We start from the raw sequence: 288,358 nt of genomic DNA on the forward strand, positions 1-288,358 counted from the left end.
ACGCTGCTCTGATGCAGGTTGGTGGGATACACATGTGGCAGAATTTCGTTGAAATTAGACACATGCAGGTTTCCTCACGATGTTTTTCTTCACCGCCGAGCACAAGATGAATTATTAACACAAATTAAACACATGAAAATTCAGTTCTGCTTGCCTGGGTTTGAACCCAAAATCGTCGGTTAAGATGCACGCGTTCTAACCACTGGGCCATCTCGGCTCAGGAATATATTATTAATAAAACATATTCACAAATTTTTTTACAGTTTTGATTTGATTAAAGTATTTCATGTTGGCCAGTCCTGAATCACGCTATCAATGTTTTCTAAGACAATTGTATATATAGAAACAATCACTTACATAAGAGTTGCCCTTCTGCTAGGCTATTAGTGTATACACAAAAATAAACTTGTGTATAGTAAAAACGAAGTCATTAAAAACACATTTAATCGTAGAATATAAATAAAACTCGTGCATTGTATAAACTTTGTTCCGACCAAAATGTTTGGAGTAGGCTAGTATTTAATTCAGTGAAAAGTGCATTTAAACTATCCACAGCATATATGTATAAGAGTTTTTTAATAGTTTTGACAGTTTCATAGTTTTAAAATAAAGCGGATGGTACCTTTGATAATTTCATTAAGAGACCTTAACACCATCTAACCGATTACCATGAAAAGAAGAGTATGGTGAATAAAATAAGTACTACTGTTAACATTTTTTTTTTTAAATCCAACAAAACATACACAGCACCGAGTATATTTAATTTTTACAAATCACATTTTAACATAATTATACAATTAATATGAATAATCAGTAATATAGTCTTACCTTTAAGTGATTTCGTCGTCAAACCACCAAACGAACTGAGAACTAATATATTATAATTTACTAGTAGGTCGCATGCGAAACTTCTCATTTATTCAACAGATTTTTACAAACTTCGAAGCCTATGGATAATACAGGTTTTTTTTTTAATTTAATGTCATTGTAAACTGACGACGTCTGTTCACACGATTTTTATTTGTTATTTTTTACACAGCCATAACGCCGCTCTCTACGTGACCAGTAACTTTTTTCCGCGCTCTCAAATTAATTCATAAAAAAATAATAAATTGCAATCAAGAAGTATCTTTATTTTTCTGCACATCACATTTATGTGTAGCTGTACCCGCCTTCTTGATATTCTTACATTTTAATATATATAGTCAAATCAAAATCATATTTACGTACAATATATCTGAATGGTAAATATTAGCACCACTAAAAAATATAAATACTAAATTTATAACCTTTAAGTCGGCTACAAATAAACAGTTACATTAAATAACTTCGTACATAAGAACAGTATATTATTATTGTCGATAAAACCAATATACCTATAACCTAGAACAAGACATTCAAATAATTGGCACATTAGTTACTGAGGGCTTAGAACTGTCGGGAGGTCTTATTGATGCAAGACTTATTATAGAGTAACTGTGCCCGGGACTTCGTACGCGTTTGATTTAAAAAAAAATGTTATCGTTCAGTTCGCAGATTTTAATATAACTTATTAATTCTGTATAAGGCAGCTTTTGTGATGTCGTTGGCGCGAGGGACAGTTTTTGGACAATGCAGGACTTTATTATTATTTTAAATACAACTCTTAAATAAAAGTAGCCTAAGTTACTCCTTATTACATCAGTAATCTGCCTGGTGAAAGTCCTGTCAAAATCCGACAAAACATGTAAAAAATGTTATTTTGGTATTTGTACCGTGTATAAATATGCATTTAGTAAAAAGCGGTTATTTTATTATTACAAACAGACACTCCAATTTATTATGTGTAAATAACTAATTATACCGTCCTGGGCATCGTAATAAATATTCAAATGTATTGTGATATAGGTTGGCGGACGGGCAAAAAGGCCATCTGATGGCAAGTGGTCACAACCACCCATGGAAATTCGCACGATAGCAAATATTGGCTATCCCTTACATCAACGCGTTTCCAACCTTGGGAACTCACTCAATGATGATGTTATGAGTGGATGGGTGTCATCCAGATCAGCTGGTAGGAAGTAGCGTCATCCATACTGACTGCCAGATGTGCTAGAAATATATGTGTAAATTATTTTTTTCGAAAAAAAAAGTACAAAGAACGAGGCAGTGTAATTACAAACATAAGGACACGTTCGGCAACAGAATTAATGTGGTTTATACTTCTTATGCCTTTTGGTAGAGGCCACTTTAAATCTGGTGCCCCATTAACTTGGCCGCTTTACTGAATAATTAAAACAAAATAACTAGATGATATCAAGCGGTATCGACTGCCGCAAAAATTATGTTTGAACGTATAGTTGTTGTGAGTTTTTACTAGTTAAAAATAATATTTACAAAGTTAAAGAAACTTTTTAACTATGTTTTAAATTCGGGGAATAATTTAAAACCATATTTGTCAGTTTATTTTGCTTTTAATTTTTTGCACGACTCTTGCGAGGCATCAGTATGCTTTACGACTTAAACATATTTTTTCGCTCCATTTCGGCAACATTTTTTAATATAATACTCTTGTTAGTTCACGGAGTTAAGATCGTTATATTCCGTTGTAAAGATAATTCAACGAAGATTAAACCTGTACTTTATTTAAATAGATTTAATGTATGTACGTGTGTATAGCGTTGAATATATTTTAATAAAGTACACTAATTGAGTTAATAAATTCTAAACATTAATTGTTCGTCCCGTAACGCGAATCTTACACAGTATCGTTTAATTAAATATGATTAATAAAAAAGCAAAAGACTTGCATTGTATATATTATAATATATAATTATATATGTGTCTTTTGTTTTAGTTTTCAATAAATAGGACTGTTTTATTTTCGATTCAATGAGCGTTATCAGTCGTGAACTTTTAGAATTGAATAAACGTATATGTATATTCAATTCGTATGAATATATTAAAATCGTTTGACGTTTACATACTTCAAAGCAGTAAGACCTCAATGCGCTCATACATCTGGCTCGGCTTTCCCTTATCTGTTCGTGCTCACAACTTAGGATTTGCGGTGACGTCATCGCCTCAAGAATCTCCTTAACTTAAACTGAATAGAATTTAAACATGTAATTTTATTGAAACTATCACCGTAACTATTTATACCCGTTTTAACACTACCAAGATACAAAGTATTATAGGAAATTACATTTTCAAATATAGGATTAATTTTGATTCAAATTGCTATCAAAGTGCTAATCACAGTGCTAGCTAACGTCACCGAGTATTTAAATGGTGGTAGATTTAATGACGAATACAATTAATATATATAACAGAAAAATATAATTAATTGAACTCGTATATTGTTTGTTTAGAGAATGAGATGGCCCAGTGGTTAGAACGCGTGCATCTTAACCGATGATTTCGGGTTCAAACCCAGGCAGGCACCACTGAATTTTCATGTGCTTAATTTGTGTTTATAATTCATCTCGTGCTCGGCGGTGAAGGAAAACATCGCGAGGAAACCTGCATGTGTCTAATTTCAACGAAATTCTGCCACATGTGTATTCCGTCAACCCGCATTGGAGCAGCGTGGTGGAATATGCTCCAAACCTTCTCCTCAAAGGGAGAGGAGGCCTTTATCCCAGCAGTGGGACATTTACGGGCTGCTAATGCTAAAAAAAAAAAAAATTGTTTGTTTAAAAATATAGAACATATTTATAAGAAATATATTTTTCCAAAGTAGTGATGTGACTTAACGTAACACATTGAACTGTAACGTAAAAATACGTTATTTTTCTCAGGAAGTTGTAGAAATTGAATGTCAAGGTCAACTCCAAAATCTTTAAATTAATTCCTTGGCTTGAGAAATACTCACAGTAACAGCCCTGCAGTAGATGTTCCATGGTTATAAAAAATGCAGGCACATAAAATAAGTAAAAAAAAAAAAAACAATTTAAAGATACAAATTTAATTTATCAGTTTACACTCCAGTGACTCGGATAGCACGTGAAGCTGTTGGTTAGTCGCACATGCCACTGTGACCGAAACAAATCGATCATGCGGACAATAAAATTTAAACTTGCTTTAAATATAATTGTCAATTATTTTTTAATTAGTAATTAAAACTGTTGTCGTGTAAATTTAATTAAAATTGTTCAATGTGTGCATCTCTATTATAAATTGTTCTTTGAGTTGAGAAAAAAAATCACGCTACGCGATGCGCCGGGAGCGTGAAAATGTCCGTGGAACTCAGCATGAATGTCGAATAGCAGCTGTTAATCTAATACCGTCTGTTTTAAACTTAACTCAACTCTTGAACAAATTAAAGTTTAGTATTTCTTCTGAATGCATAACTAGTTTAACTTAGAATTTTTAAGTAAATCTGTGTTTTTAACATGCACGATGTAAGTAAATAAAATTTTAAACAGTGTTAGCGTTCCATTTATTGTATCCTTTGAAATAACGATATAAAAGTACACGTCAGAGATTATTTGAATAAAATAAGTTTATTATTAATGATTGATATCACTAAGGCAGGTTGGTTATCGCGAGCTACTAGTTACTTAAATATATTAAATATATACACCATGTATATTCGCATTCGTATCCAAGACTCTTTGCCAATTTGGCCATGAGGTCCACTACACTACAGTTATTATTGTTTTGTATTTGTTATTTGCTTTTTTTGAGGCGATAGTAACTCTTTTGTAGAAGAATTATAGATGAAAAATTATTTTGTAATTAGTTTAAAGACTTATTCGTATTCCTCAATGGCTATTTTTCGGCTATTAAGTGTAACTTAGTAGCTTAAAAATTTAATTGATGATTGATCGATTATGTACATAATAACATGGTACTACTTAGGGAGGGGAAGCAGTAAGATTTATTGCAAGGACCGCCAGGCATCAATACTTAGTATTGTTATAATCCGTTTTTAAGGTCGAGTGAGCTAGTATACAGTTATAACAGATATAACATTATAGTTCCCAAGGTTGGTAACGCATTGGCGATGTAAGGAATTGTTAATATTTCATACAACGCCAAGATCTATCGGCTCTCATTACATACATATTCCACCACACACTAGTTAGCGTTGCTGTGTTCTAGTTTGAAGTGTGAGTGAGCCAGTGTAACTACGGGCATAAGGGACATCAATTTTTAATTACCAAGGTTGATGGTTTTGTGAGAGTTTCCTTTACCATCCAGTGGCCCACGTTCGAGTTTCAACGCTTATGACAAAAAGTATAAGTAAGGTTTGATAAGTCATTTCTGCATCAGCATTAGTCCTTTATTGAAGAAGATTATAAGATATGTAACTTCACCCTAAAACCTTAAGATTATAAGCAGTTATCATAAACGATAACCAATATGACAAACATTATGAAAAAGAAAGACTAAACCAAACTGGACGCAGGTGAATATTTATAGGAAGAGTCATTTTTTTTGGTTTATTTTATATGACCATCGGGTTTAGCTGTCAGAAAACTAGTGAGATAGCAATTCTGATTGCATTATTGAAACTGATGGAATAATAAATTTTATCCATATAAAACGGCTATCGACTACAACCGTCAGAATAATATTTTTCTTATAAGCTTTTCGAATCCTTAATTTTACTATATGATTCGAAGTTTATTTTTAATAACAATTGGAGTAAATAGAAACCTAAACGTTATATCCTTTATGCCTGAAATTAACATAGTGATGCCATGAAGTATTTTAAGGAGAAGTATAATTTTAGTATATTTAGTGTATTTTAGTGTATGTAGTTTATTGGTTAGTGGTGATTTTCTTAAACTTAAAATATGAGATGATAGCATACAGTATTGAAGTATTTTCGTAATATGCAGATATTTATAATCAATCATTTGGACAAATGAAACAATAATATAATTCTATCAATATTTAATTGTATTCTAACAATAATCAACGTCACGACAATTAGTATACAAATCAGCATCAGCCCGTAGCTCTTGCATTGCTGGGCGCCCTCCTGACCTGAAGAAGGTTTGAAGTTGAATTCACCATTGCCAAAATGTATGAACCCAGGGGATACAATAAAACACACACTTGGTCGCAGGGTTTTATGCAAATTCGTATGGGTAAGTACCTACTCGTCATATATTCAACAACAAAACAGCAATACTATTGTTGTTGGTTGAAAGGTTGAGTAAGCTTATATACATATATGTATAACAACAAGGAATATTTTGATTAATATATCCTTTATTATCAAGGTAACCTTAAGGGCAGTGGTGATCCATTCAGCTATGTATATCCATCTTATCTTTCGAGCGTATATTTATTTACATATATATATATTTATATAGCTATAATTATATACAAGAAATCACTCTCGATTCCATCAAATATCCCATACACTTTAGTACGCTACTAATAATCCAATGACCATAAAAAGGGTGTAAACCCTCGTCCATCCCATTGCCTCACTAAAATGATATCTAATTTAATGGCCACATAAAAAAGTTTCGGATAACGCCTTTAATAGTTTATCCTTTAAATCTCTTTTATAATTGGATCCGGACCATTAAAGTGTGAGTACATTTAGCAATCTCGCGGATATTAATGTTTAAAAACAAAATTTCAAAATACAAAAGTTTTCTTATATTCGAACCATCCATAAAATCCTTGAATCGCAGTTCATTTTGTAGTCACCACTCCACTACGGTCAGAATTTACCACTGACTTTGGCACCATAAGAAATTTTAATAATTTTTTACCTTACCATTGTATCGCCAACGTTGAGAACTTAGAGGTTATGTCCCCTTTGCCTGTAGTTACACTGGTTTAATCATTCTTCCAACCCGAACACAAGGATAATAAGATTGCTTGGCCGTAAAATATGGCGGATAAGTGGGCGCTACCTACCCAGACTTGCTTGCACAAAGCCCTACCACCACGTAAACGTACTTTGAAATTGTGTAAATATACTATTTAAAATGATGAACTGCATAAAAAGGTCTGTTTTTTTTTAACACTGGAGCTGTCATTGATTCGATTTTCGAGGTAAATTTGTATTTAATTTTGGTATATAAGCGTGCGCGACCTGATGTCACGCTTTCTATATAGTTCAAACAAATCTAACCTGCGCCCTGTTTTCAATTCAACAATACTCATAAAGGGTTCAAAATACAATTTATATCGCAGTAAATTAGCAACGAAATGTCAATATAGGTTAATTCAGAGCTGATTTGGGTAATAGATAATTTTAAACTGGAATTAGCTAATCGAATTCCTATCCCTGTACTGTATTCTGTCCTCAGTCGACATCGCTTATAATAATTGACGTTCACTTGTACGCGCGTGTCAGATTAAGTAAGAACTAAATAAATAATTAGACGATTACAAACAAGGCTTACACTATGTATTGTATGTTTAAATCAATTCTGTAATAATAATAATTAAATTTAAGCTATTTTTGAACTGTGTTGATAACATCGATATTAAATAAGAGGGTACTTTGACTTTTCTATTCAATATTGTGAGTCACGTGATTTGTAGTGAGGCTTATGTAAGTGATGGAAGCTCCGTACAGAATACTTTACTTCACTCTTTACTCTTCCTGGAGCAGCAAGGTGCTAACATTTAAGGTACGATATAATTTTGTGATATAGTATAATTGTTATTGCTTGTTAAATTATTGATGAATATATGAATGATGATGGTGAATTGTGTTTATTGCAATTATCAAGATACAAAATTAGTATTAAGGTAATTTTTGTTAATGTAAATATTAATACAATATTACGATTACTACAGCTATTATAATGGTTAAATAAATTATAATAAAGAAATAAGGGAATAGAAATTATCATAAAATATCCTGACATAATGTATTAAGTCTCTATAAGAAATCTAACAGCGCGGTTTAGTATTAGTGTTACACTGGATTGCGAGCTTAATTCGTTTAGGGTTGCATATTTGTCATAACATCGCATTTTTTGTTTTCTATATAAACACGTGATTTTATTACAAATTTTTAATTAATTTACTAGTCTAGTTGGCTTATAGTCGTAACACGTGAATCTTTACTGGTGATTGTGTTCAAGCCCAGGCAAATCGAACTCCATTTCCGAGTATTTATTATCGTCGTCAGGATTCTTGCATGGTTTGAATAAATTTGTCATATTTATCTCATTCTTTATATGCTTATAATACTTTTCGTCAAAGTAAGTTCTTAGCCCAGACTATTCTTAGTTTGACGTTTACGGGCAGTTTACTTTAATAGCAGTTCGTTTGGATGTCAAGAGAATAACCATCTGATTAGTTCTTCTACTACCTAACAGAGGTTGAATGAGAATCGTCAAGGCGTCACAGTAGCATGCGAAAGCGAATTACCCCCCCCCCCCCCCTATTTTATAATTCCCCCTATTCCACGTAGCGGAAACGCGTAAAGCATCTAAATGTAAAAATTTTACAGGAATATTGAATATAATAACAAATAATAATCAACTTTTAAAGTCATGCTTTGGCAAAAATGTAAGCTAAATATATATATAATGCTTATTTATAAAGTACCGTCACACTAATCACTTTTAAAATTTTTAATCACAGAAAAGATTAGGTTCAAATATGTATAAGATTATCACTCCGGCTGCGGAAGCTAAGATTACACGAAAAACATTTGTATGTAAAACGTCGTGGAAATGTAAATAAAACTCGTGGAGGCCGAATCTAATTCTTTAATTATAATATGCAAATTTGAGCGAATCAGCGCAATCAATGGCCCCCGAGAGACGGTTATGGGGTGGGAAGTTGATAGGAATCGTCTGAGCAAACTGCTTCAAAGCTGAACGTGATCTTGGCTTTTGATTCAGATATATTAGACTTTATTGCTTGCTGAGATTATTTGCATTAGATAAAAAAAATCAGAGATCATTTTATTTATATTACATTTATATAATAATAATAATTATTATGATTATTATTACACTATGTGAATAGTGAAAATTTACGTATTATAAAGGGAAGGATGTGATATATTTTATTTGAAAAGTACGGTGCAATAGATTTGTAAAAAAATACGACCAATAAAGTCGTGGCCCCGTAGTTAGCATGTGAATTTTAATCAAAAATTACGGTATTATATCCAGAAAATCAAGCCTAAATTTCTTCAAACATCATCCTAAAGATATCTATGAAAATTTGCTCCATTTGAATGTATCAACCCACATTGGAGATGTACTCCGTATCTTCGAAAAAGGAGAGAGTGGTCCTCAGTTCAATACTTACTGGCTGATACTTTTCACACAACTCAATGATGCAGAATGTTATTTGACTGAATCAAGGTATTTTAAGTAACGTTTTTCTTTTGGGGTTAGAGAGCCGAGATGGCCCAGCGGTTAGAACGCGTGCATCTTAACCGATGATTTCGGGTTCGAACCCAGGCAGGCACCACTGAAATTTCATGTGCTTAATTTGTGTTTATAATTCATCTCGTGCTCGGCGGTGAAGGAAAACATTGTGAGGAAACCTGCATGTGTCTAATTTCAACGAAATTCGGCCACATGTGTATTCCGCCAACCCGCATTGGAGCAGCGTGGTGGAATATGCTCCAAACCTTCTCCTCAAAGGGAGAGGAGGCCTTTAGCCAAGCAGTGGGAAAATTTACTGGTTGCTAAAATAAAGTAGGCATCAACAGTTTTTTTTAATTGCCATTTTAACCGATTATATTCAATATCAAGCTACCACCGCTTCGGAATGTAAATTCTACCGATAAGAACTGCAAGAAACTCAAGAGTTTGTATGTGAAATGTGCACAATAATTAAATACAATAAGATTTATTACGTAGTCGTACCAATGTCCGTCCTCAAGAACATATATCTCACACTGACCATTTCGTCGAACGTTTTACACGGAATTCAAGTGAGATAGATCTGACAGAACTAGTTAATTATTTTAATTGTAACAGAATATCGCTGTTCTCATGATGAGGTCTTTGTTAGTTTGTGTTTCGTTCATTACAAACTATACAAATAGGCCATTCGTGTGTTGTAGTCTGTATTTGTATTTTGCTTATACGAGTGTGTGCGTATTTCTGTATCCATGTGGTATATTCACAATGAACGGAGTGCTAACCAGTATTTATATTAAACGTTAGCAAATAAGAATCTATTAAGCTAGTATGACTTGAGCATTAAGGGCTCCGTTCCATTATAAATATTTAATTTCTTATTTATACTATGAAAGTTTTCTTATGATCATAAGTAATATGTGGAACACAACACTATTAATATAACTATTTTTACATCAATCTGAATTGTAATTGGTTAATAGCATTCGATGACGCAATAGGCGACCAATGAGCGCTCAGTGTTTCGCCGGATTAGTAAATCTGACGTGGATAAGCGTTTCAGAAATAGAAAGTTAGTTGAAAAGTATATTTAAAACAACGGAAACATTAAATTTCGAAATCACAATTAAGTTGTAAACAGGACACACGGTACAGTTTAATATTTTATAATATTAAGACGTTATTTCTAGAACAATTATATTTAATTAATCTTTCTATTGTATCTTCAGATCAATGAACCGATGTCTGAGAGATAGGCAGAGAAAATAAACGCTACGTCAGCACTACTCGAAGTCACTTAGTGTTCCCGTTGACTTCATGAATATGAAGATGCTTCTACGATACGCTTGCTTTACAAATAACTACCATGAACGATGTATATCTACAAGGAAAAAAGTACCTTACTTTGAAACGACATAAAGGATAAAATAGCGTGTACATACTAAGCAATGTATTTGTTATTTCTTAAGTGTTTTCCGTTGTGTTACTATTTTCAAGCGAAAAATTTCTAATAAAAACATTTGAGCAACTTCAAGCTATGTTGACGGTCTACTAAAGTAATTCGGATGAAAATGTTACGCAGGGCTGTAATCTATTAAAATTGCAATAACATCTATTTATATTTATTTATTATACATGAACCTAATGACAAATAATTATTATACTTTAAGTATTTTTGTTGCAATACGTATAAACATAAGGCTAATCACTGGAGGAAAATATATTTTGTAAATAAAATTATATATAAATATAATTTATATCTACTAATATAATAAATGGAAAAATAACTCTCTCTGACTTTCTGACTCCCTGTTGCTCTTTAACGGCCAAACCCTTTAGCTGAATTTGATGTTTTTTTTTTTATGAAGGGAGATTGAACTACAAGGACACATGCTACTTACATACACTTTTTATACCTTACAAATGACGACCTATCCCTAGTTATTCATAAAGATACACAATAATGCCGGTAACGTATGTTCAATAAAGACAGTTGACCTAAAATACTGATTGAGTGGTTAAGGATATATGTATGTATGTCAGCTATTGGTCCTTTGTACACCGGATACTTATATAATATGTCTATATATAAATAATCATCATCTTTATCATATCATTAGTATCTTTATCAGTGGGGGAATATTATCTTTGGTAGGCAGCACATCGAATTGTAAATATAATTCAGACTTATTTTTTATGGTATGGCTGGCAAACGAGCAGGAGACACATGATTCTTGCAGTTGGAGTAGCTTGGATGAAGTTGTAAAGATGCCTTCTTAAAATTAATTAAAAACAAAAATGCATTTAACTTACGAATCATAACCGAAGATTGTGGGTTCAGGCAGAACAGAATTATCAAGTGATATTTTTTGCATTAATGTCGTTAAAACATCGTCTTGAAACTCAGATGCATTGAATGTAAATATACGAGATGTTTATTGTCCAAATCAAGTTAGAGCAGCGTGGTGAACTAAACTCTAAAAGAGGAGAGGTGGCTGTTGCCAGGAAATGTGGTATTAACATGCTTTATTTTTAATTTGAACAATCAAAATGGCCGTCCGATGTCTACCACATACATTAGCATTTGTGCTAAATTCCTAATGTGCTTTCAACCATGGCCTAAGTAGTTATCTCCCTTGTGTTATGATAATTAACACATTAAATATTGGTTGTGATATAACTGTCTGTCTGTACGTAGTCTGTTTGTAGTGTACCTAAATGCTCGTATTGAATAACGGTAGTGACTGTCCGTTGACTGTAAATTGAAAATGTTAGTCACTCAAAGATTATTCTCACCAATAAGGGAAATTTGATCAAGAGCACTTGGTTCATAATTATGATAATGACGTCATCATTGCTGATGTAGACTAAGCCTTAGCAAGAACTTTCCAATCGTCATTTAAAAGATTAATTATTGTTTAGCTACCACAGGTTCGGAATGTAGAATTTATCTCTGGTAGAAACAGTACTTACGGCTTTCTTTCCACTAGTTACTTTATCATATCGTCACTTTTGCGAAGGTTTAGAAAATATGAAAGATGAAGTATATAACAAATATCCTTTTGAAAAACACAGAATCGATATCTAGGGTTCTTGAAACGTGATTGATCCTCTTACTTATCCATCTAAATTAATTTTTCCTTCTTAGATGAGCTGGAAGGAATATCATTAAGAGATAAGCATACCTTTTATACTTTTCTCAATTGACTTATTCGTATCAGACTTCTTTCTGGTCTCTACATATACATTAAAATTTTCTTTTGAAAACGGAATCATTTTAAATAAAAATTATTAAAATATTCAACGTAAAAAAATATATTTATTATACATTCAATTAAAAAGTCCATCTGACGTTTCATGATTTATTTAAAAAAAGAGTGCATTCGCGCACACGAATCCCTTAGGTCGTTCGTGAACAGTAGATATGGCCTACCTTATTAATATTTTATATACAGCTTCATACGCCCGGCAAATCCTCTTAGCATGAATTATGTAATACATGGAATGCGGAAATGGTTTAGTCGTGTTTGTCATTTTAAACTCGGTCAAATTATTTAATATTAAGTGTAGTTTAATATTAAACGTTTATAACGATTCAAATATAATAAGTACGTGTTCTAAGTGAAACTTTTTTGAGCTGTAATTTAAAAGTAAATCGATCATGTTTAAATTTTAAAAGCAATTATACATCAGTTTAATGTATATTAAGAAATTAATATTTTTTTGTTAAATAATATATTAAAAAAATAATAATTGTAAGTTGACAAACTACACGTGTGATGTCAGTTGGATATGCGGACCTGAAAATCAGCTACATCTTCTATCACGCTTTTTATTACTTTTTTATCAACACGCTTCAATGTAAAGGTCAAATGCAATTTATACGATTTATAACTAAATTTCTGATGAAGTAGATGTTTTTAGTGTATAAAATTGATTTTAATTATATCTCAGAATTGTACGACAATGCAAGTAAAAAGAAACTCAGTCGTAGTTTTTATTTTAATCATTTAGAATAATTTAAAGTCTCATCCTAAAATGGTATTATATTTATTTTATATTTTTTATAAATTACTATTTTCATAAGTAATTACTTAATATTACTATTACTTTTTCCTAATTACGAAATTTGACAATATAGCTGTAAATATTTTTTGTGATTTTAAGTATTAAATAAATAAATAATAACTCAAAGCATAATTAAAATACATTTTTATTGTATTGTATGTCTAGATCTTGTCAAATAAAATGTAATGTGTCCTACGATAAGTTACATTGATTTACTAGAAACCACGAACAGTTTCACTAAATCATTTGACACTGTCGTGCCACCTTATATACTAAAAAAAAAAATATTTCATCTTTGGAATAACATGTACTAGCGCAGTTTTAAATAAACTACAATGTTACAATGACTTTCTACGTTTGTTTACACATTGACTTAATATTAAATGAAGACGTTATATAAATAAGTAATGTATTAAAGTAGTATTTAGTTCCTAATTAAAAAAATATCGCAAATTCGAATTAAATAAGAATTTTCCATACTAAGGTCATTTCGCTATAATAGCTATATTCGCTATAGTAGGGCTTTGTGCAAGCCCGTCTGGGTAGGTTCCGTCTCCCACTCATTAGGTATTCTGCCAGCAAGCAGCAATACATGGTATTGTTGTGTTCCGATGATTGCGGGTTCAAGCCCAGGCAAGCACCACGGAATTTTCATGTGCTTAATTTGTTTTGTAATTAATCTCGTGCTCGGCGGTAAAGGAAAACATCGTGAGGAAACCTGCATGTTTCTAATTTCAACAAAATTTTGTCATATGTGTATCCACCAACCCACATTGGAGCAGCGTGGTGGAATATGCTCCAAACCTTCTTTTCAAAAGGAGAGCCCAGCAGTGGGAAATTGTGTTCCGATTCGAAGGGTGAGTTAGCCAGTGTCACTACAGACACAAGGGATATAACATATTAGTTTTCAAGGTTGATGGCGTATTGGTGATGTAAGGAATGGTTAACATTTCTAACAGCACCAATTTCAACGGCCGGTGGTGACAACTCAACATCAGATTCACGCTACATCTTCAGGCGTATCTTATGTATGTTAGTTTATTTAATTAGGCATTGCGAAAAACCCTCTCAGACAAAATGAACGAAATTAAATTCATGTTCCCAATATGCAAGTTTTGTACAAGCAAGGGTTTAAAACCTCTACCTACTCTTTTCAAACATCTCAGTTCTATGGCAAATCCATTAAGTGCGAATTCCCATCGAGGCGTTTAAATCGAAAGAAATAAAGTTTCAGAAAATAAAATTCTTGAATTAGCATTCGCATTAAGTTATGGGTAGTTAAATGAATTGAAAGGCAAAAAATCTCGAAGTCTACTGTCGGCATGAACGTTTAGCAGTTAATACAATTAAAAAATGCAAATCGGCAGCGAGCTGAGTTTATGAGGAGGGACACGGTACCTATTAATGGTTTTACGCTGGGGGACGGAGATACGATTCTTTTATCGATTATCTAAGTCCATGTTTAAAACAAATAGCTTTAGCTTTGTCATTTATTTTCCTTTTGGTTAGTTTATAATAATAATAAAAGTATAAATAAAAACGGGTTTCTTAAATTTACTCAATATTTTCACTATATGTAGAGATAGATTGACAAAATCTTCAAAAATATTAATTTTCTATAATAAATTAGCAATAAAGAGCTTGTTAGGATTATTCATATTATAGATTTACAAATAATGTTTTACAATGTTTCATCAAAGGTTATAAGCACAGGTTAGTAGATACAGCATAATTTTTCCCAGAATTTTATATGATATGATATCAATATATCATAAACGTATATTTTTGTAATAAATGTATAAAATAGAACTATACAAAAATATTACCTTGAACAAAAGGTGGCTTGGTAAACTGTGTTTTAATATTGGATAATGAAATGGGGGACAGAAATAGGGGCGATAGATGAATATCATTGCTATTTATTGCGTGCAAATAACTTAAATTTTTTCATGAGGGTGTGAGATGCACGTTTATAATGATTTATAGAATAAAAGGGATGGGTGAGAATTTAATAAAATGCAGAAGATTAAATTGATTGGATTTATTGTCAAGTATTTTTAGGGGTTACATGTTACGTACTTTGAGTTGTAATATTATCTGTACAGTAGAATTTAAATTTCCCGTTATATTTAATGAATGCATCATTTATTTATGGTGCACTCTTATTAGCTGGAAACGTTTCTAAAAGATAAATCCGTTTTGCAGCTTATAAATGATGGTGAAATGTATTATAATACTATGGTCTGAGATAGAGCATGTACAGTTTTCTAAGGTTTCTTTCAATTGGAATACTATTCAATGTGAGAGGTTAGTCGTAAATTAATATTTTTTTATTTATTAACTGGTCCATAACTTACAAATACCGCATTGACATGGTGATGAATCGTGTAAAACTATGAAAACATTAAAAAATCTTCACGATTTTTAGTAAACGATAATTCTATTTACAAATGTGATTATCAATATTTATCTTATCTTCGTTGATGTATAATCACTTGTTAGGCTTTTGTGCAAGCCTGTCCAATCGTATCACTGATCAGATATTCTCCGACCAAAGACAAATATTTATCGTTTGTTGTATACGCGTTTGAAGGGTAAGTCAGGCAGTGTAACTGCAGGCAGGGACAGCTTATCGGCCAAGATAGGTGGCGCATTGTTGTGGAGTATGGAATGGTTAATATTTCTTAAAGCTTCAATATCTATGGGCGGTGTTGATCCCGTCCCTTACCTCATCATCATCATCCTCCTGCCCTTATCCCAATTTTACTTGGGGTCGGCGCAGCATGTCTTCTTCTTCCATACTTCTCTAATAATTTTCTCTAATCCCGTCCCTTACCTTTTACATAAAATAATAATAATAATGCTTTGAAAACAATGTTGAAATATCACGTCAATTTTAATAAAAAGGCGTGAGTACATTCCGTACTATTAGTTATACAATAACGGATGTACATATATGCGTATGAACCTTTACATTTTACATTATTACATGTTATAGTATAACGATTATAACGTGTTAGTGGTTAATTAAAAAACAGTTTTGAAGTTATTTAAGTAATTTATTCAATGTAAGAAAGCATGCAATTCAAGTGTTTAATCATTTTTGTATATATATTTTAATCAAGTAAAAGCTTTTATGTAGATGCAGTAATTATTTTTGGTTTTAATTAGTGTTTCATAATTATTTAAATAATTGTTTTTATAGAGCAAAATTTTTCGTTTACACATTTAATTAATATAGGTTAGTAGGAAATTAAAATAAATATCAAAAGCTAAAAAAACCCCGTTTTGAATTTTTTATAGCGATTAATTCAAATAACAAGGGTCAACCAGTCAAAGAAAATACCGACATGTGCTCTTAGCTTTCTTTATGCCACTTCTAAAATATAAACTCTTTCACACGCAAGGTTATTAACATAGTTTATATAACGCATATTTTATAAACGATACGGGCTTAAATTGCTTAATTGGTCGAAAATTTAAAGTGGTTTGTTTAAGATGTTACAAGAGGAAGGCCGGTTGCATGGCGCCTGCGCTGTCGCCACTGCAGCTTGGCAGTTCAAAAACGTGTTGTGGACCTTCGCTCCTGTCAGTCGATAGACGACCATCGGAGGGGGTGGTCGTGCTCGCGGTTACAACCCCTTGTCGAAAATACGACCGATCGCAGCTCGTACTATGTTACGAATTTGTGAACTGTTTATGATTTGTAGAGAAAAATAGAACTCTAAATTATATTAAATATTAAGCTATATTTTCTGTGTTTAATATGCATTAAAAATATGTTTTAAGGAAGCGCTTCGATATCAAGAAAAAAAAGGTGAGTGGTTTTTATTTGAATGGAACAAAATTTGCAGTAGGTAAAATTTGTATATAAAATCTTGTGGGATTTAGTGTTTTAATGAGAAATTCGTTTTCAATTTGATTTTGTTCACTTCACCTCTTGTTGTTCTGAGTTGTTATCATTTATTGACCTGAATATATTGTTCTACAGTCGACTTTTCGTTTTCTAACATGAGATTCTAACATTTATTACAATCAATAAATAGTTTATGTTATTTTAAATCGTTGTGAGTTTTGTTAAAAAATAAACTTGATTCATTTTAATCCTATGTTAGATTTACAAAATCAAATTACTTATTTGAAAATTAATTAATATTTTCTCATGTATATGAATATCTATCTAAGTGTTGACTATTTTTATTTTGCAAGAAATGCCTTTCACTGTTATTTTAAAATACGTTTGGTATGAAGCATCCTTGCATCCTTGAAAGTATTGTGCAATAAAATATAGCAAAATGTAAATAATTTGATAGGTTTGATATTTACGTCAACTATCCGCCTAAATTTTTTCTTTCATTGTTATAAAACATGTGTCGACCCCAAATATTTTAGATCAAGTTCAACAGATACAATGTAAAACATAAGTCGCTTTAAACGTTTAAATGAAATTCAGCTGTATCAACATAATTAATTTGTAATTGCGTTAATATGATTGGTATTTAATTTATACCCATCCTTCTCGTGTAAAACTATATTTCGAAACGATAGCTTTACATAGAGCCCTGTAACAGGATTATTAAAGTGATGATGTTTTAAGCGTAATAATTTGATAAAAGTGCGATTGATTATTGAACAACAATAATGACAATAGCACATAGCATTAATATAAGAAGGAGTCCGTTATATTTCTTTTAAATTCATCATCAGAACTTAAAAAAGGGATAATTTCGGAATTAATATTATGAATGCTAAAGTAGCTGTCTGTTACCTCTTCACGCTTGAACTGCTGAATCGATTAAGATGAAATACTATGACGAAAATCATCTCTTAAGGGCTTGAAAAAAAGGTAGGAGTTTGTATCGGGAATCATTTAATGTAAATATATGTAATATATAGTAAAATAGGAGGTGTTTGTGTGCTATAATTTTATAACTTTCACGTGGGTAAAAATTTAAATAAACATTCGAATTAAGGAGCTCCAGATTTTTTGAAGTTGTTTAAAAACGTAAACATGTCTCGTATTCATTTGTGTATTTGTCAATGACAATATATGTTTATCTAATAAGTTGAAATTGAATTAAACGAATATGTAAACCTTAAGTATATCTTTGTAATTTCCAAGAAGTTAATTTAAATTTATACTTCATTCATGTTTAAGAAAAACATCGCGAGAGAACTCGCATGTTTATTTAATTGTGAGATCACCGACCCGCTGTAATGAAACGTAGTTAAATTATTGTTTAAATGCCTTATATTGGCTATTATTATATAATGTTTATTTAATAAATAAATAAATAAAATTCAACTGTAATCATGTTTAAAATTTTGAATTTAGAGAAACACATTTAAAATTTGCACGTTTCGATTTCTTTTTTCATTACAATATTTCCTACAAAACAAAAAAAGGATTGTGTAAACCGCTGTAGATTTGTGTTTTAAGTCTTAAAAGTATTTTAAATCGCTTCACTTTTATTCACTGAACAAAACTAAGTAAATAATAACAGTTTTCCATTATAAAAAACTCTGCATAGAAGTCGGTTTTTTTTCTTTCACTAAATTAACTAAATTCAAAGAACCACTCTTTCTACGAACTCAAAGTCGAAGTGTGCTTTTACAAGCTCTTTTGAATCTTTAAAAGGCAACATTCGTTCGTGAACTGAGAGGAATTCGAAGGAATTAGGTATGTAGGTCTCAAAAACATTAGTCTCTTCTGCAGTGGACTTACTCGCTATACAATATATATATATTTTAAAACGATTTTAAACAAAAATATTTGAAATTATTACATTTCTAATACTGTTGTTTTTTAAATATTATTTCTTTGAATTTTAATGTTTATTTTGTACGCGATTACAGAAAAATTCTAAAAATAATATATGAATCAATAGAATGCATTTATTAAAACGTAGCATATAACTGGTAACATATTATTAAATATTAAAGTGAACTATTATTTGTAATAATACTGTTGTTTAAGATATTTAAAATTACAACGAAGTTTTTGTATTCAAATATAATTTTACGTATATTTTTAATTATGTATTGAATCTTCGATAGAAGGCGCAAAATATTCTGCCACAGTTACGATTCACGTATAAAAGAGAAAGCATACATGAAATTACGCGAATACGATATGAGTCGAAATATGCATTATTTAACAAAAATATAATAATTATAAATTCAGTATAATATTAACATCATTTTTGCAACAAAATACATATAAAAACAGTGATTATAAAATCAATGTGGAAAATAGCAACTACTGAGTTTCATGCTGTTTTCTCGACAGAATTTACATTCAAAGCCGGTGGTAATTTTAAATTCAATGGAATTCTGTAAAATGCCAAATGAAAAATGCTCGAAGAGGCCTACTCGAATAAAATATATTTTCATCAATTTGATGACAAATATAAATTATTTTTTTTTAAATTTCAATTAAATTAATGTAGATTAATTTAATATCACGAGGATATTTGTGTTTGTTGGACGTGATATGTTGGAGGGAAGATATTCGCTTTAACAATCTCGACGTTAGGTGTTTCTTTAATAGAACTCCACAGTCGACGGAAATAAAACTAACGACACACGCTGTCAAGCTTTTTTCAATGTCAAATTAAACTAAGGGAAACGACAATAGTTACTTGTCGTTGTATATACCGTGTACTTTTAACACATATGTGAGTTACATATTTGTTTTTATTAACCAAAGCGGTGTTTTTTCCTATCTATACATATAATAAAATTTAAGTGTCTGCTTGTAATATTAAAATAACCCATTTTTACTAAATGCACGGTACATATACCAAAATATCATTTTTTACAATTTTTGCCTGTCTGTGTGTCTGTCTATTTGTTCCGGCTAATCTCTGGAACGGCTGAATCGATTTCGACAGGACTTTTACTGGTAGATAGCGGATGTATATATAATAAGGAGTAACTTAGGCTTACTTTTTTTTTAGAATTATGTGTAGAATAAAAATACACGCTACAATATCCAAATAACTTAAATTCAAACAATGCGCACATATTCGCGGGCACAGCTAGTTTTAAATAAAAGGCCGTAAACGTTAACTTCTAGAAGGCCTCTACGCTTTCCTTTGTGGGTCTGAGGAAACTAAATATAATTGGCAGATATTCAACAGATACTAGTATATAAAATTGGTAGAAGGAGCAAATAAGCCACCTGATGAAAAGTGGTAACCATCGCCACACATTGGTGAAAGATTAATCATTATTTTAACCCATCAAGGTCATTTTACATTTTTACATTAACAGTCTGTAAATTTTCCACTGCTGGGCTAAGGCCACCTCTCCATTCGAGGAGAAGGTATGGTACATTTTCCACCACGCTGCTCCAATGCGGATTGGTAACCCATCAATGTCACTTATTGTAAATTGTTTCCACCGCCCATAGAATGGCATTGTAAGGAATATTAATCAACCCTTACTTAGTCAATGCGTCACCAACTTTGGCAACTATGTCCCTTGTGCCTGTAGTTACACTGGCTCACTCACCCATCAAACCGTAACACAACGATACTTAGTATTGCTGTTTGCCGGTAGAATATGTATTAAGTAGGCGGTATCTACCCAGATGGGCTAACACAAAGCCCCTACCGCCAAGATTTTTCTCAAAAGATCATAAGATGAATCATAAATACATTTTTGCTTAAAGTCTTGTCATATTTGAATCTCGCGATTTCGTTTGCGATTTTATTCACTATACTTTATTGGCTATTCATGTTTTAAATGTTCATTTAATTAAAGAAGTCATTAGCTTTATTTAAAGGAGGATTATTATCTACTTTATCTAATTAATTCCTTTTGTTCGTCTTCGTCTATTTAAAACTGGAATATTAAGCTTCGACCGAACTCAAACGTGTGTTAATCTTACTCGGTCAAAACTACATTGACAAACGTCCTTTTCTCTGAGCCTGTCACACTATATACAAGAAATAGTATATAATTAAAAAAAAACTTTACGGTTATTTAAAAATCATTTCGAAGATGACACAGTTTTAGAAGTAAACTACCATGTATATGTTATTAGCCAAAAGTAATTTTGAAGGGAAAGACAATTTGACCTATACTAACATATACATTGAATTTTAGTTCTGAGTTATAATTACTACTATGTATAGATTCCAAAGTCTCCGGTCAGTTTAAGTTAAGCAATCAATTGTTTTCAGTAATGTAAACATTATTTGAAATTGTAAATATCCAAAATAGAATTCGCGCCATTTTTAATAACTGTGCATTGGATAATGTTTAATTTATATACTCGTAGAATATATTTTGAGCTTAATATATATACCTATATTATATATTTTATTAAAAATTAAATATATATACTTATTTATTATCTGGTCTTAGGCTTGTTTTAGAATATTTTTTATGATATAGGTAGGCGGACGAGCAAATGGCAAATTAACTGTTCATTATTCAACTGCTGGGCTAAGGCTTCCTTTACTTTTGAGGAGACATTGAAGAGCTTATTCTACCACACTGCTCCAATGACGCATATCTAAAATAGCAAATACACATATAGCAAAATTTCATTAAATTAGAAACATTCCTGTTTCCTCATCATATTTTTCTTCAAGTTCATGATCGTGAATAGGGAACACAAATTAAGTACGTGGAAATTCAGAGGTGCCGATCGGCTTCAAGCCCAGGCAGGCTTAAACCCACAATGCATTCAAACTACTGGACTTTCCGGGATCGATACAAAATATACAATAAAGAAGATGTATATCCAAATTTAGAATTCAATCTTTTTGAATTATTTTTGATAAAACTCATTACAAGTAACTTATGTATATAATTTACATTTGAAGTACTGAGACCCCATGCCTCGCCAGGAGTCCTTGTGCGATGATATACAGTATATAATAGTAAGCTATTCATTCAGTTAACTTAATTAGAGAGTTTTCTCCATCCGTCCTCAATCATCGTCATTGTAAATCAAATCTGCTAAACATTTTGATATAATCTAACAATATTTCTTCACATACTTAGTATTTGCAGTCAGCAAACGGTACAATATTTTTAATAAGCCAAATGTAAAAACGTAAAGTAACAAACATAAATTAAACTCATGAAAATTCAGAGAGTCTTGCTGAGATTTGAACCCATAATAATTGGTTAAAAGGTTTTAACAGGTGGGTTAATAGGCTCTTTTCTAATCATAAAAGTCAATATTATATTGGAAAATCACAAAAAAAAATATTTTACATAATTGACTTTATAATGCGTGAAAAATGTCATTATATTCAATTATCCTTATACATTACTTTAGCACGAATCCCCTTAGCAGGCAATGGGGAGGGAATTTAAAAGCTGTTAGCGTAAGAATCCGGATCAGAGGAAAGAAGCGGATAATCCACGGACCCGATCGAGAGCCACGCGCGATTTGTTTAATTAACTATTTCTTACTACACATTGTTTCAATGGAATGTAAACTATATAGCATTTTATATCGGCACTTTAATTCTAAGATTTTTGTTCGGAATTATTAAGAAATAACGCAAGGAATTCTGATTGGGTGCTAATTTTTAATTGTAACATCCTTGTTGATACAATGGTAAGTATTGCTGTATAATTAATAGTCTGAAAGTATCCCACGGCTGGGCTTAGAACTCATCCAGTTCGGGTCGGTGGACTCAATATAAGTTACAACAAAAAATAATTCAGTGGTGCTTCACCGGGTCTGAACCCACGTTTTTGCTCGAGGTTCTAATTACTGGACGGGCTCGGCTTGGCATTACCGTATTAAAGGTACAGATTATTTATATTTAGTAAATAATTATTCAGAAGAAATATATTTTCATAAAATATTTTAAGATTAATGAATGTATTTATTTAATCAAACATTATTTCCACCTGAGTCGTGTTAGTATGTGTGTATTGCTAAAAAAATTTTAAAACTAATTTTACTTAATCGACTGAGCTCATATTCTCACATAATATTTGCTACTGACGATTCTATTGTAATTATTTTTATTAGTTTTAGGATCAGAAGTTGAGGACGGCATGCATAAAAAGGGTTATTAAGCGTTTTCTTAACTTATTTTTAAAAGCATTATAAATTTAAATATTTTTCGGTCAATATTGCCGACGTGATAGCAGAAATTCTCATTATGCAAAACACGTAAACCTGTTTCAGCGAAACTTTTTCATATTTATATAAATAAATAAGAAACTACTAAACGATTTTTGATGAGATTCTCATGGATAGATACTTTATATCTAAATGCGGGAGAAACGACCTAAGTTTGAACGTAGCAAACTCTAGCCGTGAATAATCTATCTTGATATAAACATTTTTCTTTCCTGATCGAGCGACGAAATTAACGATATCTTGTAGAACTCTAACACTCTCGAATAAATTTGGTATTTGAATTCGATATCTTGTAACTTACTATGATAATATTATTGTAATCTACTAATATATAATACTATTATAAAGAGATGAAATTAGTTTGTTTGTATGTAGGAGGTAATCTCCTGAAATAAAGATCCAATTCCAATTTTTTTACTGGTAGAAAGTTATATTATTCTTGAGTGCTATACGGTACAAATTATATTTATATTAAAACATTCGTGTACATTGATAAATTGTACACGTGTAAAGCCGGATTAGGTCGCTAGTTAAATATAAAATTAACAATTATACGAGCAATATTAATATATTTAAATTATAATCGAGAGATTGTTACTGTCGAAAGATTGTGAATAAAACTGTTTACAATTTAAACCATTATTTTTCAGTTGATTATAATATGTTGAAATTAAATTATTTTAAACCACAATTCATTTAAGTGATGACAATTATGTATAGTGTTATATGAGTGGAAATGAAAATCGTGCCTTAGATATGACTCGTTGATGATGTTTCTGTTTATCTACTTAGTTGAGCTACTCTCATCCCTAACTACTGCTATTACCCTACTGGGTAATTATCATTCAACCTTCGCAACTTTTTAATTGCTAACGGTAACAAATAAATATGCTTCCACTAGATATTAATACAGTAAAAATATACGAGCAATATACTTGCTAGAGGTATGCTATTAAAATACATGGCCGTCACAATAGCGAGATAACGTAGGCTCTGTGCGTCCCGAATTGTTATTGAGTTTCAAATTAGTTCTCATTTAGCTGAGAATCGAATGTCTATTCAAATTGGACAGTTATACATACAGCCATTACATTTATATAAAGGTTTATTGTTATTTCTTCAGGCGTTTAACGTTTTATGTTTTAATCGAATCCACGTACAATTTAAATTATTTTAAATTTCGAAACGATCGAAATATGTTAGTTATTAAATAATATTAACTATATATATATATTGGTTTATAATGATAAAAATAATAATAATGAGGCTCATGTTCTATTATAATTTGACAGCCAATTATAGTAACTCATGTGATATAAATCTAGATTTGGGCATAAATCCGTTCAAACTATTGGATATATTATTTAACGTAATTATGTGATATTATTTATTTCATTAAAATAATATTTTATATATTGCTAATAACTTATATTAATTAAACTATTCGTTATTGAAATAACATATTCTATAATAATTGTTATAATAATATAAAATAACTATAATTATTATACGCAATATTTTTTATAGTCGTCGTAGAGGAGGCCTACGTCGTAGGCTTTTTTTAGCTTTATCTCTCAGCTCATCATCATTTAACTCTAGCATTTCTTATTCAATTATTTTCCCTCTTTTCTGTGAATACACATATATTATTGTTCACTGACATAATATATTTTTTAAGTTCTGCCTTGTATAAATAGGAGTCTATTTAAATGAATTAATATGATACTACACAGCAGTGTAGTTGTTGTTTAATGGTTTTATTTGTATTATACATTTTTGTTAGCAGTAAAATAGGTTGTATATCATAAAAAACAAAAAAAAAAAAACATTTTTTAATAATGATGTTAGTTTGTATAAATATAAAAAATAAGTTCTGGAAACTGTGACAAACAAGTATTATGATAAGCTTAGTAATTTATCTAGGTTATTAATGTTTTTGTTGGAAAATTCTTAGTACAAAATCGCAAGTAAACGTTTGTTTTTAGGAACATTATAAAATTAATAGCATCTTAGATGATAACACGCACTGGGAATGAAATGATTGGCTACAGGCCAATGTGAATACGAATATATATCATTATTTATGTTTTAAATATCAATTGTTGAAATTCAAGAAAAATCACTCTAAATTTCTTTCGTAACAGTAATATATTTTTTAATGTTACTATATGTAATAAAGACTTTGTCATTTACCTTGACTCTCTATGACTTACAAAAAAAATAAAATACTAATTACTTTTTTAATGTAATAGACGGTAGGTAATAGAATAAGGTTAGGGTATGTTCGTAGCCTTGCTACATAGCCCGTAGCGGTTAAAGTGGTCAAGCTATGGCTACGGTGCTACATCTATTGTAGGTGTTTGACTATTTGTATAACTTAATTGGGTAACGTAGTCTTATTTTGTATATAATTCATGTTTTCTTTTAAAGTTAAAACAGACCTATCTTAAATATAATCATTTAAAATTTAAACAAATAAAAAAGGTCGTTAAGATTTTGTAAAAAAATACTACTTTATTTTACATTGTTAAAATAACAATAAAAAAAATAGTTTAATACACCAACATTATATTTTTTCTTTTTCATGATCATATTATTGACAGACTAAGAGCTAAACTTATCTTATAAACTTTAGTCATTAAAATATAAGTTGTCATCCAGAGCGTGTTTTCATACTAATTCATTGTTAGCATAAGAATTATTTTTTTTTTTAAATCGGTGGCAATTTTAAAAGACCAATCTTTCTCTGCTTTTCATATAGTACGGACTCGCAGTCGTTAGTCGGGTCTTAGTTATTATTCTCTATACATTAACAATAAGTAAATGTATGAATATTCATATCTTTTGTTATCAATATATAAAGTCTTCTTAGTTCTTTATATTTATTACAAAAGAAACCTTATTTTAATTTAAAATTTTCTACAAACTTTTGTGTTTAAACAATGTAATGCCTCACCCATGTGTTATTCTTTCTTATTTTAAAACGAATTAATGGCTCTTTGAAGTGCAAAACGGGTATGCATTAGTCGTACAATGGACTTTTTATACATCTACAAAGAGTATTCTTGTGAGGATGAAAAATTTCAATAAAGAGATTGTTTGCCTATCATAATAGAATCTTCAAGTCGATTCTGTGGTTATGCATTAAAGAAATGCCAACACTTCTTGTGGATTTTTGATAAAATACTGTATTATGGTGTAACCAAGGGGGTTGATTATAATACGTTTATATCGTACTATAATCAATTCCCTTGGTTATTAGGCATTGACCGACTATAATATATAAACCTTGATACTTAGAACCTTGATTCTTTGATTCAATCAATTTTTAACTATAATCTTTCACGATTCTAGTGAATTAACATCTATGTTATCTTTATGGGCATATTATGATATTTTGGTTTACTTTTAAAATAATTAATATACTTTAAAATAGCTGACGTTTGATGAGCTTGATTGATAAGATAAAAATTAGTTTGATATTTGATCCAAGTTTCGACAAGTCATATGTTTTTGTGATCAATAATATTTAAGCTTGTCTTGCTTTATTATAATATCCTTATTAATTTGAGCTTATAGTGAAAATAAAAATGGATTGTCAACGTGATATAGCGTGATATAGCATAGCATAGCCTCGTTGCTATTGTATTTGTATAGTGGTTACCTTATGTGTCCATTCCAAGACTTTGAGCTTAATCCCAGGTGGGTAGGGAACATGGATAATTCAACTATTTGAGCACAGTTTGTACCATATTTCCTATTCGGATCGGAGGTTCTTGATTAACCGTCGTAACACTAAATATATCACTAGCACCTTATTTTTTTTTCATATTTGTTGCAGTACATTTTTAATGCATTTATAAAGTTAACAAATTGGCGCAGTTTTTCCTAAGGAAATGTTAATTAGTGCTTCACAAACGTTTCGTGTTACACCAAACGCGTGGTTAACACGTAACGTTCATTGCTGGGTCAAAATAAAAACGTACAGTATGAAATATATATGTAGTGTATAAAATTTTCACATATAATATTGTGATATTTATAATGTAACTAACATTAATACAAATCCTTTCATCGTTGGTTCTAGACGTTCACCCGTTTAATAGTAAATAGATACTTTTTTAAATTAGGAATTCAATTAAAACATATCTCTATCTTACAGCAAAATATAAAGACTTGTATTGGTGGTAGAGCTTGTCTGGGTTGGTCAATCAGTAATACACAGTGTTGTTGTGGTGATCGGTAACGCATTGGCGATGTAAGAAATGGTTGAAATATCTTACAGCCAGAATGTCAGCGGTGACTACACATTAAACTTTAGAAACATATCACTGATAAAGTAAAAAAATTGAAGAGTACAAACAAAATAAAAACTAAAATAAACTGAAGTTGCTCAATAGTATTGAAGGCAAATGATCATAGAGGGTATTGACCATTAAATCTTACTCAGCATAAAGTAATAAACAAGCTTATTCACACATAGAAACACTTTATACTAAAACTATTTACAATACCTTTTTTGAGACTACAAAGCTTTATTTAGAACGGGTCTTATAGTATTTTATCTTTGTTTACATTACATTTTACATTAGCAGCCTGTGAATTTCCCCCTACTGGACTAAGGCCTTCTTCTTCTCCCTTTGAGGAGAAGGTTTGGAGCATATTCCACCACGCTGCTCCAATGCAGGTTGGTGGATAAACAAGTGGCAGAATTTCGTTTAAAGTAGACACATGCAGGTTTCCTCACGATCTTTCCGTAAGCGCCGAGCATGAGATGAATTGTGAAGATAAATTAAGCACATTAAAATTCCTTCGTGCTTGCCTGGATTTGAAACCGCAAGCATCAGTTAAGATGCATGCGTTCTAACCATTGGGCTATCTCGGCTCTTACGGCCCTACGTAGCGGTATTTATCAATAATCAGTGATTAAAGAGGAAGGTTAATACGTATAATACACGCATATTACAGTAAAGAAAAGCCAATGATTTCACTTCCCTTTGTTCTTAAGTTTAAAAGTTGTATTTTGATGCTAAGTGAAGCTATATGAAGTACATGAAAAGTCAGTCGTTATTTCCCGGATTCGAGTACGAACACGTGGCCTTCATTTAAAATCAATGTTTTATTACCACTGATCCTAAGGTTAAAAAATAATGTTTTATTTTGTACAAAGGGTGACAGAGCCAGTGTCATCTCTATAGGCACTGTACTAGCGCTATTAATACAGCTAGTACCACTTAGAATTATATGATAACACATAAATAGTTTATTACAATTTCAATGTGAATACTTAAAAACACTTTCATGCTCATTATCGTTTCATAAGAACGTATTTATGCACTTGAGTTTATTTCGTTTCGTTCTAATCCGGACTATATCGAATAAATGCCGGCTTTTCCTAAATAAATTACGCTGTGGCATTGAATCTTTCTTTAGATCGAATTCTATTTACATTATCTGTTTCGATTTTGTTTTTTTTTTAATGCAATGGACTAACGTTAATCTTTTGAAAGCATTCATAGGGTGATCGCTTTGGTGATTTATTTTATATATTACTAGCCCCTTCCGACTTCGTCCGGGTGAAATAAAATGTGTATTTACTTCCCGTAACGTAACCGGGTCTAATTTCAGAATCTCTCTGGTAGGACACAGAAAAATATCATCGAAATCAATCCAACCATTCAGAAATATTTTAGTTACACACATACAGAAGATATATAAAGATAAAGTGTTTGGTTGCAGATTTTAAGATAAATTTAACACCTTTTTTCAAAAATATATATTTTTTATAAGACGTCTTCGTTTCGTGCTTTGATGTTTTTAAAAGCACTTGTGTTTTTGGTCAGCATACCTAATAAAAAATTTATTCGTATATAGTATCGAAAACCCGAGTTAGAGCATTTGTTCTTTGTCGTAGCAGCATTGCTACGAATTGATGTGAGTATCGCATAGACAAAGCCTTAGTTCCGTACTTGGTTACACTGCATCGCAACAAAAAAGACGACAAAAAAACAAAAATTGTTTGGGAATATATTTTTTTAATTTTTAGGGAATCAAGTTATTTTCAAAGTTTTTAATTTTGTATATTTGCTAATGCTAAATATATAAAAAAGAATAAATAATAAAAAAATATAATGTATATAATATTATAATGGGGATTTCGCACACATAAAGTTATAAGAAAATAATTGAACTACAAATTTTAAAATCAAAAATTGAAATAAATAAGTCACTATCAATATTTACAAGAAAAAATACACAGTGTAAAATATAGAATATACTACAACGTAATGATAAAAGATAGTGTTCATTAACGGCTCTACCTAAAAATGTTGTTGGTTATGTGGTGATTAGGTGAACAATGCCGTCCTTTTCTTTAGAATGTTAAAATAATGTTGTGTGAAAGAGATGATCACTGTTTATCTTAACATACGCTAAATAACGTGTAACTAAAATTTAAGTAAAAGAAGGTCGCATTATTTTTTATTTCAGCACTAATCAAAGACGAAGAGCCGACGAGAGCCAGTCTGACTAAACAAGATAAACCTCGATGTGTTGGCGTGTAAACGTGTAATTCTCAGCTTTGACAACCCTGCCGTAAGATGTACGGTCCAAGTGACGGGACATTATACTGATTACTTTGAATGTTTTCCTCAATTCTTTTAGAAATAAATTAATTTTCGGAACGAGCTGGGATGGTCCAGTCTTTAGAATTTTTGATACGATGATTGCGGGTTCAATCCTAGGTAAGAACTTTTTTTTTTTTTTTTTAATATAAATTTATAACTTATTTAGTTTTTTTATCGGTGGATCGACGGTCAAATATTCCATCTACCCATAAACATTATCGCCGTATGAAATTTTGACTATATCATATCGTTACACTACCGCCCTGCGGTCACCTTCATCCATAGATACTGGTACTGTAAGATGAATATTCGACTATTAACACTGGCCACGCACCAACCACGTTATCGCATCAATTAATTATACCTTGTAACAGAAAATACAGCATTCTATTTCCAAAATATCAGTTTTTATTTTCATATTTAGCGAATATATACATAGCTTAACTAGCTTATTTTAAAGATTCAACGTTTAAAATTCAGTAAGTTTTGCCTAAATGCCGTATTATTTTATAAATCCGTTTTCACTGTCATCCATATCTGAGTAACAAATTTTTGTAATAATATAAACTGGATATATCGTTGACGTGATTTCATGAACAGGTTACGAGATCTATTGATGCATATCGTAAAAAAGTCGCACGTCGCTAGTGCCTTGTTCCAAATACATCGTATTATCACGTGAACGCCTTTCCCAGATTCCGTCTTCCCTCTTAATAATATTACTGTACTTTATTACGTCACTAATGATTGTCGTCCTCACGCTTTCAGACACCATTGTATTAAATTACTAAAGACGTCATGTTATGAATAACGTTATTAAATAGATTCCAGCGGAGATTTGTAAACGTGGGTTTTATGTGTAAAGAATATTAGAAATGTTATTTTATTTTTTACGTCAAATTACAGAATTTTTGATGCTTAATGTTCGTTTCAGAATCACTTCTATGTGATATATATTTTAATTTTATTTTGTAGGTTATATGTAAAATGTGAAATTACAATCGAGATCTATAGCGATTTCGTGTGCGAGATTTGGTTTTTGTACTTCTGTCTTGGCTGTTGTATAATAACAGACATGTCAATATGATAATCTAATATATAAACATATATATGAGATTAATTTTCTCAATTACAGCAAGATTTGTATTGTGCGAAGGGTGAGTTTTTATAATAACAATAAAAATCTTAAAGACGATCATTGATGGCAAAGTGCGTAAATTATAATGCAATAAAATATTTCATCCTAATAATTCCGAATAAAAGTTATCCCTAAGAGATAGACTTATACTATTTTTTGTAGACCTTTTTAAGATGTACAAAACTGTAGTACTTATTTTGATCGTAGGGTTCAGCCAGCGTTTGCAATGTAAGGGCAAAAAAATGTGTTCATTTAGGACATCACTTTAGAATTACTCTACTATATTGTCCCTGTATTATACATATAAACCATCCTCTTGAATCAATCTATCTATTAAAAAATAACGCATCAAAATCAGTCGTGTAATTTTAAATACCAAAGCATACACAGGAACAAACAGCGGTAAGCGACTTTGTTTTATACTATGTAATGATATCTATATCTTCATTATTTTTTATACATTCCTATGTTTACCCTTAGGTCCTTCTGTTACAGTGCAAACACGACACGATCGCTGCAAGCGTCTATTGTACATCGCGCGGTATTTCATTTAAACCCAGCGTTATTTGTGGTTAATTAGCGAGCAAGTAACGTTCGATGGATCACTTTAATATTGTATACCTGGAGGTGATTAGATGAGAATTTAGATAGAAAGGATTATATGCTATCCTTTATTAATTCATAGAATTATTCTTACATGATATTATCTTTGTAATACTACAATATATATATACATATAGATCTGGTATATGGATGTGTGTTCGTAGTTTTTTCTAAATGGCTAGATGGATTTTAATATTTTTAAGTACTTAAAGAGTACTTTGTTTTTTAACCTTAGCTAGGCTACTCGGTTGGGGGCGCTGTTGCCGATAAGCAGATTATGTTTTTCAACTCTGATCAATATTGTTTTGTTTTTATATTAATAATAATGAAACGATCGTCACTTATTGTTGTAATGAAATCGATAATTGTTAAATTTGGGGTAAAAAAAACGATTATTAAAAAGATCGATTATTCTTAGATCCAAGGTTTTTTTTCGACTCGATGGTAGATTTTCGACAATCAATAAATGAATGCATTGCTTCTATATCGAACAAATATTTTCACTTCGACTTGGACTTGATTTTACTGAGTCCACTAGAAAATTAATACAATATTTCGTGACAGAACATGAACTATTTTTAGAATATAATTTGAAAATAGAACTTTTAGTTGTTATTATGTTTGGTTTCCCGCAAGAACAACAGTCGAAATTGAAACTCTCATATTTCCTTGTAAATTAATCAGTGCCGCGTTTAAGACTCCGCTTTACCGCACTGGATAACAATATCGTTTAATTTTGTTATGTAAAACGTTGTATGTGTTTGATTAGTTCTGTAGAAGCAATATTCATAGATTTTCTCTCTTATAAGGTATTGAGACACAACTGATTATATTGAACAATGCTGGACAATAAATCATGTTTTTAATGGATACTAATCTCCTATTATATATGAGTAAGTAGCTCTTTCTATCTGGTTTTCTGTCAGTTTGTCTGTTGCTACTTCACGGCCGAATATATATATATATATACGCCGTTGCTTTCTCCGCCTTAAAAATGAAATTTTTGAAAAACCATAGTGGATGTTATACTTTATAAAATAAATTGATGTTCTAAATTTCATCATTTATAACTCAGTAGTGTTGGTTGTTCGTTGATTATTGTCAGTCAGGACATACCATAGTATAAGTATAGGTACCTATATGTCGTGTTAGAGTAGAGTAATTAGTTTTAACTCTCATAGTTCAATAGATATATATAATACATGTATGTATGTACAATAATACATGACTCGAGAGACATTAGATGTAGGACAAACAGCGTTACGTGCTTTCCGAGACAATACTGGGAATGTAATACAGCCAAGTACCAAAATTTGGGTTGTTATTGGGAATATCTTGACAGGAAATCACCTTAGCATGTATCACGTTTAATTCAACGCTACAATATAAAAGTGCCTTTATGAACCTATTGAATAAAGAATGTTTTAGTTTTGAATACGATACATGATCTGCAACTGTGTAAAATCGTCGCTAGACTGATTTTTATTTATAAATAAACTAATATTGAACTTTTTTTCCAAAAATATATACGAGTAAGCCTCTCTCATGAGTACCATACCTTAAAAAATTATATTCATTTATTATTTAAATTTCATTACAATGTTTTGTTCTATTAAATTTCAATTATTCACGAAAACAATATTTCGCAATCGCCTGTCTACAATACCATTGTCTTGGGATTCACGCCGTTGAAAGTTAATAAAGTTACTACATTGTAATCATTTATTTATTTTAAATAGATAAGCAAACTGGTAAATTTAAAACGGTATAGCTGATTATTTTTATTTATTTTAGGGAAACATACAGCTTAGTATAATACATAAAATTAATACCAAAATAATCCTAACATATGCCAAAAGAAGTTTCCACTGTTGCATTAAAACATGAAGTGAATTAGAAGACAAGTAATAAAAGTAAAATATTATCAAAGTATATGAAATAAGGTTATCAAACATGAATTATTCCAAGATTAACAAAAAAAAAAAAGACCCAAAACAATAAGCTTCAAATAATATTAATGATAAATAGCGTTTTTTAAGACTCGTAAGAACTTTAACAGATTAACGTTAAATATATCAACATTACTATAATATTTATTATAATTAGCACATGCTCTTACCAAAAAATGACACATTACATTATGAGTACCATAATCATTGATGCTGTAAGAAACAATATCATAAATCATCAATGCACCCAATCCCTGTTGTTGCACTGTCTCACTCAAACTCAAACTGGTATATAACCAAAATAAGTTTAGCTATTTGACGATATATAATTTGATAAATGGTATATAACGGTACTTGTATTAACAAAAGTTGCATGAGGTACAATATGCGGCCTTATTGCTAAAGCAGCGATCTCTTTCATGCAACCTTTGGGCATAGGACTGATTGTAAAACAAATGTCGGTAGAGGAACAGTTATTATGAATTGCGAATAAATTTTATACTGCATATATAAATAAAAATATTTCAATCATAACACTTATATGAAATTTTAAATATATTTCCGTATTAAATCATTCAAAGTGTAATGATTTGAACAACTGTATAAAGGTTCTCTCATTACAGAGTCCGTTTAATATCATACCGTAGTGAAGTGATTTACGATGTCACCGGTGAGTGCTCACGGCAAACCACGGATTAGGTCTGAAAACTATGGCTTTGAAGGTTGAGTGAATCTATTTAATAAATCGACCTATTGAAATTCGTCTTTTTCATACAATTTAAAAGCTTTGTTAATATTCTACTGTTGGGTAAAGAATACGAGGTCAAAGATAAGTATATCATGTTATTTTTTTAAATCGTTTTACATTTTAACTTAAGATTTTATATTTTAAAATATGAATATAATTAATGTCATTTAGATTCTTATCACAGCCGTGAAATGTTAAAAACTGACTTATGGTTGGTATGCTATTTGATGCATACATACATCATCACCATCAGAATATCACTTCGTGATAAAGCTTTGTGCTCATCTGAGGTACTAGTCACTGATTAGATATTCTAACATCTAACGTCAAACAGTTATATTTAGTATTATTGCATTCCAATTTGTGAAGTAGGTGTGTCAGTGTAACAACAGGCACAAGGTACTTAACATCGTAGTTCCGAAGGTTGGTTCCGCATTGGTGATGTAAGGAATGGTTAATATTTTATGCTGTTCCCAAGTCTATAAGGAAGAGATAACCGCTTACCACCAGGTATCCCTATTTGCCCATATATTAAAGGTGTCCACATTTTCCCATCTGTCTATATTTAAAAAAGAAAAGATTATTATAATCCTAATGTCATATCGTTTTCTAATGTTTCACGAAATATAATATCTTTAAAAGTATAAATTATTAAATAATTTGATTAAAAAATTTAAAGATAATAAATCTCTTCATACAGAACATTTTATAGTAAACCATTAATTTATGCATATTTCATGAGAAATATAAATTTGTAATTTTTTTAATACATTTTTTTTATATTTTTTCCTGATTTCATATGTATATTGCTACAGCAAAAAATGTCTTTTAGGCGTCTGTCATTTAAAAATCTTTAATAACTTAGTTTAAGTTTTAGAGCAAGTGAAAAATTATAAGCACATAAATAAAACTAATAAAAAATTAAATTGTTTGACTAAAAACTACAAGTCATGCTTTGGTTATGACCTATAGTAACCTACCGAAAATTCTGTAATTAATAAATATATGTAATAGATTAATAAAAAAAAATATTTTTAAAGAAAACAAATGAAGTTCTTAAAAAAACGATACGATTTTCCAAGTATATAATATCACACTATTTTAATTTCATAAACAAAGTGTAATTTATACGAAACTTAATTAACAAAAATTAAAATAATAGATTCATATTATGTTATAAGTACTACAATCTCAAACAAACTATATGAATTTATTTTTTTATCGTATTCTTGACATTTTTTCGCATGAAGTCGAAGTTTACAAAATTATTTATTTAAATTAAATTCTAATGTAATAGACGTAAGACGGTTTTTGATAAATTTCCGTTTTACATATACGACATTACGGCTTGGAGCTATCGTAAGAAATGTATTTTATATGGGTCAAAACATATTGAAGTAAAAAAGTAGATAAAATAGGCGAGTTTGCTAATGGCCATTTTGACATAATAAGAAGTTCAAGGTTTCTATTACAATACATTAGGAGTAACCTTCGCTGACTAAAGTCAGTCGCCAACAAAGGAGCCGTATGAATAGAGGGCTTTCCACAGAATTTACAAGTTTTATGTGAAATATTCGAGGTAAGCATTTACCTAAATATTTTCTATTTAAACTTACGTTCTTTGTAATTTGTGATTTCGCTCGGTACAATTTATCTATGTGTCGATTTTTATAATTGAAACATTTATTATAAATTTACTTGGTTCTGACAGCTCTACCAGATTTGTGCAAACTCGTCTGGGTGGGTACGGTACCACCCACTCATCAGATATTCTACCGCCAAACAGAAATTAGTATTGTTGTATTCCTTACAAGCTTGCACAAAATCCTGCCACCAAGTAATTGATTATAAAAGAAGAAACACAAATATTAATAGTAATTGCCCGGATATGAACCCGATTAAATTCTATCCTCGGGGCTATTTAACATTTCAAATTAAATATTAATAAAAAAAATACATTTTTATAGATTAATTTACGACACTATTAACCAACAAATGCTTGTTCTCATTTAAATAATACATATTTCATTCATTTACTAATATTTGTGTTACGATCGTTTAAAGGCAACAGTAATAGGGACATTAGTGGGTATATTTGCCGTCGATCCTATCGCAGCTCCATAAAAAGTGTGTTAGTATGACTAATGTGAATCTTGGATTTGATTGTTGACAACATTTTCTGTATTAAATTAGAACAATTTGTATTAATATGCTAGATTTGGTATCTGAATGTTGGTATATAAATAAATTCAAGGTCAAATTGTGTGCCTATTCCCTGCCTAGCTTAGATAAAATATAATTTTACGTTTAAATTTCTTATATTTAAATATCGGTTTGGCTCGTGATTTCGTCTAGTTAGTTAGGATCCATATAACGTTGATTTTGTGTAATAACCGTGTTCTTTTAGAGCGTCAGAGATTATAAATTCAATCGACTATAGAGGAGTCAAATAAAACCAGGTTTATCTTTTAAATACGTTTTTAATATAAATATTTTGTTTAATTAATTTGAATAATATTAATCGAATTTGAATAATAATAACCATGTATGAGATACCGGTCCCATTTCCTTTAACACCTCTTACGAGTAGCTGAAGGATGTCGCTCCTACCCTTCTTTATATATTTAACTGTTTTGAAAAATATAAAAGAGGGAGGAGGTTGAAATGGCCCCGCGCCCGCCATCAACTGTAGATTCCAACCATAGATCGGTGAACCTTCCTCGAACATGGGAAGTGCAATTTTATAGTGTGCCAACACTTTGTTAAATAATATATGAACTAGAACTAAAGTCCAGCAGGTATCACAGCCGTAGCTGAGGTGTATAAAAGACTAATAGTCTTATAATAAAACTAGACCGTAGTCCAGCGGATAGCACAGTAATAACTATGTTATTCAAATCGACGATTAGACTTATAAATAAATCAACAAACTAGACCGTGGTCCGGTGGTTTTTCACAGTCGTAACTGCGGTGCTTATAAAGTAGCCAATGCTACAACAATAATAATAAAAATAAGGATCAAAGTCCCATAAATAGTTAATCAGTCATAGCTGAGGAAATCTGTAGTCAACGGGTTTAACCCTGGATTATCATTTCATTAAATCACTGTTTCTCATACCAGTTCAAGTGCACGACCATTAGGCGGCCTAATGCAAGCACAACGTTATTCGTTGCTATATCCACTGTCGCAGAGTGTCGTTTTATCGTAAGATAATACGTATTAATTCCAAACATAGTGGAATAATATTCAATTAAACTCATAGATTACCGCGTAGGAATCATTTAAGTGGATTTATCATAATTTGTTATATTTCCTACCGGAGTAGGTTAAAAAGTATGAATATATATATCATATATCATAAACGTATAATCGTATTCTTTCTTATAACTAAGACTTATATCTAAGACTTATAACTAAGACTTATCACTAAATCGAACGTTTTCTTAACTAGCTTATAAACCTTATAAATGCTTCGCGTATCACGTTTTACTTAAATCTATAACTATACAGTGGATATACTTAACTCTACAACAGGCACACACCCGACAATCGATTACTTAAACCAGCTTTGAACTCAGATCATTATTTGCATGTGATAATCAACTTCAAAGAGATATACGCAGTCTTATTACTAAACTAGGTGTCCTACTACAATATTTCTTATAATATCCTTAACACTGGGCTAAGGAGGCGTCCCTAAAAGGACGAACATTTTGCTACAAACGACACTTCTCGTATTAAGCGATTAGTGCGCCATATATGTATAGTGATGCCAGCCTGGATGAAATCCATTATTTGGGTCCTTCACTGCATGAACGTATCACTTCAGCATTATTACAGCCTCCGCAACGCCCTGCAACATTCGGTCGTGATTCTGGTACTACCGATTGATGAGAGACATCAATAAAGACATCGTAACGTCAACCAGCCATAGCTCAGTACCACATAGCACATACACTACTCTAGTAACCCGGTAAGACAGAGTGAGGGACATTACCGTATCGCCAAAGACGTTATACAGTAACCTCAAACCCCGAAACTATCTCACGTAGGCAGCCTCATTGGTAACAGAAGGAGGGACACTACCGTATCGCCGAAGACGTTATACAGTAACCTCACACCTCGCAACTGCATCACCTAAGCAAATTCAAGACGACATCGCCACGAGGGACACTAATGCAGCGACTCTCGGTCGAGCCACACAGCCTCAGACCACGCGTCGAATCATCAAGAATCCACCAGAGTATATTCAGTACAGTACTCGTGCGCGATCATTTTGCATGTGCATAGTACAAATATATTATAAAGGTTTTGTTATTTAACAATAAAAATCTTAAAACATCAACATCATTAGATCGTTGTCGTCGTGATCGTATCAAACAGTTATACCAAACTTGGATCTGTTTACTGATAATAATTGTGGAGTTTTAGAACGACCGGTTTACGAACTTACGTCCGTCGATCGACACAGTTTTACATGAAGAGTATTTATTTCGACCGCTTTACGAACTTACATCCGTCGATCGTCACAGTTTTACATGAAGATTATTGATTTCGACCGCTATACGAACTTACATCCGTCGATCGTCACAGTTTTACATGAAGATTATTGATTTCGACCGCTATACGAACTTACATCCGTCGATCGTCACAGTTTTACAATATAATATCGCTACAACTTGCTCCGCTTACGGTTTACAAGAATCTGCAACATGGAAGACAAAGTTGACAAGCAATATGTTTAGTTATTTTACAAATTAATTATTATTGAAAGAAGTACAATCATTATTTATAGCCTTATTGCTATTTGTTAATATACTTGATTTAAATTTCATAATTAATAGTCACCGAGGTAACCCTCTACTATCAGTATGCATCGCCCAGTACATACTTTTTTTCAATTAGATATTATCGCAAGACGGCTACCATCAAACCGTTTCTATATCATATTAATTTCATTATTATATTTTATTCGAGGTTAACCCCGACCTTCTTTATATCGCTTTTATATAATAAATATAATGTCTCATTGAGAACACTCATTCATATGACGGCCTGCCTTACCGTCATTTGTAATAATCATTTGTATTATTTATAGGAAAAGTGCACGAAGCACATTCTCATTATAATTATATTTTGCCATGCATCCACCATTAATATATGAGTAGGCACTACACCGACACACGGATCTGCGCCACTCCTATATTTCAGAATAATCAACCATAGCTAGCAGCCTCGCAGTATAACCCGCACAGCTGCACCGCCTAGTATCATTTCTTATTATGTAATTTGATATGCATTATTGCACGCGGCCGATGCGGCGAGCGCAACACTCCACGCGTCCAATTTGAACCGAGCTGCCAAGCATCATACCCCTATATATGCTTTCACGAGAGTATGACATTCGGCGCAGGTCAGCCTTAAATCTATAGAATTTTGTATGGAAAAAGGCTGGCGCCGAGATTTTTTTATCAAAAAGTGGCACGTCATTTTCTTCACCAATACACGAACATATCCATGAATACACGAACGATTTCACCAAAAACGTATGAAAAAAGGTAAGCTTGATATAATGTCATTCCTTTATTATTCCATGTATATGTATACATTTACTATGCAATCTCATGAATTTATTTGTATGTATGTTTTTATGTTTCTATATATGACATATAATTCTATATATGTATGTATGTATGCATGTATGTAAACTCTCCAAAACAACTTGACCAATTTTGATTAAATTTTAATATGTGCTTAACTAAGTCTACGGACGGCTTATATTGAACCCGGTAGGTGGCGCTGCGATCGATGTTATGTTTTATATATATAAAAATGTATTAAAATAACAATAATTCATTCTCACGTATTTATGTAAATAGTATAGTATAGTCCGTTACATCTGCTTGCATCTCGTGCGTGTGCGCTCTATTTTATTTTTTACTGTAACTTGTACAATGATTTTTGTTTCATATTTGTTACCAATATTCTACCATCTCTCGGAGAAATGTTTTATGATAATTTTATACATATAAATATATAATACAGTTTTTTATATTTTTGGTAAATATAAATATAATTTCCACAAGAAAAAAGCAGCTAAGTATAAAAAATATGAAGCTATTAAGCGCCGCACTAATATGTGATGGGTGAAAAATTTATCTCTATACAAACAGAACCCCGTTCAAGATATAAAAGACTATTCAATAATATAAATCGCTATATATGGCCGGAGTGATCGACTGTTACACACAAAAAAACAATTTACTATGCAATTAATAATAAAATACTGTGTATTTTTTTAATTCGATTTTAATTAAAAATATCCATTATATTACCAAAATAACACTATGCCTAATTGAAAACAATAAATATATTTATGCCGTAATATGCTTTAACTTAAATAATAATGCCCTTAAAAAAAACAATTTAAATTGATATAGATTTTGTTATTTGTGAGCAGTAATAACTGATTTTACATACAAATTTAAATTCAGCTACATCCATAAGTGGAAAATAAAACCAGTTTCACTGAAAACAATGATCTGAAAGTGCACACACATAATATTTGGTGCTAATACAATCATCATATGGGTTTGCCATAACGTATTATCATTAAAACTAGAAGAGTAGATGAAAAGACAAATGAAACGTTAGGGAGAAACAGCAGCATCTGTCTCACTCTGTCTTAATTCAAATATTGATACTACTTGTTACAGTATTAACATAATTAAAAAACGTTTTTAAATCTGTATCTATTTTTATAAACAGTCATAATATTCTTTATACGATTTTAATTCCTAACACGTATATACATATGTACGTAAATAGCATGCACTTATTTCGTCTAATGACATTAACAATGCGACAAAAGAAAGGCAATAACAATGGCATCGTTATCGCTAATAACTCATCGTTAGCCTTAAATGGACTCCAGTAATGATTGCGGAAGGAAAAGCGGCCTTTTTACGGTGTCAAAAGATTTCTATGATAAATTATCATACGGTTTATTTGCGAAGTTATAAGTTTTATTACCGGACCGCAAAGAAGAAATTCAGTAACATTCCTCTATATATATTTTACCACCTCCTTCAAAATCGTAGACATACGCACACACACATAGACATTTTCTATCGTATAGATGTGATTCGCTAATTCATCTAGATTCGTTCATTATTTATCTTTCTTTCCGGTTGAATCTGCACTCAGAACCGATGGTGACTTTAAATTAAATAGAATTTTGTTAAAGGACAATTTAAAGTATTTGTATGAGTTTATTTGAGTAAAGTATTAAATTTACATTATGATGTTAAAATAATATTTAGTATGTAGTCACGATCTGCCGGCACTATGGCGTGCAAAGCTTACACAATAATTATAATATTAATGTCTATATTATTACATAAAATATTCATAAAAAACATATACAAATTTTAATAATTAATAAATATAACTAACTTGTTTAATTTTAAGAAATAACTTACGATGATACGCCATTTTAATATGTGTACTGTATACATTTTATAATTATTAAAGTCGATGTCGCATATCACGTCATTCTGACATATGACGTTTGTTTTCTGCGGTGAGTTTCGACTTTCTTCCTTATACGACTTATTTTTTGTTTTTAACAGATTTATTGTAGATTGATAATATTTTACTAGATTGGAAGGAGAGATAGGTATAACAGCTTCAATAATGTATGTATGTCTGGTTTGTTTAACAAATGATCAATTCCTCGCATGAACGTGTTTGTGCTATCGATCATTATGACGTTATTAGTGCTTAAAGTTTTTACAGGAGACGATCGTCTAGTGACGTCATCGCTTGAATTTCACCGAGATAAAAATTTCGTTGACCAAGTTAATTCCATATAAAAAATACCTCCGCCATTAGGAGACTGTTCTTCCTATACTATCGAATTACCTTCTGATGGCTTTAGACGTTAGATCCACTTTTTATAAAGACACACGCACACTTGCATATGAGTTGGTGTGTGGGTTCGTCAAGCATTGGGAGTAGGTATTCATAACTAAATAGATTTTATCTGCCCTGACTAAAATTCGAAAATAGTTGATCGGGAGTCGTGAGACGTCTTTCTGGGTTGGTTATGTCGACTAATGATTAAACATTATTAAAAGCAAACATAGTATATGTATAATATATATTATATAAAAGCAACTTTAGTCAATAGCAAGCATTCAATGATACTTAATTCTAATGGTAAAATAAAATCATATTTCATTTTCTTAGAAAATAACAGAAAAATTACATAGCGTCTGCAGCTTGTAGGTTTTGTGTAAATTATTCATATTATGCGTATCAGGGGCTCGAGTCAATGACCTCTCTGTCTGCTGGACGAGATATAATCACGCCCACGGGAAAAGTTAAAAGGGTCTGCTAACATACACTAATTTAAATCATATTTTTCTTGCACCATATGACTAACTTATTACAAAAATAAAGCTATTTGAGAACTTGGTGGTAGAGTTTTGTGGAAGCAACTCATCAGATATTCTACCGCCAAACAGTAATACTCAGTGTTGATATGTTTTGGTTTGAAGGGTGAGTGCAAATACAGGCATAAGGGATATCATGTTTTAGCTGCCAAGGTAGATGGCGCGTTGGTGATGGAAAGAATAGTTAATGATTTTTATAGCGCTAATGGCTATGGACGGTGGTGACCACTTACTATTATTACACTTATTATTTGCATGTCCGCCTAAATATATCATGAAAAAAAATGTTTTTTTTTTTTTATGGATCCGAGACACACTAAGTTTCACAAAAAGTTTTCGGTTCGTTTTTGATGTATTTAAATTATGTTTAATAATGAACTGTGTGGAGCAGAAATGTTCTAACTAAACTACTTGTTACAGTGACAGTAATGATAACCGCTGAATAATATACATATTATCCTTAGGATATTACATAATATTTCGTAATTGGTACTGTCATTATAAAGACAATTAATTGTCTTTGAAATTTTAATAAAATTTTATTATTAGTGTTTCTACGGGTCCAATGCATCTTTACTCCACGGTGAAGGCAAACAATCTATATCTGAAAAAAATTACACTAATTTTATGTAAGTCTGTGAGTATAATTATAGTTAGTTGTTGCTCTATTAACAATATTCTTAGGTAACATTGTACGTTAATTAATCACTTAGAAATGAATACTATTAAATGAAACGTGAACATACTATTACTAGCAAGTTTAATATTATCGTTCCAACCTCTTGAGTCATAGCTTGATGTTATAATCTATAACCTTTCTCAATAAACGGGCTATCAATCGATTATATGCAGTGATTTTTTTCTTTTTATGAAATAAAAATATATAATAGTTATGTCCCACCTGCCTGTACACTGATTCAATCACTATAACACAACTATACCAAGTATTGCTGTTTAGTGGTAGAGTGTATGGTGAGTGGGATCTACACAGACGATATAAAGATGCAAAGTTACTCAGTTATTCATAAGAGACCAGTATCTCATAGCGCCATTTATAAATATTAAAATCAATAAAACAAAATATTTATGTTAAAAGTACTTAAAAGATAAATTTGCTTTTATTTGACTCCTCTGTATTGGATGTCGATGGAACTATAATCTCCGACGCTGTAAAAGAACACGGTTGTTACACAAAATCAACGTTATATAGATTCTAACTAATTAGACGAAATTACGAGCAAAACTACATTTAAATAAAAATATTTATAAATATATTATATAATATGTGACTATTCCCTGCCTATCTTAGTTAAAAAACAAAGATAGGCAGGGAATAGTCACACCGGGCTTGAACAAAATATGGGTTATAGGAATAACCAATATTCGAGCGTTCAACAAAATCTTCGCGTTCAACAAATTCTTCTAATATTACTGATCACTAAATATTCTGGAAGGATAAACATATATAGTCTTTTATTTACGAATATCCGTGAATGTGATTTCGAAAACATGTTGAATGTCGAGTATTCTTCGTTAAAATCTGTTAGTAATACCGGTATAGTTAGTAATAATAACATAATAATCTTACTTTTGTTATAGGAATATTATGTAAATTTATATTCCGTAACTTATCAGCTTATTTTATAATGTTTTTTGTGCTGAAGCGTGGGAAGGTTAATTGATAAAGCATACTTTTAATATTCTACACTGTAATTAGAAAAAAAGAATTTAGTTTATTGATTCTTTTTTAATTGCATTTTTTGTTAACTGCAATCGAAAATTCAAAATAATAAATTGAGTTTTTATTAATTTTTAATTATTCAGTTGAAAGGAACGAAAATGTTTCACCATTACGTCATGGTGAACTGCTGTAATGATGATTGTTGAGACGAGATGATGATTAATACTAATTTGGATGATGTTTTAAATAGGTACTATGAGTATTTTCTCCCATATGAAGCTCTTTCACTTCGCATCCATAAGCCAAAGCGTGATTTTAAATAACAAATATTCTTCCTTAATAATTGAACCATTGAATACAGAAAAGATTTTATCAAATCCGACTGGCAGTTCTAACTATTTAGCTTTTTTATATTACTTAATATTTGTTATTAGGAAGACTTTGATTTGTGTATAAATCTGATATATTAATGATTTTTTACTGTAAAAAATATTAACCAATCTTAAATCACCAATGCGCCACCAACCTTGGGTGATAAGATGTCCCTTGCGCCGGAAGTCACATTGTCTCACTCACCAGCCCAACCGGAACGCAACGATACTAATTAAACTGGTTGGCGATAGTATGCATAATTACAATAATATGCATGATACAGTAATACTAAGTATTATTATTTAAGCGATAGATTATGCAAAGGGAGTGGTACCTCCTAAAAAGGTCCAAAAACTTGCTTAAGTAATAATAATTAAAGTTTTTATATTCCAGAAATATCTTCACAGAAATAAGAACTTTGTGCGATACTGTTTAGTATTTACCACTCAAATACACACATATACAAACAAACACACACCCACACATTGATATTATATAGATTTATTGCTTACATACACTCATGTGCTTGTAGAAAGCCTTTGACACTAATTTCATTGAGCAAAATACCTACCCTCCTGATGAGATTTTGGGGCTCATTTCACCAAACCACCTCAATGCTGTTAGTGGAGACAGATATGCCCAAAAAACATGTGAGATATCCACACGATATTTTCCTTCAATAGTTTATACCACAAATTAAACACACGAAACACTCAGTTTTGACAGTGAATGAACCCGCAATCTTCAGTTTATATTCGAATCTCCTAACCACTGTGCCATTGTGTCTCTTTACAGTATTCTATACATTAAAATCATGTTTATTGTATGTTTATTCGGAAGCACGATGTGTATATACGAGTGGAATTCGTTCAATTGGATATAATATAATTTGTATCATGTCGTCCTGTAATACATAACGGTAACACAATTTCGAATAACATTAATTTTCAATATTCACAGCGTAATACGAGATTCGTACAATTCAAATTATGTACCGGATTGCAGTGACGGCAGAAATATCTCTTCGAAGTGAACTGTATGCGATAAATTTGCTTACCGTGAAGAAAAAGTACGTATTTCGATGTATTATTGATTCGTTTTTAACGCTGTTACAAATCATGTTTCTTGTAATTTCGCTGAAAAAAATGTATATATACATTAAGCTAACTCGACGTTTTTGTATTTTTTTTAACTTAGGCTACAAAATAAAGTATGAGATCTTCAAAAAATATATGTTGTAAATTAAAATGGAGATCTATTACCAAATAAAAAGGACATCAGTCATTGACCTAGACCTATTCTAACTAAGATTATAATTCCGAAAGTGAGCTTCTTATTAACGTCAAAGCATAAGGAATTGCGATTTAGAGAAATATGTATACGAGCGTTACTAACAGTAGTCGCATGTGATATTCAACATTCGACATCTCATTCTGGTGATGAGCAATACTAACATTATATCCTCTCGTAAAACGAATTCGTACCATCTGACGTTCAACTCTAGCTGTCACCGCGCACGCTCATTGGTCAAATCGAATAGCGCGCGCTTCATCGGCTTCCTGTTACACATTTCCGTCCCTATTCACGAAATCATTCTCACAGATTACAGGAAAGTCATATGAAAAATTATATCGAATTCCAATTAATTGTGACTAAATCATAATCGAATAGAAACTTGCCAATTTATCTTAAGAATAATTTATATCGTAAACACAAATAATATTACAAAATATATAATATTAATAACACATACTAAATAAAAATAAAAAAAAAAATCTTGTTTGGTCGTTGTAGCTGTCATGGACTCGACGCTAATTGGTACTTAATATTAAACGGATGTTGTGGCTACATCATGAAAAATGTAATCATATGTATTTTTGATTGTCACTTTGTTTTATAGACGTTTGAACATAAAATAAAAAAATATATATATATCGTAAAAAATAATAATCTCGCTTTATAAAAGGAGAGTTGATACTACATGCAGATTAAATCTCACACACACAATTACAAGTCAATTGTAACAGCATTATCGTCTAGTGTCCCTCCATCGAGGCCCGGTTCAAATATTTGCTCATCGATTACGGGAATCGGCCGCGCCTCTGTCAACATGCACTCGATACCTCAATACCAAGCACTCATTTACCTAATGGCCTTATAAATAATACCACTCGTATCGAATCCATCCAACATCGAGTATGATTAATCGGAATTATATGCTGTGGGCGCGTAATGTCATATGTAATCGATAATGTCACTACATACGGGTCGTTAGAACACATCAGTTTGCAATTGAAACAAAATATACTAGAGGAAGCGCTGTGATATAACTTTGTGTGTGTGAGTGGGTACTACGCACACTTCAACATTTTTGAACTTTTTGAATATATTTAATAAGTGGCAGCAACATTTTTTTGAATGATATATTATATTAGAACAATTCTTAAAACGTCTTATAAAGCTATTACAACTCCGATGATAGCAAGTCAGCATAGAATAATGATAATGTCAGTAAGTAGACTGATTATCCGGCAGCATTTCTAAGCGTCAAAAACCATCTACGTATGTTATGTTTAAAAGTTTTTGAAGAAACATACATAGATGTACGCAATATTTTCACTCGATAGGACCTTAATAGCAGCACAACGGTATAGTTCTGTGGTAGATTAAACGTACTTACTTGCTTTCCGAAGCACGGAAGTGTAATAACTGCAATTTTTTTATTGCATTCATCATCGTAATACATGAAACCTTTGCTTAATTCATAATTATGTATATGGCCATATTTATTATTCTGGGAAAATTAAAATAAATCGAATAGATAAGTAGCATAATATGCGTTCATGCATTCAATATATATATAGTATTTTTCAAATTAACTCATTTTGTTTACAAAATGTATTCCTTTTTTTTTTAAATATTACATTCAACTTACAAATTCACACACATTTATGAACATATAAACACACACACACACGCGCGCGCACACAAGAGAGAGAGAGAGAGAGAGACAAAAACTTACATCCTAAAAAAACAAAATCGATCGCTATTCGTGTGTGACGTCAAAACTTTTGGATTAAAATATTTGTCTCCAAATGGTGATGAGAGTATCGAGATAGAACATATTTGTCCCTTACTCTTTTCAATTGTTCAAGAGTCGGGTAATTAAATGGGTTTGTAGAACAATGTATTCATTATAACTGTTGAAAGTAAATTACTAAACAAAATGTTCTAGAGACGTTTAACTTTTCGACTTAAAGGTATACAGTTAATGAATTATTCATTTAAGTCTAAAATATCGTTGTTTAAATTAATTAAACGAATCGGTCTATGCTATTTGTTTTCAATTACAAAACGGTTTTAGCTTCTATTTATTTGTTTTAAAAACTTATAATATTTCATAAAAAAGTATTTATTTTTTAAATTAATTTAAGTGAAGAACACACGGAATGTTTATAAAGCGAGGGTCGTTCCCTATGTTTTCCCTTTTTCTATATTGCATGAAGTGTAGAGAACAATCCTTCATGTCCAATTAGCAAGAACCCTAAGGGTAAAATCAATTGCAATTATACGTGCATAATAGTTGGTGCAATCATGACATAGAAAATGCCGGGCACGTCGACGTTGTACTCGTAATGTGTATGCGCGCCTTTATCACGATTTGCTTGTAATATTGCCAACTTAAAATTATTACTAGCATATACATGATTGGATAATGGAATACAACGTTATGACGTATGCTAAAGTAATAAAAAGTGTTCATACTTTACTATGCGGAGATGGTCCAGTGGTTAGAACGCGTACAGCTTAACCTGCAAGCTGAACAATTAACAGGCAAGCAACACTGAATTTTCATGTGCTTAATTTGTATTTATAATTCATCTCGTGCTCGGCAGTGAAGGAAAACATCGTGAGGAAACCTGCATGTTTCTAATTTCAACTAAATTCAGCCACATATCCACCAACCCGCATTGAAGCAGGGTGATGGAATATGTTCCAAACCTTCTCCTCAACGGGAGAGGAGGTCTTAGCCCAGCAGTGGGAAATTTACACGCTGTTAATGTAATGTAATTTAATACTTTACTATGAACCTTGTTGTCATGGGTAACTCGAACTCCAATTTGGCTAATGAGCGTTGTAAAATTAACCCAACGCCAAAGTTTTATTGGCTGACGTGTACTCCAAATGAAAATGGCGGCTGGCTTAGGTCAATATTCAAACAAATCTATATATAATCGTACATTGATTTATGGTGTAATATATATCTAAATAATTCAGTGACATAACATTTTTTTTTTTTTAAAATTGAACAAGATAACACAACATCTGGTTTGCCCAGCTTTCAAACCGGAACAAAGCTATACAAATATTGTTTATGAACACTAGGATCATTATCGACTTGATTAGTAATACAGGGCTTGGAAAAGGTACTACCAAATATTACGGCCGGAACCATGATGACGATTATTATAACACTCAGGATTTTTACTATAATGATATTGATGGGTTTTTGAATATAAGAGTCACCTGGCCGACCATGACCGACAACAACACTTTTTATTGCAGGATTCATTTTTCTGATTTCAATTGTGAGTGAGCCCGTGTAATCTGCCAGCGTCACGCCGCTTGCATGGCATATGAGTCGGTCTTACCCCTAAGGCGCGCCTATATGCTTCACATCAATAATACAAAATATAATTATTGTGTAACCCCAACGTAAACTACATGAAGCAGGGTACTATTTAATGTGAGTTCAATCACGAGATCGCAATTACTAGGTACATTCGCGTCCATGTCACAGCCGCACGTGTGCGCGCACTCACCACGAATTGTTTTATTTATTCATGTCACTCATGCGACGTGATACCATCCATTTTAATGACTTTTAAATGTTTTTTTAAATGTCTATCATTTGATCTAATCAATCATATTTTTACGATAATTTTTTTGTTTTTTTTTTCAGTGATTTCTTTTCATCGTGTGTTTATTTTATGTAACATTTCGTTTTCATTACACAATGAGGTGGTATTTGGTGTTACTAAGAATGTATACAGTGAAAAATTGATCTCTTGTGGGATAGACGAGTGTTACGATATTTAAATCTTGATATATAAATATTTATCATAGTGGATATTGGCTCATCGTTATATTGACTCACTCAACCTTCAAATATGAACAAATAAAAATATACTTTATTCAAGTAGACTTTTACAAGAACTTTTCAATCGTAATTTCAAAGAATTGTATTTAGATAAGAAACTCAGTAATAAGCCTAGATCACGATAATACTAAGTATTGTTGTTTGGAGGCAGAAAATAGCTTGATTTTTTCAGTTATGTTGATTAAATAGAAACTTAAATGCCAAAGTTAGGAGAGATACGTACGTACCCTTATACACCATTTAATTTACCAATACAAGCCTTCAAAAAGTTTTATAACAGGTTATACTAAGATTAAAAAAAATTGACATTTAGGTCATGATAAAATTCTAAAATGTTATTTCGTTATCCCTGAGTGCTTCAGGGTATAAATTATATGGATATCATATCATATTCTGTATTAATAAACCCTTGGAAAGTCGAGGTAAGTCGCTAGTATTTTATTTAATTCGAATGAATACTACAACTTCGTAAAGATTCAAGGCAGTAAAATAAAAAAAGAATAGAGCAAAACAAAAATAGGTTAAGTGTATCGAAGTATTATTGCTGATTACAAAATTTTATGAAAGAACTTGAATGTAAGTTTAGTTTTTTTTAATTGATGCTATTTTAAAACTAATAATATTCTTCATTGGACACTGATATGTTTATTTTCACTGAGCAGAAATAAACTTTGAATATTGCTTGGCAAATGAAAGTATCTGTGGTATATTATAGAAGAAACGAAAATCTTGCCCCAGGAAATGTGTATTGACTTTGCAGACTTTGAAAACTTGGTGTTATAAGTTCTCATGTTTATACAGACTAGGGTCGCGGCTCCATCAGCGTCAAATTAAATTTACCGTAGTTCCTGTAATTTATAGGCATATTAAGAGTATGTCTTTATCTAAGCTATATTTATGACGAATTTAGAATAATAGGTTCAGTGGTTTTATTGTGATGCGGTAACAAACTGGACTGGTAAACTAGCTACCTGATGGTAATAACTCAACACTGTCCAAAGCTATTAGCGCTGTTAGAAACATTAACCGTCGCTAACATCGTCAATACTCCATCAACCTTGGAAACTACGTGCTTTATAGCGATGGCATTTATACCTGAATTAAATCTGGCTCACTCATCCGGAACATAATGATACTAAGTAGTGTTGTTAGAAGTAGAATAATGTATGATTACTGAGAGCCTACCTAGACGTATTTGTACAAAGTTCCATCACTAAGTTACTTTGGCATTTGTTATATTCAGTCAAATAACAACTGTTTCTATGAAAATATTAATTTACGTGTAAGGTAAATAAGGTGTAAAAATCAAAGTATCCAGTACACATAATTTTATAAATATTGCTACTGACAACTGAAGATTCCTTTATAATAAAGTAAAAGAGACGTGAATTTAAGTGGAGCGTTCAAAAATAATAAAAGCCACAATCAGAGTTAACGAGGACTTAAAGTCAAATTACTGCGAAGTGCGGCAATAATTACTAAGAACTCAGCGCTCCTAACTTTTATATTCAACTTCGGAGCAACATATGCTAGAGTTTTATAAACGTTTTTTAATATGCTAACCTTAATTTTTTAATAAAGATGTAATGGTTGAAAATCCCAGGTCAATTAAACGTTACTTGTTTTTTTTTTTTAAGGAGTTTTTCAGTGCTGAGTTGTTTAATAATTTGGATATACAAATGTATTAATAAGAAAATTTCAATTAATTATTTTATAAGTAGTAACTTATATTTTAATTTTATTGAAGCATACTTTTTACCAAATCGATTGTATTGTAGTTTGTAAGCAAAATGTGTCCAAAAAATCACGAATTGGTGACGAAATCTTCCTGAATGTTGAATTTTTTTTATCTGAAGAAATTTACTATAATTTTTGCTGATGATTGCTTTCACCGTGAAGATCGAAATCAGATCAGAACAAAATGAAACTATCGACCAACGAATATTCACAGTTCTGTTTTTAAAAATTTACTTTTTTAAGAACTGGTACAATAAAAATGCCAGCGTACTATAAGTTTAACCGTGCGAAGTTTATTATATCTTTCCATGTCAGTCGTAATGTCGAGTCTGTCATGATTTGTTCTGTCAACGCTTGCTAAGTAAGGAGAAACGATAAAATGTTGCCAAAGGAAAATGTATTTTAATTTATCACAATTGAGGTTGTATCAGCTTGTAGGGTTTTGATGCATTTTACGTTCATTGCAGTTACGTATCGGCTTAAAAGTCTGAAATGGAATTAAAAATACGATTTGAAGGCATTGTACGGTTTTGTACCAGATTTGTTGAGGCAAGAATTAACTAGGTCAGCTATAAACATTAATTTTGTTCAGTCCTTTTGTTCATAAACATTTATATCAGTAAGGTAATAGGGTAAGTAGTATAAGGGTTTTCTGAAATGGTATTTAAAAAAAAAAAATAATCACCATGGAAATCACGATTACGAAATTTGTATATAAAAGTATCAACGTAAGTCGGTTTTTAACATATCACGAGAAAGATACGAAATGGGCTTAGCCGAATCGTGCGTGCCCGTCTGAACTGCCCGTTTATTATTTATTATACAGTCCAAGGTCAATAGTTTCAATTGCTGTAATCCGGTTTAAGGGATGATCTGGTCAGTGTCATTACAGACAAATGGTACGTAACATTTTAGGTCCGTGCTCCGTGGTGCACTAAAATTGGTGCTTCAAAGTGATTTGTACTGCTTGCTTGCTTGCTACTCGCCTTTCAGTCTAAGCATAAGTTACAGAAATTAATTTAAAAACAATTTATCCGCCTATCATATAATAATTAAAAAAAACGTTTAAACCAACTTCGAAAAGAAGGTCGAAGATAATTTTTTATTATAAATGAGGCAAGACAAATCTGTTAGTAGTGAAAATCGGTTCCATATTTATGTAACTGCTTAAATATTTTTAATTTAAAAGTATCTATTATTTATAATTTTGTACATGCAGCAAAAAATATGAAGTCAATTTTTATATTATTTTTTTGAAATTGTTTAAAATATTCGAAAAGAAGTTGGTAAGTCTCATACTTCGTGAATATTTTATTTCCTTTTTGCAGTATTAGCTGGATGTCTGTAAATATTAAATGACTTAAAGGTCAGCGAGTTCAACCCTTGTCGTCTGTATGTCATTTCGATATCATTACTAAGGTAATAAGAAAATATTTCCTATCTACTTTTCTACCGTTCGCTTTGAATAATATACTATGGATATGATTGGATGGAATCAGCAGATGAGCTAACTAGAAGCCTGTTAAAGTTTATCACGGATATAATAAGGAAGGATTAGCTATATGTATTATTCAAATTTAATAATAATACCGTGCACGTTTAAGAATCACACAAAACAAAGATGTTAAAATTTAAGTTACATCATTAAAACTTAAATAATGTAGTATTTTGTGACGTGAAAAGTAATAAGAATGAGTTAAATTATTGATTCATACAAATAAAGAAAACAGCTGATTAATAAAGACATCAAATAAATAAAGTAATAAACGTAAAATTGTAGGTTTACTCATATAAATGATGAATGGACGACTTATTGTGCTCGGATTACGGTCATAGTATTATGTTAGGTTAGTTATTAAAAATAAAATCTATTCTCTATTTAAAAGTCGATAACAATTTTAATATCAGATATCTATGCTGAGGCTTGGTATTGGTCGCCGGTCTAATTAAACATTTTTATAAATCACACTTTTTTTTATCACATAGATTGACAAATGGTCCACCGGTTAGTAAGTCACCGCTGCCCTATACATTGGCGATGTAAGGAATTTGAACAAATTCTAACATCGCCAATGCTCCACCAATCTTAGGAGCTGTAGTGATGTCTCTTGTACATGTAGTTACACTTCCTTACTCATTCTTCAAACCGGAACACAATAATCCTAAGTATTTCTATTTAGCAGTTTTATTACTGATATTAATAATACCCACAATTGAAACCTATTTCACTATGCCTGATTTATTATTATAATTATTATTATTATAGTGAATTCTATTGCTAGGTGTGAAATCGACGACAATTAATTTATTACAAGCAAAAATTTATGTAACAATTCTTATATATTAGTAATGTTTTATTGAGTTTAATATCGTTGGACATGTGTAGGCGATAAGAGAAAGCATTATTATATAAATACTAATAATGGTATTGCATCCAAATCTTGTGGACATAGGTATATATTTCGGACTCAGCTTAAGTCGAACTAACTTATAGAAATAATAAAATATTATCAACTACATAATATTGGCATAAAATTATCTATAGCGTGGACTTCATGATATAGAGCTCAAAGATCAGGATATATTTAATACAAAGTTTTTGTGTGTCACTTACGTCAGCGTTCACTTCGCAAACTCTCCGAACGAAAATGTTCTCTAGCATTAATGTCTATCTTGTAATTGTAATCTACAATTCGATGACCAATTCGAAGATGCATGTCATCTTGGAAAATAAATAAACATTCTTTATCAAAATCTTCCTATTCATTTCATAAATTTGTACATTACCAATAAAAAGACCGAGCATTAAAAGCCAAAAGTAATACAATTTACACAGAAAAGAAACTAACTCCAATTCACTTCAGTGAGTAATGTAAGCGAATATTCAATCAGACGCCAGACCGACTAAGCAGACTTCGAAGAGGCTGCAACTAAGTAATCGAATGAAAACTTGCCGAAAGCGGAGTTCTGGCCTAAGACTTACGACGAATTCTCTAGTTACTTATTTCAACCATTGCCTCTACTTTAAGTTATTTATCTGATTTAAATAATAGATGGCTTAGATTAGTATAGCATGGAAGTAACTGTCATACTTCAAGAACATTCGGTGCGAGAAATATCGGTATATTTGTATTGATGATTTATGTTATACTTGGTGGCGGTGCTATGAGTAAGCCCGTCTCGGTTAGTATCACCCATTCATCAGATATTCTACCACTGTTTTGTGGGTGACCCAGTATAACTACAGGCACAAACAACGTAATCTTATCTCCCAAGTTAATATTAATTACAGCGCCAACATAATATATCAAAAAAAAATATTGCAGGTATGTTTATTATCATCATCAAATCATCTTATTGACATAACATCTTATGTACCAATAATCCTACCAATCAGGTAGCTTTTGTCTTCGGCCCGATATCAATTCAGTTACGTTTCCTCCTCTATTTATGAACCGATTTTCTTTTATTTTTGGCTAATAAAATTTGGAAACAAGATGCATACAAATTAATTTAATGGTTTCTAAAAATTTTAAATAATGAATTCGAACGCTGTGCGAACACTAATTATCATAAATAACCGTTGCTAGCTTGTTTAGTGGATAGCTTAAGAGATTGTAGATCTCGAGGTCCTGGGTTTTAAAAGCGGGTCATTAAAATTTTTGGATGTTGAAAATATTTTTGAAGCCCGGTAGGGTCTAGTAGCGTTGTTTACATACGAAGCCATTGGCCCGACCTGAGGTTTTTGGCCTTCGTGTTATGAGTTAAAAATAGAGAGTCCCTTTGTGCTTGTGCTAACAATAAAGCGCTACAATATCTCCTACGCAGTTGGCTATTCACCGATTAGGATAACCGGGGCGTCGTGACCGAATTCTGCTGAATATGTTTAATAAACAATTCTAGTATATGAAATAACAAGAATATGAAATTTACGCTTCTTACGTTATTAGTATAAATGTAAAGCGGGAGAAACTGCAAAGCACAGCCGTTTATATGATAAAATATACCCAAACCTTGTCTGAAACGCGTTGCATTTTTTTTATATATGTTTTATGAACATTGAATTAGTTTTTACAGTTTGGCATTGGGTACAAAATAAAGTGTCCCAATTTGAGTATAGATGTTAAAAAAAATGTTTTTTTTTTTAATTAAATGGCACAATATAAGTTAATTATTCATAGTTCAAAGAAAAAAAAGTCTCATTTGGTACCCACGTATCAAGAACCAGAAACCATTCATTAAAATTATGCAGTCGTATTATATGAAGAAAATGCATATTAAAATGTCATTTAATATAGTAAGTACGTGAAAGTTGTAGTAGAAGACATTTCTCCCTTTCAAGTGTGCTTCAGCAGGAAGAGGCGAATCGTGCGACTTCAAGAGATTTACCTCACTTCACTTCTCAATGACAATTTTAAAATAATATTCAACGTTTGCTTTTGAAACTTATCTGATATAAACAAATGTCTTTGTTTTTTTTGGTATTTATTTTTTTCGCAGCTTTTATATGTAATGCATTTGAGATATAAAAAAATTATCCAAATAACAAATTGAGAGCAAATGTTGATTATTACGTACTGAGATCTATCTATATAAACTAATGAGAAGTAATGCAGCAATATTTAGTACCGTTGTGTTTTGGTTTTAAGGGCGAGCGAGTTTATTTGCAAAGCTGATGGTACGTTGACTATGTAGGATTAATATTTCTTAAAGAGTCAATGTATATGTACGACCCATTTGATAATCTGCTTGATTATATACTTATATTATAAACGCGAAAGTAACTCTTACGAAACCACTGAACCGAGTTGATGAAAATTATACGAAGCAAGCTAGAACTCCAAGGAAGGAAACGCTTGTTTTAAATATTACTACTACGGGGTACACTTTAATGTCTAATATCTAACAACCAACCCCTTCAACGCGAGCGAAGACGAGGGCGACAAATACTACGCAATAAAATAATAGATAATTTAGCTGTAGAATAAAGACGAAGCTTAGAAGTTAATAATGTTCATAAAATACAAACAAACAAAACCAGATTTGGTCACGATGAAAAAAAAAATCCAGACGCGAAAGGCGTCGATGAGCAAACAATCTTTGAATATAATGGTCTCTTAATCCAAGGCACAGCGACGTAATTTAAAGAAAAATAACATTAGCAATTCAGATTACGCCTCTATCGGGCTTTTATTAACCGTCAAACTGGGAACGTTGGGGGACGAGGCAAATTGACTTTTTAGAAGGTCGCTGTTGATCGCTAAACTCGATTTATCTGACAGAGTAGATGTCATATTTCTTCAGCGATCGTGACTCGATAATTAACGATGGCTCGAGTTTTCGTCTTCCTCGTTTCTGAATGTGAAACTTTCATTTAACTCTTTTATTATTTTTTTATTTTTATTATTAAGGACAACTTACAAAACATACACCATTTATAGGTTAAAAATAAAGGTAATTACATTTTTAGTTAAGTGTTGTTTCAATTAAAAGTTATCACGGCATGGAAAAGGACAATTTTATCTATTAACCTAACACAACTTTTTTCTACTATGTTATACAAAAAAGGGGAGAAAAATAAAAATACTAACAATAATAATACAATATAAAAAATGCAATTAAGGTGCAAATATTAGTTTAATACAAATAAAAAAAAATGCTTGAATAAAATATTATTTAAGTAAATTTTGCAATAAATCATTTTCAAACATCCTCTGATTCAGAGAGAAGCCTCCAGCGCGAAGTAACGTCTAAAAACCCATAGTTATTCTTTTTAATAATCAGATTTACCATTATGTTAGTATAAAAAATCCTGTGCACCAAATACTTGTACTTCATTAATTCCTCCTACTTCTTTAATTTAGTGACGAAGACAGTTGTTTTGAAGAGACCTTCAAAAGCTGCAGTAGAACACACGGGTCACCTTGGTGACCTTGAACTAACAGTACGTAGCTAGACATTAAAGCACAGCTAAGCCTCTCCCCAGGGTCGTCATTAACTTCTTGAAATTGAACTCAGGATTCTATTTTATGATAGCACGTATCTTTTTAATATTTTATATATAATATATATATATATATATATATATTATAAGGAGTATTTCCTAACATTTATAAACAACTCATATAAAAAAGCGTGGAATTAGTATGGTGTAAGTAACTTTCAATTTTGGCCAGATATGTATAAATTTAATTGTATTTTTATTGACATACTCTGTAATTGGATTCCACCAATAGAGTAACTGAGTACTGAGTTTTTGCCGATTCTTCTCGGTAGAAGCTTCTTTCCGAACCTAAAGTGGTGGTATTTTTAAATTTAATTCAACACTGTAACAATTCAATACTGTAACACTGAAAAATTACTAATTATTATAAAATGTTTAAAATATTTTAGTATATAACTTCAGAACTGGTATACACAAAAATACATATGTATGTGTAGTAACAATGGTTTTTCAATAATAAACTTGGTAACGTAACTTAATTCCAAAACTAAATCAGTGAAACGATAACATTGTTCAATGAAATGATTTAGTAAAATAAATTGTTTTCAAATTAATACGTTTAAATTGTATGAAATAGATATGTGTTGAATATTTTATTTCATTTTATAGTGAACTATGGGAAAGTTCAATTTCTATGAATATCCTAGTCGTCAGTCGGCTGTCATGACGGAAGTTCGCCAACTTCACGGTAATTTTAAGCAATTAAATGATTTCTTCGTGTTCGAATTTTCCTTAAACTAAAATTGTTTCTGAAGAATTAAATCTTTAAATTAATGAAAACTATTATATTTAATAGAATATATATTTAAATATGTTTATTTCGAAACCGATGTTAGATTTTTGACAATCCAAGCAAGTGTAACTCTTCTATATTATAAGATTTATGACTTTGACTTCGTCAACTTAATGATCGATTAGTGGATTGTTTGTATTGTTATATTAATAAAATAAATCCTAAAAATACGAAGATTTATAAGATTCGTATTTATTTGTAAGCAATGCTATGCTATGCATCGCCAATGCTCCACCATCGTTGAGAACTAAGTTGCTACGTCCCTTGTGCCTGTAGTTACACTGGCTCACCCTTCAAACCGGAACACAACAATACTGAATACTGCTGTTTGGCGGTAGAATATTTTTTCAGTAGTTTTTTTTTTACGATTTATGTGGCAAAGGATAAAAAGTCATATAAATAATATATGTAGTAACGTCTACTACTACAACAACTATTATGTAAGATCAAATTAAAAATAAACAGTCAATGTCAAAAAGTGATAAGTACCAATGACTATAATAACAATACTTATTTCTATACACCGTGAGTCGATTATCAATATTTCACTAGTAAGTTGTATTCATAATGTTGTCTTAGATTTTCGCGATTATTACACATTGAAATAAAACTAGTTTTTAACGGATTTAATCGCGTATATTAATTATTTTAACTAAGTCTGCCCGTGACCACGAACACTGCAAAGTGCTCGAAACGTCGGGATGTTAAAATAATTAATATACGCGATTAAATCCGTTAAAAACTAGTTTTATTTCAAAGTTGTATTCAATTAGTACTGCTAAACTATGTGCATAATATCCACAATACAAATTAATTAGTTAAATTTAATATAGGTCTAAGAGTCCCAATGTAACACGATTTCAAGTGGGACTTATGTCGGTAATCTACGCGTTGAACATTTGCTCGGAGCATGGGGATAATAGTGTGTAGGAAGATTGCAGGTCTTATGCGTATCCCTTAAATTAGGAGGGTAGGACATGTCGCCTTTAGTTAACTTATAGATATGTGAGATTGTTTTAGAGTTTAATTATATGTATAAAATTAAAAGACTTAACTTACTTGGTGTTAGGGTTTTGTGTATGTGTGGGTAATTAAACACTCATTACATATTCTTCCGTCAAACAATACTACTTAGTGTTGTTGTGTAGCAGTTTTAAGTGTGAGTGAGCCAGTATAATTACTGGCACATCTTAGTTCTCTAGTGTGAGCGTAATGGTGATATTTAGGGTGGTCAATATTTCTTAAAGCAACAGTGTCTGTGGGTTACCACTTACCATTAGGTGTCCGATTTGACATACTGCCTACATATTTTCAATATCAATCGAAAATCGATACGAAATCTGAGAGGAAATGTGAAAACAAATTCAGCAGAATATTTATCGTCAAATAGAGTTAACATTAATTTTCAATGACACGATTACTGCGAGACCATAATAATAGTCTAAAAATATCCCACTACTGGGAAATGGTCTCTTTGTCTCTTAAAAGTAATGTCCGGACTTCCATCAGACACATGCAGGTTTCTTCAATGCATGCCAAACACATAAATTTATATAGTCGTGTATTCCATTGAATTACTTATTTAGTCAACTGAATTAATTAATTTAGTTTATATACATTAATTGGTTTATAGACGTTCATGAGCGTTCACTATTTATTTACATTAATAAGTTTGACATTAATCAGCGTTTTGTTTTTGTTCTGACCTTATAACCAGTCTCGTCTCATGGTATGCTGGAGCCCTTAGGCACCCATGAATTTGGGGCCCTTTTGGTAGAAATTTACTACCATTTACAAATAATTTGCTTATGGCCAGACCTTAAGTATAGTTTCAAATAAACGGCGCGGTAATTTTCGTAAATTCGTAGGAATCTAATTGGTTGTACAATCTTATGGCTATTTTATAGTATATCTATTTCTTTCATGACGAGCACGTTTTTCTACTTTTAATATCGACTATCATTAATCGCCTTTTTTGATAAATATGTTGGTTATTTCTTATAAATATATAACTTTCGAAAAATACATAGCAGTCAATGTGAGCACAAGCGTGTGAAGGAAATTGTTGGTTCTTCGGGGCCCTCTCAGGCCCTGGGCAAGTACCCATGTGCCCAGTGGAAAAGACGGTAGTGCTAATAACTAGTCGTAGTAGTAATGTATGGGCTTATACAGTGTGATGTATTTAAACATTAACTTGTAATCTACATATAAAAAATATTCTTGGAACACGGATGTATTCTATATATATACTCTCAATGGATTCTGTACATAATTTATCAAATTATAAAGGTTATTGAAAGTTGACGAGGAATCCTTGTATTGACTCAGGCGGATTTAAATCGGTCTAGGTATTTAGGTCAAGTTTGTGAAAGGGTAAATTTTGATTTGAAATTCCTAATGTCACGATAAGAATAAACAATTAAAAATATATATATTTTTTTTTAGTATAAAGTTATTTAATATATTTTTAATTCAAAGTATCTAAAATTATTTAATGTATGATTTGGGTTGGATGTTTGACTTTCAATTGTTTCAATCATAAACAAACAGATCCCAATGTATAAGCCAATGTTTTACTTTAATGTCAGAAACTATAATATATACGTATGTACGTAGAACTCATCGGATATTCTACCGCCAAACAGCAGCACTCAGTATTGTTGTGTTCCGGTTTGAAGGGTGAGTGAGCCAGCGTAACTACATGTACAAGGGACGTAACATCTTAGTTCCCAAGGTTTGTAATGGTTAAAATTTTTTACAACGCCAATAACTATGGGCGGTGGTGACCACTTACCATCAGGTGGCCCATTTGCTCGTCCGCCTACCAATATCATAAAAAAATCAAAAAAACGAAAAACCAAATTAAACATGAACAATTTCCTTTAAATTTGAAAGTAATAGTAGTCGTTTGTCGTTTTATAACGAGAAACAATGCCCCCACTTAATCTTAACCTTTGAAAGAAATAATTCGTGTAAACGACCTTCTCTAAGTTCCGTTATACGTATATATTAGTATGTGTCATATTGCAACGTGTAAGTGCTCATCTACACGCAGCGGTTCACTTGCGCAGTACGGAATGCGCAGGAAAATAGCTGCGAAAAGACGAAACACGTACGTGGCTACACTTTACGGGTAAGCTTGTGCAATTCTACACAGCGTGACAGTGTAACCGCAGAAACCGAACGCTGTGCAGTCCTAAGCCTTTGTCCATAGAACGATTACATAACGCTTTAGAATTTCTGCGAGAATTTAAGTGTTTTATGTTCAATCATATAGCCGGGTAATGATGTCTTAATGATTAACATATCGAAACTTTGGGACTAAAATTCGCCCTTAAAGAAAAATATACTTTCGTTCCCGGACGTTTTGAAAATTGTTCGAAAATTAAAAAAACGAATTGTTCTATACAGAATAAATAATTCTTTTCGATTTAACTCTATGTAAATATTTGCTAATATCCAACCTAATCCGTGGATCCCACACTCACCGCTCACATCCCCATTTGATTACGTTTAATCCTATGAAAATTGTGTGTGCAAATAATACTCGATATTGACACAGAGGAATTAATGTCGGATATTCTGCGTAATTCATAATGTAGATACAAAAAACATATGAGCTTGTAATTCTGCGTTATCGTTCCTATTTTAAAACCATTCGATATAAACATGCTAATATTTTTTAATTTGTGTGAAGTTAATTAAAATTATTATTGCGTTTGGGTTTCATATTGCAATTTCATTTTAAAAGAGTTCCACTCGATATGATCTGAAATATTTCACACACTTTGTACTCCATAAAAGTGTAGTTTATTGGTACATTGGTTTCGAAGTGTTTTCCACGACTGGTAAAGAGACTGTTTTTTTTTTTTACAAATAGTATATTAATTAACGCACAGGCCCAATTTTTCTCAATACAACGCCGGCCCCAGGACTTTATCCACCTCGTTTTACCGTTGGTTGAAACATAATTTAAATGATATATATATTTTTTTATTTATAGTTAAAATATTGTAATCGTAACTATTATACAAGTCCAAAAGAAGACATGATAATATTTTTTCCAACTAAAACACTGATGCACTTAAAACGTCATGAAACTTTTCCGATTATCGCATACGGAAATGCTCGTTCAAAATAGCCACCGCATTTGATTTATGGAAGTCGGGGAGTTATTAAGATATCCAACCCGTACGATAAATCATAGTTGGACAAAACGCATTTGCGGGATTTCGCGACAGTGTTTTTGTGTGGATCAGCAAAGTGTGAACCGAGTTGGCTGTTCGTTGGATATTGGATGGAGATAGGGAGATAGGAGGGAGGAAAATTATATGAATCATTCAGAATTATGGTTGTTTACATTTGATACAGAAAGAGAACATTAAGTTTGTTCACCTGTACGTCAAGGAGTAAGAAAATTGTTTGGGAATTTAAAATAAATTTCATCGAAAATTTACCTAACAGTTAATTATGTATTATATAACAACAAGTTTATATACACGCTGCGTTGTGTTAAATAAAGTCAGTTTCTAGTATTTAAATATATTTTTTTCAAAATATCAGAAGACTGGTGACCACTGCTCGTAGACCGTATATGTATATATAGAGTACATAGATATTGAACATTCTTTACATCGCCAATACGCGACCGACCTCGGGAAATAAGATGTTATGTCACTTGCGTCTGAAGTTACAATACTCACTCATCCTTTAAGCCGGAACACAACGATGATGAGTGGATGTTAATATTCAGACGGGTTTGCACTGTGCCCTACCAAGCAATATTTTGTTTTTGTGGTCTCAACAAATCTTTAAGTTTGTTGCTTAGTGACAAAACTTTTTACAGATCGTACGGATTTTTATCGTATTTTAGTTTAGTATTATGCTTATTTGAAAAGATGATGTAACATTGAGACGGCAAACAGTTTATCAACTTAAAATGAATGCCTTATTTTGACTCAGATGTTTTTGAGACTATAGGACCACTCGCTCAACATTTTCCTTATACCGAGTATATAGTTATGTAGCAGTGTGATGTTTGTAAAAAGCAAATGATGTATAAAAGGTCAATAGGATTTCTTATTTCGGTAGGTTTACATTTAATAGAATTCTGATAAATCATTCAAAAGTGCTTGTAAAAGGACTTGGACTGTTTATATATATATATTTATTTGAACTAAATAAATCACCTCAATGCGAATAACCTTCTCTATATCTGTGGTTGGAAATATTAAATGAATAATAATAATAATTCAAATGTCAAATACTACATACATATTTATAGTGTAGGGCGTGAAGTATTTTTGGTACTGATAAAACTGAGCCTCATAGAAAAGTTGCTATTCAATGTTACGTCCTCTTAATTGAAATATTAGACTCTTATCATGTCTTGTGAGTACTTACTATATTCTCTTAACTGAAATAAAATGAAATTATAAAATAAATAAAATTTCAAATGTCATTTCAGAAATAATATTCAAATGAGAAAAGGACGATAAAATTTTAGCTTCAACCGTTCCAATGAAATAAAATAACTGGAACGATTATGAAAGATAGCTTAGATTTTTCTATCGTATTAAGAGCACTTACGGATGAAATATCGTATCGATATCTATAAATAATGTGTCTAGACTCACTCCGAACTCAACGAAAAATCGCATCTAGCTGAACGGACACTAGTGTTCTTTGTAAATTATATGAATCACTCAGGTGATTAAATGAATAATAATAAGTATTACATGAATCAAATAATTTGTGCTACATTTTTTTGCCCGATAAAGAAATAATTATTCACATGTTATTGACACTTGAATGTTGAAAAAAGTAAATTATTGTAAGTCAAACATTTAAAAAAAGATTTTATAACTCGAATGCACAAGTTTCTAAGACAGGTTTTAGACAGATTACTATTTTAATCGAAAAAAAATGTCTTCATGATATTTAGTGGATATTGTTAGAATGGTTTGCTGGCATCATTCGTGTGCTTTTTTTAATTTCATAAGTGAAATTTAAAGAATTATGAAAAAAAAATTCGTAGTCATAAAAGAACCTAAAAGATACATCTACATCAGTAGTGGAAGAATATAGTAATGCAATAATTGTAAAAATATTAATTTCAACTCGATTCGCAGGAGAAGCAGAATAAATAAACGATAAAATGTTTAACAGCCACCTTCATGTAGTTTATTAGTTAATCCCCACAAGCCCGTATCTCGACCCTACGTCGTAACGGGGTGTAAAGGACCCAACTATCGCCTTTTTATGGGTGTCGATAAATGACTCAACCCGCGTTTCCCGGGCACCGTCGACCGCGATGGCTTCCTGAGTAGGGGAAATGAAAATGAAAGTCATGTTGAGTTTTTTGTTCTGTGAGATAAGTGTTGTACGTGAAAATGGGGGCCTTTTAGGTCCGCACTGACAGAAGCTAAATAACCCGCTGTCATTGTGAGGGTTGGGTACGTGCGATGATTTTGTACTTTCTTTTTGTAAGCGTTATTTGTTGTTAGAAATAGAGTGACTTCAAATGTCTTTGTTTTACCGACTTCAATAGAGAAGTGGGCTATCTTAGGTTTAATTTAATTCTCTTTTTGTTTGTCTTCCGTAATAACACCGCTGAATTAATTTTAATGATATTTTTTAAGGTTATTGGATTTGACAATTTGATATGTGAATATATCGTATATTCTTCGTCAAACGATGACCATCTATAAAGTTGGAATGGACAATTGGCCAAATACAAAAAAAAATCCAGAACATTAAGTGCTGCATACAGTGTGCATTTAGAGCTAATTTAATGCAGAAACATTAAACTAAGACGTTAACGTTCACCAGTTTAATTCGCTTTCAAAAATCTTATTTTGAATAATGAAGTTGTTTCAAACACGTTGCTATGCATAACTTACCAAAAGTTTCACTACCCACTATGTCATCTTGATCTTATTTTCTGTTAAATCTAGGAACAGATCCATTATAATATTATTATTTATTTTGAGATTATGACTACCTCGTTGGTCTAGTCAGCTCATAAGGCCGCAGATCTCGGGGACCTGGGCTCAAACAAGTCGGTCCAAATAAAGGTATTGGACGTATTCTTGGTAGTAATTTTGGAAGTCATCCATTCCACTAAAATATGTATATGATGACCTGATGGTAGGTGATCACCAGTCCCCATAGACATTTTTAGTGTTAAAAAATATAACTATTCTTCGTATTATGTCTCATTTAAGCTGGAATATAATAAATAGTACTTAGTATACGTAGATGTTTAGGATAGAGTATGTGACTTGATGAGTTGCTGGTTATATGGGATCTACCCAGATGGGCTGCACAATGCTTAGTATACTTACAATTTGGTGGTAACCAATGTAATGAGAGCTAGCAATGTTAATACTCCCGTATCACAGGAAAGACGTAACGACGCTGGTCCATGTGCCTTTACGATGTCCAGTCGGTGTCTTTCCATCGGATTATGAGAATTAAGATGCAGAGAATGAAAAAAATATTATATAATATTTCTTGCGTAGTTGCCTAATCTCCAATGAGAATAGCCATCAAAATCATCATTCTCTTTACTTTAATTAAATACGTTTGCGATCTCAAGTAATAAGTAAACATAAGGGACAGTCTGTAAATGTTCCAAAGTTGGGCAATTGGCTCGTTTTCAATAGAGGAGAGAATTTGGAGATTATTCCACTATGCTGTTAAAATGCGATACCAAGGAGTGTACGATACATTATCGATAATAATTTTTGTTTAAATCGGGATTTAGGACAGTTCTAAGCCCTCAGTAACTATTGCACCAATTATTTGAATGTCTTGTTCTAGGTAGGTTCTAGGTAGGTAGGTTCTAGCTTTATTTTTTGTTTGTAATAAGATGTTTTTATGTAAGAAGTTATTGAATGTTTATTTGTAGGAGATCAATTTTAAGTCGGCTTCAAAGAGAATATAGAAAAGTTTTAAAATTGGAGTTCATATTTTTATGTCAATATTTTTTTATCACGCCAGAAATAGTCTATACAATATATGTAACATTCAATGAGTGTTGTGACTAAGCTTATAACTATTTATTTTAAAAAAAGAACACTGAACTGTATATAGAACAAAAACTCTTTCATCCAGAACAAAAGGATACATCCAGAACAAGGAAGGATGTATTCAAAATACATAAATCCGTTGCATACATTTCCTGCCATTTTTCTTTTGTGCGAAAAAGCGGTCTAATCGCGCCATTATGGTTCCGAAACAACTATTAGAGTCGGCTTTTAAGCCGGTCATTCGCACCCTGGAACAATTTGCGACTAAACGTCGAAGGAAATGGACGCGAGGATTACGCCGGCAGCCGGCACTTGACTCGACCGCGACTACGTAATAGCCGGATCGGAGCGTTTATGGGCTAGAAAGTTGACTTAGGTTAACTTTGAATGAAAACAGGAGGTTTTGTTTTTTTTTTTCAATGAATGACTCCAGTTTCTTATGCTATTATGAAATAATGTGGATCTGGCTTGTATTTTTATTGTGAAAGTTGAATTGAAGTTGAATGTACAAGGTCGTTTCGAATTTTAAATAAAATCAAAATATTTTATATTCAACTGGGCTCATAAAAGCACGTTTGAATCGTTATCTTATAATGTTGAATCGAACGTAAAGCTACCGCTTACCGATTTGGTACTGATTTATTCACTAAATTATTTAATTAATTACTCTTTATAATGATATTGTATTAAATACAATACCATGATAAAGAGTTTATGTATATCATAAACCAAATTCGTAGAATAATTTCAAATCCATTTAAACAACACTTTTATATATACAATAGGACCAATTATTATTATTAATAGACTCATGTCTTTATTAATTTAACGTAAAAATAGCGATATATAATCTATAGTTATAAGTAAAATAATTATTCTAAGTTATAAAGTGAAATATAGGTAATTGTAATGTATTACACTTTATGACTTGTTCTAACGTTCAACGATCGAGCGTTTGCCCTTTCCAACCCAGTCTCGACTATAACATAGTCGCTGTGATTGGCAAACGTCTTTGATCGATTTATGAAATTTAGAAAACACATTTTAATAATAGAAAAATAAATTAAATAATTAACAACTTTTTACATATTGCAATACACAATAGTTTTAACAGTTTTGTCTATTATATATTATAGTTACTGATTAATATAATTAAATTATTATAATTAACTTTATGTCAAATTTTATAACATTTCAGGTCAGAGTTTATAAGTCGTTATTGTTACGCATCCGAGCCTCGAGAACAAGTATACTCGATTGTCCGGCACCTATATTCTTTCCGGTCGTGATGGCTTGCCGTGTGGAATATGAAAGTAAGAAATCAGAAAGGGCAACTGTGTTTAGGTATACAAATACACTAGTTGGCGGACGAGCATATAGGCCACCTGATAGTAAGTGGTCACCACTGTCTTATATTGCCAATGCGCCACTAACTTTAGAAATATAATATTATGTCTCTTGGGCCTGTAGTTAGACTGGCTCGCTTACCCTTCAAATCGGAACACAACAATACTGAGTACTGTTGTTTGGCGGTAGAATATCTGATGAGTTGGTGGTACCTATTCAGACGGCCCTACCACCAAAAATCTCCTGTAAATTAGGCTAGGTTTTGACATTAATAATATAAAAGGTATATATTCAAATAAACATAAGAAATTTTAAACTAAAAATTACCACTTTGTAGTAAAAAATTGGAATGTTTTAAAACGGATATGTCTATCAAGGTGTTTATTTTTCTATACCTGCACGAGATGAAAATTAGTTTGCTTGCGCAGATTTGAGCTTGAATTCCTCGACTCTGATTTACGTGTACTCATTCCGTCGTTCATGAATACGTTGATTTAGTATATATGATATATTCAACGCCTTTAATTCTAGTAAAAAAAAAATGTTCAGAATGATCCGTACATTTACAAAAATCTACCGTTATCATAATATTTTTCATATTCAATTATGAAATAATTGTAATGATATATCAACAGTAGTTGGTAGGGCTTTGTCCAAGCCCAATTTAGTACGTAACACACACTTATCAGATATTGTACCGCAAAAATGTAATACGGACTACTGTTAGATTTCGGTTTAAATGTGAGGCGTAACAGGCACAAGATATAACACCATAGCTCCCAACGTTGGTGGCGCATTGGCGATGTCAGGAATGGGTTCATATTTCTTATCATTTATCATCAGATAGCCCACTTGCTCGTCCGCCAATTTATACTATAACAAAAGAACCAGTAAAAATATCGTTTTATTTACGCAAAAAATCAATTTTTCCAAGTCCACTAACGTTATTTACAAAATAACGTTAATAATAACGAATAAATAAATTATTTACGAATAGCTGTTCAGCGTAAATGTCTTTCGTTAATATTCAAAGCTACGTCTGCAGTAATCAGATAGAAATGAAATTGTCATAACGAATAACATTTGATCAATAAAATTTATTCAATGAAAATATGTACGTCGTCTGAAGAGTTCTTAAGCTTTTTATTTAAGGATACGCGTCAATAAATTATTCTGTATTCCTACATGTTACAACTTACGTATACTGAACTCGCACTTGTCTAATTGAAGTTCTATCCCGAAATTAATATATTTTCATATTTTTATTATGTTTATCACAAACATATATACGAGTAAATTATTTATGTATATAAAATAGACTGAGTGCGAAACCCTGACGGGAATCATAATTCCTGCTGCGTATTATTCCATTTATTCCTAATTGTTTAGTTCATTAATCTTGTAACTAATTCTGATATTACCAATGGCCATTGGCGCCCAACCATTTGCTTTAATCACGCTAACTTGTCTATATTTGTGTATTTTTATAAATATCATATACGACTATGAATTAAAGAGTATTATATTGATAAAACACTTTTAGTATATAAATTTAAAGGATTATATTTTGTACATGTTAGTAATAGTTGTCGGCCGGGGCTTAGAGGGCCTGGAAAGTACAAAAAGCAACCTATTTCCTGCCATAGGGTACAAGTTCCTTCCTTCCAAATTTCATCAATTTCAGTTCAGTGGTTTAGTCGCGAAAGCGTAAAAGATAGACAGAGTTACTTTCGTATTTATAATATTAGTATAGATTGACTATACAATTTTGATACTTTATTGATTTTTCGATTGATCATTTTTAATACAAAGAATGATAAAATCTAGGCTTTTCGTTTCCTTTCGGAGCGTGTAAAGAACCACTTACCATGATTTTCATTACAATCTGATCAATAATTTGGGAACGTATAGAGGCTAAATATACAAACATTCATTTTAACTTATAAAGATAAATAAACTTGTAATTACGATACATCCAATCTAAGTTGTTGGCCCGATATTTAGGCTCTCTAAGGCCAAGTTACGTACGTTTTCTACGTGAATGAAATTCTCCTCTGATATCGTGTTCATTCGAACATCGCACAAGAGGCTCAAGGACATATGAGCGAAGTTTTCAATATGTAAATATCTCGAATTATAGTCATTACAAAATAAAACTACGATATTTTCTTCGTCCGTACAATGAAGTCTACGTTCTCTGTAATTGAAAGGGGGTTTATGAGATGTATTCGTTCCCGATTGAATGCGCGCAGGATGTCTGTGACACCATTGTGTCGTGGACAATGTTAACGATGGATTTTTATTTATATTTTACGATTGTCTGCGCTGTACTTACAATAACGGGTTCCGTTTGCGAGAAAAGGACTTTGCTATATTTTGAACTATATAGAACAAGGTGTAGTTTCCTTTTGAATGATACCATAGACAATAAATATGACTTCGGAGTATTGGCGTAACTAATATTCAAGTTAAAAATGACTTTAGTACATAAACTTTAATTGTAGATAAGACCTTTCTATTTTTTTTTTAATTAATGACTTCTTGCAAGTAATTATTAATAATTATTTGTTTTAAATTAAGTGTGAAGCTTGTGCTAGCATTGAAACCTGTATATTGGGGGTAAATCTACATCAGATTCAGTAGTTTCATTCAGTAGTGCTTGTCCGAGTTTTAGCCTAAAATATCTTTAGCCGAAAGGTTAAAATTCTAATATATCGCCTCTATTTATACTTATGTGTGTACTTGTATGGTTATATACTATTTTCACAACATATATGTATTATGTATAAGAATTTAAATAAGTTTTGGTTTTTATTAATAAATGTGTATTTACCATTAATCAAATTAATACGAAATATGTATCTACACGGCTGCCATTGGTGAAATTAATTAAACTCATGACGATTTCACATCAGTGAGTTGCGGTCCTTAAGTCAAACATAATACTATGTAAATTATATACAAAATTAAGTATTATCCTAATTGTTTCGAACTAACTATTAACGGTAACTTTGTCGCGTGAAATGTTCGAAATTTAAATTTTGACGCGGATTTTCTTACTTATTGGGATTATAAGGAACATTCTACAAGATCTTTGTAAAGTCCTCTATTATGATGTAAATGTATCGTGAGTGTGGGATGCGATCGATTTGAAAATTGGTAATATCTTGCACATATTTAGGGGCTTAAGACAGCGTCTCCGAGCGAACTTAAACTTCACATATGTGTCTCTATAAATACACTTAGAGTTAAGTACCATGAAAAATATTTTTGTTTCTTTGACTTTTAATGGAAAATTCATAGATTAAGTACTATTTAGACTAATAAAAGAGATAAAACGTTATATACGACTAAGACAAATAATTATAATTCAAAATAAAATCATGCCTTTTTTAAATATAATATTAATTGAATCTGGAGTTGTTTACATCATCTTGAGTTTTTAATCATACCAGGAAGAAAGTTTCACCAATTTACAGTCGCACATATCGTTCATCAGTCACATATACAACCTTCTTAAAATATAGAAGTAAAAAAAATATAATATATCATGCAATATTCATTGTTAAAATATAAGCTTAAGCTCGTTACATTCTCTACTAGCCAAATTCAAGATAAATACGAAAAGTTATAAATGGTGTGCAAAAAAATAACAAAAAATATTTGGTGGTAGAGTTTTGTGCAAGCCCGACTGGGTAGGTTTACCACCCAGTCATCATATATTCTACCTCCAAGTAAGCAATACTTAGTATTTTTAAGACGACGATTATTAAGGCGACGCCTGTTCGCACGATTTACATTTTTTTTTATACAGTCATCGCGCTGTTCTCTACGTGGAAACTAACTTTTTCCGTTCCCTAAAATAAATTCTTTGTTTGCAGTCCAGAATCCTCTTCATTTTTCCGAACATCTACGGCTAAAGCTCTTCAAAATGAGACTATGCCGATTTTTTATTAGCAGCTATGGTCCTATAATCACTGGGATAAAAATCGGCTTACGCTATTAATATATACGATTATTTATAGTACAGTACACTTATATATATATATATATATATATATATATATATAATAATATATATATATTATTACATAAAATACATTAAATTTAATCTAGAATCACGTATATTTATTTAACAGTGAATGCAGAGTGCACCTCATTTATACGTCTGGTGACAGCGGGGCATATTTAAAGCTACTATCATTATTACGAGCGTTCCACGCCGACATTTTTGTGCGAAAATAAATATTTTCACCGTAATTTTGCTCTTAATGATTTGTACATATTTTCTCTTTAAAACCGAAGCGCTCAGTGGTTAAAGTTTGGGTCTTGCCAAAAGGTCCCGTATTAAAAAAATATATGGACCAGTTTTTCAAGTAATAGGTAGCGTCGTTTGTATCATAGCTAGTTTATAAGAGTGTATATTATTAGATCCTGGAGCTGGATCACTATGAAACTTAGGAGTTTTTTGGATAAAAAGGGATGGGTCGTGGGAAAATCGGTTGAAACGAAATTATTTTCGGTAAATAAAATATACAACAAATATTATATATTATTATGCATCAGAAATGAGGTGATCAATCAGAAAACCAAAGTCATCGACAAAGCCCACCGGATTAGTAAGCTGAAGTGGCAGTGGGCCGGCCATATTTGTCGTAGAACCGATAACCGTTGGGGACAACGTGTTCTAGAGTGGAGACCGCGTCTCGGCAAACGCAGTGTAAGACGTCCTCAGGCACGGTGGAGTGACGATTTGCGCAAGACGGCTGGCAGGAGCTGGATGCGAGTTGCCGAAGAAAGACCACAGTGCATTTGGAGAGGCCTATGTCCAGCAGTGGACGAATATGGGCTGATGATGATGATGATAAATTATGTATTAAATAACAGTCACAATCAAATAATTTAACAACGTTCGAGAATATATAAATGAACAAGAAATAAAATTTGTATTTTAAATCTTATGTGAATTAAAACAATAACAAACTTTAAATAATTTTTTGGTAAAGTCTTATTACAGATTTTGGGTTCCGCTCAAGAACTTAATCAATGTAATTTGTTTTTTTATTTAACTCAATACGTAATTACGTAATAACTCAAACGTAAATTATTTATTACTTGTATTATTTTTTAGTAGAATAAAATAATACTAAGTTCTTTTCAAGGTCGTTCATAACAGCAAGATTGAGGGATACACGAACTACCAGTATTCACGCTCACTCAAAGATAAATAGAATAAATTTAAGCAGTCAAATCAATTATATACTTTCCTTGTATTAGTAATTACAGGTTGTAATTATAGGCGTAATAATACTCACTTAACGTTTTAAAGGGAACATTTTGAATTTAAACGGTTAAATAACTAATAATTTTAACAGGTAACGAGCTACTCGTCCCAATTTCGTACGGGTAGAATATTTATTTAATTAGTTATTTTAAACACGACCTCCGTGGTCGAGTTGTGTGTACACCGGTTTTCATGGGTACGCCAATTCGAGGTCCCGGGTTCGATTCCCGGCCGAGTTGATGTAGAAAAAGTTCATTAGTTTTCTAAGTTGTTTTGGGTCTGGGTGTATCTGGGACCGTCGTTACTTCTGATTTTCAATAACACAAGTGCTTTAGCTACTTACTTATTGGGATCAGAGTAGTGTATGTGATGTTTTCCATTATTTATTTATTTAAACAACGGTACTTAAATATTCGCTAACCGATCTACGCGCCCGTACTGGCCTTATGCGTCATACAACACGCTCCGCGGATTATTCACGCGCTTATTTTAATATCTCGTAATATTTCTAAAAAATCTGGTTCGAACTGAAAAGGTTGAATAACTATATTATAGACATGAAACACTATGAATTGGTATGTTAATTATTTTGATAAGGATTAATATCCAATGGCAATTAAACTATTATTTAATTTTCTCATTATTTTCCCCTATTTTTCTATGTAACATCATTTATCTAGTATTAAATATAAATAGGGGTATATGTTGTTGTTTGTTATTCATAGGTATTTAAGAAATTGGTATTCTATTTAAAGGACCCAGAGCGACAATTTACTCTCCAAATGCGCTTAAATAATGAGCTATATTAGAAAAAAATCTAAACATACTCCAGCCTTTGCCCGTTTTTAGTCTATAAATTAAGAAAAAAGAATAACATGCAATTTCCATAGCAATCGGATTAATAGTTTTTGCGCGAAACCTGAAAAAACAGGTTCAGTAGAAATATGATTTATTTTTTTTACATTAGCAGCCCGTAAATGTCCCACTGCTGGGATAAAGGCCTCCTCTCCCTTTGAGGAGAAGGTTTGGAGTATATTCCACCACGCTGCTCCAATGCGGGTTGGCGGAATACACATGTGGCAGAATTTCGTTGAAATTAGACACATGCAGGTTTCCTCACGATGTTTTCCTTCACCGCCGAGCACGAGATGAATTATAAACACAAATTAAGCACATGAAATTTCAGTGGTGCCTGCCTGGGTTTGAACCCGAAATCATCAGTTAAGATGCACGCGTTCTAACCACTGGGCCATCTCGGCTCGATAGAATATAAATAGAGAATAAGAAATATGATATGGAACCCAAACGTTCTATCAATAGTAAAAGTTACGACATTAAAAAAAAAAAACTTTAAAGAAATGCCTACGTTGCATATTCAATTATATTTTTTTATTATTCGAAAATGACGCCTATACACGCAACAGTTAAGAAGTAACAACTTAAGTATTTGTTTGTAAAGCAAATTACAGCCATTAAGTGTTTACTCAGTCACTAGCTGCTATACTCAATCTTAAATCTAAGGTTTTGAACAATTACCTTGTCTTTGCACTTATTCGAGTTTATTATGTGATTATGTACAATAGTTATATGAGTTTTATGTGTGTAATAATTCTTCGAAAATGGATGATAGATCTCGTCTTTTTTATTTTTGTATTGGAACTTTATTTCATAACTAATCTATATTAATATCATAAAGCGGTGTAATGTTTTTGATTCCTTGTTGAGGGAAGTTCCGGAACTGATGATTCCTAAAATTTTTCACTGGTACATAACACACACATCATACATACATACATACACAAGCTATATTATTCCAACGTGATGTATCACGTTCAATATTATCATTTTCTTTATTAATAAATTGCACCCGCGCGAAGCCGGATCGGGTCGCTAGAATATAGTAAATATATCAAGCTTTTTTTTCGTTTCAATAAATTTTTAGGAATTATACGGATAAATTGAAAGAAAAGTGTCTTGTTTACCTGATGCACAATGGATTTACCAAACATTTTATTTTTAATATTGGCTCTTTATACGACGAAGATTGCTGAAGTACGTTATATATATATCTGTTTAATAAATAATTGGGACCTCAAAGTGAGATAGTTAAAATTTACGCATAACAATAGATCTGCGACTTGGAACAGCGCTGTGATTTGAACACAGAAGTCCCTGTCTAAAGTAGATAGACTCTTTTGCATTACTCAGAACTTTCCAGGGAGTTCCAGTAACCTCTATCGCTGAGGTTCTTTAATTATACAATGGAATGGTTTTATCCATGATTTAATTCTTATTCAGTGAACTGAAATGAGTCATGATGATGCCAAGAGATTTAATAAGACTTCGATATCTTAATAATAATCTGTGTTCTTTAGGCCGCGGGCCTCTATTTCATCCATATATAATTTATTATCTTAATTTTTTAATTTCAATCATCTGGATTTTTCTGTTGAGGAATTCTCAGTGACAGCTCAGAATCTAGCAGGATTTACTTTTCCACGCCTCGCACCTAAAGCTAACCATTGACATAAAAAACGATTGTGCCCTATTATAAGCCCCACGTTGTTGATAAATTCCCTTGAGAATGGCTGACGTTACTGAAATCAGCCTTGAGAACATCTGATGATGTTTAGATTTTATACCAATTACTAAAAAAGTTAATTAAAATCCAATTATCGTAGTTCAAAATACTTTGAAAACAAAACTCTACAGTCTAGACCAATAATAATAGCGCTCCACGCTCTACATATTCGTTGAAAAAACCTTCGGAATTTTGATTGGAGATCGCGAACAAAAATACGAATATGGAATTTCAGGAATATTAATATCGATACGATATTAAATTACTCGGCGGTTAAGCTGAATTTCATTATATTATGTAAACGACTTAAATATGTTTTAATGATATTATTTAAATACGACCTTTTTTAATAATACGACAATCATAACAATGAATGCTATTTTATAATAATGACATACAGGAGCTTACATCGTTCATATACATATAGTACTAGTTGTCGCCTGTGATTTTGCCTGCCTTTTACAGGTTGGTGGTTCGGTGTTAGGTATATGAAGATCCCTATATCCTTCCTTGGAGTTCAAGCTTAATGCATAAAGAGCAACAGACAGAGTTACTTTCATACTGACAGAATTACCTTTCTTTTAATATCAGATATAATTTGTTTGAGATTATCAGACTTCGACACTTTTTAGCCAATCACCAGAAAAGTTGGTGTAGGTGTATCAGTATTTATTTCAAGGAAAAGGATTTTTGATATCCACCTTGATGCAACTCATCATTAGATGGATTTATTTATGTCTTTCGGATCGATTTCGGCTATTGCCACATCCAATGGCGAATATTGTGCTGGGCAGGACATATTATAGTACACAAGGTGTGTACGCATAAAATGACAAGAGGAATACAAAAAGTGCAGTAAATTGTCCATTTCCGTCTCTCTCGCAATCCAATGGGATGGTAATCCAATACGAAGACCATCAGCTTAAAATGCATTGTAAGGCAGGTAAGTATAATAGTGCTAATTCCCAGACTCTAGACAGACTGAGTATTTCGCAACCTAGAAATTAAATTTTTTGCCGACCTCGTCCGTAGTTTCAAAGCAGGACTTTGACAGGACGCTGAGATTTTCTTTTAAAGTAGCCACTAGACCAACGAGGCATCCCTGAATATATAAACGGGTCTTATGTAAAGAGTCGGAAGTGGCATGTTCGTCTTTTAACTAATTTTGTGGCATGACCCTTATGTATGATAGAAATATATTTTGACTGGCCGTAATTCATTTGATTGCTAATTAGCCTACGGCATACATTCCTTTAGAGCTATTACTTGTAATGTTACCTGTTACATCTATATTTACCTCGTTCTAACGATATCAAGGTTCAATGGCCTGAAAAAAGGCACAAGAGCACTTCATTACATAACAAATTATACCTATAACAGTAACGATAAAAAAGACATACTCAACAAACTCAACTAAAATATTGAACAAACAATGCTATCATCATTTACATGAAAATATATAATTTGCGAATATATTTTCGGCATAAAATTATAAACGAACTCCATCAACCGGGTCGTTCATTAATTTTATGACGCTAATAAACACGGGAAAGTATACTACATGCGATAATTTAAGCAAACCTACCTGTAAATTAACCCCGCTTGATTGTTACGCTACGAACGGCTATGTTAACAATAAAATGATACATAAAAAATCAATATTCACGAATTACTCTAAATGATGAAGCTGGACAATATTAATAAATTCCAAAGAGTTTTAATATATATAAAGAATATTGGCTGAAAAGATGCAATCTTCGAATTACACATGCAAGGAGCTAAAAAAAAACGCTGTAATGATTAAATAAGCTGCAGTTCAACGTAGTTGCGATTCAACAAAATAATTAATGTTTCAGCGATGCCATAAATATTCAATATAGCTTACAAAGCCAATTTGGTTCTAAATACACGAATTTAATTTTATATAAATGAACGGAGATAAAATAATGGCTGACTGGATATTGAGGTATTAGGTATACTGTGAATAGGCAAAAATATGATTGGTGTTCTAAACCAAATTATAATACTGCAATGCTTGGTCATTAAATGCATTGTAATAAAGCTGGCTATTAATATTTCACGCTAAAACCGAAGCCGTGTTAGCGCAGCGCATAAAATATGGCCGATTAATCCCATTCAGGGCGGGCCTGATCTAAATAACTATTTTTCAATATACCCGGCAATATCGGTCTTATGAATTTTCGTCTAGTTCGCGAACGTGCCTGAAATATATTTTTTTATACCGAAAAGGAAAAATTTGTAGGGTCAGTACATACTACATATAAATAAGGGGGATTGTGGAGTACAATTTATAAAGGAATGATAATATAATACTATAGTTATATTTTATAAAGATGTTAAAAAAAAAGTACATCTATGTTATAAAAAAAAGTATTTTATCCTGTATTTATTGTAATATAAATGAGTTAGAGGGTGTTTTTATTTGTTACGCTTTCACATCTTAACTAACCAATCGATCTTTATAATATTTTATATACACGTTTTCACCCTTATAAGTGAGCAAACCCGCGGGTCAAGCAAGTCTTCTATATTTAAATTATTTCTGATTAATCGATTTCGTAGTTCACTGTGTGACGTTTAACAAATGAATGGGTTTCATAATTTTCAATTGTTTTTACAAACATGAATCGCTGTCAATTCTTGTGTAATTTGTTACATACATTTTATATACTTATAATTATCTCTGGAATAAGTTTGTGTGTTTATCGAGAGATACTGATTTATATAAACCACAGAACAAGTTTTAACTTCATAACAAAGTTTAATCTCAATGTTAGTTATCTTTCCAATGATCGTTCTTCATCTTTATAAAACGTTAACTTGTGTTGCATTAAGGAGTTTTACGTGGGAACAGAACTTTGTTTCAATATTTGGAGTATTAACATTAGTTTTTTTAATTAAACTTGCTGTGTTATTATTGCGAAGGCTTGAAGGGTGAGTGACCCAGTTATAAAACAACATGCACATCCATAACATCTTAGTTTCTGAGGTTGGTGATGTATTGGATATATATGGGATGGTTCAAATTTTTTACACTGTCAGTGTAAAAAATCACTAGTGGTCACCAGACCACATACCATCGAGAGGCCAAATTACCAGTCTGGCTATCAAATTTTAGTAAAAAAAAAAATAGCCTTTATAAACTGCATGAATTTCTAGATGATCGATGTAACATCAAAATTGATATTTCGGGCGTGAAGGATGCGTTATAAAATACTCCCTCAACATGAGGTTTTCAACGGCAGGCGTGCATCGTGCATGTAAGATTAATGATGGCTCTGAGAGGGATCGTGGGCTGTCATGTACCCTTAGTAAAAACCAATAAATGAAAATGAATAATTTGTTTTAAAATCAGTAGATTTAAGTATTTAAATCAACTTTTGAAGCATTGTTTAAAAACATATGATATAACTAGTATTATTAGAAGGTACTATAGAATTCCCTCGATCTTAAAGCGTACTTTACATCGCAGAATTTTACGTAATCGCTTATTATTATTTTATACATTTATAATATACACAAGATATACAAAATAATGAATGATTTACAAATGTAATGGTAATAAATATAATAATAAATATTGGACAACATCACATTCATTACTCTGATCCCAATGTAAGTAGCTAAAGCACTTTTGTTATGGAAAATCAATAATAACGGTACCACAAACACCCAGGCCCAAGACAACATAAAATCCTAATGAATTTTTTCTACATCGACTCGGTCGAGAATCGAACCCGGAGTGGCGTACCCATGAAAACCGGTGTATACAGTACTCGACCACGGAGGTCGTCATCGATGGTAAATAATTAATGTATTTATTACGATTTTTCATTGAAAGTTTTATATTTCGAATTTTTTTTCTTTGTTACATACAGACGTACTTTTATATTATATGTATTTCTAAAACTTGATTTGCAAAAGTCTGGATGGATGTTTGTTACTAAATCTCACTAGCATGGCTGAACGGTTCTGAATGAAATTTGCCACAGACAGTATATAAAGTGAAATAGTACACAGGTTACTTTTTTATACCGGAAATTATACCTCACACTTGCATCTCCAGTTAAAGCCAGGTAAAACCGTGCTCGAAGACTTTGTACATCAAATACATTTAAGAATGATAACGTTAAATCAAATTTTAAACTAGCACCGGTTCTGAATGTACATAGATACTTTTGAGAAGAACCGGCAAGAAACTCAGTCACTACACTTTTTCAATGTAATTACATTGATTTCATTACATTCATATAAAACTATTTATCGTTTTATAATTATGAAAATAATTATCTTTCGTTTTATCATTACTGGAATTCAATCAAATAAAATCAATTGAAACAAATTAAAACTTAAACAGTTTTAACTCTATTTAACGTACTTATAAATGTATAGATTTCGAATATTACGTTCCAAAAGTATCGTTTTAACAAAAAATTTTACGTTTCAGTAAACTTTTTAGTAAAAAAAGAAATAAATGAAATCAGTAAGGCTTGTTTTACTATTACATTGCTTTAATCTAATAATAATCAATAGTCGTTAATAACTCGTTTAGCTTTAGTTATTATTAAATAATCTATTCACGGTATCAAAACGATATAACATTTTATGACTTAGTTAGGTGGACAGACAATTGGGCCAACTTATGGTTAGTGGTCGCCAACCATAGACATTAGCATTGTAAGAAACATTGACTATATTTACATCGCCAATTCGCCACCAACCTTGGGAGCTAAGATGTTATGTTCCTTGTGCCTGTAGTTTTACTGACACTGACAGCAATGAATATATGAATGTGTATGTAACAGTGTATATAAATATTTAATATATTATTTAGTACCTGATTTCGTACGTAGAATAAGGGTCAATGTAACGTTTATTATAATATACATCTCCATTTGTCGGTATAACTCCTTCCAACAATTTCCACAATAATCTTTATATTTCAGCCAATTTACAAAGAAATCCTAATGAATTATACATCTGAACCTTCCTCGTGAATCACTCCGTCCATTAGTCAAAACCGTATAGAAATACGTTTTGTAGCTTTTGAGTCTATAGACAGACGCCGCAGGGGACTTTAATAATATGTAGTAATAACGATTGTTATATTTATTAATAACTAGCTCCGCGATTTCGTGCGTGTTGTTTGAATTTATTTGAATATTGTAGCGAGATTTTATTTTTATTCTATATATAATTCTAAAATATAAGTATCCTAAGATTAGCCGGAACAAACAGACGGACAGATAAAAATTAAAAAAAATGTTATTTTGTTATATGTACCGTGTTTACATACATATGCTTTTAGTAAAAATGGGTTATATTAATGTTACAAACAGACACTCCAATTTTATTATATGTATAGATTTTGACTAAACTTAAACTCTTTGTGCTTAAATGGTTCTTAAATCTTTAGTATTATTTTTGATTATCATAATAAAATTAGTATTATAATTCAACTATTTCAAATTTCGAATTATCCTCCTGCCCTTATCCCAGTTTTATTTGGGGTCGGCGCAGCATTCTTCCATACTTCTCAATCTGACGTCATCTCACAAGTAACATTATTTCCAGCCATATCATTTACACAAAATTTCAAATTTCGAATGTTTAAAAATAACACAATGTTTTTATGCTTTTAGCAAAAAATCTTGAACTTATAATTTATTGACGATATTATTTTTGTTACAGGTAGTGCGGGCCTGGCATTACAAATGTGCAAATGTAGAAATGTGCCATTAAGATCACCAAGAACTAGTCCGAAGATGAAACGTCGTTTGACAACGGTTAGGGAAGAGCCCAGATCCCCAAGAAGCCTTTGTAATAGTGACTTAGCTATCTATACTATGGTTGTTTCAACGGCTGTGTTGAGTTATGTGAACAGTTTAAACGGTGACTTCGTACACGATGACATACCAGCTATTGTGACGAATGGGGATGTTGTGGGTACGAACAGTTTGAAACAGTTGTTCCTGAATGATTTCTGGGGGACCCCAATGGCTGATCCTAATAGCCACAAGTCTTATCGACCTCTCACGACATTGTCTTTTAGGTAAGTGATAGAATTAATACGAATATCTAGGATAAAATAGTGCTGACATGTTCAATTTATACTAAACTTATTACCTTAACACTTTTTACTATGCAGTGTTCTGCATGGTTGACACTAGTAGGTATCTTGAAGGTAAAAACGTTAATGAAAGAAAAAGAAAAGTTTCAAATTATTTATTTTTATTAATGCACGAAAAAAAAAAAAACAAAATCAATACCATTCACTCAAAGAAAGAAAGAAAAAAATAAAAATCGATTAACGTGTTTACACTAATTCATCCCATGTACACTAAGACGAAAAATTGCCACACATTTTTTTAAGCGGACTGGTTAAAATTCAAGTTGCAATATTTAACCTTTAATTATGATTCCATTTAATTATGATTAAAACAGAAGCCATATTGAAACATTTCACGAAAAACATTAATCGAAATGATCCACTATTAAAGATGGATCACACGCACAGGTTTGATAGATGATGTGAATTACCTTGAGATGCAGACAGAGATAGCGTTATAAAAATTAAGAAGTACGAAAGAGATAGATGTGCTTCCTCAAATAAATGGTCATAATGTCGTGTATCCACCATCCATTCTTTCTCAACGTCTAGAAGTCAGCCATAAATTTAGCTCGCGAAGCCTCTATTTATCATGAGCCGCGGACTTGAAACTCAATATATCAAACTGAAAATCTTATTCATCTCGTTATAAAATCAAATATAAATTTTAATACTTTCTTCTAATTAGTGTTTTAACACTATTCTTGTTTCCTAAATAGATTGATAATAATAAAAAATACCTATTTTTAAACAACTATACTATACTGTACGTACATAAACTAAAATGTTGAAATGGTAAACAATATTGATGTATTACTGAATTATTTATGTAGGGGATACTTTTTTCAGTTACTAAATATTATTTACCTAGAGGTACTAATTATTAAATATTAATCTAGATTAAATAATTACATTAGCAGCCTGTAAATTTTCCCACTGCTTGGCTAAAGGCCTCCTCTCCCTTTGAGGAGAAGGCTTGGAGCATATTCCACCACGCTGCTCCAATGCGGGTTGGCGGAATACACATGTGGCAGAATTTCGTTGAAATTAGACACATGCAGGTTTCCTCACGATGTTTTCCTTCACCGCCGAGCACAAGATGAATTATAAACACAAATTAAGCACATAAAATCAGTGGTGCTTGCGTAGGTTTGAACCCGAAATCATCGGTTAAGATGCACGCATTCTAACCACTGGACCATCTCGGCTCCCATATCAACATATTAGATTAAATAATAAATAGGTATTAATCATAACAGAGAATCCAAGTCGTGGGAAACTGAACCGTTCCTTTCTGACCTTACCTTGATCAAATCTAAAGCCATATAACATATAGCCATATAAGTTGTAATGTGTTAACTTGTGTTTATAATTCATCTCGAGCTTTGCAGTGATAGAAATTATTGTAAAGGAATGTGTCGACCAAATGCATTGGAGTAGCGTGGTCAAATAAATGCATTGGAGTTGTATTCAAAGCCTTAATGAGCGGAGGTCTTTGACCCGCAGAGCGATTACAGGCGTTTATTTTTACGCCTAGAGTCATCGTTAGAAAAAACAACTAAATAAACTGTTTTTGTTGGGTTATATGTTTGTTTTTTATTACCGGTCGTTAAGGGTATTTACAACGAATTTAATCATTTTTATTGGCTAAAAGTATTCGTTTGCATGTATTTCATATGTTAAATCATATTTATATGGATAGCGAAAATGTTTTTTTTTTTTATTCAGTAACTTTGATTTAGCATGTGATTGCTTAAATTCCACGTGTAATTTATTCAAGTAGGCTTTTACAAGCACTACGAATCGCGAGTCGTAATACATAACTCAGAATTTTATTTTAATATTTGAATTTATTTACATATATGAACAAAAAATTTAAAAGGAGAATCGATGAAATAATTACTTATAGAAATAAAGTAACAATCATCTCTCATTTCTAGGTATAGGCCTTCTTTGAGGGGGAGGTTTTGTAATATATAATAGGTAATATATATAATTTATAATTTTAATAAATAATAGATAATAGGTCGGTGATAAGGTATAAGATACTTATAAGATAAAATTATAAACACAAAAAATCACATGAAAAAACTGGCTTTGAAACCGCAATCGGTTAAATTGCACTCATTCTAACCAATGGGCCATCTCGATACTAATTATACGTCCTCTTTATAGTTTTTGTAGTTTATAAATGTTCGAATTTAATTTTGTTATGAACATCGCTTTACAGCCTACATTTCCACGAATCGTATTTCACGTGACATGATTATGTTTATTTAGGTAAACGTGTTTTTCATTGATAATATAAACAGATAAATACTTACTCGTATGTTTTCATAACGATTATAGATTATTAAACACGAAACTCGCTTCATTTAACTCTATAGTTCATAGAATTCTAGTTCATTTATTCGAATATTTTTGATACAATCAATAAGTAGCGAAACACTTCAAGGTGGAACGAATACTTTGTATTCGGAATTTCGGAGGGCAATTTAACTCCCACCTCATTTCACGATACAAAATTGTGTTCTACGACGACATTAAGTTATAAAAGTTGTTAAGTTTACCGACAAGCAAGTTAAGGTCTAGCCCGCAGCGTCACACGGAAATCCGACGGAGTTGATTTCTCTTCAACATTTGTATCTGCAGTTTCCAAGAATCTAAGTTTCGGTAACTACTCGAATGACACGTGTGTATTCAACTCTCACGAGTTATCGACAAGTTATCGACAAGTTTATCTTCGGAGCTTGTTTAGAGTTGCCACTCGATAACTGTTACAGTTTGCAAATATTGTCTCTGTTCTGTTGTCACAATTTATTGGTTTGTTTTCGGTGTAAAAGCTGTTTCACACGATGCGTTGAAAAATATTCTAGAATTTATATTGCTTTCGTACACAAGCTGTACTATATTTTTTGTTATATCAACGAATTAGTATAACTTATTTGTTTATACCATAGTTAGGTGGACGAGCTAACCACCTGATGGTAAGTCACCACCGACCATTGACATTGGCACCGTAAGAAATTTTAAACGTTCCTTACGTCGGGCCATTAACCTTAAGAACAGAGATGTTATGTCTGTTGTGCCTGGAATACGTTGGCTAACTCACACTTTGAACCGGAAATATATAATGATACCTATCTAGATGGGCTTGCACAAAGTCCTACCAAATAAACTTATTATTAGAATGTAGATCGGATATTTGAGCACAAATTTGTTGGGTTTTCTGTCAAGAAATTAACAGCCTAAAGTTAAGTACTTTGGATTTATACGGTTTTTCAGTATCTGCAGCACTGCAAGCTGTTAGTACCTCTTAAGTTAGTGCCTCTGATAGGTTTTTCATTTCTTTTATACATTATTTGTTGCCATACAGACCTTGCTAATTGTTATTGTGTAAACACATTGAAATATATATATAACGAAATAAATTTAATTAATAATATATACTCAACTCATGTTAAAATTTTAAACAGAATTACATTTAAAGCTATCTCGTTAGCCATATGAATGCGTACAAATTAATTAATATCCCAATACACAATGACGTTAAAACTAACACATGTAAAGAAACAGATTACAGCAAGCGTAATAAATTATTAACATATTCCATTAAAATAAAACATATACGTTTGTAAATAAAAACGATTTTCCCTTGAAAGCGGAAAGAGAACACCTACATATAATAAATTATGATAACGTGTGACATCCGTGCAAGCAAGAATCGCTCTTATCGCGTGCCGAATTTGCGCATCATGAAATTTGTATTTATGGTGCTTTTGGATACTAAATTTTAACGAATTGTCATTTTAATCTCGCGTGTTACACATCAGAGCGCAGTGGAAAACTAAAAATAAATAACGGTGGAGGCAATGTGAGCGCCAAGATTATAGCTAGATAATGGAAAATTGGCTTACATGAGAATTTGTGCCATAAACATTATACGGCATAACAACAGTCATGATCGTAGGTTGGGTTACACTTGCGACCCACCCCGGTTTTGCACGGGTGCAATACAACATTGCACGGGTGCAATGTTGATACTAAATATACTACAGAATGTCTTTATATACAACGTTTTTTGTCATTAGATCATATAAACCGCTATGTCCCTATGTAACCGGCAAGAAACTCAGTAGTTACCTATTATTTTCCGTCATTTTAATTACAGAGTATGCCAGTAAATTACAATTATATTTTTATATATCCTGCCTAGAAATCAACAAATACTAAGTCCAATCTTTTTTGTTTTTAAAACAATCTAGTATTGAGTAACGTGAGTTATTTATCAACATAAGTTTTAAATTTTTTAAGAGGCAAAGTTAAAAGTCACTGTTTAATCTTATTATAGAAACTTAATTCCTTTTTTAACCCTAAGTCGTAATTTAATCATATTTGTTATCGCGTCATACGTATCACTTAAACATTATTATTTCAAAGCGGATTTATAATATTGTTTACCGTGAACAAAAGCCTTTGGTAATTACGCGTTACAATTGATAGGACTTAACACCATAACATTGTGCCCGATGTTGAGATACCATCTCAACGTACACGTGTTATTATGTTCCGATAATAACGCACCGGAAAATCAATATTGTAAGTGGTAGTGCCACACTGCATACCTTCGGGTTGCAGCCGAATGGGCCGGCACGCCCGGGGAAGTACCACTCTCTCACTTAAAATCGGCGTGAAGTGGTAGCTATGTTACCGCGTTTCGTCTGGTATGTGAGAGTCCCGGAGGCCCGATACCCCCCCCCCCCCCTTAAACATGATGGTTGTGCAGAATTTGGTTACATTACCCCAGGAGGGTACCATCAGCGACTGCGGTGGAGAATCCCTCTCTGGGCATCCATGCTCAGGACATACACCACCTGAGCAGGGATGCCCAGGCTGCCCTCCGAATTCTGGGGGGGGCAATTTTGCGCTCGCCACTGTTCGGGGCAAGCGGAGCAGGCATCATAAGGCAACCCCTACCACCCTCACTGTGGACTTCTGCAACATAAGGGGACTCAACTCGAACTTGAACGCCGTCCACTTTCACCTTGAGACGGCGAAGCCGGCCTTGCTCTTTCTTACCGAGACTCAGATATCTTCTCCTGCCGATACGACTTTTCTTTCCTACCCCGGGTATAAATTGGAACATTCCTTTGTACCACGAGCTGGGGTGTGCGTTTACGTCAGAGATGATATCTGCTCTCGACGCCTCGGCAGCCTTGAAGGACAGGACCTATCAATTATCTGGCTGCGTGTAGATTGTGACGACCATCCGCGAATCTACGCTTGCCTTTATAGGTCCCATAGCGGTAATGCCGAAACCGACCGACTGGTTGAGCACGTCCAAATGGCTACAGATTCCGTACTGCAGCAGATCCCATCCGCAGAGATCGTTATTCTTGGCGATTTTAATGCCCACCATGCCGAATGGCTTGGATCGCGCACTACCGATCATGCGGGTAGATCTGTTCTCGACTTCGCTTTAGCATATGATTTGACACAACTAGTCCCCTCGCCAACGCGAATACCAGACGTGGAGGATCATACACCTTCCCTGTTGGACCTTCTGCTGACTTCCCATCCGGATGGCTACCAGGTTATCGTCGAACCCCCTCTGGGCTCGTCGGACCACTGTCTCGTCCGAAGTACAGTGCCGGTTGCGCGTTACTCACGACCTCGTTTCGTGGGCTGCCGCCGAGTGTGGCACTACAGGTCAGCAGATTGGGATGGGATGCGGTCCTTCTTTGCATCCTACCCATGGGGGCAGGTTTGTTTCTCGCCGGATGATCCGAGTGTTGTTGCTGACTCTGTTGCCGATGTGGTACTTCAGGGTATGGAACTATTCATTCCGTATTCTGCGGTCCCCATCGGTGGCAAGTCCCAGCCCTGGTTTGGTCGTTTCTGCAAAACGGCTTCACGCAGAAAATGGGAACGCTACCAAGACTGGGCTAACGCATCAGCGTCTCGTGATGTAAATACCAGCGCAATCAGAAAGGAATATAACTCTGCCTCTAGGTCCTTAAAAAACGTGATTGCTAAGGCGAAGACGGAGTACATTGGCAGAATTGGCGAGAGACTGGTGCGCCTCCCTTCAGGAACACGTGCGTTCTGGTCTCTCGCCAAGGCTGTCTTAGGGAATTTCTGTCAGCCTTCCTTACCATCTCTGCACAAGGACGGTGAGTCATTGGCCCATACAGCGAAGGAGAAGGCTGATCTTTTAGGCTCTCTCTTCGCAGCGAACTCGACTCTGGATGACCGAGGAAAGTCACCACCAACAATCCCGCGGTGTGATACCACGATGCCGGAGGTTAAATTCCGGCAAAGTGCAGTTCGTAAAGCACTTCTTTCCTTGGATATTCATAAGTCGAGTGGACCCGATGGCATCCCTCCAATCGTGCTACGGACTTGTGCTCCCGAGTTGGCGCCGGTCTTAACGCGTCTTTTCCGGCAATCCTATGCATTCGGCGTCGTCCCGAACTCCTGGAAGACTGCTTTGGTGCATCCGATCCCTAAAAAGGGCAACCGCTCAGACCCGTCCAATTATAGGCCTATAGCCATCACCTCCTTGTTCTCCAAGGTAATGGAGTCCATTATAAACTGCCAGCTCCTGCGGTACCTAGAGGAGTACCAGCTGATTAGCGACCGCCAGTACGGTTTCCGTCGGGGTCGCTCAGCCGGTGATCTTCTAGTTTACCTTACTCATAGATGGGCGGAAGCAGTTGAGAGCAAAGGGGAGGCATTAGCAGCCAGTCTGGACATAGCGAAGGCCTTCGATCGCGTGTGGCACAAAGCGCTTCTTTCGAAGCTTCCTTCCTATGGGCTTCCCGGAAAATTATGCAATTGGATTACCAGTTTTTTGGCAGATCGGAGCATCAAGGTCGTTGTCGACGGTGCATGCTCTGACTTAAAATTCGTCAATGCTGGTGTTCCACAAGGCTGCGTTCTATCACCCACTCTGTTTCTTCTGCATATCAATGACTTGTTGCAAATCAGTAACATTCATTGCTATGCAGACGACAGCACCGTAGACACCTCATACACCGGCCGTGCTAATATTTCTCGGGAAAACGTCGAAGAAAACCGGAACAAACTTGTATCTGAAATCGAGTCTTCGTTAAACAAAGTCTCGAACTGGGGTCGGCTAAACTTAGTTCACTTCAACCCCAAAAAGACGCAAGTTTGCGCGTTAACCGCTAAAAAAACACCATTTGTCGTATCTCCACGATTCGAGAACATTCCGTTAGCCGCTACAGCTAGTATCGGAATACTTGGCGTTGATGTTTCGAGTCTCGTTCAGTTCCGCGGTCAATTGGAAGGCAAAGCCAAATTGGCATCAAAAAAGCTTGGTGTGCTCAGCAAGGCAAGACAGTATTTCACGTCGGCCCATCGTCTAAGACTATACAAGGCGCAAATTCGGCCTCACATGGAATACTGCTCTCACCTCTGGGCGGGTGCTCCCCAGTACCAGCTCCTTCCATTTGACCGTATCCAACGTAGAGCGGCTCGAATTATCGACGATCAAGCCCTTTCCGATCTGCTTGATCCTTTGGCTTTGCGTAGAGATGTTGGATCGCTCTGCATCTTCTACAGAATTTATCACGGGGAATGTTCCGAGGAATTGTTCGAATTAATCCCGGCTGCTGAATTTCACCTTCGGACATCTCGTCAAAATTCCAAATATCACCCGCACCACCTAGATGTCCGAAAATCCACAACAGCGCGATTTTTAAGACATTTTCTGCCTCGCACAACCACTCTGTGGAACCAGCTTTCGCCGGCGGTTTTTCCGAACCGATACGACTTGGGAACCTTCAAGAAAAGAGCGTACTCTTTCCTGAAAGGCCGGCAACGCACCTGCAAGCCCCCCGGTGTTGCAGATGTCCATGGGCGGTGGTAGTCACTTTCCATCAGGTGAGCCTCCTGCTCGTTTGCCACCTTATGACATAAAAAAAAAAAAAAAAAAAAAAAATATAGGGATGTATTTAATGGTGTTTGTTATAATGCGGTATAATATTAATGGTATATTGTTTGAAAAGGCATATGGTATTTAGTAAAATACCCCGTTAGTTCAGTAGTTAATTTCTCAGCTGCAAATAATGAATGGAATAGTACAGCGTATTTATATCCCACTGTTGGGAAAAAGTCTCAAATTATTTTTAAGAAAAAGATTTGGAGCTTACTTCATCATGCTTCTCCAATACGGGTTGGTGAATACACGTAGCAGATTCTCATCCATCACGTGCAGGTTTCCTCACGAAGGTTTCCTTCAACGCCGAGTACGAGTTTAATCTATACATATAAAAACATTGGAGTGTCTGTTTGTAATATTAAAATAAGCGCTTTTTACTAAATGCATATTTATATACCTATGTATACAAGGTGCATATACCAAAATATATGTTTTTTCAATTTCATTTTTTTTGTTCCGGCTAAGCTCTGGAATGACTGGACCGATTTTGACGGGACTTTCAATGGCAGATAGCTGATGTAATAAGGAGTAACTTGGGCCACAACAATAACTTTTTGTGAAATTTATACGCGCACGAAGTCGTGGGTTCAGCTAGTTATAAATACGAATTAAGCACGTTCATTCAGTGATGCTTACCTCGGATTTGAATTCAGAACAATTTGTTAAAATTCACGTCTTATGAAGGTAATTGTGTGTTCGCTGTTAAAATGTTTTCAGTAGCAACTCAAAGTTCCTTCGGTTCTATAGACATATTCTTGCGCTTGTTCTCTATTCGTGCTGAATAGCGGACTTACGGATTCAGCCATATATGCGTAATCATTTTGATATTTAACAAAGGAAATTATTATTTATAACAATCTAAGTAACATTTTGTTATTTTACTGGTAATTGTTATGTAAATATAAAAACTAAACAGCTATTTTCAAATTTAAATAAAATATAGTAATTAATTGTCAAATCATTCATAATGTATTATTTAATTATTATTAATGCTAATGAAACATTAATTGACTCTGTAACATATCGAAATCTATACTAATGAGCGCCTTTAGTAGCCGTTAAACCTCTCTGAGTGCGGTAGTTTCAATTCACTTATAGAAAAAAAATATTACTCCCAACTTTAAGACATTTATACTAAACAAAATATACTTTTATCAAGAAGGTTATTTAGAAGCGGAACTCTTTTGATCGCACTACACTGTTTACAGTACATAGATACAGTATTCTCTATTCTAAATCAGTCTGGGAGCAAACATTTTGCTATATCACTTATTCTCTTTGAATATCCAAAAATAAGACTCGTCCAAGCTTTAACGAAGAAAAATTAAATTGGATGAAATATCACAAACAATTAGGAAGAAATATTAAGAACGTAAATATTTTACGTCTAGGAACGAGAGAATTCTAGACGTTATTCAACAGTAAATACAGCACTTGATGAATTTAGTGTTTCATTTGTTTTTATTACTTTTCATATACACTTTTCTGCCATGTTTCCAAGTAAATGGCCTTAAGAGGACCTGACCTTAAGGATGAGGTTTAGAGTGTATTCTGCCGTCGTGGATACAATGGAGCAACAACTAATTAATTTGACGACCAATGAAAATTTATCATTATCATCATTAGCCAATCACAATTTTTACATACATTAACAGCCTGTAAATTTCCCACTGCTGGGCTAAGGCCTCCTCTCCCTTTGAGGAGAAGGTTTGGACCATATTCCACCACTCTTCTCCAATGCGGGTTGGTGGAATACACATGCGGCAGAATTTCGTTGAAATTAGACACATGCAGGTTTCCTCACGTTGTTTTCCTTCACCGTCGAGCACGAGATGAATTATAAACACAAATTAAGCACATGAAAATTCAGTGGTGCTTGCCTGGGTATGAACCCGAAATCATCGGTTAAGATGCACGCGATCTAATCACTCTCCGGGCCATATCGGCACAATCCAATGTTAGACATAAACCTGGTAAAGTCAGCAAAGCTTCTCCACCTTCCGCATTGAGTTCGGCCCCGCTATCTTCTTCAGTTCATCGGTCATGAGAAAATTAATAAAAACATTAAACAATGTTTTAAATTATTTCGAATTATAACAATATTTTTTATTACAAATATAATAATAAAAAATAAAAAGTTTATTATTTATTATTGAACAATTATAACTATTAAAATCATATAACATGTATTTATTAAAGGATATATATCTATGATTCTAAGTTAATAAATTTATATAAAACATAAATATACTCTACATACTTTTCCCGTCTTAAGCCAATTAGTAGTTCATAGCTTGTTCATAATATAATTTTCATGTATTACATTTAATACAAAATGAATACAATTCTTTGTAAAGAAATTGTAAAGAATTGTTTATAAACTTTAGTACTTAATATATAAATCAAACAACTGTATGTAATGATTCGTAAAGACGACGTTATCTATACTTAATTTATTACAGGTCACCATCACAGCATTAGCATTAGCAGCCCGTAAATGTCTCACTGCTGGGATAAAGGCCTCCTCTCCCTTTGAGGAGAAGGTTTGGAGCATATTCCACCACGCTGCTCCAATGCGGGTTGGCGGAATACACAAGTGGCAGAATTTCGTTGAAATTAGACACATGCAGGTTTCCTCGCGATGTTTTCCTTCACCGCTGAGCACGAGATGAATTATGAACACAAATTAGGCACATGAAATTTCAGTGGTGCCTGCCTGGTTTTGAACCCGAAATCATCGGTTAAGATGCACGCGTTCTAGCCACTGGGCCATTTCGGCTCCCACTGGGCCATCTCGGCTACTATCACAGGCATGAACTATTTTTTATTACGAAATTTCATTTAAACATTTTAACATACATAATATTATGTAAGGAAAATAGAAAACAGTCGCATTATTTAGATGCTAAAGCACTAAGTCCTTACAATTACAATTACAAAGAAAACTACAAAATTTGTTGATATTATGAAAGCGAAAAAACGATGCCGAAATCGGATTACACGGGTAGGCTTTCTCGAAAACTTGTAGGGTCTTCTGCGGGTCCGTAATCTTATTTGGTCGACAGAAAACTGTAGACTTATGTACCAGATACAGTATTCGCAGTAAATGTATTTCATACAACTTTATAGTTTCTTGCTCATACAGGTTTGTTATTTATTTTTTGTTTACTTTTATTAAACATTAAATACGTGACTCAAAAAACTAAGGTCATTGAGGCCAATCACTTGGACATTTTATTTAATACTATAAATCAATTATTCATACCGATTCAAGTGCCTTTGATTTAATCGAAAAGAAAAAGGATGATTATGATTCTGATTCAAAGCTAAATTTGAATTTTAACATTAAAAAAACATTTTTTAATAACTACAAAGAATGTAAGTACGAGAGACTTAACAGCTTTTTATTTACGATATCATAATTTCATGTAAAAACACAACACTGTACGACGATTCAAAAGTGCATTTTTGAGCCCATTTGAATAAAGAATATGATTATTTTGATTTTGATTTTGAAAGGATGTCAAAATTCGACAATGATTCTATGTGCGAAATTTAACATTTTTTAAAAAATTATATTACTATAAATTGCGATTAAAAAAATAAATAAAATAACAAACTCATTAAATATTGTAAAATGATAATTAGACATAAACTTTATTTTGCAAATTTTTAAAAATGGTTTTTATTTTCATCGGCTTTATTTGAAATATTAACAATAAGTTTTATAATATCATAAAATATAGAAAATAAACATTTTCATTTTGGAATTGAAACGGTCATCGAGAAAAGATTACTTGATCCACGGAAACAGCACGGAAATTGGAAAAAGTCAATTCAGTATACGAGTGTTCAACTTTATATAAACGAAATAGATTTTGTTTTATTGGTAGTACACTATTGCATTATTATTAAGGCTTTTAAATAATAATTTTACGTTTGTTCTATGACATTGGTTAAGCGGAAGAGCGTATGAGCAACCTCATGGTGGACATTACCGACAACATTCATTTACGCAATAACACTGCACATATATTAACCATTCCTTATAGAAATGCATCAGTTTTGGGAACTAAGATTGTCCCTCGTACCTTCAATTCAAACAAAACTCAAAATCAAATTCCTTTATTCAATATGGAAACATTAAGCATACTTTTTAATAGTCAAATTAAAAACTACTTCCGGTTCGGAAAAGGAAATACCCTGAGAAGAACCGGCAAAAGGAACTCAGCGGGTCTTTTATTTTGTCGATCTTATTAAATATGTATAGAAATAGCCAGGAGGCCATCGTTTTATTCCCACGAAAATTAAGAATAATTAAAGAAACGAAACGAAACACAGCAATAATTATTATTGCTGTTTGTCGTCTAATAAATGATCAGTGTCTGGTACCTATTCAGATGAGTATGCACAAAGCTTAACCACCAGATATATTTTAAAATTTGCTTAAATGTGTTTATTTACAAAAAAAATAAATATTGATTCGTATTTTCTTAGGCCTAAGCTAATTTTATAAGTAAACAAAGCTAAAACGTTGTTATGGCGAGTGTTATTAATGATTTCACATTCGAAGATACAGCAGTGTCTATCAATACGTTCCCGAATACTTAAGTATTCTGTAAGATTTTACGTACTGTTTTATATCTAACTAGTTTTCCGCCCACTGGTTTCCCGCGTGGGATGAAACGGGGCACGAGAGACATTCGCTGAGAATGTTTGGAATAAAAAGTGACCTATGCACAATGCCAGACCAAAATCTATTTTTATGCCAAATTTCAATCAGATCGTCCATCCAAAATTTCGACGTCATTTTATTAGTAAGAAGTAAGTTAAGATGACAATGTACTAACAAAAAGTTGTACAGTAAAACAAAAACGTTTTCATAAGTTTGATCTTGAATGTATAGTCGCTGCTCACAGCATTGAAGATGAAATTTCTAATTTATCGTAAGCCACTGGACCGCGTGCATCTTAACCGATGATTTCGGGTTCAAACCCAGGCAGGCACCACTGAAATTTTATGTGCTTAATTTGTGTTTATAATTCATCTCGTGCTCGGCGGTGAAGGAAAACATCGTGAGGAAACTTGCATGTGTCTAATTTCAACGAAATTCGGCCACATGTGTATTCCGCCAACCCGCATTGGAGCAGCGTGGTGGAATATGCTCCAAACCTTCTCCTCAAAGGGAGAGGAGGCCTTTATCCCAGCAGTGGGACATTTACGGGCTGCTAATGCACTGGTCTTCGCATATATTTTCTCCGGTCTACCATTTGTTCTATCGAGTGGAGCTTAGGTTCCGATCAAAATGGAGGCTGGAATCAGTCACGGTATCATCATTATTGTCATATTATACCAAAGAAAATGTATATAAAATTTTGTATTTATATTGTTATTTTTTATTTTTACATTAGCTGAGGTGCCGAGATGGCTCGTAAGTTGAAATAAACACAATATTGCGGCTATAAACTGGGGCAAGTACCATTTAATTTTCACATGCTTTTGTGTTTATAATTCATCTCGAGCTCGGCGATAAAAGGAAGCATCCTGAGAAACCCTCAACATGTCGGATGAAAAACATGAGTATCCACCAGCCCGGATTGTAGCAGCGTGGAAAGGAAAAGCAGCATCAGTGTAACAGTAGGACTTTTATAGGGTGGTCTACATTATGATAATAACGTGTACTGAATAAATGAATTGCATATTAAATTTATGTATTGCATTAAGTTATTATAAGTTATTATTATTTACAACTATAATACAGCCGAGATGGCCTAGTGGTTAGAACGCATCTTAACCGATGATTTCAGGTTCAAACCCAGGCAAGCACCACTGATTTTTCATGTGCTTCATTTTTGTTTATAATTCATCTCGTGCTCGGCCGTTAAGGAAAATATTGTGAGGATACCAGGAAAGCATGTGTCTCTATTTCAACGAAATTCTGCCACATGTATATTCCACCAACCCGCATTGGAGCGGGGTAGAATATGCTCCAAAACCTTCTCCTCAAAGAGAGGCCTTAGCCCAGCAGTGGGAAATTTACAGGATGTTAATGTATGTAATGTAAATACAATAAATTTTATCTTAATACCCCTGAAAAGTAGACACAACCTATTTTGAGTATGTTGAATGTTGGAATTTTGTTTCTCGATACTGCAATTAATCAAAGAGTGTCAAGTTAACAAGTAATTAGGAAACTTTAAGCGTAGTTATTTAATCGAATTAGGGATCGATCAGGTTGATTGAGGTTGAAAGTTGATGAAACATTGGATCAGTTATGTGATCAGTATGCTTATAATTAAATATATGTTATTTTAAATGTGTGCTCTATTTTAAAGTCTCTTTGGGTTGGTCTTTATTATATAAATGAATGAATTGATTAAATAAATTAATAGTTTAAAAAACTAAAAAACACGCTTTTAGCACGCACTTAAAATTACAAATGCAAACCCCTTTATTTAATACCCACATCATAGGGGTGCATTTCAAATAGCCAATCCGCCATCTTGGATGTCCGCCATGTTGGATTTAAGTCATGTTACTATTTTTTTCGTATTCCTTTTAAATGATCATCGACAGTAAACCCTTTCATTTGATATCCATATCATGTTGGTGGATTTCAAACAGCCATTCCGCCATATTAGGGAAGCCGCCATATTGGATTTGTAATGACGTTTCTTAACTAGTCATTAGAGCTCAGAGCGTGTGCAAAATGTCATCCTAATCGAAGATCGGCAAATGGGTCAAATTAAGATTCCAAGATTTTTTTACATACCTACATAGTTACAAGTGAAGCGTGTTAAAAAAGATTAATTGTCTCTGTATTGTATTGTTTTTTTTTTACACCAATTTAATTTTAATAAAAACTCCGGATTACGTTGTATTTTTAACATGAATCAAATTATTTTATAATCTTTACAAAACCGTTTTACTTAACCTTCTTTATATTTATAGTTGTTTCATGCTTTGACCTTCTAAGAGATGAATAACACGACCCATTGAATATTAAATCGATTACTTTGATCATATTTTATTATAGAAATCATTATAACATACAAAAATAAGTTGTGAATTTTTTGGGTCAAATATATAATTTTATCCTAAATTGAAATTGGACGTTGGAAAATTGATAGAATGAGAGCTATTATGCTCATTGTAGTGATTTATTTTTCCACTTCAAATTCTTAGGCAGACTATTAAATAGGCCATCTGGTAGTAAATAGTTATTATACACCACTTGCTTGGTGGTAAGACTTAGTATCGTTGTGTTTAGATTTGAAGGGTAAGTAAGCCAGCGTAACTACAGAGACAAAGGACATAACATCTTAGCTCCCAATGTTTTGGCGCATTGGAAATGTAAGAAATGGTTAATGTTTCTGACAACGCTAATATCTATAGGTGGTGGTGACCACTTACCATCAAGTAGCCCATTTGCTTGTCCGCCTATCTATACAATAAAAAGAAACACCAACATAGGAGCTAAGATTTTATATATATTGTGCCTACAGTCACACTAGCTTACTCACCAGACTGGTAACTGGAACGGCAAACTGTAACACAATTAGTAGGTGTCATGAGCCCTATCGCAAAGGTAACAGAAGAAATTAAAAAAAAACAAGGAAGAGTAAATCGAAGTAAAGCAGCGTAGAACATTTATCAAAAATTATCATAAGGTTATTATTATTATTTATAAATAAGATCGAAGACATCTCCCGCGACATATAATGATAATTTTCGTTTATTGTATCAAAATACGTAAATGTTCCAATATTATCCATTAAAATTGTGTAATGGATATTAAATTTTGTATCAATATTGGAACAAATTACAATTTCCCACATCTTTAATAATGCTATAGTCACATGAAATAAAAAAAAAAAAAAAAACACTTTTATTTTAATTGATTTGAACTATTTATCAGTGTTTATAGGGAATCCTAAATAAACGAATTAATTCGAACACTTCCGCCACCATTGTAATCAAACAATGAAACCTTACTTAATTCCATTCTCCGCAAGTATTTCATTTCAAATTGTATTATTGATTCAACAGGCTTTGAAGAATGCGAAAATATATCCCGATATTTATTTGTATTGCCGAATTGGCATTTCATATAAATCCAATGATCAAGTCCGCAATGAAAACATTTCAGCTAACCAAAGGACCGTATTGTGTGCCCCATAACATAAACCCAGTAATAATACAGACGTTCCTGAAGAATATTTTATTTAGTGGGTCGCCTTTGCTGGCGGGTTTGGGGACTGCTATAAAAATATTATATACCTAAGTGCTTTGTGGTCCTGTTCTAAGATGCTGTCCGAAATACAGGCTGGAGAGAATTATTGCTGAAAAGAGATTTTTTCGTTATTGTAGAAAGAGAAATAAGTATTTATTTATTGTTTTCAACTTCCGTAAACTTCTTCTTAAATTAAATTATTTCTGTTAATCTCTTTTATAATGGACCTTTTTATTTTTTATAGTACGAGTTTAAGTCGGTTTTAAAATAAGATGGAACTTAATTCGCTTCCGACACCAATAACGATATTTTAATCGCCAATCTGCTGATAAAGGCTCAAAGGATATTGCTTTTATTATTTAAAAAAAGTTTTATTTAAAAAGTTATAATTAATTAAATATTTAAGATCTAAAAAAGGGCCATTTTTTAACCGTTAAGTGATTAATAACATAACATTTATTTAAATAAATTCAATAATAAATTTGCTTCATAATGATCCTCTAGTCTAAGATGGTGCCTGCACGTACGTTCTTTCCATGATCTATTACGGATAAATCTATGAAAATTGCTCGTATTTGAGCGCTTTTGCGAGTAAGAGCAGTGACCCCGTGGACTTGATAGCGCTCGCTTAAATCTGGCCAAATAAAGATGAACTGTCAAAGCTGAAAACTCATCATATTACTTTACTAGTGTGCATGTAAAAAAATATACGCACACTAGTAAAATAATATGACGTTTGGCGAGTGTCAAATTTAGCTTACATTCGCACCAAGAAAATAAAGTGAATGTAGTGTGACACTATATAGATATATAAATATAATCTAACCTAATAATATTTATAAAATGTAATTAGTAAATATAAAAAAAAAAAACTGTAAACAAAAGGTAACATTTATAAAACATAATTCATGTATTTTTAATAATATATGCGTTTCGTAATTTTATTTTTAAATTTCAAACGCTGTCTTCAGTACGCGAAACCACACATACTGAAACACTGGGCAGCCTTCCGTTGCGCCCGGAATCCGTACGGTTTAAGTTTACTCGGTTTTATTACAAGAGTACACGTTAAGAATAAAAACGTATATAAAATACATAGGAAGTTTATTGGATTGTACATATTAATGTTTGATATAAAATTTACGGTTAAGTTCGTAAAATTTCACGTTGCACATTTGTGTCGATGGTACAATGACTTTCGTAATTTTAACTGGTTTGAAGTGGAGTTAGATTAAGTAGATGAGACAATGCATCATTCAAAATCAAAATAAAAATATAATTTATTAAGTTATTTATTATACAATAATTGTTAAATATTACAAGCACTTTTGAATCCTCATTTTACAAAACTACATATATTAAGTGATGCTACTACCGGTTCGGAGTGTAGACTCTACCTAGAAAAACCGTCAAGAAACTTACTAGTAGTTTCTCTTTTTCAACATTTAAAATACAAAGTAATGTTAGTTAAATACAATAATATATGTATATAATGCTGGAAGTCAACAATCATTAGCTTCACGATGTTTTATCATCTATATAATTTTGTATTGATTAATATACTTTGTTTATTAATGTATTTTTTGAATTTTATGATTTGAATTTTTGAATTGGCTAAGCTAAAAATATCTGCGGAATTTTATTATAGAAACGGATATCTTGCCCGACGAAGGATTTATTGACTTTGTGGAAGCGGAGACTTGGCGTTATAATCTGTCATGTTTCGGGTAAGTCTTTTTATTATGGCGTTGGTAGGTGAACGGGCAAAGGGACCACAGTAACGCCAACGTGGTACTCATCACTAGACATGGGCCTTGTAGGCATTGTAAACCATTTCTTACATAACTAATGGGCCAAAAACCTTGGCAACTCAGATGTTACGCATGTTACATTGGCACCTTCATCCTCACGTCAAAACACTAAACACTGCTGTTTGGTGATAGTATGTATTTATAATAGGGTGGTATCTAAGCAGGCTTGCACAAAGCCATTGAACTTGATCTTTGATGTTAAATGAAACCGGATTTTTTTATTAGGTTAGTGTTGTGTGGTCGAGTAAAACATATGCGAACCTCTCTATCAAACCACAATTGAGCAGCGCGGTTGATTAAGTTCAGCATCATTGCCCTTAATAAGAGCGGTGTATAGTGTATATCGAGTTGAATATTTATTGTTTTAAATATTTTGTTCCGTTTTCTTAAAAAAAGTTTTTTTTTTGTGACGTAATGTTATTATCATTCCGTCGTTATCTGTTTTTCCGTACATAGAAACAATTAATATCAACAATTAGTAGTTAACTATTTACATAATTAATTATTTTTATAACTTTTCGAATTGAAAACAGAAAACCGGTATCTTTTATTCTTAATATCCCATAGATAAAATTAAGATGTTATGAAATCCACTATAACTAGAAATGACAGGGTAGATTGCAGCTGAGGACAAACCCTTTCAGAAATAAGTTTTAAATATAATCACTTGTTGCCCGGAAGAGGTCGTTGTCGTCGCCTCTTGTACATCTTTCTTGTCTGTATTTTACTTTGAATGTAATTAATGTGCAATGAAGAGTTATGTTTTGAAATCGTTTTATTTAAGATTTAAAATTTCTCTAGATACGTATATATATTCTACTTGTAATTTTAATTATATTATTTTAATTTTCACATCACAATCTAGATAATGTGGGTAAATATTGTTTATGTTTTGCTTTTTTTTTAATTCTTGTATTGGTCTTATATAAGTGATTTCTTAAGTCCTATTTGAGAATAAACATCTTTAACTCATTTCTATTCCATTTTCATCGTTGGTATATTGGGCAGTTAGGAACATTGAATAAACGAAGTAGTATAGGTACGAGTAGGTAGCGTGTTTCAAAAAGTATTTTACGATAGCACGCGGGTATTTTCTGTTTTGATATGAGCAAAAATTTGTTTTGATGTATCGTCCATGACATGCTCTGAAAGCAGTCGCCACTCTCTGATTTTTTTCTTTTCCGGGTCAAAAAAATCAGGTCATAACCCGTCTCATAGTTTTGCATGAATCTCGGTCAACAAAGACGGACAAAAAATGGTCCAGAACTTTTTTATTTCCAAGAAGTTATGGTTTTGCAGGAATTCCGTTTGTGTGTTTTTAGACGAATTCGTATACATTTACTCTCTATTATGTTGTTAATGTTACTTTTCATATAAAATTATCTTATATTTTTTAGTTATATCTATAAAAGATTGGAAGAAAGAACAAAACGAAGTCCAACAACTGGTTGTACTCGCTGTGATCTTTTTAAACCTAGACCATAGGACATTTTATAGTGCACTTTCTTCTTTGCCCTACACTTGCTATTTGGGTCGGCGTAGCCTGTCTTCTCATTCCATTCTCCTTTATTATTCGTCATCTAATCGTGCACTTTCATCTCTTGCATAATTGAAAAACTTTATAATTAGCCCGACCGATTCGAACACACTCGTCATAAATCTGCATAATTTAAGTAATCAATAAAAGAGGTAGGCTACTATAAAATTAGTATATAAACTATTCTTCTAATATCCAAGTAGTAGGTAAAAACTTACATTTAATAATAATTTTAAGGGTGTCATTTTAATAAACTACAAACACAAAAGTCAAGTAGCGAGCGCTCATATTTGATTACGGCAATAAAGTCAACGAACCTCTCGGCGGGTCCCCAAGGAAGGTAATAAAATTGACATAAGGCGCACTACCACATCGCTCTAATGTGAGTGCCATACTGAAGATACTAGGGATGACTGCCTGTTGATATCTCACTAGTGGGTAAATTATATGGTCCACATCGTGGGAATAAATTTTATCTAGTCGCATACTTTTCTTGGCAAGAATGTTAATTATTTTTAAATTATCCAATTAATATGAAACCAAAAACCGAAAAATGTTTAGAATATTTGAGTTAAATAAAATGTAAAGTATAATTAAGATTATACAGAGAAGAACTAATAACCCTTTGAACCTTAAAAAAAGAGCGTACTTATTCCTTAAAGGCCGGCAACGCACCTGCAACCTTTCGGGTGTTGCGGATGTCCATGGGCGGTGGTAATCACTTTCCATCAGATGAGCGTCCTGCTCGTTTGCCCCTATAACATAAAAAAAATAGAAATAAGAAACTCAGTAATTACACTTTTTGTATATTGTTAAATAAAATTATTTTGTCCATTGTATATAATGCACACTTTTGACGAATTCAATAGAGATTATTTCTGGGGCAAAGTAATATTAAAGTTATAAGCTTGACTCAAACTCGTTAATAGATATGATATCAAAATCAATAAATAAAAAAAAACTACGGTTTTTTTCTATAAGCTATTATATGAAGTATATTTTTTTGTAAATGGTTAAGTTAAAATGTATCTTTGTATTATAAACTAAGTATTTTACTTGTAAATTTACGTAATACGGCAGGCGACGATAGCATGTCAGGTCGCAATTAGATTTCATATTGTTCCAAATTTTCGGCAAGACATATCAAAGATATAAATATTACTAAAAGCGACACGAAAAATATACGCTTACGTATCCCAAATTAGCCATGATATTATTATCAGTAAATTCATCAAAATTTAAAAATAAATACATATGTTATATTTCACTATTACCTGCAATAACATAACTCCGCAATAGAATTTAATTCTGTACTTTTATTACGTAACAAGCTGCATACGATGACTTGCTTATAAAATAATAATGCATTTTTATATTAATCACCGTGCTCACTACGGTTCACTTATAATCGTAAAATGTGATTCAATCGAAAATGAGCGATTATTGCGAGACTTTGCTGTTTAGCGAGCTAATTAGTCCCTGTAACGTTGCCGCGTGGACGTGGAAGTTCTTATGGGTAATATATTACTAACACTTTGTGGCTAACGAGCTGTTTGTAAGCTGTGATTGCGATCGCATCGAAATTGAACGATCGTTGCGCTTAATTGATTGTGAGACGCGATTGTTTGTTGACTGATTCCAAAATAATGTACATAAGGTTTAAATGCTATACAACAAGAGTCGAGATGGCCCAGTGGTTAGAACGCTTGCGTCTTAACCGATGATTTCGGGTTCAAACCCAAGCAGTAACCACTAAATTTTCATGTGCTTAATTTGTGTTTATAATTCATCTCGTGCTCGGTGGTGAAGGAAAACATCATTAGGAAACCTGCATATGTCCTTCCCCTCAAAGGGAGAGGAGGCCTTAGCCCAGCAGTGGGAAATTTTCAGGCTGTTTATGTTTATTTATGCCAAAAAAGTTGATGAAAAGATGAATGGACATTAAAAATTTCGTACACAGATGTTTTGAAAATAAATTTGAGAACTATGTAAGTGATATTATAGATAGGAGTACATAAATACGTTCAATTTTGTAGAGCGATCGGAATAGTCGCGGATTCAGGATTGTCGTTTGAAAGGGTTTGATTGCATTGAGGGTAAGTTTTAGCAAAGACTATAAATCACCCAACATATTATTTGGCAATGGGCTGTAAAACTTCCTAAAGTTTAATTAGCATAATAACGATTAAGTTTATTCTAATATTTGTCACGGAAAATCTCAGATGTTGAAAGGATCCGTTAGTCCCTTAAATCCGTCGCAGGACCGCACGATAGTCTGACAGAACTGGAGAGAGATTAAGAAGTAGTACCGCCTAACCTAAATCCAGGCTTTTACGGTGAATTCCTCCACTCCAGTGTCTCGAAAATCACATAAAACCGTTAGTAACCCTTGATTTATCTCTTTGGTTATACTCAGATTTAAACATAAAAATAACCCTCAATGGAATTTATTCGGAATATAAACAAAATCTATACATTATTCCTTTTTATGATCGCACAATTATATGTCCAATAGTGCTATAATCGGATTATCGTCAATTGAAATAATTTAAAAATTATTAGGGTATAATTTATTACTATGACATGATGATGTCGATTTTGGCCTCAGCTACCAATCTCAATCCAGTCAACTACGCATGATATGGTCAACCACGGGCAGGTGGTGGACAGGTCTTCACGTGCTCTCCGAGAAACGAGAGTGTACACACTAGCTATGGAAGTGTAAGCTCCAGACTGTTAGTAAGAATCTTTTGACAGATATATCTCGTAGATATATCTCGGGATATATCTCGTTATATCTAGACCCTGCACCAACGCTTAATAATATACTATAATATAAAAAAATGATTCTGTTTAATGTTATATATTCAAGTTTTCTTAATTAACAACCTAGACGCGATTGAGTATTGATTTACTGCTAGCGAATCCTTGCAAGATAAATGATTAATGTATCTAATTAAACCATCTGTTATCTGCCGTAATTATTTCAAAATTTTGATAATAATTATAATTTCAATCATAATTTTCTTAATTATATTAGTGTTCTTTGTTTATTATAAAACAAGGTTTTCTTAATGAACCTTTTTTTTAAAATCTTTCATAATAAATAATTTATAAAATTTTAAATGGAGTTTATAAACAAGATCTCGCTCGGCGGAAAATATATCGTTTGGAAAACTTCATGTTTTCATTCATTTCTGCCATCTACTATCGACTAATACTGGAGACATATAGCGTGAGAAATAAGCTATAAATCTTCTCGAAAAAAGGTGATGTAACGCAACAGCGACATACTTACGACTAGTACTGTAACTACAGACAAGTGAAATAAAATTTTAGTTAAAGATGGTATGGAACATGTTATATTACTTAAAGTGCCAAAGATAGTTTGCCTATTATAAATAAAAATTGACTGCCTTATTGGTCTAATGGCTAGATATAGGCCACAGATCTCGAGATCTTGGGTTAAAAAGTCGATAATAAGTTATTGTGTTTTCTGTAGAAAGACTCTTAGTAACTGCTGAGTTTGGAAGTTGGGAGTGTGTGCACTCTCGTGTCTGGGAGAGTACGTAAAGCCGTTGGTCTTGAGATTGAACTCTTTCCGGACGTGGTGGATTGTTCTTCCCGTCAGATTACGAGAGTAGATATGCACGTGTGTGTATGTATATGTCTCGAGTATTTGACTGTACTCTCTTAAGACTGGCCAGCGCGTCCAAAATCGATCAGGACACCATCATAAAGAAAAGTTTATTAAGATTATATTAGATATATACTAAAACCATTTATAATTTGATTTTCATGCAAATCTAAGATAACTAGTAGAGAATTTTAATATCATGTGCATATATTTTCAGTATAACCTTTGCTAATAATTCAGTCGGGCGTATTCAAATACTTTATATCCTTGTTAAATATTATCACTAAATGGTACCACATGGTACCGAGTAAACTCCCAAAATAATTAAGTACCGGGGAATGTCTGCAGGCAATCACCGGTTTTTATATCCTGTTTATAAAAATAATTTTCGTTACTAACCAACTTCAAACAATAATAAGAGATATATAATAGAGAGATAGGTAATAGAGATTATGATATCGTCAGTCAAGGCAAGAAAGGCTGAAGTACCAAAATAATGTTTTTCAAAAAATACTTTTTATTTTTAGTTAATAAACCTCATTTTAGAAAAGTACATTCAAGGCACGTTCCAACATGTTGGGCCGTATCATCTAATGTTATAAACTTCGTCAAGAAAAGGGCTATAAAACCAAAAAATATATTTGCTAATCTCTGAAACTGGTAGTTTTAAAACAAAGAACATCTCTACTTTTATTATATAAGCATCGATTTGACTGATATGAATTAAGGTTTCGTATGGAGCTTAGGTTCTTTTAGTAACGAGTTACGAGTACAGCTTTTACATCACGTACACGCAACTTCGAAACTTACAAGATGTTTTTATTGAATCGCTGACAATTCTACCTTCCGAAAGCAAACGAATCGTTTCTTGAATATATTAACTGGACATATCAATTGGAAAAGGAAGACATACAACTATAATAATATACATCTAATCAATTATATTTATTATATTTAGTTTTTTTTTTTAATAATGTTTATTTCGAACTCAAATTTGTTCTCAACATATAAAATACAATTTCAGCAAAGCGAAATAAAATACTCAGAAGCGTTATTATTTAAATCAGCAACTTTATTTAAAATTGAATAAAAAGGCAATACTAGTTGATTTCTATAAGTGTTGAACAGTTATTTATTGTAATAGAAAGAGCGTAAAGAATTTATACAAATTTCATGAGCTTTTCAAAGTTCTTTGTTGTCGCTAAACGACATCAGTTAATCTATTAAATATTCATCGTTATTTATTCGAGTTACGGCTTACGTTGCCTTTACAAAGATAAAAAGAATTATTATTCAAACGAATGAATTATATTTGTTTTAATTATTGTACTTTGTAAAAGTTTTGATTTAACGAAATTCGTTATATAAGAAAATAATTACCTTCTACATATCTAAAGGAAGATTCTTCAACAATTCAACAATATCAACGTTTTAGTGCTTAAATTGATAACACCGGGAGGTTGATTGTCTTCGTATAATAATAATTCAAACAGTTGTAAAAATAGCTTGTTTTACTCAGAATCATAGCAGGAACTCAATTCTTGAATAAAGTTTAAGGTCCTTGTTACTTGGTCGTGCGAGCTCACCTGGTTAGGTACCACCATCTCATCAGATATTCAACTGTCAAACAGGAACACTTAGTACTGAATACATACTTATTCCACTACGCTATCTTGAATCACGCTTTTTATATTTAGAAAATAATTTTACTCTTGGTGAGAAGACTATTTACAAACCCGTCTGGGTACTATCTATTCATCAAATAATCGTTGTGTTTCGGTTCGAAGGGTGAGTGAGCCAGAGTAACTACAGACATAGGGTCATAACATCTTAGCTCCCAAAGTTGGTGGCGCATTGATGATGTAAGGAATGGTTGATATTTCTTATATCATTATGTCTATGGCCAGTAGACTGCTTACCAACAGTATGCCCGTCCGCCTATCTAGATTAAACAAAAAATCCTGTGGTAACTAAGGTTTGAACCAACAGCTTTCAATTAAAGTACACGTGGCTCATATAAAGGCTATAGAATTTTGTTAATTGCATTGTTTTCTGTCAGTGCTAGCTTATTTTATTAATTCATAGAATTTGTATCGTTAATTCATGAATTTGTCGTTAAATAGTTGCAGATATGTCGGTGAGTACAAAAAATGCACTGAATTAACGGCTTCCGTATAATGTATTTCTGCGGTAAGCTTGACCGATATTTTCTTGCAGTCGGTAATGAGAGCGAACGTTAAGAACACTTGTCATTATTTTAATGAAACGCCATAACGAAACTAAACCTGTAACGAATGTTGGATTTTATTTACATTTTTTTTAAAGATTTGATGTTCTACTTTTGAATATTTAAGAGGTGACTTACCATTGGCTGAGCTTTGTTCAGATAGTAATACTTCAACAAGAAAAAAACAAATATTCTTGTATGTGTTTATTGTAATTACAAGCACGAGGGCAACAATATTGTATTGTAAATTGGTGTACGTGGCGTAAGAAGTGGTGTATATTTTTTAGTTCCTGAGAAACATCTATTTATTTTAATTCTAATATTTGTAGGTTTTTAGATAAATAATTTTATTAAAAAATATATATATATATTTTTAATGGCTGGACTTTTAAGTGAGTAAATATTATGTTGTGACCTAAATAAGAAAATAAAATTTAATTTTATAAAAAATCTTTAAATAAAGTCTTAGAGAGTGTTTAATGATTTAATGAGTTCGGTAAGAAAATTCGTATTATGACGTTGCATTCGTCGAAGTTTTGTTTAACTTATAAAATCAAATAAACATATTAAAAAAATATTTGCCACATCAAAGGGATTTTATTGGTTTCTTATAAAACATTAATCTAGTTGGATGGTCAAATAGGAGACTTGATGGTAAGTGTTGGTGATCATATAAATGGAAAATAGCGTTTTAAGAAATATTAATCACCCTTTGCGTCGACATTGAGTCGCCAACTTTGGGAACTAAGATATTATCCCTTGTGCCTATAGTGTCACCAATTCACCCGCCCTTCCAACCTGAACACAACTATACTAAGTATTTAGCTGTTTGGCGGTCGAATTATTGATAAATAGGTGGTACCCAGAGGGGTTTGCAAATAGTCTTCCCACCAAGAGTAAAATTACTTTCTAAATCTAAAAGGCGTGATTCAAGATGGCGTAGTTGAAAAAGTATGTTGATTTCTTGAAAGATTCAAATCAGCAAACTCCGTTAAGTTTAATATCGCTATAATTATGTTTAATTAATCTCACGCAAGCCGGTTAAGGAAAACATCGTCAAGAAGCCTGAGTCGGATAATATTCAGCCACAAGTGTACCTTGGAGCTTATTCCGTACACAGCTGTGGAATATTTAAGAACTGATACTTTTTACTCCAACGAAGACTTAAACAATTAACCTCTATTAAAATTTGAAATGAGTGAGAAATATTGAGAAAAATAATTTTAAAACGTACGGTATGAAAAAAATATTTTATGTATACAAAAAATATTCTTAATGTTTTTTTTAATTAATTGAATTTGGCGTAAATAAAAATGCGAATGCGCCTCTTATGGAAAGTGGTCACCTCTACTTCACGCAAATATATAAAGCTATAAACGATTCTCCAAACCATATTGATTATATATTATATATATTTTGACGACCTCCGTGGTCGAGTAGTGTGTACACCGTTTTTCATGGGTACGCCATTCCGAGGTTCCGGGTTCGATTCACGGCTTACCATTACAGGTTGTAATTATAGGCGTAATAATACTCACTTAACGTTTTAAAGGGAACATTTTGAATTTAAACAGTTAAATAACTAATAATTTTAACAGGTAACGAGCTACTCGTCCCAATTTCGTACGGGTAGAATATTTATTTAATTAGTTATTTTAAACACGATCTCCGTGGTCGAGTAGTGTGTACACCGGTTTTCATTGGTACGCCATTCCGAGGTTCCGGGTTCGATTCACGGCCGAGTCAATGTAGAAAAAGTTCATTAGTTTTCTATGTTGTCTTGGGTCGGGGTGTTTGTGTTACCGTCGTTACTTCTGATTTTCCATAACACAAGTGCTTTAGCTACTTACATTGGGATCAGAGTAATGTATGTGGTGTTGTCATATATATTTATTATTATTATTTTATTATAATATTTCCGAAACTATGTGAGCTAAAATTTTATAATAATATATTTTCTCACCATTTAAATTGGAATATACATACGTACATTCCAATCATCCATCCATCTGTAAGTAGTTTATACTTCTATACAAAAGTACTCAATATTTAGCTGTAGAATCAGATCGGATGGTACATAACAAGTCCTACTAAATAAAAATATAAAATAAATCATTTTCATAAAATCTGACGAAATACTTATGGAAATTTATGCAAATACCATCAAGGTCAAGGGTAACGGTTGTGACCGTAAATAACATTTATGGCGGGCAGTGTGCGCCATACAAGTAAAGCATTAATTTAATAATATTCGCTTGGTTCGTCGCAGACTTGGCTTGGTACCAAATGCAAGGCGCCTCGTGCGTGAGAAGGGAGGTCCAATTTGTTGCCGCGGAATTATTTTAATGTATCTAGTGAGGAGAAAGCGTCGAACAATATTATTTGTCAACACTTATGTGTATTTCTCGACTATCTGTTACCAACTGATTTTTGCTTTCGCACATAGTGCTAAGTGATGTTGTGTTACGATACAAAAATTGAGTGCACAATATTTATAATATGTCTCCATTAATTTGTGGATCTGATTCAGTTTAGCCTTTTTACATAAACTCATAAATATGGCGATGAAGATAAAATTGATTGATTAATTTAATTTGACGGTTAAATTTAATTTAAAGGGAAGAAAAACACTAAAAATGTAAGACCTTTAATTACCTGATTTCATCCATATCCATCGTAAAAAGGTGAGTTTTGTATAGCAAATAGGTGATGGTTTCTGCCTCTGTTGACCCCAGTGGTTTCCCCTACCTTCCTCAAGGCTTAATTGACTCAGTGTCCCGTTTTCTTTATCCTGAGGTTCAAGAGTTGATCGAGTTTATTTCATGAATTTCCTTTTTCCATCAGTAAGTAGTTTATTTATTTAAAGTCATAATAGTGAACTTATGCTTACAAAACTTTTAATTTTGATAGAAGTATCTATTGTCTAGTTTGTAACACATAATTTTGCACATATTCGTGTATTGCAAACAAAGAGATATGTTTCATAGCGTGTCACAGCTCTAGAACATTGGTATGGTAATAGACGTAACGTGCCAAGCTCAAGATTGCATTGTTTTGAGTTATTCGTCGGAGTAACAGCCGACGAACCCGCCAAGCATTTAAAGGCAGCACTGGAATTCCAAACACATTCCTTGTAGCACGTAATTAAGGATTTTAGACCAAGACATGTGTATACAAACAGTAACTACAGACTTATTATAAGCATTATTTTAGTTAATAACATATATATAGCATGAAAATTACATTGTTTACCAAACTTCGCTAGTTCTATAATGCAAATTGATATCACAAACGAGAATGAACCCTCAAAAGGAAATTAAAGAGGTATAAATTTCCCTCGGATCGTTTCTGTTACAGAAATATGTCAAAATGTATTTTTTTATTCGATTTTCAAAAATGACGTCTCCTCATAGACGTGGTATGCAAGTTATAATTGGGCTTTTGGTATTGCCAATTTTTTAGTGAAATGTATTTAATTGTGATTAAATAATTCATATTTTCCAAATGTTAAAAAAAATATGAATAAATATAATTAATAGGTTTAGAAATATCAAGATCACTAAGGATTTACCCTACCATCATATTTAAAATACAACGGCTCTCGAAAGTTAACATTATCAAATACATGACTTTCAGAAAAATAGTGCTTACTGAGTTTTTATTTCCAAAAGGTTATATAGATGATAAGAAAGCTTGGATAAGATATTCGTTGATTTAATATTGAATTATGTTTGAATTGTATTTAATTATCATAAAAACGTCATTTATAAATGTCAAACGCCATAAATGTTATAACGTAATTTGAGCCGAGATGGCCCAGTGGTTAGAACGCGTGAACTTAACAGATGATTTCGGGTTCAAACCCAGGCAGGAACCTGAATTTTCATGTGCTCCATTTATGTTTATTACTCATCTTGTGCTCGGCGGTGAAGGAAAATATCGTAAGGAAACCTGCATGTGTCTAATTTGTGTCATGTGTATCCACCAACCCGCATTGGAGCAGCGTGGTGGAATATGATTCAAACCTAAGCCTCAAAAAAAAAAAAGTAGAGGAGGCCTTAGCCCAGCCATGGGAAATTTACAGGCTGCTAATAATAACGTAATTTAATTGATGGAAAATACTACTATTAAGATTCTTGTGAATTCTCTGTGGAAACTTACGACCTTTCGAACTTATACACCGACAATCAAAATTTGTATAGGCGACTCGAGTTAATTATTACTATTTAATAAACAACAAGTTTAAAATCAGAAAAGAAATACTGTCAAAAATTATATAGAAACGCCATCATAGAAATTTTCTGCACATCTGTGATTCTTATCTGTGTATACAGAAATAAGATTGATAGCAAAAAAAATTAGTAAAATAAACAGCCTGTAAATTTTACTGTGCTGGGGTAAGACCTCCTCTTCTTTTGAGTAAAAGTTTTAGAGCTTTTTCCACCACGCTGCTCCAATGAGTGTTGGTGGTTTTTTCACGTGTTTTATAAATTAAACAAATGAAAATTCAGTGGTGCTTACCTGGGTTTGGAGCCACAATAATCGGTTAAGATGCTCGTGTTCTAACCACTGAGTCATCTGGACTCAATACTAAGAGTATTTTAAACATAACAACATGTTTGTTTAATTTAGGGACCCATTATAATAAAAACACGACGAAAATGTTCACACACTTGCATTTAAACAAAGAGTCTTTAAGTTATGCTTTATTTTTTTTCTTTCAATGGTAAAAATAAATTAAACATAAGGCCAAGTGAAGAGATATCTCCGGCCTTACCCGGAAAATTTATACAGGACACGTACTTAAATAAATTTTACGATACTTCCGATTGCTAAAACAATTGATTTGGTACCGTGACATATATAATAAACGATATCACATATATAACTACATATATTAAATTATTTTCTGTAGATATTTATATTTATTATTTGATTTTTTTAAAGACGTATATATTATTTGTTCAAATCGAAGACACACATCTTTTTTTGTCCAATAATTTATATATATTTATATAAAAAATCACATTTTTAATTTAGATTTTTTGCAAATTTAGTGTTTTGGTCGTGGATGCAAATTCTTTTCTCTTTTTCAAGTATGTCTGTCTTTCCTGTAAAGTTAAAAAAAGAAAACAAATACAGATATTAAAAATAGATCTGTTGTTGTTCTAACATAATATCAAACTTTTCCACAATTACAAAACGTTTATCGATTAAATGTTTTAACAAATGAAACCTACCTAAGCTACCTAGCCTAAAACTTACCTAAAACTTGTAGTAGAACCTAAGTAAGTAAATGACAGTTTTATTAAAGTGGTCGTGATTTATTTCATATATTACAAAATCGAATTAAAATCGCTGTGTATGAATTCGGCTTCATAGTGACCTTACGTTATTTCATTGAAAAACTTTCATATTTGTAATTAAAAATTAAATCACATTTTCAAGATTATTTTGATTTATGAATGATAGTTATGTTGCAGCAGTTACCTTAAACAATGTCTAATCGCTTTGTTGCCAAACTCATACTGGAATATTCTAAATTATGTAGTTTATAGTACCATACAATACATTTTTTATTTTTAATAAATAACGTACATCATAACGTGATCTGGATGAATACACTATAGTTTTTCCACTGTTTGGAAAACTGTCTAAGAACTTATAAGAGGGACTATTTAATCTCCATTTTATCAGATGAAATAAAATGTGAAGCTGCCAGTGGTGCGGAATATATTTAGATTGTTTTTCATAAATTGAATTAGGTATAAAAATATTATGAATTTAATTTCCATTTACTTTGTTTGTGCTTATAATAAATCTCGTGCTCGGCGGTGAAGGAAAACATCGTGACGAAACCTGCATATATCTAATTTTAATGATATTGTGACACACGTGAATCCTACCATTGAAGCAGCCTGGTGGAATAAACTCCTACCCTTCTTAAAAGGGTGAGTTGGCCTTAGCCCAGCAGTGGATTTTTAACAGGCTGTTTCTGTACTTAAATAAGTGGTATTTTATAATAATTATATAGATACATAAACTGGAAACCATTATATAAATATAAAAAGTAAATATATGTACATATTGACGACCAATATTTCGTCGTTATACGATATACGTTTATGTAAAGTCTTTATATTTAAAGTGCGTGTGACCTCTAAAGAAATGTAAAAGGTATTGAAGCGCGACCATAATTCTCGTACTAAGCCTATCCATTACTATCAGTCAAAGGCGAACCTTCTGAACTCCGGGGTCTACGCTCTTTTCACGCAGTAAATTAATGTTAAGGCTCACGCGAAGTTTTTTATTTAACATAGTATGGTATAGAGACAGGCGATGACCGATTTTATACGTTTTTGTTATATATTTTCAGTATTAATTCAATGTAATTGATGAAATTGTGTTTGTTTTTAGTCAGTATGAACATGAAAAGTAACATTGATTGACATATATATGTTACTGTAAAAGCTCGAACTTCGGTATATCTTAAGATTTTCCAGTAAAACTTAAGATTAAAGAGTCTTCAGACATTAGGCATTATAAGTAGCCCTTGAAATTCAAGCTTGCTTCATAACAATTTTCATTCAATTTGGTTCAGTGGTAGAAGGACAAATAGAGTTACTTTTGCATTTAATAATATTGGTAAATATAAATCAATAATTTATATTATTCAATACCAGATTGTAAAGATGTTACAAATCCATGCAGTACTTATTGGTTTCAATGCAGGATATAAAGGACTTAAATTGTACGAAATTAATATACATAATATTACTTAAATGATATGCAATCATTGAAAAGATTAACTGCTAATATTCATGAAAAACAATTGAATCTCATAAAATAAGGATTCAATTGTTCTTTGGATTAAGTTTAATTTTAATAACATATTAGATCCTAAGGTTCGTGGAGCATTGACGACGTAAGGACTCGTTTACATTTCTTATGACGTCATTGTCTATATGGTGAGTTCACCTCTGTTCACTTATTATGAGACAGCCCATTTTCTCGCCTGAAAAATTACCCTCTAGAAGTTAATGACTTGAGCCCCACTGTTCAGAGGATCTGAGTTTGTCATGCTTACGTTTACCGTGCTCAGACCTGTGCCATTCTGTGACAGTCGCAGAAATATTATTTGTGTAAAGCGCTGCCAACCTGTACCTTTAATTAGTGCTCATATAATTAGTCTTGGTTAATTCAATTCTACGTGGAAACATGATACGAAATAATTACGCTTTTTTTTATTTTGTTGTTGTAAAATTTACTTTAAGACATTTTTCGAAATATTCAAACGCATAATCTTTTAATTCATTGTTTTTTCTACAAATTATAAATAAATATTAACAAAGATCAGAATAAAATAAACTTTTATCAATAAATCCTAAATTTAATTTATTAACGGTTACTAAAAAACTTGACACAAAAATTGAAGAATCTCATAATAAAAAAATCTGTCTATTATATACATACATGTTACGCTATTAATAATTGATACGATAAATAAGGACTTTATTGATAAAACAGAAACAACTATGAAAAACGTATCCTTTGTGCAAATTAAATGTACGCAATAAGACTCATTTTGCAATAGCTGGAAAAGTTTGATACTGATTTTATCAAAACATTTAACTTAATAAATCTCGCTAAATTATCGGATTAAATTCGAAAGGTTTGCTAGTAGACAATGATAAAGTTTGATAAACAAACAATATTCAGTGTACAGAATGTGGTAGTAATGATGACTTGCTTGTTAACAACTCTAATGACTGCTTCTGCATCGTATAATGCAGCCGTGGACGGTATAATGCGACATGGAACCACGGGCCGATAATGGGCTATATTTTGTTAGGAGACTATTTAGTAAAGCTTAGCACAGTATTTGTACCATATGACAAAACGTTATTTATAGAACAAAATGTTTAGTCAACGTAAAATAAATTTGATTAAAGCATTCACATAAATATTTAGCTGTTTATTATGATGGTCAGGATGTAATACTAGTTAATTAAGGCCCCGGTAGCCATTCCCAATAGCTCAAAATAAATAAAATCAAATAAATATAAAGTTTATTTAAGTATACTATTGCGAACACTTTTGAATCGTAATTTTTTAGGATTCAATTGTATATAAAGCTACCCTTTCAGACTGCAGTTGTACCGACAAGAATTGACAAAAAAAACTCACTAGATACTCTGCTCCGATACTTAGATACATATATTATTAAAAACAATTGAATTATAAATTATCATGCATGGAAATCGACGAGTACTAATTCCGTACTTTTTTCATTAATAGAGACTATGTGTGTGACATAAATACACAAGTGTATGTACAGTCAGAGTAAGAAAACCTCCGTCAGTTTTCAAATTCATTCCTTTATCAAGTCGTAAACTCTTAGAACATTTTGTAACTAAAGTATTAAACAGAAAACTGCACATAGAATTAAACTAACATAGTATGATAACTAGTGTGACTATTCCCTGCCTAGCTTAGATAAAATATAATTTTACGTTTAAATTTCTTATATTTAAATATCGGTTTAGCTCGTGATTTCGTCTAGTTAGTTAGGATCCATATAACGTTGACTTTGTGTAATAACCGTGTTCTTTTAGAGCGTCAGAGATTATAAATTCAATCGACTATAGAGGAGTCAAATAAAACCAGGTTTATCTTTTAAATGCGTTTTTAATATAAATATTTTGTTTAATTAATTTGAATAATAATAATCGAATGTATGAGATACCGGTCCCATTTCCTTTAACACCTCTTACGAGTAGCTGAAGGATGTCGCTCCTACCCATCTTTATATATTTAACTGTTTTGAAAAATATAAAAGAGGGAGGAGGTTGAAATGGCCCCGCGCCCGCCATCAACTGTAGATTCCAACCATAGATCGGTGAACCTTCCTCGGGCATGGGAAGTGCGATTTTATAGTGTGCAAACACTTTGTTAAATAATATATGAACTAGAACTAAAGTCCAGCAGGTATCACAGCCGTAGCTGAGGTGTATAAAAGACTAATAGTCTTATAAATAAATCAAGACCGTAGTCTAGCGGATAGCACAGTAATAACTATGTTATTCAAATCGACGATTAGACTTAAAAATAAATCAACAAACTAGCCGTGGTCCAGTGGGTTTCACAGTCGTAACTGCGGTGTTTATAAAGTAGCCAATGCTACAACAATAATAATAAAAATAAGGATCAAAGTCCCATAAATAGTCAATCAGTCATAGATGAGGAAATCTGTAGTCAATGGGTTTAACCCTGGATTATCATTGCATTAAATCACTGTTTCTCATACCAGTTCAAGTGCACGACCATCAGGCGGCCTAATGCAAGCACAACGTTATTCGTTGCTATATCCACTGTCGCAGAGTGTCGTTTTATCGTAAGATAATACGTATTAATTCCAAACATAGTGGAATAATATTCAATTAAACTCATAGATTACCGCGTAGGAATCATTTAAGTGGATTTAGCATAATTTGCTATATTTTCTACCGTAGTAGGTTATAAAGTATGAATATATATATCATGTATCATAAACGTATAATCGTATTATTTCTTATAACTAAGACTTATATCTAAGACTTATAACTAAGACTTATCACTAAATCGAACGTTTTCTTAACTAGCTTATAAACCTTGTATACGCTTCGCGTATCACGTTTTACTTAAATCTATAACTATACAGTGGATATACTTAACTCTACAACAGGCACACACCCGACAGTCGATTACCTAAACCAGCTTCGAACTCAGATCATTATTTGCACGTGATAATTAACTTCAAAGAGATATACGCAGTCTTATTACTAAACTAGGTGTCCTACTACAATATTTCTTATAATATCCTTAACACTGGGCTAAGAAGGCGTCCCTAAAAGGACGAACATTTTGCTACAAACGACACTTCTCGTATAAAGCGATTAGTGCGCCATATATGTATAGTGATGCCAGCCTGGATGAAATCCATTATTTGGGTCCTTCACTGCATGAACGTATCACTTCAGCATTATTACAGCCTCCGCAACGCCCTGCAACATTCGGTCGTGATTCCGGTACTACCGATTGATGAGAGACATCAATAACGACATCGTAACGTCAACCAGCCATAGCTCAGTACCACATAGCACATACACTACTCTAGTAACCCGGTAAGACAGAGTGAGGGACATTACCGTATCGCCAAAGACGTTATACAGTAACCTCAAACCCCGAAACTATCTCACGTAGGCAGCCTCATTGGTAACAGAAGGAGGGACACTACCGTATCGCCGAAGACGTTATACAGTAACATCACACCTCGCAACTGCATCACCTAAGCAAATTCAAGACGACATCGCCACGAGGGACACTAATGCAGCGACTCTCGGTCGAGCCACACAGCCTCAGACCACGCGTCGAATCATCAAGAATCCACCAGAGTATATTCAGTACAGTACTCGTGCGCGATCATTTTGCATGTGCATAGTACAAATATATTATAAAGGTTTTGTTATTTAACAATAAAAATCTTAAAACATCAACATCATTAGATCGTTGTCGTCGTGATCGTATCAAACAGTTATACCAAACTTGGATCTGTTTACTGATAATAATTGTGGAGTTTTAGAACGACCGGTTTACGAACTTACGTCCGTCGATCGACACAGTTTTACATGAAGATTATTGATTTCGACCGCTATACGAACTTACATCCGTCGATCGTCACAGTTTTACATGAAGATTATTGATTTCGACCACTATACGAACTTACATCCGTCGATCGTCACAGTTTTACATGAAGATTATTGATTTCGACCGCTATACGAACTTACATCCGTCGATCGTCACAGTTTTACAATATAATATCGCTACAACTTGCTCCGCTTACGGTTTACAAGAATCTGCAAAGACAAAGACAAAGTTGACAAGCAATATGTTTAGTTATTTTACAAATTAATTATTATTGAAAGAAGTTCAATCATTATTTATAGCCTTATTGCTATTTGTTAATATACTTGATTTAAATTTCATATTTAATAGTCACCGAGGTAACTCTCTACTATAAGTATGCATCGCCCAGTACATACTTTTTTGCAATTAGATATTATCGCAAGACGGCTACCATCAAACCGTTTCTATATCATATTAATTTCATTATTATATTTTATTCGAGGTTAACCCCGACCTTCTTTATATCGCTTTTATATAATAAATATGATGTCTCATTGAGAACACTCATTCATATGACGGCCTGCCATACCGTCATTTGTAATAATAATTTATATTATTTATAGGTAAAGTGCACGAAGCACATTCTCATTATAATTATATTTTGCCATGCATCCACCATTAATATATGAGTAGGCACTACACCGACACACGGATCTGCGCCACTCCTATATTTCAGAATAATCAACCATAGCTAGCAGCCTCGCAGTATAACCCGCACAACTGCACCGCCTAGTATCATTTCTTATTATGTAATTTGATATGCATTATTGCACGCGGCCGATGCGGCGAGCGCATCACTGCACGCGTCCAATTTGAACCGAGCTGCCAAGCATCATACCCCTATATATGCTTTCACGAGAGTATGACATTCGGCGCAGGTCAGCCTTAAATCTATAGAATTTTGTATGGAAAAAGGCTGGCGCCGAGATTTTTCCTTAAAAAAGTGGCACGTCATTTTCTTCGCCAATACACGAACATATCCATGAATACACGAACGATTTCACCAAAAACGTATGAAAAAAGGTAAGCTTGATATAATGTCATTCCTTTATTATTCCATGTATATGTATACATTTACTATGCAATCTCATGAATTTATTTGTATGTATGTTTTTATGTTTCTATATATGACATATAATTCTATATATGTATGTATGTATGCATGTATGTAAACTCTCCAAAACAACTTGACCAATTTTGATTAAATTTTAATATGTGCTTAACTGAGTCTACGGACGGCTTATATTGGACCCGGTAGGTGGCGCTGCGATCGATGTTATGTTTTATATATATAAAAATGTATTAAAATAACAATAATTCATTCTCACGTATTTATGTAAATAGTATAGTATAGTCCGTTACACTAGGTTCAAAATAGTGTACATTGCGACGTAATATGTCATACTCAATCGGTAAAGCAGATTATTGCGCATACTGAGCACACGAAAATAGACCTTAAGGTGACGAACCTTTTCTTACCCCGACTGTACAAGCAAATACAATGTAAAAGTGGAAAGTAAATCCGATGTGACCGGAGAGAGTTCAAATACAGGACCAACGGCTTGACGTGTGTTCTGAGGCCGGAGAGAGTTCAAATACAGGACCAACGGCTTGACGTGTGTTCTGAGGCCTTTGGGTGTCAACGCTGCCAATATCCTATTAGAAATTTTTCGGCAGAAAAACAAAATAACTTTGACTGTTAATATAAGAGAACTTACATAAATCAAACAATATTTTTTTCAATTATTTTCATTTAAAAATTTGTTTCATTGTAATACACGTACTCTGCGGTGAAACTTCAATGAAATAATGCTTTGAAATAATCTCGTGATTCAACGTTGTACCTAAACCGATATCTTCTCTTTTTTTCGTTTAGCATTAGGCAGTTATAGATTTTTATTACATTATTAATAATATTTGAACAATAAATCAATATTTGCAAACGAAGAAAAATCACGCTCAGTACAATACTCTTAAAGACGTGTCATAAAGTATTACAGTAGTTTCATCGTGTCTGAGATACTTTCTGATATTGTCTGAGAATTATAGATACAAAGATATTAACAAATTATATTTACGTATACGTAAGATATGTACTGATGATGATGAAAGGCTTTAGATCTCACATATGGTATAGACTATTTACTTGTTTTGTATACAATTATCCGATACGTAGAGCGCTACCCATTGTATGTTTATAGTCATATCCCGAAACCGTCATGAACGTAATAGGGACGATAAAAGAGAATCAATATATAATATATTATAGAAAATGAAAAAATGTCTAGAAGATTCTAATGAAAAAAAAAAATTACACCGCTTATTTAGAAACGTACATTACATGACATAAAAATGTAAAAAAAAAACTTATCATTAGTTAGGAATCATAGAACACTTAGTACAGAAGCTCATAGTAATGACAACCAGTACAATACTATACTAGTCTAATAACTTAAATGAAGCAAATTTTAGTCCATTAAATAAATATCATGTACCGAATGTTCAAACAAAACATTGTCATTCAAATGAGCTGACTATATATTAGTTTATTCGAAGTGCTTACTACTCAGTTTAAATTCGTGAGATCAAAGCTGATTCGTCGCAAATGTTAATGTTATAATAAATACTGTCACGTAATTTATTCACTGTTTTGTCGAAATGTTGTTTTCCTGCGTATAATTTATACGCTACGTTATTTGGCGTCATAAATATAATCCGGCCACGTGAAAATGTCACCGTTAACCATGGATGTAATAAAACTGTTATAGAGATTCGTATGTCCAGTGGAAAGTTGAATTTGTTTAAATATATTAAACGAGTCATAAGCGTTCAACCCACTCATGTTATAAATGTAAAAATTTCTGTGTTACTATGTTTGTTACTCAATAACGCAAAGAGGCCGGGATGGATTTGGATGAAATTTACTTGGTAGTAAGGTTTGGTGAGGGGACCGTCTGGGTATGTTCCACCCACTCATTAGATACTCTACCGCCTAACAGCAGTAATCAGTATTGTTGAGTTCCGGTTTGAAGGGTGAGTAACCGAGTTTAACTACAGGCTGTGCGGGATTCAACGAGAAACTTCGATAGAAAAAAATAATACGACGTGTATCAGTTGAACTGCTGTATTTAGAATGACGATTAAAAGAGATATAACTTAATTCTAAGTAATGTCAAGTTAGACAACGGCGCAATGCGTATTCCTGCCTTTTATTTGTCGCAGGCGCTTAAACATGCCCCCGGGCGTTGAAAGCTTGGCTTTTAACAGCTATGATGGCAAAGGCAATGGGCAGATCCTATTAAAGGCTCTTCTGATGACACCAGTAGACGTCCGAATATCTGCCACGCGAACAATACCGTCCGAACCAGGGTGGACTGCTACAACTCTTCCAAGTCTCCACTTTAAGGGGGGAAGATTGTCCTCCTTTACCACAACTAGGGATCCCAACTCAAGCCCATCCTTACATGCGCGCCACTTGGTCCTCTGTTGGAGTTCAGCTACGTACTCCTTACTCCACCTTGTCCAGAAATGTTGGCGCAACTGTTCAATCCTCTGGTAGCGAGTTAGTTGGCTCATTGAAAGATCCTGGAGATTAGGCTGTGGTATTGAGGTGAGGGGTCGTCCAATTAAAAAATGTCCTGGCGTAAGCGGTGTGTCGTCATCAGGATCTGAAGACAGCGGTGTCAATGGACGGGAATTTAATATGGCTTCAATCTGCGTTAACGTGGTGTAGAGTTCCACAAAAGTTAAATTACTACAACCCAACACTCGCTGCAAATGATATTTGGTTGACTTCACACCAGCCTCCCAGAGTCCGCCGAAATGAGGACTATACGCGGGTATAAATTTGAATGAAATTCCATCATTAGCCAAAGATTCGCTTAACGAAGCTGCATTAGACTTAATAAATTTTGATAAGTCATTATACGCGCCCACAAAGGAGGTACCGTTGTCTGAAAATATACTTGCGGGCTTTCCTCGTCGCGAAATAAAACGATATAAAGCAAGTAAAAAATGATTACTGGTTAAGTCACTTACTAATTCTAAATGAATCGCCTTGGTGGTAAAACAAATGAATATAGCAATATACACTTTCACTAGCCTACATCCACGACCCTGGCGACTAGCGCACCTTATCGGGCCAGCGTAATCGACGCCTGTATTCTGGAACGGGTAACCAGGAAGAAGCCGCTGCCGCGGTAAGTTTCCCATCAAAGGAGTAACTATAGCTCCTTTCATTCTACGGCAACGTACGCATCGATGAAAGCAAGCCTTTGCTAAATTTCTGCCACCAATAGGCCAATAAGTCTCCCTTATTGAAGCCAGCAATAATTGTGGGCCCGCGTGCATTAATCGTCTATGTTCATAATCGAATAATAATTTAGTAAATTCGTGAGCGGACTGTAAAATAATAGGATGTTTTTTATTATATATAAAATTAGCATTATCGAGACGTCCTCCAACACGCATTAATTGGTTATCATCTAAATAAATATTAAATTTAAGAAGAACGCTCTTTTTCGGCAAACTAAGTTTATTAATTATCAATTTGTGCTCAGTAAATGATTCACGTTGACTTTGAAAAATCACTACATTTAATGCATCCTGTAAATCTCATTCTGTAAGAAATTTATCATTTACTGAAAGTTTCTTACACAATTTAATAAATCGAAGCATATAAGCAATGGAACGCACAAGTCTAGTGTATTTCGAAAAACGTTTAAAATTAATAAATGAACTACTGCTGTTATCAGTAACTATAGCATTTAACGAAATATCATTACGAGTCTCGGGCAAAGTCTCAACCTGTAGGTATTTATAATGATTAGGCCAATTACACCTATCTAGCCGTAGAAAGTCTGGACCTGACCACCATAGATCAGAATTTTGCAGGTTATTAATATCGGTTCCACGCGATATTAAGTCTGCTGGGTTCTTATCTGTGGGAACATGTTGCCATGTACAGTTACCCGCCGTTTCTAGAATTTCAGCAACGCGATTGCGTACAAAGGGCTGAAGCCTAGAAGGCAACATCTGCAACCATCCTAACACAATTGTCGAATCAGTCCAGCAATAGGTCCGGCTAATAGTTGCTCGAAGTGAACCTTGAACCTTCTCATACAGACGCGCTCCTACTAATGCACCACACAACTCCAACCTCGGAATAGTTGTAGGTTTGAGAGGCGCCACCCTACTTTTAGCCATTAATAAGCGAACCAAATACTTACCCTCATGATTATTGCTTCGAATATAAGTGCACGCACCGTACGCGCGTTCAGAAGCATCGGTGAATATGTGTACTTCTAGTTCCTTATATGAATTGCAAATAACATTACGTGGAACTCTAAAATTATTTAATAAAGGCAAAGATTTCATGATGATATTCCAACGTGAACTAATATTTGTGTTTAGGGGTTCATCCCATGAGGACTTGTCTAACCACATTTGTTGTAGTAACATTTTCATTGTAATGACACAAGGAGATAAAAGCCCTAATGGATCAAAAATCCGTGCAATCACTGAGAGTAAATCTCGTTTAGTATCTACATTAGAAGCCAAATTCATGCTTATTGGAAATGTAAGCTCATCAGAAGTGGTATACCAACTGAGACCTAATAACTTGTTAGGCTCTTCAGATCCCATGTTTAAATCGAGCGAAGAGTCAATCGATTCAGGTACTAATTGAGATTCATTTGATTTCCACTTTCTCAGTCTCATGCCAGCCAAAGCCAACGCCTTGGTGACCTCCCTACGAATAAATTGTGCTTCATCTAAATCCATGCTCCCGGTACACAAGTCATCAACAAAAAAGTCATGTTGAATAATTTTAGCAATGTTATTGTCGTTACACTCTAGACCTATCTGCTTAAGACAACGAGTAGCTAGAAATGGTGCACTTGCGGTGCCATACGTGACTGTATTTAGTTCGTACACCTTAATTGGTTCGTCAGTATTAGCTCGCCAAACAATTCTTTGCAAGTACCTATCAGATGGATGGGTGACGACTTGTCTATACATTTTCTCGACGTCAGCGGCTAAAACGTACTTATGCTGTCTGAATCGAAGAAGGATAGACAACAAATCATCCTGAACTGTCGGTCCAATCATCTGCAAATCGTTTGAAGAAATTCCGGACGATGTAGGACTACTGGCATTGAACACAACACGGAGTTTAGTTGTGGTGCTTCCTTCACGTAATATCCCGTGGTGTGGAATATAATAACCATTTGACGTTAATTCCGATGATTTCAATTCTGTCATATGGCCTAATTGAATATACTCTGACATGAAATCGCAATACATCTTACGGAAAGTAGGCTTAGTCCTAAACCTACGTTCTAAAGAAAACAAACAGTGTGTTGCTCTTTTATACGAATCTCCTAGCATAGAAGGATTCTGTTTTAGAGGTATGCGAACGCAAAAGCGACCGTCACTTAATCGCGTCGTATGTTTAGTAAAGTGATCCTCACATAACCTTTCCTCCGGTAAATAATGAGACGAATTGGAACTTATTTCTTCTAATTGCCAGAAACGTGATAAATCAGACCTAACATTATTGTTAGAATCCGTAATTTTAGTAAAATTACAACGAATATCACTCGAGAGCATCGTGGCATAATTATGCGACGTAGGACCGGCGACTATCCAGCCTAGTCTAGTCTCGCAAAGTACTGGTTTACCAGAGCCTAATTTAATTCTTTGCGATCCTAACAAGTCCCAAAAGATATCAGCGCCAATTAAAATGTCTACTTCACTCGACTTATAAAAGGTGGGATCGGCTAAACATATATCAGACGGAATATTCAAACTAGTAATATCAATTTCACGGCACGGTAAAATATTTGTAATAAATGGCAAAACGAAACACTGCATTTTGCAAGAAAAATTATCATTTAATGACGTCATATGTACGCGACACATTTTGCCCACGTGCGAAGATACGTTATTTATTCCGCCAATCATTCTGTCAACCTGAGTCAACGAAAGATTTAACAAATTACATAAACTTTCTCTCATGAAACAAGACGTACTACCGCTATCAAGTACTGCGCGAACTACATGCGCACGATTTTTGCTATCGTACACTTTGATTAAAGCGGTGGACAAAAGCACGTCGCTTTGCTTACGCTCAGCACACTGCAAGGCAACGCTTGCTGACAACGCTACGTTATTTAAGTCACAGGTGGCTGACGTAGATGGAGAAATTGAATTATTATTCGAATAAGTAGTGTTATTCTGGGTTTCATTACTATTATTTAAAGTATTTCTATTATCCGAAGTGTGTAACAGTGTATTATGTCTACGTTTACATACCTTGCAACCTTGCTTCTTACAACGATTCGCAAAATGACCGGGTTTTAAACAATTAAAGCACACCTTATATGATGGTAATAATTTGAGACGTGCGTCGTTACTTAGTGCGAGGAACTGCGGGCAATTTATTAAATTATGGTCACCTTTGCACTTGGGACATGTCTTCTGTGCTGATTCCATGTCAGAACTGCGAGGAGCTGGTGTACTTACCATAGCTTTAATTTTAGGACGTAAGTTAGATGTAGCCTGAGACTGATTACGTGACAATTCTAACGTTTCTATTAAATCAGCTCGAGCGCGTAAGAACTGCACAAATTGATTGAATGTTATAGTGTAATCCTTATCCAGACGACCCTTAAATTCCTCCCACTCTCGATACGTCTTATTATCAAGCTTGCGGGTAACTATATAAATTAAAAGAGTATCCCAATACTTAACTGGTTCACCTAAAGTCTCAAGAGCTCGCAAGTTTTTATTTAATTGATCTATTAAACCCTTCAAAATAGACGAAGACTCTTTATGAATCATTTCAATATTAAATAATGCCGACACATGATTCTGCACCAGTAAACGCTTATTACTAAATCGGTCGCATAATAACTTCCAAGCTACAGAATAATTACTGGCAGAGAATTCAACAGATTTAATAACCACGGCAGCAGACTCATCCAGAAAAGCTCGTAAATAGTGAAACTTGTTTACTTCGTCAATATCATCGTTATTGTGAATAAGACTAGTGAAAGTGTCATGAAATTCCAACCAATTGTTGTAAGAACCACTGAATTTCGGTAACTGTATAGTAGGTAACTTAACTGGTTTATGTGTATTGCTATGAGTACATTTATCACTATTACTAGATTGAGAATCTTTATTAAAATTGCTTAATAACGTTTGTGCTCTAGAGAGCGTCTTATAATACGACGACTCAAAATCTGAACGTTCAGCAAACTGTACTTTAACGTCATCGGTTATGCATTCTAGACGCAACTGTACCTCATCGTATTGCTCGTATAATGACTCCATCTTCCCGATACGCAGCTGTAGTTCAGTGACATCACAACTACTCGATAATTTATCGCTCAGCTGATCAAGATAATTTATAAAAGCAGTCAAACGACCTTTGAAGCTTCCTCGCTTCTTAATTAAATCTCTTTCCTCAGACATTATGGGAGACGAGTGCGATGGTCAACCTGAAATTTATATAAACCAATATTGAGCAAATAATTAAAAATTAAACAATAAATAAATGTTCCTACTTAGCAATTTCAACGTTAACACTATAATAGTAAAATATAAATTTATAATAAATATTTTGTTGCAATTATTACTTACTATTATGTATTATTACAACTACAGTTAACAATATTAAATACGAATAAGCAAGGCAAAGTAAATTTAACTAATTACATTTACATAAGCAACACATGTTCTAGAAAGAATATAATAGTTTGCTAATGACTCGACATTCACATACAATTTAAACAATAGACATAATAAAAATACGATAACAAATAAATTGACAATAGTTAATAGCAGTAAAACAAAAAAACTTTATCTAATTCTTTATCTATTAAGCACTCGTAACAATTTTACTATGTAAAAGTACCGGCACACGAATAAGCAAAGAACTAATATATTGTAATATCAATTAAATAAATAACGAAGCAATATAGCTTACAATATTGTTATATTATACAATATAAGTTTATTTAATTGGAGTTAATTATTACAATATACAAAAAAATATAGAAATTACTTATTTAAAGGTGTCCGACCTTACTATATAATTATGGAGTATATAATAATTTACCAACCTTGTAAATCCTTAAATAACTTATATACTACCTTTACGAGTGTTGGGTGACCAACTAGTAGTGGAATATAGAAAATTTAACACCAGAACTTCAGTTCAAATCCACGTGCACCTTTTAACCTCGACCGGGGTTAAGGGTCAACTTATTTATTTTTTCGAATAAAAATAATGTTTCTCAAAATCCACAATAAATGCAGCTTATCTTCCGCTAATTCAATAGAATCCGGCTCGAAGGACCATGTGCGGGATTCAACGAGAAACTTCGATAGAAAAAAATAATACGACGTGTATCAGTTGAACTGCTGTATTTAGAATGACGATTAAAAGAGATATAACTTAATTCTAAGTAATGTCAAGTTAGACAACGGCGCAATGCGTATTCCTGCCTTTTATTTGTCGCAGGCGCTTAAACACAGGCACTAGAGACATAACATCTTAGTTGCCAAGGTTGGTGGTTCCTTGGTTTTGTAAGGAATGGTTAATATTTCTTACAGCGTCATTGTCTATAGGCGGTGGTAACCACTTACCATCAAGTGGCCCATTTGCTCGTCCACCTACCGATATCATAAAATAAGTAATAATCTAAAGTAGCACCTGCGCTCCTGCTAGTAATGCTATAATTAATAAATTTTCCAGCATCGAGGAAGCTTCATGATTGAATAGAAGACATATTTCGGACTATATTTACTTATATATATGTATATATATCTTCATCGATCTGGTCTTTGAACAAAAATCAATAAACCAAAAACAAGAATTTAAATAAATAAATGATGTATATAATATAATCATATTATCCAAGTAACCATTTCTTGTCCCTCTTATCTGGATCTGGATTAATTGATAATCTGATCTGTTGTTTAATTCATCCTATTTAACGACGATGTAATACTTAAAAGATGGCTTTTTTTCCTTTTTGAGTAATTTTACGGCTTATCGTGCCCATTTTAAACAAGAGAGAATAGTTATCAATTTATGATATGCTTTTAACAATCTTATATATAAAATTTATCACGTAAAAGAAAAAATATCGGGACATTTTATGTTGTTTTTTGTTTGCATTAACAGCCTGTAAATTTCCTACTGATTTGAACCCGCAATCATCAGTTAAGATGCACGCGTTCTAACCCCTGGGACATCTCGGCTCTTTTTATTACATTTTATGACAACATTAATTATTATAAGTCAACATAACTTGTTATTTGTGCCTTTGTTGCAAAAATTTTATTAAATAGAAATAACCCATAACAAAATATAAACAAAATTTGTATTTTGAATCCAAACATCCTTATAATAGGTTTAGTAAATAAACAGAGGATGTATAAGTATTAAAATGCTACATAGCCGCTAAATTGTGAGGTAATTTATCAAATGCGATTGTTGGAATCACAGCCAAGCGTATCGTAAATAAAATTCAGCAGTGTGGCAATGTCCCGCGCTATCGCCAAATATATTCCCATAGTTTACTTTATCATTCTGAACAAAAGTGCCGACCGTACCAGCCGACTTTGATGTTACAGATACAATACGCTTTGAAATTAAGTGCTTATATACTTAATATAAATAGAACACGATATATGGTAGACCTGAATTGTCTTACTAATTTTGTTTCTCGTTATTTCGGTAGTGAAAAATGGTCTAATTATGGACTCACTCATAATTTTGTTTCTCGTTATTTTGGTCGTGAAAAATGGTCCAAATATGGACTGACTCAGTATATATATAGACGTCTATATTCGGTTAAGTTTATTTGCGTACTACTTATCATTCATCAACGATTTTTCGACCTAAAATTTATTCACGTGTAGCATATTTTGGCATATATCAATCCAGTCGCTATGACATGCAACATGCGACGTTATGTTATGATTTATGACTAAACTTATTTCATTCCACTTTATTTTACGATAATTTTTGTTGCATCATATAGTTATTGATTTAACTGTATTATTACTAGTAAAAGCAATTAATTTCAAATTATCATGCCTAATGATTTATCGTAACGTATTTATAATTAATTTTAATGATGCAATGTCACTATTAAAATGACATAAGTGTACGACAGATGCAGTCAACTGTTGGAATGATCATCCAACAATATTGTAGAAAAATCAAACGCAGTAACACATCTAATCAAGTTTAACGCTACCGGATACTTAGCTCTGTGCTGCTCCTGAATAATAAATGTTAGAAGTCAGTGTATTATATCGAACATGAACCCAGAATCTCGTAATCTGCCATAAAAGTACACTAGACCAAAAGGGTAGTACACGTAATTTATGTTTATATTTCAACTTATGAATACTAGATGTAAGTGTCCACGTCTGAAGGTCATGACCGGTAGGACGCACTGGTTGAAGACTTTCGTCTTCAGACACTGGGGTATTGGTGACGTGGAGACTCGACGACATAGCTCAGAGGATTAGCCAGCTGAAGTGGCAGCGGGCCGGTCACATCTGTCGAAGAACCGATAGCCGTTGGGGCAAGAAGGTACTAGAGTGGAGACCACGAATCGGCAAGCGTAGTTTAGGATGCCCTGTGGCACGGTGGAGCGATGATGTACGGAAGGTGGCTGGTAGGAAGTGGATGATAAGGGCCGTAGATCGGGCTCAGTGGCGCGCCTAGGGGGAGGCCTATATTCAGCAGTGGACTAATACAGGCTAATTATGATGATTCTGATGATGATGGTGAATACAAGATGGCGTTATGTCAAACCGTAGACATTTCTACATCGCGATGGCAAGATTCGCTAACTGTTTCATATAGTACAATGAAAATATTCAAATAAAAATGGTTAATAGTTGCATCAAATAGTTTTATTATTAAACAATAGTGTCGTGCAGCATCCTTAGGATCTAAGTGTTCAATAATAAAAATAAAACTGTATTAAAAGAAGTTCATTTTTAGTTATCCATAATATTGATACAAACTTTTAGCATGTTTAGTATGCTCCATACTTCGATAAACGAAACCCAATGAGTTTTCTAAAAGGCGACGAGAAAGGTTTCGAATATTTATTCACCGCCCATTGGTCCGGAGGTTACATAATAAATGGCATAAGTTGGTAAACTGGTCTACCGACAACGGCTTTGTTTGTCAAAGTATTAAGAGGCTTATTACTTATACAGTAGAATACAAATTGATTTGTCGTTCGTTGCAATAAAATGTAAACCATAATTTATTTATAGCCCGCGTCGTTACATTATAAATGAATGTTTATTAATGATCGTTAATGTATTGCTTGCGGCAAGAGAATTGTTAAGGGTCTTCCTTAATTTTACTTATTTATTATCAGCCAATATTCGTGTACAGCTATTTTAATTTGAACGTGGCAATAATGAACCCACAATTGTGTTTCTACATAAGTTATTGAGTTTTACAGTAAAAATGCAGGCTTGCAAGAATCTACGCTATGGGAAGTTGTATGAGAAAATAAACACTAATTTTGATAAGGATATGCCTTGTAAGTTACATTTTATTTATAATGTTATTAAAATTGTACTTGTAAATTGTATTGCTGTTTAAAGAACGAGGGCATAATAATAAAAGCAATAGAAGTAATGCATGAAATGATCGTTGTTTATAATTAAGTTTAAGATTAAGTATTAAGTTGTCAACCCCCTAAAAAGATATGAAGGTGAAGAAAGCGTGTCGATTGGTTTTTTATCTAAATTATCATAATCGCTATTTTCGATAAGATTACGATTTATGTCACTTTATTCCAAACGACCAGAAGGCGATTGTCGCTTTTAGCTGACATCTCGGTATCGTAACGTAATAATTAGTATGTAATTAATATACGATAGCTAATACTCATAATAAAAACTAGTCATCTTCATACCTTTCATCAAATACGCAAATAGTTATCCATAAGAATATAAAGAAAAAGATAATAAGGTAAATGATCACAATAGAGTCATTAGCTTAGCTCCGAAACAATGACGTCATGTTTTCTATTTATATTTAGATCTAGCTTAATAAATAAATAAATCAGAAAAATATCATAACTTAATTATACAATATAGTTATAGATATCATCCGTTCATTTTTTATCATTATAGTACTTTTAACATCCCCTTTGAATGTTTTATTGAGAGTACGAGAAGCCCGGAGTTAGGAAACTGGTTCCGTTATACGCCCTTGCTTTGAAAAGCACGTAAAATCGTAGCGTTTGCCTCGCCTGATTTGTGTCACGTCGCGTCAGATTGCTGTCCCTGGAATGTTTGTAGGAGGAAATATGGAATGAACCTGCATCGGCACATAATTGCAGTCTTTAAAATATGTTGTATACTTGTGTTTGTTTTTATTAATTATTTCATTTATATCTAACATTTTTTATTATATTGTTAAGATGCAAATCTACCACAAGTAAGTGGTCACCACTAAAGATAAGAATTATTAACCTTTCTTACATCACCAACGTAACACAAATTTGCTTGTGTCTATGACACTGGGTCACCATTCAAACCGAGCTACAAAAATACCAAATACCAAGTATTGCTATTTGTCGGTAAAATATCTGATATTCCGTAGGCGGATTTGCACAACGTCCTACCATAAAGTAAGCAGGTAACTTTAAAATATCAAAATAGAAACTTCAGTCAATTATCAAAATTTATTATATTATATGGGAAAAATATGTAGAAAAGATTTTATTTGTGTACTTTAAAGAGTTTTAAAGAGAAGAAATACGAAAATATTATTACTGGCTATTCAATTTATAACTTTTTTTATACGTTAAGTTAAAATACATTTGGCTTAAAGATCCAATAAATCTGGTTATAAAAAAATCTTATCTGTACTCCGTAGAATGCCACCCTTCGTATTGTGTAAGCGTTTTCGCTGCAGGTCCATTATCAACTGTATCCGATACAAATTAATGTCAGATTGCTTTATTTTTGTTAATCTTACATAAAATTAAAATTTAACTTTTGTATCGCTTCAACAATTGACAATAATATATACATATATATGTATATTGTCGAAATTATTTGTTATCTTACTTCTTTATTTCTGAAAACATCGTGAGGAAAGTAACATATGTTTTATGATATTTTGCCACACGTGAATCCACATGCCATGCTGGAGTAGCGTGTTGGAATTGGCTCTCAACAAAAAAAACAGGAGTTCTTCAATACTAAACCATATTTTAGAAAGATTATTTAATATTTTCACTAATTATTATTTACTTTTAATATCTGATATTTTTTTAAATACGCTCTGATTAAGTTACTCATGACAATACATTTTCTCTTATTTCTTGTGGTTTTTGTTTTTACTAACAATATAATTATTTCATCTTTATTAAAATTTATAAAATTTAATTATCTTGTATTCATTTGTATATAAATTATTTTCAAAATCATTACTTTGAAGCCACTGGATACTGCTACATGCTGTCTAAGAATGGCGATTATTGTTTTTGTGTTTGTTTCTGTTCTGATTTGTTTCCTTTTATTATTATAATTATTTTTTTTACTAACATTATTTATAAGGTTGCCATGTAAGACAAAATAAATAAATTACTTTGCTTTTAATCTCGTTAAAAGAAGAGTCTTAATAGCCTTTCTAGAAAAACATCTTGATTTTAAATACTGTTAATATAAGTGTACTAAAACTTTAAATTTATATTTGTAAAATAACAAACTAATTTATTCTACATCATACAGTGTTTTGTTAAATAATCAAATAACAAAGGGTATAAATGTCACAAACTCAATTTTAACTTGAATAGCCCGAAGTTATTTTGAGCGATAGTTTCCTCACGATGTTGAAACGTTTAAGACTATTATGCTTACGATATTTATGGTGAACATGTTTGTACATAATAACACTTGGCAATTTCACGAAGAACGAACTGACGTTCTTAGACAATTCTATTACAAAAGATTTGGTACGTAGGTATATGAAACACGATGTCTTTCTCGCCGTTTTCAGCCTCGACTGATACATATAAAGGAGAAGAACTAGCTGCAGGATAAATAATAGTACAAGTGTGTGCGCATTATAGTAATCTTGGTAAATGCGACGTGATATATTAATCACCTAGGCCAAAACTGCTTTGGCAGTATGATTTATCATTTTCTGTGATAGTGTCTAGATCGATAAGAAATAACCAAGTACTACTAGTAGTAGTAGACTACTACTGCGATTAACCAATATGAAATTTGTTCTTCAATTTTTTTTTATTTATATAACATAACGTTATTTTAATAGTTTCACCTTGCTACGCGTGTGCTACGCCATGCTACGCTTTTCGTGATTGTGTAAGATTGAAAAGTCAAGACAGTGTTTAAGTGATGTATCAGGTTCGATACGATATTATTAATATTAAATTATTATTAATAATATACTATTGATTAATTATTAATATTTAAATTATAATATACTAACAGGAAAATGGAAACACTTATAATAGAAAATAAGTTGTTTACTTTACATTACATCAATTTGTATACATTACACAGATCTGTGTGTGTAATTAAATAATTGTAATATAGTTGCGATTAATGTTATGAATTCTAGCACATAGCGAATCAATAGACAAACCAAATTTGATCCCAAAAACATTTAAGCACAAACGATATTCATATATTTCCATTATTAATATTTTTGTTATGCAATCGAACGCATACATGATAATAACTATATGAAGCGTAGTTTAGTATTTGTCATGTCATACAGAATATGTTTATTTTCATAACATTATAATTATAGGTGAAGTATATTTTTGTTTCAATTTTAAAGCGTCAAGAGGAATGGCTAACAGCTGCCTTACGATGTAAAAATTTGCAGGTTCTATCCTAGCCCCTTGACCTGACGTCACTCACATTCCTAGCACAAAAACTTTAAGCTTAATTAAAGAGGTGAAAAGGAATATTAGCAATTCTTTAAAATGGGCCATTGCTACAATACTTTAACAAAAATGTTAACCCCATTTCATAAAATCTAATTAAGATAATAACTCTAATAGTACCCTCGCTATTAAAAAATCTGATAAAATTGTTAGAGTATACAGATTAAGTTCGTAATTGCTGTACGACTAAGTATGTCATGCAATTTAGAACCAAATTGATACAGGTCAGTTTGGTTGAAAGATAACGCAAGAGTGTACGATTTAGACACGAGCAAGATTTACTATATTTTTGTATTATTTGATGTTTTGTCATTATCAGAATCACTTCTTCTCAAGTTTATCACGCATCAAACGTAACGAGCAATAAAATTTTTTTTTATATAAAATAGGTCGGCGAAAGCGCTAATTCATTTGATAGAAGTCACCTCCGCCCATAGACGTCCGTGTCGTAAGAAATTTAAGCCATGCTTTGCATCAATTTGCGTTACCAACCTTGGAAACCAAGATCACTCAACCAAAATAAAACAAAAATCAAAATCAAAATATACTTTATTCAAGGAGGCTTTTAAATCGTCATTTAACAAAATATATAAAGTTAATCTACCACCGGTTCGTAATGTAGATTCTACCAAAAAGAACCGGCAAGAAATTCAATAGTTACTCTTTTTCAACAATACTAAGTATTACTGATTGACAGACCAGATCTGATTGCACAAAATCCTTTTGTAGGTTAGGTTAGGTTTTGCTTTTGTAATGTGTTTGAATATATTACATATATAAAATATATCCAATTAATTATATTGATTGATTCAGTTATATTTTTTGGACGACAAAAACGATTTTACTTTTATAAAAACATCATAATTGTGTTATTTAAATTATATATAAAATCGTTTAAAATACTATACAACTTGGTATCATTATAATATTATTGTTTTCCTAATTATGACATAATTTATCAAATAAGTGACTAAGGAAAACATGCATGAGAATGCATTTTTCATACAAACGAATAAAATAAGCTGTTTCAATCGATCGTTAAATTTAATATTTAATCAAAGAGTTGAAAGCCGGAACTTCAAAAAATATCAATTATTTTTCATATTTTCATTGCATTTAAGCAATGACGAATGAAATATATTCGCTGTAACAGAAAACTTCCATTATCGAGGCTTTTCCTCATAACAATTTAACGAATCAAAAGTAAGCTGTGAATATATAGAATAATCCGAAAAAGCGTTAAAGCGCTTTCTGAAATTTGTACTGTTTTAATACGTAAAAGTTTCAAGCGCTATATGCGCTGGAAAGTTAAAAAAAATATTCAAAAAAACCTGTTCAAATAAGGCAAGTGATATAACGATACCTCAATCGAGCTGTTGCAGTTCAATCAATTCCACATATTGAAAGAATCCGAATTAAAAAAACGCAATTTCGATTACGATCCGCTCTTGCATTGCGGAATGCAACTGGCCCGCGATTAAACTCGTTACGTGTGTTAGGCATCGTCCACAATAGCGGACATGTGTATTATATTCTTACATTTTTTCTATAAATCAATACGGCGTTTGCATATTTCAAAACTTCATTATAACATGATTTTATTAGGTAATAATTAATCTCTCGAAGTTCTCAAAAGTCTTATTTATTTATTTATTTATTTATTTATTAATTTTCGAAACACCATCGGCATATTCACAAAATATTTAAGAAAAAGTAAGAAATACATTCTTGTACGGTGTGATACACCACTACAGGCGTTTACATTTTACACATCAAATAACAAAACATTACACTCTTACATTAATAAATCTTTAAAATAACAACAAAAATATGAAAGATATGAAGTAACAAAAAGGAAACCAATACAATAATAAATTACTCCAAATTAAAAGAAATAAAAGCAAAATTAAAAGAAATAAAACTTAAAACTAAATAAAAATAAAACTAAGTCTTGAACACATTGTAATTTTTTTTTATATATGGCTCAAGAGTATATTTCTGGATATATTTATTCTGTTGATATTGAATAGAGATTTATACTCCAAGAAAGATTTTTTGTATCTATTTAGTGATATAAAAATTACAGTAATCTTTATCTTTATTTATCTAATCACATATACTACCGCTAAGGAGCAGTGTTTAGTATTTTTTAGTTCTAATATAATGTGAGTGAGCTAGCGTAACTAAATTTACATGGCAAATCCTAGGTTAATGGCGCATTGGTGATGGAATTCTACCAATGGCTTTGAGTAGTATTGGCCACCCAGCATCAGGTCCCCTATGGTAGTCTATATACCCAATTTAAATAAAAAAAGATGGCTAATCATCTTTCGAGCCAAATAACTTTTAAATTTATAACCTAGAATATCGTAACACAGATTGCGTATATCAATTCTATACAAAATCAATTAATTAAACTTATTTCAAATAAGGAATAAAGTACAAAACCAGCTTAGTATCGAATTGCACATTTTAATATACAATTTCGACTACAATTATCCGGTTCACCAGTTGGCTAGAGTTTTTGCCGAGGACCGGGAGTTGAGGATAGTTAGAGAATTAAAGTTAAGGGCTACTTAGTTTTGGATATCTCTGATATTCCAAACTTTGCCGTTATGAAAACAGTAAGTGGTAAAGTTTTTGAATACTTTAAAGTGAACTCGTTTTAATTAACATTGTTTTATTAAATTATAAACATGGGACGGAATTTTTAATGAGAAAACGTTTTGTTTATTTATAATTTGAGGTGAATTGTGAAGTGGTTAAGATTCGCTTAGTGATATTTAAGTGAATAAATAATTTTTTATTTATTATCATGAGCCAAGATGGCTTAAGTTGGTGCAAACTCTGGCAAGTATTGCAGAATTTCATGTACCAAACTTGTATTTCATTCATTCACTTGGAAACATGATTTGACACCAATCCCTGTTGAGGCAGCATGTTGGAAGAAGTTTCTAACCTTCTTCTCAAAAGGAAAGGAAGGCTTAGCCTTTACTTAGCATTAGCTTAGTATCTATGTCCTTTATTCAACTAGTGACTAGCTTATCATTATATGCTAAAGAGGAAGCGTTCATTATAATCCTACAACATGACGATTCAAAAGTTTTAATAGAGCTTCTTATAAAACGTTGTGCCTGCATTTGTGGTTAAACAAATTTCAATTAAATTATTTCAGTTTATAATAAATAAATGTTAAACTTATATAATATGGTGGTATTTTAGTTTATTTAGACGAATCTGTCTAATCATTATTAGTCCAAGAATTATTTTACTTAATTTATAGTTTTGTATATGAAAAAAAAATTTAGTCAATTTAAATTATTTACTTTGAAATAAAGGGTACCAGCGTCAGTATAACATTCTACATGTCTTCTGGTATAAACTTGCCAAACATTTTTCTTTTTTAAGATTACTTAGCACTTCGAAAAAAAAATTTTTTTTCGTTAAATCATCAACGGTATTTACTTTATTTCATTTTCAAAACTGGGTACAACTGATATTGATACAGGATGATGCAACTTAACACAATAAAATCAACAAATAATTGTGTTTCGTGGAATATTGACTTGTAGTAAATTTACACTTAATATTGTTTTTTTGAAAACAATTCTTTTATAGCCACAACTTCTAAATTATTAAATTAAAATTATTTCAAATCGACTGAGTAATGAATAAAAGTTTAATTTGAATGTGAGAAACATATATATATATTTTTTAATCTATAGGTAACGGTCAAATGGGCCACCCGACGATAAGTAGACACTGCCGTCTGTAGGCGGTGAGAAATATTAACGATTTCATTATTCATCCTTGGAGTGGATTGAAACAATCCTATTCTTAATATTATACACACGTAATATCGTCGGCAGACGTTATTTGCCTTTACTACAAACTAAATCTTTCCCCGAATAGCGCTGCATCTTCTAATACATATATTTTATATATGTGGGTATTTTATCAGTTAGTCAATTCAAATAAAATGTCTGCTCATTCATTAATATAGCTTTGATGTAAACAGCACAAAAGAGAAGCTATATTTTGTTGGATTACACTATAAAATTAATTTCGTAGATTCTCACAATTATGTTTCGCTACTAAATTGTCTTAGCACTTTGTCAAACAGACGCCCGGAATACATACATATTTAAGAGGATTGCAGTAACGTGGGGAATTATAAATCAGGTACAAAGTCGCCTAAGTGCCGTAGTAGTAGAGTTATTTGACGCTCTACTAAATGTCGCCGTGTCAAGAATTTTTGATACAAAGTACCTAAGTAATGGCTATATTATTGACACTTGCTCCTCCGAGTAAGTACTTGTAAGGCACGTTGGCTCCGTATTTCCGAAGTCGTTCGAACCATTTGGCAAGTAAAATTTTTATGTTGCATTGCGGTAAATATTGTAAATTTTCCGTTTCTTTTAAATCGTATGAATTAAATTTATGGACGTATACAGCACTGTTTCAGCTAGAACATCTTTAGTGGTTTGTGTTAATGTGAAACGTCCAGCAATGTTTCACATTCAAGACAGTTTATAGTGTTCTAGAATTTATAAAACAAAAACACCAATTAATAAAAATAACTACGTATTTGTAAATAAATATGTTTTATTTTATTGTAAATAAATCAAACGTATACATGTATGAAGTATTATAAATTAAAAAATGTCCTTTGTATTTTCTCTTAGTGTTTGTACATCGTATAAAACAATTAATCTTTGTTTTTTGTATAACAAGAATCCCTTTGAATTACCAAAGCATTTTTCATTTAAAGAAGAATTTATATTTCATGATTTCGCTCTGAAACTCAACTCTGAAACCGGCAGCAGAGGCAAAAATGCAATCCAATAAATTATTCATTTTTCTCCTTACCACAGAAATAACTTTACTAAATCCACGAATGTCACGACTTGGTTACGAGCCAAGTTAAATAGAAACACAACTTATACTAAAATATTCATCATCTTTCTATAAAACCAGCCCATAATTAAGAAGTTATATCGAGATTAAAACGATTTCTATGTCAATTAGGATAATTGATTAATAATTTAAAAATAATATGAGAACCGAGCTGTTCCTATCTAGCATTGACTGCGGGTTCGAAACCAGGCGTCGCTGAATTCCCATGTGCTTAATTTTTTATGATAATTCATCTTGTGGTTGGTAATTTAGATGTACGTGGTGAGAAAATTTGCATGTGTTTAATTTTAATGAAATTAAGGAGCAGCTTGATCGAGTAGTTCCAGGCCTTCTCCTCAAAACCGAGAGCTGGCCTTAACTCAGCAGTAGGATATTAAAAGATATTATTATTATTTTTTTCCATTATTTTTATTAGATATCTAAATAATTTATCTATATTTATATTATAATGAAGATATTTTGTATATGTACGCAAAAACCTGAGGTAGTGTCTGTTTGGTATGAGTCATTTTTTAATAAGATTTATTATATTAACACTACAAAATTAAGAAGCATATTATAGCTATCATTAATAAAAGCATACGTGTTGCACAATTTATAACATAACATGCAGGTTTCCTTAAAGCCATAAAACCTCAAAGGAATCTGGGCTTGAATTTGAACTTGCAATTTTTGGGTAAAAGTCTGTGAAAAATCGCTCAACTTGCATGAATTATCCAAAATCAATATCACATACATAAGTAGTCTTTAAGATAAAAATAATAAGCCTATTTTACAGATTTTCCAGGAAAGTGATTAGACTTAAAGAGCTTGACAATATGAAACTGGCCTAGCATGCCTAACTTGCCCAGCAATGAGACAAAGGCTGTTACTTTTACAAAACAAAAGAATACTGATTAATAATTTTAATTGTTTCTTTCCAAAAAAAGGGCCTAACTGCTCTATCTTCATTATTTGCCTTTTATGCTTATTTACAAAATAATAAATGACATTTATTTGTTGGTTGCATGGAATCAAATTTAAGCTTCATTATTTTATAATAGACATACTGGTAGAGTTATTTTATTAAATCTATAATTAATTTGAACAGTGTTTTTAATAATACTACTAAATAATTAGTTCTGTTCAAAGCGAAGGATCATGTATAATCATCTATTATATCTTAAATCCAATATTCACGAAATATTTTAAAAAAATTTCAGAGCCAGTGGCTAAAAGATTAAAAATTTAAATCGGCTCTGAAGAAAATCTATTCGGAAGCTGGAAGGCCGTTTTTTGGCACGGTCCCGCTGGAATATACGTTGAATATAGGCTGACACGTAGACTATGCCTCAACTAGAGACGTTTAATGGTCGAGAAACTACGTTAGCAATTTTATGTGGTGCTCTGTTCATACTAGCTTTTGCTTGGACTTAATGACATTGGAGAAAGAAGAACTGCTTGAAATAAAGGAAATACAGTGAGAACGTATACCACGTTCATAAAATTTAAATCTTATCCTCGAAACTCTGACTCATACTTTTTCCTGTTATATCAAATCTTTCTCTGTACAAGCAGTTTGATTTTGAAATTTCTTGTGATAATACTGTTTTTTAAAGACTAGAAAGCTGTGTATTATTGATGTGTATCTATTGGCATGTTAGTTTTAAGACCGACTAGTTTCGATTGAAGACACATGGCCTAACTTTCTATTATACCATCACGCCCCTCTCCGGTGCTCCCTGGTTTGGAGGTTATTCCACCACGCTCCCTAATGTGATACCTACACATGATATTTTGATCCGACACAATGAAACCAAAACGCAAAATAAGTACATGGAATTAATTGATGTTTGCCAGAGTTTGAACCTCGGCACGAGTATTGTTTGTATGTTTAACTGGTAGTATTAATACTCATTGGTCTTATTATTTATCTTTACTCACTTTTTGTCCTAGCCGCATACTTTACTACTATACTATACTTACCTTTATCTAATGGATATGAAAGAGATTACTGCTTTAGCAATAAGACGATTTTACCATTATCGTATTTATATCTATGATAAAGTATTGTATATATTATTAATGTGCCATTACTATATTATTATGTATAAAAAAGCGAAGCGACGCAAACGTTCGATTTCAAAAACTCTAGAAATATAATGTTTACGTATTATAATAAAACATCATAATTCATATAAAAATTTAATATGCTGTACTGTACTGTACTGTAGTCATCACAAATATGAATGATGAATGATGATATTTTGCGTTAAAATACTTAATAATTTGCCGGATAGCATGTGTAACCATAAGTAAGGTCGAATTCGACAATTATTATCAACAAAATGAGTTAGAAAACATCCTTGCCGGTCATAAAACTTTCAATACCCTTAATAAACAGGGTTCTTTATTCAAATTATACTAATTGTAATGATACTAATAAACGTCCAAATGTCCTTAAAACAAATGAAATATAACGTGAAATACTTACAAAGCTTACAATTTCTGACCGCCGGCGGAATACCGGTCAGCGGCCGCAAATGGACCGCAAAATTGTACAGAACCCGCGACAGGACGGCCGCTCCAACAATGGACATTACTGCAGTTTAGTTTACGACTAAATCCCGCTCAAATGATACCTCAAATATTTCACGGGTGGTCGGAGGCACCGTAATGAGCATTCGTCGGCTGTTTTAGCGTTTACAGTGTGTCGTTTGTTGTGATTTTCGAACTTTAATTTGTTGATGGTAACATCATCTATATATACATATATACATAAATACATACATAAATATGATTGCCTTTTTTGGTCATAATTACTAAATTATTTGACAGCAGACTTGAGATCTCAAGTTCTTGAGAGGTTTGAGAGTTCTAGCCTTAAATCTGAGTTCAAATTCGGGGTATCACAAGGAAGGCCAACCAACTATGTAGAATACAGTATGGTGCACGAGTATGTGCATAAACACAGGTGCACTCTCTTTTCGCCTCACTCTCACTCAGACGGCAAATTGCATTCGAACGGAATGATTTTCGATAGAACATCAAAATAACTTGGGGTTCGTACCAATACCTCGGAAAACGCGGCCTTATATCTAGCTACTGGATCAACGAGGCAGACAAGACAAGACTAATCACATATTCTATCACCGAACAAAAATACACAGTATTGTTGTGTTTCGGTTTGAAGGGTGAGTAGACTGTCTTAACGAAGAATTAAAAAAATCGGAAGAGCAGCACTAGAAAAATTTAAATATGTAACAAGATTACCATTTTTTAATAAAAATTTATAAGAGTTTTGACTTGAACAACAATTTGATCGATACATCCAATTTCAATCATCTTTTCTTAATTTATTTATTCATGGGTATAATAATGACCCGATAACTTTGTTTCCAGCGCATAATCTATTTAAAGCTGTTCATTATTATTCATTTCTGTCCTTGTCCGAGCTACGAGTCTAAATAGAAAGGATACATTTTACATGGCGGACTTTTTAACTAAAACTTGTTATGGAATGGGGAAAGTCTAGCATCTCGAGTAAGGATGCTTGATTTATTTAAACTTTATGATGGTAACGTGGTAATCAATTACTATTCTGGTGAACAATTTATATATAACGAAGGGTTGGGTATTAATTCGTTATCAGACATATTTATTTCCAAAAATATAAGTCTCGTCATTTTTGTTCGTATCTTTTTTCTTAATGTTCAATCAATTCACACTTTTTGATTTTTTCCTTTTTAACGTCATACTGACGTTGCCAGCATGTAAGATAAAAATAAATAAATCTTAATTAAACTTTTTGATGCTTCGACATATAACATCAATATTCCTAATCTGAACACCATTTCATCATGTTAAATAATCTATCCTTCGTCAAGAATTGGGCTATAAAATCCAAATATATTTTCTCAAATATTTTTTTCAGAGATTATATCCGATGGATTATGTCCTGCCCGTATCTACATTCAGCTGTTCTTTGTTAATATACATATATGTGGGTGACGTGGCCTATTTATTTTAATAGGTTTAAAATTTACTGATACTATAAAAGACCTAAACGAATGAATGCGAAGCTTATCTCGATTGAAGGATATCGCGCTAATTCAAAACGAACTTAAAACCATTCAAGCCGTGCAATTAGTTTTATATTATCCGTTAATATAACTTTACCAAGAGAGGAAAAGCTGTAACCTATACATATAAATAAAATAGAAATCGCTCGAATTTTAAAATAATTTAAAATAATCTGCCTCTTTGGAATGTGATATTGCTTTTTGAAAGTTACCAGAGCCAAAACTGTCAATACCTTTTTGTGTTTTCATACTTCTGTGATCAAAACTGGTAATAACTGAAAATGTAAATGATTTTATTGTGACAAATTAAAGTGCACAAGTGGGTGTGCAGTCTATATTCCATCACTCTCCAGATAGTAGATGCAACACGAACGTTTAAAAAAAAAAACGTTGAAAAATTTTAAGCCAGGCCTTGTCTGTTTTTAGAGGCTCGGAAGTGTTCTCTGCCCAATTCTTGTCTTGTATCTTTCTCTATGTTTCATGTGAGTATTTCTAGATAGAATAACTATAATTTTTTAATGGTTTGATCTGGATTTTTTTATCTATGATGGAGCAGTCTTATGAGCTGGCCACTAGATCAACGAGGTGGTCATTTATACAAATACGTCAGCCTTACGGGATCACAAGTCACAACTACGACACATTTTACGCTTTCTCTCTATTAAAAAACAGTCTAGAGGTAAGACCCACAAGACCATAATATAGAGTTAGAGTTGGTACAGTCAGTTTAATGACAATATTACACAAACAAATGAGAAATGTTATCACCAATGTCGTCTAATAATCCGTATTTTCGCAATATCCCTAGAGTTTTTGGGTAATCAAATTATCCTACGTTATTTACATTATAACGTATTGATAAATAGCTACATTGTCTACACTTTTGTGCATACAATATTCTCTTTGTACAGTATCGAAACATTGTATAAACAAATTCAACCCACGCGATAAAGATGCTTAACTTTCATAAAATATATAATTTCATGCATCAAAATTTCGTGAATCATCCATTTAATGTTGTAACATAATATTGTACATTCATCTTCAACATTGTGTTTTCATTGTTTCTATTGCTTAATATATAACATCGAATTATTATTCAAAAAACAATAAGCTTTGGTTTAGTGGCTAGATATGTAGACACAGACCCCTAAGTCTTGGGTTCGATCACATAAAAAAATACTGGGTAAAGTCTGTTCTTCGCCTGGATTTTCTGTCCCATCGGACTTATTATCGAGAGAGCGCTTAACAGGATAGAGTAAAGTATATAGAGAGAGTGAGAGAGAGAGTTCGTAGTTGGTTAATTTATCATGATATTAGCCACCATGGCTGGATTCGGTCAGGACGACATCATCATCATGTACAAGAGTAGCTATTAAGTTTCATGCTTTTGTTTCATACTAGTTTTGTCTGGAGTTTCGACCGCGTGTAAGGTCAGGTGTTAAGTTAATTTTTCCTTAGATAAAAAGCCTATATTATATTCCAGACTATAATCTATCTCTGTGCTTAATTTCATTTAGATCCGATCATACATTCTGACGCGATCGAGGAACAAACATTCATCCATTCAAAATTCCAAGCTTCCAAAAATAATTTTATTTAATAAATGTTCATCAATGTTATCATGATTAACTAAAACGTATCTAAACATTTGAATTTTCAAACATATTATATAAATAACATTGCAAAAAAGTAAAAGATGATTTACAAAAACAAATTAACTACATAAAAAAACTCACTGATATTTGCACGGATTTGACTTCGTGACCTTTGGTTAAAATCCAAATTTTCCACTGGGCACTTGATGCATATTTCCGTTGGGGGTAATTAATTTTTATACGTCGCTGTAAGTATTTAATACTGCTCTCACGTATTGAAAAGATCGGAAAGCGTTATACGGTTTTTTTATTTTGATTTACAGTTATTACGACCGCCACCTGAGCATTTGTTGCTGGGCGTTATATTTGCGGCCTTTGTTCACAATCATGTCGGTATTTTACTTTGCTCGCCATTATTGGAATTTTGCGAACGGGCTATCTGTGGGATATGGCTTTGTATTGAATATTCGGATAATATTCTCATTAATGATTCGATCTGATCAAATATAGCGACTTATTATTTATTATTATAGTCTATTGTCTACCTTTGTTACTTTATATATATATATATATATATATATTTAGTGACACTAAATATAAGTGATTTTGTTTTTGGACATAGAGTTTGGTTGTTTTTGAATACTGTAGAACAAACTCGAAGCTCGCAACAGAACACGTTCGAAGAATATTAGAATGTGAGTATGTGATATTTACTACAATAATAACTTTAACATTACAAGAATACACGCATGAGAATAGCGTACCATTAGTTGTTATTCAAAATTGCACCAGTGGGTTTGAATCCCACTGGTGACTTTGACTGGGGAGTCCTGTTATTTTAAATATAAGATTATCATGTTTCATTATATGGTATATATTTTTATTAATTTATATATTTACTATATTTTTAATCTTATATGTTGGCAGACCGGCAAATGGGTTACCTGATTGTAAATAGTCACAATCTCCTATAGAAAATGGTGCTTTAAGATATATTAAACATTCCTTACATCGCCAATACGCCACCAACCTTGGGAATTAAGATGTTAAGTCCCTTGTGTCTGTAGTAACACTGGCTCACTCAAACCGATACACAATAACACTGAGTACTTCTGTTTGGCGGTAGAATATCTGACGAGTGGGTGATACCTACCTAGACGGTCTTGCACAAAGCCGTACCACCAAGTAAAAGTTTTTACCTTTAATTTTACTTTTGTTCAGTTTTATATTCAGTAAAAGATTTTTAATTTGTTCGGTTTCTGTAAATTGTTAATATTTTTAACATAAAACGTATTATTTATATAAAATAAACCCGTATTCTATGAACGTAATTCAGCAACAGAGTCCAAATACTCCAGTTTAAAATTTATAAGCGCTGAAAAATAGAGAACAACGAAGTTCATTCCTCTATCAAACCATTCGCTTCCCTATTCTTTCATTCAACAGCTGACGTCGCCTAACGAGTCCAAATGATATATTAAATTCTTTCTTTTTTCGGCGCTTTTCAAGCTATTTTCCTATTCAAAACTGGCATGCTGAATATTGTCAGTATAAATCAAACAATGGGATAGAATGAGCTTTCGGCCATTGTGTAATACGATTTTTGTATAGCACTTTTATAGGGATTAAAAAAGATCCGTAAAAGATATTCGAAGCGTATTTTTATAATCTTTTTGTTGAAAATAGAAGGTTCGCCGAAACAGTGATTCAATTGACCCAATTCCAACTTCTATTTTACTAATTAAAACTAGCAACTTATAAAAGCGAAAACAAAATATTAAACGCCACTTAACCGTTAATTAACTTACGAATTTTAAATTTTCAAGCAAAATATGAGTGGATTAATTGCCAAAAATGTAATTTTATGCTGAAATTTAAAGCATGCAATAGAAAAAGTTTCGACAAACCGAAACAGGAAAGTGGAGTACTGTCGAAATTCAATTTAAGTCACCCGTAGTCTTCTTTAACGAAATGTTAGACTCGTCACTCTCCTAACGAAGGGGACTTACTGGAATCCATTCCAATTGATACGATGCCACGTTAAATTTACCTCACGTGTAGTGAATGGATATAGACATTATTTAATATAGACAATATCTCCCTATGGTGGATGGTCTAGAAAATAAACAGTTTGCAATGCAGTTTTTTATTATTCAGGAGAATAGTTTTTTGAATTTTGTTTAAGCTTCTGAAACTCCACATTTTTCATAGATATACAAAGAGCATTGGCTTTATTCGCTGTGCTGTGTTTTCAGAATAACATGAATGAAAGTTCCAGAAATTTAAATGTCATAGGTGCCTTTGACATGATTAGTTTTAACTGCCATCAATCTGTTTGAGTCCATTGATGTCAATTGAAACAAATATACATTTTACAATATAAAATTTTAACAAAACAATAACCGACCTCAACCAAACGGAAAGCATACCGACCAAACGGGAAGTATGTATATCCTTCAAAACAAAAAAATAAATCGGTACATAAATGACGGAGTTCTGAGGTCGAAAACGTAAAAAAATAAACAACCAAATTTATAACCTTTTCCTTTTTTCGAAGTTAAAAAAAAGTTAGAAGGAGACAGAATTATGTAATACAGTTAAGTGAAAATGAAACAGCAATATGCCGTTCTATTTAGTACATTTGTCATTAAAATTTTAAAATGGAAATTTTTGCACTTAATATGTCTATTTGAAAATTGATAAATAAACATGTCAGTTGTTGCAAATGTTAAAACCACCCTATGTTAAGTGGTGACCACCGCCCATAGACGTTGGGCTGTATAAATTATTATTAACCATTCCTAATATCGCCAATTCGCTACAATCTTGGGAGCTCAGGTTTTACTTTACTTGCGCCTGCAGTTACACCTTCAATTCAAAACAGTAGTCAATATTTTGTTTGACGCTAGAATATCAGTCTGAGTAGTGGGCGGCACCTAAATACATATACATTGATAATCTTTTCAAGATTTCATAAATACTTTATAGCTAAAATTAGTTATATAATTATATCGCTATGGTATACGTATCATTTTAACATTGTAGTTTATCAAACTAATTTAAAATAAAAACATCAAACGTCACGGTCCTAGTAACGGGGAATTTCGCTGAATTCTCTACGATTGGTTCAAGATCACCCAATCCTTTATCCAAATGTGCTGTGATCAGAATAATGCGACGTTGCCACGGAGTATTGACAGTACATTATTTAAGGTATCACGATCTTGTCTATATATGTATGAATTGAAGACATAAATTTATTTCAAGATCAATTCTCGATTTTCATGATAAAAATACCAACGAAAGCAATATTGAAATTCAATTCCTCGATGTTTCTGAAGTCTAATAATTGAAATATAAGAACAAATAAAAATGTTTTTCAGTAATTCATTTCAGATCGATCAGATAAATAATTAAAATTCCTCACCTAAATCTGACCCAATTATACTTTGGAAATACTTCGAATAATTAAAATTAACTTTGTAGAATTGTAATATCACTCTGTATTATATTTAAGTACAATTTCTGTTACTTGTTTTTCTTTTTAAGCTTAAAAAAAAACAAGTTCATTTCGACTTATGACTTAAGTATACTATGTAATTGGTATTGACATATCTTAAGGCTCCGTAAATATTGCATTCGTTGAAGGATGAAATGAAATATTTTCATGTGGACTTATAATATCTACTAACAAAAATGGAGCCATCAACTCTCAGGTACAAAGCTAATTTAAATTCCGAAGTGGGTATCTCACAATTCACCCAAGGTTGTCAGATAGATTTATTCTCGCTTACGTGAGCTCAACGCGAGTTACACGGTCTTCCCGATAAGGGCTGGATGAAAAGTTGGTGAAGGCTGCATGAGGGATGTACTCTTTACAACGTAAATGGTAGCAGTTTATCAGGCAGGCTGTTTTATATCCGTGATGTCGAACGTGCGTGTTCGTTTACGACGCTAGTACGAGTATGAATGATGTCAGAACGTCTCCAAAAATATGGTATGATTTATCGTCAAATGATGTATTGATTTGTTCAGACGAGCTTTTAAGGAACATTTTCAATATTTTGTTGGAGATAATTCTTGTTACAATTAAGGCTCAAAATCGTAACACTCTCAGAGCTGTAATAGATTAATTTTTAAAACATTACGATATTAATTATCAAGATAAATTCAGCATTATTGTTATACTGTTAACGTCTTTGAAACCAGATATATGAATAACCTGACCTTTAAATAAATGTAATCTTGAATATATTTATGTCCAAAAATAATAATGTTATTTTTTTATACTGATTTGTTTATTATATTTATATACATTTATTTCTGTTTTAAGTTCGATTCCTGAAAAAGATGTTTAATTTTACTATCATTGTTTTAAATTTTCATGAAAAGTAAGAAGGAAATAATATCTTACAAAATATTATACAATGTTATGTACCTAGCCTTACCTTAAAAAGGGTCTCATTAAACCTTAAAAGAATGATATCGTATATTCTAAAACAGGGCTGTCCGAATCACGACCGCAAATACGAATATTACATAGAGATACACCTATAGTACACTGATAAAGTAATTGTAGAATTCGAGTTGAGGCAATTAATTATTATAAAAATATATTTAGTATTTTGAAAAACAAAAAGGTAAAGTACCTTTATGATTCGGCAGTTCATCAGTATATTCAGTATTTTTGTTGGCCCGGGAAAGTACATGGATGTAACAGCCCTGTTCTAGATCAACTCTAGGGATACCTTTTATTCCGAAATATGAGAGATTTCTCAAGGGATAGTATATAAACTAACTCCATTTTCAAAATTCACAAGAGACAAGTTATACACTTTGAAAACATTACAATAATTCAAGAGCTTAATAAAATGTAAGAGTTAGAGTCTATATAGCTCTATTGTCAATCATTAAACCATTTCTTTTAAAACACTACTAATAACGTCTAACTTATTTTGTTTTTTCAATCTTGTAAAAGGTGCGCTACGAATCGAGTTTGTATCGTGCAAAATTCTTGATTTATGCTTGTGAAACTAATACAGAATCTGATTGTCTCTTCGGTCTAGTGGATAGCGTATAAATCTGAAGGCCCTGAGCTCTTGGTTCAAGTCCGGGGTTGGATTATCTTATTGAATTTCTTTCGCGAGTTATTTTCAGCTTGAAGGTGTTTCATTACGCACCGGTAGTAAATTTATGACGTACAATGAGTAACTACAATGCTTTCGTACTTCAATATTTCCACTTTGCATATTAAAATATAACTAAGCCGAGATGTCTCAGTGGTGAATTTTATCATGATGTGGGTTCAAACATTTGTGGGGAGAGGAACAACTGAGATTTTATTCCTGTTAAAATTCATCTCAAGTTTGGTTTTCGAGGAGAACATTTTCAAGAAGACGTCGTGACTAATTTTAGTTAAATGCCACATATCTATCTACTAACCAATGTTGGGGAGTAAGCACTTAAAATCTCCCTCGAAGGGAGGGCCTGAGACCAGGATGATATTTACAGACTGTTCCTTTTACTTTACAAAATTTACACAATTTGTGTCTGTGATTACACTGACTCACTCACCTTTCTAACCGGACAACAATACACTGTTATTTGGCGGTAGAATATCTGATGAATGGGTGGTACCTACCCAGACGGGCTTGCACAAAGCCCCACCACCAAGTACAATATTCAGTAGGAAATAGTTTTACTATATAATTGTAAATAAATTAATATAAACATGCTTGAAATTAATATGCAGTGTACGCCTCTGTGATCTATTCTGTAACCTTACGCGATAATATTACCCCTATTGTGTAAATGACCCATAAATATCAAAAAATATAATACCTTAACAATTGTGTTGAGATTGTTTTGTACTATTACAACAATAGACGCAAAATGGCACGTCTTTTTACTTGGTGGTAGGGTTTAAGGTACTATCCATTAATCAGATGCTCTACCACCAAACAGCAATAATTGTATTGTTGTGTTCGAGGGGCGAGTGAGTTTGTGTAACTATTGGCACGATGGCCTTCACATCTTGGTTCCAAGGTTCGTGGTACGCGATTTAAGGAATGGTTAAATTTCTTACAGTTTCAATGTCTATGAGTGGTAGTGACCTCTTACCAACAGTTTGTTAATTTGCACATCACTACAAAATAACAACAATACTACAAAAGTTTGTACAATTGAATGCGATCATTTCAAGGACAACCAGTCTAAATTGAAACTTATTTTTGTGTTAAATAGCCTGTTTATTAGAGGTATTTTTTAGAGTATACATTAAGAAGTTATACTTAAAAGGGACTTGTGCATGATACATTACCAAATATATTTGAGAGCCGAGATGCCACAGTGGTTGCCACAATCACGCGATCATCGGTTAAGATCCACGCGTTCTAAACGCGTGCATCTTAACCGATGATTGTGGTTCGTTGTGCTCGGGTTCAAACCCAGGCAGGCACCACTAAATTTTCATGTGCTTAATTAGAGTTTATAATTCATCTCCTGCTCGGCGGTGAAGGAAAACATCGTGAGGAAACCTGCATGTGTCTAATTTCAACGAAATTCTGCCACATGTATATTCCGCCAATCCGCATTGGAGCAGCGTGCTGGAATATGCTCCAAACCTTCTCCTCAAAGGAAGAGGAGGACTTGAGCCCAGCAGTGGGAAATTTACAGGCTGCTAATGCTAAAAATGCTAAAATATTACCAAAACATAAAGGAATGCATCCGGTTATAACCAGTGTATAAATTAAATCGTTCAATTTTAAGGGACACTGATATGATTATTCATATAAAAGCTAATATAAATTTTAAAATGATGCTAATATAACCAGTTCATAATGACAGTGATGTTAATTAAACCTATTTGAATATGTATAATCTAACACAGTATCTAGCATAAATAAAGACTTCAAGAGCATCGCAAGTCATTATTACACTTCGCTCCTCTCAGGAACACGCATCGCGTCATGCATAATTTATATGCAGCGAATAGTTATTACGTTGAACATAACGCTGCAGAATATTATAGTATTCCGCAAACGGAGACATTGATTGATATTCTTTTAATCATTTTAATATGGTAACATGTTAAAATTAAATATGTAGCGACATAAAATGTAGTGACTATATAATATACTTGTCATCAATAAATGGTACATTACATTTTGTTTTGGTTGTGTTACGATTACCATAATAAATATTACATTCGATTATTATACAATGTATTTTTTATTAAGCTGGTTTTTTTGTGTCAATATAATTATATCGTACTATTGAATATTAAACAATTTTATTTGCGAATGATATTAAATAATTAAAGTATTTGGTAGACGTTTATAGTCGCACGCCTGAAGACAACTTGGTAATAGTTTTGTCAGTAGATTCTGATCCCGATGCCATACGGGTCGCTAGGCTTATAGGCCTATGTTTATTATATGACTGTTTGATGAGCTTGATAAAAAAACCTTAGCTAACGACTACGGGCTGAGATGGGATGCATCAATTAATTATATAAGCATCATAAAATTACAGCAATATGCAAATTCCAATACAAATTACGGGTTGTATAATGTCTTATACGATATTATTGAGACTTCTCTCCAATGTGGTTACCATAGAAGCTTATAAGCGGTGCATTGTCGTTTGCAGGGCTTAAGGTGAATACGAATATATCACGAAATTTACTCAGTACTGAGTTCTTAGAACAATTCGCATCTCACTAGTGCGATGTTGAAATCCGATTTTCATACGCGATTTCGACGTGTGTATGTTATGTCGATGTTTAAACATAATATTTATTATAAATTAATGCCTGATTCTAATATTTCAAGTTCTTATTCTACGGTGAGTTACGAGTTTGTTCCTAAGACTAGCTCTACAGAGGTGACATTCAGAAATATTGTTTTAACATTATTTACTCGTGGAATACATGAATAACTCATTTCTCCTTCAAACATTAATTATTCTACGACCTTGGGCTTAGAGTGTATTAACTATTAATGTCAATTGCTCGCAACTGTACTTCCCACGATACAGACGAACGTAATTTTGTTTTAATTTCTTCGTTCTACACATCCTAGGCAATTACTTTATTATAGGCGCTTAAGCTATAAAATACTCCATTAAAGTAACCTTTTTTAAGCACTTTTTTCATTTTATTATATAAAAATTATCAAGCTATTATCAGTTCGGAATAAAGATAGGAACCAACAAGATAATCAGTGTTATTGATCTTTAACTAAAAAACCGTTTGCTCTGACTGACTATCAATGCACAGCCAAAACTAGTCTTTCTAGACTAGTTTTGGCTGTGTGTGTAGTTAGCTTTCTAGCTGATTTATGTGATAGGTAGGCGGACTGTCACGTAGGAAATCTACTTTGGGAGCTAAGATGTTATGTCGCTTGTGCCTGCAGTAACGCTGAATTCACCCTTCAAACCGAAATACAACAATACTAAGTAAAGTTGTTTGGCAGTAGTATTTGGAAGATATGTTTATTTTATAACACAATTATTTTCTAAGAAAGGATGTTTGGAAATTTCAATCTTAAGCGAGAATGGCAGGGATAACTGTGCATGAATTTTACCTGTACGAATTAATTAGCTGCTCAGAATAATATGTCCCAAGTCTTGTTTGGTTTTCATTAATTTAAATGCTTATATTTATATTTTTTTTAAACAATATGCCTTACAAGCAAAGGCCATCTTAAATATAAATACTATGGTAATTGAGTTTAAGAATTTAATAGACATAACTACCGACTAAAACATTTGACTATATTTTCACAATCTCAACATTGCACTGGGACTTAGCCTTTTTATTTTAATTATGTTTTTAAAAAAATGTCAAAATAAACGGTGTAATTGATTCTGTATAAATTTATCATTTCTAATTATTTCATTAGAAGATGAATTATCAAATTATTGTAGTGATCGTAAAATAAATGCAACAAAAAAATAAGTTAGAATTTACTCAACAACTGACTGGGGATTTAATTGCATTTTTTAATTATATTATACTTTACCAATCAACCTCACGCAATCAATATTTTTTTCGGGAAATACGTTAGAATATTAAATAAAATCCCAATATATAAGTTAATAATAACGATAACTATTTTATTATACATTATAAATAAATTAATGTATTTCGTACGAGATCTTTTATCCGTCTGTCAGACATTATCATGCATCTATCTTGTGTGGATATCGAATGGAATACACAGTACGCTATTGTTTATCTTTAATTTATTATCAATAGAACTATTCAGTGAGAAGAAACTCGAAACTCACCGCAGACACGACACGAGCGTGACGTCAGAATGTGATATGCGACATTGACTTACAATAATTATAAAATGTATCCCATACATTTACAAGTGTCAAAATGGCGTACCAACGTAAGTCTGTCAACATTTCACGAGCGACATTGTTACAGAATAACCTTATTTTAGTGAATTCAAGTCGAGTTACTACACGTCTGTGGCTTTTAATTCTATTGTTATTTTAATAAATAAAAATTGGCTTAGATCTTCATACGATAAGACCGTATTATTATGGATCAAAATTTAAACTGCTTTTTCATTATTTTTATTACAAAATAGGATACATTGTAAAGTGTTGTTATAGGTCGGTAATATGAAGAAACAAATTGTAGTACGTAACCTTATTTGTATTGCAGAACGTAAATGATAATATTATTGACAAAAAATGTTACGATTTTTTTTTATTTAAAAAAATGATATGTTTGTAAGTCGTATATATTTGCGATTATTTAAAATTGAAATAATAATAATACTAAGAAATACTTTACCAATGCAAGACCACGTTGGACTGGCTCTTAGTAAACTTTCAATGTTTTCGTATAGCGTGTAATTGCACTCGCTGTTTTAATTTCAGCCGGGTCGTTGGAGCGACTTCATAATGCTCCGAGGCTAGTTCTGGTTAAAGGAAATTAACTTATCGGTGTCCAAGTGCTCGGATAAAGCTTTAGGGAAGCCTTTAACTGCGACAACAGACGTTATCTCGGGGACTGTTTTTGTATTAATGTTTTTCTAGCGAATACTTTTTTTTTTGTTCGTAACTTTTTCTGAGCCAAATATATTTGTGTAAAATTTTAATCAACAGCTCTTATGCTTTCGAGTATTTGCTTTTGTGAATATATAAGACATTTTATTTTAACTTCATATTTATTTAAAAAAGCTGGGATGAGTCAGTTGCTCGAATAAATAAATCTTAACCGAAGTTTATATATAAAATCCTGACAAACACAACGAAGTTTCCCTGGTTTTGATTTGTGGTGAAGTTGAAAAATTCACCGGTAGGAGACCTGAACTTGTGAAATAAAAAACTGCAACAATTATCTATGTCCTCAAGAGAAGTCTAAGTCTAGCAGTGGGATATATTGGAACTAAGAAAAAGAGTAATGGCTACACTACGAGACATTGACCTCTCTCTTTCTCTCCGTCTCTTTCTTTTACATACGATTTAATATACCATTGTTTGAACTATTTTTTTGTTATTGTTTGAATTTAAACATTGTTAATTTATTCCATTGCGTCTGTTAATTAATACATAAAATATAGCCAAAGGAATTTAATTATAACCGTGTGTCCCACGACAGATCTTTTTACAGTTTAGCCTAACCTTTATAGTTGTGTTCCAGGTTAAAAAATTGTCAGTGTTATCCAAAGTACAAAGTATATAAAATATAAGCTCTTTTGTTTCACACCGCCGTGACCTTGGAAGTGCTAGTATGTATGTTCGAAACGAACTATTTACGTTTTTATTGTATTTCGATTTGGTCAATTTAATATTATAAATAATTTTATCATTTACGTAATAAAAACAAGTTTATTTCGAAAGCAAATAGTTTTAGTCGGCTTACAAATAATACGAAAAAAACTTTTGTATGAGCAAACCTTTACTTAGAACGTGTTACCATATCTATTCAATTTAAGTCATTTTCATTAAAATGCTTGACCTAAATGTGCATACATTTAATTATATATGTTGTAACATATTCTATGAATACGGAATTTACAAGTAACATTATATTTTTGTTTAAATTTCAACTTCCTTGAAAATTAAATGTACATAAGCTGACTTAATTATAAGTAAATTTGATTTCGGAACCTTGAAGGAGTTTTAAAAATGTTTTAAAAAATAAGTCCATTGCAGAACAGGGAATAATAAGCGCGTTGTTCTTTTGTAAGCGACCCTGTCAGCAACGAAGCCGGTCAGATGTTGAAATATTTTCTTCATGGCCCGGGGCGGAGGCGGGCACGACCGACGCCTTAATTCCCAGGCCTTTTTACATCATGTTGAGACAATAGCTTAAGTCCAGGATGAGACTTTTTGTTCCAATATGAATAAGCGGTGGATATAAAAAATTACGAGAAGGACTCGCGTTATTAAATCGTTTGGAACTTTTGAATTAATAAAAAGAGTTTGTTGTTATTATTTGTTTCTAAATATTTTTTTAGATCAGATCGAAGCGTTCATTAATTGCCTTCGACCTTTTCAACATAAACGCGCTGTTTCTGTCCTGATCGCTTCAAGCACGAATCGATTAACGTTAATGATAACAAAATATGTCTTTATATGCAATACTGTATTTTATTATTATTTATGATTTTGAGTATGCAGATAATATTTACTAAAGTATTCTTATTGTCTCTCTCTGCTCTTATATATAAAATCAAAATATAACTTTAATAATTATTTAACAAGATAATTTAAATGTAAAGATACCGCCGGAATTTAGATGATAACGTAAAGAGCAAGCAAGAAAATCTGTAGTTACTGTTTATCAACTTAACAATCATATACAATTAATATAATATCAAATAGTAATCATAAAAAACTAAATGTACATTTATATCCTAATGTTATATCAACCGGAAATAAAATTGATATAAAAAAAGATCAAATGAGAACTATAAAATAAAAGGCATGTTTATCCCTTAAAAACGTTTCTTTTGAAACATACAAGAAGTAAAATTAAATTAAATATAAAAAAGACTGTGTATATAAATTCGAAATTAACATGTAATTAAAGAAATAAAACGATGTGAAACGATTTTAAACGAAGCCTAATATGCTAAGCTTACACGCTAAAGGCACTGCCAATAACATACTTAAAAAGTCGTGTAATTATAATTTTTGATGTGACATTGTAATGTCTATAAACTTTAACCATATTTTATAGAAGGAAAGACAGAAAAGTTTATTTAAATAGTTCACATTGGAGACAAGTAATACAGCGAAAACATTAACGATACATACTCGTATAATCATGGAATGAGTTACTTGACGTACGTTACGAGCGTATAACGTACATCCATAGAAGTATATAGTTGTTATATATGTATGTATATATATGTGAGTGAACTCAATAATGCCCGGCCCTCCACGCACTTCAGCTGTCTGAACCTTAAGATATTTTATTTATTTGGTTTTTTTTTAAACATTATCGAATTTCTTTCTCATTTAACTTCACACTAATTGTCGCCCACGATTACGCTCGTATTTTATTTGTTGGTTATCAGGTCTTAAGCATAAAAAAGCTACCTATATCAACCAAATTTCAGTCCGTGAAAGAGCAACATACAGACAGAGTTAGTTCCGCGTTTATAATATTATTATAATAGATATTTACAGAAATCATTTTTAGTACTAAATTATAATAATGAAATCAACTTAACGATACACTAAAACACGACAATAAAATTTATAAAATATGTATTTAAAGTTGTTTTATAGAAGCATTTAAATCTTTAATTTCTGTAGGCAGCACAAGAAGGTTTGTTGCCTTACTACCAAAACAGTTCTTTGCACTCGTTACTAACTTCAGATTTTTTTTGTGTCTTATTTGTCTCGGCCCGTCAAAACATAAGGGCAGTGTTTTGCATGATGTAACCAAGCCAGCCACTGTCACTCGTCAGGGTAAGGATCATTTGTCAACCGGCGCCACAAAGTTTTCAAACACATTCGCGCTCCACTGGTTACATTTGCGGCGGCCGCTTACTTTGCTTTGAAAAATTGTTTTGTCGGTAAATACCGGTGTTAATATTACCATAAGGACGTGATCTATGACGCTTTTATTGAATACTCGAACTAACTTTAGCACGCTAAAATAAATTCTGATTACGCTAGCACACATGATATATACACCATTTTAACGAAATCTATACACTTTGTGAATATGTTAAGACAAATGAATTATACTAGTTGAATTGAAATATGTTTTTTGTGGTGTACATAAGTAGATGGTTTTTTTATGGGAAAATCCTTAGAGAATAGAATATTTTGATTACAACTTAAATTGCTAACTAGAACGCAAAATTTAGACAACTATAATCACGTTATTTGTTTTTTTTTTTAGTAAACATTTTGCCAAGCAGAAACTGTTTTTTGAGTAATTTTGACTCGATTGACGTCATTGATTTAGATATTTTCCAATGAGATATTCAATTTGAACTTCTCACCTATTCTTATTTACCAATGCAATAAAAAAAATATTAATATCAAAGCTTAAAGAAGCAGACTACCACCCGAATTAGACAACCAGTGCAATAGCACGACTGGACAATCCACTGGGTCCATAGGACCCTGACCCACTGGGTCAAAACAAAAGGACGCGGTAGCTAAGGCTACCGGGGAGGAGCAGCCCGGGTAAGGAGGGATTCCTCGAGGCCCGTACCCAGTTCGGCCTTCGCCGAACAGGAAGACCTAGGATGATGGAAAGAAGCAGACGAAAATTCCCATTGGCCTGCAGTGCATTTACTAATACGGATTCACTCGAAAGCTATACCAAAACATTGATTTTAATAGTCGAATAAGTGTTACTTTCTTCGAAATGAATGTTCAGAACTCTGTATGAAAATAAATGATATTAAATACAACGTATCATTGATATGAAATATGACAAAACTTATATTACTTAGTCGAAGAAGTCGAATAATTAATATTGATTTCACGCCATATAGTTCGAATACCTTCGAATATATGTCAATGAAGGTCGAAGAGGTACGTTTGTAAATTGAACTAAATGGTTTAATATTTATATAGAGCGTTCTAGATTGGTAAATCCAAATTACTGTCATTTATTAAAATGTTTGTGTTTACGTACCCTATATATTAATAGCTTAGGGCAATTTTTGTCTCAGTGATTATGGGACGATAGCTGCACATAAAAAATTATGTCGTGGTCTCACTTTGAAGAGATCCAGCCGTAGATGTGCAGAAAAATAAAGAAGATTCTTGATATTTAGAGAGAGAAATTATTACGATTTATCAAAGAATTACTTTTAAATAGCGGAAAAAACGTTATTGGCTTATCATAGAGCGGTATTACGGCTGGTTAACACAAACAAAAAAAAAAAAAGAATCGTAAGCAAAATCAAAGTAAATTGTTTTCGACAGACTCCAAATCTAACTGAACTAATGTTATTTGATTTTGAAAATTTCATTTAACAAAGATTTCATCATTTTGGCGCCAAATATTGACAGTTTGAAAAGAAATCAAAATAAAACCTGTCATAAGTTTCGAAATTCCTAAAATATCTTTTAATTAAACGCAAAGTTTCGCGGGAGACCGACTAGTAGATAATATATTGGGGTCAATTAAATTACGCTTATCTTCGACCTCGAGTGTGGTCTCTCTGCGGCCGAGGCATGTTCTTCTTTAAGACGTTCATCTCACTAGTGCCTAACGTAGCCAACCTGTTAATCAGCTAAATTTTTCTAAATTACTATTGTAAATCGTCCAGGGCTCAGTGTGGTTCATGATATAAATGAATTTAACATTTTATCATTTAAATATAAAATAAACTGTTTGTTTGTGAATATAGTTGTGTATGTATATAAACAAAAATAATTACATTTACGAATTATATTTATTTCCTTTGAAAATTGTACTGTCGGTATTATAGAATTTGACAACATGAATCACTTTCTTAGTAATGAGTAGATTATTTTTTTCCATTAAACATTATTACCTCGATTTGATATTTATTACCAATACGAATTTATACTACACTGATACTGATTAAAGAGTGTTTACTCAAACCCAACAAGTTCGATCGCTGAATAGTAAATGGAGAGCGATGAATATAAAATGTGATTTTTCATAAATTGTACGTTGCAATTTTAGCTTCTATCAAAATTAGCCTTGATTTTCAGCATCTTTCGCTCTTCCATGTAGATCATCCTATTTGGCTAAATACGATACAGACGAAAGCAAAAAGATTAATTATATTTCGAAAATGGAATACTGTATTCAATAAAAATAAAACCAGTCATCAACATCAAATGGGGAAAACATAAATTTCCGTCGACATTATTATTGATATAGGAGCCAAAAAAACATTTCATGTAAACATTTGCTCACTGACTCATTTAAATAACATTACACGGAAACCGTTGGATGGATTTTAATGAAACTTTGTATGGTAAGATAAAATGAATTTGATAATTTTCAGTGTAGGATTGCCATTGTCTCGAATGACTGACTATTTAAAAACGATTTGAATTATAATATCAATAAAGCGGAATTTTTTGAGACAATCTTTCTGAATGTGGAGGACAACTAAAGATTTTGATGCTTGGAAGAATTTTGCTATTTTTTGATTTTCAGAGATTTTTTTGGATTTGCAGATGTTAAAGAAGCTTCAAACCTTTTCATAACTACACGTTTGGAATGAAGTTCATTTCGGGGCATACAGTAGTGTGAACTCACAGAAATCGTCACTTAAGAAAAAAGCGTTATGGCCCCTCAAGGCAACCTGTTCCTATCTTTCTCTCTGTATTTTTTAAAATATTATATACGGTTTTATTTACAAAACTATTGCAATATTACTTATACATTATATTTATTATTTCACATGAAATTTAAGCAAAAAAAAATATAAACGAATTATTCTCATATCTAGTTATTTAATTTAATTTTGTCTGTTATTTAATACATAACATATGGTGAAATTAAATTCGTTACATCGGGGTGTCCCCCCCTCCTCTTTTTATATATTCTCATCTTTTTACAATCGACCGTTACAAATGAAAAATGAAAAGCGCAATATGTCACGCTGAAAATGCACTAATATCCATGCCGATTCTTTCACACTAGCGAACATTACTGCTAGTTAAGAGTTACAAATTAAATTTTACATAAACGAAATTATTATAAATATACTTTAGATGAAAACTCAAAAGAACAATCACTAATGCGTATTTCGCGACTTTATAAAATGATAAAAAAATTTAAGAATATAATGACACGTTGAAAAGTCGTAAAGGTGTATTTTTAGATGTCTGCGCTGTCGCTATTTGCGGGAGTTCCATTAATCAAACATGTCAGTCTAAAGTAGGTAGTCACTGTCGTCTGAAGGGGCCATGGTAATGGGTGCGATGTACCGTTTCAGGAAAATGAAGCATTTGACAATGCTCTGGAAACACATACCGTGAAATATAAAACTGGAGTTCGCGTAGTTTTCGAATTCGTTGATTTTAATTAGGTACATTGAAGCTGGATTTTCTGTAGCATTTTTTGTAATCATAATTCATCTTGCACTTGGCAATGAAGAAAATATATTGTCAGGAAACTTGCGTGTGTTATTATGTCTATACTAATATTGTATAGGGGAAATTTGTTTGTGTGTATGTAGGGTGATCTACAAAACTACTGAACTAATTCAGAAAAAGATATACATAGATAGACTGATGACTGATAGACGATATAATTTTTCTTATTAATAAATTGCATCAGCGCAAAGCCGTATGTGGGTCGCTAGCATAATATATAACAACCCACTTGCGTTGCGTAGCGTAAACGAGTAAGCTCAAGAACTTCTCTTCGAAAGAAGTTAAAATATAGCCTAGTTTTGAGTTGATGATGATGATTGAATCTATTAAGAATACTCATTACATTTTAGTTTTATTTACTTAGATAAAAGAGGATTCAAAATATAAGAAGCTATAAAAAAGGCAAAATACAATGTCTATAATATTAAGTGGTCATTGGATACTACTCAAAATGATTACGTTGTTAGTCTACAGGTAGCGTTGTACCTTGTTATATATATAAGCAAGTGTATAGTTGGTTAGTCACCGTGAGATTGGCCGGTTGCGCTGAGGTTGAAATAAGTCAGTAGAACATTATTATTCTCGAAGGCAGTATCGTTGCAAATCGAATACAATTGTGATTGCGTTTAACAATTTATATTAACTTAAATTATTTTAAACATTTTATCGTGAAAATGTTATGTATGTCATTGTTTTACTTGAATATGAAGTTCAGATTAAGCGCTAATTGGAACACTCCATACATTGGATTGATTGACACGACCTTGTACTTATTTTTTACCCATTCGTCTGTTTATGAAGTCTATGTTTCATTTGAAAATATTCTGACAGTCGAGTACGTCAATGAATAATTTTAAATAAGGAACACCAGCGATTTTTTAAATTCGCGTGGACGACATTGGATGACTCTGAGGATGAGGAAAGGAGGCCGATTGGGAAATAAAACTTTTTTTATGGTACATTTTTTTAAAGCTGTTTACAATGAAATGACTGTTCTATTAATATTTAGTATATGAGACTTTAAAACGACAATATTAACGAGCTTACCGAATCGTTACATAGTTTCAGTACACTTGTTGTTAATATGATGCCTGATATGATGTCTGAAATGAATTGCATGTCACGCAATTGTATTTTTTATGGCACTTTTACCCCTTCTGTTAACTTCTTTCGCGAAAGATTGTCTATGAAAGTCAAATTTAAATTAAGAACGTAAATCGTGAATCGTCGTCCTTTTAGTTGATATCTGAATTTAAGTGATAGTTTAAATAAAATGATTGGACCTTATATAGTCTAACGAATAATTTTATGTTAGTGTCAATCGAATAACTATTTTCCTAAAAATCTAATATTTCTACATGAATTTCCCAATAAAGTTTTATTTAAAATTCAATTGAATATCTCAAATTACTAACCAGTCGACGCTATAGAAATTTTAACTCTTTTCTATAAAATTCGATATATCGATTTTCATCTTACAGCAATTGTATTATTCTACGCGTTTGTAGCGCCAATGGAACTCAAAAATTTAATTGAAAAAGCAATCAGCGATGACAATCGAGTGTGGATGGTGCTTGAAATTGGCGTGACCACGCAGTGAAGGATTTCATTTTTAGATTTTTCGCCTATATTGGCTGTTCATCGTGACACATTTGAAATACAGGCTTCTGATTGGAAAGCATTTATTAACTTCTCACGTATTATAATAAAAGTTGTTGTTATTGGTTCAATTTTTGGATATCCAATTTTTGACGAATTTCGTAGTCGCGAGATTATGGTCCTCTGTTTCTAGACATGTACGCCTTTCTTTGTATGTTGTTAATTTTTCCTTCCAAATTAAAAAATCATTATGAGGGTATTTCTTTCGAAGCGTAATATCGAGATACGTGTCTCTCTCCTTTTGAGGAGAATGTGAGAATATTTGAATCAGCGTACTGATGTAATGCATAAATGATAATGGTTTTCTCACGATTTTACTCCACTGCTGAACTCGAGACAAACAAAGGTTCACACCCGCAATCTTTAGCTATGATTGATCTAACCACTAGTGGATATCGGCTCATATATTATTAATTATTTCTGGAACGATGTTCTTTTACGCGGCTTACCGTAATGAACTGGCAGAAATTGACAAGTAAGTAAAAGGCGTTATGCGAAACAGGCGATACTTTCATCTCTTTCATTCTCTCGCTGTCTCTTTTTATAATATACGGTTTTCTATAACATTATTTGAACGCATTTTTTATTATTGTCTGGAGGACGTTTTTAAAGATCGTTTTCAGGTGTACAATACTGGAGTACATTATTTTGATCTATCTCGTAGTTCGTCGTTCAGCCCACGTTTGCAATTTAAGTGCAAAAAATGTGTTTATTTACTACATCACATTAGAAACCTCTAAAATTATCGGTATTTTTCAACTATATAATGCATGTAAACCTACCTCTCGAATCACTCTATCAATAAAATGAAACCGCATCAAAATCCTTAGCGTAGTTTTTAAGATCTAAGCATACATAGGGACAGACAGCGAGAAGCGACTTTGTTTATACTATGTAGTGAAGAGAAAGTAACTTCGTTCCAACTGGGTGTCACACGATACCTCTCTTTTTATTTAAATATATTAAAAGTATGTATTAATGTATAAAATTTAAAACTATATAAAAAAACTACACAAAGAGGTGGATGAATACTGTCTTCTGATCTGATTGATGTTAAACAAGTTAGAAGTATGAAGTTCGATTTAAAAAAAGAACTTTGTATAAGAACGTAATAAATCGTCACCGTTTTCCAAACTTTCGTTTTACATTTTAAATTCATAAGAAACGTACTGTCAAAACTCCGTACATAAACTTTTCGCGAGCGTTACATATGCAGTTGCTTTTTGGCCTGTTTCATTCCTGAGTTAACGCATGACTTAGTTTGAGAATAGTTGGCATAAATTAGCCATTTCGCTTGACTTTGTAAAGTGCTCCGGTACTTGAATGCCGAGTGGTATTTCACTTATTCAAGTTTAGACTTTTATGAACTTATAATCGAGTTAGCTTCGCGAAAAATTCTGTGAGCAATATTTAGGAACAATTTATTATTTAGGTCAATAAATTTAACAGTTTGTTTTGTTGATTTGCTTTTAAATTTTATAGCTGGGTTTTTAATAGCTGCTGCTATAGATCTGAATAGGCTTCTCTCGTTATATAGTTTGTTTATACAAATAAATATATCACGATAGATGACCTATGCCATATTAGTAATAATAATATCAAATCAAAGTGAAAACGTCTTCATCTTAAGTAAAGAGCGCCTCAAATACAAAAAAGGTTCTCATGTATTGAATGGGTCTATATCGATTATTTTGTGTCAAATGGCAAAGATAAATGAAAAATCTCCATAATATTTTAGGAGAAACTTTAATACATATAAATATACTTGTATGTTTGTATTTACCAACTCATTATAAAAATAAAAGATTAATTATGGATAGCTACTCTATAAGTCGGGACGGTAAATGCAATTTCGATTCTCTAGCTAAAAGATGAACTAGGGGAGGTAATAAGACATGCTATAATATGTTTTAGAAACTTTATCGCAGTATCACTCCAAGTGTTTTGACGTTTAGTAGATCAGTGGTGGATTAATAATAAACGAACATTCGTTTATGTACTTTGAGTACATATGTATTTTGTATTGTATAATGTACAAAATATTGAATGGATTAATGGGAAGCTGTTAATATAATATAATTTATATAATTATAATGAATTACTGTTTGTGAATTTATTAATAAATTTTGTAATAAAAACGGATGCACTCAAGTGAACGATGTTAGACTACAACGTTTTTAATGATAGTATGTATATGTTATTGTAAAAGTTCGAACTAAGGTAAATCTCAAGATTTTCCAGTAAAACCTAAGATTTACCGACATGAGTTGTTAAATGTAAGTACTTATTATAAACGGACGACTTTTTCGGACTTTTACCATTCCAACCTAACCTAACCTAACATGTAAATCCTAAGATTTACCAAGTGAATGTTGGTAAAAGTTCGAATCCCAAATTTTTATGGACATTTACCATTCATAATCGGTAAATCTTAGGTTTTACTGGAAATTCTTAAGATTTACCGTAGTTCGAGGTTTTACAGTAACATATACATAATGACGTTGATACGAAAGTTAAGTTGAAAAGGAGGTTTAATTTCTGTCTAAAATTATTATTTATTTATTAGCTATAAGCGAAACAAGAAACTTCAAACATTCATTGACAATATCATACTTAGTTGTAAATTGTAATCAAACCGCACCCCCCTTAATGAAGCCGACTTAGCTTCAAAAGTTTAATCGCTTTCGCGTGATCGCTATTAATATTTCTGTGCAGACAACCGGTTGCGGTAAAGGCTGCCTTCATTACGCGCAGTACTGAACCACTTAAATCACAACTGACCCTTGTTTTAAATACATTTTTAAAGCTTAGACTGGGACTAATACTAGTTAAGCCGCATAAATTATGTAGCAATAAAATTATTTTTGTACTACACAAATAGTGTAAGGACAAGTCTGTAGGAAGCAACAAAAGCTGTTTTTTAAACAAATTGTAGTTTTGTTGAATGTTATTAATATTGTATTAAAATAACCTTAATTACCTTTTACCTTAATTTGTGTATTCGTCTCTAGTTGTAAAATAGAATTTTAAGTCGAAATCTTTGTTGATTACATTTTTTTTTCAATTAATGGAATGTATTCCACGATTTTAATGAACGATAAGGACTCGCGCGTACTTTATTAAAGAACAGTTTAAGGCTCGGCTCTGACAAAGAAGGGACGAGTGACAAATAGCAAGAAAACATAGATTTAGTCACTTATGAAGTCTCTCCATGTAAAATTAATGTCGGCATTAGTGTGAGCGAGTAAAGCTTATGCTTACAAGATGTTTTGGTGTGCGTGAGACGACTAAGTGTAAAAACGACAAAAAAATGTTACCTAAGTTTGTTGTATTAAAACGCCGATTAACTGACGTAGAGGGGCGTGCCTTCACGAGCGAACAGATCTAAAATTTAATTATTGTATTCAGATTTCAATCAAATTTAATTGAATATGAATGCAACAGGACTAACACACAATATGAAAAATTTAACACACAATATGAAAAAAATAACTTGGAAAAGTCACGAACTCAAGTCTGACACAAAATATTCCTCTTAAGATATTCAATTTCTTATGTATATTCACATTACACTTTGATAGAAACAGTGATAATCATTGTATGAACATGAGAAGTAAGGATAAGCTTATAACTCCAAGTTTCCGACTCCGCAAAGTCAATAAATCCTTCTTAAGGCAAGGTATCCGTTTCTTTAATGAGGTTCCACAAATATTTATAACTTTGCCGATTCATAAATTAAAATCGTTTGTTACAAATCATCAACAAATAAAGCATATTATTTAAAGAAAGATTTTATATATAATAAAAAGACGTGGAGCTTGTTGGGATGTATTATACACAGTGGTATTTAACTTACATAATGTTTTTCAAATGTTGGAAAAGAGTAACTACTGAGTTTCTTGCCGGATCTTCTCGATAGAATTCATTGAGAACCGACGGTATCGTTACGTTTAATATAATTAAATAATTTTATTATTTAACTAGCTTTTAGTTTTAGTTATAGGTGTTAAAAGTAGCCTAAGACTTTCCTTGGCGTGCAAGCTTGTTCCATATCAAATTTTATCAAATTCGGTTCAGTGGTTAAGCCGTGAAAACGTAACAGACAGATTTAGTATGGAATTTTGAACATTACTATAGATATAATAGATCGAATGCATGTCAAATGATTAATTAATAGAATCAGTAATTTGTGTAAAGAAAACATGGTACATAATATGTGTTTTGTAAAAGAAATATTTGTAATTTTTAACGACTGACAGGACTCTCTTTAGTAACAAAGGGATTGCTATAAAATTCTACGAATACTTTTAGTCAGAATGATTATAAGTATATAAATGTCGCTTGTTCTTTTGCAATAAGAAAAGGGAAGCAGATTTAAAACGGAAAGTATTTAAGTACAAAAATATAACACGGTTATTGATATTTCGGCACAGTATTAATAAACATTTGTGATCGTAAACACTACGTTATTTTAAAACTGTGTCGGTAATCGTCGGTTAAACGCATTTCTCTAATGAACCGAATAATTGGTTTATAAAGTTTAATCGTGTTTGCGTGATAATGGTATTATTATTTTTGCGATGATATTCAGTAAAGTTTAAACTTTCACCATGTATACCCATCTCAATCTATATGTATCCATGCATTATTTTTATATTTTATTTGAATTTTACCAGTAATCATTATACTGGTCCGAGTTAGGCCAGATGAATTATGTAAAGTAATAATTTATTTATTTAAAATTGATATCGGGTAATTATATCAATTTCATAAGACACATTTTTCAGGAACTGCTTCCGTATAAACTGATATTCTAATAAATTTTATTATCCGTGTTGCGACTTAAAACCAGAAAAGTTTCATTGCCAAACATCAATAATTTGTTCACTACGTATTAAACGGATTCATTGCTGTATTTGAACGGATATTGGGTAATAGTTGAAGTCAAAGTTTGACGAACATTACAACGGCGTTGTAAGTGAATCTCATTTCGCACAGTACCAATGTATTTGGTGAAGGTAGCCGGTTATCAAGTGGTTCATCATAACGAGCTTCATTCATATTTTCAAAAAAAAAAAAAATACGTATATAAACAGGTTTACATAGCACGATCATTATTTTGGAAATAATGTTTTTTGTTTCACATTCCTCTTTTAATGTTCATGACTTAAACTATTGGGGTAACCTTTCTTAAAGCAACTCTATACTTAGAAGGCGTTTTGCAATTTCATGATACATATAAAGTCCATTTAAGTAAAATAAATTAACAGCCTATAAATATCTCACTGCTGACAGCTGCGCACGTGGCTGTTTATCATTTTGAGGAGAAGGCTTAGAGCTTATTTCACCACGCTACTCGATACACACACATACGGTACTTTTCTTCACAGCTGAGCACGGTATTAATTAAATAAAAAATAAACATAAAATTGCTTACAGAATTAAATCGGTAATATTTTTAAGTTTCACGTGATCTATTAATGATTTAAAATGTTAACTTTGTCAGCGTTTTGTTTGCTTTTGTAAATCAGTAAAACCGTGCATTGAAGCAATAATGGCTTACAAATGGACGCCGTATCCACACTCGGCTTGTTAGATTCGTTGCAACAACCTAGATAGGACAGATTCAGGTAAACCCGAAGTTACCTAGATCGACTGGCACTACGTCCGCTTGATTGCTTTTTAATAGCTCTCACCCAGATATCGCTGGAACCTATACTGTTCTATTAACTTGTTTTCAAAGCTATCTGGACATTGATGGCCTTGTTTTGAACTAATATCCTCTTTCAATCTCATATCGAGGGTTTTATATCGTATAGTAGACGTTATTTCCAATGTATTGGAAATGTGTCGTATTTCAAGGATCCTTTCTGGCTGTAAAATTTTATGATAGGCATAAAATGAGGAGTGAAAATTTTTATTTGTATGAATAGTATTCGTTTCTTTTTCTACCTTTAATAATTTACAATTTCTTTGACGTTTATCACTTCACCTTTAACATACTCTATCTTTGATATTCGAGATTGCTCATCTGCCAACGATGTGAACAAGTCGTAGACATTGCAAATCATAAGAAAACCTATTTCTATAGATTTCTTTCAATTAACATAAACCAAATCATATATACTAATATTAGAAATGCAAAAGTAACTCTCTGTTAGTCTATAATGGCCAAACTCTCATTGGCATTTTCACTCAATCGAACTTGATGAAATTTAGCAAAGGAAAGACTAGGCCACTCTTTCGCCAAACCCCTGGCGATCAACCTTAAGCGCGAGCGAAGCCGTACGTGACAACAAGTATACCATATGTGTTTGTTTGTTAGTATTTACTGCTGTGATATTTGCATGTTTGATCGCGTGACGCTCGCTTCATGCTGTCACCGAAATCATTAATTTTGAAATAAAAAATACGAGTACAGCAATAATGTGTGACATTTCGTGTCACTAATGCTTACGATAAGGGATTCAAATTGTTCCTATCATTATAATTGTATCATACCGAAGCATGTCGCTAACGGTATCTGGATAAGGTAATATGGACGTTTGCTGTAAACAATTAGATAATGCCTTATGTATTTGATACCGATTGAATGTTGACGTCACGATATTTTTAATTTCATAGTTGTTGTACAGTTCGTGTGATGCAGCTATTTTAATTATAATTATCAATATAACGAATATTATAAATGCGAAAGGGATGGATGGATGTTTGTTTCTCTATCACAACAGAACGGAAGATAGAACAGAGATAGATTATAATCTGGAAAAACACATGGGTTACTTTTATCACAAAAAATAAATATACCTAAAAAGAACTGATGCTATTTTGAATTTTATTTTAAGCGTAAGAAATTGTTTTTAATTCAATTTTGATACCCCTAAAGCTAATACCTTTTTGACAGCGCCGTTTCCTTTGTAGTACCGTAATATGTAAACAGCTTAATTCTAGCGCTAATTTATTTATTTTACATCGATAACATTATAAACATGAGGTTGGGGGAAATTTTATAAAAACACACACTCATTTCGCTTATGAAAATCACTTAGGGCATTTAGTTTGAGCTGAATCACCTAGCAAATGACGGAGACTTTAATCTGGGCGTAATAAAATCGTTATAAATTTTTTTAATAGATTATTATAAAAAAATTATGATAAAGATTTTACCATTTTGTCATGTCAATAAACTGATTGGTGCATTTTAAATGAGATGACTCAGGTAGTACGTGGATCTTAACGAAGCTCAAATTGTGTGAAAAAATCTGCACGCATCGGATGAAATACTGTAGTAGTGTATTAAATTTAAAAATACCTATTTAACAGCACATTTATTTATGAATGCTTTGGATTCGTAGACATTAAATCGATGTAAATTTATCGAATACAGTAAATTATATGATGCAATCCCTAACATTATATTCTATCAGTTGAAACGTTGAAACACGAGAATAGGATATCAAGTAAAAGATAAGCGCATATAAGGAACGTTATGTGCAACATTAACAAAGATATCTTACGTTGAATATGCTTACTCGTAATATGCTCAAACTTATGGAACGAACAGATACACATATCCCGCCCCTGCAAGATCCTCGTGTTGAAGTAAATCGTCTGGAAGGTCTATGACATAGTTTGTTGTTCGAGTCCCTAAAATACCTTCAACTGGTGATAACATTTGTTTAAATAAAATTTAAATGTAAAATGTTCATAATAATTATGAAATATAATGTAATAATACTATTGAATACCTCGTTTTTCTAGGCACTAGTACAAGCCGAGGTCCTTGATTCAAACCCACGGTTGTAGGGCCATTAAGAATAGATTTTTTTTAATACAATAGATTTTTAATATAATATTTTTTTTTAATATTGGACAACATCATATACATTACTTTATTTTATTGTTGTTATTTAATACAAAGCGAAAGCAATTTCGTTACAATCGGATGGTCCCACGACTCCTCTCGTTTTTTATAACAGTAATTTTTTTTAACGATATGATCGAATAGCTCACCAAGCCAATAGCGTCAGTTCCAGCAGACTTAATATGCTGCATTCGAAGAATGAGTTGAAAACACCACCGAGTTGGGCTGCAATTAAAGTATTAGTATGTTAATAAACAAATAAATATTGGACAACATCACATACATTACTCCGATCCCAATGTAAGTAGCTAAAGCACTTGTGTTATGGCAAATCAGAAGTATCGACGGTACCACAAACACCCAGACCCAAGACAACATAGAAAACTTATGAACTTTTTCTACATCGACTCTGCCGGGAATCTAACACGGGACTTCGGAGTGGCGTACCCATGAAAACCTGTGTACACACCACTCGACCACGGAGGTCGTCGCACCTCGATAAGCATGTTATACCGTTGATCCTATACTTGACTTATCTTAGATTGTGTCAAATAGCTCAGATAGGGAAGATTTTTTTTCGGTATAGGCTTAATCGCTTACCTAGTTAGCTATTCATTGCTGTGAATGAATTTCGAGATCCAAATCAATGGAGACAACATCATCATTTTAATCACTCGTAAATATACAATTTCATATTACTTTCTGATCTGTCACCAAGTAATTCCGTCACATTGAATATGAATTAAAGATATAAAGAGCATATCATCTAAGAACTTATTGGCAGCACAATTCGGACTCTATAAAACTGGTTCATCGAAACGAGTATACAACAACGATATTTGTTAGTAAAGTTACTTGTAACTGGATAATACCTATCCAGACGAGCTTGTAATGGGGCAATTAGTTCGACATTTGAAACGAAAAATAAATCAATAAATACACATACAATAGGTAAATAATAAAAACTCTTGCAATGTCTTTGAATATTCCATCAGAAATATTATCTAAACGTTTATAAACTATCACAATAAAACATTTTAATTCAGTAACATCGATGTGAATATTTAATTTATATCAAGAGTTTCTATACGCGTTAATTAATTCAGTTCGTTGTTATTATATTTGACGCTAATAAAGCTAGCGTAACAGAAGCAACAAGCCAGCAAATAGATAGAACGAAAGCTCGTAAGCTTCAAAACAATTATCCCAGCCCTTACACCCTGTGTAAACTTTAACAATGCGACGAGTACTTCGCAAACAAGGCGAAGTTAGCGTCAGTAAGCTCATGCTATGCTTTAGTTTGTGTGCCGTGATATATTTAAAAATGTCCTTTAATAGATTAAACAAACTTATGTTATAATTTAATGGGGTTTTTTACACGACTGCCCAAATAAGGAGTGTATTTTTTTTCAGAGTTTAAGTATTTATTAGAGCTAGCATAGTTTATTTAACGATTATTTACCGTTGAAATTTGAGGCATTAAAGTGTATTTATTTGAAGATCTAAATAACTTCAGAATATTTTAATGATAATCGCTTAGTAATAAGCAAAATGATCAGACATTCGAGTATTAATTATGTATCTCGATCTCAGACAAATTGTATTAGGCAAAAATTTAATTGAATCGTTTTAGGAATATTTTCTAATAAGCTGATAACGTCTAGTTATTAATTTGTTTTTGTTTCTCGTCTCGTTAAGTTTGAAAAAATACCAAATATAATTTTAGCCCAAAAAAGTTATATGGTTATGGTAAATATGTATTTCTAGAAAATAAGATTTAAGTCATTTTAATTAATGATTATTTAATAAAGTGTAATAATGTAGTATTTCAATACAACATTTATTTATGTATTTATAGATATAGGAAAATATATATAATAGGTATTTAGCTATCATTACGGTTTTCTGAAAGAGATTGCTCTAAGCGATAATGGTGCCTTGTCAGGCTTTTGATGATTTGTGAAGTTATATGCAACAAAATAAAAAACAAAATTAGGTAAAGAAAATGATTATCATCTCTTGGTTAAATTCGACTCCTGTAGCAACTCTCACATTCACCGAACGTAAGTAAGTAATCAAAAGTGTTTACAAAATTAGTGTCAAAACTTTCTATTTTCTCAATCTTATAATCGATCAAATTTGGTACAACCGGAAAGAGTTCGATGTTCAAAGGCAGGTTCTATATGGTTTTCCAAAGTAGTGTAGTATCTGAGCGTCGAAATTGCGCTGTTACTGAGAATTCTTGATTAAAACACCAAGTAACATTATTCAGCCCAAACCGGAGATTGAATTTGTCCATCCTCGGTTCAAAATCGAAAAAATGATAGTTTTTTTTTTCTGAAAGTATTGGAACACCAATGGATACATTTTTAAAACAAACGGATGACATTATCGCAATCAAAAAAGATTTTTTATTACTTAATTACTATCCATCAATACCGATCTACTCGAATATTACAACCAATATAAAAACTTTAATTTGACCAAAATAATATCTAATTACGAAAACAATATACCTATACTATTATTAATTCGAACTGTTTTTAAAAAACGGTAACTAAATAATATATACATAAAACTGATCGAATATAATATCGAAAAGTAAAATTAAATGTATTCCTTTTTTTTTGTTTCAGACTAAACTACGCTCTGGCGGGGTTAAGGCCGTGGTGGTGGCATGCTTGTAACGTGTCTCTCCACGCCGCGTGCTGCGCACTCGTTGCTCGTGCGTGTGTCACCATAGCACGATTGCAACGGCCATTTGCTGCATTAGCTGCGTTGCTATTCGCAGTTCATCCTGTACACACTGAGGCGGTATGTGTCTATATTCATCTTTCATCATGTATTGAGACGCATGAAACTCAACGTCTTAGCGTTGTGATGTATGCATTCCACTTTGTCATGAGTTTGACTGATTTTAATGAGACCCAAAGTCCAACGTGGACAGAATCTTAAGTCGAGGTTTGGTCTCACGGGAGGCACCCTTAGGATGCGCGTACCTTGAGCCCTGATTTTAAGCATCAGGCTTGAGTAATTTAACTCGCCACCCCGTCTAGTGACGCTGTAGAGGCCATTAGGGCCAACAGTAATAAATTCTAATAAATGTTACATAATTCCACAATGCTTAGTATTCTTCATTTGAATTAGTAATCATTAAAATTAACTATCATAACATGTCGTAGTATGATAAAACTTATCATTAAGATTGAAGGGTCCGTATCACCTTTTGTCTCAGGTTTTTTATTGTTATTATTTTTTCGCCACGAAAGTTGATTTGCAAGAAGCGGTTATTTATAATTCAATCTGTCAAAATGTTCACTAGTTAGCTTTTTTTACTCGTATAAAAGATAAACACTTACGAAAACATTGGATAGTACAATGTTTAAAAATGATTCCTTCATTTACAGAAGACCGCAAAATGGTGTACAACAAATTAACATAGATCTACATACATTTGTTATTTAAGACAATGTTATACAAATGTTAATTTATACATATATAATACCAAAAACGTGATATTTTGTTAACTTAATTAATACTCAAATAGTTACGAAAAAAAATAAAGTCCTTTTTCTCTTATCGAATTATAATAGAGTCTAAACTATGAGTATAACATTTCGCCGTTTAGTTGAGGTGATAGTTACTTACTTTAACAGTTCACGGCAATTTATTTCTGAAGAGATCAAACATAACCCAACCTTTGTTGCACGTTGCGACGTGTTTTTAGACGTTCTTTCATTTCCATTCCATGAATATGTAGAGCCATATCGATAAACATGTAATATTGTTGAATTTTTCACAGGTAGCCGGCGTGGTTGGCCGAGCGGATGTGCTGGCATGTATTTTCTTCCTATCATCGCTGTTAGTTTACCATAGGTAAGAATAATTATTATATAATTTAAAGGAATTAATCTAGCCGTTTAACTCAAACCTAACAAAGAATTCATTTAAAATTTTCATAAAAAATATATATATTATTGTACATCGTGCTACATATAAAAAACTTTGCAATTACGTTAAACACCCTTAATTCAGAGCAATGAATGTTTAGAGACTTAATAAAGTCAAAGTAAATGGAATAAAATATAAATATATAAGAGTATAAAATAATCTATGTTTCTCTTAAAATATAAGTTTCAATAAGTAAACGAACATGATATTTTTATTATAATTTACAACAAAATATTGCGAACGAGCTATGAAAATATAATAGAATCGTTTATATGGAGAATTTTGCTGCTATTGAGGGACGCCCTGCAGTTTTGAAATATCGAAATTGTAGTTTATTAAAAATATAACAATGAAAAATAAATAAATAAGGAGCAGAATAAACAAAAACATATTTCGTTTAAAATACATTTATTATTCATGTTCTCGTATTGACATATGGCTGCCTGGTATAAGAGAACGTCATGCCGAACGTCATATCTCCAAGGAACTTCAATAGTTGTTTCACATAAAAAAATGTGAATATCAACATCAACCAAGGATTATATACAGGCATAACTCTTTAACATTGCTATAGCAAACCAAAACTTTAAATCGAATCCACATAATAATATTCATATCAACGTAAACAACGTAGTCTTACAAAGTTACGAAGTCTATTTATCAAAACGGCAATATTACAAAAACATTAAGATAAAATAATCTCGTGTGATTTATAAATGCTATGAACGGATTTTCTTGAAGGCAGCTGTTTCTAAGCGTTTAGAGCGGAGACAGCCTCATTTTAATGGTTACGAAATGTATAAAGGGTGTTTTACATGATCCTTTGAGTGGAGAACGAGCATAAAATACAGTCGGATTATATTTCTGTTGCGATGGAAAGTTACGTATCTTTACGATTGAATGTGGTGTGTGTACGCGCGTGCGTGTACACGAGCGACTGTGTGTGTGTGTGAAGAATTTGTTAACCACATTTGTTATTAAATACGACTCTCATATTAATTAGACTTATATTATACATGCGAAAATAACTCTGTCGGTCTGTTTGATACCTCATCAGGACTCAGCCTAAAGGCTTAGGAGATAGCCCAGGGACACTATTGATTAGAAGATAGACATAAAGCGTATTTACGGGAAAAAATAATCAAAAGCAGACACAGTCGCGCGGAAAAGATAGTAGTAGTATGACGTCATAAAAATAATATTTTGTTACATTGGTGTGACATTATTTTTACCTCAATCAGCGTTGGTACTATCGGCAAAACGGGTAAAATATAATGTAGTTCTTCCTTGACAGTAACAACCTGTAATTTTTCGGTCATTTACAAAACGGTGATAGGCGGTTCTCGGCCGAGTAAACGTGTGTTCTGCATAATTACCTCGTATTACTATGCGTTCATGGGTTAAAAATATTCTATAAATCATTTAAACGCTATATAAAGTCATCTTTATGTATTATTAATATTTTTAGTTCATTTGACAATGACTAGCATTCTTGAAGTACTTATTGAAACCTACAGATCTATTAGAGTATTTTTTTCTTTCTACAGATGCGTAGGCTAGTAGTATTTTGTCCTCTAATAGTCATATCGCTCTGGATATGACTATTAGTATATGTAATATTTGTGCCTTTTACGGTATTCTATTATTTAGATATATTTTTTCAGACTTTACAAATTTTAAATGGACTTATATCATGTAACATTTAATTGCCCTTACTACCACATCTGTTGGTGCTATTTTTTACATAGGGATTTTGTATGCGAGTCTGGTCTGTATGGCATTTGTCCAGAATTTCACGATAGTCACTAGTATTTGTTAAGCACATATAATATTACTATTAAATTTTGTTTTATATCGCGTATTATATGCAAATTCTAAATAAAACTTTTAGCGGAACTCTTAGTATGTTCATTAGGATGGACAACAGTAAAAAAAAAAAAACAAATTAAAACATTATTTTATAAAAACAAATTCAGCTTGCTAAATTTGTTACATTTCAGTAATTCGAGCAATAAAATGTTTAAGAACCATTTCTTTTTTAAATATATGAATGTACAAATTGTGATATTTATATATTCATCTTCAATATGATATAAATCCAATCAAAGGAATCACATAAGCGAATCTTATATTTTTTCTGTATTTATTTATTTCTATAAAAACGAGATTGATTCTACAAAAAGTTAATGACGAAAATAAAACAGATAAATGGCAAGAATATTAGTACTAAGAAAGTATGTTTTTAAACATATATTCTGAATATAATTGCTCGTAATGTAAAATATAATATTTTTTTAGGCCTACGAGCAATAAGAAGTGCGTCTGGCTCAGCGTCGTCCTCGGAGCTCTCAGTATGCTGGCCAAGGAAACTGGAGTCACAATATTATTGCTCAATCTAGCGATTGACTTTTATAGATGCTGGCCACTTGTAAAGCGGTATGTATATTTCATTGTTATTAAAGGGGTCAACGTATTTTTGGGGGTAGAGCTAAGTGTATGTCACTCTATGGAAGTACCCATTCTCTGGTTATTCCTCTTCGTTAAAAGGCAATGACATAACGTCGCTGAAAATAATCCTGTGTTTATTTTTAGTATAAATCCTACGTTATACATAATAATCAAAATCTATAATAATTAAAAATTGATTATTAAAACTGTGTATAAGCTTATTGTCTATTATCTATGATATTTTAGCTAGAAATAAATAATTTAAGTATCTTAATTTCGCATTTTAATAACGAGGGAGAATGTTGAGAAATATATACAATTCTTTTAAGCATATTATTATTGGATACAAAAATGATATCATTAGAATCAGTCACAATAGATTAAGTAGATACTTTTAGTTATTCTACACCTGAAGTTTGTTTATTATGAATAAGTTTTACTGTTCCATTAGTAAATCATGAAACTATAAGCACAAGTTGTTAATATTCTACTAATAGGATTTCAATTATTATATCTATTGGTAAGATCTTCCACTTATACCCGTAATAGGGTTTACAGCACTCATTCGACAGCTATTGTGCCACCGAACAGCAACACATTGTGTTACTTTTATTTGTTTCTGTGGGAGCGTATATGGATAATGAAACCATTTATTATTACAAAATGGCCAATTTGCTCGTTATGGAACTGTGAATGTTAATAAAAAAAAAAAATGTTGTAACTTGAACCTCTGTCCGCGTCGTATCGCGTTATGCCAATTAAGTGGTAACGGATTCCCGCGAAGCTGATCAGTGTGATTTTATTTTTTTATAAACGAACATTTAAAGGCACTTTCCACTTTTATTTTAGAATTCCTTTTTTAAATAGTTAGGATTTACAAAATCTCTTCTTGGCGAATGTCAACGTCATAAATAAAAACAACTCTTTGAATTATATACTTTAGTAGTTTAAGCTAAGCGATTACATGATACTTCAAAAGCTAATTTCATTAGAATATTTACTATCAATCGATGGTATTCATTATCAATGATTTTAATGACGATTCAAAAGTTCTTGTAAAGTAATTATATGAAGTACGCTTCGCACATTCAGAATATAATTTATGAATCATGAATGTGACAAGATACTTAAGACGGTTAATATTATAAAATATGAACTTGGCTTGTACAAATTTAAATGTAATAAAATTTTCCTCATTATTGATACTGAGCACTAAATTACATAACGAGGGAGCTTGAGATGAAATTGTCTCATTAAGTTTGAAATAATTTATTAAACGTGACACGCTACTGGTAATTCAGTAATGCTGATGTTATACATACGTACGATTCGTTCATAATATTGATTAATGAGTTTTGATTATTAAGTACTGGTTAGATATGAAATAACGCAGACAGTATTTCAGGTATAATATATTTAAATCTCATGTTATATAGATGATAAAAAGTGTAGTTGGTATTCGTTAACTGAGAACACTGATCCGCCACCAACCTTGGGAAGTAATATGTTATGTCCCTTGTGACTGTATTACTCTCATGTATTCTGGTTCAATCAACCTTGAAACTGGAATACAACAATAGCAAGTGTTACTGTTTTGCGATAGAACACATATATTCTAGCCCAACCACTCATCACAATGAGGGGATGGAACCTAACCAGACGGGCTCGTACAAAGATCTACCAGCAACTACTCGTAGCCCGCGAACGAAATTTGGTGGATTTATTATATTGACCAAGCGATACATAAACAGTTCAATGGTATAATCTCCAAACATAGTGCTTAGTTTACTCTTAACAAAGAATGCTCAGTGAGACAGATACGGGCAGTTAGAAATAACTAATTAGAATACAAACTCTTTAATTATTTAAAGCAATTATTTGGTAAAATATATATATATTTGTATTGGACGTATTCGAGAATCGAAGTCAGTCAGTATTTTTTTTCGATAATATCACTCGTCTAAATAAAACATTTAACTCGATTATTAATTGAAGGCACTAAAGTGGATCATTTTCGATCTTCGATTCTCGTTAGGACGAACTGTAATTAGGCTGGATTGACGGATTTCAAACAAGTTTGTACATTTCACAGAAATCTATTTATGTTTGCTAAACGTTTGCCGTACGATTATTACGGAGTTCATAATTATTATTAGAATTTACAGACTGATACACATCCGAAACACAGATTTTACAGTTTTTATAAATGCAATTAAGTTAGAAACTTTCAATAAGTATTCATAATTGCATCAAACCCCGGGGCTGAAATTATCAACAAAATTGGTGAACAAAAAAAGTCATACCTTAATTTATTTCGGGAGGTAGGTAAATGAAAACCTGATCACTCAACGTGCTACCAAACATGGGATTTAAAATGTTATGTTCCTTGTGTATATGGAATTTCTCAGACGTTTTAGATTATTAATGTTTCGAGGTAGAATAATTGACGATGATAAATGATCATTCTATTGATAAGAGCGTGATATCCTGGTCGATGAGTACGCGCGTGAGAATTTTCACTTCTTCGGCGTAATTAAAAAATATTCTTAATGGCATGCAAATAATTAATTAAAATAAAAAAATAATAATGATTATGATAAATGTAACTTTTTTCAACGCTAATATAACATTCTCATATACATTCGCGACAAATAAAATAAAAATTTTAATTTAAGAAAAGGTGTGAATTTGTCTATTTTGGGTACCTACGTGACACTTAATTGGCGGTTTAGCGAGCAGCTTTGTCATGTAGTTTTCATGTCACCCTTCGACATTTCTATTACGAAATTTACATTCATCGTTTGATAACCCACCGAACGTATAAATTAAAAAAAAAAATATATATTTATATATAGATATATTATTATATACATAAAGTTGTTGAGTGATAAAACTGGAACTTTAGTGGTAAGTCTGGATAACACTTTAGTAAAATTATTACCAGTGAACGATTCGTACGGTAAGTTTAATTACATAACAGTAACATAATATTTCAAATAACAATTGATACCGTAATGTGTTCAGTATTAGTTTAATGTTTCATATGTTTCTTTAAACTCCAGATACTTTTCATTACGTTTTCTTTTTTCAAGATTAAAGTACGATGTATTTCCGACTATTCTTATAAGCTTAAACTTTATAGATGATGTTTTTATGTCTGTATTTGTAATCCGTAGACAGTCTGGAAAATGGCTCGTCTGATGACCACCGCTCACAGATATTGACGTTGTTTGAAATATTAACATTATTTGCATCATAGCGGAGACATGAAATGGTGTTGCAAGTTTTCTTAACTCCTCGTGCTTATACATTCAATTTACTAATTGGTAAAGTTTTGTTAGCCTATTTTCTTTATCTACTGTCCCTTATTCTAGCGCTAAACATCAATAATTCGTATTGTGTGTTTCTGACTGAAGGGTGTGTGAGCTGTTGTATTTTTATTCACGAGAGGCTTGCCAAGAGATTGGTGGCGCATTGGTTATGTAAGAAACGCTAAAAATTTCATAAGCCAGTGCTGACCATTAACAATTGAAGGTCCGTACACTGATGCCACAAACAACATACCATTCCATAAAAAAAAATTGTTTATCCTTGTAATTTGCATCATGCATTAATCATATGAACGTTTTGATAAATAAAATAACGTTACTGTAAAATTGGAACTAGATGGTTTTCTCCAAACAGATTTCTCTATAAAAAACGGTAACTCGTATACTACGATTTCCAGTTTCAAAACTGAAATGAAACAAACATTTCATAATTTAAATGATGTATGAACACGAAATACATAGTTAGGTTTATTACATATTTAGAACAGGATTCAAATTTCACGAGAATTTATTTAGTTCTATACAAGCTATTTCTGGTATTTATTACAAACTTCGTAACATATTTATTATTAACTTGGTGTCGCCCGCAGCTTTGCTCACGTTTAAGGGGTTAACAGATGTTAGGCATAAAAAAGTAGCCTATATCTTTATAAAATTCGGTCGATTGGTTTGGCCGTGAAAGAGCAACATATATACATATAGACGGACGGACAGACAAAGTTCCTTTCGTTTTTATAATATTAGTACAAATATGAAGGTTGGGTGCCAGATGCAAAGAGGGGTAACGAACTTCCTATATTGTCATTATATTGAACCCGATGATATTTAAGATGTAAATTTCTTCTCTAAAGGAATAATATTGTAGATTATTTAATTCGAAGTAACTTAAGCCCTTATAATTATTTTTAAATGGTTAGAAATGTCTGAACTACTCATCGATAATCTATTCGCTCTCACATTCAATAAGACAAATAATGCAATGGAGACATTGCGTTGGTTTCATACCTTCCTATTATAAATATAATTATTACAAAGTTCGTAAAAAATACACAAACTAGTTTCCATACTAGTTGCTATCTGTAAGTTAAGAAATGTTGCCAACTATTAAAATAATTTATTTTCTTTAAATAAATAATTTAAATAATGTGTAGCAATTTCATGTTTACGAATTGTTTAGATACATAGTCCCGTCCAATAATTATTCTACCGCACTAAATATTTTGTTTAGATGATTTCCGGCTTGAAGGATCAGTGTGCTAGTGTAATTACTGGCAAAAGGGATATAGCATCTTTGATCTTTGATTGTAAGGATGGGTTTATACTTCTTCCGGAGAGTGAGCGGAGTAAATCAGTTATAATTAGATGGCTCTTTTGTTCGTCTGTCTTTCTTAAATAACTTCAAACATGGCGTAAAATACAGTTTTCTTTGAAGTATGAGGGAGATGAATTGTGCCTTGGTCGGTGGCACTTTACCAGTAAGGAATGTTTTTTTTTTTGGAGTATCATTATTTTATTAGCAAAGGTAAACTCATCATCATCATTGTGTTAACTCTTTGTAGTAAATAATAGTAAAATGAGTTTTTAGAAGTAAAGATTCAGGGATAGTGGGATAAGCACTTGAATTTGCAGAGACGGATCATTTGTAAAAAACTCTTCAGTTTTCCAGATGCAGGTTGATTGGCGAAACAAAGTGGTTTAAAGCTTAAGTGCCGTTGCATCGTAATTTTCGTAACATTTTTAAGTAGACTCTTAAAAGCATTCTCGAAATCATCATTTTATAATATTAAATTAAAGTTTAGTTTAATCTTGTTCTATTATTGTAAGCTGTTGGGCATTTCATTGTTCTTAAAATCCGACGATAAAGTATCACTATTATTAAAAAAAAAATGTGACGTATGGATGTCGTAGTGACCATATGCGACCACAGCAGACATTATATAGGGCTGTAAATTCCGAAGTCCTTAGTTCCATCCTCATTATATGTTCTTACCAAAATTTGAAACTACGACTGAAGTATCTACCAATATATGGGATTGTCACAGTGGTAACTTTTGTCTAACAAAAAATAATAATGAAATTCGTAAAACCTGCTAAAATTATCTCTGAACATACCTTGAAAACATTAAGCATAATTATTATGCTCTTGTTATCGAAATCGCTTAAAAATAGAGTAGATCAAATTAAACTTGTCATATTATTATATCACTCTGCCAAACATTTTGATGTATGAGTGAGCCAGTGTACAATACAGTACAGGCACAATGGTTAATCTTATAACATCATAGTTCCCAAGGTTGGTTGTGTGCATTGGCGATGTAAGGAATGGTTAATATTTCTTACATTTTCATGCCATTTTCTATGGACAGTTGTGTCCACTTACCATCAGGTGGCCCATAAGCTCGTCTGCGAACCTATACCATAAAAAAAACATAGGTCATTAGAGTTCAGTGGATAGAACACGTAAATATCAATCAAAGACTGCAGGCTTAAACACTGAATTTTTTTTTAATTAAACAATGAACAAAAACAAATAAAACAAGAAGTCTTCTCTTTGAAAGAAGATGTCGTCAACGCAGCAGCGGGACTTTTAAAGACAGTCACTTTATTTTTAAATTTTTTGTATCCAACAAAATATGTTTTTTTTTTCTAAATTAGTGACAATCTTAAATGTCGGTTTTTATCGACCATATAAAAATATATATATATTCGTTATTTATTTTAAATACCATATAAACAATACTTTTATTATCTTTGTAAATTATTTATATTAAACATCTTCCCAAGCATACACATATTTTATGTAACTAGTATAATAATATGCAATTACAATTAAATATTACTTCTTCAGGTCACTATGTTCATTGAAGATTGAAAAGAAATGCACGGGGTTGTCAGTGAGGACGACCAAGGTTCTGGTGTCTTTATCATTACTAATATGCCTTCGACTCGCGCTGCTACAAGGAACCTGGCCTACATTCTCACCACAGGACAACCCTGCTGCCTTCCACCCCAGTTTCTTCGTCAGGTGAGATCATATTAGAATAAGCCATTCGTAATAATGATTGAGTTGAGTAGCAGTAATTCCAATTACTGGTTTGGTTTTCCACAGGATCGGAATTCGAGACCTCATGATTTGCAATCGTATTGATCTGTTATGAGGCAGACTTGAAAGTGTGTAAATATAACAAATGAATGCAGTACTTTTTTGGATTAATCCAAGTTATTGCTTATTAAATCTAGCCAACGGCTTTATTTTGCCTAATCTACGTACATACAGTAAATTATTCATATTTGTTAATCAAAGGCCACGTGAACTTTGATATTATTTGATATCGTTTTAATACATTACAAAACTTCTTAATAACCACGTATTTTTATCGCGATATAAATATTTAATCATAAAACCATATAAATTACAGTTTTCATTATAAAGTATTTGTTCTAAGATTATAATATAAAATAGTTCTGCTCTGGTCATTTCGTATTTTACTCGTGAAATATTGAAAAAAAAAATTACAGTTATTCTTTAGATATACACTATTTTGATATTACGTGTATTATTTAATTAGGTATGGTCTTATAGAATAGGTCGTTTCGCTTCGTTGATTTTAGTTACTAATATATTAACTCATTTCATTTCGCCCACATTGAGGGGGAATTCAGATACGTTTTCTGCACACCAGATAACGAGGATTCCAATTTCAAATGGTAGATATACATATGATACACTTACATATATATTTATATTATTAGTTAATAAATAGGAGTCTGATTCGCGTTCATATTTATTATTATCTACTAAACTTGGAGTAGGAAATTTGATATAATAATTGATAAGTCTAGACTTTAACATCAGTATTTTATTATTATTCATACAATGCTAACGATGAAATCGCTCAAGTTTTATTCACGGAACTTGTAATACTAGTCGAGGTTGTGCCGGAACCAGCTTGTTAGCGTAGTTGGTTGTATCTTCTGTCGACATAGAAATATAATTTAAACAAATATCTTTGGATTTTTTTATTTTTACTTCGACTATATTGTTTGTTGTTTTTGAGTACTTGTTTAGGTAACATGGATATGCTACTCAATTAGGATATTTAACAGTATCAAGTCTCGTATACTGTGATACTTTAGGGTATCGCTATAGACAAAAAAAATAAAAATGTATCAAAAGAAAGCTGATGACTATTTACAATCTTATAGCTTGAGATATCTTTCGGGATGGATTATATTTGACAAGATTGGCACACTTACCTGCTTGACATTTTTTATCAACATTGGAACACTTACGTGATTGACGCCGCAGTATATTTAAAGTAAAGTAGCAGTCTGTAAATATCCCACTGCTGGGCCTCAATAACGCTACTGCAATGCGGTTTGGTTGATACGCATGTGACAGAATTTAAATTAGACAGTAGGTTTTCTCACGATTTTTTCTTTAACCGTTAAGAAAGTTATAAATTACAAACACAAATTAAACACGTTAAAATTCAGTGATACTTGTTTGCCTTCGAACGCTTTCAAACCACTGAGCGACCTCGGCTTTTTTATTTACAATAATATTACTATGTATATCCACTGTAATGTTGATTATATTAATAGAAACAGTGGCAAACTTTATATGATAAAAATCCTAAAATAGTTTTAGCTTAGCTAGACAATAAATTAATATATTAATAATATTCTAATTGTAGTATACGGTAAGAGATTATATCGACAATGGAGACAACATTCTTTGATATTTACGTAGCATAAATTAAAAAAAAAAAAAATTATATCTGAAAAGAGTAACTACTGACTTGCCAGTTCTTAATCATTATTTCGAACCGATGCTATCTTTAAATTTAATAAAATCTTTCGATTATTATTTATTTAGATTTCGAATGATACATTTCGTACCAAAAATAAGATGCAGTTTTTTATTTATTCCCGAATACTCAAATATCAAATATATTTTAGTAATTAATTCTTCGAACTACTGTTGCGTGCTTGAACTTGTTGAGTATCCAACCAAAATCTCCTCCAATTTTTATGCATGTGAAAACCGTAACTTATATGAATTTAGCTACTTCGGATTTTATTCTCAAAAGGCAATTAAAAATTGAAAATAAATTCAGATGCAATTAAAATAAATTTACCGTCCTAATAAAACAAAAAAAGTGATTATAATTTAACATCGAAATGATCATTTATTATAATTAGGAAAACTTTCTAATCAAGAACTCAAATAAAATTACGTTAAAAACAAACAAAATTAGCTGCGAAAAGTTTTCAAAGTTCTTCTAATATTCTAAACCGAACGACTTCATAATTTATACGCCATTGTAAACTTCACCCTGCTTCACTTGACATTAATTTACGTTCTATTGTATCGTTGCCAACTTCTAACTCGGTTCTAATTTGTTTTCTATTGTTAGTCCTTGGCTAAACTTTAACTCGTGGCCCAATGACTTTGAATACGAATTCAAAATCATTGAGTATTCTTTTTTTGAAAGTTTGAATTTATTTTACAATAACTATTTAGTCAATAGAAATATACCATTATGGTCATTGATCTTTGGTCAATGACAGCCGATAACGCAATTAGTGGTTAGAAAAAAGTCATATTAGTTAATCTAAATTTACCAAAAACTATGGATAACTAATCGTTGAATAATGTGTCAATAGTTAAATATAATTTTTGTTTCAGATTGATGACGTTTTGCTATTTGGCTGCTTTTAACTGGTGGCTCCTCATCTGCCCCTGGACCCTTAGTCACGATTGGCAAATGGGTTCAGTGCCTCTTATCACCAGTGGTTGGGATCCGAGGAACTTTATCACGTGTGCTGCCTTCGGTGCCTTGATGCTTTTGTGCTATAGGTGTATTACTGATTTGGAGGTAAAATATAATAAGTTCATATTTTTATAATTATTACTTTAGATTGAATGTCAATTTTGCTCATAGATACTGCTACTGCAGAAGTGCAGAAGTGAAGGAACTCCTTAAAATGTCACAACTCTGCCAACTATGGAATCTAAGCCCCTATCTACAAGTAATACATTGGTTCAGATCCATTTAAACCCTTCAAGCTCAAACCCACTAAGCATACAGATTACTGATATTTGGCGGTATATTAATTTATGAGTGGGAATAAAGCCTGCATGAAATCGTAATCATTTTGGTTAATAATTTTATATGTGGAAAATCAAAAATCATTCTATTTTTTACAATATTACGAATGATAATAATTGTATTCGTAGATTTAAATTAATGTTACATAAATTAAATTGAAAGCTGAAATCTTTGATTACCATAAAAGTGATACTTTTCTGTTTTACAAAATTTACATTCGAAGCTGGCAACATTTACTTAATACAATTGATATGTAAAATGTTACTCTTACGAAATCTATAACAGAGATTCTTTGTTTCAAGTTGATTGATGTTAGCTTTTAAATATTTTATATCAATAATTTGTGGGACCAGTGGGTCACTTAGTCTTAACTGCAAATTGCAGCTTAAAACTTGGACTGTACGTACTGAATTTTCAGGTGACTCAACTGTGTAATTTTTCTCGTGTTTTGTGTTGAAGCGAAACATCCTCATTAATACATGGATCACATTTAAATCTGCCAAGGGTAGTATATGTATCCACTAACATTGTAACGCGATAGAAAATGCTCAAAACCTTCACATTAACGAAGAGCCTTAACCCACTATCGGGACATTTACAGTCTGATATTTAACAATACAAAGCTTATTCAATTATTATAATTATTTCTCACGCTTAATGATCTTGTATATAAAATTCGCTAGGTATTTTAACTGTATCTTTTGTTTTTACCTACTGTTGGTAGAACCACATTTCTCCAATCCATATTGAATTCCTTCGGTGGGAGGTCATTCAAGCCCATCTGGGTAGATACCACATATTCTATCGCCAAGTAGTCATGCTTAGTATTGTTGTGTTTCAGTTTGAAAGGTGAGTGGACCGGTGTAATGTTTGGCATAAGAAATACATCTTACTTCCCAAAGTTGTTGGCGTATTGGCGAATTAAAGGATTCTTAAATTGATAATGTCCATAGGCGGTGGTGATCACCTACCATTAAGCACTGCATTTGCTAATCTACCTACTTATTTCGAATAAAAAAAAAACATTAGTCTGTATTTAAAACTGTATAAAATATTATAACGTTGCTCAAAAATAAAGCAGTGCCATAAAATTTACAAAAAAATAATAATTACGTATTGAGCATTAATGAGAATTCCTATATTGTACAAATATTTATTGGTTCAAATGAAAATACCTATATGAAAACGGTTTTGATTGAAATAAAGCCGCCGTGTAATTTATCTTACGTATTTGCTAACATTAATAACGATTCATGATTGATGTGTGATCTCTTTGATTCTATATTGATAAGTAATTTTTGTGTGACATTTATGAATATTTTATACCATATACAAAGTAAATTAAATGTTAAATTGCTTTAGATTATATCGAAAATCCGTCTTTTATCATTGTGACGTATTATATACACAGCTATTACGACTCAGCGTTGGAAATGTTGCTTAAATTAATTGCTTGATATTTATATTTTATATCAACGCTCACAAATAATAATATAAAATTATCTATAACACCATTTACAATTGCTTTTTTAAACCTATGAGACCTGTGTATAAATTTGGAATAGCATTCTATATCGCTATTAAAGTCGTTTCGAGGTCGATTACGTAGAAAATGCATTATCTTCTTCTTTTGTATGTGAAATCAATGATGTCAGAAAGAGACAATATCTGTTTGACTACACACTCACAGAAATCATTTTTAAGGTTACTTAATGTCAATTCCAACTTCAAGAGACACAAAGTAAATTAAACAACTTTGACATTGCGTTTGACGTGATATCATTGGTCAATTGGTCATGGTCATTATCCGGGAAAAATTATGTTTTGAATGTCGTCAATGTCGTTATCGAATCTTTGGTAGTAAAATGAAAGTGGTGATAAGTCGTGAAGTGGAATGTTTTGTATTATATGTAAAGTTATATTAATCCACTGTTTGTAGTTCATAATATTACAGAACTACGTTTATTATTAATTTTTTGCTTGAGTTGAGTGCCAATGAAGGATTTTGTGTAGGTACAAAGGCACACGCCCGCTGTGATTGGTTTGTTACTGCTGGTTGTACCCTTCGTGCCAGCCAGCAATTTACTCGTCACCGTTGGATTTGTCATCGCTGAACGAGTTTTGTACATACCGAGGTACGGTTTTAATTTATATTGAGATTTTTATCTTCTATAAACTGCTATAAATATGCTTATAACTGTTATTTAATTTCATCTGTTAGTATGTCTGAGTCAAATCTTACAACTGAATTTTAAGCCGACTCCACACAACCGTTGAGAGTAAAAACTTACTACACACTTTTGTTGCTGGTGGATCCAATCTAGTATTTCTAATTGTTCGTTTTAAAGCATTTTAGATGAAATAAATTATTATTTTAAAAACTGTTAATTGTAAACCAAAATGTCATATACAATATAAATATTATTATATAATTTCGAATCTTGGTATTTAATAATTTAAACTAAAAACTTAATCATTATCATAATAATTGTTTCACGAAGTAATTATTTTAGTGTCGGAAGCGTGATAATAACTGCATATGGAGTTCAATTGATGTGGTACTCGAAGCCTGGAACAAAAGCTGTCCTAGTAGTTGGACTAGCAGTTCTGGCTGCCAGTGGAGTTGCTAGAACACACAGGAGAAACGCCGACTGGCGTGATCGAGCGACATTATTAAGGTTAGTTTTTGATTATTAAGATTGTTACATAAAAAATATAATAGACATTTTAAAAGTCTATAAAAGATTGAGGTACTTCAGAAAAAATATGATATTTTTACAGATATTATTTAAGTAAAGATTATTTAGGTTATATAAAATAGAACTTTAATAACGAAACAATTAAGGTTATCACTGTTAATACTCTTTAAATAGCAAATATTTAGAAAAAAAAGTAGAAGCCAATTTAAATAACTAATATTAAAATCTAAATTTTAATATTAGTTATATAATTGAGTTTTTAAAATTTCTTAAAATAGTTTTTGTAGCGATGACAATATTGTTATATTTTTATCGAGACACGGGCAGTAACAACATTATTAACATTTTCTCAAAATTCATAAAACCCGTGACAGCGCCTAAGTTACTCGCATTACGGTCGGCGTATACGATGAATCACCGCCCAAATGTGTTTTGTTTCAGAGCGGATTTAGTGAGTTTACCTCAAAACGCCAAACTGCACTACAACTTTGGAAACTTTCTCCGCGAGACCGAACAGCAAGACAACGCTATCAAACATTACAAAGAAGCTTTGAGGTACAAAGCGCTTGCCGTAACTCGAGGGCGTATAGGTGTTAGTTCAGCTGTCGCGATATTGCAAACTTTTGTTCAATGCTGTTCCTCGGCGGCTAATAATATGTGTTGGATTGTCTTGTTGCTTGTTTTGGGAATATTGTCCCAGTGAATTATGTCTACGAATAGGTAACACATAGAGGGATTAATTTAAACCAAACATCTAACTAATTTGACTGTAAAAACATTCAATTTATTAAGGTTTTGGGGTATACCTAATATAGTTTACCGTAGCGACAGAATATAAAAAATATTATTATCATTCCTATATTAAAAACCCTTATCAAATCCCTGCAAATAAAAAAAAAAACAATTTTATTAATTTTGTGGGGAAAATGTACTAAAGTTGTATATCATACATATTAATAGAATTTAATATTTAGTTAATTATATGTTTATTTTTATGTGTCATGGTTTGTTTAATTTGTGAATTTATTCTGAAGGTTATGGCCGACATACGCCAGCGCTCACAATAACATCGGCACTCTTATCAGCGCTGACAGCGCTGAACAGCACTTCTTGAAAGCTATTAAATACAACAGACACCACGTAAACGCGCATTACAACCTTGGAAAGCTATACAAGTAAGTAAAGAAGTAAGAAAACAGGATATCTGCTAAATTGTGATTAAAATGAATTCTTAATCCAACTTCAAAAAGAAGAATCAATTCAGCTTTACTATATTTTTGTGTTTCTTTTCCACAAATGCTTCACCGAGAATGTAGGTTAAGAAAGCGTTTACATAATTCCATAATTGTGGAATAGGAACAGATATAGAAATAGATAATATGCTATAGATACCGACCGGCAAAAGGGCCACCTAATGGTAAATGGCCGTCACCGCCTATGGATATGGTGCCCAATGGTCCTGTAAAAATGTTAACCATTCCTTCCATCGGTACGCCACCAATCTTCGGTGCTACTATGTTAATCTCTAGTGCCTGTGGATACACGAGTTCAATCTTCGTATTGGAACACAAAATAATAAAATTGCCTTTGACGATAGAATATATATTGTAATTTGACGGATGGGGTTCCACAAAAATATACCATTAAGCTAATTTTACGGGTATAATTCTAAATATTCATGATCTGATCAAATTATTTATTAATTATTTTAATTTAATATTTTATGCCACGAGAGTGTTGCCATATCAATTAATTAGAAACTCAGTGATACTAGTAGGGGATCAAACTTCGTAATATAATGCATTGTTCTAATCTACTGAGCAATTTCGACTCATTTTAGGTAAAAGTGTAATAAACGTGAAAAAAAAATTCGTTACAATTTTTTCAAATAAAATATTTATTCATTCCGTCAAATTATGTTTATTGACAATGAGTTTCCGAAATACCTATAATTATTCATTGTGGCAATAAAATAATTATACATTTGTTTAACTCGTCATTTCCTCATTAAAACAGAATAAAATGTAACCGCAAAAGGAAACAGTATTATTGTAGCGGTCATTTGTGCAGTTTTATTATGACATATTTTAATTAAATTATAATTTATTTTAATAAATTAATAATAAATGCGACCAAAAACGCAAATTTGATGCATAATTATTACGCAATCATTACAAGCTTCTATCTGACGATTATAACGATAAAACATTTTGGAACCACAAAATTAATGACGCGTTTATAAAAAGTGTGTATGGAAATTTGAATTTAGAATTTCAGAATAAACATTAAGCATTAATAATCACTATTTAATTGTTTAAAATGATATAGATTAATGAAAACGTAGATGGTTCTGAATATGAGATTTGTGTATTCCTCAAATTACAATGCTATATCATGGAAAGCTATGAATCGATTTTGCTCTAATATATTAGTTACTTAAGGATAGTCTGCAAATTTCCGATTTTAGTTTGTTAAAAAAATATAGCTGAATATCAAACGATTGTCCTCAGAAAAAACGGTCGTATCATTCAAGCAATAAAAATGCTGGAACGATGTATAGTCCTTCAACCGCGGTTCGTTCAAGCGCACGTGGAACTTTTATCTCTGAAACCGGAATCTGAGAAACCGAAAATTTTGACGAGGTTGTTGGAATTGGAGCCGAATAATTGGGAACATTACGTGCTCTATGGAAACTGGTTGAGGACAAAAGGTACCTATTTTATAAATTGTTGTTTTGAAATTGTTTATATACGTTTTTATTTAAGTGATATGACAAGAGATTTAAGAGTTCAATATGTTAATACTTAGCTAGAATTCTGTTGGAATGCAATTACGAAAGTATTTTGTTTTTTGGAACGAAGTTCTAAGGAATAAGCGTTGGGGTACAGGGGGTCTCCAGGTGTTCTTTCCCTCTCTTTCTCTCTGTCGCTTTCCATTGTATGCGGTTAGAAATAATTTATATTATTATTATTTAGATTTATTTTTTGTTATTGTTTTAATTAACACGAGATTCATAATAACAATTTTGTCATTGTCATATTATATAATTAAATTGTTCTCAACGATTGTTATTTTATTTTATTGTGTCTGTTATTCAATGCATAATATTATATATATCGTACTTCTGTTTTCTATTTAGTCTTGTTTCATTACATCTGTGGAGATTCCACAGAGTTGATGTTCGTGCCTTCGATGTTTCTATTATTTTATATATTTTGACAGTTTGATATGTCTGCATTTTCCACACTACAATTAAATTATATGGTTTGGTTTTTTGACTTGTTTTCGTTCTAGTTTTGTGTCAGTTATCTTCCTTGTGTATTGATATTATGGAGTTCTAGGCTGGTCTTGATATTATTCGGCTAGCGTATCATTTATATCAGTTTTTAAATAAGTAACATTGAGAGTAAAAAGTAAAACAAAAAGTTGTACAAAACTTATTTAGTCTTGAATTCAATTTCGAATTTAAATTCAATTCAAAATTAAGTTCTTGAAATTGAAGTCAAATAATATAAATAAATTGAATAATATCTCTTGTACAATTCTTGGGTAAGATCTAAACAATGTTTTAGCAATTGTAATATTGTTATTGATAAACCTGTAATTATTTATGATATTAATTTCAAAAGAGAATGACTCGAGGGTCACGCTTAGTGAAATCCTTCGTAATTTGAGTTTAGTTATTTATTTACGAGAACAATAATACTTTCACGTTCAAGTGAAAATACTTTCACGTTCAAGTGAAATTATTATTGTCGTCGTAAATAAATTTAAATTATATATCCATTCGATTGCAGTAGAACATAACATACTTCAATATTTTTTTGTTTAATATATAGTTTTGTTTACTGGCTAATGGGTCACCTGATGGTAAGTGGTCACCACTGCCCATACATACTAGTTACCAATCGCAAATGCTGCTTGGTGGTACATATTATGAGTAGATGGTAGCTATCCAGATGAGCTTACACGAAGCCCTACAATTAAGTAAAATAAAAGCGTGTTTATAATATATATGACAATTAAAAAAATTTAAAAAACTCTATCAAATTAGAAAATGATTCAATTGTAATCAAGGTAATCTTACACAATAATTTATTAGTGTTTATCAATCTTGTTACAAGCTTCACAATAGCGTAACGTAATTGCCTGTATAATATTGTATTGCTGAGGTAGGGCCTCCTTTACCAAGGAGGTTTGGATTGTGGGTGTAAGCCGGAACAAGCACCTCCGAATTTTCATATGATTAATTTGTGTTTATAATTCATCTCGTGCTCGGTGATGAAGGAAGACATCGTGAGGAGCAAAGCCGCTCCAATGCATATACGGGTTCTATATGCATTGGAGCGGCTTGGTGGAATTATACCGTAGGATAGCCAAGCACTGATATCTTTGCAGGATTATACATTTCCTTTATACTTTTATAACGACAAAGTATCAAACGTATTTGAAGTATTATTTACTAAATGTATTAATCTTTTACGTTATTAACTATTTCCGCTTAAAGTAAGTGTAACTTGTGCATAATTTTATCAGAACTCATTCCATTTGAATCGTAATAGCAAATATTATTATTATATATATTAAATACCAATCAAACTTACTAGATCAGTTTCGCAGAAACCTCAGAAGATCGGAATCAAATACTCTCGGAAACCTTTTAAATAATGAAATATTAAATTTCTGTTTATTTAAAACGTTCTCAGGCTTACCTGGAGCTGCTGCCAAATATTTTCTCGAAGCAACAAGACTCAGCTTTCGAAATCGAAATATGGAGAAACCAATCAGAGGGGATTTGATCTCGTTTAGATCCACGGCTCTTATGTATAGGAGCCTAGGTCAAAAGTCTAGAACATTACAACTCTTAACTAGGTAAGTTATATCTTTAGAATAATGATACAGTATTTCTATTTAAAGATTAGAAAGTCTTTTGAAGATTTTTCTTGTCTGTATTTTATTTCTAGTTTCATTTTCATATTAAATAGTATTTAAATTCTATTGTACTGTTTGGTTAGACAGGTATATGAGTCACGTGATCACCACATTCATTTTACCTATGCGTACAAACACTTTACTTTACCGTGGCTTTATGCATGCCCATTTGTGTAGGTACCACACATGCGTACGATATTCTACCGCCAAACAGCGGTCGTTAATGTCGTTGTGTTCTGCTTTGAAGGATGAATGAGCCAGTGTAAGGTAAGGCACCGAAGGGATATAACATCTCGGCTCGCAAGGTTGGTTGGTTGTTGGCGCATTAGTGTGATATAAAGAATTATCAATACTTCTTACAGCACAGATGTCTATAACCAAAAGCACTTACCATTAGGTAATTACATTGAAATAATTAACAATTCTTCAGAGCGTCATTAAACCGGGAGCCATGAAATCTTAAGCGAATCGTCAATTGCCTCGCAAACTAATATACGGTAAAACGAAATAGTTTTTAATGGCAGATTGACTCTTTATCGAGACTTCACAGTGACTACTGGATACTAATCCATTCTATCAATTGTAGGACTTTATGCAAGTAGTAAATGTCGGACTGTTGAGCAATGTTTTTTTCTATTGAGGAAAAAGTTTGGAGTTTACACGACGCTACCTTATAAGTCAATGAAGTTTGGTGGATACACATAGAGTTCAGGCAACATATGCTGGTTTCCTCGCGATGTTTTCCTTTACCGATCAAGAGATGAATTATAAACACAAAGTATATGAAAATTTAGTGGTGCTGCCGGGGTTTATTAATGTTACAACTTATTAAAATTAAATATTAATGTAACTATAAAAGACATTAAACTTATTACCTTTGACATATTATAATCCATTCTAAGACTTCAACAGGCATCAATATAATTGTATCTATTGTTTTTTTTTAAAGCTTTGCTTGATTTGGACGCTTTGATATTCGATAGGACTTTATTATTTTTTATAATTGGAAGTGGATAAAAAAATGGAAACTTATATTTGCTTGATAAATTCTATTTTTATAACAAATACAGCACTGATTCAAATTTCATTATTAAAAACCCTGAGCTTAATAGAATTATCCTTTTATGCTTTATTTGTTTATATAATTATCATTAACTCTGCAAACTGAGACAAATAATTTTATACACTTTACATCAACATAGCCTACGGTTAAAAACTTATTCATTTACAATTATAATGATATTATTGATTAATACCCGGTGCAGCGCCGGGCTATATTTGTAATATTACACGAGGACATCCTAGAATAAATATTTTTTCGATTTACAGCAACCATTGATGGGCTTTTATAGATTTTCAATTAGTTTTGTTATTCACGATGTACAATGCGTAGCAATCAAAATCAAATTAACGTTAATAACAACATGTGGTTTCCGATGATCTCATATAATTATGATTTTATCAAATACTGAACTCGAAAAAAAATGTGGTCTATTGTAGTAGTATAAACATAGTTCAAAAATAAATTACCTGATTTTCGTTTATTTTTAGTTATTTTAAATATCAGTTGCGTCATAGAAAGATAAAGATAAAAAAGTTTGTTATGGCTAGATGGCATACGTGGCGGCGCGGTTGGCCGAGTGCGGCGGCTGCGCACACATATCTACGCGACTGGCGCCTCCGCCTCGAACTGGAGGGACGTGCGCTGGTCTACTCCAAGGCCGTCAACCCAACGGTGAGCTGAACCACTCACTGCTACTTGAAGACCACACTACTCCTAAAAGTTGCTAATTACGTTACTTAAATTGTAATCCAAAGTTTGTCATAGTGCTAAAATTAGACTTCTTATATAAAGGGAGTTTTTCGTAAATCAATTCAAACTAATTTACTTTTTGTACAGAAATCAACAACGTGCTTCGATCATTCTCAGCTAGCAGCAGGAGCTGATAACACAGAAGTAGATGCAATAGCAAGAGACGAAGAAATAGTTAAAAGTGACGAAATAATTAAAAGTGAAAAAAGAGACGCTGAAGATAGTGTAATAGTTGACAGTAACACTTGCGATCATAAAACGTGTGCGATTAAAAAACGCAATCTATCAATATCAACGCAAATTAAGACAACTCACAATAAATCAGAAATTGGACTCAAACAAAAAAAGTGTACAATGCATAGAAAACAAAAAACCGTCAAAAATAATGATGTGATACCGAATATAGCGGCACCGCTTGCCGAGCACATTTTGATGAAGACCTTTTAAATTAAGAACGCTTTTCTAGAAATTTCGAGGAAAAAAATGTGTGCTTGCAAGTGATTTGAATAAGTCAGTGAGGTTAGTTGTAAAATATGCCGACAATATCGCGAGGTTAATACGTAGTTAAGTAATGATTTTGAAATGAGAAATTTAAAAAAGTTAGCTAAGGTAGGTCTTTAAATTATTTGTTTGTACCTTAAACGATTAAGAAGGTAATACAAATTTATTTTCATGGTAAAATATTTAAAATTTCTCATATCGAAATTCTTAGATAGGAAACTAATTCTAAAGACAATTTTGTAGAAAAATAAAAAAGTTATATTTTTGTCAGTGAAGGATGGTTGACTGTGTAGGGTGTTGACGCACCGATGTTTTTACGCTAGATTTAGGTATTTATGGTAAGTTAATTTAACATAAAGCTTTCTGTTATGATGTTTGAGTACACAAATATTGAAAACGAGACTTCGTTTGAAACAAAATGTATAACTGTATTACCTCTTTAGTTTGATGTACGAATAGTATATATATACCTTTATTAGAGAAATTGTAGTCGAATTTCATCCTTGTTTTTGATATATTTTTGTAATATCATAAACTTTTTTTCGTAATCTGGATATTTCTGGATGGGTGTCTGGTATGTGGTGTATGGATGTATAGTATCATATTTTTTCATTAATTATTGCGGAATTGATTGCAAAAGGTTTATAATGATTATAATGATGATAATTTTTTGATATAAGAAAAAAATTACTTACATTAAAATATTCTAACTATTCCAAATTATAAACGACTTGGACGAAACCAAAAGAATGGCATATTCTTTTAGTATACATTTATTATTAAAACTTATACATTAATTTCATTTTAAATTTATTATATCCTGATGCAAATCAATTAAAACTTTCATAACAGAAAGCGTTATTCGAGCACGGCTAAGGACTGTACCACTGATATTTACTGCTTGGCCTCAACATTTCTATAATCAATTTCATATAAAACATTATCCATATCGATGATATAATATATTATTTACAAAAACAATGTCTAGACACAAATAAACAAACGATCTGTTGATTCATCTATGATGTATATATTATTTTTAAGTGTAGGTTAAAGGCACTTGACATTGCTTTGAATGTACTGAAAATAAACAATTGAATTAATAGTTTTTGTTTCATTTCGTCAGAATAAAATATACATTACATATAGTTTATATAATTGTTTTATTTTAATTGGCTAAAAGGTAATTTGCCCTTTAATATATTTAGACGGCCTTACACAAGCTACACGGCCTATCACTGAGTCAATATATACTATATTCCAAAAAACATTGCCTCGTTGGTATAGTGGCTAAATTTAAGACCGCATCTCAGTTTCCACGGTTAGTAGCGCATTGCTTATCTAAGAAATAGTTAAAATATGGCTCTAATCTATAAATAATAATAATAATCTATAAAATACGGCTCTAATCTATGTATGTATGCTATGAGGTATCCCTGTTACCATTAGGTAGCCCGTTGCAAGTCCGCCTACTGACGCCATAACAAAAAAAAGATTCTGAGGTCCTTGGTTCGAACCCGATGCTGATGAAAAGTTTTTGGGTTTTTCTGACAAAAAATACCTGTCACGGACTTCGTGTTTAATTTTCTCTTGTATATAACCGTTAAGTTGAATTATGAAAAAAAAATGGTAAAAAGTTCTCTGAAAAATAAAATCGATATAAATAAAAATATCTAAGGACTGGCAGAGTTACGCGCTTATTCACCACTGAGCTTCAATAGTCACCGTACTAAAATCTTCATTAAATAGCCTTTTATTCCATACTAATAACTACTTGTAATGTGTTGTTGTGTGTGCGTGTGTGTGTTGTATAGATTATACTAGAATTCAATCACGTACAATTGATTCCAAGAGAGTGGAAACTTATTCTTATATACTAGTGTTCAAAAATAAAATTACAACCACACTTTTATTTTAATTTTTTTATATGTTTCCAATAAACCTTAGTTGTGTTCACAAAACTGTAGCACTGAAATTCTTTGAATATTTATAGTTTATATGGTCAAAAATCTAGAATGAAAGGAAATACCGCTAAGCCGAGAAGAACCGGCGAAAGAAAGACAGAAGCTTTGATTATTTACAAAACACGTCGAAAAAATATAGTGCCCAAATCCAAAGACGCACGCGTTCCTACCAATCGGCCATATCGGTTCTTCTGTAGTGCAATACTCTATATTCTCTATATCTACATATACAAACAATCTAAGCTAAGCGGAATATTTTTAAAATTACGATACAGTATAAAGTCCACCAAATCAATTAAATTGTTGCAATGGAAACAATTATTTATATTCACTTCATAACTGTGACGTAATTAGGTACTATTAAACTTTTAAAAATTCAATCAGATCCAGTAATTTTTTTATTAAAAAATAAATAAAACGCTGACAACTTGTTACAAAAAACGTACTGAAATGTAAATAAAACCATATTCCAATAAAAGCGATAAATACTCCAATTATTTCCAATTTGAAATTAAATAAAACAAATTGTTCAGATTGCTTTGTTTGATCAAATTTATTTTCAGCGATAAACTACAGAACAGACCGAATATTCTCGAACATTTTGATATATTTCAACTATTAACTGTTTAGTTACGAAAATTTATTCTCCATTTTATTGAAGTCGAGATCTATTTTTGTATTCAAAGTTTTGAACAGAAAGCATCTATTTTAGTCGATTTAGTGTCGAGCTAAGGGTGTATTCATAATGCATGTAATGTTTATACATCAATATTGCATTATTTTTGCATTAGCAGCCCGTAAATGTCCCACTGCTGGGATAAAGGCTTCCTCTCCCTTTGAGGAGAAGGTTTGGAGCATATTCCACCACGCTGTTCCAATGCGGGTTGTCGGAATACACATGTGGCAGAATTTCGTTGAAATTAGACACATGCAGGTTTCCTTACGATGTTTTCCTTCATCGCCGAGCACGCACGAGATGAATTATAAACACAAATTAAGCACATGAAATTTCAGTGGTGCCTGCCTGGGTTTGAACTATTCAGTTTTAATCTAATAAAAAAATATTTAATAAACTTAATTTGAATGCGCTCTTGATGAATTTGAACCGTCTAGGGGACGGTGATTGACGCTCTTCAGGACCCGTGGTCCATGATGTGCTCCGTTGAATAAGAGATCCCTCGTTTTTGAGATGCTCCCTCAAAGCCCAATATTCCGGTGCGGTCCACAATGAGCGATGTCATGATGCCACTATTATCTACAAACATATTTATTGAAATCAAACGATGTAAATGAAAATTTAATTAATATTGTATTTGATTGGATTAGGATCAATTTAATGTTTAAGACACCTTCAAAAATGAAACATTATTTTATAACAAATTTGACTACAAAAAATAAGTTAAAGTAAAACAACCTTAATAGTCTATCTTTCAAGGTTGTTTTACTCTGCCTCGATTTTAACTTGCCTCGATAAACGGTATAATAATATTTTGTTTAAACCAGATCAGTAGTTTTTGAGATTAGCGCGTTCAACCAAACAAACAAACTCTCCTGCTTTAAAATATTAGTTTACATATATCTAATATTTAATATATAGATTGTCTAAAATAGTTTTATCTGAAAGCACCTTTAACATACAGATCAACTATATACGGATATGGTTCGGTTGAATCTCTCAAAAACAATTGTTAGTTGAATGAAGCCAACGGGTATTCGCTGTGTTCAAATATGCAGCAAACGGAGGTAATTAAATTTGTACGAATGCATATACAACATATACAACATGTATGTGAGTTATTTAGAGTCTAATTGCCCTCGCCGATTTCAAAGTGTGAAGGTTATTTTTTTGTTTCGTCATTCATTAGCAAAAATAGAACATAGAAATCTCACAAAAAAGGTAACTTTGTCGGTATTTTTATCGGTCTTAAAAAATAAAGTTAACATCACAATATCTTTGAACATTGTAGATTTTAGTAATTAGTTTCTAGAATTAAAATAAAAAAAACAACTATGAGAATAACTGCTGGATTTGTCACTATTTTCGGTATATTCATTGATATCTTCAATTATTTCTAGCCGACCCATGTCTAAAATACTAATTATTATTTAATTTTGAAAAAAAATAATTTTTAGTTTTTTTTTTATCTATTATCTTAGTTGAGCTTAGTAGCTTGATGTGCTTGTATGTTTTGATTTCCAGGTTGCAATAACTAAATTCAAAATAAATAAATACTGGAAGTATACCTAATGAGTACCTTTCGAAATCGATGTTCATATACAAACAAATTCATTTATCTCAATTTGTTTGACCATCTGATGGTAAGTGGTCACCACCTCCCCTACATATTGGCTCTGTAAGAAATAATAACGATTCCTCCCATCAATAGTGACTTAAAAATACCTGCTTTTATTGACATAAAAAACTGAAATTCTAACATAATATTTCTAGAATAATAATTTTATATACTTAATGGACTTCAAAGGTGTTTTAATTTAAGCCGCTTATCGACATTTATTGACTAAGATTTTTGTAAGATATATTATTTGTACTTAAAGAACGACCTGCTTCGTATTCGCACGAGTGCACTTTATTATTATGATATATAAACAACACGCATACACAAAAACACATAAAATGTGTTGTGTGTGCGTGTGTGTATGTTGTATAGATTATACTAGTGTTCAAAAATAAAATTTCAACTACACTTTTATTTTAATTTTTTTATATGTTTCTAATAAGCCTTAGTTGTGTTCACAAAACTGTAGTACTGAATTTCTTTGAATATTTATAGTTTATATGTTCAAAAATCTAGAATGAAAGGAAATACCGCTAAGCTGAGAAGAACCGGCGAAAGAAACGAACTGCTTCGTATTCGCACGAGTGCGCTTTATTATTATGTTATATAAACAACACACATACACACAAACACATAAAATGGTATAAAATATAATTTATAGTTTGTAGCACTAAACAATAATGTAGCTTCCTATCAGTGTTTTTTTGTTAGAATTGGATCATAATTCCGGGGTATACTCGGTACATATAAAAGAAAACAAGTTTTAACTATCTATAATATTGGTTTACGTAATAAATAAGTTTTCTTACGTAAACATTATTTACATTTTCGCTTCTAAGTTATTTCTGATTGAATAGAATAAGTAACAGCTTCATAAGGCTCATCTGTAAAGCTAATACCTTATAGCCCCATCAGATATTTCACGAGCAATACATTTAAAATTATAAAGTTGCTTATAAAGCAGCCTTCCAGTAATTTAAGTGAGTCGGTAGGGGGTAAAGGTTTTAAATTTAACAAGATTACATTAGTATAATGTATGGTAGGTACTTAAAATCTACCTATCAAAAAGACGAAAGTGATCATGTAACATAATTTGTGCTAGTCTTCTTAACTATCTTTAAAATGGAATCAACATTGTATGAATGTTGCCTGGCTTCGTGCAAACCCGTCTGGGTAGGTACTGCCCACTCATCATCTATTCTACCGCCTTGCAGTGATACTTAGTGTTGTGTTCTGCTTTGAAGGGACTATGTAATTAGTGGCACAAGGGTCATAAAATTTTACTTACTAAGGTTGGTGGCGCATTGGTGATGAAAGGAATGATTAAAATCGGTGTCTATGGTCAGCGGTGACTCATCTTCAAGTGGCCTATCAGCCTATCAAAAAAGAGTCAATATGGCAGACATCGCTCTTTTCTTTTGGAGTTAATAATACTTTTATTGTTGAAATTAAGTTACGTTTACATTTTATTATATATAACAAAATTAAATACATATTTTACGTTTCTCGTAGGAATTTATGGACTTGCTGAATTAGTGTGATGTTCCTCCTAACTTTTAATGAAGGTACAATCCGAATTATTTCTCAAATTTTAAACTAACATAACATATATGTATATTCCAAGCAATTTTGTTGATAATCGCCCATGGACATCTGCAAAACCGGAAGGCTTGCAGGTGTATTGCCAGTACATATCAAAATCATTAATCTATCTTTGGATTTGATTTGGCCGTGATAGATAGATACGACAGTAATCCTTTTAGGTTTCATTATTTTGTGGTATGTACGAAAGCCTAAAAATAAATCCTATTTTTTATTAATTTTATTGGACATAACAAAAATTAAAATTATATTATGTTTATGGTAAGTGATCACCATCGCTCATAGACATTAGCTCACTAAAGATGTAGTGTTCCTTATTTCTGTAGTTATACTGTACATTCAGTCATTTTTCAAAGCAGACCACAGACGATACTAACTATTGCTGTTTGGTGGTAGAATATCTGATGAGTAAGTGGTACCTACCCAGACGAGTTGCACAAAGCCCTACCAAGTATGTATATAACTAAAATATAATGTTATTACTTTTATTCATAAAATTAACAGCGTTGTCATATTCTTGAGCGATAGAAGACGGTATAATTAAATTAAATCTCACTTGTGGTTTACAACGTACGTTACTTCATATATAATTTTATACGTGTGATTTAAGAGCCGAGATGGCCCAGTGGTTAGAACGCGTGCATCTTAACCGATGATTTCGGGTTCAAACCCAGGCAGGCACCACTGAGATTTCATGTGCTTAATTTGTGTTTATAATTCATCTCGTGCTCGGCGGTGAAGGAAAACATCGTGAGGAAACCTGCATGTGTCTAATTTCAACGAAATTCAGCCACATGTGTATTCCGCCAACCCGCACTGGAGCAGCGTGGTGGAATATGCTCCAAACCTTCTCCTCAAAGGAGAGGAGGCCTTTATCCCAGCAGTGGGACATTTACGGGCTGCTTATGTACGTGTGATTTTGGTGGCTCCTTTATATATTATGTAATCTAAGTTCTACAAATAGCATTAACAATGACCTCTTAATCTAAAACAATAAATATTCTACCTCTTCATTTATTTCATATTAATATTAGCAGCCTGAAAATATCCCACTGCTGGGCTAAGTGCGCATGTCCTTTTGAGGTGAAGGCTTGGATACACAAATGTGGCCGAATATCATCCAACTCATACATATTCTGCCACTAACCAAGAAAACTAATTGTATTATTATGTATGATCAGTGTCTTTACAGTGACATACGTGTGCGTTTTCAAATGGTGTGTGATCCAGTATTGTTATAGGCATATAGGAAAAAATATTTTACACGGTTGATGGCCGATTGACTGTGTTAGTTGTATATTTCTTACAGTTCCAGTTGATATATATGTGGAAAGACCACTAAACGATCAAAAGACTAATTCACGCATCATCAGCCTACTGCTGTCCACTGCTGGACATAGGCCTCCCCTAGAGCGCGCCACGTTGCTCGGTCCTCTGCTTCCCTCATCCAGCTTCTACCGGCGATCCTGCGAATGTCGTCGGACCAGCGGGTCGGAGGTCGCCCTACTTTACGCTTACCTAGACGCGGTCTCAACTCTAGGACTCGTCTGCGCCAGCGGCCATCGGCCCTACGACAAATATGGCCAGGCCACTGCCACTTCAGCTTGCTGATTCTCCGAGCTATGTCCGTTACTTTGGTTCTGTCACGGATAGCTTCATTTCTGTCCTTTATGTTGTGGACTAGCCTCACCGTGTCCACGTCTCGGCACCTTACGTGATCACCGGTAGGACGCAATGCCCAAAGACTTTCGTTTTCAAGCATAATTACAACATAATAATTCACTCACGCCTTCTCAAAACACATAAAACATAAAATATGAAGATTTTTGTAATTTAAGAGATAAAATACATAAGAGGAAATAAGCGCGGACAAACAATCGCCGCTCGGGTCTAAGGTATTGTGTTTGGAAACTGGAATCGAATGCAAATTTGAACTTCAAGTACTATTGCAATTCTATTCCTCTTTGTTATATTTGAGTAGAGAACTTATTTGATATGACGTAAGGAAAAATTGTAAAAGAATCTTTTCCTTTATTAAAGTTTTTGTATCAGCAGTTCTTTTGTAACTGTCTATTCAAGGTGGTTAATAAAGTATAACCTCACCTTATAATGTTGGCTTAGCTCATAATGTTCTGCTGACCTTTATTGTGACCTGATATTGATATTGTAGTGCACAAGTTTTTGCTCTGTCTATTTTCTCGCAATCAAAATATGACGGAACGGCAGTCCAATAAGACCGGAATGGATTTGGCAATATTTCATGAGGTTCTGGCGATGCCAACGCGATATAGTTATGCTATGAAGATATTCATATTCAAAATGTGGGTGGTGCAGGCGTGAAGCTTAAGTATTGGGTTATAGGACGCTCTTAGCATTTTTTTTTTTAATTTGTAAGTCACGATTTTAGTCATTCATAGACATTGGGACGCTGATTTTTTTTTACCATTACTTACAATGCTCTCCTAGTGCTCTCTCTAGTGATCTTTTATGTATTGGCTTGGCTTGTAAACGAATTTTTCGTTTCTATTATGATAATAACAAAAATTAAGATATTTATTTTATAAACAAAACACTCTTTTTTTTAATATAGTGCTTGTATATTTTTTTAGTTTTATTAATCACTTGTTAATAAATTATTACTAAAACAATTTTGTTTCGATGTTACATAATATATGTGCTTGCATATGTAAGCCTAGATTATTTATATATCTAAATAGAGTGTCGCACTACAAAAGATCTAAAACAAAAGAGCCAATTTAAACATCTTGGTGTGCGTGACCCTCACCACCCGTCATACTACCTCACTAGTGCGTAGTACTTAGTGGCTAACAGTTGGCCCCAATTTTTTTCAACGCTTTCTCAGCTTTGTCTTTCTATTACGCCATATAATAGTTAAATATCAAACTTCCAAATGTTTTTACATTCGCTAATAATTTATTTGCAAATGTAATATCACAAAATCAAAAGCTCAGTCATATATTCCTTAAAGCTGAATGAATTTTAGATTAAGTATTCCGTCCATTGAGCAATCTTATTCCTATAAATAACAGACTCATATATGTTTCTCAAAGCGAATCAAATTGTATGTTTCAAGTGTATTTCATTCCTTCAAAATATATTGTATTATTCAGAACTATGGAAGACGTCACACAAAGGATGTCAACAATCTTCTTATGCAAACAACGGTTTATATCTTAGCTTCTGATTTACTGAGTCTGATTCATCTGAATTGATGTATCTGTGACAGTCTACATATAATAGCGTACGAAAATAATTTAAATTCGTAAATGGAATTGACTGGAATATAAAGCTTGACTTGCAGTAAGATTCAGTTACTGTTCCATATGTAAATAGGCCAAAGACCAAACAATACAGTACCACAATCACAAAAATTTGTCATACGATTTTCTTTATTTTTGTTTGCTTACTGCTTGAGTCTTTTCAAATAAAAACATTGGAAATTATGAATAAATCTATTATTTCTCTTTACTTTCTGTAAAGATACAACTGCCATCATACTAATATTAAGATACGGTAGGTTTTTGTTAGTCTTCTCTAAAAACGCGCAATTGGGTTTAAGTATGCGAGGTTCGTACCCAGTTAACCCTTGAGATCCATACGAGGTTTATCGGGTAGTGGATTTATTCTGATATGACGCATTCGCTGCCCGTCCTTGGCAGTATTCTGCAAGCATTTGATGATGCTCGACACTGGAGGAAGAATCGAAAAACCATTCATCTATGCTTAAAAAACACGCGCCAGGCCACTCTCAACCTTACGGTCACTCACGGTGGTTTTGAAGGTCAAGAAGTTTCAGTAATACAAAATTGCATTTTAATTGTCTGAAGAATCGTTCAAAATAATAATAAGTTGATAATTTAACGACTTGATAATTATCTCCAAAGTATTTAGATAAAAGATAGCAATAAGATATAATAATAATGAAACGACGTAGAAACTTTATCGTTTCTCACGTTTACGTGATACGAAACATGAAATTCGACTTGGTTATTTTCATTTACGAGTATTAAGCTGGAAATAAAAATGGACGATGAGTTAATGTATCGTTACAAGCGAACTACCATCACGCTATCTTTGAAGATTACTACAAATTATCAAACAAGGCCTTAATTACTGAGCTACACGAAATTTTTGGTCACTTTATTATAGTTACAAGTATTTATAAACATCCGAATTTTACAAAATGTTTGTACATTCAAAATTATTTCTGATTTTCAATTGAATACTCTATGAAAGTAAATATGTACATTTTAACATATATTTGAATACTAATTTGATTTGTATCTATTTATTTAGCTGATAGAACTTCCACGAAGACACACAAATATTTATATTCCGTTTGTAGTCATTATTTCCATATTAAATTCGGAATGGAAGAGTGTGCCTCAGTTCTGCAGGGGTTGTGCAGTGTTGGTATTACTTTTTATCAGTGCGCATTTATTTGTATACCATTGATATTCATTTTTTATTTAAATAAAACTGTAACTTCGTCATCACGTCATACGTATACGTCATAGTTTAATAGGTTTTGATATTTTAATATATTGTGCCACATTTTTAATGGCATAGATGTGGAATTTTGTCATCATATGGTAAGCGGTCACAGCCCATACACATTGGCGCTAAAATGAAATTTTAAGCAATTTCTTACATTACCTTGGTTACCAGCCAACCTGGAACATTATGTCCGTTGTGTCTGTAGTTATACTGGATATGGATATACTCGCCCTACAAACCGGAATACAATAATACTAGACGGGCTTGCAAGAATCCCTACCACCAAGGAAAAAATATTGCACCATCATAATTGTATGCTTTCGTCTCAGTCGTAGTGTTAACTGAGACTTACAAACCACTCACTTGTTTTAGAAAAATATCTTACAATGTTTATAATTTCTAATGAATTAAACTTGATAAGGCTAACTGATAGTCAATTTAACTTATAAACAAATCGTAAGTGGTCATAATATTTGTAATATTAAATATTACAATTCGATTTCCGTAATTTATCGTTAAATGTTCGACATATTTCGGGAATACTACAAACTTGTCGTCTGTCGGGGACGTGATTTCCACACGTCCGTTCAATGACTACGGGAACTTGCTGTCGATGAATAACGAAGTGAAACCGGGGTATTAATAATAACTTGCAATATTTTATAGCTTTATGAATTGTCAATCTGTAAATGTCTATCTTTCTTATATACCCTGTAGATAACCTTATAAATCACAGTATCTGTAAATATTGAATAAAAGTATTTAACAATTTAGTGTTTTTCAGGAACTTACCAAATGTTTTTTTTTTTTTTAAATGTTGTTTTTTAAAATTTTAGAGCTTGTTTGAATAAAGAATATTTTGTTTTGATATTAATTTTATTTTATTAACGTAAGTTGTTCTTACGCACAAATAAAAAAAAAATAAGTTACAAATAATTTATTTTATGAATGTATCTATGTCCTTATTGTTTTAGCAAACTTCAGATAAACTTTAACACAGGAAAACATAATTAAAGATCGGGATAGCACCTTATTCTAAAGGCATATGTAGTAGCTAAAATTGAATATCTACGTACTCGTAAATAATTATAACACATTTATAACAATTAAATACAAGACAAAATAAATACCTGTAAATATATATAAATATATTAACATATATGTATGTATACATATAATTTTAAGTAAGTACAACAAATATAATAATAAATAAATGGTACACATAAAAATATATCTGCTGTGAAGCAAAGATTATATTATATATTTTATCTTAAAGTACATAATCGTACATATATATATATAATAATGTGACAAATTCAACAGATAAAAAATATGCGATATATTTTAAAAGAAGCGACCCGAAACTAAAATGATATCGTTGCATGCTTACCTGCCATAATGGTGGGGAAAGGGGCGTCTGTCTTTGTAAGCGGGGAACATTTATCAAATATGATATCCGGTTTTAAATAGCTATCTATTTTTATATTAATATTACAAAGGTTGTGAGTCTGTTTGTATAGACACAATGAATAAAATAATATATTTAGAAGAACTTATACAACGGATATGAAGTTGACTTTACAATATTGTTATGGCGATGAAACGTATTTTTTTTTAATTATTGGGTAGTAATTTAGATTACAAAAACTTAAATACTCTTTCGTTTATGTTAGGCATGGAATTATGTTTCTAATTTCTAGCTCGAAAATTAGGTATAGGATTATTTTGACTTTATTTAATATTATGATCTACTTTTTGTAATTTTACGAAACACGGAAATACATTATAATTGTAAATACAGAGTCCTTAAAAAAATAAAACCTTCTTATAGATATTATTAAAACTAATTTAAAAAATATATTCAACGTATCATGGATACACATAAAGGGAACTATGGGTAAGTATTCAAAGTGATCCGATGTCATCGAGCATGAATTTTGAAATAGACGAGAAAAATTTAACTTAAGTGTTAGTTTCGAATCTAAACTACACTATAAATTACAAAAAAAAAAAAACAACTTTATTTTTTTATTGGAACGTACATTTAATTGATATTCCGATAAGAATGTTTATAAAACAATAATATATTTTAATTTAAAAGAGGTTTTAAGTAAAGTCGGTGGAGATTGTTAACTGAATATGGAATACATTGTGAACTATAAGGAATGGGCTAAACGACTATTAAATGGAATTGGAATTTAAACGTTTTCATTTGTCAAAAGATAAATTGCTTTATGCTGATAATGTCATGCTTACTCACAACTTGACTTCCTTGAGAAGTAAGAACTCAGAACGATGAAAGATATATATTTAGCTTATATTTTAAATGCAATTAATTTTCTCATGATTTAATTTTGTAATTAATAAAATTGATATATTCTTGAAGAAATATTTACATATATAAATTTACCGGTGGTACGGCATTCGGGTTCACTTGGATGGGTACCACCGGCCGTTAAATTATTGTACGACTGAACATTTGTTGTATCCTAATTTAAAAATATAGGAGGTTATGAGACTGACAAAAATACTAAATTAAATATCAACTTTTAAGTTGATTTTGAGTAGCACTGGTTGGTAGCTATTTTATAGTAAAAGAAACATAACATACTACTTAAAAAGTGATTAAGTTCTGTCCGTTAAAAATCAATTGATAATTCAACAAATAGTTAGTGGCCCAATAAACATCATTCGTGCATTGGTTGTGAAAGAATTGGTTTATGCAGTGCTAATGGCTATGGGCGAGGGTGCCACTTGTGATCAAGTATATATTGTATACTTTCAGAAATAATAAGAAAGAGAGTTGTCGTGGGACATCCGGATGGAATGATGTTGCTTTTGCTATATATTACGTGTTAAATTAAAAAAAAAATTAAAAGACAAATTGAAATAAATTAACAACATTTAATCTATACATTTAATAAAATTGGAGTGTCTGTTTGTAATATTAAAATAACCGCTTTTTACTAAATGCATATGTACGTATACACGGTACATATTTTTACCAAAATAACATTTTTTTTCATTTTTTTGTTGCCTCCCACCAATGACTTAATATCACAAATACAGCATTAATAAGTTATAGTAAAATTGGCGAACAGAATTTTTGTTAAATTCAAAATCGCACGAAGTCGCGAGCACATCTAGTAATAAGTAAACGAACATGACAAAATTGTTATTAAAAATCTCATCTGAATTAAAACAATACCAAAACACGAGTTTAAATAATACTAAATAAAAACATACAATAGAAAGAGACAAAAGTAAAAAGAAAGAAAAGGAAAGGTGATGACGATTTCTACCAGTTCACTCTACAGTAAGCCGCGTAAAAGAACTTCGTTCCAAAATCATTGGGACAACAATACTTGTAAATTTTCCCTAAAAATCCTTGTAAAATAGTCTATGTAGAAACACTGATAGGGCGTTTATTTTTATTATAGTGACAAGTTTTGATAGTGTCGAGGCTGAGTGCATTGCGATTCAAAGTCGTTAAGTCACATCGTCCGATCCGAAAGAGATCTCAGATATGCGCCCCACAGGGGAATGGAAATGCACTTAATGCATACGTAATCAAATTATCTCGGTGCGCGACCGGCTTACGTTTGTCGGCTGCATGTGACACCGTTGCCTTATAAGAATATGCATAATTTAATAATTTAATTTCCTATCAAAACTCTTATATATTAAAACGAGAGCTGTCGTGTGATACTTGTTTAGCACAAAGTTCTTTTCTTTATATTATATACAAGTTTTTGCCTGCGGCTTCGCTTTTGTACAATTAATATAATAAAACGATATTAAAAATATATTACAAAATACATTACAAATATAACAATTATTAACATTAAGTCCTTAAATATATACAAATATGAATCAAAAATAGTTACCGTTACTTTGACGACCTCCGTGGTCGAGTTGTGTGTACACCGGTTTTCATGGGTACGCCACTCCGAGGTTCCAGGTTCGATTCCCGATCGAGTCGATGTAGAAAAAGTTCATTAGTTTTCTATGTTGTCTGGGGTCTGGGTATTTGTGGTACCGTCGTTACTTCTGATTTTCCATAACACAAGTGCTTTAGGTACTTACATTGTGATCAGAGTGATGTATGTGGTTTTGAACAATATTTATTTATTTATTTATTTATTTATTTATTTATTTATTTATTTATTTTATTGTACAAATCCTGACTGCGTGGAATAGCGGCAAAAACATTATTTAGTATAATACAATTCGTTTCATTGTTATTCATTATAACTTTGATAACAAGTATGGTTTATTACCTTATACGTCTAATAGGTAGATAAAACTCAGAAAAGTGCCAATAAAGTAATAAGGACATGTGACTATATGCACGAAACGAAAAATTACGTAATAATGTTATATACAAATTTATCTTCGGTCGTGTTGAATTACAGGTTATGGACCACGAGAGTGAGTGAATGGTGAGTTCATCTGCGTAGGGATACGCCAGGGTACTATACCATATCCTAAGATAAGCTGCCATTCGGTGTGTAGGACTTACTCGCTAAGAGTACTTATAATAAAATTAGTTGTGTAGTGAAAAATGACGTTTCAAATCTCTTTATTAAATCCTACTAATCTTAAACATATAATAAAATTGGAGTGTCTGTTTGTAATATTAAAATAACCTCTTTTTACTTAACACATATGTTTGTAAACACGGTGCATGTACCAAAATATTTTTTTTTTTACAAATTTCGACTATCCGTTTGTTCCGGCTACATATCTGGAAGGGCTGGACCGATTTTGATGGGACTATCACTGGCTGATAGCTGATATAACGTAACGACGACGACGACGAGTGACTTAGGCTACAACGTTAACTTTTTTGTTAAATTCAAAAGTGCATGAAGTCGCGGGCACATCTCGAGTATATTTTGATTTCATTTGGATTTGATTCATGTTACTGGCATCGTCATTTATTTCATTTTCAATAATTACGTGTAAAGTTTAGATGGCAATATAAAAGATAATTTCAAAATAAGAAAACGACGGTCAAAGGTAATAGAAATATAAAATTAATGAAACGTGTAATACTCGTTAATAATAAATAAAGTATTATAATAAAAATACCTACATTGTCATAACTTTACCACGAAATCCACTTACAATTTATCAGAAGTTATCAAGTTAGATGATTAAAGTGAATCTCGAGAGAATTTAATGAGCTCTTAGCAGAGGAGAAATTATTATTATAATATTTTTTTTCAATAATTTAATAGAAATAATTACACGCCTTAGACTTATTAGAAATAAAGGCTACTGAACTCACTATACACTAATTATCTATAAATTTAGTTATTTACTTTGTATTTTTTTTAATTTTGTGCAAGTGTCTTGGTATGTATAACTCACGTATCAGATTTTCTACTGCCAAACAGCAATTCCTAATATCGTTGTGTTCTAGTTTGATGGGTGAGTGAGCCAGTTTAACTGCATATATGTATCTCCCATATCATCTTACCCGCATAGGCAGGTTGATCGTCAGGGCGTCACGCCCACCGATGAGACGGAGAGGGTACCGCTGGTTTTTTAGTGGGTATTCCAGTGTGCAGCTAACATCTTGGGCACCGGCGAGTCCCACATACCCCCCACTTCCACGTGGAGGAAACGCGGAACGCGTTTTTCCAGCGAAAAAAAAAGGTTCATAGCGTATTAGCGATGTATGGATGAAGTGCAAGGAATGGTTAATATTTCTTACAGCGCTAATGTCTATGGCCGGTAATGTCCACTTCCCATTAGGTAGCTAACTCGCTCGTCCGTATAAATAAACTATAAAAAAATTGTGTTCATTCGACTTAACATATTTTAGTCAACTTAACAATTCGCAAAATATTTGGTTTCCGACCTCGGCATACACAGCCTAGCCATAATATAAGTAACGATATAATATGAAAATATTAATAAAATTAAAAAGATTTTTTTCAATATTATACGGTGTAAGATACGGCAGCACAGTGGCAGGGTTAAACATCCATTGATATAGCGCTACGTCGTGCTGGGGACAACCTGTCAGTTACTAATGAGGGATCGCCTGTGTGAACACGGTTTCACACTCGTACATTTTTAATCTGTTATCTCTCTCACCTTTGTTTGAATCCCGTGTGGGGTTTACAAATTCTAAGGCAATATCCACTGAATTCCTAGCACGACTGAGAGCGATATATTTTTACGAGCTGCTCTAAGTGACTAGGAAAATGACGATATATATATGGAGATTGGAATTTAATGTATGTTTAAGGATGACCCATATTTATTTTCCTTTATGTATTGGAAACGGAAATACAAGCACATAGATTTGGCTATATTTAATAAATCTATGATTGTCTTTTGTCGTGATTATAATATGATATGGTTTTCTTTTTGGATTGAGTTTTTATAACGCTGCTTACAGTAAAAGGTAAATCTTCACTGTAAGCAACAAGCGACATCGACCCTCTTTTCCTCCTTCTATTTGTACAGTTTTATTTTTAAATTATTTTTTGTTATTATTTTAATTCATATGGATTTTAAATATCAATTCTATTTCTTGTTTTCTAATTATTCTTAAATTCCGTGCCTATCATTAAATCCATTATACACATATAGCGAAAGCAAATTGTCTTTAGTGAAATATATAGGCGGAGCAGTACCATCGCCCATAGACATTGGTGCTGTAAGAAATATTAACCATTCCTTAGAACACTAATGTGCCACCAACCTTGGGAACTAAGATGTTATATCCCCTGTGCATGTAGTTCCACACGCTCACTCATCAAACCGGAACACAAACAATTCTTAGTATTGCTGTTAGGTGGGAGAATATCTGATACTTTGCTGGTACCTACCCAGACCAGTTTGCACAAAGACGTACTACCAAGATTGATCGAATATAAATATATATATATATATATATATATATATATATATATATATACGATCATAAACATGTTATTAAGATGTCAATATTAACTGTAGAAATAAATACATTTGTTCCAAGATTAACAGTTAATAATTATGCTATTGACTGTATTGTTGATGTTATATTTTTGTTGCAACATCGCGCTTTATAGCACTAAACAAATGGAGGCCCAGTCTAATACATCCAGTGTATTGAAATCATTGCGTCAAGTCTCGTTTAAATGTATGTATTAGGGGGAAACTTAATCTGAAATACACTTAGCTTTTATTAATGAGATTTGAAATTCAAGTTTCTTTATATTAAACCATCAACTTGTTTTTTAATCGCCGTAAAATTGTGTAAATTTAGATTTAAAAAAATATTGTACATATTAAAAACCGAAAGAACATCATTATAAATATTTTAGTCGTGATGATGTCTGCCTGACAGATATCGGCTACGGCAGCCTAACTTGAGGGGGACTAGCCAACTTCGCAGGACATAGTATTGCACAATTGTACGCAAAACAGGTGCACTCTATATTCCTGCACTCTCTTAATCCGTAACTACAGCAAATCCGACTTTCGTGTTAAAGAAAGAGTTCAAGCACAGGACCACACTGCCAACTATCAGACTCCGGGCTGCTACTGATACTTTATCGATAGAAAAACTAAAAACTCCGGTTATATATCCACTTGACCAACGAAGCAGTTCCTATTTTGTAAATAAACAAAATAAATTACAAACTGAAAACACACAAGTACTTATTAGGTTACATGACTAGTTGTTAGCAACAGGACATTAAAATGCCAGCACCATAGACCTAACGTTTATTATTTAAATAGCAGTTTATAACAAAACTAGATTTATCCGGTTGAATCTGGTTATGAAAGGGTTGCAAACAACTACGCGCTAAGGGTCCTCACGCACGAATTCGAGCGAGCGTGCATTTAACGGTAGTATCTTAGCTTGATTTACGGATAAAGTTTATTCTCTTTACGCACTTTTATTGTTCTATCGACTAAGTATGATTTATAGATTATTGAACTCACATTAAGGTGTAGAGCTTGTAAGCTGCAAACTTGAATGGTGCCAGAGAATGAAGATTTTTTTTTTATCTTAGACGTTTTATTCATGTTGTTCATATATTCATTCTTGGATTCAGAGATGGTGATTATGATGGTGATGACGATGAGAGTCGAGATGGCCCAGTGGTTAGAACGCGTGCATCTTAACCGATGATTTCGGGTTCAAACCCAGGCAGGCACCACTGAAATTTCATGTGCTTAATTTGTGTTTATAATTCATCTCGTGCTCGGCGGTGAAGGAAAACATCGTGAGGAAACCTGCATGTGTCTAATTTCAACGAAATTCTGCCACCAACTGTGTATTCCACCAACCCGCATTGGAGCAGCGTGGTGGAATATGCTCCAAACCTTCTCCTCAAAGGAGAGGAGGCCTTTATCCCAGCAGTGGGACATGTACGGGCTGCTAATGTAATGTAATGATTATGATGAAGGTCCAGAGTTCATGGATCAATCTGCATCTTCTACCGCATTTATCACGGGTATAGTATTTTAAGGCATTTCTGCCTCGCACAACCACTCTTTGGTAGCCTCTCGTTCGTTTATTGCGGTTTTTCTGAACCGATACGACTTGGGAAAAAAAGCGTATACATTTCTTGCCTGCAACCCATCTGCAAGCCCTCCGGTGTTGCAGATGTGCTCGGGCGGTGGTAGTCGATTTCCATTAGGTGAGCATCCTGCTCGTTTGCCACCTAAACATAAAAACAGTCATACGTAATTATTAAAAAACGAGCCAAACCATTAAAAATTCAGGATGATATTAACTAAACCAACCTTAATTTTAAAATTGGAATCGACTTTAGCTGTAGTTTGGAGTATCCCGTATAAAGCAAAGTGTACCCTATATATTTTTTGCTGGTTCTGTAACTATTGGCCTTACTGAAATTTAGCATTACCGGAGGAGCACCTCACCTTGAAATTGAGGATATCATATTATAACACAACTGAATTGATCGCTTTGAAGATGATCGAGAAAGAAAATAAGGGAAAAGTAGACCAAAATGACGTCTGATAGCAAAATTTCTGGTACTTATACGTTTTGCGTGAATCTTAGTCTTAAGTTTTCTACAAACCATTCTCTGCAAACCATGGTCAAAATGTGTGGCTTTGCTTCATTAAAGAGACTTAGATGTAAAAGTTGATTGTTAGTCCCGGTTCGCTGACTTTTCTCAGAAATCATGTAAATCTGTTAGCCTTGGGATCTCCAATCGTGTCAACGAGATTGAAACGATATATCCTATCATATGTACGTGGTCATCATTAATTAGGTATTAGTACTAAAGTTTCCCAAAAGAACGTTATTTTTATAATTTTTAAACTAATCCCAATGTTCTTTTTATATAATATATATCCCAAACTACATATAAACACTATTGATTACTGAATTGTTTCTGGTTTGAAGGGTGAGAGAGCAGTATTTTTTCAGGTGAAAGGGGCCTATTATCATTATAGTTCCCAAGATCTGTGGCGCATTGTCGATGTAAAGAATACTTAATATTTCTTACAACGTCAATGTTTTGGGCGTTGGTGACCACTTACCATTGGGTAGTCCATTTGTAAGGCTATCGATGTAGTACAAAATGATTGCAGGAAAACGTGTTTTGTTTTGTTTTTATTTTTTTTTCAGTATCACGATTTAAGTTACAATAACTTAAACGGTTATAAAAATTTTCAAATGTTCACAAAAATACAAGTTTTTAGTTTTTAACGTGACACGAATAATCTAAAAAAAAGTTAAATGTTTGAAACTGAAAAGGTTACATAAAAACGTCTAAGTTGAAAATCCCCGAAAAATTTTCCGAATTCTGTCGACCCGCGTTACGATTTTATAATCAAAAATTCAAATCCGAAAGTTAAAATTACACTCATTTGCAAGTCTGCGTCGACAAAATTTTTTGAAAGTTTATTGACCTTTTTGCAGTGCTATAATTTCTTTGTATTAATAATTATATTATGAAGAATCGTTAACTTCGTGTAAAAGTACCTCGCATAATAACACTATGACGTCATATTAAATCACACATAGCAGATATAACGTGTACCACATAAACATCGTAACGAGTTAAATTTTTAATAACAAATTTAAATCATACTTTTTAAATATTTTTTATTCTTCGAATGGTGGTTACAATGAAAAGTCACTATTTTTTGTAATGTAAAACTAAAGATTTTATCGTTCTGGCTCAATATGGTCACGGCGGTCTCTACCAAAAGTGGCCAATTATACAAGCATGTATGCAAACAGAAGTTAATATTCCCTTATTCTCATAATCCAATGGGACGGCACATCGGGCACGACCCGAAAGATTTCAGGCGCAGGACCAAAGGCTTTCTGAAGAAAAGGAGGACAGACACTACCAATTTCCAGAATCCTGGCTCGAACTAAAAATTACCCGATAAAATTACCAAAGAACTTTTTTAAGGTTGCAGCCCTCGCACTTAATTTTTGCCTTTTCTTGTAAACGATTAATCGATACAACTCGCAAGCCACCATTTGTACTTTGTTGGTACTATGACAGAAACCTTAACACAAGTGCCAATAATAACTGTACAATTAAATAAGGCAAAAATTTTTCGTATTGTGTGATCAAAAATATCATATATGCATTTCCATATTAAAAAAATACCCTAAATTATTTTCAATACGAATCTAATATTTAAAACTGCTAAAATAATTTTAAAAAATAGAATTCATTTTTTAAATGAAACTATAAAAATATTTTTTTTATTTAGCTTAACATAGAATTAGTCGAGAGCGTGTAGTGAAAAATTCCAAAAATACTCGACTGTGCTGAAACCGACGGATTTTATTTATGCATAGAGTGCCCCATTGGTCGAAGTAGAGCGGTCCGACAGGAGCGAATTTAACAGTTTTTCATATTATTCCCTATGGAATGCAACATTCTGGTTGCATCTGCATCACAAACGTCGGCGTAAAATTTTTCAGATCGCGACAAAATCCGGCTCGCAAGCGAACCGCATACATTTTCATAAAATTTTGCATATTTGATGAATTTAAAAAAAGGTTCGGCCGCGTATCGCCATTTACCTCGACGTTGTTATTTTTAACCTTTGATAAGAGCCTGCGATCATACATTTTAATAGGAATAGTAAAATGGGAATATTGAATTACCGATATCATATTATGTTTATAATACCTTTAATAATTCACATACTAACCATAAAATCGAAATATATTGTAAATTTTCCATTACTGTACTTCTAAAAATCATCTTGAATTGTATACCTTTCACATAATTTATAATAGAATAAATTGTATATTTATATGTTGTATATTTTATGCGATATATGCTTATTATGTCAAAGAAGTTGGAGAGAAAATTGTCAGTCTGAGCGCTTTCGAATCGAACGCTGCCAAAAATATAACCAACACAAGAAAACTTTATGAATAACGTTTGTAGATCTGCAAAAGGTCAGTATAAAAGTTTGAAATGGCATATATATAAAATAGAAGTCGCACATATATGCTATAAACTCTATTAATCTCTTACTTATGTATTCAAATATTTACACGTTCATTTTAATAATTGTGTTTTGTTACTAAATCTTTGGACTTTAGTGCGCCTATTCTAAGCCCTAACTATATACATATTGCAAAATCTGTATGAATATTATTAGAATACCCAATTTAATCTTTTCATCTAAAAGAAAAACATTTAATGAAGTTCAAAAAAAAGATTTAATACCGCAGCACAAGTGTGTGTACTTTTTTGTATGTACATCACATGCAGGAAATTTGTTTAAAGTGAAGCGTAACTTACGTAGACGCCATCTTCATAAATTAGTTTTATCAAGAATTGATCTTACGAAAAGATGTAGTTTATTTGATAAATATATCCTTTTTGCCAGTCAAATTCTATTCTATCTGTACATGCATAGAAGACGTTTTAGCCAAAAATCAAAACATAATTTAAAATTATTAATCTTTTTGGCTCCTCTTATTTCAGGAGTTTTATCACCTAGATAACCAGAACTTAGATTCTACGTTACAATACAAAGGAAGTCTTTGCCTAGTCGATTTACCGTCTTTTACTTTAAATATAAACACAACACTGTATCAAGATAAAAAGTACAAATTTACAATACGATAAACTGAAAACAATTCACCGAATATTCCTTAAAATGTCCGTCGCGGACGAGGGTTTTGTAATCAAAAATGCAAATTAAAATGTTAAATTATACTTATTTGCAAGTCTGCATTTTCGTCAACGAATTTTGTTGTATCCCACAGTTTGTTGCCTTTTTTATTTCTTACATATTTTAAAAGATACATCCTTGCACTTCTGAGAGCTTTAATCAAATATCTTTCATCTAGGTATTTTAAAATAACAATTATCTTGTACTTTGATCCTGCCTTCCGGTGTTGCAGATGTTCATGTTCATGGACGGTGGTTGTCACTTTCCATCAAGCTTTTCATAAGGCTTCTGTTCGTTTACCATCTATGCCAGAAAAATACTAATATATACCAATAACCCACATTGGTGCAACGTAGTGGAATTCGTTCCAAACGTTCTCTTTAAAGGGAGAGGAGATCTGCCACTGCTGGGCTATCTGACTCTGGGTCAGATAGCCCAGCATTGGGACATCTACAGGGTGTTACTTTATTTTTACTTTTGTACTTAATACGAATGCACGCGTCTATTCATCATTCAACTGAAACTTGAAAAAGTGTTTATGGCATAACACCATCAATGTACTAACATATAGCGGGAGCATCGATTCGAATTATTTCTCACAAAAAGAGATTAAAGAGAGATACGGAAGCTGGTATTAAATAAAATATTATTCTCCTGACCGAATTTAGGCCACGAACTTTCGAATCTCAAAGTTTTTACGAATAAACTTAGATGCACTCCCTTACTCCCATAGGACAGTATATACGGCTTTACGTGCAATTTGCAAAGTTTTCTGATTAGAGCAATGATAACTACCTCCTCATCGATCTTGAATACAGGAGAAAATCTCACGCGTGTTAAATGTTTGTATAGGCAATGTTGTCGTATGTCGTAACCCAACTGATATTGTAATCTATACAAAGGTATCCTAAGGCTATCAAGTGAGGTATTGTTATTATTATTCCAACACACAAGTACAAGCAGTATAATGATACAAACATGCAACTGTAATCATAGTTAGGCATTCTGGAATCAGACATTTTAATTACTCAAGTTATAATATATGTTTGTGATGTACAAATAAGGAGTTTATAGTCTCCGGGCTTTGCGGAGTGACTGTGTACACACAATAACTAGTTGCAGTTGGAATATAAGAGCCGAGACTGGGCTAAGATAAGTGGCTACGCTACATTCGGGGAGACACGTATCTAGCAGTGGACTAAAACGTTCTAATAAACTGATATCCAATTCGTGTTCTGCGCTTGGGCGCGTACATATTATCGTGAACACATTTCTGTTATGTAAAGACTTGATTATTACGTTAAGAATGGTTGCAAGACCAAAACATTTAATTTTATTTAAATAATTGCAATTAAGTTTTCAATGTTAATAAAAGTGTATAATTTGAATAATTATACCAAAATTATTTCTAGTGTTTTTTTTTATCAATTTGACCAATTGCTTCAAATATATAGCAAAACGTGTGGTCTTATTATCGTCGACCAATAAACTGTACTTTGAAACATTCTATACCGTGTGGCAATTTAGATTAATATATTTCATAAGTATAACTGAATATACAAAGGAGACAAAACTTATCTAAATGCGAACGAATTGAATTCGGTATTCGTATATCACCAGATGAGATTTGAGTAATTGAAAGTTTCCCTGAAATAAGTTGAAATTAAATAAATGATTCAGATAGAAGTTCTGATATAATCCCAACTTTAACGCAGATCGGACGGGAACTTTTAATGATGATTTATACCCGGATTCAAGGGAGAAAAATATTATATCTGCTAAGATCAAGTGATGTAATTAACATCCTCTCTCTTAATTGAGGAGTATCATGTGCGAAGGGTTGATTAAAAACAAAATTTTACGTAACGCACGACTTATTAAAGTAATTTGGATAATTTTTGCTTCAGCTCAATATTTATTATTTAATAAATTTGTATGTATTTATTAACTGACTTCAATGTCGGTTATTTCTTAATATTTCATCTACAAAACGCAAAACTATCGGCACTGATTAATTAGTGGTTAAACCTTCTTCGTCGTTGAACGGGTTTATTTCAGATTGAATATCAATAATACCTTCAAAGCTGCAATGTTCCAAGATATATAAGAGGACGATGATAGCCTCGGTTCCATAGGCTTTGCAGCCTTTTACTCATCACTTACGGTTCTGGCAATGCTAGACTACGTTTAAATATTATCTTCCCCAAGAATCATTGTCATCAATATCCGTTGAATTTTCATGTCATCATATCATATGAAATCTAAGTATTAAATTTTTTTTAAGACATTTACAGAACTATCAATTATCTCAAGATGGCGTAGTCTCATAGAAATAACCGTAAAAGGAATTTCAATACTATAAAAAGAGATATTGAGTACGAGTAGAGTGGTTTTTTGTTGTAAAAACAGTTTCACCTTATGGAAAGTGATTACCACCGCTCGTGAACATCTGCAGCACCATGGGGCTTGCAGGTACGGTGCCGGCCTTTATGGAATGAATAGGTTTGAAAATTTTACAATATTTCAGACATCCTGTTTACACCTTCTCAATATACGCTGCAAAAAAATAGCCTTTTACCTCACGTCGTTGGCATCAGTTTTAAATCCCATTAAGACGCTTTTTGTTTTTTTGTAAACGTAAACTTGGCTATCTGTATAATAACTTAATTACAAAAGATGAACTACGAGGGGAGATGATAAAAAGCGAAAAAAATTAGAAAAGGGAATTAAAGAAGCAATGAAGAATTTTAATCGTGAAGAAATTCGCCTCGCAATGACGTCTATTGTCAACTTAATTATATTTATTTCGTGAGACGCAACTTTTTGTAGATATTAAAACTCATCAAATATACAATAAGCTCTGTAGTAGTTATATTTTAATGTGTCTTTGTTATTTTCTGACGATAAATGAAGTTCAATTTCTAGGGTAGCAATTTTGAATATATTTGTTCGTGAAATATTTTCATTTATTGTCTCACTGCCTACTTGTCAATTTGTCATTGGTTTCTTGCCTGATTTCTTTCCAGTTGCCGAATGGTGTACCATCGGGTAGTGAGATGAAGTAATTTAATATGCACCTATGTTCGAACCGAAACCGATATAAATTGATATCATCGATACCAAAGCATGGTATAGAGACTTGAAGTTTAAAGGAGATTTTTTTTATGACATTGATAGACGGACGTGCAAATCCGTCACGGTGAGTGGTCACCACCGTTTGGTAAACATTGACGCTGTTAGAAATATTCATCTTTCCTTACATCGTCGGTAGAATATCTGATGAGTGTGTGGTACCTATCTACAATGCTTGCACTTATAGAGGCAGCAAGCAAGAGGCACGTTTTTTGGGATATAAAGTATACGAAATATGGTCTATTTTCATAATAACGCGGAAGGTATTAGTAGTTGATCCTTAATACAAAGTCAGTAATTTTATATCTATTTTCTAGTAGCGGTAAGATTTACGTAGTCAGATCCGCCATTAGTACTATATTCAATTTCATTGCATTGTTCAGTCAACCACATACCTACTAGTAATAAATACAACCTATTTTGTTATAAATAATATAATCTATCCTAAGCAAATAAGGCTGTAATAATTTAATTTCGTAACTATATAAGATTTTATTGAAACCGTTATCACTAGCTTTTTGTTAAAAACTATAAATATTGTAAAAGTGTGACACATATCGTCCACTTAAATTATTGTGTGTCACAGTAACATGTAGGCCATAAATTTACTGAACTTTGACCGGTATAACTTTGTAAAAAAAACGTGAATGAAATAAAATAAAATCCATTTAGCGGTCGACCGCTCCCATCGGAGGTTGCGGCTATACGCAGATTTACGCGTTAGTGGTTTAATAGTATAATTTTAAGCAATTAATTAATTACCTATTGAAAAAGCCAACTTGAATAAGGTTTTGTTATATATATTGGCTATCGTTATCTTTTTTTTTTTTAATCTTACATACTCTTTGACTCTCAGGTCATTCTACTTTCAATCTGCGATTCAAAAGTATTAAAAGGAAGGGAGAGCATTTCCTTCTGAGAAATTAAATAGGTGTTACTTTATGTTTAAGTCAAGACGATCGCAATGACGATGAGTGACACATATCAGACCATTATAATTTACTTTATTTTAACATCATATACAATGGGTTAAATTGTCTGAAATATCCAATTACATTGTTCATCAATATTGGAAGTCGTTTTATTGTATACACAATCATCGTACTACACCATACGAGAAATTTCATGGAAAATATGTCACTGTTTACAAAAAGTGTGTATATTACACCTTAAAAAACCTATTTTCTAGAAAAGTTCTGCACGAATACCAGCCAAGTCATCACTCTTCTAATAACGTTACAAATTTAATCTCAATAACTAACTGAAATAGATAAAAATAATTTATCGCCAGGGGAATAAAGGCATCAGAGAAATCAGTTCACGTAGCGTCCCCAACGATAGCGCACTCTGGAAAAGTTGAGCTAGTTTTTTCTCAAAGTTACGCCTTTTGTTTCACAATTTGGTATGCAGCGAGGGCTAATTGCTGGCAACGTTCCAGTTATCTGACTCGAGTTTGAGACACAATACCAGTTGTTTTAATTTGTTGATTAATATCTGTTAAGAAAATTGTGTCATGTGTAAAACTAGAATGAGATCCTAATGCTGCATAAAAAACGCGTTGAACTTAGGCAATGGAAATCACGTATTATCATTCTCTTTTGTTGAACGCTAGGAGGCACTGGAAATATACAACCTCAGAGGTTGAAAATCACATATAACCTAGTTAAGGTTATGTAATTTTCACTCTATACAGATCCTAGATTTCGCACTTAACCCAGTTGTAAATATGTTCGTTACGATATAACTAACTTGGATCTGCTAGCTGCTGCTGAAGATATTCTATTCTTTAAGGTCGTTTCAGGTATTTGAAAATAAAGGAAAAAGTCCACGCAGCGTCGTCTCCTATTTCTCCTTTCTCTTTATCGAAAAAATAATTGCCTTTGCTCACCCGACACATTTTTGTTCCCTTAAGCTAATATTTGCAAGATTCGCCAAAAAGATGCGACTTGCAATAATTTTCAGCAATGTTTTTTAAATAACAGATACAATGTAATAAATTAAAACCGTTTAAGAATAATTCAATGACTAGTAATAAAATTGTTATTCAAAATCCCATGTGAATTAAAACAATAACAAGACAGATTTGCGCACCGCGAGTTCCATACCGCCAGACAAATAGACAAACATTGATGTAACAAAAAACTTACGGCTATCGGATTTTTTCCTATACTTATGGTACAAGACATTGCTTCTTGTCAAATTTCATGATTCCAGATAAACGGGATCTATTCGGTACCCTATAGGTTTTGTTTCGGGAATTCCACATAAAATGCCATGTCTGCAACCTATTTTTCTATTTGATGGCGTAGACTTAGAGATTTGTTTTTTTTTACAACCCCAAAGGACCATATATTATATAGTTTAATTTAAACTGTACACGTCAAGGCGTTCCTGACAAGAAAGATCTTGGAGGACAGAGAGACAGACGGACAACAAAGTTATCTCATATGTATGTTTCTTTTTTTCCCTAAGAGGTACGGAGCCCTAAAAATAAGCAAAATAATGTTAAATATAACCGCATGTAATGGGAAAATACTGAAAAAGAAAGCGAGTTCGCCTGCGAGGACGGAGCATAACGCTTTCACCTTACGTGACGATTTCTGCCAGTCCAATCTACTGTAAGCCGTGTAAAAAAATTTCGTTCCAAAAGACAATATAAAAGTGTCTTTAACGGAATCACCATTACGAATAACGATTTTCTATCCAGTGAAACACTAGATTTATAAGTTAGGAAAAAAATCGTCCTCTAAAAACAATTTATGTGTTTGTCGCTCTTGAAAGTTTTAGGGTTAGGACTTCGAACAAGTTTCTCTTTGGAATGTAATTGAGTGGTCACACTTAACTTTTGCTTTGATATAAAGGCGCTAATAAATTAAACGGACGTAAGCTATTATCACTTAAGTTTTTTTACAAATAAAACTGACTAAGTTTCTATAACAAGAAATGTGTCTATTTGCGATATACCTTCGTAATTCGGATGTCAAGTCAAAAGTGCCGTCCATGTAATTAAATGTAATTAATGTAGACAAATTAAAAAAAAAAAACATGCATCGTTTGGCACTATCGGGAATTTGCATTATCTTTTGTCGCTTCACTTTAAAGTTCTTTGCGCTCCATGTGTTTTTATAATATTCAATTTTATAACAAATCCATCCTTAGGCTTTCTTACATTCAATAAAATTACACCTTTTAAGGAATTCACATACTCCTCTCTTGTCTGTCAAGCAAACAAAACAATACATCATCAATCATCTTCGTAATATTCATAATTTTGGACTAAAATATTTTTTCATTATTTTATTTTTAAAATCTTGTACTTTTTTGATGAGGTACATTTAGATAGGTATCACTAATTCATCTAATATTTTACGACTAAACAGCAATACTCATTCTGAACGGTTACTGAGCCAGTGCACTTATTTTGGAAGCGCTTAGCCTATGTGACAATGTAACTCCCTTTTATTTTACTATGAATATTTATTCATATTATATTAGATGTTGCGTGAAGGTTTCTCGCATAGTATCACTCACGTACAATGACAAGCGATTCACATCGGATAATTACAAAAAAAGAAACGCATTATAAAGCTATTAACAAGCAGGCATAAGACCAACTCTTCGATAAATATTTTTTTCAATCCGAAATTAATGTCTCAATATCGAGCAAGATTTCAATTGAGGAAAATAAATCGCGGCCTAATCCAATGCTAACACGATAAATAAATCAAAGTATGAAGTGGGTTTTCACAGGGTGACTGGCTTAAATATAAAACGCGGTCATGGTCATCACACACACACAATACTTGTTATATTGTAAATGCAAACTAAAAATGCTACTCGCTATCAAACCCAAATTCTGCGATTAATTTAAACAAACGCTTTAAATTTATGAAAATTTTTCGCGCAATAAATACAAATTAAACGTTTATTGTAAACAAAACTTTTGGATTTATGAAATACCAAGCACTCAGACAGTTTCAATATTCATTATAAACCACGCGTTAATGTTTTCAATATTATCATTATAAACTTTATTGCTATCGCCGTAAGGACTAAAAGGATCATTTTGATCATAAAGGATCTATTTCTTAATTTATCCGTCTCTTCTAAATGTTTCTTATTTATATTGACATAAGGGCTATAATCCTTAAATAACTTAATTTAAAGGTCATTTCATGCATGTGTTTTTAATGACGCATTTTATGTCACTTTTTAGTTTTATATAGGAAACGACGGAAGTTAAATCTTCTTTGGCCTGTCGTCGTTTATGAAACAGTAAATATCAAAATTTATTTACATTGACGAGAGTACGTCTTCTTCCGAATGAACATCAGACATTAAGTCTCAGTATAGACGCTAAATACCTAATAATTATAAATAATAATATATTTATAAATTGATGACTGTAATAAATGGTGAAATATAAATTAAAAAAAAAAAAACGTACCTATATAGTAGACTTAAAGTAAAACCTAGATACTCGAAGAATACTTCGATTTATACTTTTTATTATTGTACAAAAGTATTTTTACAATTATAAAATATAATTGCTCATTTAATTTTACAAAATACTCTTTTAGACTAATCGAATTTTATCTTTGCTAAAGTAAAATTGTTACATATTGTATTTACACATATAAATTAAAATATATCGATCCTATTGAAAACTAATTACATTTTTTTGGAATAGCTTTTGTTGCTTCAGTACAAACCGCCCCTTTTATCTGCCGTTAATGTTGGACAAAAAAAAGGCTATATGATATTTTGCAATTTAAATTTATTGTTATTTGATTAATCGTACTGGTTTAATAGTACTATATTAACTATCAAAATCTTTAAAGGATAACTGATAGGTTTTTATGTTAAGATAATTTACATTCCAAATTTAAAAAAATAATTCCAATTAATAAATTCAAACCTTTTAATTAATGATATAAACATTTATAATAATGGCACGTTTTGTAAAATGACGATTCAAAAGTTCTCGTAAAAGCCTAGTTGAATAAAATATGTTTTGATTTTGACATTATTTTGTACAAGAAACAGGCGTAAGAAGTGTAGATTTTTTATCAATTGATTTCACATCATTATTATTATATGATTATGATACATAAAAAAGAGATACATTACATACATTAGCAGCTTGTAAATTTCCCACTGCTGGGCCTTAGCCTCCTCTCCCTTTGAGGAGAAGATTTCAAGCATATTCCACCACGCTGCTCCAGTGCGGGTTGGTGGAATAATAAAAAAAACTTAATAAAAAAGAGTTAATAGTAAGTTTTTGCTGATTTTTCTAACACTCACATAACTAAATGCACCACCATACAATTAATACGCTTTATGATAATTTTATTAAACTTATTAATTGTTAAATTAAAGCATGTAAGAAGGAGCCTACTTGAAGATCTATATTTTGAATTGTTATGTTCTTGATTTATGAAACAAAACAGCAAACTCAAAAGCCATATACTGTTCTATGATAAGCCCAAATAATATGTTATACTGAGGTAATTTCCTTATATATCGGTAGTACACGGCTAGTTCGATCTCAATAATTGTAAACTCGAGTATCGCGGAAGCCTTTTAAAGCTATAGTGGAACAAAGTTAGACAGTTAGCGCTTCCAGAATATGCTTGCACGGAAATTGAATCTTTGAACTTACTAACAGTGTTCTTTAGCGGACAACTTCGCTGAAGCACATGACTAATGGACCTGTACTATGTTCTACATAAGCCTAGCTTTGGAAATAGGTTTAATACATTCTTAAATATATATATATATATATATATATATATATATATATATATAAATATATATATATATATATATATATATATATATATATATATATATATTACATATAATGGCATATAAGTATATGTTATTCTGTCAATAGAAGGGCGACAATGATCTTTGCTAGATCCGACTAGAACTGACAGCGATCGAAAGGATTGGAATTGAGCGTTAAATTATTGATGTGAGGAAGATGCTTCATTAAACTGGAATATGCTCTACCGTCAGTATGTCTTCCCTTTTTTGACATAACTAGGCGGACTGGCAAATAGTCTTCAAATGGTATATATAGTAACCAAAACTGGTCATACACATTGGTATTGTAACAAATATTAGTCATTTCTCACCATCAATGTACCGCCAATCTTGGACAAAGCACCACCTACCACCAAGTAAACTTAGTACATGTTTCTAAATTCAATTCTTAATTAAGATTAATAGATTTTTAGTTTAATTTATTAAGCTTTAATTTACACTTCTGAAAATAAAAAATAAAAGAGCTTTTATTCGGTGCAAGTATTTGACTCTCATTATGCTTAGTGCACGTATGACATATAGATATATATACAAAAGTACGCTGTACATATAGGTATATATACAATTTATGCTTAATTGGATTCGAATTTATAAAACAAAAAACATACAACTATAATAGAAATGAGCAATTTTAGGTCAGCTATTTATAAATGCCTGAGAAATTGGGTAACAAAAATATAAGTGAGTTGTTGCTAAATATAAGGTTGGTTGCGAAATAAAATCGATAAGGTTTTTCTTTTACTTTTTCGAAAAATCATTTTGTTATTTTACGCTGCTTTGACACGTGATAAAAATAACGTTAGTGATGACGTGGGTCTTAACCACAACTTATATTTGATTTGCTTCGAAATAACGCATTAAAAGTTTTTATTAGCAGGACAAAATAAATACTTATATCAATTTGAAATAGCACAAAAGATATATTTTTACAATACCTATACAGGTAGCTTTTATATAAGCCCACTGGCTAAATATAGTACTAGTAAATAATACTCACTCTTTGAGATGACTGAGTGCACTCATCATACGTTCTACTGCCAAACAGCAGTGCTTATTATTTTCTGGTGTAAACGGCGAGTGAGCCAGTGTAACTACAGATATAAAATCTTAGGTGACATGATTGACAGCACATTGGCTATGAAAGGGATGGTTAATATTTTTTTAAATGCCAACGTCTTTAAGCGGCGGTGACCACTTACCTTTAGGTATTCGGGATTCGTCAGAATTTGCCAGTCCGCTTCACCATTTAAATAAAGTCTCTGGCTCAACAATGGTATTTTCAGACCATGTATATACATGGTCTGACAATGGATATCCATTCTATGGTTTTAATGTAATTCCGGGATTTTGTATTCGCATCTGTTGCTTCACTATAATGTTCCGCAAGCTCAATCTATCTCTTGTTTTATAATCTACAAAATAGTCTTAGAAAATAAACGAATTTATTGTACCTAAATGGTATATTATTGAATTTTAATGAACCGTAGTTAGTTGAAGCAATTAACGTATCACCCTGTGCGAACAAACTGACCTAAAGAGACGCAACTATAAGGAGAAAAAGTAACTTTTACTACTTGAACTGCTTATTGACTGATGATATGGGCCTACAAGAAATCAGTCTAAACATAATGAGTTTCAAATACTGTTTATCTCTGTATCATCTCGCTTTGCGTTGATGTTAAGCATTGTGAAATAACTTTTTAATAATATATTCTGACTAAAAATGACTCTGAATTTAATTTCTTCCTGAAAGGCGATTTCCCTAGATATTAATATTTAATATTAATATTTGAAGTTTGTTATAGATTTCAGATTGAATACTATGAAATTTGATCACATAAGGTTCGCCAATCGCATGACCCGATCGAATTACCATCGGCTTGTTGTTATTAGGTCGTCTAAATTAGTCGGGATTAGCGCGTGGCCAGCATTGTTGACTTAAACCTGATGGAGCGATTTGATGAGTTAATTATACACGCTCATTATTATAATCAACAAATTTGTTCAAATAATTAATATACATATATGTATGTGTACAAATAACGTTATTATGTCATCGACTGATTAATATTTATTCATAAAATAAATATGTTCGATAATTTAATTAATATTTTTGATAAAGTGTCATCATTTCAAATTTTTTGGTACTAGTCTAATAATTCTGTTGATCCTGATGTCTAAGTCCCTATTCTGATGCAAGATAAAACATACATTATGTATTCTGTCAAAAACTATTATAGCTGCCCTGACTTGTGATTTAGCAGTGTTGTCTAAGAGTCAGAAAGCACGTACAAACCACACCATTGCCAGCTGTGAGGTGTTAAGCCAGGGAATGTCGAATTAACCTATTTATTTATTAACATCAAAAAATAGTGCAACGTACATCTACTATTGGCAGGAGTTTACAATTTTTAAGAATGTATTCAACATTGTTAATAATAAGTAGTAAAGTGTTATCAAATTAAGAATAATATGAACATCGAATTAAAAATATTTTTTTGAATTACATTCATTTACGATACGACCCAATGTGGTTAGAACGTTTTACGTTTCCTTATTACATATTATTCATATAGTAAAAATTTGTGCGTTCTACTATAGATTTATTCTAATAGTCGCCGTATACCTGATGTGGTATCCCATCAGAAACATAATTTCTTTGAAAAATGGTAAAGTTTCGTACAAATTTCCGATCCGGAATTCACCTTTTTGAGTGAAAAATTTCCAAAAATACTCTAACAACTGTTTTTATCACATTAACACAAGTCTAAATACCAATGTCCATATTTCAAACATAAGAATTAATGACAAATTTCTATTCAAACTTGCATTTCAACCTCACAATCTTTTTTTCAAAAACGTTCTTAGTGCTCAACTCTGTTCCATGAATTTCCAGAATTCCCGTGCAAAGTTTCATCCTATTAGATCTACCGACTTAGGATACATATGGAGAGCCAGCCATCTTTAAATTCTATTAAGTTAAAAAATATTATTAATTCAAGTAGGCTCATAAAAGACCTTTTGAATCGTCACGTTACAGTGTTGAATTAAATTTAAATCTCAGGCAGAAATCAGATTTTTTCTTAAAATAAATTATAGATATCACTTATGCACTAGCTCCTGTACTAGCTTTGGCTTGTTTTTGATAACTATTGCGGCCATAATTCATTATAATTCTTGTTCCATTAGGCAAACATAATCAAAGTAGACTTTAACAATTTATAATACAATTATAATATTTTCATTCATTTTGTTAAATGTTATCGTCTACCTAAATAACCGAACGAGGGTAGTTTCTTAGAAAATAGGGAAATATGTATTTATTAAGGTTACATTTCTTGGAATTATCTTTTCGCGACTTAAGGTTCTCACAACGTAACACAATATTGTAAACATTTCCGTAGATTTGTAAGAAAAAAATTACTTCTTCTTTGAAACTTCCAAAATATTTGGTCCATTATATAAGATCTCTGCTAACATAAACATAGAGATTGCTTGGAACAGATACATTTCTAATAAGGGAAATGGTACGGGACTTAAGTATGACATAACAAGAAAATAGCAAACTTCGTACCCTTTCTGGAAAAATTCCCTAACATCAGGCTTGGTTTAAAAATTCAGCAGTCCGCATTCTGAATAGGATGGGACGGTCGACGGTAAATCTAAATTGAAAATACTGGAAACTACCGCTCAGCTGTATCGGCTGCGATGTTACTTTGACGAATAAATTATGTAGCCATCAAATTCATACTATATTACGTTATATACAGATAAGGTCCATTAAGCAATACAACAATATATAAATGATAAAAAAGCGTGGAATTCGTATTAGTTTATTATCTTACAGGACATAAAATATTTACGCAGTACATATTTAAATAAATAAAAATAGTTTATTTTATTTTCATTTTATTTTCATTTTATTTTTAGTTTCATCACAACCAACAGTAGATACAATATCACATCCAAAAAATAAAAAAATACATTTAAAAATTATCAAGGCAAAAGTTCTACTACTTACGGGTAGTCTCACCATGCATTATCATATTACACAATGTAATTATTCAAAATATGAATTAAACATAAGCATAATAATTAAAAATAACAAATACAATACATTTTTAAACTATTATTAATAAATAATAATTAATAATATAAACCATATGATTAGAATTGAGCACAAATGAAATACTTTATTTTTCGATTGAATTGAGGTCGACTATCGTGACATACGTCTAAATCTTTTACTTTAATACTAATTAATTTTAATTTAGTTAATTGAGATTGTGCCAGATTCCTCGGTAGAATCGTTTAAGCTTAATATTTAACTGTGAGCTGATCATAATATTTCAATTTTGATATACTATACACATTAACAATGTCGGCACTTGAAAACGATTACAGTTTAATAGCGGGTATTTTTATAATATAGCCATAATTTCAGTCAGTATCCAGTTAGTTTGACAAGAAGTCATTACTAAAGCCTGAGTTTATACTAAATAACGAATTCATGAAAATTGTTATTTTAATAAATCAATATTTTTTATTATCTACCAAAGCTTAATATCTTTTAAAGTGACGTTCTGTGAATTTAGTAAATTAATCATAGATTACTAGCAACGATAATTTTTATCTACTATGAAATAAATGAGCGGCATGGCGACTCCACTTACATTTAAATATTAATTTGACCGTACAGCCGTCATCAATCATAGAGCTTACTTTTTTTTTCTAATCAAACAAGTGTCACAGAGGCAATAAAAATGCTCTGTTTTTAGTATTTATTGCTTGGCGTGTTTTTATCAATTAATTTAAAAATCGAAACAACAAATGTGTAAATGGTTCGATTTGATTAACATTGATTTTTAATTTTTCAAATTTGGAATTTACGGTACAATGCTTTCGATCGTTAAATAATTTACTGTATTAGCACGATTTCGAAGTATTGTATTTTAAGATATATTAGCTGTTAAATTAGAATTAGGATATAATAATTATGACACATGTGATTTTTAAATTGTAATACTTAGATACCTTTCATAACACGTGGAACCAAATAACCGCTTTTATTTTCTGAGTTTTTGTAGCAATTAAATATTAATTAGTATTTTGGCGTTTATTATATTATACGTGAGTTTAAATATTAAAACTTCTTGTCACATTGCATGATTTGTTATTACATAAAATATAAGTTATGTTTATTTCTGATGTGACTTGCCACTTTTATGTATCTTCTTATGTTTTCCGTTCTAAAAACCTCTGTTTGCATTACTTATAACTGAATATCTTTGATTCATTGTATATTTTTGTGTAACCAGTATAAAATAATAATGAAATAAATTCGAACGTAAAAAATCCTATACAAAATATCTATCACATTTTTCGTGAATATAATTTTTTCCTTTTTATAAATCCATATTGAAATAACGTGCTCGTATTTATGAAGCATGACTTCCCGCACGCTGTCTTTGGGGAAATAACAGATGAATTGGAAACACCCTGTTAAACGTTCGGCTTACTTTATTGTTGTTGTTTTTTTTTTTTCGAAGTTTATAAAAGTAAATTCTATTTTTGAATTAATATATTTTACATGTCAAATAAATATTTAAACCTTCAATCATGTTCTTGTATATTTGAATATGTAGGTTATATCTTTTATATATGTATCGTATTCTATGGAATAGACGATTTTTATTCGATTTTAATGATTATATTCGATCGGACTCAATAAGGGTAAAAAGCTAGAGAATATGTTAGTTGTTTCGTGTATATATATTTCCTTTATATTTTCATGTTCAAAATCGATTTTAATTAGTCTTATTTTATTAAATCATAAGTCGTGTGTGCTTCAGTTTAAAGCAGGGTGTAGCCATAGTTAAAATTTATTTTAATAAAAAAGGACAATATACAAAATTACCTGCTGAATTAAATATTATTTACAAAACATGATCGGTTATTTTTGGAGTCGTCGTCAGCATTACATACATTACATTAGCAGCCTGTAAATTTCCCACTGCTGGGCTAAGGCCTCCTCTCCCTTTGAGTAGAAGGTTTGGAGCATATTCCATCACGCTGCTCCAATGCGGGTTGGTGGAATACACATGTTGCAGAATTTCGTTGAAATTAGACACATGCAGGTTTCCTTACGATGTTTTCCTTCGCCGCCGAGCACGAGATGAATTTTAAACACAAAACACATGAAAATTCAGTGGTGCCTGCCTGGGTTTGAACCACTTGGTTCTAACCACTGGGCCATCTCGGCTCTCGTCAGCGTTTTTTCTTTATTTGTTGTACCGAATTATGATAACATTTACACTGACATTAAAGTAAATAATCCATCGACTTAAGTCAACATTATGTATACACACGAATAGTGTACATAAAAAGTATGTAATCCCGTGTTTCTATTTTAGGCGGTAACTCGCATGGATGCAGTTCAATAAACTCGAGAACTATTTTAGTTTTAGTTTGCAATGTTTTAGTATCCAGCGCGTCTTTCAAAATCAACCGAAGGCTGGAGCCGATTTTTTTTGTACGAGATTCAGCCACGCTTTTCAGAGGCGTAATATTGCAGCAGTCTGGCACTTTGCCCTAAACTAAATGATTAGACACCAATCTTTGTTTATAGTCGTTTTATGTTACTAACCTATGTATTAATTATAAAATCTTTTACATAATAAGTATATTAAATTACAGTTTTTCAACGTTTACCAATTTGAGCTAGATACTTTTTAATTTACATTACTTACATTCAATGTTCTACTTGTTATCCGCCCGGACTTCGTACGGGAACTGAAATTATTTTATTTCATAGAAATTTTATATTAAGGAGAGGCGGCAGAAACTCAGCTTCAATTAAATGCCATATGTATATTAGTTAAATATATCCTGTACTGAAGTCAAAGGAATCTTTATTCGCGTTTTGTAGTACGTACCTTTGTACTCGGATAATTGAGTAATTACATTACATTACATTAACAGATAATGTCCCAGTGCTGGGCTGAGGCCTTCTCTCCCTTTGAGGAGAAGGTTTGGAGCATATTCCACCAAGCTGCTCCAATGCGGGTTGGTGGAATACACATGTGGCAGAATTTGTTAAGATGTTTTCTTTCACAGCCGAGCACGAGATGAATTATAAACAGAAATTAAGCACATCAAAATTCAGTGGTGCATACCTGGGTTTTGTACCCGAAATCATTGGTTAAGATGTAAGCGTTCTAACCACTGGATCATCTCGGCTCTTTTACTTATTAAGGTTAGAGTAATACGCCTAAATTATTAAGGTTTTTGGCAAAGTAAAAAGGTTCTCTATTTTGAGGTTTTACATGTATATTTTTTATCGTGATGTCTATCACAATAACAGGTATATTATTAGTTGTTTTTTTTTTAATTGCAAAATATATCGAGATCGTAATATATGAAACATAAGAGTATCCTAACCTAGTGGATGAAAATCGTAAATTAAAAAAGGAACAGACATATTTAAACTGATATATAATATTATACATATGCAGCTAATATTTTATAAATCGAGCTAGTTTTTATACCTCTATTTTATTCAATGTAATGCAATTTGAGAGGCTTATTTTAAGCAAACTTATTTCAAAATTCCCCGTCATCTTACAGCAAACACCAAAAGTTTAAAGAAGCTTAACCGATTCTATATTTAAAAAAAATACGTTAAGCCGAGCGTGAAACTGTAAAACCGCTTAATGCGCTCGAGCCGTGAGTCGCATGAAAAGTTGTCAATCCTGTATAAAGGTGTCCATCCAGTAAGATATGGACAGGTAGTATTATTCGACATATATAGCTTCGTCAATGAAATGACATGACATTTTTTGCATGATACAGATAAGTAAATACCACCGTAAATAGAGATTGATGTTATTAGAAACATTAGCCATTTCTTACGTCACTGATGCGCCATTGTTCTTGGGAACTAAGATGTTAAGTCCCTGTTACAATGGCTTACTCGCTATTTAAACTGAAAAACTACAATCCTCAGTATTATTGTCTGGTTAAAGCAGTTCTAACGAGTGAGTATAACACCCAGAATATAATACCCAGACGGGTTTGCACAAACCTGTAGTATTGTTCTTTTCCAATTTAATTTAATATTTATATATATATTCCCTAAGTAATATGGGATTTATTTTGGATACAACGCTGCTTTATGAACAGAGTTCAGTGGACGGATTTATAATTCTTAGATTTACAACGTGACGAGTTCCCATTAGGTGGCACATTCGTTCCTTTGACTTCATATATATATACATATAGGTAGGTATATCGAAACAAAATAAATCTAAATATCCCGAACTTTTAACTTTTGGTTTACAATACACTGATTATTTTCTAAATTATAAACAACATGTGATTACTTTTTTTATAGCTAAAGTTTGTCATTTACTAGTGTGACATAAACCTTACTCTCAGTGTGTTTAAAAAAAAAGGTCTACATAACTTTAGTTTTGTTTGAAAGTATTACAAGAAAGAAAGTTACAGTAAAGTGAGATTCCTTGTCTTCTTAAATCTTTTATGAAAACTGTATAAAAAAAAACAAACTTTAAATTATTAATATCATCAAAAGCTTCCTACTACGATTTTCCAAAGGTTAAGGGAACTTTGTTAACCTTAGATTATTTACATCTTGCCATGCCTTGGGTTTAAGATTGGGTTCGTATACCGAGTCAGCAATGACGACCTCTTATGCCATCTCCTTCTCGTTCTACTCCCTTGTGTGACGCGTATATTAAATACTTTGGTGCTATATAATACATCAATATTTACTTGTACCCATTTTTTAATTTAAAATATTTATATAACAATATATATAATCGCATTAATGAAATTAATATAATTTCCGAATTCGACCACAGTTTATATATTATGTACATATAAAGACTTAAATGATAAGTATTTTACCGTTCTTTTCTTATTAATATTATTGAACAATTGAATTCGTTACATTATTACGACTTCGACTCCAATTATCAATTTATTTTTATAGGCAAAATTTAATCTCTTGTAAATGGTATGTTATTTATGTCCTTTATTATAAAAGAGTTACTCACTACTGGACAGTAATATTTACCTAGTAGTTTATTATTTTATGTGACAGTCTCTTAAAAATATACTTCAAAGAAAAACTTTAAGAACCGAGCTTCTCTTTTATTTACCCTAACTTGCTATATAGACAAAATATATTTTATTTTAAGCCATCAAAAATTTATCGCTTAAACTTATTAACTATTATTAGTTTTAGTACTTATATGAAGGCACAGTTTAATCCGACTTAAGTATTCTATTCCCTCCGAAATTTAAGATTTCATCTCGATGTTTTCCCCACTGTGACTTCATTTAGATTCACCATCATTTAAAATCCTAAAGGCTTTTGACCGATCCGACATTACTCGGTCAAGATAATACGGACGGGACAAAAGGGTCCGAAAGCATATGAATTTATAATAAATTGGACGCTAAGCCTCTCTCTAGGGGGTTTCAGTGGCAGATTTTATTCGCTAATACATAACCTGTACGAGGGATTTACAAAGATAAACAACACACTAGATGAGACCGATTAACTATCAGATCATTGTTCATTATTCATTGAAATATTTTCGTAGAAAATTACTGATAACAAAAATTAATGATCAGAATTTCTTGGTGACTTCAAAATAATTTTCTTAGTCTTCTCGAAATTGTATTTAAGTGTCGTTCAACTATTTCTATAAGTAATTTTAGTTTTGAAATATTATATTATAATTGAAGATTTGTTCCAAATATTGGATAATTTTACAGTTATATAAATTTAACTAGCGACCCGCCTTGGCTCCGCACGGACGCAATGTTGATACTAAATATACTACAGAATGTCTTTATATATAACGTTCACAGGTTTTTGCCATTAGACCGTATAAACCGCTATGTCCCTGCATTTAAATCTGTAATATCTTCGAAAATATTCATTTAAATTTCATGCTGTAAAGCTAAAAAAAATAAAATTTGCTAACGTTTCCCAATCCGATCTCGTCAGATAAAAATTTATAATAATATTATAAATGCAAGAATAATACGGTCTGACTGTCGGTCTGTCTGTTAGACGCTTTCACAGCTAAATCAATGAATTGAATTTCATGAAATTAGGTATCAGGCAAGCTTAAACATTAAGAAGGGAACTACTTATTTAACTCAAATCTTGGAACCTGTAATACTGTAATTCTCCCCTCTCACTGATGTAATGTTACAAATTGTATCATTACAGGTTACGTACTGTAATGTTCAGTTATGTAATCGTCTCACTTACATAATTGCTTTTGTAATGTTCGAATCTGAACTGCTCCCGGTGGGGGACCGTCTTAAACGTAAACGTTTAATTTTATTTAATGAACTGAAACTTCTTTTGTCAAAATTTTTAGGTCGTTTAAGTAGACGCCGTTCGTATATACATCATTATAAATTAAAACAAACTACTCGAAACTAAATGATAACTAGTATTTAAAGTGAAAAGGATTATTTTATATAAAGTCCTATCTATTAATAATTATGTCTTTGAATTTTATGTATCCCATCGTTAACGAGAAAACAATGCAGGTAGGGCCCCGTAAAGTTGCAGCACCACTTACGAATGGCTCGTAAAAAACGACTACAGAGATAATGGATTTCATCGCTCAACGGATGATTCCTTACCACGGTGGGACACGTTCACAATCTACTTTTGATATTAATAATTCTATATTTAATTTATTGTACTCGTATTTAAATGTAGCTATACAAAAACCATTAATTAAATACTTACAATTGTAACTGTTCCGGTAATTAGGTATTTTTTCATTGCCAGTAATATTATAGCTGTTGATTTTAAATCGCAAGCAATATTTTATTTAAAGTGCATAAATTCAAACATTCATTTTTTTAAATGAAATTAGAAGCATCATTATAAATAAACGACATTTCAAATTTCATAAATATTAATTGATTGAATAGGCACGTTGAATATGTGATATATATTTTATATATACAAATATCGACGTACATAAATGTTACAAAAAATATAATATTATCTTTCTTAATCATATGAGAGTTTTCGTGACTGAAACTCGTTCAAAGTTTAAACTCGTGTAAAATTAATTTCACGTTGCCCCGGGGACCAGATAAGTGGTTTTAACGCTTAATGATAGGCGACGACATTCGCCGGATTAAATTTCGGCTGCCATAATAGTGTTTGTCAGGTTTCGACGAGAGTTGGAACGATTACCCCACCTTAACGGCTTTGAATCAATGTTTATACCATTAATCTGAGATGTTTCGCTTAGCCCTTAATGTTATCATAGTTGTTTTGATGTTTATTTATCGCTACAATATATTTCACGGTATATCGACGATAAATGAGACGTAGAGCAACAGATTAGTTAATCCATCTACGGTTAAACTGTTAAACTTTGAAAGTTACGCTGATTTTATGACTCTAATACGCAAACGTAGATCAGACATTCAGATGATTATTTATTCAATTATGTATATTGCAGTCACGTTATTATTTTTATAAATATTATTAACATTAAGTCCTTAACTATACACAAATCAAATAAAAATAGTGACTGTATAAGTCTTGACCGCGTGTAATGGTTGCAAGAATGCCGATGAATCGCAATTCTGATCATCTGGGTAAAAACGAACCAGCCTGTCCTGTCACCAGTGAAGGCAATAAGAGGAGGTGTTATACTTTTAATGAAGCTTTTTGCACTACTACTCCAAGGTCCAAGTGTTTCAAAGGTAATTTAATTAATAATAATATTGTCATGTAATGGATCCAAAAATGAAACTTTAAAAGGAAATGACGTAAAACTCTTTGGAGAAATGTATGAATATAAATATATATTTAAAGAAGAACAAAACCAATACTAAATAAGGCATTTTTTATACTAGCAGCTTTATTTTTATTTTTTCAATGCAATATTCTTTGGATTATAACTATTAAATCATCACCGGCTAGTGTTCGTCTACTTACGGAGACTAGGGCCCAGCGGCTACTCCTAGCTTGACTTTTGCCACAGTCCGGAGATCCGCCCTCCCTGTCCCGCTAACATCATGGCTGCCGTTGAAAAAGTTGCGAGAAGGCCGGGGACAAACTACGAGCCATGAATGTTTTTGATTATATTATATGAATGATTATACGCATATATTTGTTGTACAGTTCAATATTCAAACGTCTGTTTAAGAAAATTTTGCAGCTACTGAAATTATAAACAAGCCGAGTTTCATAGACTGTCAGTTAAAGATCGCGCATCACGAATTCAATACACGTCCCTTCTATCTGATCAGGCAATAATACAAGCTTGTAGTTGAGCTATCCGCACAAAGGGAGTCAAATTGAAAATATATATGCAATTTCCTTTAGAACATTTGTCTAACTTAAATGGTATGGTTTCGCTGTGTCTCGTAATGGCTGGCTTTTGTCTTGAGAATTGCAGCTAAACGTTTTAAGTATTTTTGAAAAGTCAACGTTAAAATTTTTGTTCTCTTTGTTACAGCTAAGCTTGGAATTGAATTTCGATATGTACGTAAAGAGTTATGGGCTGAAATTTAATAAAATGTATTGTCTTTTATTGGGACTCCTCGGACCGAGTATTTTTGTGATAGATTTTAAAGGTTGAGTGGTGATTATTTTGCTGTCATAGAATAATTTTGTTAATACAGCTTAATTAGGTACGCTATCAAAAAAAAAACTACTTGAAAATAATAATACTGTTTTTGAAACTCGAAACAGACGTACAAAAGTTATACTTATTCAACTTTACTAACAAATCTTGCGAATAAATCTAAGCTGGTTAATAATAACGCTCAGATTTGCCTCTTTCAGTAATCAGTAGTTAGACAAAGGCGAGGTATTCAAAGTATTAAGATATAAATATTTATTAGGAATTTATATGATTTTATTAAAATTAATAACGCAATATTGCTCGGTGGTAGGCCTTGTGCAAGTCCATCTCGGTAGTACCACCCACTCATCAGATACTGAACCATTAAACAGTAATACTTTGTTGTGTTCCAGGACTTCCAGGTTTAAAAGGCGAATGAGTCAGTGTAACTACAGGCACAAGGGACACAACATCTAGGCTCTAAGGCGCATTAGCGTTTTTACGAATGGTTAAGATTTGTTACAGGGACAATGTCCATGGGTGGTGGTGACCAACTACCAACAAGTACCCTATTTGCCCGTCCGCCTACCTAAACTATAAAAAAATAAAAAGTCTACGAAGGTCTCACTCTTTGGCTAAGGCCTATTGAATATAAATTTTATGCCTCCTATTGTTTTTTTATGTTATTTTATAATATCGGTAGGTGGATGAGCAAATGGGCCAACTGATGGTTAGTGGTCACCGCTGCCCATAGTCAATGGCGTTGTAAGAATTATTAACCATTCCTTACATCATCAATACGCCACCAACCTTGGGAACTAAGATGTTACGTCCCTTGTGCCTGTAGTTACACTGGCTCATTCACCTTTCGAACCGGAACATAACAATAATGAGTACTTCTGTTTAACGGTAGAATATCTGATGAGTGGGTGGTCCCTACCCAGACGGGCTCGCACAAAGCCCTACCACCAAGTATGAATATTATATTTCAAGCATGAGATAACAAAAAAACAAATTAAGCACATGAAACTGCAGTGTTTGCCAGGGTTTGCTCCCGTAAACCTCTGTTTACATTCAGATGTACTAACTACAGGACCGTCTCGGCTGAAGTCATTAAATATGTATTGCGTCCTAAAAACACAACATCTGGTTCCCAGGTTACGTGGGAATATAACAAGTGTACAAAACATACACTAAAATACATATTGTTCAACCGTAATAAATAAAAGTGTAATAATTTAAAAATATGAGTCTGCATTTCGCCCAACTTGCTATAAATTGTCATAACCCTAAGTATTTAAATTTTTTTGTTGAACAAAGCAGTTCGTTACATAACATAAGATGTATCTGTTTTGAGACTCTGTGCAGATCGGGATTAGTCCCCCCCCCCCCTAAGGTAGGGGCCTAATAATAAATGACATCTGTTGTTAAAATGATATCTAATAAAATTCTCGATATAATCCACATTCTGAACCGTCCGCTTTAGACTTAATTTTATGCGGAAATTATATAATATTTTGATATCGATTAGATTAGATACTGCAACCCAAGAACAGTTCTGTATGGAATGTGGAATGTGTTCCGGGTGGAATAGATGACGTACATACCGTGCAATCCGTATTAGATACCAAATTGTAGGTATAAAGTAAAAAACCTTTAAACAAAGACAATTATTGTGTCATAATATTTATATAGAAAAACTTTTAGAAACGATATTATGATCTTACGAGTTACTGAATGCTAACATTTGAAATTAGATGTTTTAGTAATAGCGTTCGGAGCAACGACTGTGCATATGAATTAATATCAAATCGTGCAGATTCAATTCAGCTATGTAAATATATTGATATTCCAGTGGTTGAAACGCGTGAATCTCAATCTTTGATCAAGGGCAGGCAGCATAAAATTTTCATGTGTTTATAAGCCATTTAGTCCTCAGCTTTCGAGAAAAACATTGTATAGAAACTTGCGTGTTTATTTAGATGTCTAAAATTGTGCAACATGTGCACCCATTTTGGATTGGATCATCTTAGTGGAATGACTTCGAAAACCTTCTCCCCAATTGGAGAGGAGACCTTAGTCTAACATAGGGACAATCACAGACTGTTTCTTTTTTTACATAATTTTACAGGCCATTCCGTGTCGTATCACGAGTTCATCGTTACTATTCCGTCGCCTTGGATCATATCGTGATGTTATATTAAAGTTATCTAACGCAAAAATAATTATTAAAACCCGCACGAGTAAACCTAATTAAGTCCATTTAAAGATTTTCTTTATGATAGTTTCTTATTTTTCTTTAAATGATTATAAGTATAAATTCATACTTAACATTTAGGGACATTTAAGTACTTAAGTAGGCAGCGGTGATTCTGAAACAATAGGAGTTACTACATTTAAACTTGCAACATACTTAAAGTCATTATTGTTGATTGAATTTAGATCTTTATTTCCATTCTCTAAAGTTTTATTTACAATGGCGGTTGCAAAAATTTACGCTCTTTTAATGTTCAACGAGGGAATGTTTTGTCTAAAGCCACCGTTCGTCCCAAGAACGCTTTTCAGTTTGTCTGTCCCCATTTGTGTGTTTGTCGTGCGCTAGACCACCTTCAGCTGTTTACACAGCTTCTTAGCGCGCAGCTGTTTTGAATGAAATTACTTAGTCCTGTAACTGGTTTAACGAGTTCCTTTTTTTTCACGTTGTTTTCAACTTTAGTATATAAAGTTATTTGGATTAAGTTACGAATGTGAAAAACAAAAGAAACCTTAAACGACATCTATATTGTATATTCCTTTGACGTCTCTATTTCTATGTTCGATTTAATCTCAGTAATTAATGTGGATATTCATTGTATTTTCACCAATAATCACATTGATAAATGAGATTATTGAATAGATACAGGAATATTATGTACAAATTAGCATGCAAATATGTTAATTGTAAAACAAGACATAGTTAAATTATCGATAAATATTTCTATTAAAGCAGCTTAAAAGTTAAATTCCGTATGAATATCCCATGTAAAACGGGGCAGTTCACTAGTTTATATAAGATATATGTTGATGCAGTTGTTTGTGATTCAAGAGAATATTTCGTCACACTTATTATTTTTAGGGATATTTTTGTTTGATGTAGATAAATCTATTCTTCTAACTAATGGGCCACCTTTAAGTACCAGTAACCTATTCTTCCTGTAAGAAATATTAACGATTCCTTACATCGTCAATGTTCTACCAACTTTGATGTAAGATGTTATCTCTAAAGGCGAAGTTAACAATTTACCATCAGGTAATCGATTTGTGGCCATCACGTGGCCAGCAGATGTAAAATATTGAAATTAATTTTAAGGTTAAATAAAGGTTTAATTTTATAATAGAATTATATAAAATTTAATATTATATTTGTGATGCACGTAAATTACACATACTTACATGGAAAAGAAATAAATCATAATACAGTATAAGGAACATGACGAAGTCATGAAGAAGTCATGGTCGTAGAGTTCAATGCAAACTTTTCAGCATGCATTTGCAATCCAAAAAATATATTGTGATTCTACCTGGCAATAAAATGAAGGTGCATTAATATAACCTAATTAAAATTATAAATATTATGGTATAAGAATGGCACGGACAGCTTATCCGACAAATTACTGTAAATATTAAAATAATATTATATAATATAGTAGACGTACCACGCATAGACAAGGGTTTAGAGAGCGCCCGTGGAAAGAGGGTATGACGGCATAAGATGAGACGTTATGCCGTTTGCCGTCACGGCACATCAAAAGTCACAAACTTATTTAATATTTAGTAAATCAAAATTAAGTATTTCGACGAAATTTTTAAATAAAAATTTTACATGATGAATATGCGAGATGAATTATAAACACAAATTAACTACATGAAAATTCAGTGGTGCTTGCCTAGATTTGAACCCGTGATCATCGGTTAAGATGCATGTGTTATAACCACTGAGCCATCTAGGCAGAGAAGGATGGTAATTTTAATCTGTACAAGTAACTCTAAGTACCTGAGACTGAGAATCTAATTAGATATATAATTCATTTCGTATTTTATAAGAGATATGTAGCATGAGAAAACCTGCAGCAGAAGCCAGCGTGGCTGAGTAAATACAGTCACATTTACAATAATGTTAAATTTCATAGATATCATTCAATTTAAGGTTAAATCTTTAAATGGTCTCGATAATCATTAAAAGCTGTCTTTCTGAACAATTTCGAGCACAACAGCCATTCCCAAATTTATTATCGTGCACCAGTGTGTGCGTTAACACAGACGGTCTATTAGGACGGTAATTAGAAAAAAATTACAGCCAAAAGATATTGCAAATGCGCCATCGATCTTGGGAACTGAGATGTTGTGCTTTACGCCTGAAGTTACACTGGGTCACTCACTCTTCAAAGCGGAACACAACAAAATTTGCTGTTTATCGGTGGAATATAATATGATCGGTGGATGGTACCTACCAAGACAGACTTGCACAAAGCCCTACCATCAAGAAATTATAAAATGTATCCATATATACTTTATTTTAGTATTAAAATAAGTATTTTACAAGAGTCATGTCCGTTATTCATTAAAATAACTTAAGGATTATTCGCTACAAAACAAAACGAAACCTATTTTACTATACTATACTATCATCAGTATAAAATTTTCCCAGTTCACTTCTTACATGTTTCTGGAAGACCACTATTTTTTTTAAATATATCAGTTAGCTCGACTGTTATCACACCCGATGGAAACGAAAGATACAGCCAAAGGTGGTATACTCCTACCTATAAGATACCTATCCATTCTAGAAGGAACTCAGTTGGTGGTGAATACGTGGTAAAAAGGTGAAAGTGGAACCAAATTAAATAGATATACATCGAAATGTATTAGTATACAAACATTTCGTAACATAGATATCACTTTCATCGCGACTTCACGCCAACATTCATAGCGTTTTGATAACATAATTAAAAAAAAAAAAAAACTTAAATAAAACTAAGCCAATATCAAATCATTGTGTATATGAATAATATTATTGTACTCAATTAACGAACATTCCTTATTTAAATATTTTCACTTCAAATATAAAATCTCAAACACAAATTCTTACATTGTAACAATATGTTTCATCCTATCATAAAACGGAACGGTTACAATTCCCATAACCGTGCCCATTTTAGTCTGTAACACGAGAACAACCGACTTTACGTATCGTCTCACGTTTAAAATCGCAATAAAAGAAAACAGCTTGGGAGCAAAACGTAAACGCGAGTTCCCATGTCTGCCTCGCTTCGGCCTAGCCCGTTAGAATTCGTCTAAACATTTACCTTTTAGAGCAGACCATAGGAATCTAAGCTCTATTATAAAATGAATAAAGTCTTTTATTAAAAAAATTGATACATGTGCAAATGTATGAATATTGAATGAAGTTATTCGTACCTACAGTGAATTTCGTATGCCGTTTGTATTGCAGCGAGAGTCCTGACGTCCTATTGTGCTTAGTGCACACAGGAGGTAAAAGATTGCATTCTTTTTTACTTAAACTAGCCAAACAGGAGTTTGAAATGTAGTACTGGAAAAGTATCTTTAAATTTTAAACGAAATTTATTTGAAGACATGGAGTTGACTCGACGTACGTATTTCGAGTAACTTGTACCGAACGTACCTATTTCTGGTACAAATTTAGTTTTATGATGGACGAGCGACCCACTCCAGGTTCACACGGGTGCATTTTATTGATAAAAAAAAATGATATCTCATAAACATAATTTACTTATACATTTAACACTCAGGAATAATGTGGCTTTCTATCAATTAAAACATTTTTTTAGAATTGGATCATTAGTTATAGTATTAACACATTTTATCATTTTATTATATTAGTATAGATTTACCCGCAGCTTCTTTTTCATACATTTATTAGTAATAAAATGTTGTAAGACACTTCCTGACCCATCATCTCCAGCCCAAAAATCTAGTCGATTCAAATGTTTCGTTAAAGAGAACAGACCGACAACACATGTCAAAAAGTAGAGATTTTAGACAATACTTGTAACATTAAAAATATAATATAAATTTACAAATATAACCTTGTCTTCATACAGTGTTACAAATCCAGTGGCTTATCATTAGATTTTGAGTCCATCTAGTGTTACCAACCCTTTATTTTAACAGTAATTTTTACTTAGCGCCTCTTTTATACCAAATAAATATTATTTTGACTAACACAGAGACAAAGTTATGAATTAAGTAGACGGACAGACAGCTAAACCATCTGGTCGTGTAAGCTAATTCTCCATTTTAAGTAAATAAAAATATATATAATTGGCACTTTTAAAGAGAGTATAGCAATTTGTTATGTGTTTTGAACTAACTGCTTCGTTGGTCTAGTGGCTAGAGAGGGTTACAGCTCTCGAAATTCTATTTTTAAATTCAGTTCGGGCCGATTGGAGTTTCCTGTCGAGCAAGTCTCACGAACAGCGCGTAGTCTTGAAGTTAGAAGTGTGTACACTCCTGTGCCTCGTAAAACACGTCATTTCTCGGATTCGCCGTCAATAGAATATATTTAAGTAATGACGATTATTTTGGAACGAAGTTATTTTAAGCGACCTTTCCCACTCTTTCGTTTTCTATTATATTGGAAGGTTTTATACAATACTATTTAAACATTTTTTTAATTTTTAATAACAATTTTGTTATTGTCATTAAATTATTTTTTAAAAATTACTTCATTTTGTCTGTTATTTGATACATAAAATACAGTGAAAGCAACTTTGTTCCAACCGATGTACGACCCCCCTCGTTTTTATTTGGTATTATAATAATTTAAAATAACTTAAATTCAAAACAATAACAGTTACTTAAAACCATCTTCGTACGTAGCATCGGAGAAAATTATAACTTTAGTTTAATCGCCTCTTTATCTCTAAATTTGTATACAGAGCAAAATACAAGGGTTTAATCAAGAGATAATATTCAAGAAAACAAAGACAATTCCGCAGAACAATATTATGGGAATACGAACGGACAAAAACCGTAACGAGAAACTCATTTTGTGCTTCGAGAAAGGAGCAAAGTGAAGCCGCAACGTAACTTTGTAACTATGATGGTGCGTTTGATATGGGGCAAGTACTTGAAAGTATTAAAGTTACTTGCCTACATCGATACTATGTTTTGAAAAATCCATGTGTGAGCGTGTTTATAAATATTGCAAATAACATATAATATTTGACAAATGCAAAAACAGTTTTCATAATCGCTTGGGTTATTTATTACCTAGACGCGAAGCACTTATTATAATAAATAAATAATCATAAAAAAATATATAGCAATAGAAATAGCTAAAGCCCATGTATGATAAAATACAATACAATATATTATACTCTTAATAATTTAGACGGAATAAGTATTCGAGGGAATGCACAAAAAATATTAAAAGGTCGTCCCTTACAATTCCACAAATATAAATAAAAAAAAAGGACTTAGGAAATAAAATTAAAGCACGTGTGACTCATTTAACATTCGCGTAACCCTTTCGGGTCTGAAATGTTTTGTCAAAACGTCACAAAGGTTCATCTCAAAATGACGTATCTTATTTGCTATCTTTGATTTATATCGAATACTTTTAAATGAGATTTATTGTCTAAGAAATAAATATTATTTGTAATAAAAAAACATATTTGTCGCAGGCAAGTGGAATGTAAAGCTAGCATGGCAATGCAAGTATTGCTTCTACATATAATTTCCTTTACTTTGGTAATATTGCGTACTGAGGGCATTTCTTGTTCTCATTTTAAATATGTATTTACAATAACTTTTATTCTGAAATATCTAGTTTAAAAATCCCTCCAGCTGAGTTCGAGCAAAAGGTTTGACTCTGCAGGAACGTATGTATTACAATTCGATAAAATTTGACCCGATTTTTGGAATCAAAGGTTTATTTAGATTTTGTAACTAAATAATACTAAATTTGATACATATAATATCGTTATAGGGAACAGATTTATTCTATAATAAAAGCGTAAAATATTATTTGTCACAACATACCATATGCCATATCGTTTATAATTATTAAAAACGTAATAAAATCGAATTCATGTTATTATTCTTATGTCATGCTAGTTACGCCTCCCGACTTTGCACGTGTAAACTAAGGTTTTTATCCTGTGCTATCTTTTAAGTTTATAAAATATCAGTGCTTACAAACCGGTCGGTTTTTCCATATTGTGCTAATGCATCGTCAATCCCTGCGCGCTTATTTAATCATAATATTGTAATATTTCTATACCACTGAGTTAAAGTGTGAATGAAATTTTATCGGACGGATACGGACAATTAAATTAAATTGTAGTTATTTTTTTGAAACATAAAAATGGTTACTGTTTTTTTATATTAAAATATAGATATACGAGTACGTTATTGGTAACTTTATATACATTAAATAATATTTTTTTATCTCTTTTACGCCATCGATTACGATTACGGGTGCTGTTGGTGGAATTCACCAGTGACGATTGCTATTATAAATTATATCACGAAAAGAATTTTTTATTTTTTATTTAATCGATCGAATTTTATGAGTCGCTATCATGACATAGTTTCATACAAATTGTATTAGATAGTATACTTAATTACCGATATCGTTTTTATGTTTTAATATTCTCTAGATTTTTTATTTCCCAAAAATGGTATAAAATCTTTTGACCGAGTAGTTGTATCTACAGCTGTATAAACAAAAACCTTTTTAAAAATTTCAATTCAAATTAATTTAAAAAAAATACTATCATTTACATAGCCGAGTCAGCTTATTATTAATAAAAAGTTTTCGTAGCGGAATTCTTTTGAGTATTTAATTTTCCATTTTCATACGAAAACCAATGGCTTATTTTTTTAATATTAACTTCATTGAATTATTCCTGTTATTAGAAATAAAGTATCGGAAATATGAATACGCTATAACGAAAGTATTTTACTTTGTATCACGAATCTCAAACAGATAGACTTTGGAATAAAATATTTTTATGTCAACAATTCGCTGCGTGAAAAAACACCACGGGGAATTTGTTTTCAATATCAAAACGTGGATGTGTTGCTTTGTTTGATGGTAAAAGAAATCCCCAATTGTTTGCCCGCGATAGCACACATCGTATCGATGCTAAATATTTGCGTTAATGGTTCAGTTGAGTGTGTTTCACTAGACGTCAATATGTTTTGTAGAAAAACAATTGTTTTACATATTTTTCAAAAATAGAATTCATTTTTCGTTTGGCAATCTATATTTTTTTTATATATTTCTCATTGTTTTTTTTTTATCTGAATGTAGATTTGCTTGTGTATTTTTTATGAATAAATATAAGTATGTATTCAAGGAAAGCATTAGCATTAGCAGCCCGTAAATGTCCCACTGCTGGGATAAAGGCCTCCTCTCCTTTGAGGAGAAGGTTTGTGTGCTTAATTTGTGTTTATAATTCATCTCGTGCTCGGCGGTGAAGGGAAATATCGTGAGGAAACCTGCATGTGTCTAATTTCAACGAAATTCTGCCACATGTGTATTCCGCCAACCCGCATTGGAGCAGCGTGGTGGAATATGAGATGGATAAAGGCCTCCTCTATATATAATATAGAGGAGGCCTTTATCCCAGCAGTGGGACATTTACGGGCTGCTAATGCTAAAAAAAAAAGAGTATCACCCACAACTGATAACACACGCTACGTAGGATGTAGTTACATTTGTATATCAATTCATACAATACACAAATTAGATTGAAACTAAATAATGAAATTCAGTTTTCATAACTCACATATGAATCTCTCAATTATATAACGTAATGATATATGTGTATATTTTTGAAACGAGCATTATATAGGATATAGTTGTCTATATTTATACAACAATATAAAGACGCAGGAAAGCTGTTTTATTTATATCTTGCATGAAAAGCAAATTGAAGTTTGCATTCCATCCGCAACGCGATTGCTTCTTGGGATTGTGGAATCGCGGAAATAATGGCCCGATGTAGTTTCGTTTCGTTATGTCTTATTCTATTTTATTTTCAACATCCGTTTTTGCGATACAACATAAGGAAATTCAATGCGTCTTCTATCATGAAAATATGATAAGTTCTATGCAGTCGCTTGTAAATGTTTGTATGAACCTATCCCGGTGTTTAATTGTTATTTTTTTTTTGGATATCGTATGTACGTAAGTGTTTTATAATACAATAATGATTGTGGATTAACTGGTAAATATTACTTTGCATGGAAATAAAAGAATTTCCTTTTATGTTATGTATGAAGTAATTTTGCCTTCATAAAGTAATTAGATAAAAAATATTTCTACGTTAAAATATTTTAATTAAAATAAATATAATAATGTTGTAGATAATGTATTAAAAGCTTATAAAATATTACGCAGGTCCTAAGACAAGGCTATGCTCTTCTCAGCTAGGGGATTGATCAGACTCAAAAATGCTATCGTGGGGCTTATATTTAAACAGGTTGCACATACGGGGCATTCTCCACGATTTAACGTATCGACGATATCTATAGGATTAGTCGAGAGAGACCTTGTGATTCTAAATTCAAGGGTTCATTAAACTTTCACGTCATAATAGAGCAAACAGAAAATATTTCTGTAAGATTTACCTACATGGAAGGAAAAATCACTACCTCATCTAAATTCTGCCTATTCGCATAAAGCGTTTTGCTTTCTCATTTTTCATGTATATAAGTATATAAGAGGAAGTCTGAATGTGGTACCGATAACCGAGAAGTTATGTGGAAGCCGGCTGTCATGGTATGGGCATGTTATGCGGAGGAATGAGGACCATGTTTTGAGGAAAGTCTTGAGCATGAATGTGTATAGAGGAAAGAAACGATGGATGGATTGTGTGAAAGACGATATGGCTGAAAAGAATGTTACTTGTGAGATGACGTCAGATAGAGAAGTATGTAAGAAGACATGCTGCGCCGATCCCAAAATAAAATTGGGATAAGGACAGGAGGATGATTTATCATGTGTAAACATATAACTTATTATTATTACTGTTGTTTTTATAGAATATGTAGGCGAACAAGAGCCACCACATAGTAAGTGGTCACCGCAGTCACATTTGCACGTTATATCGTAAATAGGCTGCGGTGACAATGTGTGTGTATTGCATACACATTTGCACGTTATATAGTAAATAAAAAATATCTGGAATAAGCTCCAAGCTTTCTACGCTGTGCGATGATACTCTAATGTAGATTTTTTTTAGGAAGTTTTTTTTATATACCGATGCGAAGTATTTTTTTATCATTATATAGTATAAAACAAAGTCGTTTACCGCTGTCTGTCCCTGTGTATGCTTTGACTTTTTTTATATAAAACAACGAATTTTGATTTGGTTTCTTTTAGGAGATAGATTGATTCAAGAGGAAGGTTTATGTGTATAATACATGTACAGTGTAGTAGAGAAACACTGATAATTTTAGAACTTTCTAAAGTGTTTTCTTAATTAAACACATTTTTTTGCACTTACATTGCAAACGCTGGCTGAACTCTACGAAGAACCGACAGTCTTCTTAGGTCTGAGATGTTCTTTTTGATGATATCTTTTGTGACGATCAATAAATATGAATTAGTATAATCCCTTAAAAATGAATACACATTAAGACTTTGACTTTTAAAATATAAAACAATAACCTCAAATTTTACTGTGAGCCATAACCATTAGAAAATATTTTACCCGCTGAGCATACTCAAACTGTATATAATTTAAGATATTAAGCATTTATACAAAATATGTATTAAATCGTGTTTTATTTCTAAGTTTCTTTTGCGTAAGTTACTAAGAAGTGCGAAATAGCTTGAAAGGTGACCATTGTAGGGACGGGAATGACTGTACTTTTTTCATTACCTACGCAACGCTGATGCGGCCATGAAACTAACACTCGTTTGATGTAATTTATTAATTATTCTCAGTATTGAATTAATATTAATAATGTTGTTAGACCTTACTTTGTGTATGGAAAATAATGTAAAGCAAGTGAATAATAAATATTTAAACATTTAAAAAACGATTGTAAATATTTTGTATATAAATTACTGATAAAAATACACCCATAAACTCTATATTATGTTACAAAAATAAACCAAAAATGTACATATCTGTGTGTGTGTTTCTCGTATTTCTTGAGAAATAGAATTTTAATTTATAGAAGAATTAATTCAATATAATAAATTGTAGCCAAACGTAAGACAAAATATGATAAATTTTAATTTATTTCTTTTATTAGTTCTTGATTAAAAGAGTTATTGCATAAATATGTTATCAATGCGTGTTTACGGATACACGTATAGCAGAATTTCACTTGACACGTCATAAAAAATTCCTTTTCCCTCTAAATAAAAATTAAACATAAAATGAAAACTCCTTTGTGCACGTGTTCTACCCACAGGACTACCTTCGCTTTCAAATTACTTACAACTGTTATAATAAGCTTAGTATGACACGTTTAATTTACACAATAAAGCTATACGATCTGTACAAATATAACATTTAACGGTTATTACAAATGTTGCTCGAAACTATCGCTTTTATGGAATATTAAACAGCTGTGAATCGTTTCGGAAAGCCGCTGTTTTCGCAGCCGTATCGTAAGTGCTAAACTGTCACCCTAGTTTTATTGTTCAGCACCGCAGCGACTTAACAGCCTTGTTATTGTAACGAGTTACGTTCTCTTTTCGCTTTTTGTTACGAGTTACTCGCAATTTGTGGCTCTTGTTTCGAATCGTTGGCCCCAGGTTAGCTCCGTATTGGCCCCAGTAATTTTGAAGATATTAACGAAGTTTTGCACGTTATTCGCACGGATTTTGACGTTTATATTGTTCGAATGCTCCTTTGGTGTAATTTTTTTTTTTGGATTGTTTAACGTTTTTATATTTACGAGTATTATTGCAATTTTTTGGTGTCGTATATTATATATAGAAAATATTTTAAGTGTGAATTAAATTGTGGAGTATTTTTTAATATTATTTTGAGGTTTACGTAGATTAATTTTAGACATAATAAAATAAATGTTAGTTGATGAAGAAATTTTCAAAATTAAAAAAAAAACACATTTACGTTATATAATTTACATTCATGTTAAACTTATTTAAACAGAAATTTTATTTTATATGTAATTTGACAAAAAAAGGTTTCAATATTAACTCGATTAAAATACTTGCCCGTAATAAAATAAATACACAATATTAAACAATAGTCCCGATTCGAGCTAAAAAAAACACATACCTTTATAAATACAGAATCCAAAACTCACATCAACTAAGAAAACATAACATTTATTCGTTGCAAAATAAAAACAGTTTCTAGGACAGTCGAGTGCATTTCTAATGGTTGTGTGATTTCGTCGAAAGCAAAAATTATTCAAAGAGCCTCGACGCCGTTTAAACACGGATGGTTACATTTGTAATGAATTTAAATATTTACACTTTTTACTATACTTTGAAATTCTTTAAAGGTTGCTTCGTTATGGTCGCGAATAAACTCAACTCACTACTCTATATCTTGTTCTAAGAAATTCTCATAATCCTATGTACCTTACATTCTCTTTTCATCTTCATTTTTTTCGGTTCATAACTGATTGTTCTGGATGATCGTTTGACTATTGAACCATTTTTCTGATGCATAGAGAAGCCCTATTCAGGATTTATTTTCAGGATTTCGGATAAAAAAATAATTGGTCTATAATATAGATATATTAAAGCTTATCAGCCGTTTCTTATGTTGTATCGGTAAACGGTATGATGCTCTTGAATACATTCATGTCCATTCTCGGCAACCACTCTCGATCTATCTTTAAATAAGTACAGGAAAAAAAAACAAAATATTCTTTGTTCACGAGCACTTTTGAACCATTTAACATCATCGTATGTAACGTATAGCAGCCACCGGTTCGGAATGTAGATTACATTTACTTCATAATATATTTGTTTAAATTATTTATCGTTTAAATAATTATTAATATTGATGTTTGTAATCGGCCGGGCTGTGATGGCCACACATTTATAAAGGCAATACACACAGTCACGCTACAAGAACGAAACGTAACATTGTATTCCACGGAACGAACAGCTTGCTGTGTAAAGGACTTTGATTTAGGTATTCGTTCGCTTCACTTCGCGCTTCACTTATGACGAAAGTCTTTGTACAGGCATTAAAGCTGCGGTCAGATGAACCTATGTGATTTTTACAAATCCTTTGTAGCATAGGATATGATCATAGCTTTAAAGATTATTCCTCAACCGCTTGTACTAAATATTCTATATGAATTCCTCTTTTCATACGAACGCATTATAATGTGATTGATTCAAACGCTTAATTGTGAAGTTATTAAACATAGTAAATTTCTGAAAGAGCCGCACATGGATGTTTATGTGTAACACTTTAGTTTCAGTCATATTTATGTATAAATAAATTGAAAAAAAAACAATACATAAAACGTTACCGTTTATATCTTTTTTGTTCGATGTAGAATCAGTGATTAATTCCAGTATGACGGAGCCTTATAAATTTTCATTAGCTCGAGACATAATGAACATAGACCTAACACATGCGAATAATCAACTACTGTGTTATGTCACAGAGCATTACAAATATACGTATGGACAACCTAGACGGTAATAAACATTGTACAATTATTACTATCATTTCCGTTACAAATAATACCTCAGATTGTTATCGCTTAGAATTATCGGCTGCGGCGAATGACGATTTCCGCTAGAACGTCATGTATGGAGACGGTATTGGTCCATATTGACGAGCGGAACGGAAATCAGTGGGCCTATTCGATAAGAACTTACTCGAACTAAAATTAAATTTTAAAATGAAACATCACCGTCGTGCTGTTTTAATACAGTCGACAGAGGAGTTTTCAATTCACCAATCAAAGTCGAATATGACTTTTCAGCACGATTTTGACAAATTAAGAAAATAATTAATTTTAATAAAGTAAAGAACTTATTTCTTGCTAATGTATTCGACATGTATTTTATATTATAAACTACTGTACCTAATTTTATTATAAGTCTTTGAAAACACAACCTATAAAAATTAATAAAACAGCTAACATCCGCTCATTACATGTAATATAACCACTGGTCACCATTTCATTGTCGTAGCTGCGTAAACTTAATATCCTACCAGAGATCGAGGGCCTATTGTGTCAGTCTCATCATAGGAATATTACAGTTTACTTGCGCACTAACAGATTAAACGCATACAAAGGACACGGGAACTCTTCATCAATCTAACTCCTTGACAAATTACAACATAGTGTTTTATTAGTGTTACATTGTGTTTTATATTATATACTAGTTTTAACGAGTTATTGAAGCGTAGTTGCAACTTACTACTTTTATTGCCATGGTGGATTAACCAAAAGAAGTGTACTACATGGTAGGACTTGGTTATCGCACATTTAGTCAAAGTCTCTTGGTGGTAGGGCTTTGTGCAAGCCCGTCTGGGTAGGTACCACCCACTCATCAGATATTCTACCGCCAAATAACAGTAAACTGTATTGTTGTGTTCCGGTTAGAAGGGTGAGTGAGCCAGTGTAATCACAGGCACAAGGGACATAACATCTTAGTTCCCAAGGTTGGTGGCGCATAGGTGATGTAAGGAATGGTTAATATTTCTTACAGCGCCTTTGTCTATGGGCGGTGGTAACCACTTACCATCAGGTGGCCCATATGCTCGTCCGCCAACCAATGCCATAAAAAAAAAAGTCAAATTAACATCTAATAATCGAAACAATAATCGAAATAATAATAATAATACATTTTTATAATATAAATACTTAAATTAATTACACATCTATCAAAACCTTACACACACATACACAATTACACGTACAAATAAAAAGTGAAAAGAACGCTTATGAGATTAATATAAATTTCAATTTCAAGAACGACAAAAGAAATAGAATTCACCACAATGACTAGTTCCATATCTAAGAAAAGGTTTTAATCGTTCAACATAATGGCGGGCTATAATTTTTTAAGGCCCAATACTGTCACCGATTCCTTACAAACCGTTTGGTCGTATAGGCCTATCAGAAGCGAGGTTGCCCGTAATAATGGCTTTCCCAGAAGCTCTTGGACATATTTCACGTATAAAGGGATATCTGACTTCAGCGAAGCGCCGAGTTACATACTTCACAAGTCATAAGCTTCGAGCGGGGTTTGGTAACTATGTGTGTTCACGAATCATTTCATTAAAAATAAATATTTTAAAAAATATATTAGTTTAATAAATTAGAATTTTAATTCAGGACGATCACAAAAAAGGTTAAGTACTTATGAAACTCGTAGAAACTTTTGAAATTTATAGTACAAGGAAATTTCGCATATTTACATTTATATGCCTTACAAACTTTTTACCTCACAATGTATTACAACTGCGTTGATAAGTATTCGTGAAAAATTTATTTTTTAATTATACTTTGTAATATTGTCAAATTATTAAAGAAGTCGAATAAAGACGTCGAAGATTATAAGAGTATGAAATACTAGCTGAACTCGCGGCTTCGCTCTCTTGGAATTCAGTTTGTAACAAATGTCCTTCAAGATCTCGTTTACAACCTTTTATCCCCAACAGGGAGTACCCTCAAAAAAAGTGAAAAAAGTGGATTCATTGGCTTAGCTGTGACATATAGACAGATAGACGAAATTACTTTTGTATTTTAATTAAGTATTTTTATGATATTATTATTTATTTTATTTATAAATTTTATTCATTAACATGTGTCTTTATATTAAGGAATATCCTAAGCAACTGAAAATAAAATATTTTCATAAAACACCTAAAAATGTATAAATTCAAACTAGATGCCTTAACGTGAAACCAAAAGCCGTTGACTCTCTTAACTTGTACAGCAAGAGTGTACTGAATAAACGAAGTCTACGGCACAAAGCTCTTGGTACAGCTGATAATGGCGACCATTGACCGCTTCCTACTTCCATACCATTATTCAATTAAACACTACACACGGTCATTTCTGATTCACAGAAAAACATTTTGATTGGACCAATTAATATTTAGACCTGTAAATTATAGTAAGAATCGTGAATATTGAATATCAAAGTAAAACCTAGCTGTGACCCTCACCTTCGTTCACGTCTAATTTATTAGCGTTACTCACACACAGTTAATATTTATTGATGAGGCAGGGTATATAAATTTAAAAGTATTTTATGATAAAAAGGGGCCGTTACTGGTTTTCCCGTTCTCGGTAGAATATTCATTACGAATTTGTGGTAGCTTTACTCTGATGATGATGATGTACTCTTGACTGATTACAACCACGGCAGCCTAATGTTGGGTAGCTAACTAGTTAGGACATATTTTAGTGCAAAAGTTTGTGTAAAAACACAGGTTTAATCTTTATTTACTCGATGTCATACTCCTAATAGATGGCATATCAACACACGACCAGAAATAGTTCAGGCGCAGGACTGACAGCTATACTTGCATTTCGAAGCACGGGGTAACCTCAATTAAAGCTTCCAGACTCCAGACGGCAACTGAAGTTTTCGGCAGAAAACCCCAAAACTTAGTAGAGCGATTTCTTCCAAACAACGTCTGTGATAGAAACCCAACTATAAGAACTGAAATAGAATAGAAGTTTGGACAATTACAAAAAGAAAAAAGAAAAACAACACAGATAAGGATGCTTATGAAATTATAGCACTATATAGCCTATAAATGTATCGGATTCCTCCATGGCAGGTGTGATAATGGCGGAATATCAGAAATAAAGATGCGTTGTAATTGTTCAGTCCACTATTATTTAATTTCCAAGTACAAACACAAAATATAATTGTTCAAATTCAATTCAAGTTGAATCAAATGAATTAGCTGTCAGCACGTTTTACGACAGACTACCCTATTCGAGACTACTCGCTCTTAACATAAATCTTTCGAATACAAATAAACAATTTGTTATCACAAAATTCACAGTAATTATCAGATAGGATACAAACAATTGATCATAAACAACACAAACGCCATTTAAAATAGGCAAACTATGATTAATACAGATTTAGTATTGAAAAATAAACTCGCTCTGAAACTATCAACGCGCCGTCAACTGTATGACGGTGATGACATAAAACCAAACGATGCTAGCGATTAATCAAAATTATGATAAATATAATTTTAGATCTTGGTACAAAATGAGTTCTATGAGCTCAGCGGTTCTCTACATTTTCTTTATGGAACCACATGTAAAAATAGTGTTTCCCTTGTATCTCTAATAATTTTCATTAATATTCTAACTTAGTTTCTGCTCGCATACCCGCAAGATATCTTCTTGGAGCGTTGTAAAGTTGAATAAATACTTTTCCGAGGGAAATCTAAACCATTTTCATAATTTATGAAGTGCTGTTTTTATAAGTTGATTTTCACCTTTCACTCATTGTGTGTTATTTTATTTGTATTTTAATGTTTTCATTGTAGATCTTAAGGTTGACCCGTAGAATGACCCTTTATAATGAGCTAGCCTCATAAATGGATACATACAAAGGATTAATTAGTACCGCGATTTTTATTAATGTCTATCACAGGGACAAGTAAAGACACATGAATAAGAAATACAAAATTTACACTTTATGTATATTGAAAGTATACTTCGGTTTAATCGATCGAGAATTTAGTACACGAATAAAATTTAAAATTCTAATAAATGAGTATTTGAAATTTTATCTCTATCGAGCTTGGGTTTTGACCCACACATTCAATCATATAAAGTTAAATTAAAGCTAAAGCCTGTTTATACAATAAATAACAATGATTCGTTTAAGAAAACAATCACAAGTGTGAATTTGTCAGCATTTAAAATTATATTGAGTATAAGTCGAAAGAAAAAACGATTGGAGTTTGTAAAATATTTAAGATCTATGGAATACGAGCCCAAGTTTTGCGCGGTCTTTCCAGAGTACTTTCTCTGACGTGCACAGGGCATTAATCACTCTCCAGTCACCGCTGATACGACACGTCGACATACACTAGTGTAATTATATAATATACTCTGTGGATGGCAATTTTATTAAAAACTTTTATAGAATGCTTAGCTGAGTCTTTACTCCCTTACTTTGTAATACATACATATGCAAAATTATGGTATGGACATATTATGCCGAGGAATGAGAACCATTTTGTGAGGAAGGTCTTGAGCATGGAAGTGGATAAATATAGATTCCTCTATATTCATCCATCCATCGTTTCTTTGGGGAAGACCAAAGAAACGATGGATGGTTTGTGTGAAAGACGATATGGCTAGAAAGAATGTTACTTGTGAGATGACGTCCGACAGAGAAGTATAGAAGACATGCTGCGCTGACCCCAAATAAAATTGGGATAAGGGCCGGAGGATGATGATAATGATATAAAAAATTGAATAATACGATCTGTTGCTCTGTCGTTCTGGGAAATAAGACAAACTAAAAAACATACATAGTTTTACATGAATATTAGCAGGAATCAAAACAATTTAATGAACGTTAGTAGAAGCTCATAATATTTTATGGACCATACTATTTACTTGGTGGTAGGGCTTTGTGCAAGCCCGTCTGGGTAGGTACCACCCACTCATCAAATATTCTACCGCCAAACAGCAGTACTTAGTATTGTTGTGTTCCGGTTTGAAGGGTAAGTGAGCCAGTGTAACTACAGGCACAAGGGACGTAACATCTTTGTTCCCAAGGTTGGTGGCGCAATGGTGATGTAAGGAATGGTTAATATTTCTTACAACGCCATTGTCTACGGGCGGTGGTGACCACTTACCATCAGGTGGCCCATTTGCTCGTCCACCTACCGATATCATAAAAAAAAAAAAACAATATAAATTTTATCATATTTTACATCAGGTCTTTTTTAGATTATAGGTAGAAGGTAAATACCCACCATCGCTAATAAACGTTGGCGTACAGAACAGCTGATTATGTAATATTTCGAATTTAGATTTTTTTTAATGAATAAAATATAAACTAAAATATTCATATTAAGTTACTTAGACTATTTGTTTATTTAATTGAATTATCAGATATAATAAAAAAATGAATTACGTTTTACATAACATCGATGTTTAAATTCTTTTTTATTTTTCTAGCCCAAATATTCGCTAGTATGCATTTTATATATTTAAAATAGCCGGTGTATGCAGGGTTCCGATTTCGTTAGTTTTTTAGATATCCCAAACCGTTGTTTGATGATGAAACAGTAACGTGAGTGATGTACTCTATATTCATTTTATACCAAATGTTTTCTACACCTGTCGCTTTAGCTATGGTCCTATCTGTGTATATCACCCTTTACTTATTCTAAAGCTATATAGTACTATTTAGTATTTTATAATTCTGGTTTATAAGATGAGTAATTAAAAGAAAAGGAAATAACATCGTAGTTTTTAAAGTTGGTAACGCGTGGTGCTGTAATGATTAGTTAGATATTATATTACTGCACTAATGTTGATGGGCGCATTGAGATTATATATGCCTTAAATCGAATATTAATTAATTATTTATTTTATTGAATTACACTTCGAAAAATACCAGATACTCTGTTTGGGATTTAAGAATGAATTTTAGATACTACACCAAATATGTTATTATGATTTATGTAAAAGATTCGTAAGTATGTATGAGCGATAAAAAAGGTACCTATATATTATTTTAATTCCAATAAATTTTCAAGGAGTACTTTAATAGCTAAATATGTTCCGAATCAATTTATTCACATGAATAGTGTATTATTATTATAACATTTTTTTTTACATTAACAGCCTTTAAATTTCCCACTGCTGGGCTAAGGCCTCCCCTTCCTTTGGGGAGAAGGTTTTGGAGCATATTCCACCACGCTGCTCCAATACGGGTTGGTGGAATACACCCACATGTGGCAAAATTTCGTGGCATTAGACATATACAGGTTTCCTCACGATGTTTTCCTTCACCGCCGAGCAAGTGATGAATTAGAAACACAAATTAAGTACATGAAAATTCAGTGGTGCTTGCCTGGGTTTGAACCAGAAATCATCGGTTAAGATGCACGCGTCTAAACACTGGACCATCTTTTATAACATATTTTAACATTAACATGAACAAATCTCTATTTACGAATTATTAAACATAACATTACGAAGCTTAGGTAAATTTCATAAGAAACAAGATGTCATCAAGATACCTAAACCATTTACAGCACTTTATTTTATTGGGCGGCGATTGCAAAGCTCCGCGCACACGGGCCATTATCGCTATTGAAATGGCGGTGCGCTCAACACAACATAATTAATTGTTCGTCTCTTGACCCTCCGTTTATAATGTGCTTCTTTGTTACAGACAGACCATTTGGTTATAATATTGCATTGATATCTCCTCCTCCATGAATAGTTGTTTAGTAATAATAAAACGCATTGTCAAGTAAATTTTCACAAAACAAAATATTATATATTGTAACAAAGGCGGGTTTTATGTTAAATGTAAAACTTGGGAAGTACAGGAAATTATGTTTGTGGATGTGCAAAATAAAACAAATTGAATTATGAATATACATAGAAATATATATAATAATATAAATACATACGAAGATACATACGTATGTACCACCCTTCACGGCCTTGGTGCCCCTTGAGAGACGCTTATGTCCATCACAAATGTGACAATGTCTTGGGTTGGTTAAGAAATAGACAAAAAATGATAAATGATAATTTGTCTAGACAAATCAATATAATCGGAATTGAAGTCATCCGTAAGTTATTCCGAATAGCGAATGATTAAAATAATACTCGGCCATTCATTCTTGGAATTCCGGCGGTCTATTAATAATATTCCTTAGTAATAATCGCGATGTAGGTCAGACGATATATTTTGAGTATTTAAAATGGAATGTTTTGACTATAATTATTGAGTTCACAAAAATTGAGATCACGCTAGCTCCAAATGTCTTACATACAAAAGCTTCTCTAAAAACATAGGCTTTAACTAAAGTAAATCTCAAAATATTAATAAAAATCAAGATGTGTAATATATATTTTTAGTTAATGGTAATCTTTAGTAGAGGTTTTTTTTTTATCGAAAAAATTCTCAGTAACAGTGCGGTGTCGGGAAGTTGAAGAGTGTATACTCCCGTGTCTCGGAAATCACGTAAAGACGTTGGACTACGCGTCAACCCTTTCCGGTCGTGTTGGATTTGCAGCCCCATCCGATCGTGAAAGTGAGGGAATAGATTTCATCCGTGTTAGGGAACATACTTGTACACTATAATATGTCCTGCGTACTTGGTTAGTCTCCCTTGAGATTGAGCGCCCTGAATTGAATTGGTCAGGATGACGTCATCTTTATTATGTACTCGTAACTTGAGAAGTGTACAGAACTGTTCGCGCTTTTTGATTTAAAATATCTATTACACCTAAGGACACGGGGAATAATTTGTATGCCGTAATGACAAACGGTATGACGCTCTGTGGAAATGGAAACTGTTTTGTGTCGACGTATTTGCTCACTGCTAATCTATTTTAATGAACTTAATCAAATGAAATGTAATTCTTTATTTACGGTAATGTTTTACTTTAACAATGCGCTTATAATGGTATTAAATAACAAAATAAAACAACTAAACACATTTTGTGTGTACAAGTACATATAGAAATAAACTCTTTAGTGGTTTTTCTTTTAACATAATTTAATTTTCAGTTTAATGTCTTTACATTAGCAGCCCGTAAATGTCCCACTGCTGGGATAAAGGCCTCCTCTCCCTTTGAGGAGAAGGTTTGGAGCATATTCCACCACGCTGCTCCAATGCGGGTTGGCGGAATACACATGTGGCAGAATTTCGTTGAAATTAGACACATGCAGGTTTCCTCACGATGTTTTCCTTCACCGCCGAGCACAAGATGAATTATAAACACAAATTAAGCACATGAAATTTCAGTGGTGCCTGCCTGGGCTTGAACCCGAAATCATCGGTTAAGATGCACGCGTTCTAACCACTGGGCCATCTCGGCTCGTTTAATGGTTTAATGTCTTAGTCGCCATAAAAGTAGAATCTCAAGGTCGAACCATATAAAGTTACAATGTAAAGCATCTGGCACACAAGTTTCTCTATCACGTGCAGTAAGTTACGCGCGGTCTTTATTTTCGAAGTGAAACTCCTTTGGACGATATTAGAGTAGGAATTGAAGGTCGAATCGAAGTGCAATGTATTGAAAATACGTTTAAATGGTATATCTCTAATTGAAAGTTGTGCATCTATCACGTGCACTGGATTTTTAATTTATATTTTCGTAATTCCTTTAATTCGCAATATTGACATAATGGTATCGAACAATAGTAAGCAAGTTCTGTAAGGAATATTAACCAGATAGATAATAAAAAAGCGTGGAGCTAATACTTGTTGACTTCCATGTAGAATATATTATATACACATATAATTTTATTTAAATAACATAATTTTGTATTTTTAAATGTTGAAAAATAGTAACTACTATGTTTCTTGCTGGTTCTTCTCGCCAGAATCTACATTCAGAACCGGTGGTAACTTTATTTAATATAGTTTGTTAAATAACGATTCAAAAGTGCTTGTAAAAGCCTACTTGTTTAAAGTATATTTTGATATTGTTATCCCTCTGAAATTACCGAAATGTGAATAATAACTTACGTTCGTACGTTGAACTTCACATACTCATTTACCCTTTAGACCGAAAGACAAGAAAACAAGGCAAAGTTACCAATGACAAAGTAGAAGGGTCTAATTTGTGAAACTAAGAAATCAACATTAGTAGTGTTAATAACTTTTCTCTAAGTTTATAAGGAAGACAATAAATAATGTACAAAAATCCAAACTACAATATTTTGTTTTGCTGTTTGGTAGAACACCGCAACGCTAAGTATAGTTTGCTGGCAGTTTCAGTGAGTAAAGGAAAATCATAGTTCCCAAGGTTGGTTGCGCTTTGGCGATGAAGGGATTGTTAATATTTCTAACAGTGCCTATGTCTATGGGCGTACCATCAGATCATTTGCTACTATATATATGCCTATATTAAATAAATAATAAATAGAAAAATAAAGTTAAGCATTCCTATCGGGAGTACACTCCTAATGTGACAGAATAAATCGTATTATGGAAGTAAGAGAACACTAAGATTGTAGAGTGAAGTACAAAACACTTATCAGATATTCTACCACCACACAGCAGTACTGAGTATTGATGTGTTCCGGTTTGAAAGGTGAGCGAGTCAGTGTGTCCAAGACACAAGTGGCATAACATCTTAGTTCCCAAGGTTGGTGTCGCATTGGCGATGTAAGAAATGGTTAATATTTCCGAAAGCGCCATTGTCTATGGGTGGGGATGACCACTTGCCATCAGGTGGTCCGTTTGCCTAAAAAAAAGCAATTGTCACGTATGGAGAAAGCGTTATGCTGAGCTCTTCCCTCTCTTTCACTTTTCTTTCTATTTTATCCGGTTTTATATAAAATTATTTCAACTTATTTCTGGTTATTGTTTTACCTTGACACAGGAATTTTGATAACATATTTACCCTTGTTATTTAATCGATTACAATGCTTTAATTAATTTATTTTCAATTTCATTATTATAATATTATAAAACGAAAGCAACTTCAATGATATCTCTTGGTTTTTGTAAAAATGTTCCCATAATTCCATCGCACCAATTATATTACGTTGATAGTGTCACGACTGAAACTTTTACGTAAATGCCAAACACAACTGCGCAAAGTTTCAACACATGTTGTGGACGATGCATGAACATATAGAATACGGTCAAAAAGTAGTTTTATATATAATAAAAATGTAAATCTAATTTATTATTTTTTAATCTAACACCACTGCTCCAGGTTTGCAAGTGTGTTGCCAGCCTTTGAGGTATAAGAAGGCTCTTTTCTTGAAGGTTTCCAGGTCATATCAGTTCGGTAACATCGTCGGCGAAAGCTGGTTCCACAGAGTGGTTATGCGAGAGAGAAAATGCCTTAAAATCGCATTGTTCTGAAGTTGATTTTGTTGTTGAATTCGCTTTTGTTGCTTAACCGTATTGTTCTGCGCACTCCAGCTGCCATTTTTTTAATAATCTTAGTCCAACACAATCTAAAATTTAAAGCCTTAATCTACAAATACGCTAAGTAATTACTTAACAATAATATACCTTTGTATGATTTCATTTTTTTTTATTATCATGACTGTGTTTCATTACAGTTGTGTCCTTGTCTGAAGAAGTAAGGAGACCTTACATCTACATTTTCCATTTATTACTACTAACTGATTCAGGCTAGCACGCTAGTAATATACAAACATAACATGAAGTGTACTGCTAATCTGACATAATACTGAACATTATATTAATAACCCAAAACACGAGTGAAATGTCACCGTTAGTGATATATTGGCTTCACTCTCCTAAAGACTCGCACACTGTACACACTAATATAACATAGTCCATAGTCATAGTCGTAACATAGTCCATAATGTCCATATGTTCCCGTAATATCAAAAAATTTAGTTTCTCGAATCCATCGATAAAATAACAATTCTGTTCTGATAAAAAGTGTTTTTGTGTGTGATTTAGTAATTTGATAACGGATTTCGAAGTGTCAAGCAGTTTTATATTTAGAGAGATATAGCAAAATCAAGTTTTTCGTTATCAACATCGCTTCAGCCTTTTCTCAATTTTAACTTCCGATTAGCTTTAAGTAAAATATTTTCATTAATTTTTTTTTATGTATCCTACTGATTACAAAGATTTTTCAAAGTTATTTATTTGGTTCTAAGTAAAAATTTGCAATTCTACTTTGATTCTACACATTTTATTATAAACTGCTTCGATAATATTCGGAAAATCAAGCTCTTAATGAATATATCTATAAGGCAATAACGTGAAACGACTTAAAATATTTTTATGACCCTCAAATAGTCGGAGACATTTTTTAAGTAATATTTATTTAAGGTGTCATTACTTGTTTTATGCGAGCATTAGTTTTCCGTATAATTCTTGAATGATTTACAGTTAAGTTTTCAAAGATATTGATTCGTTTTTGAAAATACACTTACATATAAAGAGTAATTGTAGCGAATGTATGTTGACAATACATCTTTCTTTTTCGTTTTTAGATGTTTTATGCATAAAGTTTGTTATGATGATTATTTAAAACTGAATTCAAAGAGTTGATTAATTAGTTTATAAAGCAAGATTACGTTTACTTCTATTTCTATTTATGGAATAATTTGTGAAGACATTACTCGATACGGCTGTGAGATTTCTTTTGTCTTTTTTTAATAATAATACATTACCTATAATAACAAGACATTAAATATATAAATATTTTTTAATTATTCAACATGAACCTTGAATTATTAGTATGTTAGTGGTGGAATTCACATAGTTTTAACTTAGTTTAATGAATTAGGTATGGTTACAAATAAACATAAATTTTTGTAAGCATGTATAGCTGCTCCGCCTCCTTTAAGCCCCCTTTTATGTAATCGCTACTCCATCTACGAAGATACTAGTTAGCTTGTTTTGTTATAGTTTATTAGACATGTTTAATCAGTTAGTTGATGGAACCAGATCATCGAATGAAAATATGGATCTACGTTTCATCCTTTTGGAAATATATGCCAAAAGTATAAACTTAAAAATTGAATTAAACTCTTCATTGTAAAAATTTAAATTAAAAAGTTGGTACACCTTTTAAACATTCTTAAGATCTTATTATATTTATATAAAGGCCGTTTCTTACTAAAGAAACCCTCGATGATAAAGGCGTGTTGAAGCTTAAAGATCTTTTTGGACAAGTCTATATAGCCAGAAAATAAGATTATAACCGAATGATAAATTAATTAATGTTCATTATATCAAAATATATCTAACAACAAGAGGTACAAAGTTTGAAAATAAAAGTTTTGTTGTACGGAGTGCACCAAACTTTAGATTATTTAAGAGGCTTTTGTATGAACTCGTCGTTGTTTTTTGTTTTAACAATATCAGGAAAAACGTATTAAATTATGATAGTAGAATTGTTACGTTAAAATATCATAAATAAAGGTTTATTTCTACAAGGAAAGGTTCCACGATCAAATTTGGTTGTAGTTCTCTGAAAATGAACGCATTTACAGGAAAAGTTATTATTAAAACCGCGAATTATACTTCTCTGTAGTGTATAGCTTGTCATATTTAACGAAACCAGCTCGATTTTGCCTGACACTCTTTAATACACATTTGTTTAAATGGCAAAAAATAGAAATATAGTACTTCATAATCCAATTGAAAAACAATTTAATGACGTGTCGAGATATCATTACTACCTATTCTTATTAATATTTTCAAGTAAAATACCAATCTTCTGGCATGTATTGAATTTGATCTTCCTGTCACCGCCTATGGACTATATATGCAATAGCATTGGAAGGAATTCATCAAAGAATTCATGTCCATGCGACGACCCGCTATGGGACAGAAGCGTGTTTGCTGAAACAATGCAAACTAAATTTGGATTATATTGCGAAAGCATTTGGCTAATTAGCTTTTCGCAAAGCATGATGTATGTTGGATTGTTAGTCGGCGCTCTGGTCTTTGGATTCTTGTCAGATAAGTTAGTTACATTATTACGTACAAAATAGCTGCTAAAAGCAATATTTGAATTATGTCTACCTATTCGTTAATTTTATGCAACACTTTAAAGATAAATAGATTTTTTCCATATATTTTGGATTAACATATATTAATGTGTTTCGATGATTTTCTTTAATTTTATTCGTTGCAGATATGGTCGACTTTCCATGTTTACAATGAGTTGTCTTATCTTAGCTGTATCTGGTTGCTTAGTAAGCGCTATGCCTACGGCTACTGCTTACATATTCATGCGAAATATTGAGGGTATCGGTACAGGCGGCGCTATGATTACGGCTTATGTACTGTGTATCGAATATAGCGGATTGAAGCATAGAGAAATAGTTACCGCACTCTTTCACTTACCAATAAACATCAGTCACATGACTTTACCTGGAATATCATATTTGTTGCGTCACTGCGATGATTTTCAACTGGCACTATCGATTCCTGTTTTCTTCTACGTAACCTTGAGATGGTTAACGATGGAATCACCGAAATGGCTGATGGATAGCGGTCGTATTGATGAAGCTGTTAAAGTTATGAAAAAAATTGCAATTTTGTAAGTATTTCAATTTGTTAAAATAACATCAAATATTTTTCTAGTAGTATGAATGCTATTGAACAAACAGTTTATTTTATTAAACCTAATTTTTTTTCGGTATTAATAAAAATCAATAATAGATTTATCAATATTTGAGTTATCCACATTCAAACAGACCATATTTGCCACAAAAATACTGTTTTTACATAGTGTTTAATCTTAAATTTTTGTTACTTGCAATATTTTTTTAGCAATGGAATATCTAGTGACAATATCAGAGAACAAATAGAAGAATATCACGCACAGCACTCGACGAAAACGCGGAAACAGATTAAGTTTTGGCAGATATTCAAACACAAAAAAATAACGATGAACGTGTTTTATATGTCAGTAATATATTTTCTATGCGGTATGGGTTATTATGGTGTGTCTCAATATATTGGAAAAATGAGTGGAGACATTCACATCAATGTTGCAATATCTGGTGCCTTATTGGTACCAGGCACGATAGCTGCAGTATTTCTACTTAAGCTTTTAAACAGGAGAACATTTTTGATGATAACTATTATTCTTTCTGGTACTTTCATGCTTCTCAGTATATGTGTTCCGATTCATTTAAGTTGGATTCGGGTTGTCATCAGTTGTATTTGTAATTGTTTCTTTTTCATGTCATTCATAATCGCCTTCCTTTTTACAGTTGAACTGTTTCCTACGTCAGTTAGAAATTCAGTGCTAGGTTTTTTATCAGTATTGTCAAGAGTTGGTCAAATTACTGCACCTCTTATAAACTCTTTACCGGAAAATGCGTCGGGTGCTGTCTTCGGAGTACTTGGTTTGATTGGGATAATTTTTTGTTATTTACTTCCTGAAACTAAAGACACTGAACTTCCCTCGTCTTTGGATGATTCCAAATTATTGACTCGCAGAGGAACAAGTCTTGAGCTCAACATTGCGATAACTTGATTGGAAATTTAATAAAGAAATTTATAAATAATTGTTTTATAAGTTGATGAAAATTGAGCCAAAATGTATTAAAAATTAAATTTGAGATTTTTTTATTTAATTTTATTTTTAGGGAAACAAACAACGATATGACACTTATGGCATAAAAATATACAATATTACATACATAAGAAGTATTCAATGTATGCCCCATTCAACAAGCTAATATTAGATATACCATTGTTTCCAAACATTTCATTATCATATATTCGCTTATGAATACTAAAGAAGGTATTTTATTAGTACAAACTACTTCCTAATAAAATAGATTTTATTACATAAAAGATTTCAAATAAAACCTCACTTTTATGCTAGTCATACACTAAGTTAGGAAATGTATTTATTACGAATCGTAGAATAGATATAAAATGTTTTAGATGTAGGTATAGAAAACGTATAGAATTATTAATTGTCTATAAAAATATTTATAGTTCCCAGTATCAGTATTGGTATAAGTTCGCCTGCTCTACATTATCAGAGAAGAATAAAATACGAACATTTTTCTCGAATGGCTCGACTTAAGAGAAATGCCACAAAATATGCTCTCCTGTGACATTGTTATTTTCAATAAGCTCTTGTAATGAAAAAAGTTTTTATTACCACAATACCGGCTTTGGTTCGGGAAAGTTGGAGCAATAAGTGGCAAATAAGAAAATGCTTTGTTCAAAATTTAAGTCGTGTAATGGACATAAAACCTCGTTATTGGGTTGTTAAATTACAATAAATTATTGATTTTGTTTTTTTTTACGTACCTTTTATAGGTTGTCGTACGGCATTTTCACACTGTCCGATACGATATCGATTTCAAATGTCGATTCCAAAACGATTGAATAAATATATAAAGTATTTTGTGTTATTTTAACCTATTTTAACAAAATCGATAATCGTGATAACTTTATCGATTCGTAAATATATTATTTATTACCATTGAATACTGAATACCTTTTCTGCTTAATATCACCGTCTAAGACTAAGAGCGAATCATTTCCTCGTAACTACTAAAATCCTGGTACTATGAAATCGTTTCACCCACGTAATAAACTTAAACAGCTTACTGTTTAATTATGAGTTTGTTTAGTTCATTATAATCCAAGCGTAACCACAAACAAAGCGCGTCTCACCTACTTAAACGATAAATGAGAAAGGTTACTCGAAATCCTCTACAAAATAATATACGCGACTAATCTAGCGAGAGTACAAAGGATCTCAGACTAAAGTTCTTAAAATTAAGTCTTCAGAGCATCTAAATCAATTTCCAAGGCCATTATAAACAAGGTTGGAGCGAATCCTCCATAATCCTCGTCTGTGGGCGGTCTCGACCCCAAGGGTTGAGAGGTAAATTTAGTGTACTTCACCCAAACTTGTGATAATAGATGGAGCTACAACCACACCCAGCGTTACTGATGCAAGTCGAGACATGGGTATTTGAAAATCTTCCTCGCTTAAATTTTGTTGTAATTCTTTAGGGATTCACGGAATGACCTTAATTTAAAAGTTAGGATGAGGTTCATTTCAGGAGGTCGAGATATATCTCTTCTCATTTGGATGGTAGAACTTTTAATCTTAGCAATATTATAAAGTCCTAAATAATGTATCAAACAATCTACATTATTTTTAGCATTAGCAGCCTGTAAATTTTCCCACTGCTGGGCTAAAGGCCTCCTCTCCCTATGAGGAGAAGGTTTAGAGCATAATCCACCACGCTGCTCCAATGCGGGTTGGCGGAATACACATGTGGCAGAATTTCATTGAAATTAGACACATGCAGGTTTCCTCACGATGTTTTCCTTCACCGCCGAGCATGAGATGAATTATAAATACAAATTAAGGACATGAAAATTCAGTGGTGCCTGCCTGGGTTTGAACCCGAAATCATCGGTTAAGATGCACGCGTTCTAACCACTGGGCCATCTCGACTCGTATAATTTATCTACATTATACTTTTACAATTAATTTTATAATTTTCTCGTTAATATAATAAACACAAATAAAACACATATTGACTTACTTATATTAAAATAAATAAAATAATTATTCATCATGATATCTGCATTGTTAACAAGATTACTTGATTTTTCTTTAAACTAAAATCAAAATTTACGAAATAAGTCTTAAATTGTTCCCGATGAAATTGAAGGCTGTTTCGACATCAGGGATTTAGTATTCCAGGCGCTATTCAGGATTATGTATCTGAGTTGTAATTGTCTGTAGGACCTTACTTATTTAAACATCAGAAAACGTGAGAGGAATATTGAACATTTTAAGTGTACGGTTAATTAACTGAACCGTTAAAATACTGATGTTGGTTTTAATTTTCTTACTGCTATACTTATATATTCAATTCATAAGATATTGATTCAATGAAAAACAATATAGATTAATAAAACGACTGAACAATATAGTCCAAACATTAAGGAAATTATCGTTGATTAAGCAACATAACCGAAACGTCAACTTCCGACCTTTCACAGAGGACGTGAGATATATCAGAGGATCCCCGAGAAGCCGACACATGTGTATAGTGCTATACAATTCCATGTAACCACAAGACAGTAAGCGGTCGCACTGACGTATTACTATTGTGGGAACGAACGCCTCGACGCGTCAGAGTGGAGACTAATCTAGGTCACCTGAGAGAATAGGTAATTTTAGTATTTAGTGCTTAGATTCAAATGCAACAACGATTTAGCGAGAAATGCGGTTCTATAAAATTTTAATCGAACTGCTATCACGAGCATTTAAACTCTTGGGCTCCTATGTAATAATTATAAATAAATATGTAATATGTTTTAGTTCCAGGATTTATCTTAATAAAAATAATATATGTAGGCATACTATTTATGTGATAAAATGTCATTAACCTGTATTCATAACTCATATTCGTATTTTCTAACAAAAGAAAAAACCCGCGACGAACATCAATGGGTGGGCAGAATCGTTAAGCTTGACAGCATCTTCAGTCTAACCGCTATAGCTTATGAGGCCGCAGATCCCAGGTTTTTTAGGTTCAGACTCCGCATTAGGTAGACATTTTTATTTAGTTCATTATTGCGGAGGAGCGTATTTTAAATATAGAAACGAATTGTGTAGTCGGTTACATCAAGAGTACCTTTTTAACATAATTTTTTAAATTTCTTTAATTCTGTTCTGTGTTTTAGAAAAAGAAAGTTGTCTTACGAGTGTGTAAAACAATGAGTTTTTCACTCTTTACATAAAAATAAAATACGAATATTCCGTTTTTAAATATATTTATTATCAAATACATTTGACTTATTTAGTTACCGTGAGATCACTACAGTACAAACCCTTTAAACAAACTAACTCTAGAGAATTTCTATTTTAAAATAAATAACAAGAATTGGATACTTATAAGTTGCATGAGATAAAAATATTTTCACTAGCGATGCATTTCATTCAATAATAAAATTTACAACAAAAGGAAGCGACTATTTTTTGACAATACAATCCATCAAATAAAAAGTTAAGTCCATCAATAAATATACATTGTATACAACCATAGCTAGTATGTACCAGCTCACTTCATATGAGACAGTGATGCACTATTCTGATGCGTGGTTCGTTTAATGTTATAATTCTTAAGTCAATGTCGCATGTCATCTTGTGCCGTTTCACGACCGTACTTTGCGGTGAGTTTCGATTTGAGAATAGCTCTACTCGAGGAGCAAGTTTATTTTGTTCGTTAGCCTTCTAAAGTTGCTTTGAATTACGACTAATTGATTTGAACAGTGGTCGTGTACTCTTCATTCGTTGAGTGTTCGATTGCTGCTCGGAACAAACTTTTGTATACATACCGATCTTTGTAAGTGCTTATTTGTTTGTTCCCGATGAGATATTTCAAGGTTATGGGTTCTTTATATAAACATTTGTCTCCATGGAATAAAAAATAATAAAAAAAAAATACTAATAACACTTAAAGTCTAAGTATATCCGAAAATACATGTTTCATAGTTGAATTAAATCATAATACTACAAAGAAAAACAAATCAACCATAAAACTAATAATGTAATCTATATAGACTTAGTATCTTCAAGACTATCTTTTCTATAGATCGATAGCTTGTTTAAAGTAAATAAGGATTAACTGAAGGTTAACTTAATCAATGTGTTTAAACAGCTACTTACCTGTTTTAGTGAATGATTACCGACCACAGCCAATCCGTAAGAAACGAATTCGAAACTAAACGACAAATTCGATCATGGCTTAGGGAAAACGAACAAATTAAAGCATGAATTATATGTACATACCAACAGTTACATTTATTTTAAAGATAATTATATCCTATCATAGGACAGTTTAGTAGGGTAAGGTTTGGATAGTAAATTAAAAAAAAAATCTTGACACTAATTTCAATGCCAGTTTTTATGTAGATCTTTGAAAAAAAAATTGTAGTACTATTATTGTTTACACGTATACACATAGTTTGTATTTATACATATTATTTTCGTAAGCTTGTAACCTATCTCGAGGATATTACCATCTTAGTGCATCATAATATCGACTCAAATCAAACCAATTTTGAGAACCAATAATAACACAACATGCTTATAAAGTTTTCATAAGAATCAATACTAATTACATTTTTATGATATCCGACTATACGCCGACCCAAAGTGAGAGTTTTGTTTTTATTGCAACGATTTTTTCCTTATATTTAAAGATGACCAATCATTATAGATACCAACAATACTTTATTACCAATGACAAAGCGTAAAGCGTTTTTTCGTCAATGTTAGTTAATAGAAAAGCTTTGGTATTTTCATAAGAACGCTTTCCAAGAAATTGGTGCGTGATTCCTACACGATCAGAATACATGATACATATGAAATATTTATTATTTCACATGTGCATCGATATGGATACCCCCTTTATTTATATCGAATGTACTTAAATTAGGCTCGTGCGCGTCGCGACAACTAAAATCTGTTATAATTATCACACACAAGACATATTTGGCCATTAATTTGGCGTTTAAGATACGAAGCCACTTCTAGTTGATCACTAAATAAATAAACAAGGGAAAATAAGGCTTATAATTTTAATATAATTTCGCTAATTTTATTTCTAAATGCTTTATAATTACACTAAGTTGTCCCATACTTAATCACATGGTGATGAGACCACACTCACGAACCACCTGCTCCGTTGACACTGGATTTAGGAACACTATAACAAATGGAATTAAAATTATTACCAATATTTATTTTTAGATTATATTATATACAGAAATAAATTGAATTAAAAATTATAAAAAAGATGTTTAGCTTTACAGATTACATATCTTTCTTCACTTAAGAAGGAACAAATGTCATATAAAATATAGGTAAATTACAACATCCAAGAAGAAAATTGAATACACAGATACTATGTACATATAAATAAATAGCAAGATATATACAATATAATATATATTGTTAGGAAAATGAAAGATAATCTTTTTTCGATTTGAGTCCAATGCATTATAATCTTGATGCATTGGATATAAAGAAGTAGGAAAATAAATCCATAGAAGTAAGAATAGGATGCGCGATGGACGTTCACGTTTGACACGGTGAAAAGAATCAGCTGGAGGCGAGGTAGTTAAACATTTTCTAAGGTAGCTAGGTGAATAAGGATTAAATAGGATAACAAGAGAAGAGAAAAAGATTTTCAGTATTCATATGAAGTCGACATGCTGTCACTTGGAATGTAACCGTGTTTCCGATATAATCTGTAAATTTAAAATTTAATCTATTTTTCCCTTTCAATATAATTACCAACTATTTACATTTAGCTGGTCTGGAATTTTCCAAAAACCTCCTAAAATATTTTTTGGGGTTCTCTTTAAAACGACATGTCCATTTACTCTATTGACTATGAGTTCCTCTCGAATCGATTTATGTGATATTTGTATATAATTTTAAAGAGTTTCCGATTAGCGAGACACAATTCCATTCCAAGGACAATTGGACATGCCCTCGTATTTCAGTAATAAAGTCCTACTAATAAAAAACCTGTAAATTGGCGATTATTAAAATCAGATGAAATAACGTCTGAAACTTTAACAAGTGTAATAACATTGCTTTGTCTGGGAAGAAACCCAGACTGCAATGGATTCAGAAGACAATGATTGACTATATACTGAGCTACCTAATCAAAAACAATTATAAATAGGATGACATTGAACGGGAGGAGTAGGATTTGGATTTAATATAAATAATGTGACCATTTCTCCACATAGTTGGAAAAGTTTATAAGTGTATTAGTATAAGAAATATTTTTGATAGGGGTAGATGATTTCACAACTGATCTTACCACTGCCGATGATGTTATATGATGTTAACGAACTAACGTGGTGCCTTCCTCCATCCTCTGTAACTGGTTGAAAAAGAAAAAGAAGAACACTACAGTAACACATTTTCGAATAAAACAGACATCATTGTATCATCCAAAAAACACATTATTTCATGTATAATTAATAAAACGTCACCTGAACGTAGGCATTGCAAAAGCCATAAGACTTTAGCTAATTCCCAACCAATTAGACCGATTACAGTCAGAATTGTCAATAGGTAGGTAAGTATCATGAATATACAAGCATCAATACATTCTGTTACAACGCATTGTAACTGCGCAACAAATTCTAACGACCCGTTATGTTCGTCGGGAAATTCCAAATTAGATTTGTTCTGTCATATTTAGCTTTCATATCTTTCATTTTGGTAATTCCAAGCGTTTTGGTTCAACTATATTACGAGACCCTCGATTTTAAAACAATTAATTGACTTTGGCGTTGATATATTGATTTTGCTATCAACATTATCTTGAATAGTGATAGGTGATTTGTTTTCACTTAAAAGACAACCATTCAAAACCACCAGCATCGCGAATCTATTCTTTTTATCAATATGAGTACACCAACATTGAAATCGTTTGCAAGCTTTAAGTTTAGCATGACAGATTTCATAAAATACTAAAAGAAGGTCGCTGTTAAAAATATATATAATCGATCATGGGTAGATACGTGACCAGAAAAAAAAAAACAAAACTAAGGTCAACGAGAGTTAGACAAATTATTAAAAGAGTACTATAATAATATTTTGCGACATGTGCATCCATCTACCCGCATTGAAGCAGCGTGGAATAAGCTCCAAAACCTTCTTATCAAAGGGAGAGGAGACCGTAGCCCAGCAGTGGGACATTTACACGCTGTTACGTCACTACTACTATATCATAGTAAGTAGTACTTTTGCCCATAGATACTGGCAAAGCAAGAAACACAAGAAATTCTATACACACTCACTACGCTACCTGATGATATCTAATGTTTTATATTGAAATGTTAAGCGATAAAATATTTAACGAATAAGTTGTACCACGTGCTACTAGTAAGATATGTTTATGTACCACTTTCTCTCTGACTAGACAATAATTGTAAGAAATATATAAATATTGCCAACAAGCGAGACCTAAGACGGAAATTCTTTTGTAATAATACATTTCACTCAAACTTTTCATATTACAAGGTTGCTTTTCGCCCATTCAACTCTTAATAGGTATCTTAAATCAAGTCTGATTTTCACCTTCTCTTTGGGTAAAGACTCTTAAATAGAGTTTGGTAAAATAACATATATACTTGGTTTATGATATGGATACGATCGAAAAATTATATGTTCGCTGTTAAGCAAATTATTCTAAAACATTAGAAAAGTGGGAATAAAATACCAACCGTTATACAGTATTAACAGTGAAAATCTGAAGTAATTATATTTGACATTCCATACTTGGCCCAAAAATGATAGGAATTCACTCCACCCCTCAGGTAAATTTAAGGGTAGATCAGATTTATCACATGTATTGCATAGCTAACAAAAATTAATGTCCAGATATTTATTGATCGTAGGGTCTTGGCATGAATACCGCTCATTCTTCAATTATTTGCCAAACATCAGTGATTTTAATTAATAAGTTACAGATAGGTGGCACCTGATTAAGTTCAAGTAAGCTCATCATTTATTTCCAGTGCCTATTTGTACTACCAAAAAAAACCAGGATAATTCCATTTTCAATCACATTAGCACATTTAATATACTTACTTGTGTTACCTGTGAATAAATCTTGATCTGGAATGATACTAGCGGCAGCTATTGCAGCTTCATCTAAAACTATGACCTGGAAAATAAAAGATAATATTATACAATTACCGTTTAGGGTAGATGTCTCTGCAGATAAGATTTAATTTCATCACATTAAATAACTGAAATAATTCAATCGGAGCCTTGAATAAAGAATTCATTTATTTTTTATCAAAAACTTGGAAGCAACATCGTATACAATTTCGAAAGCAAACTAAGTTTCCAAATTGACCCAGTTCCAAAATCCTAATTGGACCACAGAGTAAATATTATTAGTAGAGGTTTTGCGAGACTAGTAGGATTTATTATATATACATTTATATAATATATATAGTTTTTATCAACTTAAGACATCATAATTTTTTATTTATTTTGTAGGTAAATGAGCCTACTAAACTGGATATGATTGAAATGAATATTTAATAATTATAAAAGATCAAAATGTAATGTATTTCGTGATTATATAAAAAAGTTCACAAAAAAACTGTAATAAATGATAATTTCAAATAAAAATGATTAAATTTTAAACTCACTTTTGGGCACTCAATAATTTGTGCCTCCTGGACTTCCTCAGTCTTCTCAGTCTCTACAAACTGATTTCTCAATGGTAACAAGTCGATAGCGTTAGCCGCCAGCGACCAAAGGTGGCCAGCGCCTTGAGAAGCCCGTGCTCCTTTCCGAAAATGAGGATTGATTGACAGATTGTGCCGAACAGAGTTTTTCCAGCGTTCATCATTCGCTTTGTAGTAAGGGAAGCGATCACTGAAACGTATGAATTAATTAATTATTCTTAGCTTTAATTCACGCTATAAACAATAATCTTACATATTATAAAGGAATAGTATGACGGGATGCAGTAATTTATTGAAAATTTAAATGTATATGAATTCCCTTTTCGGAAATTCGACAACAAAATATCATACTAATCATAATTAATAATGTTGCGGTGAAAAATGATATAAAATCTGTGAGACATCGACTTCAGCTACGTAGTAAGGTTAAATCGAAGCCAGTATTATTTATCGAAATGAAATCAAAATAAATTTCACATAAGTAGGCTCTTACAATATCACTTTCAATCGTGATTTTACAATACAATATTAAATATAAAAAGATCTGTCCAGACACTCTTTTTCAGTAATTATTAATTAAGCTAGTGTTGAAATCCCAAAGCTATAACACTATTTAAATTACTTAACTCAAAATAAAAAGTTTTTTTTTTTTTATTATAATAACAGATGTAAAATAGTGTTTATTATTCAAGGCTACGTTAAAACTGTATTTCAATCTGGAAAATTAAAACAAACAAACTATCGCTGTTTATTAACAACATATTTGATCCCATAATTCTAAAATCACGTCACCCCATATCATCAAACAGTTTCCGTGTTTGTATGTCAAGCTATCACCGAGCTGTCGCCGACTGGCACGGCAGTCGACCGAAACGATGGTCGGGTCGGCGATGCCCGATCAAACGGGGAAGGGTCGATCATACCTTGATCACCGTGAAACTTTATTAACATTACATCCGGCGTCACGCTGGAGTGTTATGCACCTGTCTTGACTTATTCTATTTAATTTTTAATCATTTTAGATTTAGGTTTATGAATAAATACTTCATAAAGTTATATATATTTTTCATTCTTTGGATCGACTTCAAAAACGAAAGGTATTATATTTTTGACATATGTTTTTAGCGATTTATTTCTTTCAGTATCTAAATTTTTTTTTAATCTTATGATATTTTTAATGTAATATGAAACATACATTTACGTACATTACATCGATTTCTGATTCTTTTAAGAATATTTTCTAGTCCTTAGTATAATTATTTAATGTAATATTACTTATTATATAAATAAATTACAAAAGGTTACATTATTTATATTATTGTACTACATTACAAATAAGAATATATTATCAAAGGAAGACTCACTACGAAAACGATTACTGAAATTACGCTTAATTTAGTGACTTATAGTAAATACATTTAGTAGTAATTAACTATTGAATAAACAATAAACCATTACAAAATTAAGTATCAGTTGATTGCTGAGATAAACGCATTCAAACACACAAACAATCTACCTTTAAATTTATTTTTTTTATACTTAAAAAAAAATTAAGTTGCTTGCTGACATAAACGCATTCCAACACATAAACGATATAGAAATTACGCTTAAGAAATTTATATTATAAATAAAAAAATGATAGAGCACAACAACCAATATTGAATATTACTAACAGCAGATTTACTGAGACAAGTGTGGCATCGGTTCAATAGTAGTCAGCCGGTGATAATCAATTTTAACACTCGACTGTTCAACATATCTATATTAAACATTTCACGTTACACATCGATAAGCAACTAAATCCTGTAACGATGGCGAGACGATAAGCTTATTTCTATTATCGCTCTGATTACAATTGTAATTGTTATGAGGGGCTTGTAATCGCGTTATTACGGTTAACTTTGAAGGGGAGCCTTCATGGGAAACGATGGGACAGGTTTATGGCTCGTTTGAGATGTGCACAAATATTTCTAATCTTCAATGAACGTAACTTTTCATATGGTTTAGATTTAAATAAAATGTTACACTAGTCCATTTTTGATAATATTGATATGTATATTTAATTTATAACAGAAAATGTTACTCATAAGAAATAATAATTAATATTTATTAAATATAAAATTAGAATAAAAAAACCACTGACATTAAATTTTAAATTAAAGTTTTAAATAAAAGTAAATTTTAGCATAATTAATTATAAAAAATATACAAATGAAAGTGATCAAATAGTTAGGGGGACCAACACAGGCACTGACGCCGCAAGAAATATACTCCATACGTTACACCGCCATTGTGTGCCACCAACCTTGGCCACTAAGACAGTAGGCGTTTGTCCCTTTACGCACTGGCTTACGCCGCCTACAAGCCAGAACAAACCGTAGTATTGCTGTTTAGGTGCAGAACTATGTGATGAGGTGTTACCTAACCCCAGACGGGCTTGCGTAAAGTTTTACCAAGTAAAAATGATATTTGAATAGGACGAAAATAAAACCTATCAATAATGGTCCGCTAGTAACATCTAAGGCATAAGTTCTTGTATTACACATTAAAAAAAAGCGCTCAGTTACGATACAGGCTCACACTCAGGGTACCAGACAGATAGACGGACATAATATGCTGATGAAACAATTTTGCGGTTTTCGGTTTTTTTTCCTATACTTTTGCTACAATATATTATTTCTTGCCAAATTTCATGACAATACATCAACAGGAAATACACTAATAGTTTTGATTCCCTTTAATAATGTATTCGAAATGCGACATATACTTATATATTTTGTGATTACGTACTTAGGGATTGGATATTTTCACAGATATACTCGGGCTCCGCAGATCACAATATTTGGTACTAATTTCAACTTGATGTCGCAGCGTGTTCCTGAGAGCTTTGACGGAAAAACGGACAACGAGGTGATCTTATATGGGCTCCTCTTTTCTTTTAGAGGTACGAAGCCCAAAAAAATACAAATTCAAATTAATTAGAAATCTATATAATGATATATATTGATGTATATATTTTAAGTATTTAAGCACATAGACTAGAAATTAAAGTACAAGTCGAGTGAAAAACAATAATGCTGCAATAAAAACAACAGAATCGAGAACAGTAGCAACAAATAACTTCAAAGACTATACTTTTCATTGGGAATCGCAAAATCCTTTCCTACAGTTAATAGGCAATTACTTTAAATGGAAAGACAACGGTATCCTCTCAGCTATTAGAATGAAAGTTGATATTTTTTACAATCAAGAATAAAAACTATAAACATTAAAAGAAATGAAATGGGAAATAATACCACTTAGAAAATGCATTTTTAACCTAAAGAGGGAATTAGATACGAATAATGCATTATTTAAAAAAATTAAATAACAATTAAAATAAGGCCAACTCTCAAAAGTAACTCATTCGCGAAATGTCAAAAGCCGACTTACAATGATAGGTTAATTTAATTTAAGTATTTTTAAAATTTTGTATCTTAACCGAAAGTTGCGGGTTCGAACCCGGGTAAGCTCCATTTTATGTGCTTAATTTGTGCTTATAATTCGTCTTGTGCTTGGCGGTGAAGAAAACGTCATGATGAAACCTGTATAAGATGAAATTTGCATTGAAGCGTAGTAGAAATTTTGGCTTAACATTTACAGGCAGTTTTTTTTTATCATTTGGAAATTTGCGCACCTTTGGCAGTGGGGAATTCAGTTTTCGACAAAAATACTTCAAAAATACCATTTTAAAATATGTAATGCTTATTCGAATTATACATAGATGTGATATAATATTTTAACTATATTACATTTTGTAACAAATTGTAAGCACGTACTTAAATAGATGGGTTTCAGTTTACTGTGAAAATTAAAGTCAAAATCATATGTTAATATATAAGGCACCATACTTTGTCAAAAATATGCACACAAATTAAATGCAAATAGATATTGTCACGTAATTTTTACACAGTTATTGAAATATTTAAAACAACCACATCAAATTACAACGTATACAAGACAATGTTCAAGACGTTTCGAAATACTATGCTATTAATTTTGATGAAACAATACTTTTTGATAATTAAATTAAACTAAACTTTTTAAACGTGGATAACGTGACTTGGCGAATAAAAAAAATGGGCGGCCTGATGCTAAGTAGTCACCACTGCCCACAGACATAGGCGCATTGCATTTATTCAAAATAACCTCCGCCTCTATTTTTCTTTAAAACATAGCAAATCTTTCTGATCATCTGGCGTAAATCCTTTAGATATTTTTCAATATATTATGATAAACTCACTTCAGCCGAGATGGCCCAGTGGTTAGAACGCGTGCATCTTAACCGATGATTTCGGGTTCAAACCCAGGCAGTGACCACTGAAATTTCATGTGCTTAATTTGTGTTTATAATTCATCTCGTGCTCGGTGGTGAAGGAAAACATCGTGAGGAAACCTGCATGTGTCTAATTTCAACGAAATTCAGCCACATGTGTATTCCGCCAACCCGCATTGGAGCAGCGTGGTGGAATATGCTCCAAACCTTCTCCTCAAAGGGAGAGGAGGCCTTTATCCCAGCAGTGGGACATTTACGGGCTGCTTATGTTATGTAAACTCACTTAATACCTGCGACTACTACTGCGTCTACTATTGCTTACGTTTGCTGTTTCGCGGTACAATATATAATGACGTGTACCAAGTAAGTGAACTAAGTATAAGTCAATTATAGTCCAAAAACTATACCTATACGTTAAACAAATGATTACAAAGAAATCATTGTATATAATTTTAAATATAAAAGGAATAAAGGCGTGTAAACAAACATCCTACACTGTATAATACAATTACTGCGCTTTGTGTAAACATAATTTGATGTGAGAAATGACTCGGTATTATTCATACGAGTTTTTAAAAGCCTTAATACATTTAATCGATTAACTTTGACTTTGAACTGCTGGATGTTCATAGCTTTGTTGTGTTTCACATTTTATTAATCAAATTGTATTTATTAAACATTCTCCTTTAATTCCTGATTGTATATTCTTTATGGATAAGTTAAGTCTTATTGTATTCTGGGTAGTTACTATTTTACCATAAAGGAGAAGAAATCAGTCACGCTTAAATAAAAAATCTAGAAAATACTTCATTCGTATTTAACTTGTTTCGTAAATGAATTGATATCACAAATTTATATATAAAATATTATTTTCACTGATAGAAGTTTTAACCATTCCTTACAACGTATAACTCGGGGCATTGGCTCAACAACCTAGGGAACAAAGTTATTATGTCCCTTGATCATGGAGTTAACCTGGCTCACTGTTTGTTTGGTGGTGTTTCTGCTTGGTGTTAAAATATGTGTGTGCGGTTCTTAACAAAACGGACGTGCCCAAAGTCCTACCGTCAATTCATAACATACCTATACACATGTTAAATAGAATGTTCGGGAAAATTCAAATTAAAAATTTTATTAATGTTATTTTTATAAGCTTAATGCTTATAAAAATAAAATTAATAATTTATAAATTATCTGAAATCATTATTAATTATCTAAATTCCAGAACTAATTTTATAAATACCAACATTATCGCGACCAACTTGAATATAACAATCAAAAATGTATTTATTAAATGAATAAACATCACACAATTAATATATCATTAATTTATAAAGTAGCCTTTTATAGCCTACGATGATGATCCCTTGGACTTTTGTTGTCCCCACACCCAACAAAAGCTCAACTGGAGGGAAAAATAATAAAATTAATAATTCCTTGAAAATAGTATGAAAGGCAAAAAAAGTTTTATATAAAATTAACTTATAAGTCAACTTATCTAATTTATATTTTTTGTAAAGCTTTATCAACTATCGTTGAAAATGTCTTTGAAAGCAACTTCAAGATTTTTTATTCTTAGTTCTCGCTTTAGAATTACTAAAAAGGTTACCTTTTTAGCTCTAAAAAACATGTATAAGTTTTATTTTATTTAAATCCCTCCCTTTGCAAATATACTGTATTAAAAAGGTTTCGAATTTTCGAGTCTTTTCAACCGTGTGTTATTAAATATTTACAAACTGAAATAAACAACATATATTAAACATAGAAAAATTGCGTCTCCTTATCTCTAAAATAAAACCATTTAAGTGATTTTTTCACGAATGAGAAAACAATATATAAAACCTCATACCTTAAAACCGTCTATAAGAGAGAGCATCTTCGAAGATCTAATAAATTATTCACACATAAAGCACGCTCAATTTCTTTCCTTCCCAAAAAAAAAACCCTTATACAAGCTCTAGAGGATACAGACAACCGTTAAATGTATAACGCTTAAAATATATATGCAGTTGGCTAATTTTTATCCCAATAAGTTATTCTGTCGGTACATTTCCCCGGGGCGTGTTAAATGTGTCAACGTGAACGCAATGCAACGTATGAAAACGAGATATAATAAATCATTCCCACACAGTCAGAGCCAATATGAAATCGTGTACGGAAGATCTAGTATACTGCGTGTACACGCTTTGAAACTAACTATTTTTTTAGATACAAGTCAGTAGTCAATCAATGAGTCCAGGTTCTTTATTAACGTAATTATGATACGTAGACTTTATACCAATAACACTGTTTTTACTCAAACGCTGTATAATAAACTCTATTTTTGATTGAAAGGCGACTGAGCCTATAATTATAAGCTCAGGACACAAGAGATATAACATCTTAGCTTCATTGGTCGGCGGAGAAATGACGATGTGTAGAATGTTCAATATTTCAAGTCAATATTTAACATCAAGTGTTTAGTTGTTTCTAATTTAAATAAAGAAAAAAAATCATGACCCTTTTAAAAAATGTTGAAGTGACATTCTTATGAACGATTCAAGATGGTAACGACACGGTTTTTTCTATTATCGTAAACGACATAAAGATTCGTTTGTTTCAAACAAGAATCATTCATCACCACTACGACATACAACACGACCTCGGGCTCCGAACGTATTCGCAAGTCCCTCGCGACTGTGCCCCTTAGATTTACTATTACTACTTTATACATGTTATAATAAAACTAATCATACGATTTGAGAATAAATATATGTATCTATACAACTTTATTTTCATGGCACCGTGGTCTTACATTCTCACATTTTCAGTTTGTTTAAATTATATTAAGACTTATCAGAATATTATCATGTTATGTTCTAATTACTATTAATATAGAACAAGACAACGAAATTGGAGCTGTAAAGTAATACGTTATTAAGTACAATTTCAACTAACAATAAAAAAACAATTATAAATATATAATAATATTTGATTAAAAAATTCCTTTTCAAAAATTGTTCTAGTAGGCTGCTTAGTTATCTTACATTGACATAAATATAATTAAAATCAAATATAATAAATCTAATAAAATAGCAAAATTGTTTATAAGCTAGAAAACGATTTTAATATTATTCCGTTGTATACTTTAAACAACATGAAACCAGATATAACTCGTTGCTACCTCAGAGAGTACGGACTGTCTAGTTTACGTTTACTGCATTGCAGAAAGCTGAACAAGCGCATGAAATGTTTTAAGAAAATAATTTTAATTTCAAAACAGACTCACGAGATCCATTGGTATATTGCAGATACCGTCAATTCGCCATTTTCTCTTAAGGCTCTTTCGATTAATTCTGGATAAGTATACGGCGGTTTCTTCGCAGCCGGCGGACTATCAGCTGCGACTTTTGGCTCTTCCTGCTCATCATCAGGAACTTTCACGTTGACGAACTCGTCCAGTCTAAAATTGAGGAGCCAGGCTAGGCTCGCGCAGTCGTTGTCTTCGTAAACGGTTTTAGAACCTTTCCTTCTACGCCATTTCGCTTTATCGCTAACCGTTTTGCTTGCCATGACTGACAGACTGAGCCGACTCGACTGGGGTTCGCATTTGGAACACGCTGACGTACCTGGCACCGCTATCTCCGCCACAGATATTAAAATATACCACCTCTACGCTGTTTTAATAAAAAGTTCATACGCTCAAAGGAGGTTGTAATATTTTTGTTGTTGAAATGAATTTGTTTATTTTTATATTGTATTTTGTACCCAATAAATTCAAAATCTGGTTATCTGATTTATGTATAATATAAATAAAAAATATCGCTATTTTAATACTTACCTTTTCGTTAATTATGCTTTTTAGATAATAAAATAATAAAGTCAGTTGAAATAAAAAAACTACATGTGAAAAAAAGATTTCCAAATTTAATTTCAACTTTTATTTGTAATTTAATCCGTCCTAAAATCAGGTCATATTTGATTTCCAACATTCAATAGTCAAATGTGTTTTATTATTCGCGCGTTCTGCATAAAACAGCAATCTGACTATATTTATCGGTGAAAAATCCGCGAGATCCGCATCCGTGCTGCAAATTGGAAAAGTAATTGAATTTAACAGTATTCGCTAAAACCTCGGCCAAGGAAAGTTGTGACTATTCAGCAATGACCCTTTGACACCATTGTTAATGAACCGCTTTTTGTATTCGAGTGGATTATTTTATTAACTATTTTATTTTATGTTTGTATCATGAAATTGTAAGAGCCCGTATTGTACATAAAATATTATTTTAATTTTATTTTTAGTAAGCAGGCAAATGGAGTACCTAATGGATTTTTATATTGAATTAAGTGAGACCAATTACCGTTCAGTTCTGTGATATGAAAGTGTTAACTCTTTTTTTTTTAATGATGAACCTCATGGTAAGTTGTCCCCACCGCTCATAGACAAAAGCGCTGTAAGAAATATTAACCATTCCTTACGTCACCTATTGCGCACCAACCTTGGGAACTAAGATGTTATGTCCCTTGTGCGTGTGATTACACTGGCTCACTCACCCTTCTTCACGCCAGAACACAACAAGACAGAGTACTGTTATTTGGCGGTAGAATATCTGATGAGTGGGTGGTACTTACCCAGACGGGCTTTCACAAAGCCCTACCAGCAAGTAAATCTCTATCCATAGCATTTAAATCTAACTCATATATGATGTTGCTGGCTCAGATGGGTCTGATGCTATTCTGTTCGTATCATTGATGAGTCAATGTTTTATATGAAACTAAGCGAAAAAGTCGTCATTCAAGGTAATTGTTGAGTTGAGTTATAAATACAAATATTTTCAATATGCCATTAATAAAAATGATAAAGTTATATTTTAAAAAATATTAATAAATAAAGCTTATTTATTACGCCAAACAAAATAAATAATTAAAATAAAATATTTGACTTATTTCATTTGAGAAAAAGAGTAACTGCTGAATTTTTACCCGGTTTCCTTGGTAAAACAACCGAGTTAATATTTGATCCGTTTTTGAATTTGGATTTTTTGTTAATTTACATAACTATTAAGACAAAAGACATAGACAATAGTTCTGTCTATACGTATCCATTTCTATCTCAACGAGGCAATTTAAACTGCATGGAAATAACCTTTAACATAGTCATGGTTCGAAAAATGAAACGAACTTACACTTTTAAAATATGGAATCCAATCAGAATCGACTAATGAACGAGATTAGGTTTTTGCACCTTCCCTTCTAACAACACAGACGTGTTGATTTTTGACAGTTTTGATTG

General features: G+C 32.2%; 4 protein-coding genes across 4 annotated transcripts; 2 read left to right on the plus strand and 2 right to left on the minus strand.

Moving 5' to 3' along the window:
• The first annotated feature begins 17,143 nt into the window (after positions 1 to 17,143).
• On the plus strand, positions 17,144 to 197,387 carry LOC125077860 (protein O-mannosyl-transferase TMTC1-like). Its single transcript, XM_047689952.1, has 15 exons — positions 17,144 to 17,178; positions 81,708 to 82,068; positions 173,561 to 173,738; positions 174,727 to 174,800; positions 177,174 to 177,311; positions 183,501 to 183,677; positions 186,345 to 186,534; positions 188,782 to 188,903; positions 189,282 to 189,446; positions 189,909 to 190,022; positions 190,502 to 190,642; positions 191,978 to 192,177; positions 194,174 to 194,339; positions 196,011 to 196,134; positions 196,300 to 197,387. The coding sequence occupies exons 2-15, from the start codon at positions 81,731 to 81,733 to the stop codon at positions 196,657 to 196,659; spliced, it is 2,487 nt and encodes an 828-aa protein (XP_047545908.1). The 5' UTR covers positions 17,144 to 17,178; positions 81,708 to 81,730; the 3' UTR covers positions 196,660 to 197,387.
• Positions 121,372 to 122,863, minus strand: LOC125077861. Its single transcript, XM_047689953.1, has one exon. It carries the CDS (start codon positions 122,729 to 122,731, stop codon positions 121,529 to 121,531), a length of 1,203 nt encoding a protein of 400 aa, XP_047545909.1. The 5' UTR covers positions 122,732 to 122,863; the 3' UTR covers positions 121,372 to 121,528.
• A 70,748-nt stretch (positions 197,388 to 268,135) lies between the features above and the next one.
• On the plus strand, positions 268,136 to 270,024 carry LOC125078000 (organic cation transporter protein-like). Its single transcript, XM_047690135.1, has 3 exons — positions 268,136 to 268,500; positions 268,672 to 269,079; positions 269,313 to 270,024. Exons 1-3 carry the CDS (start codon positions 268,136 to 268,138, stop codon positions 270,022 to 270,024), a joined length of 1,485 nt encoding a protein of 494 aa, XP_047546091.1.
• A 5,115-nt stretch (positions 270,025 to 275,139) lies between these two features.
• LOC125077874 (hepatocyte nuclear factor 3-beta-like) lies at positions 275,140 to 286,638 on the minus strand. The gene is made up of 4 exons (XM_047689980.1): positions 286,352 to 286,638; positions 278,730 to 278,958; positions 278,158 to 278,233; positions 275,140 to 275,248 (listed from the first exon to the last, which is right to left on the minus strand). Exons 1-4 carry the CDS (start codon positions 286,633 to 286,635, stop codon positions 275,187 to 275,189), a joined length of 651 nt encoding a protein of 216 aa, XP_047545936.1. The 5' UTR covers positions 286,636 to 286,638; the 3' UTR covers positions 275,140 to 275,186.
• Positions 286,639 to 288,358: the final 1,720 nt, after the last annotated feature.

Source organism: Vanessa atalanta, chromosome 4, assembly GCF_905147765.1.
Source record: "Vanessa atalanta chromosome 4, ilVanAtal1.2, whole genome shotgun sequence".
NCBI lineage: Eukaryota > Metazoa > Arthropoda > Insecta > Lepidoptera > Nymphalidae > Vanessa > Vanessa atalanta.

Coding starts and splice junctions, on each gene's coding strand:
- LOC125077860 (XM_047689952.1), top strand. CDS start 81,731: ATGTGCAAATGTAGAAATGTGCCATTAAGATCACCAAGAACTAGTCCG. Junction 186,535..188,781: donor GGTGTATTACTGATTTGGAG/GTAAAATATAAT, acceptor GATTTTGTGTAG/GTACAAAGGCACACGCCCGC. Junction 188,904..189,281: donor CGAGTTTTGTACATACCGAG/GTACGGTTTTAA, acceptor TAATTATTTTAG/TGTCGGAAGCGTGATAATAA.
- LOC125077861 (XM_047689953.1), bottom strand. CDS start 122,731: ATGCGTGTTGGAGGACGTCTCGATAATGCTAATTTTATATATAATAAA.
- LOC125078000 (XM_047690135.1), top strand. CDS start 268,136: ATGGCAAAAAATAGAAATATAGTACTTCATAATCCAATTGAAAAACAA. Junction 268,501..268,671: donor TTTGGATTCTTGTCAGATAA/GTTAGTTACATT, acceptor TATTCGTTGCAG/ATATGGTCGACTTTCCATGT. Junction 269,080..269,312: donor ATGAAAAAAATTGCAATTTT/GTAAGTATTTCA, acceptor ATATTTTTTTAG/CAATGGAATATCTAGTGACA.
- LOC125077874 (XM_047689980.1), bottom strand. CDS start 286,635: ATGGCAAGCAAAACGGTTAGCGATAAAGCGAAATGGCGTAGAAGGAAA. Junction 278,959..286,351: donor GCAATATACCAATGGATCTC/GTGAGTCTGTTT, acceptor CATACGTTTCAG/TGATCGCTTCCCTTACTACA. Junction 275,249..278,157: donor TTTATTCACAGGTAACACAA/GTAAGTATATTA, acceptor CATTTGTTATAG/TGTTCCTAAATCCAGTGTCA.